Genomic DNA, 237,516 nt, shown 5'->3' on the forward strand with positions numbered 1-237,516 from the left:
ACCCTCCTGACCAGTCGCTCTTTAAGCACGGGAGAATATTACTTGTTTTTGACTCTTGTTACCGTGTGGCTTTTCGTTGTAATATGTTACCGTGTGACATCGCAATGTACGTCCGGCTAGCAATCGGGAGGGGAGGGGACCTGGAGTTCGAATCCAGCGAGGGCGTTTCATATTTTTCATGTTTTCCGCTTTGACAAATCTAATAATTCTACAGTACAGATTCTAAAGATTGGAACTGCAAAACCCTTCTTAAAACAGAGCGATGCCTGTGAAAGAAAATTTTGCTTTTAAAATTAAAATTAATTTTTGCGGGAATTCTTGCAAATGGCATGCTGTAATAGTTTTGATAAAGTTAAGGTATTGATCGAAACAGTTATTTACCCTGATTCCGAACATTTTTCTTCGGGGATTTATCTATTTTTATCTAATCTTAAGCGAAGATTAGATAAAAATGAATATCTTAGAATGAGAGTGAATATTTTATAACGGATCATTCACGTCTGCTAACCTCCCCCCTTTTTTGTCTTTTTAACTTTGTTATTAAGCACCTTTTTGCCTGCACTTACACCACATACAGCTCAACATCAAAATCATACATTTTTTTTGTTTAACAAAGGAACAAATGTCGACAAAGAAAAGTTGCACAACAGTATATGCTTCCCGATGATTAGATTGTTTATATATGCTTAGATTTCCCGATGCAGTATTACGTGTTGGCATATACTTTTATTTTTTCAGTCCTTCTCATTTCTTGATACCAATGTTCAGTTTTCCTAGTAAGATGGCTAAAACAAAATATTATTTCTTTTTATTATTTTTTTTATGTATTAACTTTATGAATGACATTCTTCGCACTTATCCCACAAAAAATTCAATTCAACAGCAAAATAACAAAATATTTAAAAATACAATATGTTTAGAATTCCCGCCAATTTATTAGAGGTTGTCATATGTATTCTTATATGAATTCTTTATATTATTAATTCGCTACATTATTTATTTGCTATATTATTTCTTTAAAACTTAGACGCTTGCGAGGCCAGCCACCTAAAATAGTTATCATAAAAACAATATAATGATTTTAATGTGTCTAGCTGGTGTAATTTTATAAAAATATTTAATACTTCTAATTAGATAGCTTATGGTTTTAATACATGTTTATTTAAAGGTATCACATTAAAATCAGAAAAATATTAACTTTTATTTTCACTCTTAAATAACTTAGTTTATTATTACTCAATAAACTTCCAGATTAAATTTGAGAATATCTTTGCTTCATAGAAGCGAAACATGCTGGGTCGTGGAAGATAAAAGTATTTTATTTCCGGTCGCGGTAAAACATTGCTCCCATGCAGTAGAAATTTTGAATCAAAATTGGAAGATAAATATCTTACATTTTCCCGAATGTCAACAGTCTCGAGCATTAGAGATAAAAATGCTTTCTTTAACAATGTTGATACTGCTCGTTTTCAAATTGTTGAGTTTGTTAACAAAACATTCATTAAAATTTTAGAAAATAAGAAATAAATATTAAAACAAATTTTTAATTCAAAATTCGGCTTCCAGGGATAAATGTTCGGGTGGAGAAATACATTATTCAAAATTTGATGGCTCTGCGTATCCTTATATTTTCACGATTCTAAAAGAATACTTATGTACATGCAGATTCTTTATGATATAATTCCTTTAAAAATAGTACAGGGCGATGATATTTGGTGGCGACAATTTAAAATGTGATATGCTGCTTTTAGTGGACCAAAGCGAAATCCCATTTCGAGACAAATAGTTACTTTTGGGGCTAATGAAAAGCCCTAATAATGGTAGTTATGGGCATAGAAATAACTAATTACTTTTGCAAATTTCAACAGAGTAATTAGCGTTGTCATAATTAACAAATGAACTTTTATTTATGCTTTGAAATTTTAAACGAAATTATAGTCTAGATTGAAAGGCACGTGGAGTTTCAATTTTAAGTTCTTATGGATAAACCTTGAGTTATTGATTATTTGTCGCAATAAGATGTTTTGTAAAGCCGGTAATCTACTTATTTTCTCGTTGGCTGATTCCCAGACAAGACAAGTATAGCTGAGGATCGGACGCAGCGTAGATGTAGATAATAACCTTATTATCAATAGACAAAGCTGTAATACCATTCGTAACTATAATATTTCTGAAAATTCATACATTGATAAACTCTTTGAGAAGTTAAGAGCGGAATTGAATTTTATAAATATATGTAATATGTGGTGTTTATGACAAGTTAGCTTTACCTTAATATAGGTGCCCAGGAGGTTTAAGTTAAAACTTAGAATGCAGATTTTAGTTACGATGTAGGTTAATAAAGAACGATATTAGAAATAAATTTACGACTATCTAGAGGCTCAAGTACAGTTGTACTTATTTTAAGTATGACATGAAACAAGTTAGCTTACACTTCATTCACTGTTTGAGAATGGGCCAGGAGTAGTCATTACAAAGCCGAGCACAGAAGGAATTTAAAATTAAGTTTCAAGTTTCTTTTTTTTTTCAGCAGCGGTCTCTAGACGTTCATAGCCGGTGGCCACTACCAAGACCAAAAGCGGTGGTTTCTTTATTATGGGAGTACCTAAAATAGATGAGAATAGGCAAATTTCATCCATGCCTGCTCTGGTATTCGAACCCGCACCCGGCAGTCACTAACCGCTTTATAAATCTGAGAAAAAATGTCAATAGATACTGATCAAAGATGAATATTTTTGAAGTATCAAGAATATCTCTAAAATGAGTTTATGAATGGTTTAAATGTTTTCAGAACGCATAGGATTCCACTGATGAATGCTGCCCGAAGTCATTAACGTAGGACGTCTCGCAATGATAGATGGATTTGATCTCGTACAAGAGAAGTAGCTATTAGCCAGAAACCAGAAAGCACACCAATTGTAGACTAACAAGCAATGTTCAGACAAATTCATTACAAAGGATCAGTCGCGTATATCCAGAATAAGATATTTCTTGGTGCCTTGTACATGATAATGCCGAGCCTGGACAAGGTTGAGGCACGTCTCAAATGAAAGATTAGAAAAAGCGCCAAATTAGCTATACAAATTTAGAAATTCATTTAATAAGGAAATTATAATTAAATCTTAACTTTACGGAGTAGTTACGTATAAATGAGTATGGATGCTGACGCACATATACCTACAAATAGAGCAAACCTGAAACATAAACTGGTAAAGTATCTGGAGTTTTAGCCAGGATGCTTGATTATAAAATTTAACGTATTCTAAACTTTTACTATATTTTTGGTGTATACTTTGTCATTGAACGAGATGCAAAGTTCGAAGTTTTTTTGTTGTGTCCATATTAAATTTGTGCCGAAATTGCATTATTGGTTTCGTTTACGGTCATTTCTGAAGCCGTTACGCATATTGCTGGCTGAATTAGAAATCGAAATATTAGTCTCTATTAGTCTTTATAAAAACTGAAATATATAGAAGTAACATGACTTGTCTTTTTTGAAGGTTTTCTATTGTTTATCATGAAACAATCAAATGACTTATTTAGTAGCAAAGGAATAAAAAATTGCTTTAAATTCTGAATTCTTTGGGGAAGATAAGCGGTTTCACCGATTCTAATAAATTGATATTAATATAAAAGAACGTGTTTTAAAATGTTTAGTTCCATTCCATTGCTTCAAATGTGACCTACGTAAAAATATAAAAATACAATTGTGGAAGGAATGAAACATGAAGAAAAGGAAACGAATATGGTTACGCTGTTAATTTAATGATGATAAACAAAAAACGTTTAACTTAAAACATCAAAACAAGTTACGACAGTGGTGTAATATCACCCCTCTTTTCATACATCATCTCATAGAGAAATCATTCCACCTTCTTGTATTTTAAACATTTTGTATACACACATATAAACTAAACTAAAATACACTACTAACAAAATAAATATGTTCATTCTTTAAGTTCGTTTTTACTAGCTGCTCCCATGAGCTTTCTTCTTTCTATAACCTCTCTCTTGCTGAAAGACTATTGAAATATGACAAAATATGGTGACGTCAAACAAAAATAGTTACTTACCAACTAAAGTCAAAAATCAATGAATACTGAAGTTGAGAGATACATAATAAAATACTTATAAAGATTACTTCTACATCTACTATGAGATTTCTTCTAAAGCTGTAACATACAAATGATTAAGAATTATTAATCAAACAATTCTAAATGTAATGGGATAATGACTAAAATTTCTATGGTATACTTAAAGTTTGCTGCAAAGGAAAACAAACAAAAAAAGTAAGAATAACCCTAGGAGTTTGTAGGGTTTATATTTATTTTAACTAACATTTATTTTAAGTTTAAACTACCTTTCCTGTCAAGCATTACTTTCCCCTGGAATTGCCAATGCCAGAGTATGCAAATTTTAGTAGAACGCGCAAAGTATTCAGATTTTCAGCGGAAGTGAATTTGAGTTAAATAGAAAGGAAACGAGTTCGTAAGTGTGCTTTCTTGCTTCACGAGCGTGAAGGTGGCCAAGTAGAAATTGAAGAACCGCGCGTTTCGGCCTGTGTGCTTGCCTCGGCAGATAGTTGAATCTTTCAACTTAATATTCAGAAGTTTGCTGAAATATCAGCGGTATCTTAGAACGCGGTTAGGTTAGTTACGTTTAGAGAGCCTCGTAGGTAATAACTTGTTATTATTCATTTTTTGTTTCTTATTTTTATTTTACCGCCGGGTCGGCGTAGTTTGTGAGCGTCAAGTGCACGCATCTGTAACTTCTAAAGTAGAATAAAAAGGGAGTTAAACCCTTCTTAAGAGTTTTGTGTACTTTCCAGTTCATAGCAGTCACTATTATTGTTGCGTGTAGGTTGGGGCCGCGCAACACCACAAGTTCATTAATGTCTATAAAAAGTGCTTTCTTTCACACTAGTCTATCGATAGTCTTCAGTATGGACAACGCATCAACAATGTTGAACTTAGCACCTAGGCAATGCAAAATTGTAATATCATACTTTTGTAATGTCAAATCCCAATTCTGGCTGGCGTAACTAATCGGGTAAAGCTTTTTGTTTTTCCTTCGAAATAAGCAGGCTCTAACACCTACTGAAGATTCACCACATTGAATTGTAAAAGTTAACCCTGGAACAATGTATTAGACCGGGTGCTCTTCAGACCTTCTTCTTTTAGTGAGCTCGTTTAATGGATAAGCTGTTTTGTGTAATGTTGAATTTAATCTCTGTAATAATTACATACGCCTAGAACACCTTTCAATTGTTTCTTCGTTTGAGGTCTAGCTAATTTCTAGATAGATTCCATTTTCTCTGGATCAGTACAATGACATCCGGAAGCGATGATATGTCCTAGATACCTAATGTGAGCTTTAGCAATGGAACATTTTTGGAGATTCATTGAAAATTTTAGTTCTGACAGTTTTGAAAAACTGATGAAAATGTACTAAATGTTCATTCCAACTATTTTAATAAACTGCTCTGTCATCAACGCAGGCTCGAGCGAGATCTGGTTCATCACTCTCTAAAATGTTGCAGCGGCGTTGTGTAGTCCGAAAGTCCTTAAATCGATACGAGCTCGATGCGTCTTGAAACATATTAATTCTTGACTTTCTCTTTCTAATGGTATGGCTCAATATTTTTTTAGAAAATCGATGGTTGATATCACGTCGACTTTCCAAATATAGAATAAGAGCTCTTTAGGATTTTCCATAAGGAAATCATCTGGTTTCGTTACTGCATTAAGGGATCTAAAGTCAACGTAAAGGCGCAGATTACCGTCTCTCTTCATAACACAGACAACAGTGTACAACATTTCGGCTATGGTTTCTTAGAGAAATCCCATTGCTAACATTTCTTCTATTTGTTTGTCTACTTTCGTCTTCAGTGCCTCTGGAATTCGATTAAATGTATGGCTCTTTCTTTCGATGTCGTTTACTCTTGCTTTATGTTCTTCTACTTTGGCAATCTTTACCTTATAAATAAGCTGTCATATTTTCTTAATACGTTCATCATGTCATTTCTTTTATCATCGCCCAAATGGCTTAAGTCTACTTTGTCAAGATGAAAATGATATGACTTCTCACTTACACTTGGCTGTGAGATGGACTTCTAGTTCCTTTTCGTTCTCAAATACTGAATCTACCTCATGTACTTTTGGATTAAATTTCCTAGTTTTATATACGTGAACTCTCCATGCTCTTGTTGATCTCCCTGTTTGAATTCTTTATGTATCGCTCTTCGATTAGCATGTCTTTGCATGTACACCTTGTTTCAGTTCTGCTATTACGGATGCTTCTTCTGCTGCTGTTTCAAAATTCATTTTTAGCTCCTGTAGACAACCAACATTACTTTTACCCTTTTTAATTGGTAGTGGAATTTCTTCTATGACAATTTTAATACCGACAACGGTCCTCTAACCTCTCTTCCATACATTAATTTAAATGGGGATACTCTCATAGTACAGTTTGGAATTTCTTGGTAAGCCAATAACAGGTATGCGATGCGTTTGTCCCAATTTTTAGAGTTAGAGAACAATATGATGCAGCCTACGTTTTAGAACTTGGTTGTACTGTTCAACTAATCCTGAACTTTGTGGTACTTCTGGTGTTGCAAATCTAGAATTTGCACCTAATCTGGCATGAAATTATGTTAATTCTGCAACAAAATTGGTACCTTGTCAGTAGCTAATACTCGAGGTATGCCCATTCTCATGAAGATTTCTAATAATGCATCGCATGTTGATTTTTCTGTAATTGTTCTCAAAGGGACAGCTTCTGGCCACCTAGAATGTTGGTCGATTAAACACAGTACATATTTGTACTTACGTGCTGATGGAGGTTCAGCTGGACCAATTATATCTACGTTCACTGTGTCAAATGGAAATTTAATCAAATCTGAACTGGGACTATGGATATACGATCGCTGGTTCTTTCTGTACTTTGTAATTGACATTTCGTACACTTTCCTCAACGTGTTTCTGTACTGGTGGATATTCCTCAATATTTCGCGACATGTTTGGCCAATAAAATGAACAAGGAATCCTTTCTTTTGTTTCTCCCATCCCTAAAGTTTTGTAGGAACGTTTTTTTCCGGTTTGTTTCTTTGTGGACAAGCTTTAGCGAAGTGCGCTAATTTTCCACATATGTAACAGTCTTGATATTTAATTTTATTTATGTTGTTTTCTATATGAGGTGGGATATATTTCGATTCTCGTCAAGACTGGGAGGACTTAGCTATGTTTTCGTTAATGTTAAACGTTGTTCCGTTTAATGATTTATCTTTGTTTACAGAATATAGATCGTCTTCTTTAGCTAAAGTATCAAAAGCAGTAGGTTCATACTAGTTTTTTAATGGTTTCATAGCAATTTATTTGTTCATCATTAATGTAAAATAATATGTTAGTTGACTTATCACCTAAAATGTTAATAAAAACTTCGGATTTAAGCTCCTGTGGTACATTTTTAGTTATGAATGCTCTCTCTTATGTTTGAATAAAACAAATTGAAGTTTTCCGATCTTCTCACGACAAGAAAAGTTAACGTTTTAACACTTGTTATCAGATTTTTCCAAATAATTTCTGGAACCTGTATCTTTATCCATGCGAGATCCATCTTTAATTGAGTTTTGACTCCTAAGCTTCTCCAATTCTAATTCTTTCTCTAGCTGAGCTAATTTTAATTTCTCAAGTTCAACCTTTTGAATTTCTAAGGCTAACTGTGTATCCCTAGCTTTTATTTCATTTTCTTCTCTGATTTTTTTCCCTCAACTATTGAGTTTAATAATTCGATTACAAATTCTGAATGATCTTTAAATACTTTACCTTTTCATTTAACTACTGTTAAAAACAACGGCTGGTGTATCTTCAATTTCACCAAGAAGGTTTACTAAATCTTCGTTTTTAATATTCTTATACATTTTTGATTTATATATATATCATATATATACATATACCTTCGGTGCATCTATACTATCAGTAAAATAAAATCAAAAGCTTCATACCTCTTGAAGTTCCTCTTCAGTCATCTAAAGCCCTTTTTCACGCGTCAGAGCGTGTAATATCACCTTTTTCTTCATACACCGCCTAATAGAAAAATGATTCCACCTTCTTGTATTTTAAACATTTATTATATGCACAAAAAACTAAAACTACACTAGTAATAAAGTAAATATGTAATTATTTTATTCAATTAATTTCTTTTTACTAGCTGCTACCATGAGCCTTCCCCTTTCTATAACCTCTCTCTAGGTCTTCCTCTTAAAAACTAAACTTTTGGGGCCTCTCAAATTGAGAGTTAGCGCTCTCTATGCATCTTGTTGGTTGCGCCACATATACATCACAGGCGGCAAATTTGTTTACTACAGCGAATAAAATTTAATCTCAAACTCCCTATCCTATTGTCTAAATTTAACACAATGAAGTCCCTCGGGCTGACTGATGAAGCAAGGTTAAAGTAAAATATGAAGCATCATTAACTCGTATTAATTTTTTAATTGTGCTTATATTTTAGGGATACGAGGAGAACGTAAATATAATTTTATCTGACAGCCATTCTAGTGCCAGATTTAAATTAGAGTTAGTTTACTATAATATATTAAGTCAATCATTTGAGCTTTTCATTCTGCTCGAGATTAAGCAAATCATTCCTGTAATAAAAATGCGTTTGAGTGATGGAAAATGTACGAAAATTAAAATATGGTTTATTGATTAATCGATTATAGTAAAGCGTATCGCGAGGCTATCTGCTTTAAGGAGATGCTTACTTGAGGATATTCCAAGAGAATTGTCTCCTATTCTTGTTTACACATGATGAAAAATCTCAAAACTATACGCTGCCATTTCTTACGTCATCAAGCCTACTAAAACAAGCTTCCCGAATTACCCACTCGGACACTTACAGACACGAATATCAACGGTAAAACCAGAACCATAACCATGTTAATTAATCTTTGCTAAAAAAGATTTTGCAGTCAAGATTCTCACTTAAAATGAAAATAGCAAGATTTACTTACCATATTGGAAGGGATAATCTGTAGATTTATATTATGGATTCAGAAAAGTATAAAGAAGTTACAAAATTCATTGCACTCGATAGAATTCGATACAGTGATAAACATTTTAAAGTAAGTTAAACAGTTTAGATCAGTTCTCAACTGATGGTACGCAAAAGAAAATAGGTGGTACGCAAAGAAGCAAAGTATTTTTAACTGTTAAATTCAAAAATTAAAACACTAACATCCTGATTTTTTTCTCTAGCACTCGTAAATTTATGCGATCTGGGTTTTGTTCAAGAATGGTGGGGGGTAGTAGTATTTTGTATGGGTGGTACAAAAGGTGTTCAGTTTTTGTTTAGATGGTACGCGTTTGTCAAATGGTTGAGAACCGCTGGTCTAGATAATTTTAAGAAAGCTAAATGGTCTCAACATGATAATTATGTTCCATTTACAACAGTGTTACGATTGCCAGAACTAAATCAATAAATAAAAATCATAAATTTGCAAAGGAGTACACATGCAGGATCATGGTGCTAGTATTGCTATTTACATTATAAACTCTATGAGTACTCTATCTAAACCCTATCTTCAGTTACTTCTGTCCGATCAATACAGATTCAGTAAGCAAATGTCTACTTCAAAGAAAATAGTCAAGAAAGTTGAATTTATCGCAGTAGTCCTGTATTAAAAGAAATGCACGGCACTTCTTATGCTAGGCATGGAAAAAGCATTCGACCGCGTCTGGCATAGGTGGTTGATCTGAAAACTAATCAAGATGATCTTCATTAGGGAAATTTTCTTCTTTGCAATTCGTTTCTTACCGACTGAACTTTTTACCGAGACTAGTCAAGGAAATGTCTATTCAGCCTTCAAGAACATCACTGCTGTAGTACCCCAGGGTTCCTATCTTGCACCCATTCGTTACCTATTTTCGAAATCGATTTTCACAGAGATAAAGTGGATCATAACTCTATGTTAGCCTGCTATACTGACGGTATGGCGGTAGCCGTGAACTCTATTCAATTTAATATTGCCATCTCTAAACTCTAGGACTTTGTTTTAGATACTGAGGACTTGTGCAGGAAATGAAGAATCAGTATAAATGGCATAAAGTTCCTACTGTTAAAGAGCAACATAGCATTGAACAATCTCTACTTATTCGGGCAAACTGCGAACGGTATAAATAACAAAAGTTATCTAGTGGTTATGATTAACCAAAGGCTCAAACGGATTTGTTATATCAAGCACATCACGGGGAAAGCTTTGGTTGTGATATCTCCAACCAACTTTCTGTACTGCTTGAAAATTACTCTGAACTATCTCTCAGCAAAATAAAAAGCACATACGGATGCATTATAAGGCCACTTCTATGCTACGCATCTTCAGCTTAGGCATCAGCCTGAAATCATACTTCCACAAACTTCATGTAATACATACCTGTAGTGGACCATATTACTAAATTTAATAAGCATTTCTTGAAAATTGAACTTATCAGTGATGCTGTAAATTTTTCAGAATTTCTTAGTTTCAAAATCATTCCAGAAGATAAATCGATCAGACCATTTGCTACTCCCATGCTTAGAGATCACAACTTCGTAACCTAGCTTTGACTGTCAGCGTTTACTTGTTTTCTTGTGTGGCGTAAGTCTTGTCTCTCGTCGATTTCCATTAGACAGGAAGACGTGCAGTACAGGAGACAATGGTCTCTCCACTTTTAACTCATTTTCTTGACTGTTCATATAGCTGCTACTGCTAGTTCATCAAAGTCTTATGCTATTAGTGGGCTTTTTTTCCCATTTAGCTTATTAAGGCCTTATCTGGGGCTGCATAAGCAACTTCATAATTCTCCTTCCGCCAAATCTATTTAAAATATTATATTCCGTCTTAATGTCTCGTTAGCCAATGTTTTAAATTACGTCCTCTTAAATAATCTCAGCTAGCATATTTTAGACCATTTAATGTGCAGTTTAGGTTACGTTATCAACGTTTGAATTTAATTGTCGATTATGTTAATTTAAATGTCTACAATTAGGAAAGTTTCATCTGTAGCACAAGATGTGTCTTTATGTTTAATTTTAGACAAAATAAAAAAGTTATTTAGACTTACTTCATTATTTTGACAGTTTTTTAAAACCTAGCGATACCTAGCTATTTGTCTAGAAGATCTGCAAGACTTTAGCTTCTAGTTACGTTAGGAACCCTAGTAAGTATGCGAAATATCACTAATAACGAAAATAAATGCCCAGAAGTGCAATGCAATCAAAAATTGAATCTAATCTGACTGTTAAGTTTTTAACGAAGTTAAAAGTTTACCTCACCAGTTATCAAACAAACAGATATTTTGGTTATGTTTATGACGGGTTTTCATGTACTGCTAAATTACCATTATTATTTGAAGAAGCAAATTTATTAATTTTCAAATTTATAGCTCTCTTATACTAATGAAGTTCTGAAACGGAGGTTGCCCAACACCAGCCTAACGGTGAGGTCCTTCGAAAGTCCCAATTTGACCTGGGTTCAAATCTCGGAGAATCGGCTAGTTATATGCAGTTTTTGGGGTTTTCCCCGTGTATAACGTGAATATGAGCCAGCTTTCTTTAAAAAATTCTTCCGTGAAGACACCCTTAAACTGATAACCTTTGTGAACTTTAGCATATTCAAAATAACCACAACATCTATAGTAGGAACACTTGGGTGCTTGTTTAACTTTCGGTAGCATATTTGCCCTTAATAAAATGTATTAAAAATCGTAGCATAAACTTTTCCTTTATACACCAAACGTTTGATTTGCGTCAGCCAGCACAGAGGAAATTTACTTCTTTAGATACCATTGGAACTTCCTTCCTTCTAATAACTTACAATGCTTTAAAAGAAGAGCTTATTCGGATTGCAGAAATATTTTAATAAGAGAAAAATAAGTGTAAAAGAGAAGCAAAGAATTTTTTTGTCTTTAGCGGTATGGAATTTCAATGAAAGTAATCAGCAAAATACATTCATTTAGAAATACACTTTACCTTATTTTAGAAAACATTTCTAAAAAACGTCTTTCCAGTTTCTCCTACTTTGCAGATGGGAATTTATTCTTTCTAATCATTTTTTGTAAAGAAAATATTTGGCCAGTCAAAGAAATATGAATCATTTTTCACAGTCAAAGAACTTTATGAAAAATTTCATGCTGCTTAGGTTTATTTTTTCTTCACTTCTTAAAAATGTCTTTAAGAAGAAATCAGTAAAAATGACACATAGGTATATATAAAGTATTTTGCATTTCTGGATTATGATGTTGAAACTTTTATCAATTTAGCATACTACCGCATATAAATTTATCTCTGTATCTTCTATTAATTTAATATTAAACAATCAAGACTTTTTGTTGAACGCTGCTTTCATTTTCAGAAAATCTTACTTCGTGTATTTGTCTCCGCGATTTCAGAATCTAAACTTTAACTTACTCATGACAAAGAGTGCCAAACTGATACTTTATATGAACCTGACACCAAAATAAATTCAATCACCATTAAAAATGAGTGTGCTCGTTTTGAAGTGTAAACTGTATGAACAGTTAAAATTTACGCTGAAATCTAAACCGAAAATTAATCCAAAACATCAGAAGTATTTTGGAAGATTTGAGATCAGGATAAAAATCTTCAATAACATGAAACTCAAAATGCTATTTAAACAGCGCATTAAATAATTTAATAGCAGTATAAAATGATTTAAAAATTTTGGCTTAACTCATATAGAGGAAACCTTGAATGTACTAAAAAAATCTGATGAAATAATCGTTGCGTGTTACTATTCAAAGGCTAGTTATTTCTAAACAAAATGTAAACTTGTGGGTAAACTGCTTATATAATGATAAACATTTGCATTACATTTCATTTCTAATCAGTATAAAAGCATTTCTGCAATATACGACATTTACAAAACTTAACGATTAAAATCAGTTAATACCTAATAGTGCTTATGTTTTATTCCAAACAATTCGATTACTCATCTTATTAGATTTGGGTATGTAAAAAAAGATTAAACGAATTATGCATCACCGCTGTTAAGCTCTCGCTGTCTAGAATTAAATCTTACGGAAGAATATTTCTTTAGAGGTCAGATCAGTTATGAAAAGCGAATATTATTCTCGAGTTTTGCGGAAATTATATTCCTATGTTTTATCACCGGAAATTCGCAAGAAAATATTGATGTAATGAGATCAGTCTTGCTTTTAGATAAAATAAATATAGCAAGCTGTTAAGTTAGGCAATGCGTAGTCAGTTATTCTATAAGCACATAACAAATGTTTTGAAAAAGATTATTTGAAACATGGGGATTTTATTAACTGCGCATTAGTTTAAATGCTTATAAAAATTCCTGACAAAATATGCAGTAAATTTCACCAGACAGGTATGTTAAAAATAAAATTATGCTCGAAATTATTTAGAGGGATGGACAGCACTTTTTAATTATTCTGTTCTCTGTGCTCTGTGATTTCATATATTTAAAGTTATAAATTTGCTGCAAAATGCCAACAGTTATCAGACATGGCAGTCTGCAAGGTCGCGTGGATATCTGATGTAATGGTAACAATACAATGGTTAGAGGTAATAAACATCGCGGATGAAAATGTCATCAAAAAGCAACGCAAAGGGAAAAACGTCTGCGCACAAAACATCGTGGGATACAAGTAAAGGAACCACCGACAAACCATCGAATGATGATAACATCGCAGGTATACATCGCACATGATAACATCGCAGGTTTGTTTTCTGATTGAAAAAAATTTCAAGTGAATTTTAGTGTAATAATTTGGTAGCACAAGAAAAAAGATTTAATATATTTTTCTCTATATTTCTAATTTTTAGATTAACTAATAAATTTTTATGATACAAGTGAACTTATTATAAATCTGAAAATTAGTAAAACTTTATGCTGCGTCGTACAGCAATTAATAGAATTTTAAACTTAGGTATCTTCCTTTTCTAATCTTTTTCATACCATATTTTCATGAAAATTTACTAAAAGGTCTTATAGCTGAAATAAAGACTTTTAATAATTAAAAACAAAAGTTTAAAATTCTACTAACTGGTATAAGTCGCATGAATTCTTACTATTTCCCAGATTTTGACTGCTTCAGTTCCTTTTGGTTCCTCAGAAAAAATTGATTTGTTCACGCAGTAATATAAAACCATAGATTTATATTTTTGCGTGTTACTCGTTACTCGAAATTGTAACTCGAAAATTCAATAAAAATTGTTATAGTCGGAAAACGCGTGTCTGCGATGTTACCACCATGCGATGATTTGTATGTGCTTTAATTTTTGACACGGTGTTTCGTACGATTAAACTTGGGACATTTTTGCATTGCTTTATTTTCTGTCACGGTGCTTTAGAATTGGGTATTTTCTCCGTTCTTTCATGTCTTCCAAAATTGCAGTCTACGAGGACGTTTCCTTTGCATTGTTTTTTCCAGCAATCTCGTCCGCTAATTTTTGCCGTGATGTTTTCGGAGGACGCCGATATAACGTAGCATGACATGACGCGAAAATGAAAGCTCTAGAGAATTTTAAAAAACTGGCATATGTTTAAAAAACTGGCATATGTTCATTTATTTAAATCAAACAAAATTCTGCTCTTTCACTAATTCACAAATAACTCATTCGACTTTCGACGACAAATATACCAGATTAATTTGTAGTAACAATTCATCTTTGAAAAATGATATTAATCCATTACTGGAAGTTCAAGGAAGATTTTTTGTCTAAATGTTATAAGGTACTTTCTCTCTCCTTTCCAGGTACCTTTGTGGTGTAATTGGAAGCAGGTCCGACAGGTAATTGGAAGGTTCGGACTGCAGATCCCAGGGAGAGCACAGCACATTTTTAACGTCTCCTGCATGAAAAAAAACCTAATGACCACATTTCTTAATACAATATTCTGTTACAAAATATTGCAGCAGATCTCAGAGCTCTCAATTAATGTTTTAGTTAAAAATTCTGTTTGATCTGGGAAATTGAGGCGATTCGAAAGGCAGAGGTTCAAAATCGCGAGCCGTAAGGTTAGAAAATTTAAACATTCTTTTGTTTCAAAGTACGTCATTAAATCAGATTAAGAATAATGCCACTTAATCTTCTGAGTTACAAGAAAATTCAAATACATGAAGCAGATTCAAAAACTAATCTTAATTCTCATTAGTAGTTTTTGCATAAAATAACAGACTGTCGATAACTTCATAAACTGCGGCTCTGTTCCGAATTGCCGTAATGCTGTGATGCTCACAATGATCAGGTTCGTGTAAGTATAAATGTCCTTAAATTCGAGATCTTCTTTTCACGAGGTTCAACGATTTTGTAACAGTTTCACGATGTTCAACGATTTTGTAACAGTTTGACGATGTTCAACGATTTTGCCAGTAGCACATTTTATGGTATTCTTCTCCTCATATAATTTTATTCTTGAAAATGTATTGGCCCCCATATTTTCTTTCCCAGGTGTATGTTTAATGATTAGGTTGAGTTGTTGAAGTTTAAGGGCCCATGTAATCAGTCTTGGAGGTAAATTCTTTTCTGAGTACGGACGACTCACCGCTGCATGATCGGAATAAACTGTAACGGGAGCTCTCCCAAAATGTACTCTAAATTTTTGCACTGCTAACAAAATTATGCTACAAAAGTATGTTTTTGCACTGTTAAAAAACTGTTATTGTTTCTCAAATACTTTATATACTCCCCCTTTTAAAGGGCGACTGGGGTTTCGTAGGGGAACCAATCGCCAAATCCTGGGTGTGGAGATTCATCATCCAACACCCTTTTAGTTTGGGCGCCACTGTAGAGACATTAGGTATTTTTTTGGAAGCAGGCAAGATGAAAAATTAGCAACGCCTTCGCCGGGAATCGAACCGCGGACTTCTGGAATACGCGTCCAGTGTGCAGACTACCACACCACAAATGCATCCCAACAAAGTGGGAGCAATACCTTATACATTTACTAAACATTTATAAAAATACACATAAATAATAGTAATAATAATAATAGAACAAAAAAAAATTAAAACTTTTATTTATTTCTTAACGAAATTCTAACTGTTAGTACTTCCACAAAATGTTTCTTGGTTTCCTTTCAAATTCAGATATACTGATAACTAAGTATTAAGTTTTGAAACTGCTTTTTATTTCAAATAAGCTGATATGCTCAATTAACCACCAAATAACTCAAATTAAAAATAAAGAAACTGCGATTAAAGAAATTCCAAGTGAGACAAAAGTTCAGAATAAATAATGACAAATTTAAAATAATACAAATACAATAATTTCTTTTCTCCAATACATTTCTGACGCATATAGGAAAAAAATATATATTTGTACGTCAGTATTTATAAACTTCTTTATTTCTTACTTCAAATTGTTATTTATGGGCATTTTGACTCTGATAAAAGCCTTGAATAAAAACAGCTAAAAACTCATTCCGGAATTTCATAACGGATCGTAAACTATAATGGATCAATCGTATTGTTTTCTTAAGCTTACTAATTTTCACCATCTATAAACTCTATTCACCTATGAAAAGTATTCCTAACAAAGCAATTATTCTTATTGTAAAATTCTTTAACTGACAATAGCTATCTTTTGACAAATATGAACAGAATTTAATCAATATGGGTTTTCAAATATTTAAGTTAATTTTATATCTGACTGTAAAGAATGAGCTTCAATAGTAGATTTTTTGTACGGTAACCCCCTTCATTTTTAATGGTGATGAAAATAATATAAAAACATATTCTTAATCATTAACAATCTTCAGATTATTTCTCAAATTCTTATTGTAAAAATGCTCGTTGTCTTGGATAGTCTTGAGATTTTTTCCTTTGAAATTTTAGGTCGGAATTTAAGAAGTAGCAAATCTACGAAAGTTTTTTATTCTAGTTTTGTTTTCTAGAGTAAATGACCCCAAACATACAAATTTATTCTTTCTTTTCCTTAAACTATTTATCTAGAATATTTAAATGACCGCTTAAGTGTAATGCTAAATCACAGGCACGTTGTCTGGCATAGGAGCATACAAGGTCAAATAATCAGCTTATTCATTTCATTCCTTTTTCATTCAATAGCAGAAAGAACTCGCAGAAATTCAATAGCAGAAAGAACACAAGCTCAGTCCATATCGTTATGGTTCTAAGCATTATATTTACAACAAACACCATAGTGGAAATATATATACGTGCCATGCAAAATTGCTTCTGGGCCGCCAGTTTGAGACCACTGCCTTAGAGAAGAATAAAAACATATTTAAAAGAGGTACATCTATCATTTTAAATATCATCGTCTGAATAGTGTGTTTATTCATCATGAACACCATCGTTTAAATCTGCACTGAGCAATTCAGTCAACGTGCCACTGAAGCAGCTGTTTTATGTACCGCACAACGAAAGGTTTATTGATGTTTGAAAGCTAAGATGAAGCAAAATTTGCCACTATGGCGCTGATATTGTGTAGTGATTAGGTATTTTACAGATTTGAGAAGATTAAGAAATCAATGACAACTTTGCCTTGTGACTGCTAGCCGAGTTTCTTTTTCAATTTCACAAGAAAGATATGCCATTAAGAAGAAGGAAATTCTTTCTGAGGTGATTACGAAGAGGAAGTACTTTATAAAAGTAAATATTAAGCGCGAAAATGGCATAAGAATATGCCTGAAAACTTTGGCTACCTGAATATGTTTCAGTAAACACTTGTACTGTCGCGTAATTACAAAATCCTCACAGTAACAGATATGTGCAACGATCATATACTATAACATAATCGACTATAATCGGTACTAATTATGGCAAGGCTTGTTTTATTCCGTAATGTATTCGTTCGTATGTAAGAGTTTGTTTTTTGTTCCAGAAAACAAACAAAATGTAAATTAAAAACTCTCAGTGTGAAATTCTTATAACGTGGCTTTACATTGTCACTTCCAGTGACTTTCAATTCGCTCAAAAAGATTAAAATATTCACCCTGTATGTGCTTTGGCAGGAATCTTGTCATGTTTTACCAGATTTTTTATAAGAGTAGCCATTAGTAGTCCAAATTACGAGAAGCAGTTTTAGTAGCACTCATTAAAGCGCCATAAATATTTGAAAAATTTCATTGCTCAGAATTCAGTCAATGCTTTCGATCAAAATCCAAACAAGTATCATTTTTGAAAGTGGAAATTTGGAAAAAAGTGTGCTGCGCAGAATTTCTTTCAGTAAAAAGGTAATGAATTAAAAATATCTTTGAAAATATGATGGCATTGAGGAAAAATATGAAGATTTTCTGTAAAGATGTACAACATATTTTACAGAAAGTTAAAAAAAAACACAATGAGATTGTAGACATAGTAGGCATTTTGGAAGCAGGAAAGATGAAAAATTAACAAAGCCTTAGCCGAGAATCGAGACACGGACCTCTGGAGTACCGGCCCATTGTTCAAACCACCGCACCATGAAGGCACGCCAAGAAGGTGGGGTAAATACCTTATAATGTTTCAAAATGATTTACTTTTACATATCATCTATTCTAGTGTTAGTTCCCTTTCGTATGAAACAAATCAAAATGAAAGTTAGCAATTAAATCATAATGTATTTTTAAGTAAATTGAGAGATATAAGTAATATTTGCGACCATTATTTATAATTTGTTTCCACCCTAATTTTTAATACATTGGAAAAACTCTTTTGCTTTTCAGACCAAGTAAGGAGTCGAGACAGACGAGATTCTGAGATCGTACTATGCATTCAAAAATTATTAATTAAATCTGTTTTGAAAAATCCGAAGCCAATTTTATCCTAATGGTACTACATCAGATCAATATGAGGGATCAAATTAAGGGTTCTTTAAGTACGAATTTTTCTTACCATCATATTATATTATTATACAAAAATATTCTTTGGTTTATCTCCTGTATATTATTATTCATTAATAACATGCTTTATTTCTGTCTGTTATTCACAATAAGCCTCTGAAAAGATGGCCTGATTTCCCCAAGAAGCTCATAGTAAATAGCATCCCATATTTCACCAAACACACAGCATTATTTTCTTTGATGTATGTTTCCTGTCGATGCTGCATATGATGTCTTATTTTTATTATTTCTCTATTTTCATGTTTTATATGTTAGTAAACAACCCATTTTCTGTCATATTAGACAGCAAAAAAATGGGTTTTCGTAGTGGCATTTCATTATACAAACTAGCTATGCATTCTTGTTACACTCATACATCTTATTTATACCCCTACATGGTACGATAACATTCAGAATTTACTAATAGAAGAATAATATTAATTACTATTTTCCCCTCTTCTTTTGTATCTCCTATGCTTTGTTTATCTGTGCTTCTGTTCGTATATACCCTCACTTAAAACTGAGGTAAAAATTTTCATAGTGAATTATTTTTACCAATCAATTTTCCATAAATTATTAATCATATGTTCAGAAATCTTGTGGAAAAATGCGTATACTGTTTTAAATGTTAAACTGACTCTCTGGTTAATCTTCAAAATATACTTGCTTCAGCACTACTGATATTTCTGGAAGCACTGGAAGACTTTTTTTTCCTGTTATCTGTCATGGTCTTTTCTTCGCACCGTTTCCTATACCCTAAGCTATCCATGTAAATAATAAAATAAAAGCGAACAGCGGCGTCGGTGGAATTTAACAGATACGAATTTGTGACATGATAGGGATAATAGCTTCAGGACAAAGAAACCTAATTTTTGTGAGAAGATCACACATTAAATTAAATCTGGAGATTCTTGTATCCTTACAATGTAATGAAAATAACTGAAAGATTGTATTTGATTCGATTGGCGACAGGTGCCATAAGACAAGAACTCATTTCATTTCATTTCGTCTGGCTGAAATGCTTTACTGTCTTCTTTACTGTACGAGATGCCCATTTGCCGACTACCTTCTTCGCATTTTATTCAACCGCAGTTTCTGTCAGGACTTGGCTTCACGTTCGGCGGTGATCGTGCTGGAAATCGGTGTGCACAGCTGGCCAACGATAACTCGTGATTTTAGTAGCTATTACGCAGTCAAAAGATCTGCAGAGATTTGCTTTCGGAGGATTAGAAAAACAATGCCGATCATTGGTACTGGGAACTTGAGGGATTCTACACTGGCTATTTTTACAAAAATCACTGTCTGACATGGAGTAATAAATAAACACTTTTTATATATGCAATTAATGCTCTTAATTTTTTGAATTGACAATTCCTCATTATTGCCAAGCATTCATCAGGATCCTGTCATTGGATAAATGAAAGAACTAGATATTATTGTCATGAGTTTACCATGCTACAATAGCATAACCAACTAAAATCTTCTACGTTATCTTAAAAAAAATAACACGATAATCTTTACTCAAATGTCGTTTTCTGAAAATGCGACATTGCACCCAAAGCTCGAATAATTCTCCAACTCATTTCGCAAGACAGCACAAATTACCCTGTCTGCCAGTGATGTCATTTCATAAACGTTTTCGATTGACCGTAAGCTCACTTTAAACAGCTAAATTCGATTGCAAGATTTACTTATGTAACATTAAATGTTTACGAAATTTTCCCTCAAAAGCATTTAATATTTTGGAAAGATTTTATTCAAAAGTAGATTAGCATATTTTGGAGAATAGCATATATACACATACATATAATACCACTAGAAATGTTTATTACTCGAGCACTGAACGAACTAACTGTCAAACTAAAAAAAAACGTTTGGTTTATGAGATTGGCAAGAAATGTGCTGTCTTAAAGAGCAGATGGACTAAATTACGTAGTTAGAGCTATAATGTCAGCATGTCACATAACTAAATACTCGTATAACCGATACGAGACATACCAGACAGTTTAGAGAATATTGCATTACTAAAGTGTTTCATAAATAATCTATTGTCATATTTGTCATAAAATAGGTAGTTACTTAAGAGCCAAAGCTCGAGGGAATTAGAAACGTTTTTTGCATAAAACTATTTGTCAAGAACTTTATAAAGAAATATCAATACACAAAAGTAAAAACGAAAATCGAAGCAAAGAAGGCTTTAAATAACATTAGCTTGCGTCCTTACATAACTGATTCATAGCTACTATAAGTGGAACGCTGTATAAATTTGATTTAAATGAAAATGATATTCAAACTGCCAAAATGCCATGAAAATCAAAATGCATAATTTTATTGAAATGGAATGGATAACAACGATGTACTTGTGGTACACAGCAGCTGTTGGATATATATTTAATATTTGCATTTCTTTTTTTTCTTTGTATATTTTATTTTCTCACTGTCTAATTTTATGTTGTGATTTACAATAATCTTGTTACTGGCAACATGCTTTATTTTACTATTGAGTTTGTGTGAATGGCAACAATTGTTCATGTTTATATTTTCTTAGCTGCACTGCGCTGCAGGCAATTTTTATCTTAAATATTTCATGTTTTATAATATCAATAAAGTTTTTGTACAAAGCTGATGCTTTTGGTGCTACTTTGGTAGACGGTTGCACGGATTTTGGCTATTTTTTGGCAATTTTTCTTTTGGCGAGTATTATGACTTATGGTAAACCCATTGCTGGATAAGTTATTTATGGTAACCGATACTTTGTAGTCATTTTATTTAAAAAATAATGCGTGTTATTATGCATAAATTCCGTGTTTTAAATATTATTTATGGCTTCTAAATATTAAAAATCAGTTTAATTTTGCATTTTTATTTGAAATAAAAATTTTATTGTTTATGATATTTTATGAAATTTTATGCTGTGGATGATGTACTCGATGACGTCACCTGACTTTAAAAGTAATTGGTTTTAATATCTATAAATTTAATCTAATGTTTTAAACATTATTTATGGCTGTTAAATATTAAAATACAATTTAATTTTGCATTTCTTTTTTAAAATGATTTTATTATGTATGATTATTTAAATAATTTTAATTCTAGGCATGATGTAATCAGATTGGTTATAGAATATTTGTGCATTAACGAGCTGTAATCAGCTCCCTGATAGGTTGCTGAAAATTTGTGCATTATCGCGCCATTTTAAAATTTAATTCATATCTTCGAATTCCTTCAAAGATGAATGTTGTTTTGATATGTACCAAGAATTTTTGGTATCGGAATAAAAAAATTGTCCTTTGAGACCTTATTTTCGCCAGCCTGGCTTTCCTAATCAAAGATTTATTTATAAATTCTTACAAGGGTCAGAGGAAATTTATTTTAAATTTTTGGAGGAAACATTGCTAATTGCTTCTTCAATGAAGTGCGAAAATGTAGATCACAGATGAAGATCGTTAGAAGAGCCGATTCTGAGACGGCCGTATATGGTATTGTGGTCATGTTGGAAGAAATAACCGCTGTAACGGTAAAAAAATTATTAGACATTCCTCCTTTTTTACCGACAATAAACTAATTGCTGTCATTTTAGCTCTAGTGTACGAAGCGTTCTTATTTACTTATTTTTAAGTATTTAATTTAAGTTATATTTTAATTCTTTTACGTTGGTATGATGGTTTTTAATTTGATATTCAGTTTACGTAATATTTTAATCCAATTAAACGTTGGCGCAATGTTTTTTAGCGGTATTTTTATTCTATTTCTGTGGCTATATGAAAGTAATAATTTAACCTTTCTTTAGTATTTTATATTCGTAGTAAATTTATTTATTTACATTTGCTTGCCTTCTTGAAAAACAATGTTTTCAACAAAAAAATTAATTAATTAATTTTAACGATATTTATTTTTTTAAAGTTTCGAATACTTTACTATGCGGAAAATAACGAAAAAACGGCGTTTTTCAAGATGGCTGACGATTGTAAAAACCGCGCCAACAATTGCGCCAAAGTAAATCGCCAAAAAACCGTGCAACCGTCTACCAAAGTAGTACCATGCTTTTTAGTTCAAGGCAACTATTTGGTTCCCCAGGTGAGGCATTTCATGATATTTAATATGTTGTAATTATATGCTTTAGAACTGTGTTTAACGAACTTTTAAGCACTGGAACTGCGAATCGTCTGCGTAACGTTAGAAAGATAAGTGGAAATATTTTTTGCTGTCTAAGTGTCTTGTTGAAGTTATTTGTGCTTATTAATCATTATTCATGGTAATAATGACAGATTTAAGTGAAGCTGATCTTAAAAGATTAAGAGGACGAATGAAATCTACCCTAACCCGGCTTCACAATAGTTTCAATAATCAGCTAAGTTTAACGGAATTAAAAGCACGATTAGAAAGGAATTGAACAAATATTTAAGGACTTTGATCAATATGATGCTGCTTTACCCGAAGAAGCTTCTGAAATTGCTGAATTCGAAGCTAAATATTTTGAAATGAAAGTAATGTATCAATCCGTCATTGAATCCGCAACTCCCAGAAATGTTTTGATGTCAAATCCCACTGCAGTTGGAGCTAGCTTTAAACTTCCTCGTTTAAACATTCCCGAGTTTCAATGGTAAATATACTGATCGGCTTAATTTTAAAGATCTGTACATGGCGACAGTTCATACCAATTAGCGAAAATTCCAATATTTGATAGGACTTTTAACAGACGAACCAGCTGCTATTGTTAAGCAGATTCCAATTTCCGAAACTACATATGATGAGGCTTGGGACGAATTGATAAATCGTTATGATAGAAAAAATCATATTGTCATGTCGCTTGTCAGAACATTTCTTGAGCAACCCAAAATTACTAGCGCTGATTCTGTTAATCTAAGAAAACTATCTGATACATCTGATGAAGTTATCCGTGGATTAAAATCTATTGGCGAAAAGGCTTCGTCTAGAGATGTTTGACTAATTTATTTTTTGCTGCAAAAGATCGATCCGGAAACGCGACATTTATGGTCACAAAAAATGGTGAAGAAGAATTTCCTACCTTAGAATGTTTTTTGGAATTCTTAAACTCAAGATGTGTTTCACTTGAAATGTTAAACACTCATAATACTGAAAAGCGAGTATCGCATAAAAATCAGTGCTCTGTTTCGAAGAATGTTTTACATAATAATAAACATTCTGTTCTAAAATGTCAGCATTGTAATAGTTCTCATATTTTATCAAGGTGTTATAAATTTAAAGGTGCAGATATTACGACTAGGAAAAATATCATCCGGAAGAATGTATTATGCTTCAATTGTTTTGGAAATCATCAAGTAAAATTTTGTTTATCGCAAACTTTGAGTTCTATTTGTAAAGCAAAACACCATACTTTACTGCATGAAGATATTAAAAGTAATAACGTAGTGGTGTCAAATTCATCTCCATCTGATGAATAAATTTCTAATTCAGACGAACAAGATAATATTTTGAGTTTTTCTATTCAGGGTCAGAGTACTTCATTTTTACCAACGGCGGCAGTAATAATTTACGATTCTTCTGGTCAAGGTCATGAATGTATCATTCTTTTTGTCAGTGGAGAAGCTTCTTTTATCTGTGAATCATTTATTCGACTATTAAATATACGCAGGCAAAATGCTCGTATTTGCGTAAAGGGACTTAATGATTCTGAAGCAGCTTTGACTCGTGGTTATGCAAATGTAAAATTGTTTCCGTAATCTGAGTTGGAAAAAAATGTTGTTTTAATACAAGCATATATTCTTAAAAATTTAACTTCGCATTTGCCTTCAGTAAAGATTGACAGCAAAGACCTTGATTATTTGAATTCAATTAATCTTGCAGATCCGAATTTCAGTACGCTCAAACAAATAGACGTGATAATTGGAGCTACTATTTCTTTTCTCTGCTTCAGCCAGGGAAGATTGTTGGCTATAAAAATGTAATTGCATAAAATACTATTTTTGGTTGGGTTGTATGGGGCAGAATTAAAACAAAAGGCAATACTCCGCATCTCATTAGTGTTAATCGCATTAGTTTATATATTGAGGATAACGTCGATGCAACACTTAAGCGTTTTTGGGAGTTGGAAGAATTAACGTTCTAAAATCAGAAGTCAACGGTTGAAGAAGAGTTTTGTGAGAAACATTTTAAAGAAAATTATCGAGTAAACGAAAACGGCAGATTTGTTGTCCGACTGCCCATTTTCAGTAAAGCTGAGGAGTTAGGCGACTCTCAACCTTTGGCTATTTCCTCGTCTTCTATCCATGGAAAGAAAGTTTGATTTAGATAAAGAACTTAGTAGGCAATACAAGGAGTTCATGCAAGAATACGAAACTTTGAATCATATGGTTCCAGTTGTTCAGACTGAAGAAAATAAGCAAGTATATTATCTACCGCATCATGCTATTGTTAAACCAAGTAGCTCTACTACTAAACTTCGTGTAGTATTTGACGGATCGTGTAAACCTAAAAATTCAGTTCCTTTGAACTCTGTTTTAGGGGTAGGTGCAACACTACAACGAGATATATTTTCAATATTGCTCAACTTTCGTATACATAAAATAGCTTTTTCTGATGACATAGAAAAAATGTACCGCCAGATTTTGGTAGATAATGAGGATCAACATTTACAAACAATTGTTTGGAGAGAATCTGTTAATTCAAAAATGCAGACATATAAATTATGTACAGTTACTTATGGCACTGAATCTGCACCATTTTTAGCGACACGCTGTTTGTGACAAATTGCTTTGGATGTACAACAGGATCATTCTCATGTATCTTCCGTTCTTAAAAATGATTTCTATGTAGATGATTGTTTATCTGGATCAAACAGTTTACAGGAAGCAGTTGACTTATGCACTAAGCTTTCACAGCTATTAGAGAAACGTGGATTCAATAGGAAATGGAGATCAAACTGCTCTAAGCTTCTCGAAAATTTATCCATCGATAATCATGAAGAAGGTGACCTGGAAGTTCACTCAGATGAATGTGCCAAAACTTTAGGGCTGTTTTGGAACTCTACCGAAGACGTGTTTTTATTTAACATTTCTATGGATTTCGGTACTGAAATTACTAAAAGAAGGTTCATTTCTCAATCTTCTAAAATCTTTGATCCTCTTGGCTTGCTATCACCATGTACAGTCAAGTTGAAAATATTTTATCAGAAGTTGTGGTTTTTAAAACTTGACTGGGATGCCCCACTGCCTAAAGAATGGGAAGAGAAGTTGCAGCGACTTCAAGAAGATCTTAAGGTTCTCAGAAATGTTAAAATTTCGAGGTGGCTTCAAACTACATCTAACCAAATCTATGAGTACGGTTTTTGTGACGCGTCAGAATCTGCTTACGCTGCTGTCATCTATTGTGTTCAACCAATATCTCACGACAGAAATGAAGTCAATTTGGTCGTTGCTAAAACCAAAGTTGCTCCCATTAAACAAGTGTCCATACCTAGACTGGAACTCCTAGGTACATTGCTTGTTGCCAGATTAATCAAAGCTGTCCGTAAAGCTTTCTCCAGTACTGAAATTTCCTTTCACGCTTGGACTGATTCTAAGGTTGTTCTCTGTTGGTTAGCAGCTCATCCTCGAAAATAGAAGTCTTTTGTGGCAAACAGATCTTCAGAAATATTAGATGCTATTCCCTATCAACAGTGGAGCTATATTTCGTCGAAACAGAATCCTGCCGATCTTCCTTCTAGAGGAATCGAGCCTAAACTTCTACCGAACATATCCCTATGGTGGCATGGGCCATCATTCTTAGCATTAGACAGTTCAAAGTGGCCTCTACAATGTTCTGTCAGTAATGAGACCAATAGTGATGCAACTGTCTTAGCTGAATTACATTATGGAATCCTAAAAGTTATTTACAGAAAAACAAAAATAGAAGCGTTACGTGTTAAAGAAAAACATTAAGTCCTAGCTTTTATGGAAATTCGGAGTATCTCCGATACCTTTGAGGGTGAAGGCAGCATATAAAAAGCACAGTACAACTAGGAGATGGAACTTTTACCCACCTTTTGTTTTTGTTATCCATTACACATCAGTAGCAAGAATCAATTTATAAACCTTTCTTTTCCAAGCACAAGAGACGAACTTTTAGTCCCCAAAGGGTGAAGGGTAATGTGACTATATGTTGATATAGTAACCAAACAGTTTCTAACCCTAAATTGCAGTGGATATAATAGCGATTGAAGAGATCGCAATAAATTATAGATTTCAAAACATAGTAATGTAATTATTGCTATTATTTATACATCTCTCCCTTTTTCTTAATAAATTTAAGGAATTTAATTAAGATGGTTACAAAATCGCGCAGAATGTTAAATGAATACAATTATTACAAGGATATTTGATGAAGAATAAGAATTCGAAAAAAGCAGCTATTATTGTCTACTCTCCCAAATTTAGAAAATTGGAAGTCAGTAACTTAAATCCTCTCCGTAACTATTGTGAAAGTCGCAACTCTAGTTTTCGTATATACGTAAAAATATATAAAGTCAACTACCAGCTGCTAGGTCACTGGTTAAAGGCAGGCTGAGTAGATGGAATAAAAAATTACTGGGTTCAAGATTCCAGTCGTGAGTTCAAATCTTTAAAAGCCCTAATATCTAATATTTTCTAATAAGAATCTATTAATGATTTTATTTTCCTTCCTTTTTTTTCTCTGAGGTAGGATTGGTAATTTATTTATTTTTCGACATGCAAGAACTTAAAAAAAAAATTTGCTGAAAAGACTTGTTTAAAAATTATTTATATTTTCGACGTTTTGACATACCCAAATGTGCATTAATGTATCTACTGGATGGTATAAAAATATTTCAGTGAATGAAAAATATTCTGGCTTCTCTTGTTTTCCACTGACATTATGTTTATCAAAATTTATGCATATTTCAGTATTATCAAAACTTTTACCCATAATTTACTCTGATGAAGTATTTTCTGTAATTGATTTAACTGTGACTATCGTCAACGGCAAAAACGAAATCATCATGGTTATTCTAAGGCACTGTAACAGCGTAGACATTACAACATCAATATAACAAAATTTGAAAACTGTTATGTCTGAGAAATTTTCGTTCATGCTTTTTCAGGCCATTCTTGACAGTTCTTTGGAAGAGCAGGTAATAAAATTCCTGCTATTTGTTAAAGCATTTAATACGAGAGTTTTATATTACCTTATACAATGAATCTCAGCTAAACCTTACTGCTGCAAAGTATTGAGAATAAGTATTATAATTTGAGATTTCAGCTTAATGATATTACTGTCATGTAAAAAGGTCTTAGTTTACTTTCACAATTTGATGGATAATATCTGATTGTCAGGTTCGTGAAGTTTTAGTTTATCAAATGAAAAAGAATATTTTTAAATTTTCCGAATTTTTCAAGAGTTTTATTCAAAATCGAATATTTGGAAATTCACGAAAAGAATGAGATAATTTTCTTGTACTTATCGACATTTCTCTCGTCCAGTTTCTCGAGCTGGAGTCAACAGAGTAATATTGCATTAAAATTTCTTACATGTACTTACTTCAATTTTAGGCGCAAAAGGCATCGATCAGGTGAATTAAGTCTCCTAGCGGACTTTCTTGCCAATCGTATTTCTGCTGCTGGAATATCCCACGTCGTAAAAGCACCGTCTCGTCTAAGACGCGCTGTTTGGTTAGTCATCATCTTGCTCATAGCTGCCGCTATGGGTTGTATGACTTACAGAGTTCTGCAGGAGTACTTGGCTTATCCAACAATATTGAGATCCAAAGTAAGCGTTTAGTCCCATCCATAGTAAGCATTTTTTAGTTTATTCATATTTTAATTTTAAGAATTCCTTTCTATGAATAGCAGCTACTATTGTCTACGTCGAAAATGATAATTTTCTTGCACTAAGAAGCCTTCTTAAGAGACAAACGATCTTAAGTCTCTAAAGAAGAAGAATGTAAGCGTCTTTCATAATAGCTTCTTAATGAGTTTGAGGGCGAATCATTAATTAAATCAGTAAGACGTTAATGCGAAAGAATGTTTTCAACACCAATGAAAAGAACCATTGTATCTACGAATTTTGAAAACAGCTGGAAATATTTCGAGTCACTTTGCAGGCAGTAATTTTCCTTCTTTATTGTTTGAGTCTTGTTAAAAATAAATTTAAGAAATTGATGTAATTCACATTACTTTAGATATCTACCGGCTCTTTTTTCCTGCGTTAGACATTTATCAATAATTTTGTCCTAAAATATTGTAGTTATTACCTTATAAAATACATAATTCAAGCATACTGCAATATACATTTAAAACTATTTTTAATTTTTTACATTTTATACTTCTTTTACCATAGCAGCATAATTTTATTTATAATATCTTAATGTTTAAATTATACCCTTTCTGCATAACTGCAAAAAATGTACCCTTAACATAATTCATATCCCTTAACATCACGAAATTAAATAAGCTTACCCTTTGCGTAAAACGAAATCAGTCGCTATCAGATTAAATCATGAATACGATAATGATGATTTGTGACACACATCAAAAAATGGAAATAACATACAAGCAGTTTAAACCAGCATTAAAAGCATTTTAAGAATACCTGGAAAATAACATAACGTACATATATATATATATATATTACAAAGTATCTTGTTTGTTAATGAACTCCAAATCCTTTTTCCTTTCAAAATTATTAAAATTTTGTATTAATATTATTATTAAAAGATCATAATTTAAATTTAAGAGATATAATCTCTTTCTGATATATTATACTACTAGCACCCAAGAAAAATGAAAAGGCTTGTCTGAGTATATATTAAATTACCATCTCTATTTACTAGATAAAAAGCAGATCTGTTACAGTTACATATTTATATTGTCGTGTTCCATGGAGAGATGGAGGTAAAATACTGACATGAAGGTTTCTAAGTAGCCAGTTTCCTGTCCCATAGGTTCGTTAATCAAATTAGGTTTCTTTTTAAATTTGAATCATTACTTTCCATTGATTTTTACTGATTAATTTTCTCTGAACACTAACGCTTTTCGATTCACTCATAAAATATGGTATTTACAAATCATTTTTGACACAGATTTTCCTAAGTGTTTTATTCAATGCTTATTTGGATCATATCCAGAGCAACGGAATACTTTATACCTAAGCATTTATTTTCTTTAATGGATGAGCAGTAGTTAATTAAGTATTCACCAGGAATTATGGTCGAAGCCGTTGGCATTTTACTATCTTCTCATCCAGAAAGTCATACGGGTGTACGACTAGAATACGCAAAATACGCAAAGTGATCTATAAAATTAAAATTAAAACTTTCCAACAATATAAAAGATCAATGCTGCTCATTTAAATTAAACATTTTACATCTGGTGGTTTAGGATATACTCGTATTATTTATTATAACAAGGAATATTGAGGTCTATTTGCTTAGGGAATTTTGCTTCTTGATCAAATTTCTAAGAAAAAATGACTGACGTTCCCGTAATACCTACAGAAACCGCAAAAACAATTAAGCAGCCAACATATTCAATCGCCGGGACGGGTGGCCGATCATTAATGGATAACTACTCACCCACCTATATAATCAGGTAGTGTTATTTTTGTTCAAAGAAGTATCATGTTTTAGTTTAATTCCATGGAAATCGAAACGTTTTCAACAAATATCAAAAACACTCAATATTATAATGAATCGTTCTAATAATATTGAACAAATTTTCCCTGGCTCAATTATTTTGAGAATAGCCTAAAAAATCTCTTGGACTCAGTCCTGTTAACACATTTTTTTTCTTTTTTTAGCTTTATTATTAAGAATTGCTTTCTTCGCACTTGCACCACATACAGTTCAACAGCAAAATCTAACATTTTGAAAGTAACATATGTGTTTAAAATTCCCTTATGTTTTTTTAATGTTGGCACATATTTTTCTATTGTTTTCACCTTTTCTCAGTTCGTTATATCAATGTTCAATTTTCTTGCTAAGATGAATTACAAAACAAGATTCTTGCTAAGATGAATTACAAAACAAGATTCTTGCTAAGATGAATTACAAAACAAGATTCTTGCTAAGATGAATTACAAAACAAGATTCTTGCTAAGATGAATAACAGTGAATTTGTTTCCTTATTATTCACTTTTTATAAGGTCAATTTTGTTATTAAATATCACGCTCATCGTACTTATGCCACGTATAACTCAACAGAAAAATCACAAAGCATTTAAAAACGACTATTTTTAGAATTCTTGATATTGTGCTAGGGGATGCCATATATTGTTTTGATATTATGCATATTGTTTCTTTAAAAACCAACTGCTCGCGTGGCATTCCACCTAAAATATTTATCTTAAAAAAGAAAAAAATATATAATGATTTTAATCAGTTAGTGTACTTTTATAAAAATATTTTTAAGATTTCTGATTAGATACTGAATAATTTTAATTAAAATCACGTTCAAAAATAGAAAAAATATTCTTAAGAACTGTGTTTGTTGCTTTTGAAGCGCTTAAGATCTTATTCAATACTTCCCATCTTAAGTATGAAAGTTAAATATCTTAAGCTTTCTGAATGGTCGCGTTGGTACGCCAACGCGTGGAAATTAAAAGCATTTTATTTCCGGCAGTGGCAATATATTGCTTTCAAATAGCTGAGTTTGTTGATTAAAATTGATACATAAATATCTGATTTGCCGAATGGAAAATGTCTTGTGCGCTAAAGATAAAAATATTTCATTTCGAACAGTGCTCACTTTAAAAGTGCTAGGTTGATAAAAAATATTTATCGATTTTTTACAAAATATGAAATGAATAAAGAACAAATTCGAAATTCGAAATTTGGTCTCCCGGGTGGCACATATTCGGGTTGAAGACTAAAAAATTAGTTGTCCGGATGTTCCATCATTTTTCCATAACGCAATGAAACTGCATACATGCAGACAGATTCTTCAGTATCTGATTTTTTTTAATAATACATGGCGAGAACATTTACAATTTGAAACGTGATTTGGCCAAAAAGTGAGTTTGGGGACTAATAACACCTCTGGTGCTGAATAAGGGGGGCGTTAAATTTTTATGCTGTATAGTGCAAATAATATGACATCGAGGGCAGCGTATTCACTTTGCAGCACTTACAAATTAGTGTATTTAAACCATCAGAATAAATTATTAACGCTAGAAAGACGAAATAAAATTACGGAATTAGTTATTAAATTGAAAATTCAGGAAATAAATTTAAAATGAAACCAACAGAATTTAAGAAATGCACGAAAAATGGTATGTTGGGGTAAGTTATTACAGTTTATAAAGTTCATGAATGGAATCCTTTTAAACATATTCACAGCTCATTAAATTTATGCAATATGTAAGAACGTATACTTGAAAAGATCTAGGCTGAACGAAGAGAATTTCTTAATTTTTAAATTTAAGATATTGATGTTCATCAATAACTAGAAGCCTTTGAAATACCTGGAGATAATTTTTTAGAGAATTTATGGGGCAGCCTCAGTTATGGGGAAGGGAAAACATAATGATCAGGAGTGCCCTGTTCTCCACATGCACAGTCTCAGATTTTTAACATATTTCTTGAGTAGAAATCTGTAGGGAAGGGGCCGTGTTCTGTTATGTAGTAATTTAATGAAGGGTTCGAGTACAGGGATTTAAAGCTTATATTTGGAATTAAATTATATGTATACGTCTTCCTAATGAAGCTTTATTCCACAAATCTTGCTAATATTTAGAAGCCAGTTGCTTTAGTTGGTATATGAAACTTCAAGGAGACCATGGAAGGATCGTTTCAATATAATTTCGATTAATAGTTGCTTCTTCGGCTTATTCATGTGTTTGATCATTATTAAAATGACCACTATGAACCTTCATCCATGAAATTTGAATTTTTTAGTTTGGTATTAAAGGAAGAAGATAATTTGTGGGGGAAATTAATGAAAAGTAAGGTAAGGAATTCTTAATCGTTAAAATAACTGCTTGGAAGTCAGAGTTTATGGAAATTTCATTGAGATATTTGAGGATGGCTAATTCAATCACTGCTTTATGGCTGACAATTCAGCCTGAAAAACATTATTATTTTTATGGAGATGATATTTCCATTTGATGATATTTAAAGAAGCAACTTCAAAATAGACTGCTGAACCACCTTTTCCTTCAATTTCTTATGCATCAGTGTATACAACTGGAGATAAATTACTTAAATTTTTGTTATACATGGTGAATTTTATTTTGTTGAAGCGAAATGCTGAATGAATAATATTGGGATTATTTTTGTTTTCATAGTTGGGTAACAGAAAGATCTGATTATTAAATTCTGAAGCTTAGATAAGATGAAAAAATTTCATGTTAGTGCTTTAAATTTCTGCATCGACTTACATTTGAAGTTGTTCGATACACTCGGAGTAAAATGCCTTTGAACATCTACTCTATTTAACATCTACTCTTCCTCACTGTCATGGTTGTGTCAAATTATAAATCCGTAATTCAGTGAAGTAAATGCATTTAGAAGAATGTTATTTGAGGATTTAAACTCCAATTATATTCCATGTATTCGTCGTAAACAGTTAACTACCGATGTTGTACGAAGCTTTATATTTTTTAAGTGAGAAATCCAAAAAACTTTCGTGGCAGTTGTTTACCCAAGGTATCTGATTATATTCACAGACTTGATCTTTTGATTGTAAATGTTCAGACGTATGATTTTTCATATCTTTTGTTCTTGGTCTATGGATTAATATGACTTGAGACTTACTATGTGAGATTGCCAATTTTTGAATTTTGTAATGTTCGTTAAGTAGCTTAAGTTTCATTATAATTATTTTATAAAATATTTCTGGTACAATCGCTTATAACGAAATAAATATTGTCTGCGAAAGCAAGAACCTTTGAGTGGTTTTGCCATTGATAGGCAATGCTGTTGACACGCATATGCCAGAGGTCTGCAATCATGCGAGGCCTCGGAGATACCTTCACAGTTGATTATGCACAACTTCAGTGTTGTAAACAATCACACATTCTCCGTTTCTGAAATAATCTTGAATAAATGGGAACAAATTTTGAGGGCTATTAAAGGAATTCAGAGATTGCAAAACTGTTGGCCTCTATAGAGAATCAAAAGCTGATTTTAAGACATTTTATTGCAGAACGAAATTGGTTAATTTTATTATTGCTAACTTGTTGAACAGCTGAATTGATTGCATGACTTGTTAAAAGTCAACTTAAATTTGGACTGATTATTATTTAGCAAATCATTGCTGTAAATATGCAATTTCTGGGTTCCAAAACTTTTCCGAAGCCTGGCAAGAGATTTATCGAATGATACGAGTTGTACTCATCACAGATTTTATTCCTCTTATTTCCAACTTTCAGGCACTCGGGGATAGTTGAGAGTTCTAGACAGTGATTGGAGAAACTAAAAATTAGTTCAGAAGGAACTTGATTGATTAATTTTATTGAATTTTGTATAAAATTTAGAAACAATAGTAATGAAATACTTGAAATGTCACGACATGCATATAGACGTGAAATTCTTACCCGGACTTTAGTATTTAAATTCTAGAAATACGTTGAATGCTGTTATATGCGGATGACAGCTAAAGCATATTCTCGTAAACAAACTATTGCAATACGTATATCAACACTTCTAAATCACAGGCAGAGAGGAAGAAGTTACTATTATACAAATGTTTTGAAAATACATATGCATTAAGCCATTAAAAAGAAAAACGTATTTGTTCAAGAAATAGTGGTATTTTTTCCAGGACTAGGGCCAGCACCTTTGCTGCTGTAACACTTGACGTAATTCTGAAATTCGATTAGAACGCATTAGAACATCCTCTATGAAGGCCAGATTCAGCACCAGGTGCCTTCTGGGTATTCTCAACATTGAACATTGAAATAAGCAATTGATCAGAAACGTTTTTTCTTCAATTGAGAAAATGAAAGACGTCACCGTCGCATTGTAAAAGATATACTACAAAACAGTCTATTTCATGTTTTCGAATCGTTCGTAAAGCGCTATGGTAATGTAATTCAATATGAAAGATTTTATTTTGCGACATAAAAGAAGTACATCTAGTAGAGCCCTCTGATTCATAATAAAAATATTATTTATTATATCTTATCTATTATTACACATTTTATGTACCATTGCACATCTTATGTACCATTACACCTTATGTATAGTTTTGTCAATATCTTCTGTAAGTAAATATTTTTAGATAATTTTGTAAAAACCTTATTCAAGTTGTAGAGACATTAGGTATTTTTTGGAAGCAGGAAAGATGAAAAATGAGCAACGCCCTCGCCGGGAATCGGACCGCGAACCTCTGGAATACGCGCCCAGCCTGCTGCCCACTACACTACGAAGGCATACTAAGAAGAGAAATACCTTATAAAGTCAATTTTTCCATATTGTTTAACTTTCTCTAAGTTGCGTTGCAATATTTTATTAACAATAATTTTCTTATTAACAGTAAACTCGCATTTAGTATTCTAAATTATCTTGTTTATGCCTAGAACACGGCTGTAAAGGAATTAGAATTCCCTGCAGTTACAGTATGCGCTTTGAACCTGATACCAAAGATCTTTGCGAAGGAAGCTGATATCTATTATTTGGAAGAAATGAGACAACTCCTGGATTCTCTACCTACTTACAAGTATGTATTTCTAATTCTCATATTTCCTAATAGAACTAAATACATAAACAATATTTATAAAATGATGAATTCTAACTGTAGTATAAAACCAAACAATTGTAATTTCATTTTTAAATAGTTATATTAAATGTAGATGCTCTTAATCTGGTATAAAAGCATTCTAAGACGTAAGAAATATCTTCCAAACAATAAATTGTTTAATACTCTTTATTGAATCTAATAAGAATTGGAATAAAATTTATATTTGACGTTGGATGTTAATGTGCCAAATCTGACCTTGGCTCGACTGGTCCAATAGGCTTAATATAATGTGTCACGCTTGATTTCAGCTTAATAAAGTTTTACTCACTTACAGCTCTAAATCTGATTACAATTTGTAAAGCTCGTAGCGGAAAAAAAAAGGAAAGAAGTAATGAAATAAAAAAAACTGCAATAAAATTGCAAATAGCAAGACATGTCGGACATATACATATAAGAAATGACTTGATTTCGACTATGGAATCTTAAACAAGCTATATAAATTTTCATAACTATGTACGTTTATCTTTTAGTGCTAATTTACAGAGAAGAATTAAGTTACAGATATACCATTAACAGGCTCCAACTTTTATGAGTTCTTGGGTGTATTCCAAAGCAGACGACCCTTTTGTTCCCTCTTTTTATTATTTGAATATCTCTGCTTATGTCCGAATTCTGATGCCTCTTTTAAACCTGACGCGTTTCCTTGGGTTTTGTATATGCTATTTCTTTTAATTATCGAACTTTTTATGCTTTAATTATTACTCACTTTTCACTGGACATGGATACCTCTATACCTTGTAGAGAGAGATATGGATAGAAATACAGTTTTGTTAATTGAAGGTTTACAGACACTGTTTTGGTTTTTGCTTCAGACATCCGATGAATTCTGTACTTTTTTCCAGTTTCCGTTGCTGATCTTCCTGTCTTCTCATTGAGGACAAGCAGAAGAGATCGATGGCACTTGAACTTTGTATTGGGGAATACGGATTAATAACATTTACCTAAGTTAAATGATATTAGCGCGTCTTCATATATATGAAAAAAGAGAAATGAAAAGACTCATATACTAAAGCAAATATATATTATCTATTAAACGTTTCTCAATCTATTGTTATCACAGGCTCTCTACATGAATACCTCCACCATTTTAACCAAAAAATGAATAAGAAATGAATTTAAGACAGTTAAATAATACCATTTTTTTGACATTAAAGAGTTATTATCCTTTTTGTAAGTAATTAGAATTCAACATGTGTATATCAGGATATATTCACCTAATTTCCCGAGCTTTTCTTAGTCATGTTTTCATCACAATACTACAATTATGTGAAAACAAAACATATGAACTAACTTTTATAGCAGAAGAACCAAATCATGTAATGATGGTCGGTTAGTTACAAGGCAAAATACCATCCTAACATTTAGTTCTCCTAATAGTCTTAAATATATTAAATCTGGCTATTTGAATTTCTCTACAGATTTTATGGTTGGAACCCCAGGTGGACTTTCCCCTTTCCATTACTGGAAACTGAAAACGTACTTCTAGCATTCAAACGTTTGATGCTCATAACAAGTATGATATGTTTTAATTACTCAGTAGAAGGAAGCTTATTAGCAAATATTCAAAGGTAATAAAACGGTTTCTATTTTGCTATGTAAATATCGAGAATCCTATTAATAAACAGTGAACCATAATAGAAGGACGTTATGTTTAAATGCTTACAAATCACAGAAGAGTTTTTAAGCCCTTGTAATCTAAAAGCAGAAGGATATTCAATTAATTTTCTTAAACGGACACTTCAGCTTACTCACGGAGTTAATTTAACTAAGATAAAAATTCTGAAGATGATAATAGAGAATGTATTATAGTGACCTGGTAGATGTATGGTACAAGTCCTGATAATATGTTTAAAATTATTTTGCCCTGTATTTTTGTAATTAAATGAATCACATAGAAATAGAATACATCTAAAAGGAAATTAATTGAATGTTTCAAACGTGAAAGCAATTAATAAATGACTTCCACGGAACTAAACCTAATGAGAAACAAAGTTTGGCAGCCGTCTGTATTTTTCAGTCGTACGGAATTTAATTATTTAAGTGCTTAATTCTGGCTTCACGTAGAAAATTAGGAGACTTATGATCCCGCCTTATTTTTCCAGTGAAGTACAAACTGAATGTAGAAGATTTAATGTAAACCTTTTCATTAGAACTTAGCAGCTTACGCAGCACGTCTAATTACAGAACAAATCACCGCTTTTTGTGAGATTAACAGAACATAAACGTCAAGATAAAACTTAAGCAATTTAAGAATACAAATCACAGGGAAAGGTTATAAAAGGCTTAAAGTAGAGTTTACTGTCAGTTTAGGTAAATCTAAGAGCTGCGCGATAGCAGTTTGGAGACATTGAGCAGTCGTTGAAAACAAGTTTTCCTTAATTTTAGGAACCCTTTTCTTACATACGTTAATTAATTATCACCCTGGTGAGAGACGACAAATATAGAAATGTCAAAAAATATTTTATAATACGATGATAGGTTATTAAATATAAAAACCTACGCAGTGAAATTTAATTCAAACTTTTATAGATTATCGTTCATTAAATTAGTCATTCTATTAAATATTATCCAACTTAAAGATTATAAGTTGTTATTAAAATTTGCACATAAATATATATTTTTCTGAAAATATACAATTTTTGTTTTTAATTACCTTTATGCTTTTAACAGAGAGGATTTGGATTATAATAAATACTTTTTTATTATTTATTACATGTGTGCGTTACACAGAATGGCCTATATAGTATGATAGAAAGTAAACGGCTGTAAACAAAATCCCTACATAATAATTAATTATATCAAATGAGTTACGTTAAAATGTGATTAATAAATAAGTATATTGTTTTTAAATTGCTTTTTTCCAACAGTTTTCTCGTTGTACGCTAGTGTGCTTACGAGGCATAAAATAATTTTGCCCGGTGACATTAGTTACTGTAAATTCAGATGCTACACAATACACAGTATACACGCTGCTTTAATGCGATGCAAACACAGAGATGCGAATTCTCAATCTCCTACATCTCCATTTTTGTTTGACGGAAAAAGTGTAAAGTTGGAAGTGAACCTGGGTGTAAAAAAAAAAAAAAAACTCTTATAATTTCTCCCTCTGATACATTGACAATTGGTTGTACGGAAAGTCATGTAACCCTGTAAGGTTATATGTGTCTTAAACTATTACCGTATTTTTTTTAACTTTACTCCCATATCTACTTTTGTTGACTCTCACCAGACTAGAAATCGGCTTTCGCTTTTTTAGCCGTGTTTACAAGACTGAAAAATCGGCAAGACTCTCAATCTTGCAAATTTCTTGGTTCCTGATAAAGAGCTCAGACTGACTCAAACAGTCGCTTGTACATGTTTTCTCTCGAAATCGATTGTACATGTTTTCTCTCGAAATCGATTGACGTTACTAAATCTGCATCAAACACAAGGTTGTTGCTTTGCTAATTTTATGTAATCTTCAATTTGTTTTGCAATGAACTTCGCGATTTTTGTAAATGAGATGAAAACTACATATTTTACTTACTTTCGTATTTATGTCTGCCAGAGCAGAGTTTGTTATTAGATTCTGACAGCGTACTTCGGAAATGGTTCGAAGAACTCATATTTGAGTTTTTTTTAAATTGAAAAATACAGAAATTAACGTAAGGCCATGTTTGAAATGGAAGAAGTTTGAAATTCAAAGACTTCAATTTCAATTTCAATAAGATTTTTGTTCAAAATTTAGTAATTTCGTGTAGAAATACGTCATTATTTTGACCTTTATCTTAAAAATTTATAATCATGAACACACATCTTGCAGGATTTAGAATTTCACTAAAACTTTTGACACAAAGAAAGAAGATCGTATAACTGTATAGTGTATTTTCTCTCTTCTTGGTGCATGCCTTCACGGCATAATTGGAAGCACGTCTGGCTAGTAATGGGGAGGCCTAGAGTTGGAATCCCAGTTCTCAGATCATTGCTCATTCCTTCAGTTTCCAGGTTTTTAAAAAATTCTAAATGACTCTAAAATGAAGCTAGAGATAAATGTCATGGACGATTATTCGTCAGCACCAGGATTGATGATTTTCTCCTCACTCTTCTATTCACCCTTTAAGTGCTGTAGAATATAAGGTATTTTTTCTTCTTTACAGTGTGCCTTCATCATGTAAGTTAAGTACGTTCGGCTAGCAATCGAGAGGTCCAGAATTCGAATCACAGGGGCGCATCATATATTTTTTGTCTTTCCTGCTTTGACAAACTTAATAACTTGATAACTGTATCAATAAACAAAGAATTCAAATACATTTTAACATGATGTTTGAGTCAGTCTGAGCATTTTCGCTGTCTGAGACGAGATCTTTGTTGGTGATAAATCAGTTATATTTTACCCGTGACAAATAGGCACAATTTTAGAAAACGAATTAAGAGCAGATATCATCCATGCTTTTAAGGGCATTTTCTTTATCTATACATATATTTTCAAGTAAAATAATCTCAGTATGATAACAACATAGTTATTACCATTATTGAAACGTTTTCAGCACGAATTTCTAGCTAAAAAATTCTAGCTAAAATTTTCTAGCTAAAAAAATTACTAATTTTTATTTTTACAAGAATAAATATCTTAAGTAAATAGAAAAGGAAAAAAAATATTTATGAGCATTTATTTATTCCAACAACTTCTGATTAAAAAAAGATATACACGCTAAAAATAGAAAACATCAAATTATAAAATGAAAATTTTACATTACAGAGTAATATTCGGAGAGTTTACCATTAAGGTTTCGAAAAATTAGCAAATAAATAAAATTAAATAAATGCAGAAATATTAAATTTAAAAAGTACAATTTAATCGTTGAATGCTTATTGCAATTTAATGGCTAAAACAGTTTTTTACGATTGGATTATTAATCTCACAGGAAGTCAAAGTATCGGGAAAAAAAATCACATCTTTGAAACAAGGCGTTGGAAATATCGATGCCAACTGCAGGAAAATAATTTGTTCATCGGAAATGAAAATCATGTGGACACTTGTGATCTATTTAATAAAGAGAAATTTTAATAAGCGTTCAAGACGTAACCATACATTTATTTAACTGGATCTCTTGCATACGAAGTCTTTAACAAATATTTTGTTGTATAAAACATAAAATTCATCTAAAATTATTTCTTCTAAAACAATTCTTTTTATCCAAATAACTCCTTTACACAAAAGAGGTGAGCGACTTGTTTTGCAATCCAAATGCTACACAATTTACGTTATGTTTTTGTATGACTTTCATAAAAGTCCTTCTGATGTAAATTAGTCAATAAATCATTAAAAGGCTTCATTTGCTACGTTGATTCTTAACATCAGTCTTAATCACTTCAGTGAATTACTTTTATATAACTGATTACTTAGAATGTTTGAGTATCCCTCTTGTATCTTCTCTTTGTTGATTAAACTCGTTTTCTTGCATACCAAATTATGCAGTAAATAAATGGTGGCCTTTCATCCACTTTATGAAGATCATTCCATTTTTTTTTTTCAAAATTCCTGTTTTCTTTGCATTTCTTTTTTTTTTTTTTTCTTCAAATTGCGGACTGGGACAATAGGGCAGCCAATGCACACGTATACAACCGGAAAGAAGGAGACTTCCTAGACATGATTAGTTAGAAAAAAAGACACAGAAGTGTAAAGACGATTTGAGAATCGAAATTTTCGGTTTCTTTTTGAAATTATACGTTGACCATAATTGAACATAAGACCGAAAATGTTCGGAAGAGAAGGAAACAGTGATACGTCGAGTGAACTATTTTTATCACCCAAACATTGTACACTTCTCATCCGTAATGGAAGATGGCAATTCATTAAACCAAGCAAAGGTAACTTAACAAACGACAGTTGTGGCATAAGTGTTAACAAAAACCAGTGACCAAAGTGAATGGTTTGATCCAAAAGACAACCAGCCAAATTTTGGGCCATTTACAAATGCCTACGGTACCAAAATGTCTAATAAAATAATAAATAATTTTTGATGAATTAAAATAAATTTTAAATATGTTTTTTAAAGTTTCATCGAAATTACTACATTTAATTTTAATACTAATGCTTAAAATTCACCCTAGGGACCAACGCCTTCCAATCGAAGAGTTCACTTTAAATACCCAAACCCTGAGAGTGTTGTTGTGTCCTATTTTCTAACTGTCCCTAATTGATTCTTGTGTACGTTCTGCTACTGAATTTGAAAATGATGCTAATTTTTTCATTTTCGTAAATTGCTGTTTTAATAATTTGTAAAAAGTCGAAAAATTGCGAAAATATGAGATTTTAAAGTACACTTAAAATGTCTTTTCTGGAGTTCATTCCTTTTTTTAAGATTATACTAAAATAAGGTACTTAACATGAACAAGTTAACTTCATGTATTGAAGTTTCCATAGAATGCTCATGCTCTGCATCGCGCTTTTCCCATTATGGTTTTGGTGCAGCTCATCTCTATATAACATCTAGCAACAGTCAGGCATCATTAAAGTAGTCCATTTCCCTTGATACCTCCATTCCAATTTTTGATATCTTAACAACGAAAATCCCCCACTCATCTCTTTGCTAACACCACCCAGATTTTCAGAAAAAAATCTCAGTCTGAATTTAGGAAGTGAACCTTTAAGCTCATGGAACAACCTAAATTTTTGTGGTTCTGGTACTTCTGTGAGCATGCTCTCAACGATTGATTTAAAGTATCTTTTTTATTGCCCAGAAACGTCGTTATTACGTCTTTATAGGCTCTCCACGCTGGGCTTTATTTTACGTAATTTTCATTTGTTTCCCAAAATTTGAAAATCCCATCTTTGAAAAGTTTTCTGATGTCAGGAATTGTAAAGACACCCTCTGTCAATTTGGCTGATAAAGCTAAAAATCTGTTACAGATATGTTTAAAACACTGACTTTCCTTTGGTAAGGCTTTGACAAATTTTTTCATCAAGCCTAACTTGATATGCAGGGATGGAATGTGAACTTTACTCGGATCTATGAAAGCTTTCTGAAGCACATTTGTGATTCCAGGCTCTAATGAACCTTTTCTTAATCTTCCCAAGCAGCCAGCCCATTTACTAATCTTTAAGCTAGGATAAAACAACTAGTGCTTAACGTTCAACCACTAGCATGCCAATAAGCGTTTCATAATCCCTTTTCTTTATATGATAAAATTTTAAAATATTTTATATAATGGTTTCCAGCTTATACTGCTCCCAAAATCGTGCAGAAAACCTGTTAACTTTCTTTTAATAATCCTTTCAAGATCAATTTTGCTTTTACAGTATCGTACTTTTTATATACCTTCATTTAGATCACTTATGGTGTTTCACTGTGATCAGAATTTTTTCATCGATTTGAGAGTACTACCCGATAAGCTATTAGCAATGTGTTTTTTTTTTTTTTTTTTTTTTTTTTTCAAAATTCAATATAGAATTTTTTATTATTTAATATTTAAATTATTTACTCACACATCTGTTTTTAACAAAAATCTAAGCATATCATAATTTTACTGTTTGCATTATCAAATAGAGCTGGGAAAAGTCTATTCAATGGAACGTGTATGAAAATTGTAAATTAATTTCTGAATTTTGTGAAATTTTTGAAAATCGCTTAATATTTTTGTCTATTTGTCGTCCATGATTTCTAAAGTTCAACATCTAAAAATGTATCAGATATAAGGTTTTGAAAGTTATACATCTAAAAGTGTATCAGATATAAGGTTTTTGAAATTTTCATAGATTATAAAACAAAAATTTCGCCTACTTTAAAAACAAGAATTATAAAAAATATTAATTATATGATTTTCTACATTTATTTTAAGAAAGATACTGTTGTCTCAAGCAGAAGGGAGCGTTTCTTCCAACCATCACAGCGATACCAAACATATCACTTTTAAGTTATGATGGCATTACGTCATATGATTCTTGTCCCTTCTCCATAGATTTTTCCAGTTATTATCTGAAAAATAACACAGTTTAAGGATTTAATAGCATATAATTAAACTAAACTAAAAGGCAGAAAATTAAAATGCAACTTTTTTTTTTTATTACTATAAGCATTTTAATGTTTTAAGCTATAATGCTATAAGCGTTTTTTAAGAAAATTCAAAACAGAAAAATAATTCAACATGCACTTTTGTGGAAACAGGAGATTAAACAATTTTTTTCGCAAATTCGTCTACAGTTTTATATGTGTGCGGTGCTCTTGATAATAATAATTCGTAAATATTCTTACAGATTTTGCACATACGTAAATAATTTTAATGAAATTATATGTGAAGTTGTTGTATCTTTTGTATAATTTAACACGAAAATCTAAATAGGGAAAGCTTTGCTGGAAAAATACACAATACAGGGACAAACCTATTTAATATTGAATAAATGTCTGTCTCGCTAAATTGGCGAGATATCGCAAGGCTGGTGACGATTTTGGCTAAATTTTGGTAGGACCCATGTCTAAGGGTAATTGGTATTGGAGCTGAATAACTGTAATTGATTCTATATGCAACTGTAACCGCATCCCGCCCTTACACGTATTTTTAAACGTGTATGCCCTCCAATAATTTTAAGAAATGAGAATTTACTAGAGATTTCTTGGCCACCGGGTGAAAACCTATATCAAATTGGAGAGAGAGCATCTGATATCAGTTGTTAGTTCAAAGCTGAATTCGGATTATTGAGATAACAGTGAGAGTTTCGCCTTTTAGTTGCGCTCTGCATTGCTAATAACTCTTGTAAGGATCTTAAGTTTTACTAACGTTTATTTTATTTTAAATCTTTACTATCACTTCTTATTTTCTACTTCCGGCCAGAATTATAAGCGTTAAAGTTTTTATGCAAAGTTTGTCTGGCGAACGCCAAGTATTTAAGTTGTGGCCTTTTTGCCAAGCGAGAGAGAGGAAGCAGTTGAGTCAAAGCAGGCCGCTTACCTTAGAAGTACATACGCCTTCCTGTTAATATAAGGCCAATCTTCCACGTTTATTATTCTAAAGTTAAATTAGAGTTTAGTTTTATTTTTATACTTTTACGTTAGACCCAGAGTAGCGGGTCGGTGTATTCCGAAGTACGGAAGTTATTGTATATAGAGAAAAATAAAGGGTTTTGTATACCCTTCGTCTGTATCCTGTCTACTTACTACAATTAGTGAACATAGCTTTAGTAAGCTCTCTGTTCTAGTCAGGTCATTGTATGTCTTCCGAAGAAGGTTAGAAGAAACATTGAACCTGATAGTGGCACCCGACGAAGAATAACCATGGCCGAGTTTCAAGAAGAAACTGTGCTGCCTGCAGAAACAGCTCAGAATCCAGAAATGCCAGCTGCCGCCCTGGAAGGATTTGGGTATATTGTCCAGACCATGCGCGCTTCGATGAAACCAGAAGCAACGTTTAATGGAAACTCACAGGTAACCAGTTTTTTGGAAAAATTGGATGACCACTTCATGCTCTACCCCGTGCACGAGTTTCAAAAAGTTACCTTAGCTACCAGCGCTTTGAGGGGCCAAGCGCTTAACTGGTTCAAATGTATCGGCAGAAGTCTCTTGGGTCAAGCAGGAAGTCCCACCTATACCTACGAAAATTTCAAGACTGCCCTACTAAAAGCCTTCCCTGTTGTAAGGGATCGTGCGAAATTAGAAACAGAACTTTTCAGTATATATCAACAAAGAATGGAAAACATCTCGAGTTTTATTTTAAGAAAAATTCACGTTTTCAAGCTCTTGTATGGAAACCGTCCGGATCCTGAAATAATTCAAGTGATTTTGCCGAGGTTACTACCCCAAGTGCAAGACTTTATTGAATTGAGAAATCTGACTACACTGGAAAAATTATTTGAGCTAGCAATCCAGTTTGAAAGTAGAAGAACGGCGGACGTCGAAAGAAGACGCCAATATCAACAGCGAAACCAATTTGGTACGCCAAGACTACAGCAAACTCAAGCACATGGCTACGGAGAAAAAGCGAATCAGTGGGCAAGGAAACCCGAGCATTCAAAAACAGCCGGCGAACGTCGACAGTTCAATAGCAACCCAGGAAAAAAGTCTCAAGGCCAGTGGAAAAAGAAGGAAAGCACGGAAGAGAAAACAAATTTAAACTGAAACGGATTTCTGCTGACGAAAGTGTGCGGAAATCCGAAGGCCACGAAAACCCCTCTTCCTACAAGTTAAATACAGTAATGGTGAAAAATTTGACTCTTCCGAAGATTGAAGTCTTGGTGAATAATATCCCAGCCACCGCACTCCTGGATACCGGCGCGCAGTGTTCCTGTGTGGCAGAAGAGTTTTTTAGGAAGTATTTTCGCAAATACCGCATATATAATGCGGATAATACAACAGTGTTAGCGGCGCAAGGAGAAAAATGTAAGTGCGTAGGTAAAGTACCTTTGTATATCCGTATCAAGGACGAACAAGTAAAGGTGATGTTTTTTATAGTAAAGAATCTGCAAGCACATGTAATTTTAGGAATAGATTTTCTTTCAGAGGCACAAGCTACGCTGGATTTTAATGAAGCGTCCCTTAAGCTGACAATGAAACCAGTTCGTACAGAAAACGCTGAACCGCCGATGTTAAAACTTGACCACCTCCCTAATGACGAGCAAGGAAGAATCCGACAAGTGGTAAGTGAATTTGCTTCGTTATTTAGTGATATTCCAGGATTTACTCAGGTTACTAACCATAGTATTGACACCGGAGATGCAATGCCAGTTCGTCAAAAACCATACCGGTATGATAAGAATAAGGAAAAAATTATAGAATGGCATATTACCGATATGCTACGTAAAAAGATCATAACGCCCATCTCAAGTAGTTATGCTAGCCCGGTGGTTTCATGTAAGAAAAATAAGGACTATCCTTTGATGCATCCAAAAAGATGGAGATTCGCTATTGATTACCGTAAATTAAACTCCATAACTAAATATCCGGTATATCCGTTACCGATTATAGAAGAAATTCTAAGGAACATAAAATCAACCAAATTTATGACGACTTTAGACTTAACGACTGATTATTTTCAAATAGGGGTGAGGCCTGAGAACGTGCCTAAGACTGCTTTTATAACCAAGTCTGGCACTTATGCATTTTTGCGTATGCCGTTTGGCCTTTCAGGGGCCCCGGCAACATTTCAGCGATGCATGGACATTGTGTTAAGACCTGTTCTTGGAAAGTCCACATTTATCTATTTAGACGATATCATTATTACTAGTGATAATCTCGACCAACATGTACAGGATTTAAGACAGGTGTTTTCATTATTAAATGAGGCCGGTCTAAAAGTTAATGTCGAAAAGTGCAAATTTGCAGCCGCTGAATTAAAATATTTAGGTTACAAAATATCTCAAAAAGGGATCGAGACAGATGAATCAAAAATAATCGCTGTACAAAAGTATCCGACTCCAAACACAGCAAAGAAGCTCTCTTCTTTTCTAGGAATTTGTTCATATTATAGGTCCTTTATAAAAAATTTTGCAGCTATTGCTGAACCATTGTTAAAATTAAAAAGGAAAAAGGCAAGATTCTCGTCGACGGCCGAAGCCAATAGTGCTTTCGAAAAATTAAAACAAGCATTAACGCAAGCCCCTGCGTTGAAATTTCCTGAAAAGGATGAGAATTTAGAAATTTCAGCGGATGCTTCGTATTATGCGGTAGGAGCTGTACTTTCGCAAAATCAGCAGCCCGTGGCATTTTTTAGCCGAACTTTAAATCAAACACAAAGAAACTATTCCGCGACCGAGAGAGAGGCACTTACAGTTCTGTTAGCAGTGCAAAAGTTCCGAGTCTATTTTGGAAAGGCGCCGATAACAGTGTACTCTGATCATGCGGCGGTAACTAGATTGTACTCAGGGAAAAATTTATCCCCCAGGTTAATAAGATGGGCACTCAAGCTGCAAGAATATAATCTGGTAATTAAGCATACCCCTGGAAAGGAAAATATCGTAGCAGATGCCCTATCAAGAATTAAAATAGACGAACAAGGAAATACCGTAAAGGTGGAAATGCTTACAGCATGTACAATAAATTCCCGAGAAACTTTAATAACCGAACTGGGTAAGGATCCTGAGTTTGGAAGCATTTATGAGTATTTGAAGGATCCTGAAAATTTTAGCCACCAAGATATTGTGGCGATAAGAAATAGGGCGGCCCATTACGAACTAATAGATGGTCTATTATTCTATACAAAAACTACGAATTCCAACAACGAATTTCGACCTGTTATCCCAGCTAGTCTTAGATTAAATATCCTGCAGGAGCTCCATGACAGCCCTTTAGCTTCTCATGCTGGTATTCGAAAAACTATCCAACGCGTACGGGAGGTAGTCTACTTTCCTGAACTGCAAAAGTTAACAAGGGCGTATGTCCAGTCCTGCCCAACATGTCAAGCAGTTAATTATATTAATTTCCGCCCGGCCGGGTTTCTAAATAGTATTAAATCCGAATTTCCAAATGAAATAATTGGCATCGATTTATTGGGCCCTTTCCCAAAAAGTCAGTTAAATAAAAGTCGCTATCTCCTTGTTATGGTTGATCATTTTAGTAAATGGACCGAAATTGTTCCCTTAAAACGAGCCTCCGCGAAATTAGTTACTGATTCTATTTTAAATAAATATATTTTAAAATACGGGGCGCCCCTAAAAGTTATATCGGATAATGGTCCTCAATTTGTAAGTAATATATTTGAAGACATGTGCCAAAAACTGGGCATACGTCATTTAAAAATGGTCCCGTATCGGCCGCAATCAAATATAGCGGAACGGGTCAATAGAAATATAGTGAAAATTATCCGTAGTTATGTTAAAAATTTTCATAAAAGCTGGGATAACTATGTCAATGAATTTGCTTTCGCCCTTAGGACCGCAAAACATGATACAACGGGCAAAACTCCTGCTGAGTTATTTCTAGGCAGAAAGATTATAACACCGTTAGATAAATTATTTTATGTGCAACAAAGAGCCCCAGAATTTAAAATGGGTGATATAGAAAAACTAATTAAGGAAGCAAAAAAGAATACGGAAGTAGCACAAAGAAAATAGAAGCTCTATTATGATTTGAAACGACGGGGAGTAACTTATAAAGTAGGGGATGAAGTTTTAAAAATTAAGCATTCACTTTCTTCAGCACCAGAAGATAAAACTGCCAAATTTTTTCCACGATTTGAAGGACCATATGTTATAGAAAAAATAACTCACGCTGTAGTAGTGTTAAAAGCCAGAAATGGTGAAACCTGTTCCGCAAACATTGATCAAATCAAGCCCTACTTCGATCGTAATAAAATGCAAATATTTTCAGATCTTTTGCAGGATCCGGCACGGCAGACACCGCAGGCACGAGCTCCAGAGGTGGAAAAACGACAAGTACAAGGGCAAGCCATTAACAGGCAGGAGCAAGTGAAAAGAAAATTGCCCGCGGAAAAATGGAAGGTAGCAAGAAAAAGAAGCCGTTCCACCGTCCAGAAAAGAGAGTTCACGAACACCCCCAGAATGAAGAAGGGAGAAGGACGACGTATGTGAAGAGAACCAGGAGAAATGACGGCAACTATAACCCGGCTCTAAAACGGAAGATCGACTCATCCGACAGGACTCTCCGCAGTAAATGTAGCCGAACTGCGGAAGGGCCATCAGCGGCGGAGGAAAAGTTACAAGGAAAATTTGAACGGCCAACAACGAGGTCCAAGCAGGAACACGACAAAAGTTTCCCGGTTCCGCCAAGACCAGCTGCCATCAAACGGCCAAGACCACAAGCAGAGGAGAAAAAGAAGGTATTCAAGGGTGGCCGAATTGGTGAAAAAAGGAAGCTTCCAGAGGAAAGCACTGAAGGGCGAGCCCGTACAAGAAGGAAGATAAATCAAACTACGATCTGCAATACCTTTAAAGACTGGGCCCAGAAAAGGATGTCCGAATATCACAAAGATAAGTAAAATTTTATGTTACTTTGCAAACTTAAGTTAATCTTTCATTCTTACTGCAAGTGGCAGATTTCAAGAAGTTTTACCTCATGCGAGGTCTACCTTTATCGCCAAAATGGCGAGAAATCAGTTGTTACCGATTTTGATATTCTGTTTTTCAATTACTCGCGCGTAAAACTAAAGTTGATGTATAATAGCGTTGCGTAAAGACTTAAATATTGTAAAAAGTTATTGTATAAACTTTATTTAAAACATTCTAGCAAGAAAGAAGTTTTAGTCTGAAAGACTTTTTGAAATGTATTATTTCAATGTAGAAAGAATTGGCACTTGCTTTGAAAAGAATAGAAGTTAACAAGGTACTACTAATGTATGTTTTCAAATGTGCAAAATTAACAGCATGTTGATATGTTCTTATATACAATGTGAACTGTTATTTTAAATGTTAAGAAATACCGTGATATGGTAAAAGTGAATGTTAAAATTTTTATTCGTGTGACTGTAAAAAGATTAAAGCATGGCGAATATGTGTTAAAGGTTGAATGATGTAATTAGGCTCTCTGACGCTACACTTTAGAGTTAGCCACTTTTAGAATAGTACCTCAGGGTTTAGAGTTGAAATTAGGGTGTGTTAAGAGGTCTTGTTATGTTGAATTTTAACACGTTAGTGTTTTGATTGTAGGAGGAAGTGTGGAACACGTAGACAGAAACACATTCGTGTTTGGTGTTCTTTTACAACACATATCAGAGAGCACGGGGAGAGATAATTAAAATAGTCATGAATGAAATAAGAATGTTAAGAGAAGTATAATTGTATATGTTACTTGCCATTTCATTGTGTAACATTTCATTAAACTAGTTTTCCTTCCAGAGATCTGGAAGGAACCAGAATTGAATAAAAGCTCCTGTTTAGATGCAGTACAGATGAAAAAAAAAAATTTGTGTATCCTGGGAGCTGCTTGTGTAAAAACAAATTTCTTTCTTTTAAATTTCTAGTTTCTAGCGAAGTATGTTTGTAAAAGATTGGCCTCGCGTTAGATTCTAGAGCTAAAAGTTTTCAACAAGATCGTTTTAGACCTCAGTTTCAAACTAATTAACTCTGGCGGGAAGTATGTAAGGATCTTAAGTTTTACTAACGTTTATTTTATTTTAAATCTTTACTATCACTTCTTATTTTCTACTTCCGGCCAGAATTATAAGCGTTAAAGTTTTTATGCAAAGTTTGTCTGGCGAACGCCAAGTATTTAAGTTGTGGCCTTTTTGCCAAGCGAGATATGAAGCAGTTGAGTCAAAGCAGGCCGCTTACCTTAGAAGTTACACAGTTGCTGTTTGCCTTCCAGGCCAGAGGTTTTAATCCTCTTGATAAATTTAAACGTATTGTAGTGTTCTCAGTTATCTGTACTACATACGCCTTCCTGTTAATATAAGGCCAATCTTCCACGTTTATTATTCTAAAGTTAAATTAGAGTTTAGTTTTATTTTTATACTTTTACGTTAGACCCCGAGTAGCGGGTCGGTGTATTCCGAAGTACGGAAGTTATTGTATATAGAGAAAAATAAAGGGTTTTGTATACCCTTCGTCTGTATCCTGTCTACTTACCACAATTAGTGAACATAGCTTTAGTAAGCTCTCTGTTCCGAGTCAGGTCCTTGTATGTTCCCGAAGAAGGTAAGAAGGAACATTGACCCTGATACTGTAACATTAATAACTCTAACAAAAGAAGCAGACTGACCGATGAGCATCTGTAGTTCGTTATAAAGATAATCTCCAGTAATTTTTCTCGAAGATTGCGAGCTTAATCAAAATGGAAACGCTATGAGATGCTGTAGCTGAAAGTTGCAGTGAGAAATAAAGAAACTGATAATTATTTGCATAAAAACATATGTATTTTTCCTGTATATATCAAATCAAATTTAATAAATACAATGTGTGTGGCGAAGATGCCACACACATTGTGTTCTCTTCGCCTTTTCAATTATATAAAAGATAAATCTAGCTGAACTATTTCAGTTTAGATCTGAGTCTACTGTACTGCTCATTTGTACGCATGAAAACTTATAACACACAATTTATTGCTAACAATGACCTTGAACCGCAGGTAATAGTACATTACATTGAGGAAATTCCAAGAGCACAGATAAAAAACTAATATTCTCTTTATCAGAATTACAGTAAGGCAAAACATGTATCCACTTATATATTTGTTACTTAAAATTAATCTTAGTATGTGAGGGAGTCTTATATTCAAGGGGTCTTACTTTTTTGTAAATACAATATATTATTACTTTAATTTGATTAATTACATTTGCCTATATTATTTGACCTAAATTAGGTAGTTAGGAAACACCACTGGATAAAGAGATTGTGGGTGAATTATACTCAAATATTCTTCTCAAAATAGCCTTTATGTTTCTTAAACGCACTTTTCTTTAGTCTCATTCAAAAGAAATGAAAAGCATTTGTCTGAAAACAGCTGTTCTGTATTGTGGAAATTAATACAAATTTTACAATGGAAGAAATTTTATGTAAATATTTTTTCTTATAATATGAATTATAATTAATATTACATATATATATATATAATATTAATTATAATTAATATTACATATATATATATATATATATATATAATATCAATTATAATAAATTAATTATAATTATAATTTATTATAATGTTAATTATAAAATCAATTTTCTTATAATATTAATTAAAATATATAATGCTTAACATATATATGCTTAACATATTTAAAAATATATGTTAATTTAAATAATTTATAATGTATTTTCTCCGTCTTCCTGCATGCATTCGCCATGTAACTGGAAACAGATTCGACGCGTAATCGGGAGGTCAGGACTGAATTCCCGGGAACTCGGTGAACACTTTTCCTGTTCCTGCATTAGTATGACCTAATGACTCTATAAATTCACAGTAAACTTTTATTTACATATGAAGGAATATTTTATAAAAGATTACGTGGAAGAATTGTATTTCATATTGGCAAATTTAAAAAGAAAATGCTCGATATGAAAATGAAAATTTGCAAATATTTTTATAAAATGAAGTACCGATTGTGATGAATATAAAGATACATTTTTGATAATCAAATTAAGAAAAATTGAATAAAATTATGCATATGGTTATTTAAATTATAACCATTTAATGTACATAAAATTATCGAATCAAAATGGCAAATTTTAACCATTTTTATGAAAATTTACGTTTAAATTATTAATTAAGTCCTGAGTAATCTATATTAACTCAGTTAATGTACATTCATCACATTATTCATTTTCATTTATGAATTAATTCACAAAATATTCATTATGTAAAAATAAATACAAGAATATTAAATAAAGTAAATAAACAATAATTATTAATTGATTAACATTAAAATCGAAATTTCTACAAAAATAGTTGAAAATAAGTTAGTAATTACAATGTTAACATTATATAGTATTAAGAACTGCATAAAATCTCTTTTAATTTTTAAGGAATTTTACTGTGCGATTTTTTTCGACCAAAGAGTGCAGTTTTTCAAAAAGCATCCCAAAAGATTTCATGATAAAAATTAAATGGGCAGTCGCTACCTCTGAATACCACCTGAAGGTTAACTAAGATACATAGGAAGGAGAAAGAGCAATGTATTATAGACTATTGACAAATGTCACTGGGTAGAGTTTTATAAAATTGTTAGTAACGTTGAATGATGTCTGCATACCCATCATTTAGGCTAAGCCATCACTGAAGATCAGGTGGTTTCATATCTACAGATCAAGATAATCAATCGTTTTGAAAGATGATATATCCATCGACATCTCCCGAAACCGAGAATAATAGTTGTTTACGCTATCCTGTATGAATGATATACAAAATCCGAAGCTTGTCTTTCTTTTCGGGTGTATAGAATAATTTTATTTCTTTACAGATAAGCGTAATGATGGAATATTTCTAAAGCTCAGGCACTTATGCTCCAGGTATCAAAGTGCAGAGCCATTTGACGAATATTATTGTAACTAAAAATACATCGCATTTAAATTTCTTTAAACGAACAACTCCCGTTATTCATCACTCAGTACTTCACAATGCCTTATAAACTGAATGAAATACAATATTTTTTTAATCTGGCAAACTTTTGGATATGTATATTATATATCATCTCCCCCAATATTATAAATTTTTCCCTCTTTTAGCTCTTTCTCTCTCTCTCTCTCTCTCTATTATATATATATATCTATATATATCATTTTTTAAGATGTCCAATAAACTCCAACATTTTAAAACGATAATTAAAAAATAAACAACCTGCTACAGTCGATTACAGATTACATCTAAAGGATAACCGATGCCAATATATCTATAGCGAAAACATGATTTCCGGTGTCATAAAACTGCCCCATTATAAAGGTCCCTGCCTCGCTGTCCGAAAGGACAGAGACCTTCGTAAAGGTGCCCTGGCATAAAGCAATATGCTGGAAAAAGCAAATTGGCGTAAAGGTGTGGACACTTTTATGACTGATAGTCTTTCTGGTAGTCCATGTTTCGTCTGTATTACTGATTAATTAATTAAACAGGAGATGAAATACATTTTTTGCACCTTTATGAAATACTGCGGCTTCGTAAAATCACTGAATTAGCATAAACATGCCCTCACTACTGTGCAAGTGAAGTGGTCTCGCATAAGTGTATATCGAAGATTAATTTTAACATAAATAATCATAAAAATGCACGCAAAACTCAGGATTACCTAAAGAATGCTTGTCTCCTTATGAAGTTTGCTTTTTTCATGTTAGAAACTGAAGCTGCAATAAGGTTGCTGATCCTTTATGGCGGGACATCTAACGAAAGTTTTTCTGTGTTTGAATAGCGGGCGACCTGTATAATAGTGCGAACACATATAAAGTACCCGACATTGAAAATGTAACGTCAAGAAGGAGTGGCCAGAAAGTGATGAAACTCGGCAGAGAGAGAGAGGCAGTAAAGAACAATAAGTGTGCAAGTTATTATTATGTATCGAAATGATACAGAGCGAGAACAGCGCCGGTTCAGTAGGTTATGTTATGTTATGTAGAAGTGAAGAAGGCCACCTAATATTTACCCTAAGTGAGCAGGTATTGCCTCCGCACACTAACTAGAAAAACAGCAACATTCCATCAACATTCCTCGAGTCTTGATGAAACTGTGACTCCAGCCAATAACTATAAGTAAGCTTATATTTAAGTATTGTTGCATAGTTGTGGTGATACTTTAGCAATTCAATTTTGATGTTTCATTATGTGCTGTTACGTATGCTTTTAAGATATAATTGATTTGCAGAAAATACATTATATCTCGCAGTACATTGTTATTCATATTCATATATATTACAAATTATATATTGTAATGACTAGAAGCAAATTGTTTTTAGTTCGTAGATCATATTTTCAATCATGACTTGTTTACATCAATATTTACAATCAGCACTCAAAATTAAAAAAGATTTTAAAATAATAATAAAAAAGACATAAATAAATATGTTTGAAAAAGAAAACAATAGCTTTACCTGCATACTTGTGCGTATTACGTTCTTTTAGATATTTCTGCATACTTATACTGATACATTGTCAACATATTTTTGCAGTTCATTATATGCACTTTCGTGTCTTTTATTAATAATTAGTTTATAATAATTACATTTCATGATACATTACATTGTGGAATACTTTACCAACTCAATTTTGACAATTTATTATATGTGTTCGCTTTTGAGATGATGTTACCTTATGTTACATAGAATTCTAGGGTCGAGTTATTATTTACTCTAAGTAAATAGGTAGCAGCCCCTTACCCTACTTTTGAGTGTCCTATGTTGTGCTTCATATGCTTTGCGGTGCCTGTTTCTTTCCTGTGATGGTACCCCGCGTATATTATAACTTAATTTAGTTGCTTTGTTTCGCAGTTGCTGGAGCATTTCTTTAAAGGCTGCTCCACACTACATAGCTCTTGACTTCTAGAAGCCAAAAAGTCAATAATTTTCATAATTTTATTCTTCAAGTGCTTATTCTTAATTGCATATCTTAGAAATGAGAATAAATCTTCTTCTGAATTCGGCTTCTTTAGATGAAGCGATTTGTAAATGGGCAGGAAAATAGATTATGTTCGTGGTGACCACTTTCACCACATGCACATAGGAGTCTGATGAGGAAAGATTCCTTGCAGAGGTAAGTGGAAAAGGGGCCGTGCCCCATGGTAAACCAAGTGATATGTCTAGAGAGAAGGATGGGGGAGAGTCAACTTTAGTAAACAGGTTGTAAACACCTTGAACGGCGATACACGAAGAAACACGTCTAGCTACTGAGTCAATGAGACTACGGTTGGTGTCCTGAGGAATGGCTCTCAACCATTTGTCTTCTGGGCAGGGTCTGATAATGGTGTTAAATCACATCCAAATGTGTTCGATTAGTGAGAGATTAGGATAGGACGTAGGCCACGGAAGCATCTGAACACCTTGCACAGCACGTTGGTTGAAGCGAGAAGTTTGTGGTCGGGCGTTATGCTGTTGATAAAGGGCATTGGTCACTCCTTGAAGGTAAGGGAGTGTCACGGGCCGCAGCTCATCATCCACATATCGTTGGGCCGTCAAAGGTCCCTGGATACGAACTACAGGTTACCTGGAATCGTACGCAATTACGCCCCAAACCATGATGCCACGTTGTCGCGGAGTGCAGCATTCCACAATTGCTGTCGGATTTGACCTGTCCCTACACTGACGCCACACTCATAAGCGGCAACTATCATTGCAGAAACAGAAGCGAGACTCATCTGAGAAAACGACTCTGTGCCATTCTGTCGTCCAAATCGCTAGAACCCGGCACCATTGCAGACGTTGGTGTCTATGATGTGGGGTCATTGGCAGTCTTCTCTTCGTGGACACCACGAGAGCAGGCCACTAAGCAACAGTCGACGGAAGATGGTTCTTATCGATATGGAAAGGCGAATCACTAACATTACTTACGATGAGGTAGCATCTGCTATGAACATCAGTCATGGCTCTGCCCTACCAAGAAAGCTTACTGCTCACACAAGCTCACTCGTGTTAGAGTCTGTCAACGCTTTGTCAAAACACAGTTTTACGTGATAGTTCACTTCTCCCACATTGCGATGGTAGTCTGCGATGAATGTCTGACCCTTTCACACCCTCGGATCACAGGAATCGGATTACTGCTCGTTGTTCCTCTTTGGTGCAAACCTCTGATGAAGCAGCCATGATATATCTGCAACAGAAGAAAGAAAATGAAGAAATTAAGATCAAACTTTCACAGCATTACCACAACAGTATAACAATAAAATATTAGAGGACAGAAGACAAAGTGTGCAATGTAAAAAAAGTTATGACGAAACTATAGATAATTTTTGACTTGCCCTCGTATTTGATTGAACTTCCGTTGATTGAATTTCCCTTTCAAACATTGCACTATCATGAGTTAGGTCTTCGATTTTCAAGCTTAAAGTTAAAAGTTTATTCTGTTTTTCTTCTAAACTTAACAAAAATTACGACAAATTCTCCTGAACGCTTTCATCTTTAATAATATCCAGACTATCAAAATAAGAGTCAGTTCTACTAATTCATTTTGTGCAAGTACTTGTAATGACTTTCCTCTTGGATTTCAACTTGTCAAGAGTTTCTATTTTACACACGAAACAAAATTGAAAGTGACAACAATTCAAGTGATAAACAAACTATTAAATTACACAGTACCTGCAATCCAAGTGTAAAACCGTTAGCCTAGTGCAACCCGAAAGAAATAATCCAAACAGTTGTTGTGGGTTTCTGGCCCTACGAAAGAATAATAATATCACACTAGAAAATTAAACGAGATTCTTGCATAAAGAGCATGCTGTCCGGTTTTTTTTTTTTTTTTTTTCCTTTCTTATTTTTATTCACATTACATACAAAAACATATTAGAGTGAAAAATCCAAGCGTAATTAATCCGAGAAACAGGAAATAAAAGTCTAGCCTAGTAAGCAACATTACATAGAATTCTAAAGATTTGTTTACATAAAATCTTATCGCAAGTTCTGCCGGGAAAATTTTCAGACTCTGCAAACGCACGGTCGTCTGCTAGTATAATCATTTTATTTTTAACTATTTTATTTTTAACAAGTGGAAAATAGTTTATTTTATTTTATATTGCATGTTAAATGCGAATGCAAACATAAATTGTAAATACTAATGCAAGACTTTATAAGGTATTTCTGCCGGCTTCTTAGTATGCCATCGTAGTGTTGTGGGTCTGCACGCTGGGCGTGTATCCATTAAGTCCGTGGTTCTATTCCCGGCGAGGGCGTTGTTCATTTTTCTTCACTCCTGCTTTAAAAATAATCTAATGACTCTACAGTGGCGCCCGAACTAAAAGGGTGGTGGATGATGATTCTCCACATCCAGGTTTTGGTGATTGTGTCCCATAAAAACCCGAGTTGCTCTTTAAAAAAGAGTGAAGAGTGAATATAGGGTATTTTTCCCGTCTTCTTAGCATGCCTTCGTAGTGTAGTGGTCTGCTAGCTGGGCGAGTATCCAGAGGTCCGTGGTTCTATTTCTGGCGAGGGCGTTGCTCATTTTTCATCACTCCTGCTTTAAAACTAACCTAATGACTCTGTAACATTACAAAGATATACAGATGTACAGATACGATCAATGACGAAACAACGCAGATATACAGGTACTAACGGAGATATACAGATGTACAGATACGATCAATGACGAAACAACGCAGATATACAGATACTAACAGAGATATACAGATACACTAAATGACGAAAAAATGCAGATATACAGACATTAATTACACTATTACACAGATATTAAATACGAATATACAAATAATACTATATACATTATGCAGATATTAAACACACTACCCACATTTTTAACACGAATGCAGACACAAATACTAAATACTAATACAAGAGAGCACGCAAATACATATAGCCTAAATACATTATTACCTACTACACACATACAAATTACTGATACGTACATTATAATTTACATTATGCCAACGTTACACAGATATACAGACACTGCGTATTATACAAATATATAAATACATAGATATACAGACACTGAACAGACAGCTAGACAGTATACAAATACATAATCAATAAACTTATGCACACTAATCTGCATGACACAGATACCGCCCTAATGCCTCTATTTTCCCATTATACTTCTTAATTTCTTGACCGGCTGCTTAATAAAGAATCTCTTAAATGGGTCATCAATGTCTAACAACCGCATGTGCCACACCTGTATGAGTAGGCACATTTTTATGTAATGGTCTGGGGATCCAGCCTCTCCGCGCACACAGAGGTTAGACGAAACAAAACCCTTTTTCCAGAAATATTCCAGAAAAGGACCATGGCCTGTGACGAAATGGGTTATGTAGTATAATGGTGAAATTAGACGGTCGGTTCAAGATTTCTTGCAAAAATCATGTTCTCTTCTACACTGGGGAATTCTATCCCATTCATCTTGCCAATGTTGAAGTGCAGTGGTCAGGATACTTCCCTTGAGATGCCTCCATAACGGCCCTGTGACGTAGCGGGATCAGCTTTGGTAGGACTGCAGCCGCAGTGGTGCGGTAGGCCTTGGTTATTTCTAACACAAACGGACGCTGCATACTACTTAAAAGTTTTATTTTTCGCGTGGTCATGGAGATAGCCCAGATTGCTGCTCCGTACGTAATAATTTTTCTGCAAGTGTGCTGTAAATTATTTTTAGAATCTTAGGTCCCAGTCAGAACGTTGCATTTTCTTAAGGTTCTTAATGAATTAAGAAAGCTATTGTTTCGCAACAGTTTGCCTGAAGAATGTCTCTACTATGTCCTCGAACAACAAAAGTGGCATCATCTTCAAACGTTATCACCTTTGTATGCATAGGCTACTGAGATTCGAGAATCGAATTGAACGTGATGTTTCACAAATCTGGACATGCGCATGACCCCTGCGTAAATTCCTGAGTTTGTTGCCGTGTGATACATCCTCCACTGTGCACGACAGCAAAATTCCGGTCGCTCAAGTGCCTAATATACACTTGGAGAAGGTTGTTTAGAATGCTCGCTTCATATAGGGCCTGTATAATCCCAGGCAACCAATAACGACAGCTAGTCACAATTTTAATATCTTTTAAATTTGAATATATATCGTCCTGGCCTTCTCTAAGGCTATCCACATATGATGGAAAGAGCCCCTCGAAAGTGTAGAAGACCCAGTTCTCGATAGTAGTAACTGAAATGGATGGGATTCCGAAAATAAAGGTTGCAATCTCGCCGCTTCATTGAAAGTAGAAGCAGGGAATATCCTTCAGACTCTTTCTGGAAACCAGAGGCTATAATTCCAAGCTCTGTCCGGCGCGTCGTTATTGTGTTTTGGGAAGTATTTATAAGACTACAGCAGGCTTCAGTTAAAATCTCGCAAACAGAAGCCCACGGGAATACTCAGAAGCTCGTAACGAATTCTGAAAGGCTGTCTCATCTCGCTTTTTCGGACTGCCCAACAGAAAGATTGTCCCTGCAGTACTTCATCGATGGCATGCGGGACCCTGAGATCGAGATAGCACTGAAAATGACGAAAGTCACGGATTTACAAACCGCTTTAATGTGTGCCATAAAATTTGAGGCAGCCTAGCACGCAACTCGTAGAGAGAGTCACCAAATCATAGCTGCTCAAGTTCAGGACCCATTGGATCATGTGATTGCTCATCTAAACCATTTCCTGGGGCCTGGGAAATGTCTGTCCCACAGTTTCATTACTTTAAATGTCTAAAAAATTCAGTAAACTACTCAGATTTACAATCTACTCCTTAATGCTGAGTAAGAAGTGTAACAACCTGTCGATTTTTTATTTTGCTCCTTGCTGTTATAATAGATGACTAAATTGCCATAATATCCAAAACATTGGTCCCTATAGTCCACGGGAAAATATTAACCAGACAAATCAGTGCTTCAGACGGAATAGTAGTAACAAGAAGCTGATCCTAAAGTGCTGGAACTACAGTGTTGACGGCCAAGTACGATGGAACTGCAGGACACCCAGGGCACGAAAGCTAAGACCGCTCCCAGCAATGAGGGCGACAAGTGCCGCCAGTACTAAACTCCTTATTAAGTACTAAACTCCTTATTATTATATGAATGGAGTTCCTCGAAATATGACCATCGATGCAGGAGCTAATCTTGCCATTATCCTTAAACGATCCTAAACGAAACGACAAAATCGACATCAGTGGAAAATTAAAAGTAAATATCAGGTTTGGAAGTGCCGCCTACAATTACGCAGCATATGTTGCAAATATCACAAACCCTTTCATTCATGGAATAGTTTTCCACGAAAATATAAATTATCCTTGGACTTTAAATGTAACGAACGGCATTCTGGCTTTAAGGGCGTAACTCTACTCGGAATTAATTAAGTGTTAAATCTGTCCACTAAATAATAGCTCAAGACGATATGACAGTGTCAGTAAGAGCAGATTTTTTCCTGGATCCATAGCCGAAAACAGGAATTTTCGTTCAGTGCAGGGACGGAATAGCCCATGAACTTTATCACGTAGCGAGACAGAATAGTAGCCTTGTCACTCGTCGACTTATCGAGAACCACTATCCGGGTGAGAGTTGCCAATTTTAATAAAAGCAAAATCAGATAGCAAAATCAAATAGCAAAAATCATTAGAAAACGTGTACTAGTTGCAACATAAACTCCAGTGACCTGTATTAAAATACCCAATAGTTCGCTATTTTCTATATCTTCGGCGACCCTAATATCAGAGTTATTATATAATGCACAAATAAGCGATGGAGAAAGGAGTGTGCCGAACATGTAATTCAAGAATTTCAAGTTGTTTTCTCCTGCTTGTCTTCTGACGCAGGTCGAAACTGTTTTAGACAGCACAGAATAGATACCTGGATCATCCACCAAACAAGCAATATCCAAAACTTCACCGATTTCTAAACAGAAAGAGTAAGAAAACTTCTAAAGGACAAGCAAGAAAGAGACGTAATCGAATTTTCAGCAAGTCCTTGGTCCCCTACCATTGTACTGCTCGGAAAGAAAAACTGTTCAAATAAATTTCGGGTTGACTATCGCCTGCTGAACAAAGTTATGAAGAACGACGGTTAGCCTCTTCTTAGAAATTGGCTAGATTCTTGACTTCTTTCTGGAAGCAAGTGTTTTTCGACACTTGATTTAAAGAGTGAATATTGGCAGGTAGAGAAACATCCTGATGACCAAGAAAAGATAGCTTTTGCTACCGACAAGGAAATCGGCAGGTTAAAGGTGGTGCCGTTTTTTCTATCTAATGCGACGTCAACATTCGAACACGTTATGGAGATTGCGTTGGCACGTCTTTCCAACGAACCTTACCTGATATTCCTGGATCGCATCAGGGTTTTGAAGAACATCTGCAAAATCTTAGAAAAGTGCTTCAGAAAATTCAAGAAGCCAATCTAAAGTTACGCCCCACCAAATGTAAATTATTCAGGCAAAAAGTGACTTGACTAGAACATGTAAACTCTACTGAAAGTGTTACATATGTACGGATCCAGAAAAGGTATCAGAAATCGGATCCAGAAAGGTTAAAGAATGGAGACACACCGAAGAATCCATCAGCTGAGAATACTTCTGGGACTTTGCACCTACTAAGGAAGATTTGCGAAGAACATTTCTTCCATTGCAAAACACCTTCGCAAGATGACAATGAGCAAACAAAAGATTTCTCGACAAAAGAATGTGAGGATGCATTTAACAACCTCAAGGGAAGCTTCAACATCTGCTCTAATTCTGACAATCCTCAGTTCCACAGACCATTTATTCTCGACAGCGATGCGAACAGTGAAAGTGTCAGTGCTGTTTTGCCCCGAAAAATAAACGGCCAAGAACGTGTTGTGGCCTGCTGGAGCAAGTGCTTGTCTAAACCGGAGAGAAATTACATTGTCACCAAAAAAGAGTTGCTGGCAGAAATTAAAGCCGTAGAACATTTCCATCATTATCTCTGCAGCAGAAAATTCCTGCTGCGCACAGATCATGCGTGGTTGACCTGAATTTTAAATTTCAGAAATCCTGATAGCAAAATACCCGGGTGAATATAGAGACTCCAGGCAAATGACGTAACCATCCGTCAGAGGAAAGGATCGTGGCAAGGGAATACCGAAGGTCTCTCCAGAAGACCACCTGAGGAAAACTACCGATATTTTTCACGGTCCAAGCAAAATATGAGCTTGTCATTCCGGTCGTTTATTAAGTTATGAATTTAACATCATTTAAAAGGCATCTATGAGGTTATGAAGAAGTCACGAAGTCACGAAAGATCAGTCGGAACATGGCGACTTTAAACGCGTAACTGATTTAATGGAATCTTCAAACAGAAAACCTACTTGGCAGAATATATCAATCTATAGTCCTACTGAAAAACAATATTTGGCTCTCTGGAGTTATTCCATATTCGAAACTGCGTATTGTACCGGATGTTCAAATCAGATGATGGAGAGGCGTTCCGATAACAATATGATACATACAAGATCCCGGATCCCCCTTTAAAGTATTACACAGTAATGACTGGTATTTAATCCTGCGAACCTTAAAGGTATATGCAAGGCTTATTGAAACTACTAATTGATTTAAAATCAAACACCATACTGTACTCGTTACTGGCCGGAAGATCCATTAACCTCACCAACAAACTAAAATACTTTATTAATGAAACAACTTGTTACAACAAAAAATATAATATATACATAATTTTTAATCAAATTAAAATTAATATATTCCTAATTTAGGGAATAGAACACTTTTCCATATAATAGTACAACATATAACAAATGACATCCTTGTCGTAAAAATTTGTATTTGTACAACAATATATAATCTAATATAAGTTTTTATAATACACAGAGACCTTCCAACAAAATGAATAACTTTTTCAATTTGTTTTTAACATTTTTAAACATAAAAATTTACAATTGTCAATAATAATTCATAATCCAAAATTATTCACCATTTTTTCTTTTTCTTTCTTTTCCTTCCTTTTCTTTTTAAGAGAACATTACCCATAGTCAGTTCTTCTTATTATAAGATCAATTTGTCTTCTAAAACAGGAACAATTTTTATCTAAGCTTGAATGCTTAGTTTCTAAATCTAATTTATATTTATTGTTCGCTTGTACGCAATTAATGCATTCAGGTTCATTTTTGCATTCCCAATAATTATATCCTTTTTTCGAACATTTCTTACATATCAAATCTTTATCACATTTAATTTGAAAATGACCATACTCTTGACATTTAAAACATCTTACAACATTTAGATATTCTTTTACTGTGATTGTTTACCATTTCAAATTAATTTTATTTTGGTTCATAATCGGACCAAACTTATCTGGTTGAATATTTGCTACCCAATGTACTTTTTGATTTTTAGCTTTTATTTTGAACAAAAGTTCAATTCCGCCATTTTCAAATATTTGATTTTGTCTCATAATTGCTTCCAAAATTTCACCTTTATCCAATTCTTCTTCCACATTATACAATATAATTTTAGGTTGTTTCTTTTTAGGAGCTTTTACTTGAATTTCATCTCTTAAAAGAGAATTCGTTTTTATTTCTCGTTCTAATGAAACAATATCTTCTTTTTTCGAACATTGTACAACCAATCCACCATTATTCACTTTCCTAACATTTTTAATACCAATCTTCAACTCAACTGGATCAATAATTTCTACCACTTTTGATTTAACTTCTTCAGAAGAAGTTCCCTTTTTACTTGGATACAGTAGAACATGTTCTTCTATTTTCTTAGTTTTTCCTTTATTCTGATACGTTTCCTTATCACTTATTTTCTGTTGTTTTAAAACCTCAGCAAAAGATCTTTCATATTGTGGTTTCTTGTCCAATATTTCTAATTTTCCTTTTAAATTTTCGATCTCCAATGCTTGAGATACCAAATAACTAAACAACACTTCTTGTGTGTTAAAAACTTTCTTTCTTATTGCAATTGTAATTCTACTTGCATCTTCCAAACAAGTCTCTAGCTCGCTAATTATAGTTCGAGCTTCTTAGATCAAATCACTTTGCACAACAGTCTCTGTCTGAACTTTCTTATCCATTGTCAATCTCTTTTGGGGTTTGGATTTAGACCACCTCCCTTAGGAGGTGGAGCCCTCAGACCACGACAAGCTACCAAACCCCGGGAAGTGTTTCTATTGATTATCAAAATTTAAGTATAAAAATACTTTCCAATAATAAACGCTTTTCCAATTCAATCAAAATGAGCCAATAACTTCCCCTGAGAGTATTACACAGTAGTCCAACAGAAGGTTACTTCGGAATAATGAGAACGTTGCATAGAGTTCGAGAACTCTTCTACTGGAGTAATGCAAGGGCTGACGTGCAAAAGTGGTGCTAATCTTGCGATTTCCGAGGGGTCGGAAAGGACCGAAGAAACGTAGCTGAGGGAATCCGCAAGGTCACAGCGTAGGAGTGACACTTGAATGCTTCGTCTTTAACGTTCTTGTACTTCTGCCACGAACTGCTGATGGCACGAAATGCATCTTTGTTGACATTGAATATTTCACCAAGTGGTCTGAAGTTTATTTTATTCCTGATCAAGATGCTGCCATGGTAGCAGAAGTAATTTTACAGCATTGGATTTCCAGGTTCCGTGTACCTCCTCCATTACATTCTGCTATTCTGTTACATGTCTGCTAACTATACAAGTTACTCCCTATCAACAAAACCCACGCGAGGCCTTTCATCTCTAATCAGACATCATGATCCTTAATAACATCTCGCTGATGGTTTCCAGAAACCTTCAGGACCAGACGTTACCACAATTTTTACTGGCATATCGCAGTGATCTTCACGAGACTACCAGCAATTCCCCATCCCAGGTACTCTTCAGTCGTGACCTTCATTTGCCTTGTGTTCTTGTTTGGTTGCTCTACATATGCATTTTCGTCGCCTGAGGAGTACATTCAAGATCTTCAGGCGCCGTTTGAAGTGCTGAACAGTTTTGCTCGAGAGCGAGTTAACTTGGCGACGGAGAAGATGAAGACACGATAGGACACAAGAGCTACAATACATTAATTCAACCAAGGTGATAAGGTCTAGTTATGGAATTTAATTCGACGGAAAGGACTTTGTCCTAAACTATAGTCGCCTTGGGACTGTCCTTACACAGTCCTAAATAGGCTGAACGATGTGGTAGTTCGTATCCTTATGTCATCCAAATCTAAGCCTATCGTTATTCTTTACGACAGGCATGCTTCTTACTGTTGCCTTAATTAAGACGTAGTCCAGATTTACACTTATATAATATAAATAATCTGTACGAGCATGGTCATATTTCTATATTATATTGTAAATTTATACATTTTTTATTCGTTTAGCATTTGATTTGTTTTACATCATTTATTGCAATTATTGTTTAAGTATTTGCCTTAGTTGTAAGTACGGCTTTCTGTCCAGAGTCTGTGCTACCCCGGACGTTCAGTGCTTGGGAGGGGGCAATGTTAGGAATTTTACACATAGGTAGATAACTTCCGCGAACTTTTATATAAAACTGTTGTATTTTCCTGTATAATGTAACATGAAAGGCTTGAAAGAATTGATGTTCAGCCGAAGAAAAAGGAAACAAGAGTAAGTCTACTTATCATTGAGTAAATGTCTATCTTGCTAATTTGGCGAGATATCGCCGAGCTGGCAATGGTTTCGCGACTTATTTTTGTCACGTTATTTGCGCCAAATCGCCAAATTCGTAAACTTCGTCAAAGTCCCGACAACAAATGTCGCGACCATTTAGCGATATTTTTGTCCATTCACTGCATAACTGCAATGGGTATAGTATTTAAATAATTGTTGTTGATCCTCTATGCAACTGTAACCGTATTCGGTCCTCAAATGCCTTCCAGCAATTTGGAGAAATACTAGAAATTTCTCTGCGGCAGAGAAAATATATATAAGACGAGAGAGGAACGTTTTTGCCCGTAATTTGTATATTCTAGATAACATGCTTTTATAAATTAAACTTTGCATGACTCATAACTGAAAGATCTTCATTAAAAAGTAAACATCTGCGAGCTAACCCCGATATAGCAATTTTCAAAGAATCAGAATTTGGTTTGCTATTCTGATTCGATAAAAAAAAATTATTATTTCCCCAAAACGTCTGAAAATTTAATGATGAATATTTAACATAATTAAAATTTATTAACATTGTCACATCTACCAAAGGAAGTGAATAACAAATCTATTCTTAATATATACTATTAAGATTTAATTGCAGTTATTATTACGAACGATAATTAAATTTGTCGTTTGTTCTTGTTCAGCACTCATAAGATTGTAATTACAGCTTTGCGCTTTTCCTGCCGACATTTGAATCTGATATGTGGGTAAGAATTTTAAGCCAGATCAGTTCAAAATTTAATTGCGTAGTCTTGGACTACTAGCCTACGTCTTAATTTTGAAATTTACTCTTACTTTAGTTGCATTTCCACAAGCTGTAATTGATTCTGTCAGTACAAGAATGTACACTTATGCTGTACGTTTTGTTAAAATGAAACTATTTTTTTTAAAGGTTTAAAAAATTTCTGTTGTTACTTTAAGAATGGCAAGAATTTGCCTTACGCTTGTTAGGCTTTGAATTATTTAAATTTATCAATTTAAGTAAAACCCTACAGTATATTAAATCATTACTGTATCCCAAAAATGATTATAATGACGTTAGTTGCTTATTTAATAAATTTAGCATTTCGAGACTCTTTAGCAGCGAAGTACGAATGTCACGGATGCTTATAAATATTTCGATAACGACACTGCTATGGATCAAAAGTAAACGTTCATCTTCAATCCCATAAATGACTTTTGAACCTGACGTAATCCCTTGGTATTCCGAAAAGAGAACTGATACTGCGCCTTTGATACCGATAGTTTTTCATGACAGCTGTTGTCGGCTTTAAATGTTGCTGGCAATCTTATGCTTGCTGTGTAACTTTACAAAATTTGATCTTATCAATCCTGAGCAACCAGCATCTTCAAGATGGTAACCAATGTATATAGTTATATAGTTAGTACTTGAGTACATATATTTAATTTCATTTTATAAAATGGATACCATATGGATGTAAGAGCGTTTTAATTTATATGAAATTCTATTTATATATGCAGTAATTTTGTACCATTTATATACTCTTTACCTATTAAATAATAATTTTCAATATTTTATTTTAATAATAAAAGATTCATAAAATCTTTTGAATAATAATTTACTCCCAGTATTAATGCAAAGAGTAATTTAGTTTAGAGGCAAAGACAAAAATTAAGTTTTTATGTGTCTGAAATAAAGCTCTGAATAGCGATTATTGTAGATGCTAAGGCAAACATCAGCGTAATTTTCATAAATTTGCAGGCTTAGTTTCGAAACTTTGAATATAGGACCTTCTTCTTGATCTGTAGTAACAGAAAAAGCAAAGCAAAAGTCTCGGCTTACGCTACAATATTAAAGCGGACAATTCGATAAGGTTTCGTAAAGTAAAGAAACGAAGGTATTGTCGACATCTATTGATGAAAATGAAAGTAACCATGAAGTAACTTCGTTAAAAACTGTCTGAAATTTGGGTCATTGACTAGAACCCAAAGATTTTTATGAATGTTAAATGCCTCAAGAAAATCGTAATTGAAAACCTAACGATTTTTTGAATAACTTTTTCAGCAGGAAAATGGAAATTTTCACCAGCAATGTTCGAAACTAATCCTGCAGTTTTGCGAAATTTACGCTGATTCTTGTTGCCTTAACATCTGCAATAATGAAGTTATTATTTCAAATATTAGATAACGATATAACTACCTTCTCTCCAGTGAAAAGTCTATGTAAAAAAAAAAAAGATTAATTTGAAATTGCTTAAAAATGCTATTGGTCTTCTCTTAACTGTTTTCGGCGCCTGAATGGACCACCGAAGAATCCATGGCTCTAGTCCTGCGAAGACAAATTATATAACACAGAAGCGAGTATGTATAAGTATAGGTTTTAATCAGAACACCAGGAGTTGCCTCCCAGTCGAGGGGGGTCTAGAGAAGTGAGTCGTCACTTTCTGTCTCTGCACATGACAGAATTTAGACTGCTGCCTTAAATTTATGTAAATATATAAGTGCTTTTGAATGAATTATGCTTTTTCAGTGTGCAAGAAAAGATATTTCAAAGCTATGAGTGCTAACTTGTAGTCAGTGAATAATTCTTAAATATATTTTCAACTTATAGCCTTTCCAGTGAAGAGAAGACACAGTGTCTTAAAGATCCTCTCTGTGACTGGTCTTGGTTTGAAGATCGGTGCTCCTGTGAGAAAAACCCATGTGATACTCTTTATTGTTATCCTGACGCCAACAAAACAGATCAATATTGTGCCTGTTCCATGCTGCTTTGTCAATGGAATTGGACTTCTGACGCTTGCTTCGTATACACTGGTATTGCAGGTTCGATTTGTATTTGCAAAACTTCGTTCGAATACCCTCAATTCACTTCTCAAGAAAATCTAACCGATAGCTGTTTAGATAGCCCTTGTGAGACGTCGGACCCACTCAGTGAGTTTCGTTTCTATTTTTATAATGTTTTTGTTTTAAAAGATGTCAAATATATATGTGATGGTGTGCTACAGATCAAATTCCTTAACAATGTTCTCGTCTAAGGTTTTGTTCTTGCTGGGCCTAAAAGTATTCTAAATTCTGATTAGTATAGGTATATTAATTGAACATTAAAGTCACAGATTTGAAAAAGTCATGCATTAGAAGACTAGTTTTAATTGAAAAAAGTTTAATTGAAAAAATTTTAATGAATTTCTAAAAATGGTACGACGAAAAGTGTACACATAACTGGCGATGGCAAAACAATTGATATTTTCATTCATTTTCATTTATTAAAAAATCTATTCAATGAATGAAACTGTTTTATTGCCACAAAATAACTGCTTAATATAAAATATGGCAAACTAATAATGCAAATAATGTTTATCTATCTATATGTATATAAAGAAGAATGTCTGTGTGTTTGTTCGTGATTAATTCAATCACTACTATATCAAACTTTCTACAATTATTTTCTAGATCCTGGGAATGGTCGACGTCCACTTCCCCCCCCCAAAAAAAAAGAAAAAGAAAAAGAATAGCTAAAATCAGAGATGTTAATTAGAAACTCTGAAAAGGCTAATTTTCGCCTTTTCTAACAAGCTGGAGTAAAAATTTGTTTTATTTTGGGAAGCCTTGCCACTGCTCGCTTTCAAATCGTAGAGTTTGTTAATAAAAAATTTCTAGCTTTTACAAAATCTATCTATATATATATATGAGTATGTATACTGTATAAAGAAGAATGTTTGTTTCTGTGTTTGTTTGTTCGCGTTATTGATCTCTAATCAACTATGACGAATTTTTTGCCACATTTAATCGACTAAAATTGAATATAGATGAAATATTGGATGGAAACTGAGCTTTTACGACCATTTGATTAGAAAGACGAAAATCATTAAAAACTGAGTGTCATTGTTGCTGATAATTAAAAAGAATTAGTTTCTTTTTGTATCGACATTTTTTATGTGGGTCTCACATCGCATTAGGCTAAAAAATGTTATGACTATCAATCGTACTTTTTGCATTGTTATTAAAGAAGGATTCCAGCGGTATCTTTCGCTCTGTTGTTAGATACACACTACTCTCAATTTAACTGGCGTCGGGTACTTCCGCCAGTATTTAATATGTATTAGACCAGAATCTTAATACGCATATACTACAGCTATTGTTAACCGTTGAACCAACTGAAAGTAAAGAACCGTTCCCAACCAATTGAAAGTAAAATTTCAAGGCAAATTTTCCTGAGATTCGTTCCTAATATTTCTTATCGAGATGTATTATGATGCTGATCATTTAAATGAAACTTATTTTTTGCTTCTCTTTGTTCGTCTTTACAAAAACTTCTGGTAGCTTCTGCGTAAGCCTCATAATTACTTTTGCTTTTTTATGTTGATTTGTTTACTCAGCCACTGTTTCGACTTTATTTTAACCTCTGCCCTCAAGAAATTTAAATAAATCAATCTGCTAATTCCAGATTTGAATCAGTTCCATAGTTTTACTCCCCCGCTAAATAAGCAGAAATGAGGAACCTTTGGTTCCAGAGTTTGTATATGAGTTTCATGCGTATTAGAGCATTTTTTATTAATTTAGATGCTTATTTATAAAAGCTTCGAAAACGCAATTTAAAATATCATTCATATTTATGTTCATCTTTTTGTATCCTTACCAGTCTGAAACGGCTGTTAGTCTCGAAACATGATTTTGCGTCGTCCACTATAAATGACGTATCACTTTTCAATTTACTGTCACCAAATTTTATCACGTTATGTTATTTTTAAGGAATTTAAATAATGCAGAATCTGCATGCAAGTAACGCATGTTCTTCGCAACGTGAAGAAACGACGACCATCAAATTTTGAATAACGTAGTCCTCCACCTGAACATATGCACCTGGAAGCCCGAATTTTAAATTTTGAATTTCATATTTCTCTTTTTTCAGCCTTAATGAATTTGTGATTAACAAACTCAACGATTTGAAAGCAAGCAGCACTGTTCGAAATAAAATATTTTTATCTCCAGCGCGCAAGATTATGTATCTAAAATTACAAGCCTATGCTGTTTTTAAATATTTTGCCATTTTGCTTTTAATTGAATTTTATGTGTGTAAGAGTGGAGAATGTGATATTTAACACACAAACCATTAATAATAAAAAGGCGAAAAATAACGAGTACAAGTTTTGTAAACCATCTTACTAAGAAAACAGAACATTTTTTTTTCCTTTGAGAACATACAGACTCCCCGTGCACCACATATGTACAACACGGGGCTTACAGAAGTAAGTTAACTAAAACGTTAAAAGTTACATGGTTAAATAAACATTAAAAGTTACATGCATAAATTGAGCGAACAAAAGCAGAGAACACCAGTCTGGACTTCACGAAAACAGATACGTTCACTGGCCAAGTCACTCCGAACATTTTTAAATCATTCTGTAAGCATAATCTAGGGCCATCAAATGTAGGGCATGAGAAAATCAAATGTTCCACATCCTGAGGAACTCTTTTTGAACATTCACATAAATTGTTTGATCTTAGATTAAAACGAAACAGGTAACTTGTAAATTTACCGTGACCAGATAAAAACTGAGACACATTAAAATTTAACGGGAGGAAAGACTCGGAATTCAATCTATGGTAAATAGAAGGAAGGAACTTTTTGGTGACTTCAGCATTACAAGATGAAATGCATTCCTCATTCCACATAGCTAAAAGCCTTTTATAATGAAAGGACTTCCAATATTTCTCTGGAATGTTAATGTTGATATCAATGGGTAAATTTAAGGCATCTTTAGCCAAGAAATCAGCTCTTTCATTTCCGTAGAAACCATGATGAGCACACACATAAGCAAAGCAGATATCAATACCTTTAATTCTAAGTGAACTAACGGTTACTAGGGTTTCGATAACTAATTTATCGCAGCTGGTAATACTGTTCAAACGTTGAAGAGAAGAAAGAGAATCAGAACAAATAAGGTACTTTGAGGATGTTGTCCCATTATCCTGGATCCTTTTGACGGCAAGATAAATGCACAGAAGTTCTGCTTGAAAAACCGTGCGTTCATTCCGTATATAGTGTCTAAAAAAACAAACCTCGGAATGGCCTTCAAAAAGAACAAATGCAAGGCCAACCTTGTTGTTCATCTTGCTGCCATCTGTAAAGAAAACCATACGGAAACTTATTTCAGCAGTCTCTTTATAATCGCAGAAATTTATGGGTTCTAAAGTAGGGGGATGACGAAGATCAGTGAAGGGGACAATTCCATTAATACAGTCTTCCAAAGCATCAGTTGCCAATGACTCGAAAATATTATTCTTATATGCAATTTCAAAACCAATAGGCGGAACTCCTGCAAGAACAAAAGTAGCCTCATAGCTTAAGGTTTTATAACCACTTATAATACGAAGAAGAATTCTCCGTTGAATCTTTCTTAAATTTCTTTTGTTAACCTTCTTGGCAATAACATGTCCTCAAGCACGAAAGCCGTACGATATGAAAGGTACAATACACTGCTTATACATGAGTTTCTTAACATTGTAGCTTACTCCAAAAGTATTTTTGGCGATTCGATGAAAGCCATTAATAATTTTTTCACATTTAGCAGAAAGGAATTCAATTAGCTTTTTCCATGTTAATTTTTGGTCAAGAATGACACCAAGATACTTAACATTTTCTACAAATTTCAACGGAGAATTATCGAGCATCAAAGGAGCAATATTTTGTTCATCAAACGTACTGGGAACAAGCATAGCTTTACTTTTTGAAGGATTGAAAGTGAGTTTATGAGAAATCGCCCTACTGGAGACAAAATCTAAAACTTCTTGTGCTCTCAAAAGAATGTTATTCAAAATCTTTCCTTGGAAAATTAATAGTAAGTCGTCTGCAAAAGCAATTTTTAAACAACCGTCGAGATGACTTAAAAGATCATTTATTATTATGTTTCAAAGAGTAGGTCCGGATACAAGGCCTTGAGGACAGCCTTTTTCTAGAGAATAAACCTTAGCTTCGTTCCCAAGCTGAAGCTCAGCTGTCCTCTCGTTCAAGAAGCTTTTAAGAAGGTTATAGATACTATTTGGTATACCATCATCTTTTAAAATTTTTAAGATAGATGACCACCAAGCATTATCAAAAGCTCCTTTGAAATCCAGGAAAATGAGAAGTGTAGTATACTTCATTTTCTTTGCCCACTGCAAGATATTACAAAGGCGAATAATGGCATCTTCAGCGGACTTCCGAGGAGTAAATCCGAATTGAGAATCATTATAAAAGCATTTCTGTCTCAAATACCAATTTATTCTGTTAATGAAGAGAGTTTCAAGACATTTTCCCAAAGTAGGCAAAAGACTAATGCATCTAATATTATCAAGATAAGGGGTTCTTGTATCTAAAGTTTTAGAAATCAAAACAACCCGAGCCCTCTTCCATTGTGCTGGAAAAACTGCTACTTGTAAACAAAGGTTGAAAATTCTGTATAAAAATGTACTATCCACCGCATGAGAGTGCTGTACAATTTCATTAGAAAGAGAGTCAAGCCCAGGTGATTTGTTCTTCTTAAGATTTTTAATAACACTGTTGACTTCTGAAGTAGAGAACGGATAGTCCATAAAAGAAATATAAGGTCCATCAGACTCAGTACGCATAGTTCTATGAGAATTTCTATTATCACGCGCATTATCTCTTGGAAAATTCTTTGTCATAATAGCAACAATTGTATCACTCAAACTCGAAGTAACACTGCCATCCGGGAGTTTAATTCCCGAAATCTCAATCCTTTTCGCAAAATTGGTCTTAACCCCATACTTATATATATATATTTCCAGACATTGTGAACATTAACAGTTGAGAGAAAATTTCTCCACGACTCAAGCTTGGCATTAGCTAATTTAGCCTTATAATTATGCCGCAATTCGAAATATTTAATTTTATAAATATTTTTAAGAAGACCGTTTATAGCATAGCATATTGTTATAGAAAGCATTTACATGCTTTCTATAACAATCAATTTCCTTAGACCACCAAGGGACCCCATTCTGCTTACTTTTCTTCATCGGAATTGAAAGTAAAGCACAATTAAAAATAACGGTAGAAAGTCTGTTTACAACGTTTTCTAATGCAATACAATTAGAGCAACTGTTAAGAAGGATATTCAAGTTACACAATTCTCTCTTACAAAGTTCAGTAAATAAAAACCAGTTCGCTCTTTTTAAGTTAAAAGTACACAAATTAGAAGATATAATCGGACGGCATAAAACAAGTTCAAAGATAATTATTTTATGGTCAGAAAGAGAACCTTCCTCAGAGATATCCCAACCTTGAACATATGGCAGCAGTCTTAAGCTACAAAGCGAAAGGTCAATATAACTCAAGCCTTGCGTTGAACAGAAAGTAGGTACGCGATTTTCATTAAGTAGAAACAAATGATTCACACTAATAAAATCGCTAAGCTTCGTTCCTCTAGCAACAGTAATAGGACTATGCCAAATCGCTGATTAGCTGATCGAATTTATACCACAGAAAAAATTGCATGGTTTCTTCATCGTTAAAATACTTGAAATTTTTAATAGTTCTATGTCAATATTAGTTTGGGGCTCGAAATAAACGGAACAAATATTCAAGTCAGAGCCATTAATTTTTATATCTCAAACAACAGTATTATAAACTGTATGATTTAAGTTCAAAAAAAGAGAAAGATTCTGGTTGCGGACAATAACAGCAGACTTGACAACTTCTGCTTTGGAATCCTAGTAAACCTTATATTTTATCGGAAAGCCAGGAAGAACACCTTTATAAAAGTGCGACTCCTGAATCAGTGCGACATCAGTGTCATTTGCCTCCATATATAAAATAAGTTGCTGAGTAGCAAATTTATTTGTACAAAAGAAACAAATTGTCGGACATAATAAATTTTTGGAGCTGCAAGATTCATCATAAATTTATGGCTGAGGCAAGTTCCAGAAAATGGCTTATGATTTACATCAACTTAGTTACTTCTTAGTTGCATTTTTCGTCTTTTTATTAAATCTTATGCAATTAATACACACTTGCACTACTTTTTTTGTCACATTCTGAACTCTTATGCTCACCAGAGCAGCAATAACGAGCCAAGGGATTTCTGCAATCAAGACTTCTGTGGTAGCCTAAACATTTAAAACATCTATTTAAAACAACAAATTCTTCAGCTTTAAACATATTCCACATCACTTTAATACGCCCAAAATTTAAAATACGCTTGCGCACAACAAGATGCATCTCAATAACCACGCTTCTCTCACGTTGAAACTTTTTTAAAGTAAAGCGAACTTTAACGTCTTTCCAAGTCTCTCCACCCACGGTAATTTCAGGATTTTGTTCTTCAATAATTTTTAACAGTTCATTCCTTACTAATGCTGTTTGGCATATTTTTAAGTAAAAGTGTAGGATATTTTCGCCTTGGAATAGAGGGATTCAAAATAGATGAGTCTTCCTGCAAAGCAGTAAACAGTTTTTCTTTATCATATCCCGAAGTACATTTCACCATTACTTTATTATTATGAACTGTTCGACTATTGCTAATTCCAATTTTATGTTTCCGAGGATCGATTTCAGCTTTAAGGAGCTTTTTAACTTCATCAGATGTACAGTTTCGGGCACTCACAAAAACACAGCAATCTGAATCAGTCTGATTTGTTCCAACAGATGGCGCCACAGCATTAGCATACGATTTCGTTTGCATGACTGAATTCAATAAGCTTTCTTTACAAGCTTACAGATTTAACATGCTCAACATACCTAGTAATCAAACTTTTAATCTCACCCAAAGCTTTTTTCGCATCATTAAAAATTTGCGGATTCATATTGCATTTCGATACGATGGCTGATTCCACTTTTTGAAGCTCATTGTCCAGAGCTGCATAGAACTCCTCACCACGAAAATCCGCCATGATATGATAAACTGAGAAAAGAATGAAAAATCAGAAAAAATATATGCCAACATTTAACACTGCATTGCTAATTCTAAACATGTGTTGCTCGGGGCTACATGCTGGATGTGGAAAAAGATCCCATTCGAGTCCAGCCGGTAAATGTAGACACATGTTGTCTTGCATTATTTTGATGGAACATTTGTCGCTGCTGAGCAACCTCACAAACGAACTAAACTGAGGACTAAAACAAAACCAGATAGACTTGAAAGTCAGAACGAGAACGAAGGGAAAGCAGCTATGATTGTTGCTTACGTGTTTGAAACGAAGAGAAGAAGTCATGATTGCTTCTTACGTGCTTGTAATGAATATGCTTTATCATTTAAGTTCTTTTCTAACTACTAATAAAGTTTGTTGTATTGTTAAATGAAGCGTCCCATTTGTAAAATGGATTAGTTCATTTTAGACTAGTTCCCATTTTTAGACTCGATTTTTTAGAGTTCTTCTGTCAAGCCGCCCCCTACGAAGAAGACAAAAGGGTAAGTTTCCCTTTCGCCATATTTTACTGATCTTCTAAAATATTTAATAGCGCCCTCGGGTTGGCAGCCTTGAAAGATTTATTCATTGTATTACTGTATGATTATTCATAAACTCTAAAAATGGAGGATCAAAGGAAATTACATACTCCTTTAAGAAGTGTTTTTACACGAATATCTAATAAATTGGGAAACTGCTTAGGAAAAGAAGTACGCGATATAGAAGAAATCGAAATCCTAATGACAGAATTAGATGAAAAATGGTCGGTGCTTGATTTAGAAATATAAATTATAAAATTGTTATCTGATAATCCTAAATATTCTGAAAGTGATTTTAATAAAGATTACGAGGGTAGTACAATATATAGTGAAACATATGTGAGGCTTAGAACTAATACGGATAATAACGAGTAATGCTAATTCGGAACGAGTAATAAGGAGTAATGCAATTAATAACAGCACTCTTAATGCTACAGTTCAAAACCGGAAGTTTAAACTCCCAAAAAGTGAATTTAGGAAATTCAATGGTGATGTTAAGGAATGGTTGGGCTTCTGAGGTCAATTTAAGAACATTCACGATGATCCAGAAATTCCACCTGAAGATAAATCTCAATATTTATTTCAAGCTACTGGTGAAGGATCGCATTGCAAGAGATATTATTATAAATTGATAGTTTGCGCCGTTAGGTGGCGCTCCGAACGTCTTGTCTCTGTTGATGATCTGTAACTTGCTTTTAGTTTGATGGAAGAACGAAGGTGTTAAGCATAATAATGAGGAAGGCATTTGCCTAATAATAATGCCTGTAAACCAGTGTATTATATTGTGAATAAAATGTGTGTGTATTAATATCGAAGCGGATTATCATTTACCTCTGTAATTAATGCTCTCTGATAGTAACCGGAATTAGTTATTACAGATATCGTTGATTCTTCCGACAACTGACAATTTTTATTAAGTAACTGAATGTCTTAATGCTCAATTCGGCAAAGAGAATTGCCTCATAGAAGTATATGTGAGAGAATTGTTAAGCTTAATTTTGAATAATTCATTGAGCCGAAACAATGCAACACGACTCGTGAAGCTGTAAGATAAAAGTGAAACTCATTTCAGAGCACTCGAAACATTAAACATCACGTCTGATAAATACGCATGTATGTTATATCCTCTCGTTGAATCTTGTCTGCCGGAAGACGTTATTAGAGTATGGAAAAGAATCGTAGGTCTACGTGAAACTACTAAATCACCAAATACATTTACTGCCTTAATGAATGTTCTAAAATGCGAAATAGAGAGAATATCGCTGGCAAAGCAAGGTTTCGATTTCGAAAATAAGGTAAAACTTTTACCCTCCCACCATCACCTAATGAAACGCAAAACATTCCTACTGCCGTTGGACTTTTCGACGCCACAGACACTGCGAAAAATAAACGAACTGTCTGCTTTTTTCCGGAAAGAGTCATGATTTACAAGCATGTAAAGCTGCATTAAAAATGAAACTACATTGTAAGAAAAAAATTATTATCGAAGAAATCATGTTGTTTTTTGTGTTGTAGAATCGAGCATAGGGCGCGAGATTGCAGGTCTAAAATTACTTGTGGAAACTGTCTCGGCAGACATTGCAGAGTTATGTGCAATGAAATAAAAATTGAAGGAATGTAAAGAACAAAGGAAAATACTTCGGAAGTAAAATGTGATTAGTGATACAGCAGTAAGTGATAGAACATGTATGCGGAAAGTCCTTTTACAGACGTTGTGAGACTGGAGGAAAAGTAATTTGTGTACTCATCGTTACAGGTTCCCAACGATCTTGTTTTTAAGTAAACGGGTCGTAAGGGAAATGCAATACAAGAAGATTAAGGAGGAAAACGTTATTCAGAATTTATTTGGCGGTAAAGAACATTCTGAGAAACATTTTCCATATCACGTATACTTAAGCAGTGTAAATAATGATTATCACTGCAATTTTGAAGTCTTTGACAAGCAAGAAATTTGTTCCGAAATTACTATTCCAAACCTAGAACCATTTTTAAAGAACTTTCTGATAATGTTATTGTTATGACAGATGAATTAAACCTTGGAAAAGATAAATCATTAGAAATTGATCTGCTAATAGAGGATGACGTAGCGGATAAACACTTTAATTGCGAAGTAATATATTTGTCTTGCGGACTAGTGGCTGTCAGAACACTGTTAGGATGGATTTTAATGGGAAGGATACCTTATATTATGGATACTGATGCTAATTCTGCAATGATAGTGACAAATCTGCTTGTTAATGACGCCGCACTCTCAGTATTGTGGAGACTTGAAGTTATCGGAGTAATAGATACGGTTACAAAGAAGACGAGAGATGAAAAGAATTTGCAAGCAAAATTGCAGTTCCAAAATTCTGTGTCACTAAACGAAGAGGGGCATTATCAAGTCGCACTTCCGTGGGCGCAAAATCATGTACCACTCCCCAGCAATAAGGATTTAACTTTGAAGCGTTTATAGTCCACCACCCAGAAACTTCTATCGCAAAATTTATTTTCTTCATATAATGCAGTTTTTAACGAGTGGTGTAATTTAGGGGTGATCGAAGAAGTTAATGAAAATGTAGCTGTTGGTGATGGACACTACTTGCCACATAGACCGGTAATTAAAGAAAATAGCTCAACGCCTATTCAACCGATGTTTGATACGTCTACGAGGTGTTTGATGCGTCGCCTTCCTCTAAATCAGTGTTTTAAGTGTGGCCCAAAATTTGAGAGAAATAATTCTTTCTCTTCTGTTGAGATTTCGTAAAGACGAGTTTGTTACTATAGCAAACATTGAGAAGGTTTTTTACAGTTCAGTCTAAAGCCTCCAAGATAGAGATTGGCTTCGATTTTTCTAGGGCAATGATGTGGAAGAAAAGAAAACCAAAATATTTCGTCATATTAGAGTAGTATTTGGGGTTAAGAGTAATCTTATCCTTCTGGCAGCTATTATAGATTTCCATCTACAAAAGCACATGAAAGATTCTCAGTATGATACGGAGATGATAGTTAAGCTCTTGCATAGCTTCTGCGTAGATAACATTGTTGCCAGTTTTGATAATGAATCCGAGATCATCCAGTTCATCGAAACCTCTTGAGAAATAATGTATGAAGGAAAGTTTAATATTCGAGGTTGGTTACGTACCGGAGATAACTTGAAACAGGAAACTATTTCACTCGTATTGGGATTGTTATGGAACTCTCAGAAAGACAATTTAACTTTGAACCTGAATTAGTTAGACGATTTAGAAATGAGTGCACTAGTGAAGAAAACAATTATCGTTGTAACACACAAAATAGTTGATCCTATTCGAATTGTGAGTTCTGTTCTTTTGTATCCTAAAATATTGTTGCTGAACCTATGTAAAATAGGAATTTCTTGGGATACTGAATTCAACGAGAGTACAAAACAAAGCTTTGTGAGTTTGTATAAAGGCATTTTTCTCTTAAAAGAAATCTCCCTCCTACGATGGATACATTCCAGCAAGGATAATAGGAAGTTTTTCACCATTCACACTTTCTGTGATACCAGTAGTAATGCGTATGCTGCTGCATGTTTCTTGAGAATTGAGACGAATTCTGGAGTTGAAGTTTATCTGTTGGCATAAGTAGTCTTGAGTAGCTCCTGTGAAATCTATCACGATTCCTCGTCTGGAATTGATAGCTGCCACGATAGGAGCCAGAATGTGCTCTTTCGTTTTAAATGATTTAGAATAGAAAATGTGGAAATGTATTTTTGGACGTCTTCTAGAACAGTTTTGACGTGGAAAAAAATAAGCGATCGTCTGGACTGTCTTTGTGGAAAATAGAGTTAGGGAGATTAGGAAACTGACAGATCCAAATACGTGAAAACATATTTTTGGAACAAAAATACCAGCTGACCTTTCAACAAGAGGTTGCACTGCCAAAACAACTTTTGGCATTTAGAATGTGGAGAGGGGGCAATTAGCTGAAGAAAAATCAAGAATGACCAAAATGAAAATTGGCCTATAATCATGAAGATATAACTCATGAAATTAGAAAAAGCGTAACGAAAACTCATTTAAGCATAGAAACTGAAGCAATCTTCCGTAGAATTTTATCACACGGAAAGCTCATTAGAATAGTTGCTTGAATTTTTAGATTTTAATTTAATCTAAGATCTAATGCGTCATCATGTTCTGTGTCACCAAGCGTCATCATACTCTTATCATCGTTTACAGTGAACTAACTGTAAAAATCAGCCAAGCTGAAATTATCGTTTTGAAAACTGTCCAACGAGAAGAATTTCCTGATGGAATAAATGACCAGCGAATAAAACCTCTTCATTCAGTACTTCTCGAAAAATTTCCGTCTTCGCATGCTTGCAGACTGCTGATCCAAAAGTCAAAAAGCACTATTTTCGAATATTGATTAGATTTAATGCTCCTAGAGCCGAATCACCGTTAATCACTATTTTTTGAAAATGATCAAAACGAAAGAGCGAGAATCAAATAAATGAGATTCATGACCTAGGAGTTTATAATCTTTTAATTAAATCCTAAATAATTATTTACCCACACACATATATATAGTAAGATACACACATACACACACATATATATATATATATATGTCATATTGTAAGCACAAGGAAAAGACGGAACACTAAACTTGGCAGTAAAGAACTTGGCAGTCGAGGCAGTTTTAATTCCATTTTTATTTCCAATTGATATTTGTGGCCACAATCACTTGGCACTCTAGTCGTGCCTTTCCACAGAAGATTTACATTTTTGATATTGTTGAGATAGAAAGCAAGCCAGCGAAATTACATCTTAGCACAGTAGAGAGCAAAAGCTGAAGTGCGTAGTTATGAAAGATGGAAGCACGCGAAGAGAAAAGTTTTGGTTTACAATTCGGTGATTGGTCGTCAAGAGGCATCTGGTATTAACGGTTACGTAAGATCGCATGATTAATTTGAATGACGCAATGCAGATAAGTTATTACGATTTTAGAATAGAGAAGAATAATTAATGTTTATAGTTATATTATAATTCTGATTCATACATTTTTATCTTACATATATATATATACTAAGGCAGGCTGTAAGCCTGAATTCAATTTAACACTGGAAAAGAGGGAGCTTGATATTCCCATCTAGTAATTCTAACGTTTTAACAGAGCAGGTCGAAATCTAAAACACAGAAATGTTGCATTAGGATACATTATCATTATTACATTCTCACACGTCCAGGCAGGTAGGAGCACGGACTTGTGAAGCCATTATATGGCAACTGATTAATAAGTAATATCAACAAATATTTCTCAACACTGAAACGTCAGCACTTCTCCTTTGTGTTCATTACAATGCGATAGTTAATTAGAGCTGGGCTTGTTTATAACCGTTAGAAATTTCATAAAAAACATCAGCACACCTCACAATAATTATACGAAATGAATGACATTCTCAAATATCTCAAGAACGAATATAAAAACCATTAAAATATTCTGGCCAATGACAAGATAGAGGACCGCCGCAGTGTTACAAAACTTAACAAATGACAAGAATAAATCAATATCAAAGCTCGAAACAATGACAACTGGGACAATAGATTGTAAGTATTTGAGCTTGTTAATCTGTAAGTAACTGACATTAAAAACGGCAGATTTTCTAGTTTCTATAACACCAGTGACTCGATAATCCAACAGTGTTGACATTAATAAGTTTTGGAAAGCATAATTTAGTGCCACAAGTGCATTGGAGGGCTTATTATCGGAACAAAACGTCAGTACGTTATGCATTTGGGTATGCATTTGCATACCGTACTTACTTAACTTTTGTATATTAAATAAATATTGCATTGTATGGGTACCCATACAATGCAATATTTATTTAATACAAGTACGGTATGCAAATGCATACCCAACCATGTAGTTTTCCATACTGGTGAAATAAATTAAGAGAAGTTGCATATTTTATCGAATTGCATGGAAAGAACTGAACTGAAGGGAAAACCACTGCTTCTATATAAAAATGCAAATCTTGTATGGCAAATACGTAAGCGTACACATGTGTGTAGGCGGAGCCATCAGAAAAACAGGCTTTATAAGCGCGTGGAGGGTAAGACGAATTGCGTTCGCTAGCGGACCTCGGCTAATTTCTTGGTGTTATCTTGCAGCATTAGGTTAAATTCACATGTGAACAGTAAAAATGAGTAACCGCCAACGTTTATATGACAGAATGAGGTGGCGAACTGTGGGGAGGCTAGAGGCAGGCCAATCTCAAGTCCAGATAGGCAGAGAGATTAATCTAACGTCGTGTGTAACCTATGGACACAGTTCCAGGATACTGTATCCATCGAGGAAAAACCTGGGAAGGTCGTCCAAGAGCCACGATGGCCAGAGAAGATTGCTATTTGTCCATTTTAGCGAGGCGTAACGGAGGAGCTACAGCTTCTCAGCTCACTCGGGACCTGCATGTACCCACAGGAACCCGTATAACAAGGGTGACCGTTTCCAAAAGACTTTTACTCTTACACCGGAGGACAAGGGCACCATTGCCTGGGGAACTCGAGGTTCACCTCACATGGGATATACCCTTGTCTCCAGAAGCTCCGCCACACCAGGGAGGTGTGGCAGACCATGCGGCATTTACTTTAAACAAAAGAAAAAGTTTACATGGGCAACAATGTCAGCAAAGTACAGAGATTTTGACTTAGTACAATATTTACATGGTACAATTGATAAAACACTACACAATAAGATCATGCTATTCAATACATACTAGATAATATGGAACAATAATATAGTAAATAAAATCATGAATAAACACAATATAGAAACAAAATATGGGCAATTTTAAAAAACAATATTAATAGAATTCAAGATATCTTAACAACTATTAATTTAAGGAAATGGCTTACTAACATTGCTTTGACAATATATTTTTGAAAGTGCAGTGCATCCCATACAATGCAATATTTATTTAATACTAAAGTGAAGTAAGTTAAATAGAGAGTACTTGCTCCTATATAAGGAACCTATGAGAGTCACCACTTGATTATGAGTTCATACATCAATAAGATGAAACATAAGGTAGTCATTGTTACCACTTATTAATCCAAAGTTGTTAACAAGTGAGCTCCAGAAATTTGTAATTTAAAACCTAGAGACTGTCATTTTAAACACTAAGGTAAGGTATTAAAATGTTCATAAATCTAAAAATCCATAAATGACAATGTTGAAGAAATTTTTGGCCAGAGTAGTGTAGACAATTCAGGAATGTTATCAGCAAAAAGTCAAATAAGTGATGCTAGAAAGCGATGATGACTTTATATTTAATTCTTGGAAATTAATTTGCAATAGTCATATTAGAATACGTTTTTTGGCAATATTGTAATTTTTTGTTCTCTGAAGAAGGACGAAGTATTAATTCTGCCCATTTGGGTTTGTGTTGCGCTAGTGATTCTTTTAGATGAAAACCTTTTGTAGCTGAACAATGAAACTAGTAATGTTCGGGGTCCCCAACTTCACCTCAGGAGCAAATGTTAGAGGCAGTTAAAACAAATCTAAATAAATATGATAAAAAGATACCGTGACCAGTGAATAACTGTGTAAAGCTATTTGTAAAACTTTTTTGTTCAAGAGAGACCTTAGGAAAGTACGAATATGTTCTTCTTCCTGTTGTTTTACTGTTCCAGCGTGACTGCCACTGATTAATCATTTCTTGTTTTGTATGTGCTTTTATATAGGAGATATGGAAAAGACTGAATGAGAGAGGTTTTTTTGCCAGAACACCGACTGTGATCCCGCTCACGTCTATAAACAGGAGAGTCCGAATAGCATGGTGCAGGCAGCATAGTAGTATAGTGGAGTACGGAGCAATGGGCGACCGTTCTGCTCACCGACGAGTTCCGGTTTAGCCTATAAAAACCGATTCTCGCCGTACTTTTATATGGAGAGAGCCAGGGACCCTCTACCTACCCTCCAATGTCCGAGAAATCAACAATTATGGCGGTGGCAGTGTAATGGTCTGGGCAGGCATCATGTTGGATGGCCGCATACCTCTCCACGTCTTTGACAGAGGCTCTGTGACTGGTGTGACGTATAGGGATGACGTCTTGGAGCCCTATGTTCGCCTTTTCCGGGGTGCAGTGGGCCCCGAGTTCATCTTACAGAACGGTAATGCGTGGCCACATACAGCTCTTCTGGTCGACGAATTTATCGAGAGTGAGGCTATTCGCCGGATGGCTTGGCCAGCCAGGTCCCCAAACCTCAACCCTATAGAGCAGGTCTGGGATGCTCTGGGGAGGGGAATTGCAACTCGCAACACCCGCTCGAGAACCATCCAGAAACTGAAAACATCGTTTCTGAATGAGTGGGACCAATTGCCACAGGCACTGATAAACTGCCTTATTTTTAGTATGAAATCACGCTGCATCACTTGTTTGTATTATATCAACCTATGTTCACACCAAATTTATTAAAATCTGTCAAGTAGTTCTGGAGATCATAGATCAAATATGCAAATTCTCTTAATTTATTTCACCAGTGTATAATCTATGGCCATACTGTAAAATAGGAAGGGGGGACTAACACAACATTTCTCGCCGTCCAGTGTCACGGATGAATTCGATTTGAAGCTTCGTGAATTGCATCCAAAATCTGATCCATGAGTTTCGTCTATTCGCCCCGACATATTGTTTAATTATTGTCATATCGTTGTCAAAACTATTACTTACTTCCACATGTTATGTATCTCATAGTTACCTGAGATTTTAATTAATTCATTCATTTTAATGTACTTGTATTTGCAAAATAAATCGAATTCTATTAACAGCTTTATTAAAAGGTGCATCTAACGTGCATGCTTCTTTCTTCTTGTACTTTATGTTTTAATAAATACGTTATTTTTAATCAGCCTCTTTTGGTTTTTTTTAAAATGCTTGGATGCTGGCCAACGGAATAAAAAGGATAATCATTTTAAAAAAGAACGGAATAAAAAGGATCTATCACTTTGAAATTTTATAGGGTTCTAATGCTTTCTTGCTGTAATTGGAAAGACGTCCCGCTAGCACTGGAAGTCATAAAGCTCAAATCCCACCTTGCACTCATTTCTTCAGATCCTTGGCTCAAAAATGTCAAAATCCTTCTACAGTGGCGATCGAGCTGAAACATAGTGGATAATAATGCGTCACTATCCTCGTTTGGCTACTGGATTTCCTTTTTCTTTAAGTGGGAGGGTATGTAAGGCATTTTCCCTTCCTTAACGTATGTCTTCTACGCATACGGAAGCACTGTACGGTAGGCAATCGGAAGGACTGGAGCTCCACGAAGGCAATGTGGATTTCTTTAGATTCTGGATTCTTCTGCTTTAAAATATCAGAATTGAAAATAAAATCATACATATCACTTGTTCTGAGGGAAGACTAGCCATATGTATACATTTCTTGTTATATGTTCATTGAAGATTCTATTTTCTGGAAATTTCTTTCCTACCTCATGAAGGATGATTCTCTCTCGTTGAAAAGACAACTATTTAAACCTTTCAAGCGCTTATCAAGAAGTTTAAAATGTAACATGTTTCATATCCAGTTGAAAGTTAACTTTCTTCTGTGTCCTGCATTTCGGTGAGTTCTCGAAGTCCAAGTTCAGGGAAATTTTCTTTGAAGCGATTTTCGAAACGAAAACTAAAACTGGAAGAAAGGACTTTTTCCACTTCCCGGTATTAGAAAAATTACAAAACGTGAGAAGGTTAAGTAAAAATAACATAAGTCCTTCTTAGAAGCTATAAAAGGATTTTTTGGGAACATATACTGACCTTAAACTAGAAGGTTTTCTAAAAAATATGCTAATAAACTTAAAAAATTTGGATATTTCAAATTATTTCCTGTATTCCCATTAAGTATCTTTTCCTTCAAACTGTGAGTCTGTAAGGCAAAAACTGAATGAAAGATTTCGCAAAAACATTAAAAAATTGGTCGCAGATCATAACAGAGATGCAATATAACATCAAAACGATTGTAAATTAATTTACACGGTACTTTGAAAAGATCTTCCTTCAAACGTCCAAAATTAAAAAGGTTTAAAAAAGACTTGAAAGGAAAGCAACGGCATGATATTAGCTTTTAAATGTCAGAAAGCATTTTGAATGTCTCGTTTATTTCTACGTTTGTAAATAAAACTCTTTGAATGTCTCATAAAATAATTTTGCTCTTAAAATAAAAACATACTTTGCATGTTAAAGAAAAATAGTGCTTTTTTCTAATTCAGTGCATCAAATAAAATAAAAATTAACTTTAAAGACTTGAGATATTTTTAATGTTTCGAGCTTTACATGTCTGTGTCATTACATTTTTACATTAACGAATAATATATTTTCCGTTTTATCTGTTTTTATATATTCCATTCAGTTTATTACTACGGACAAACTGAAAGCGAAGTTATATTTCAGGAAGAGATTCAAGAATTACGCTAATGTTTCATTTTGTTTAACTCTGATTTAATTAGAATTTTACTTCTTTAAATGTGCTAGAATAGTTTTCGTATAACATTTTTAGAAAGAGTCTTAACAGATAGTACTGATTTGTTCATATTTTCTGCTGGCTAATTGCATGATTTATTTCTATAAATGATTCCACTGCCATACATTTTATCATATAAAGACTTGGATGTTAATAATTACTTTTTAATAAATTGAAGGATCTTATATAGAAGCATTCGTAAACAATTTATATTTGAAAATAAAAATTCTTTAAGAAAGTAGAACTGCTACAAATTTGATCTTAAAGAGCGACCCGTATTTTCTGTTTGCAAATATGAGAAACAGCAGTTTTAGTTAGTTGAAATATTAACAAAGACTTCAAAGTGAAACCAATGTGAACTTCTTTGTCTTTGTAACATAGTTTTATTGTAAATTGTAAAATTTATATAAAACTTATTAGGAATTCTTATCTGTGCTATATTACATTTTATTCAAAACTTTGTAATTTTTAAACAGAAACACAGTATAATACCAGTTATCCGATATAAACGGGAATGAATTCTTCGAATTAGATTCCACTTCATATCAGGTAATTAGCTCTATCATTATTATTGAATATTCGAATGGTTGTGATCTTTGATAAATGGTTATCGGACACTATTTACTAATACATTCCTCTTGTACAAAACCTCTACACAACGCTATATTACAAAATTGGTGCAATAAAATATAGACATATTTAATGCTTATTTAAATTAATGTATTGAAATCAATCGTTTTCCACCTAAAATATTAGCATTGATAAAATATAATCAAAGATGGGAAGAATTCTAAATTTTCTTAAATCCGAATCTTCAAAACTTCTCATATCTCTAGAGTCTCGAATCGCTAGAAACATTCTTATAGAGATAAGAAGAAGAAACATTTAAAATCCTGAAATTTTTCAGGTTTTTATTAGTCGCGCGAAAGGGCTTTTTAAAGTTTAATATGATTTATCCGTAGGGATTATAAATAGATATGATTCAGGTAGAATAGCGAAACATTTTATTGGATATGAGATGAATGTGCATTTAGACTAACGTCGAACAGTTATCTGAAATCAGAACAGTCACATTTTATTTTTTATAAGTCCTTATACTGAACGTTAATGAAACTAATCTTCTCAAGTTTATAAATAAGGTTTTTATGGGATTTTAGGCTAGGATTCGAAAGATTCGAATAACGAAAAATGCACCTCGAAAGTGCTTTTTATACGATTCGCGAGATTTCAGAATTCGATATTCTGTTCCTGTCATGATCCCTATTTTGATGCTGAATGCACTGTACAAAACTATACAACAGGTAAGCAACGCACTGAGATGAATGTTGAAGGACATGAAAATATGCACTCCATCAAGCGCAACAACTTAATACTTTGAAATCAGTTACAGATTATTTAATTGCTCTAATAAGATAGTTTTGTGGTTTCTTTATTAGTATTAATCTTTTAGTTTATAAGATCCCGGTGAAAAATTAGTCCAAAGTCCTTTAGACCCTATTACACTGCAAAGCGTATTGTCTCTCCGCTGAAGTACTATGAAAAATTCCTACATGAGTTTAAATAGTAAAAATCTTACCTAAGTATAAATAACCTTCTAATCAACTCTTTAAATGAATATAAACACAATTTGTGTTTCAATAAAGTCCTCCACTTGCAGGTGTATAAAATAACAAAGCTGATATTTCAAATTTAAGGTATCATAGTCGGAGTTTACACACATTTGGCTTGCATTAGCCTGTCTCAATATTTTAAATGGCGCGTATTAATGTCGACTAACAGGATGGTTAAATCTGGAATACATTGCTAGATCTTCTAGATAGAACATAAACTGCGTCGCTGCCAGGAGCGCTGTGTCTAAAATCTTAAATAACTTTGAATTTCAATTTGCATCCTTGTGAAATCAACTTTGCATCCTCGATTTAAATAATTTTCGATCTAATTTGCATCCTGCTGAGGGTTATGGAAATCAGAATTTATAGTAAAGTTTTAAATCATAATAATTATTTGGTTAATATTAAATATCCTATAAGTTGCACTTAATATTCTCAGCAATATAGCTGAGATGAAACAGGGTACAATAATGCCCATATTGGCATTATTGTATCCTGTACTTTTAACTGTACTATACGTATAATATCAATATTGTATCAGTAACGACAGTAATAAAACTAATTTCTAACATGCACTATATTTTTCCTTTTACTTCTTATAAAACAGGATATCGGATGATCATGATTTTGCTTCCTTTTTCTCTCTCTAGAGGCCAAGCAATTGCCAAAAGATTTTCTAGAAGCTCTATCCATGCTGAAAACTACGCAACAAATTACAGAACTTTTGAAGAAGCTGAGAAGCTCAAGAACAGACGACGTAAAAGATGTGGAACGATTCTTCGTCCCTTCAGTTTCAGTTGTTGATAACTACGGATCTCCAGCAGACAGTTTCATTCTTTCCTGTAGTTACGGTCCGGAGCGTTGCGAGTTCGTACCAAAGTTGTTATTAATACACTATTTACACAAAAATACACATATTTCCTGTTCGAAATAACAATAACAATTTTGATTTGGAATAATTTTTCCCAAACTGTGAAATCAAAAGTAAATATATTTTCACCTAAAAAATTGCTGTTTGAAAAACGTTAATACGAAGGGCAAACATAGCATTATTCTTTGGGATACGAAATTTCTGACAGTTAAAATTATATGTTAATTATAATGCGAATTTGCAGTAAAAGTTAAATTAAACTTTAGTTAGAAAGGGGAAGTATTTAGCACTTTGTTTCTTGCTTACTTTCCCACCAGTGATTCACGATGTATACTGCACTTAAAGTTTGTCTTTCTTGTAAACCATTTGCACAAGCATCATGGATTTTTGAATTTCAAATGGATCCTGTGTGTAATATATTTCCATCAGTTCATGTTTATACAGTTAAAAATACCCGTTAAAAATGTAAGAGCAAGTAGACGGCAACCAAATAAGCAGATTTTCTAAAAAAATACTTATGCGGAATTGGCTCGCCTATATGTTACATTATGTTGTTACGATACAGTAATATGTTACAATATTTGCCATTCCTAGAGCGAATTTTGAACGCATACATCACTACACAAAAATGGAGCTCACCGATAGGAATTTTTTCAATGGAGCTGCGCAGAGAAATGAAGTTTGGAAACAAAAGGAAGTCAAAAATCATTCTCTGTATTCCCCCCCTTTGAGTTAGATGCCCCATTTTAACCTCAGCCTCTAGGCAAAATGCATGTTATCGAGCTGCATGTTCATGTGGTGATGCATACCGCTCGAAGCTCGAAATTCGTGATGAAAGAAATGACAAGTAATACCAGTAGTTGCGGTTTTGAACACGCTACAAGATTGTGATTAAGCTATTGACATCTCTGTGGGCTGGTAACAGGGGAACGCAATGCTCATGCAAGGAGAGCTATATTGCTAGACACTCGACATTAAGGCAAGTGATTCTACGGAAAATGAAACCGCTAGAAATTCGCATCAGAATTCGAAATATAGAAAATTATTTATGAATAACTGAACAAATGTATCAAGGTCAGAATTATAAGTTTGGAGCATTATGAATAAATATAGCTTCTTGAATATAAGAAGAACTGTAGATTGCTATAAATGAATGGGTGTAAATTGCTGCTTATGAAAAGTAAGAAATAGCCTGAAAATAAATTCTGAACTTCTTTTGGGGCAAAAAATTAATACACTACCTTCTCTTATTTTGGGGGAATCACGGTACGTGCAGTTTTCCAATTCAGACGTTTTTTTATAACCCAAACAGATTTCATTGCATGCTTTGCTGTAATAACAATATAAATAAAACTGTCAGTATGCTAACACACTTAGTTTATACGCTTAGTATGCTTAATTCGAGAATTTTCTGTTAAAAACTATGAAAAGGAGAGGGAATAGAACAACTCCCTAAGATCTAATTCCAAACTTCCTCTTATGGAATTTTTTTTCAGTTTCAATTATAATAAAATATAAAACACTGCAATGAATATTTGCGTTGTTAATACTAAACGTATTGGAAGCCTAAAAATTTCACTAAGAAATTAAAATAAATAATTAAAGAGGCTTTACTAATTTAATTCAAATTCAATTTAATTCAACTCAATCAAAATTAAGTGTTTCTAATTTTTGTTACATTAGAAATTAAAACACAAGGTTCAATCGACAATCAGTTCAAATAGAAATGAATGCTTATAGGGTTTTGCTGTAGGTCGGAGTTAAATCAATCTAAAATCTTAACATACAAAAAGCGAATTATCGCTGTGTCTGAAATTAACTACAAAGGCTTAAAAATGTTTTAAATAAGCAATTTTATTTTAATGTAAACTTTGAACATAACTGCACGCTCTTGTGCTAACCAATCCAACTACAACTCCTGACGATGCAAATAAAAAAACAATTAAATTCCAGTTTAAAATGTAGGCTAGTAGTCAAAGACTACATAATTAAGTTTTAAGTTAAGCTGGCTCAAAACTAACCGGCGTATCAAATTTAAATGTCAGTAGCAATAACGCAAACCCGAATAAATATACTCATAACTTAAGAGAGCTGGCAGAACTAACGTAATGTACAACAAAAGGAAGAAGAAGCAGCTCTATCTTACAATATCAAAGTCTCAGCTTAAACACTCTCTAAATAATTTATATTCTGGTGAGAAAACTGACAGAATATGCTACAGTTAATCCTCAAGTTATAAAATAACTGGTTAATTAAATAGTAGTAACTGTACGAGTTCTAACCTTGTTCTTAATCTGATGAGCTTCTTAGACAGTAATTGAAGATTATTTTAGATATTAATCATTTATTGGCTCGATATAATGAAGGACAACAATACATCTTAGCTACACTAACATTAAAATTATATATATAAGGTATCAGCGTCAACTATAGGCTAGAATTCCCCACAAAACCTTTCTTTAGCATTATAATATGATTAATTTAATAAGACGAAACTACCTTTGTTTTGAAAAGACTGATAATTGAAGATTTTTTCTTGAATTTCAGTAATTAAAAAAAATCGAAATTAATCTTACAAAAATTTTCATGGAAATTAATCATTGAATAACTAGTTTTCGGACTTTTCTATTTATATCTGTTAACACAAAATTTAATTTCAAAGCATTGAAAGCATTTTTGTGCAAGTTTTCAGCGATTAATGAAGAAACTATCCTTTTGTAGAAGAATCCGGGACCAGTAATATATTATTTAATTTAAAAAAAATAATTATGGCTTTAATTAACCTGTATGTCTTAATTTTTTTTGTTTTTATCCCATGGTTGAGAAGCGTTCAGTCAGAAATATCAAATCACAGGTTGCAATCCTAAGTTTGTCTGAAGTACTAGTTATGAAAATACTTTCTTGGTACTTTTAATAACAGAAAACAATATTCACCACTTAATAGATTGCTAATTACTCATTTCAGAAGCACTTCATATAATTAGGTTTTCCTCTTTAAAAGGCAATAACTAGCTACATAATTTAACGATTCAGTTTTTATTTATGATTATCATTATTATTATTGTTATTATTATTATTATTGAAAAAAAAGTCCGATGTGGACAACAGATAACTTCGTTGTACGACCTATTAAACTTCGCACATATTTTGCTGCACTTCATTTTACCTATGTTCTCGAATTTCATTAGAGATATACTCTCATTCAATCAGTTCCGTTCTCACCTCGCGGCTAGCCAAAAATACATAAAAACTCAAAATATTTTCATTAAAAATCGTAAAATAAAAAACATGTAGCTAAAAACAGTTTAAAAGAAAATTTTTAGAATTCAAATCAAAGTTTGTACGCTAAAGCGATAAGCAACGGAGGACGTGGGCACTGTCCCTTTACCAAAAGTTTAATCGGTATAGCACCACGTCCACCTATATCTAGAGCCTAAAGAGGTTTGTACGCTAAAACAGGCAATTCGGCCAACCGGCAAAAAGGCCAAATTTCCGGTGCGCGAAATTGAAACTTAAACTTTGGTAAAAAAAACTTTGGTGCGCGAAATTGAAACTCACTGTACGAAACGGCGCGGAAGCTGGTGCACCAACTGACTTAATTGGCTATCCAGCTGTTTCAAATGTAAACAAACGGCCGTCTCATTAGTCTTAGCACCATAAATTGCTGATAATTCTACAATTATTGCATGCAGAAACTGAATCCAAAACCTTTAACTGGAACATACAAACAACACAATTCAATCACTTTTAAACCATTTTTAAATTTTTAAAGCAATTTACCAACATATGAGAATAAAAATACTGAGCTCACCGAGACGGATGACAGGGTGGGAATCTCTCTCTCTGCTCTTATATATATTTATACATTTAGATATACGTTTGGTGCGCTCGATTGCTACGTAAAGGGGAGATGCACATCTGGATCTTATAGTAGTTCTAGGTACAAAATTTCAACATTCTACGGCGAATCGTTTCGGAGTTATGCGAAATACATACGTAAGTACAGACGTAACGAAAAGCATTTCTTCTGAAGCCATTTTACAATTCGTTTTGGAAGAGACCCATTTATTCTGTCCGTACGTAAGAAATCATTCAAATGGATTTCAGATATTTTGGTTTAAATATGCTACCCGAAACCTTTCGCAAATACAGGACTTCGTTTACGCACTACATGGAAGTAAAAGATTTTCCTCTTGCACCACAAAGTATTAAACGATACTTACGAAATGTAAGTGATGGGAAACAAATTAGCTTTAAATAATACAAATAAATAAAACGCATATTATTAAAAAATACAAAGAAAATCATTTACAAAATTTAAAATAGAAGTCAATATTATCATTAAAAGCAAGGTAGGCCGAAGGCCGAGAAACAAATGCAGGAAATTTCGATGGCCAATTAATTTCAATTTAAATTCAAATGAATTTCTTGCATAACTAAGGAAAGGGCAATCAAAAAGTTGAAGACGCTTTTCTCAAGGCCGAAATCACAATAGCACAAACTGGAAGATCCAACTTAAACAATTCAAGATAAATATTTCAGTTTATCATTAAATATTTTATTAAAATACTTATCTTAGAGGTAAATAACATTAATTTCTTAAACACATGCAAAGGAGAGTAAATTGTACTGAAAAGTCTTTTAGTATTAACATTAAAAATTAAGTTGCAAATTTTCAAACATTGCATGTAAGACAGGGTATTTAATTTTTAAAGTTTGAGTACATTAATTGAATTTATTTTATAATACTTGACCTTTACCTTTTAATAGTAGTTTAACACTTAATTAAATTAAACACTTTTGTGTTAGTTTGAGATCTGAAGATTATCTTAAGGCGAAATTTTGTATTTTCAGGGAGAAATAATTCCCTTTGTTCAATTGATATGTTTAAAGACAACTATAATATACATCATAATATACTTCATATGTCTAGTCCTTAAAATTATACAATGAAAGGTATACGAAAGTGTTTTTACTTATCATATTTTACTTATTAGAGTAAATAAAAAAATTATTTATATTTTCTTTGATTTCAGGCATTTACTGACTTTATACAGCCCTACGTATGGCAAATGTTACATGTTCAATTACGTAGGTAAAGAAAATGAGAAAAAGCCCGAGGTAAAAGTTGCTAAACAAGCTGGAAGAGAACATGGTATGCATTTTTTCATTTTTTCATTTCCTTACACTCAAAGGCTTATCAAAAAAATAGTCATTGTATTCGACATCAATTTAGTGTATGATTCGCAAAATCAAGTCTTGATTTATATCAAAGATAATATTGATTTATATCAAAGATCATAATTACATCTCGGTAGTTAACTTTTTTAGCAAAGAGTTTTATTATTTTTAGAATTCAGTACTAACAATTCTTTTCACTGCCTTTTGAAACAGCTTTCTGTGCTCATGTATACATTTCAAATATTATTTTCTAATCTCATAAAGTATTTTGCGTTATTCCTGTATAATTATATTTTTAGAAGAACATTTTAGTTTCCAAAATAAAATAAGTGTTTACAGCTGAAATACGAACAAGCAAAACTAAAAACGATTTCTAAAAAAGGGATTTATATATTAGAAATTCCTTAAAATTTTATCATTTAAAAAATATGAAATCTTTATAGAGGTACGAATGATGTAGAACCCTCGTCTTCAGGAGCAAAAGGTTGCTTATTTATGCATTTACCTGTTTAATTGGCTATTCGTTTCGCTTTCATTGGGTTTGTTCTGTGTCAATCGCCCTTGAAATCGATAGAATTTTAAGTAATATCTTTGTAATTCTAACATTGTTCTGTTATCTAATTTTACGAGCAGTAAATGAAATTCACCTATAGAACTGTAAATACGAGTATTAATACATATTAGAGCATTAATACATACTAGAAAGTACCATTTCTCTGCAGAGTACATAATTAAAAACTAATGTTTCAGATATTGATTAGTTTATTATTGTATTTTTAATTTTTGAAAGCATTTTAACCTTTTAAAACGTGAGCATGAACGGAACCTAACCTTTATCATAAAAGTAGTGCTTTACTCTATCTCATGGATTATCCCTGTATCTCATGTATAGCTACGTGTTTTAACTCCGGAGATTAATCGAACAACACTGAAAAAGTGCCTAACAGCTTCTAGATCTTTCTTTTTTTTTTTTCGGACAGCAGGTTTTGCAGGTCCAGAGTTGCGGGTTCCATCTTATTTTCTAGCATTCCTCTCATCTTAAACCGCAACCGTCTTTGAGTTAAATTCGCGTTCCAAAAGGTCCAAAACCACAATAACATTCGCCTGCAAATTACTGACCTGAAGCAAAACGAGATGCATTTCATTCTAAATTTGTGCACTTAATGTCACATTGCCTTTGCACTCACAATACAGACCCTGCGCCATTGTGAGTTTCGTCCCTACAACTTCATGCAATCTGTACATCCTAAAACATATCCTATAAAATTTCTACGCCAAATCCTTCTGTGTGGCTCACCAGCGGCCGAGTAGTAAAAACTACTGAAAACTGCTAGTTTTTCCAGGGTTCTAGTCTCGGCGAAGGGGCTGGCTCTATGGGCGTTTTCGTGGTGATGTACCCCATGTGTAACAAGGATACGAGCAGGTTTTCCCATAAATAGGGCCCCCGAGGGCATTTTCCCCTTTCCATGCACTGGCTAATGACGGAATATGTAATAAAATAAAAATAAAATCCTACTCTGAGCCCCTGTATCCAATAACCCTTCTATTGGTATGCCGTTCAAAAATGCTTCTATATTAGGCAACTCTACATTTTTAACAGCACTGCGCCCAGCTACATTTCAGAGACCTTTTTATAATCCTGGGATAAATAATCTCAGCAACTCTTTCGTCCTGTTTTTAAGGCCAGCTTTTCTCTTTCCAAAAATTTCCTTCTTACACCAACCTGTTCAGCCACTTCGCTTTATTAGACCAGTCACTTTGTTTGTATTTATTCCCAGTTTTATCTCTGAAACTCCGACACTTCTGTCAAATCTATTACCGTAGCTACTAATGAATCTATTACCATATTCTCGCGTGCAGATATTTTCGACCGGCCTAGAGAGTTTGTATTTCACAGGTAAATGGAATAATTCAGAATACCGGCATTTCTCAATTCGACGAAGTCTTATAATTGCGATTGAAAACTCCATTATTACCTACATGATATCAGATTCTTGCTTTCGTCCGTACGATTACTTTATTATTTCAACTTTCCGCAGTACAAACGCCATCAATTATTCACTCACGACAAGATAGTCTTTAAATAACTCCAACTTTATTCGATCCATATCACTTGCTATAAAATTAGTTGAACAGTTTAAAAATATCAAACGTGTTCGACTCGTTGCCAGGTTTATTTAGAAAACCTGTCCCGATGCCTTTGAACCAACTCAATGAGCGGTCTTTCAAGATGTATTTCTATACAATCAAAAGGCTTTGTCAGAAAATCCTTCGTTTACTCACTAGCTGGTAATTTTTCAGATTTCTCACAAAACTTATTGCTGAACTCAGAACTGATGGCTGGTTGAATTAAAGATCGCATCTATGATATAACCGAAACCTTCGATCGGACTTACCGGCATTCCTCTAACTTGCAGTGTCTAAACTATCACCAGGCATACACAATATATAATTCACTTTGGTGTACATAATTACGTCAGTGTACAGAACCTACCTCCTCTGAACGTTTCTGTAGGTCCATGCAGAAAATCAGGCGGTTCATTGCTTCATTTTGATCTTCCAATGAAATAACACCGAATCCAGAAAATGATTTTAAACAAACTTTTCATTAGTTCTCCAATCTAACAAATTTACACAGCTCGTATAACAACAAAACCGTCCACTGCTTGCGAGATTAACAAAAATGTTTAAGCAAAACGTAAGCAGTTAAAGTATATATACGTTTTGACTCGGGCGCTCGAATTACGCCACGAAGTGTGGCTAGCAAAGCCAATTCAAATATATTTAGAAGCTAGGCAAACGTAGTATTGAATTCAGCGGTTGTTGCCAAAATCTCCCTCTTAAAATCAGGAATTCTGTGCTTATATGTGTTAATTAACTTAAGTTCTCTTAGAAGCCGACGAAAATAGAAGCAGCTGTAAAGGTAAAATGACAAGTTGTTAATAAAGATGAAGTTCTATAAGCATAAAAAGATAATGTCAAATTATTATTTTTCGTAAAGTGTGTAAAAACGTGTAGTTTATTCTATCGAACTAGAAAAATAGGATAAGTAGTACAGTATTTTTAACGAAAGGATACAGTATTTTTAACGAAAAGAAATTTGATAAAAAAAAACTTTATTGGCTGTTCATAGTTAAATATAGAAACATAAACGGATTTAGAAAGAATTTCAAGCAAGATATAACAACTTAAATAACTCTAAATGCTTTATCTTTTTCACTGTACCTTGATGCATCATTTACTGATTCCAAGAAAGAACTATTTGCTTTTGCACTCTGGACGCCGCCTGTACTCAAGTCACTTCTAGTACAATTCATCTTTAGACAAACAAATGAAAAAAAATGAATACTTTTTTAACTTAAATGATAATAAAAGTATATTAACTGAAACCTCTTTTCTCCTAGTTTTATCATTCTGTTCAAATAGTTAATTTGTAGCTTAAGCTAAATTGTAAAACGTGCATCTTTAATCGTATTCTTACTAATTGACATGATTTGCTCTATTGCTCCGGAAATGTTTCTTCTGATTTTGTCTGTCAGTGGTTTATACTACTGGCGAGAGAACTGACATAGTGGTTAGGTTAGATTATGTTCTAATAAGAGGGCTATCTGCCTAAGTGAAAGAAATGGAGGACGTTCTGAGGAAAACTGCCTCCTATTCACATTACACATTGGAAAAACCAAGCGTGCAGATAACCTGTGCGCCTGAGCTGAAACCCAAAGCATGTCAAACTACCAATATTCAGCGGTCTTAACCACCAGTGGGGCCTGACGTGTGGAAGCTTTCCGTACATTTTTCGGTAGATTTATTTACAAATTTGTAAATAAACGCTCAAAGCTGATTCTCTGAGTTTTTGATCAACTGAAATACTTTTTTTCACTCCTAGTGCAGCTATTTCATAAAGAAACATACGGCATTCAGCAATTTATTACAAAAATTATTCTTTTTTATATACTTACTTAAAAGTGCTATGGAAAACTTAAAGTCAGAAAGAAAGTCCTTATCTGGCCTGTAAGAAAAAGAAGGAATCATTCCAAATATTTCAGTATCCGGATTGGTTCTTAATCTGGATATACAAAATTCTCTCCTAAACGTTCAAACTAGTTGACACCACATCCTGAAAATTTTGAAGTCCAGATATTTTCGGTTTAGTATTTGCTGATGGATATTTAGAACATGATGGCTAATCTAAACTGCATTTTAGTAATCTATCCAGACAATATAAAATGCGATTTACATCCTTTCCCAAACAATGAGAAATAATGTCCAGGAAAAGTTTAAAGAAGAAAGCAGAAGAAAACGAAAAATATTATTGAAATAGTTCTTTCTTCTTCAGTAGCATTCAAATGAAAACTTGGAAATTTACATCGGAAATTTTGATTAAAAATGCTAAAGTAATCATACGTTTGTCTACAAAATGAAAATCCTCCTTCGGCTTCTAAAACGCAAACAATAAAATTCCTGATTTCAGTTTCCCAATCTGCCAAAGTAAAGACATCAACTCAGCTTTTAAAGAGCATCATTACTTTGAAGATGAAAGAGCATCATTATTTTGCCTTCAATACTTTGGTCTCATGTTAGCATTCTTGTTTGCTTACATTTTTGGAAGTAAAAATAATTACTTTAAATTGTGCTCCTCCTTTTTCATTTTGCTCGTTTCAAAAACATTTTCAAACATTTCATTTATTGCCCGTTTATTCATTTTCTCTGAAATGGCTCACGTCACACAAGATATGACGACAAACCTACAGGGCTTATACATTTGTAGAGATATAAATTATAGCTGTGTATAAATTGTATAAATATATAAATTAAAGTTTAAATTTTAATCAAGTTTCCTCTCTTCTTCTCTCCGAAAATTAAGTTTTACTATTTGTCGTTAGTCTCCAAGCTCATGCTGCATAGTTGAATGACGTTGTGTGCTATGGGGTCGTAACAGACTGAATGCACACAGATCCGATGATAGGTTATAAGGTATTTTCTCCCTTCTTTCTGCATGCTTTCGTGGTGTTACGGTAGCACACTCGGCGCGTATTAGAGAGCTTTGAGTCTCGGCGAGGGCATTGCACATTTTTCACGTACTCCTGCTTCCAAATAACCTAATGACACTAGAGTGGCGCCCGAACTAAAAGCTGGTGGATGATGATTCTTCAGCACCAGGATTTGGCGACTAGGGACCCTAATTACCAGTCGCCCTTTAAAAGGTATATATGGTATTTTCTCCCTTTTTTCTGTATACCTCCGTGGTGTAACGGTAACACACTCGGCGCGTATTCGAGAGGTCCAGGTTCGAGTCCTGGGGAGGGCACTGCACATTTTTCATTTCATTCCTGCTTCCAAATAGTCTAATTACAAGGCTTATAAAATTTACTTTATAAAAAGAAGCACTTCAGAGCTCTGGAACTTTCTACAGAAATACTCGTACAGATGTTTACAGTGTCACAGAGTAAAATCAGTAATTACGCTTACTAGGAACGTTAAACACAACGCAGCGCAAAGCAGTTCTAAAGAGCAAGGATAACCTGGAGATATCTCAGTACACCAAACTCACTCTGAACTAACAACTGCAACTAAAATCCTGATGCTCTCTCCTATCTGTTATAGGTTACACTCGGCCGCCGAGATATTTCTAGTACTTTCGGCCCGTTCAAATCACAGAAAGATACAGGGGTTGGACAAAAATATGGAAACACCGTTAAAAAACATGTTTCTTCGCTTAATATGGTGTAGGAAACCCGTTGGCATCCAAAACAGCTTGCAGTCTTCTCGGAATGGATAAATACAGTTACTGAATGTTTGCCAAGGGAATATTATACCATTCTTCCTGCAAAACGGTGGCAAGTTCAGGTAACGATGTTGGCGGTGGATAACGAGAACGCACTTTCCGTTCCAATGTAGACCACAAAGGTTCGATAATATTCAGATCTGGTGACTGTGGTGGCCAGGGGAGATGGGACAACTCATCCTCGTGCTCAAAAAACCTGTCCTGGACAATGTGAGCTGTGTGAACAGGGGTTTTGTCGTCTTGGAAGACACCATCACCATCGGGGAACAAAGTTTGTACCATGGGATGAACTTGATCGGCCAAAATGTTCACATAAGTCTTGGCAATCATGTGCCCTGACACAGTTATCATGGGGCTAGCAGAGAACCACGATATGTCTGCCCAAACCATAACAGAACCCCCGCCATGTTTCACTCTTGGCAACAAGCAGTCTGTATTATAGGCTTGAGATGGCGTTCTCCAGACGTAAACTCGGCCAGAAGTGGGAAACAATGTGAAAGAAGACTCGTCAGACCATGTTACTCGCTTCCACTGCTCTATAGTCCAGGCTTTATGACTTAAACACCACCTTTTCCTGTTACGGGCATTAGCATCACTGATGAGTGGCTTCTCAATTGCAGCACGGCCAGCAATTCCCTGTTTATGAAGCTCCCTTCTAATTGTTTTGGTACTCACCGGGTTCGGTAAAACAATATTCATTTCAGCAGTAACTTTTGCAGCTGTGGTCTTCTTTTTTTTCGTCACAATTGCCCTTAATGATCGTCTGTCACGATCACTCAGGACACACTTTCGTCCGCGCTGTGATTTAGCAGATGATGTTTTTCCGCTTTTCAAATATGGGGAATAAATCTTCGATAGAGTACCTCTTGAAACACTAAACACCTCGGCTACCTTGCTTACGGAAGCACCTACCATACGTGCTCCAACAATTTGCCCACGTTCTAAGTCTGTTAACTCTGACATAATGCAATGACAACCTCACATAACAGTACAACAACTGAACCGACAACTGAACTGTTTAGCACATTTACGAAGTTGTATAGGTGGCGTCAGTAGTCAAAAACGCCAGCGCCACCTACATATTTCATTAAAATCAATCTTTCTTTTCAAACATGCATTTCACAAGGTGTTTCCATATTTTTGTCCATTCACTGTAGATATATAAGGGCCAAATACGGTTACAGTTAGACAGAGCATCAATTAAAGTTTTTCAGGTACAATGTCCATTACAATGATACAGGGACCGGACCCAAATGTCGAAAAATTGTCACCAGGTTTAGCGAATTTTCGCGATTTCTCTCCAAATTTGGCGACAAAATTTAGTTGACCAAACTGTTGCCAGTCTGGTGATATCTCACCAAATCAGAGAGATAGCCATTTATTCAGTGTTAAGTATTAAATAGACTTTTCCCTATATTCGTAGTTTTCCGTTACTGCATTGTTTCTCTTAGCTTTTCATGTTACATTATACAGAAAAACACAATAATTTCTTTAAATTATTTATCTATGTACAAATTCCGTAACAATATAATATATATTATAAAGAGAGAGAGAGTTTTCGGTTTTAAAATTTTAATCTTTCTTTTGTTCCGAGCTCATTTTTTCGCTATTTATTTTTATTATTGTATGTAAAATGTAAAAATCTGATGTGTTCACCACATGACTTCGTTGCACGGAATATTAAATTATACGTATTTTTACCTGCACTTCAATTACACTTATTTCATCGAATTTCATTATAGATATATTTCTCATTCAATTAATTCAGTTCTCATTTCGCGCCAAGGCAAAAATACAGAAAAATCAAAATGTATATATTAAAAATTGAAAGATACAGGAAAACATAAAACATCAAATACAGTTAAACCATTTAAATTTTTTTACAATTAAAATTAGAGATTCTACTCAAAAACAAACAATTCGGCTAGCGGGCAGATTTTTCGGTGCACAAGACTGAAAGTTTACTTTTGGTCTCACTCGTAAAAAAGACACAAAAGGCCTAAAAACTGATTTAATATCTTGTGGACGCTACGCTGAATCAATATATGGGATAGTTTAACTTGAATGATAATTCCAGAATGGATTAAGCATAATTTAATTCGCAATAATAAAAGAAGACGTTGCTTTGTTGTTGCAAAGCTTAGTTTCTCTAGATTGGCAACATATCCACTATTCTGCTAATTTCAAATGTAAACAAATATGGCTGCTTTGGTAAAAAGTTAGGCTTAGCCGTACATGAACAACTTTTGAATTGTTAGTAATTTTACAACTATAACATTCAGGTTAACTAAAGGCATAAAAATCTTAACCGGAAGTTAAGAACAACATAATTCAGTCATTTTAAAGCAAAAAATACACAATTTACAAATATATAAGAAAAGAGACTGAGCTCACTGAGCCAAGTAACAAAGTGTATATATATATGTATATATATATATATATATACTTTCTTTTGGCGCTGCCGATTGCAACCAAAAAGGGAGGTGCACATCTACATGTTACAGCAGTCCCACATACAAATCTTCAACGGCTATTGGTTTTTGAATTATGCGGGATACATAAATGCATACGTACCTACAGATGCCACGAAGAAAAACCTCTTTTGAATTCATTCTAAATCAGTTGTATAATTCGTTTGGGGCAAAAGAGTCCTTTATTCTGTCTTTACGTACGAAAACATCGTTAAATTGCATTCGATAGCGGTCAAAATAGATATTTTCGTTAAAATATGGTACCCGGAACTTTTCGTGATTGCAATAGTTCCTTTACTTTGTACAAGAAAGTAAAAAGGATATGTGTAATTCTACCCTGTTTCAGACCTTGTTTATTGATGTTTATCCTTCACTTCCAATTTCATATTATCTTCCATTTTCCCCCTAGCCTTTCCCCTCTTCTGCATATTTTCCAACAAACTTTTGAAAACGTGCTTCTGTGTCATTTGTTAAGATTGGTGGCTTACTTAGGTTTCTAATTTCAAGAAGGCAGTTTATTTTAAATCAATAAATTAAATTATGAAATAAATTCCAAACACTTACATGAAGGTATGTCTATATTTGTATCTGTATTTGTAAAAATAATTATATATGTTGCGTAATTCTGCTTTTAGTTTCACCATTATTCATACTGGTATTACCTGTGATCAATCTAATTAATCTGCTATAATATATCTTATAATCAATATAACGTACTATATACTATGTTATAGTACCTTAGTGTTCGTTTTGTTTCTACACGCCTTTATTTTGTTATATAAAATCAAAAAACGCATAGTTTTTTGTTTTTCTTGGCATATGGTTTACTCTAAAATAGTTTATTATTATGCAATTAATGAATGCTATTTCATACCTATCTGTTTTAACATTTTTGCAATGCATTTAATTTAGCTTGTTCATTATGCATACAATAAAAGCTCGATTTCATGATTCGATGAACTACATTTTCTGACGTTAAATGCGAAACGTTTTTTCGATTAATTTAAGACACATTTAGGAAAATAACATTAAGCTCAAATTTGCTACTGTACACCAGTTTTATAGAACATCTGAAGGTGACCATGAAGAGATGTTTTCACTTTCTGTCTCGAATACCATTCTTTATATTTTTCTAGCTGGGATATCCGGCTTCACTCAGTTGGAATATAAGGATAAATTTTAAAGTATAAGAGTTAACACTTTTTTTACTGAAAACACATTCTAACTATTTACAGTACTTGTTTATAAACAACATTTTTCGTTTTGTTATCCGGGGTATATATGTACAATTTTTTTGAATTTCGTACTCGAGAGCAAGCTACGTACCGTGAGAAAAGTAGCAGTCTTTGAAGTTGATGCCGCAATGTTTTAAAGTTTGTCTTTGCGCTTTTTTAACAGTAAACCTATGTACTAATTTGATTGGAAACTGCAGTCTTTTAAATTAGAATGGCAGTTCAGTAGATATCAGTGGTATTTTTGGATAAATATTGTGTTTCCTTTGTGATTTCCAGTCATAAGTTTGGTTTCGATAATGTTATTCGATAGCTGTTTGGCGATCATCCTTTAATCCGTTAGATAGTTTAGGTGAGTTGAGATTTCCGAGTAGTATCATCTGAGATCCAATTTTCAGTCGAAGGCAGTGTAATGACATAACTGGTACTTACCAAAGAGTTCCGAAAATTTCGCAGGAATGTTAACACTTTCTTCAACGTTTATCATCGTGTCAATCGATCTCTATATTCTCTCTTCACCGAGATTATTCTTTTGACTGTTAAACTTAATATTGTCGACAATATTATTTTAGTTGCCAAAATTATAAATAGCCACTCTGAATTGGTATAGTTGTAATAGATGTTTGGATAAGTATGATCTATGAGTTCGTTTTCAATAGTGGCTATGTTGCAGAAATCACTGTTGAGTTCAATGAGGCCGGTTGTGTGGTCACTAGGATATGTGCCTTCGCCTATTTGTAAACGTTTTTGAGAAAAATGTGCTGTTGTTTCGTCTTTCGATAGTTCAACTCTCACATTTTTTGTTAGTTGCAGTATTTGTATGTGTAGCCAGAGATGTGAATTTTTTAATCATGCATTGATTTCATCTTTTGGTGTTGACTTAGTTACAACTGGAAGTGTTTGTCGAAAATCTGCTAAGAGTATGAGTAGAGCTCCTCCCATCACTTCAGAGTTTCCTCGCACTCCTTGTAATGTTCTGTCCATAGCTTCGAGTGATTTTTTATGTATCATTGTGCATTCATCTCACAAGATAATTTTAGCTTGTTTTAGAAGTTCACCCCCTCCAAATGCTTTTGAGATTTTACATACAGGGAATTGTTCTTCGGCTATATTCAACGGTAGTTCTAGGGCGGAATGAGCTGTTCGTCCTCCTTCCATAAGTGTGGCTGCAATGGCGGATAATGCCAGGTGCCGTCCAAGTAAATAATTCCGCCAGTGATGCTGTTGATCCGGTCCATGATAACGTTGTAAATTTTATTTTTGATTGTCATTGAGGAGTGGTTTATTGTGAGTAATGTATTGAAGTAATTCTTTGATGTTGTAGCTTTTCTTCTTTGTAACTTCCAAATGTAGTTTAGTTTAGTTTAGTGACGGAGGACGTGGGCACCACCCCTTTACCATTATGGTTAATTGGTTTAGCGCCACGTCCACCCTTATCTAAAGCTGACTCATGTTAGAGCCACACGAGATCCACTCATAGGGCCCATTAATTAGTGTTACAAAACATAGATATTAAAAATGGTTACATCTGTGTGAACACAGTACTTAACAAAACTTTAGCAAGTGACACATAAGATTACAATTCAATACCCTAGCAAGTAATTTTAGCAAGTTACATATAAAGTTTACAATTCAATACATAAAGAAGATATATCATACATAATGATTATATTATACTGTTGTGATTGATAAGTGACGACATTGTCAACATGAATTTACTAATGAAAAATTCAACATTTAAATTCAGTATACAAAAACCCAAGAACATACAAATGCTTATATTTCATACATTGCCAGCTTAAAAAAATTTATAGTGGAGAAGTATAAAAATACTTAGATCTCACATAAGTCTCTAATATTCTGAATGTCATTGTTAACTTTTATATTACAGCTTACTACTAAAGACACAGTTATTATATTAAAATTGGATATTAATACAGTTAAATGAATAATTGCACTTAGACTATAAATACACTATAAAAACATTAATTCTTTACAATTTCTAAAATGCAATGATTCAAAACAATGATTATATGCGAATATTAGAACAATGATTCACTATAAATATACAATGATTCAATACTATTACTTAAATTAATGATAATACTATTCATATTATTAATCATATATGCCATGTTGAAATCAAAATAATATTTTTTTCATACAGGTGCTTATTACTGAAATGATGTTACATATTACTAGCAAGCAATTCAAAAATAAGATATGTACAGTACAATTTTACTTGCACATTGGAAATACTATACAAATAAATAATTCAATACAATGATTCCGTACGATTACTCATGAATAATTCAATATTATGATTCTCTACGATTATTCAAATGCAATGATTCAATACAACAATTCTATGCGCTTATTAGAACAAAAATCTATATAATTATTCAAAATTTCAATATTATTGCTCAAATTAATAAAAATACCATTTATATTATAAACCTCACTACCCAAGTGACACAAACATTTAAATTACACCATTAATTAATCATTACAGCAATGATATTACATGTTACTTGAAAGCAGTTAATTATAAATTATGTACTGCACAGTTTTACCTTGCACATTGAATATTATAAATAATGTAATGATGCAATACAGGGATATTATACTGCTTCTTTAGAACATGTACCAAAGCAATAATTATATGCAGTGACTGAAGTATAAAGATTACGATACAAGTATTCAGTGATTTAATATATATATTCATATTTGTAGTAATACTATATATGTTATTAATAACATTTAAATATATGGGTATAGTCATTTAAGTACCTATTATAGTATTGATGTTACATTTACTTGTAAAGAAATCAATTGTTAATATGTACAGTACAGTATAACTTGCACTTTATTTGTTGATTACAATTCAGTGATTCAATAGAATGATTCTTTGTGATTACTAAAATATAATAATTTAGTACAGTGATTCTATGCATTTACTAAGTACAATGATTAATCATACCATACCAGTTAACACAATGATGCTATAAAACAATACAATTGCTCTTATTCAATATGATTACTCTATTTAGTAACAGAACTATTCCGCTATCAATTATGCTAGTTAGGTAAACATTAAAAGTAATAACCTTATCATCTATACGATCATCAATACGATTACTCTATTACAATGTTTCAAAACTATGATACAATAAATTAATACTATACACAATTTCTCTGATACAAAACGATTACTGTACTAAAATAATTATTCAGTATAAATGTAACCGAGGGAGTCCACATAAAGGGATAATTCTTAGTTTTTATTTGCATTAGTTTTAGCACAGTTCAAAATAGTTTATTTTATGATATACTTTAGAGACATATATAAAATTAGATTTGACACAGGTTATTGCCGAGGTCCATAAGTTTATTAACAATTTTGTTAATCTTTCGTACTGCATGCTTGTTATTAATCATGAACCTGCTAAATGCTTGCTCATTCGTTGGCGGGATTGGCAGGTGCAAATCAGTTGTTAGTGGGCAGTTAGCTACATAATGTTCGGGTGTGCCCAATTCATCGCAAATGCACTGTGCCGTATTTGTAATGCCAAACCTTTCAAAATATACAGGAAAAGGACCGTGTCCCGTTATATACCGTACAAGCTGAGCATGTATTATGAGACGATCATAAGTTACTGTGGGAATATGATAATAAACACGACGTCCTGTGTCGTCAGAGTTCCACTCTTCCTGCCACAGGGATTTGATTTTTTGCGTAAAATTTTTCTTTAGCCAAGAAATTGGCCAAGGTATCTTAATTTGTTCAGCATTTATGTTCTGCGCCGCTTCTTTCGCTAGCTGATCCGCCAGCTCGTTTCCTGTTTGGCCAGCATGGGCCTTTATCCATTGCAGCTTTACGTTTAAATGACTGTTGTCATGTAATTTCGACTGTATGTCTGCTGTGAGCGGGGAACAGTGCACTGGATTTAAAAGTGCATGCAGAGACGATAAGCTATCTGTCAATATGAAGCTTCCATTATGTTGCTCCTGTATGATGTGGGTTAGTGCCCGGTCAATTGCTAACACCTCACTCTGGAACACACTATTATTGGTGTCCAGGTGACCTTTCCAAAGTGTTAGCGTGTCCAGGTTTCGCAGGGCTATGTAGGCACAGCCTGTGTTATCATCTATTTGGGAGCCATCTGTATAATATACTAAATCAGCTTCCGTTATGTTGGTATTTTGCTTGAGATTAATGTTCACCCCTTTTCCCTGTTTCGCTGGATGATCAGATAGCCGTATCAACTTCTTCTCATATTCCGCTGGGAAATAATTATCCTCATGGAGGGTTGCTGGTTGGCCTAATTGGGCCACTGTTTGATAAGTCGCTTCTTTGTCCACACTAAGATGCAACGGTGGCAGACCGGTCAATACACATAGTGCTTTAGTTGGGGAAGTACGAAATGCCTTGGTAATATTCAGTAAGAACGGTCGTTGTATGCTTAGGAGATGTTTTATCTTGCGACCTTGCATAGGTAATGACCAAACTGCCGCCCCGTATGTAACAATTTTTCAATTACTGTTTTATACAGTACCTTCTGTATGTACGGGTTACGGCCCCATTCGTGACCTTTCATAAACTTCAGTTGCTGAGCTATTCCCAGCGTCTTCTTCTTCAGTTCCATAATATGTGGTATCCAATTTAGTTTGATATCAAATACTATTCCTAGGTATTTCAGTTCTTTAACAATTCGAAGTCGATGGTTATTCAACGTTATTTTTGGTTGTCTTGCGAGCGTACCTCCCTTTTTGGGAACTAGAAGTATTTGTGACTTTGCTTCAGATATCTTGAGTTTAATTTCTGCACATCTCTGATGAAATAGCGAGCAGGATTCTTGGGCGTTGGTCTGAAGTTGTTCTCTTGTTCTACCCCGAACGATGAGTGCAGTATCATCGGCATAGGCAATGATGCGCGTGTGCTCTGGCCACGCATTGGTTAATATACCATTGAATGTTATATTCCAAAGAAACGGCCCAGCACACGAGCCTTGCGGGCATCCTTGATTTTGATTTTGCACTACCATACCACTATTATGGGGTACTATTAGCAATCGGTCAGAAAGGTAGTGTTCCAAAGTAAGATAGATATTTCTTGGGCATTTACTTAGGCGCAGGGCTTGAAGAACCGCTGGCCACCACAGCGTGTCAAAAGAGCTTTTTAAGTCGATGGAAATAAACGCTGTGTGATAGCCAGCAGACCTATTTTCTAGGATTCGATTCTTAACTTTTGTAAGCGCATGCAAAGTAGACTGTCCTGGACTAAACCCATATTGTATTGGGCTTAAGTATTTCGTAACATATAGATGATGCCGCAATCTTGTCATGATCAGCTTTTCATAAACCTTCCCCAAAGCTGAAAGTAGACATATTGGACGGTACGACTCTGGAGACGTTGGATATTTATTCTTTTTCAAAAATAAGACCACTTGCCCAATTTTGAAGCTGTTAGGGAATGTCCCCGTTTGCAGGAGCTTATTGAAGAGTGATTGAAATAGAGTTACATTAGTGCTTATAATTGCTTTAATAATTCGGTAGTCAATACCATCCGGTCCTGGTGCTCTGCGCTGGGGAAGCTGGCGCAGCACTTGCTGAATCTCCCTGATTGTGAAGTAAGGATCATTTGATGTAGCAATTTCTGAGGGCTGGTTACTGATTGTGGTTTGTTCTAATGTGTCTTCTTGCGGATTGTCTGTGGTGAAGACTGCTGACATGATTGCCTTTATTGTATCTTCTGTATATTGGCCAGTACTATTGGGTGTTGGCAATATATGTAAGGTGGATGGTTTAAAAAGTTTTCCTGCCGCAATCCTGTGGTGGAGTCCATAGGTGGTGGTTGTTTCTGTACAAAACTTTCTCCAGCTGCTAATTTTTGCATCTAAGATCATGCGTTTTTAATACGCTCGCTCTTGTTGGTAGATCATTAGTGTTGTGGATTTTAGTTGCTGCCTACGTTCTTGTTTGAGGCGTCGGCGCAGAGCACGATATTTTTGCTGTTGAGTACGCAGTGTACCATTCCACCAATGGAGTGCGGTAATTCTTTTTGTAGTACGCTTTGGAAGATATTCATCACACACTTGTTGTATTGTTAATAGAATGTCTTTCGTAATATTTTGGAGGGTCTCTCTACTTACAGCATGTCTTATTGGATTAACGAAAGGTGTTAGTCTGTTACTAACAATAGAAGTGAAAGTGCGGACCTTCCGCCCTGGTAGGTTGTATCTTTGGATGATGTTAGTTGCAGTGCTGCTTGCTATACTATAGCGTATATAGTTATGATCCGATAGACTCTGTCCCTCAACTACTGTCCAATCACGTATTAAATTTGCCATTTGATGACTAGTAACTGTGAGGTCTGGCCAACCACGAGAGTGGAGCCTATCAAAGGTCGGCGGCGCATCTATTTGATTATGAATTACAAAGTTGTTGCTTGAGAAAAAGTCTTCGAAATGACGTCCTTTAGGTGTCGTATCAGCGTAGCCCCATGTGGTGCTATGAGCATTATAATCGCCAGCAAGGAGCATTTTTGCTATACGATGAGATTGCATTAGCTGTTGGATGTGTATTATGGTATGGTCCGCTTCTTCTGTAGGAGGGGAGTAAATGGATACTAACGCTATTGTCTGATTAAGTATTTCCAGTAAGACAGCCACAAAATCCCTCTCTAAAGCAAGCACAATCGGTGTCCATGCCTGGTTGCAGATTGTAATAAAAGCTCGAGGCGGTTGTGTTGAATCCTCTTTTTGAAATGTTGTCCATTGAAGCGGAAAACCCACAATTTTGCCGTGTCTGTGGTATGGTTCTTGACCAATTATTATATCAATCATTTCTTCTGTAGCGAACTTCCAAATGTAGCACGTTGAAAGCATCTTGTCACAATGCTAACATCCCAAATTATACTAAGGTATGGTTTTTTATTGGTAACATTTATCTTCTAGGCGGTTGTGAATTAAATGGGTTACATGTTGTCAGAATTATGGCGAATAAGTGTCTGATTTGTTCAGCTGAGTCTGTGAGTGAGGCTTCTTATAGTTTTATCATTTTCCAGCAGTTTTCCTAACCGTTGGTATGCTTCTCTGTACGTCTGGCATAAGGAACCATGAACAGTCTTGAGATCTGTAAAACTTCTTGGTCCTCGTATTTCATGTAGCAGCATCCGCAGATAGAAACATTCGGCGTTGTTCGGGTGTATGGTGTACTCGCACTTCACTGTTTGTTTTTATTCACTCACTGCACTTCACTGATAAGAAACTGACGTTCGAACCCACGACGGATCTCTCTTTATATACCCTAACCAATGGGTAGCCCAACCCATACAAAAAGGCTTAGAATGGTCCACAATGTTCTTAAACATTCCGAGAGTGCTTAAGAATGTTCTAGAATGTTACACATGTTCGGGATGTTTCAGACTATTCCCAAATGCTTCAGACTGTTCCCAAATGTTTCAGACTATTCCCGAACATTCCACAAAATTCCCGAATGTATTTCGGGATGTTCTGAAATGTTGTGGAATGCTCTCAAATGTTCTGGAAAGTTCTAGAAATATCTAAAAAGCAAAGCTTCCAACTCTTATATCTTCAAAAGCACGCCCTTCTAGTAAAATCGAGAACCTTCTTCATAGATGGGCTACACAGGGCTACCACACCATATAACTCCCTTGATCGCAACGGGTCACGTTTCTGACTTTTAGAGGCACGCACATTGTATACTTACTTTTATAATATATATTGATTATTATTGCTGCTACTGCTGTTATTCAGAGTGGAAAACTGTTTAAATTGTATATGGGAGCAATTTTATCTTTTATGTAAGATCAAGTAACCTCTTCTGAGTGAATATTTAGCTTCTTTAAGGGTTTGGGTTTTATCTTCAAAGTTCAGTCCTTTTATATTTCTTAGTAGCCGTTTTTAATTTCCTGAGTAATCAAGACAATCAAACTCTTCAATTTTACAATTTAAAAAAATCAAGGACGAAAGAAAAATATTACAGAAGACAATCAACATAACAGAAACGCGCATGATTGTTATTCACAATAAAACATAAATGCATGCATATTTTTAGCTCACCCATTTTGATGGAGGGTTTTTTTAAATCTGATAGTTTGTTTTATTAAAAGGTAAGAAAGTTTTAACAGGTATCAAAGCAAGGTATGATGATCTTTATTATTTAATGTTCATGAGTTATTTAATGTCAAGTTGATTATTCCGTTTCTAAATGCTAAAATATTTTTCTAAATGCCGAAATATTTATGGCGGTCTAAACTAAATACTATCGCCCTCTTTTATATATGAAGAAATTAAATAATGAAGAATGTGCATAAATGTATGTATGTTTCTCGCATTCTGATAAAACAACGGTACCTAGAGCTATCCAATTTTGAATGACGTATTCCTACTGCGAATATGGGCATCTGAAAGCCCAAATTTGAAATTTGGAATTTGTTTTATCATCGATTTCATATTTTGTAAAACTTTAACGAATTTTTGATTAACAAACTCAACGATTTAAAAGCGAACAATGGCAACACTTTACGGAGGAGAAGAAACCTTTTTATCTCTAGTGCGCGGAACTGTGTATCGGAAATTCCGAAGATATGCTTATTTTAAAATTGTTTTGCGACATTTGCTGTTGAACTGAATTTTTATGGTTTAAGTGCAAAGAACATGATATTTAATAAATAAAGGTAACACATAAAACGTTAAAAGAATGCCCCTTCGGACGTAATTTAAAATCTGAACCTTTTAGATTCCTTTATTATTATTATTTATTTATTTGAAATCGAGTGGTATGTCCTTCCTGATTTCCCATATATTTGTAAATTTCAAGTCCGTATGTTGGAAAAATGGTAAATTACATATTATGCATTGGACGAACTGAGTTTGGGCGTCAGGGAATTGAAACACCGAATCTTTCTTTTTCCCGAACACAAGTCGGGCATTACAAAATTGTCGCACAGTTCGGGCGTCACAGGCAACGGTTTAAAGCTTGGCTCATCTATTTAAATAATATTAGGTGCTGAATAAATATATTATGGTCTAAAATAAAAATCAATAGACTTTGTTATTTTACCAACGGAAAGACTATAAACGTAATATTAACTGTTTAAACCAGTGGTTATAACCAGTCGTTGAAAGTATAAAATAAATAAATGTATGAACGATGTGGGATATCACCTTGCAAGAGAGGAATATAACAAGGAACATAAATTGATTACATGCGAATGTTTTTAAGAGGAAAAAAGTATATCTACACCCCTGTCCATAAATTAAGGATAATTCGGAGTCACGCGGACATCGAACTCTAAAATAAATATATCACTTGTAAAATCACTACACACATCTTCAAGAATCATATGCAAATTTCAGGAAGTAACCAGATGACACCGATGGTACGTCACAATGACGAGAGTGTAATATAAGGAATACAGGCAAAGAAGTAACATTGTTCGCAGGCGCTTTATAAGCATTTCAGAGAAATAACCGAACAGTTATGACACAAAGCACGCATTTGGAAGATTTTTTACGTGGTAGAATTATCGGCCGTCTGGAATGTGGGCGTACCCAACTGGAAGTATCAGACGAACTTGAAATTGTCCAGATTGTCATCTCCAGGCTCTAGCAACGATTCCAAGATGATGGTAATGTGAGTAGACGTTATAGCACAGGTCGCCCCAGAGTTACAACGCCGAATGAGGACCGGTATTTGGCAATTACTGCCAAAAGAAACAGACGGAGCACTGTCTCGTCAGCTCTCTTCAGCCACTGGTACGACAATTTCAAGGCAGACTTTGTACAGACGCTTAGGGTAGATTGGTCTATATGATTGTAGACCTGTCAGATGCGTTTCACTTACTGCAACTCACTGTCGCCTGCGGTTAACCTGGAGTACAGAGCATGCATTGTGGACACCGCAACAGTGGGCTTGTGTGATGTTTTCCGACGAGTCCAGGTTTAGTTTGCAGTCTGATTCTCGCCGGACTTTCATATGGAGAGTTCCAGGTACCCGTTACAACCAAGAAAACATCATTGAACGACACCGTTACGGTGGTGCAGGAGTGCTCGTTTGGGGTGGAATTATTCTGGGTTCCAGAACTGACCTGCATGTTCAAATTGGAATCATGACAAGCCAAATCTATCGGGACGTCATTCTGGAACAACATGTACGTTTGTTTCGGGGCGCCATGGGGGCACAATTTGTGTTTATGGATGACAACGCCCATCCTCACCGTGCAAACATCGTAAGCGAATGACTTCAATCGGAGGATATCACCCGTATGGACTAGCCAGCGTTCTCACCGGACTTGAATCCAGTACAGCACGTGTGGGACATGCTTGGCCGACGAGTTGCAGCCCGTCAACCTCCTCCTACATGTCTACCGGAACTTCGGAGGGCATTGCTTTTTGAGTGGTGTAATATCCCCAAGATCAGATCGATAATTTGATACTCAGCATGCCTAGGCGTTGTACGGACTGTATTGCATCGTCTGGGAGACATACGATGTATTAACAATCATACCAACCATGTAATATTGGTTTTTTGTAAATAGGGTTTTTTTTTTTTTTTTGTAATTTGCTCCAGGGAGAAAAAACCGCTAATTTTTTTAATAATATCAAACATATAGCATCTTTTTTTTTTTTTTTTTTTTTTGCTCTTTACCTTTTGTTTAATAAATAAGTCAAATTTGTTTTGCTTCTAACTCTTCCTTTACCTGATTTTGCATTATCCTTAATTTATGGACATGTGTGTATTTACGTGTAAGAAGTATTTGATATACAAACTCAGGAAGCTTCCAAATTATGTCCTAGAATTCGTTTTGAAAAGTACCGCTAGGTATTTTAAATACACTTCACGGTATAAATCCCAGAAAATGAAACATATTCGCCACTGTTTCTTTAAGTAGAAGAGGTAAACGGCTTTAAAAAAATTTGCCCTATACTGCAGTTGACGCGAGTTTTAAGAATAGTAGAGAAAGAAAATGAAAAAAGTATTGAAAAATTTAATGGAAGTATCATAAAAATAACTTGTATCAGAAATTATGCGATAAATAAAAATTTATTCGAGCAGCTGTGACAAGTGATAAAAGAATCATGCAAGAATTGCAAAAGTACCATTCGTTGCCGAATTTTTGAGAATCATAAATCTTCAATACTATATAAACATTTATTACAGGAAAAATTATCTGCTACTAAAAAACAAAAAAACAAGAAAGTGCAGCGATTTTAAATGTTTTGGCTTCATCTATACTTGCTTTATATAAATTTGTAAGCCGAATAACAAAGAAATATCTTTCCAGAACATAAATATCTTGCGCGTAATCACCGTATTAAGCATGATATAAGACAAAAACTGAATCCAGTTGTAACTTGCAATTGATAAGTTTTTGATCATGTTCTAGGCTAAATAAAATATTTTTCTCGTTATTCAACACTTAACATTTAACATATAAAAAATATTAAATAGTATTAGTAAGTCTATTTACTCTACTTTTTTTAATATCTTACTAGTTTTTGCCACAACGAAGTATATTCACAAAACAGTACTTTGAAGCTCCTGAGAGTGCTAAGTGAAGCGCTCAAACAATGAAACGTATTAATCTAATGGCTCTATAAAAATAATTTTAATATATCTTGATATTCTTATACTTATCTTAATGAATATATTAAGAGAGTACCACGATAGAATTATTGGGGATATAAAAGAGATGAATTTTCTAAGCAGAATTATTTAATCTTTTGCTCCTGTTATATGATATTAATCTAATGGCTCTATAAAAAAGAAATTTAATATACTTGATATTCTTATACTTATCTTAATGAATATATTAAGAGAGTCCCACGATAGAATTATTGTGGATATAAAATTAGAGATGAATTTTCTAAGCAGAATTATTTAATCTTTTGCTCCTGTTATATGATAAACTTTGTTTTCTTTTTTTAATTCAGTGTTTATTCTATTAGTTTAAAACAAAGTTTATTTTTTGAAAACTTGTTTTACTATGGTGCTTTCACGTATAACATTTAAGAGAACTGATAGAGATTGAAGTGTGTGAAAGGAGTATTAAATCCTTGAACGTTTAATTTACAATATTTATATCGGCGAACAAAATACTTCAAATAGCCCAAAATGTTTAGAGTGCGTGAGAAAGGTTGGAAAGTACTGCACTTCAGAGTTAGTTAAGAGAGTTAAGGAAATTTAAGTTTCGAATTCATTAGCAAGGAGACTGAGGCCAACTGTTTCTCGCAGCAAAAGTAAGTAAACGTTTAGCATATTGTATAAAAGCAGTTTATGTGAACCACTTACGTAAAATCCTTTGAAGCGTTTAATTCTGTACCTCACTAAACCTCATATATTTTATCAGTACACCGTGATAATATTACTTAACTGTGATATAAATTAGAGATAATATTATCTAACTGTGATATTATTACGTAAACATTATCGAAAGAGTTTCAGACATAGATGTTTTAGGTAATAATAAGAAGATGTGATTTAGCATTTTCCGTTTCTACCAGTGTATAAGACACATCATTTCTTTGAAAATAATGTGTCTAATTACACAACGATAAGGCCGGTTCCAACAGAAATGATAAAGCCGAATTAAAGCAAGGATGAAAGTTTGTCGACGACGTTGTGGCTGTCTACGCTTAAAATGCAAAGGCCTTCGCTTCCCTGTCTCTTTAAAAAAACAAAATGTCTGAAACTCTATTTGAAAGTCACAACAAAATCTGATAATCCCCTCAAGTTCATTAGCAAGCAGAGATATATGAACGTTTCAAATGATATAGTTTCTAATTCCTAACAAAGGAACTGCCCATGAGTGTATACTAAATCAGCGGTCGTCAAACCTTAGAACTTCACGGACCACTACATATATAATTTTATATTTGGCGGACCACTAATATTGTAAGGATCCTAAGTTTTACTAACGTTTATTTTATTTTAAATCTTTACTATCACTTCTTATTTTCTACTTCCGGCCAGAATTAAAAGCTTTAACTTATTTATGCAAATTTGTCTTGCTAACGCCAAGTACTTAAGTTGTGGCTTTTTGCCAAGCAAGAGAGAGGAAGAAGTTATTAGAAGCAGGCCGCTGGCCATAGTAGTTTTACTCGTTTGCTGGTTGCCTTCAAGGCCAGAGGTTTGATCCTCTTGATAATTTTAAACGTATCGTAGTTTTAGCAGCTCTCTGTACTACATACGGATTTTTGTTAAATATCGGCCAATCTTGAAGTTAGGCACTTGTATATTAATTCAAAGTTAGTTTTAGTTAGAGGTTTTAGTTAGTATTTTTATATTCTTACGTTCAGACCACAAGTGGTTGGTCTCTGTATTCCGAAGTTCCGGAAATCGCTGTAAAGATAGAAAAATAAAGGGTTTCGTATACCCTTCCTGTGTGTATTGTCTACTTCACAATTTATTGAACATAGCTTTAGTAAGCTCCCTGTTCCGAGTCAGGACAGTTCATGTTTCCAAAGCAAGTAAAGAGGAACACAAATCCTGATAATATGAATTAAAAAAGTAAATACATTTACACAATAATAATCAGCAAACTACACATATTTCGTTCCCATTGAAAAATTTCGTGAAATGTACAAAATCTTACCGTCTTGTACAAAAAGCTTCACATTTCGATATCACTGAAAAAGGAACTTCACGAGAAGTAAGAACAAACTGGCAAACGCAAAGCAATATCAATAAACTGATAGTATTATGCCGCCAATTTTTAATTACTGTAAACATAATAATCATCGCTTACTCAATGGCACCATCGATTAACAGATAGACAAAACAAAAAACGGAAGCTTCCAGTGATGCAATTATAAACAAGAATACAGATGGTTCTCATAAAAATCCATCAGGATGCCTATTGACACGAGATAAACTGTGTTATTAACGACCACAATAGCATATGTCTGTAATTCAATCGGAAAGAGAATTCCAGTTTGCGCTGTTATTGATAACATCATAACATCCATGGATGCCAACTCTCACTTTCAAATGTCCCTAGATACACCTGCAAAAGTAGCTAAAAAGCCGCTAAATTCAGAAAGAATTTTGCTAAAAGTAGTAGCTATTCGATATTCCATAATAGGTTTTGTACTCGTCATTTTTTAAACTAAATCTTCATAAAAATATAAATAATGTCCCAATTTTTCTGCGGACCATCAAAAAGCTCTCACGGACCACCGGTTAGCGACCGCTGTACTAAATGACCCTAGGGGGAGTTAATGGATGGGTGTTCTGACAGAGATGTTGATCTACATACTGAATAAACACTGATTTCAATAACTTGATGTTTCAATAACATAATGTTTTTTTTCTATTAAACTGTGATAAATCAGGATAAAAAAATAAATTCGTCAGCCAAACAATTCCTTATTTTTCACCTTTCAAGTCCCAAAATCAAGGTGAGTCTTATACACAGGAGCATCTTATAAAAGGGGAAATATGATGAGTAATTTAATAAATTCAAACATGATCAAATTAATAGTTTTTTAAGAAGTATATATATATATATATTTGTTTTTGTTTTCTGTCAAAATGCAGGTATGCGTTGTGATATTCGGAAGCTTTCGCAAAAGTAACGTTTCACAAAACACCTTTCTGCCTAAACAATTAACCTAGTAAATGTAACACCTCATTAAGGTTTTAAAAACATCTGAATAAACACGGAACGTAAGTAATAAACGTATTTCAAATCATACAATTACTTCAGCTGCTACAAACTAGCATATCCTCGCCAGTTTTCAGAAAAATATAATTAATTGCTTAAAGCACACTCAAATTATGTTTTCCTTAAATATCAATTTAAACTTGTCTAGCTTTAATTTCATCATGTCTTTCTTAGAATGTAAGCTTTTTTAATATATATGAATGCTTTTAAGGTTTCTATTTTAAGTTCATAGTACTAAATGGATAAAAGATGTGAGAAATTGTCCTATACATTTTATTATTTATAATCATCAAAGCAATTCTTTCCCGTTCCCCCCCCAAAAAAAAAGCTTTTAGAAAAGGAATTAATTTTACCATTTGTATTTTTCACATTAGTTTTTGTAAAAGGAATCTTTATAATTAGATATAATGTTATTTATTAGATTTAAACAGGTCGATATATTTCATTTTTATGACTTGCATTTGGTTTAATTTGATAGCTATTTATACGTTTAAAAGCATACGTCATATTATTATGTGTTTGTCTGAAGCTTAGAATTTTGCGCTTGAAAGAATTATGTTAAATGAAAGAAAGTATATTGCAATGAAACTGTTAATTGATTCAATAAACGAAAAAGTATATTAGTTTTTCCTTTTAAATATTTCCTATAAGGGATTTAATGAAACATTTACGGTGAAAATGTTTTCATTGACCTGTGTATTTTGAAGTAGCATGCGCAGTATAAATTCCGCTGCTAATTAATTTATAAATTATATAGTGTTTGACTTTCTTTGTCAGTATTAATTAGTATTAAACTCCTAATAGAGGTAGAACGAATTATCGCTGATTTGAAGTAACAACAGAGTCTTGTTAACGACCTTTTTATTAAATCAGAACTTGACAATAAATGCTACGACCTTTTTATTAAATCAGAACTTGACAATAAATGCAAGTCTCGTGCTTGATAAGATCAGCCCCTACTTGTAGCGATATAAGTTAAAATAATAGTCAATTTCAAAAGTGGAAAATAAGTCTGTTACACGCGAAGTTGGCTCAAAACTTCTCACCGGCGTAACAATTAACTATTTTTTATAAATAGAAACATGTAAAATGAAGCAATAAGCAGTTATTCAGAATGATGTTGATATATTTTATGAGAAAAAGTTTGAATAGATATGCAGCTGTTATTCACGTTCTTTAACTAATTAATTATTTTATCTACTGTAATTAATATTTTCTTAAAAGTGTCACTTTATATTAAATTAATATGTAATTTATTTAAATGGTCCGCAAAATAGGTAAGAAGAGTTATGTCAGGGTTTAATAAATACCAAGAAAAACGATAAATCTGAAAATTAAGTCTGAATATTTTAGTAAATACAATGATCTCAAAAAAAGGACTATATATTTATTTATAAAAGACCTCGTAACGCTGTTATATGACAGTTGCAAAAGATCATTCACAGCAGATACATAGAAAATTATTGAGACGCCACAATATGACGTCATTGTAACCTAGCATCTTGCACTTTTTGAGACGAAAATATTGCATATATCGATGTGAAAATGACGTAATTGAGTTAAAAGTGCCCTATCTGAAAACGCAAAATCAACGTCTTCGCGACGGTCGGTAAAACAGTAGAATTTCGTTGACATCTGGATACCTTGAAAACTACAAATTGTGACGTCTTTGCTACATCATGCGCGACGCGTAGCTTATGTAATTACGACGACACTGAACTACTTAAAAAAAGAATAAAACATAAAAATTTTATTCCTGCTATATAATGTTAAAAGTCTGTTGTGAACTACAGGTCACTAAGTCATATAGTTAAGTGGCGATACAGGTGCAAACGTTTCTTAAAAATACTCGGCAAACTGGAGACAAGAAATTTGACTCATTGTTGCTCTAAAGATTATAAACTTTATAAGCTTTCATTTAGTTCCTTTAACCAGTTATTTTAAGTTAAACTACTTTCATATCCTCCCGATTTCCCATTTTCCTCCCAGAGCGTAAATTTCTAGCTCGCGTGATATTAAAATGGAGCAGAAAGGAGACAGAATTTAAAGGAAGATTTTAGAGGCAGAATCAGAGCGGGTTCCTCCTGCTAAAAGGCATGTTGCTATTTTGATTCTATTGAAAAGTAGTATTCTGCTACACTGCGTTGTTCTCGCAATTAGGCTTATCACACCGATTTTATGTCAGAACCAACTTGTACGTTAACAGTTTAACAGAAACAACTGATAATTACACCCTGCTCATTCATTTGAGGAGTAAAAAACTAAACTCAGTGGCGTAATAGCCCTAACGGGTCAATGCCTGCAGTGCCCGAAATCTGCTTTCTTGACCGTGGGCCCCGGAGTGCGTAAGCATATGCCCTGAATAAATGGTCAGCTTGTCGCAGGACCGACAGTGTTTAGTCCCCAAGCAAACTAGGTACTCATTTTATCGACACAAGTGATGGAAATCAAGGGATGAAAGGATTGCGCTGCCCGGGAATCGAAGCCCGGACCTGTGGTACCGCTGCGCGATGCGCTAGCCACTGCGCCACCGGGCCGAGTAAGCCGGAACATAATGGACAGATAATACACAAAAGTGCATAACTGGAGATGGCAAATTAGAATAAAAATTTTTAAATGATATTAAGTTAGTTAAATAGTTATAATGATTCTTCAAGTAACTATCAGAGAAGGCTGAGAAGAAAACGCCAGAAAAGTAAAAGAAAAACAAAATTACTTTCGTCGAAGGAAAATTAGCGCTGGATTTTATGATATCATTACACCCAGCTGTAAGGGGAATCCATTGCAGTTGATGTTGTTTCTAAAAAGCAATGGATGCAGAAAAAGGGAAAAGAAAACAATAGATTAGTTCTAGATACACATTATTAGCTAAAACATATAGTGCCACAATAAATACGTGTATTTTAGTTAAATCTCTCAAATTACAATTCAAATAAATAAAATTTTAACGCTTTTAAAGTTTGGAGCAGTGTAGTCCGCTCAATATTAGCTTTTAAATGGAGCTCGCTAAAGAATATGGTGCTAGAGGAATTTTTTTTTAAAATTATTTTCAACTCATCTCAGCGTTCTCTTGAGATTTATGGCGCATCAATCCATCGTTTATCAAGAATGAAAGTAAAAAGCAAATATTCGTACCAAATAAGCTTCAAAACAGATCGTTACTGAAAATCCGAATTTTTTCCGCAGTATTCTTTAGAAATCTCTGAATTCTAGTACAGCATTATACTATTATCCTTTACTTCCAAAGAAGAATGGTGGAAGTGTAGACATATATTTTCAAAGAAATAACGCAAGTAGAAAGTGCCATGGGAGAGAAGAAAGCAAAGAATGTAAACAATGTAGTTCTAAAACATTTTACTAAAATAAAAGCATCTACGAAAATAGTCTCATGATGTTAACTTCGCAAACATGCGTTTTCTAAATTATAAATATTTTAAGTGAATTTTTTCGAAATGATTGCCACCATATTTCATGTTTATATAATAATTTATAAATTTTTACTAAAAGAGCAAGCAGGAAACTTAAAGCACTCAAAATCTGAAATTTAGTAATTTTAGTAGAATTTAGTAATCTGGAATTTAGTATACTATGTGTTTCAGTCAATAGAACTTATGCATAATACTTCTAATTATTTTTATTAGTCCAAAAGGGGCAATTTTCCCAGAAGAACTAATTATTTCGTTTTGGCATTTTGCGTTGATTCACTACCAGCGTTGATTCACTTGTTGTTTCCACCAAATATTAAATAATGAAGAATCTGCATAAATGTATGTATGTTTTTCGCATTGTGATAAAACAAATGTACCTAGAGACATCCAAATTTGAATAACGTAATCCTCCTGCGAATTTGGGCATCTGGAAGCCCAAATTTGAAATCTGCAATTTATTTTATTACTTGTTTCATATTTTGTAAAGCTTTAACGAATTTTTGTTAACAAACTCAAGGATTTCAAAGCGAACAGTGGCAACGTTGTACAGAAAAAAAAAACATTTTAATCTCCAGCTCACAAGACTGCGTATTGGAAATTCTAAAGATATGTTCATTTTAAAATTATTTTGCGATATTGCTCATGAACTGAATTTTATGGTGTAACTGCGAAAAACATGATTTTTAATAAATAAAGATAACACACAAAATGTTAAAAAACGCCCCTTCGGACATAATTTAAAATCTGAAATCTTTCAAATTTTTATTATACTTTTATATATTTTTTAGAAAACCTGCTAAACGTCTTTATAAAGCAAGTTATTTAAATAATGACTTTGAATAGTTAGTAACATAAGTTTGAAATTTTATTAACAGCTTTACGTAGAATTAATTTTTACTAATTTCCATACATTGAATGTTTTAAGTTTCTTACTTACTTTTTCACTTAAAGTTAAAAAATTGAAATATAGAGGTAAAAATGTTATTAATTTCTTCTTTCCTTCATAAATCATTATGTTAACATGCATTTAAAACTTTTAAAGTTATAAATCACGTCTGCGGTGTTATTATTATGTGAAGATTTATAAGAGCTTTATTTTTACAACGATATTTTATGTGACTATGTTTTAAAAACTGCGTATACTTTTAACCACTTTGTTTCCTACCACAATGTTTTACTACTGCAATGTGTTCTTTCTTTTTTTTTCCTGCCATGTTTTGTCTTTCATGTTTTCTTCTTGCGTTTTTTCCCCCAGTGTTTTCGTTCGCAGTTTTCAACCCCAGCCGCATTTCTTAAGCTTTTAAAATTTAAATTAAAGTTATGGTGATAATGCATATTTACAACGTGTTTCCCTGTTATACTTGAAACAATATCGAGTAAAGTGGCGATGTAAAGATGTGTAATCTTTATGTTCTTTTTACAAAAGCAATGAGTCACTATTAAATTTTCCCAAACTGCCTTTGTCATTCTTTTCTGTGATATGAAAAATATATAATTGCCTGTCCTGACACTTTTTCTTTTCTCTTGAATAAATAGAAAATCCATCATTTTAAATTTAACAAGTTTTCCATGCAATAAATATGGAGGAAGAAGTAAATACACAGCAACATTTCACAGCAATTAAATGAAACAATTAAAATGAGTTATAAAAAATTGTGAACGGCTAATTATTCTGCCATAAACAATATGTAAGAAATATCAACTGCACAATTTCTCCATAATATGAAAAACATATTTAAAATGTTTATTAATAACTTTAAAGAAAGCTTGAATTAATTCAAAGCTAGAAAAATGCAAAATAAAAATAGTTTCAAAATCTGAATTCTAATATCGAACATTTGAGGTTACGAATTGTATTGGATGAGGGAAAAAGTATAATGGCAAAATTACCTGAATATTTGATTTAGTTACTTCTTTAATCTTTTATATTTTTACACATATTAAGGCCTTTTTTCTTACATTTTTCAAGTAATTTTTGGGGTAGAAAAATTCCTTAATGAGAAAGATTACCTTTTCTTTAGGAAAGCAGAGAAGCTGCATATTTATTTTGTCTATTTTTGAAGATGATGTGTTTGCATTATAATGTTTTTTCACCGACGTATGTTTCATTACTAAAGTAATCTATATAAATCAGCCATAAAATAAAAGAAAGAAACGACAGATATAAGCAACGAATGAAATTTAATTTTGTTCTGTTGTTGTCACTAGCTTATATTCTGATGTTCACTTATTTTCTTGTACATTATTTTTCTGTTTTAATTTTATAAACATACAAGTATTCAAGCAAAATTTCATTTATTTATTTTATTCATTTATTTAATTTTTAATTCAGTATCGCTAACTACTATAACTATCTCGTCAGGCCCCGACACGAATTCAGGTATTTTCAGAGATTATTTCTCAGATTTATAGAAGGCTTAGATGTTTGTAAATGTACACTGTCTGTGTGGCATGGGGACACTTAAAATAGTGCAGGGTCGAAAGTCCTCCTGCGTGATTCGGTGATAGGGTTAAAATAGCATAACTAGAAATTAATAGAATAAATTACATAATTAATTTATAGGTTTTAAAATAAAATTGCATTAACATTTTTATTTATTTCCATTAACATTTTTACAGAGCGTTTTTAGCGTAGATTTATAGATACCGGTTCATATTCATATAAGAGCATGATTCAGTGAATACAAGTATATAACGCCTGAGATAGGTTACTCTAAGGTAGTGCATTTGTGTATGGCTTTACGAGAACAAAGATGTTTCAATATTTTCTAATCGAAAAGTAAATAACTCATTCGAAACGCATATTAGTGTTCCTCTTAAACTTAAGCTTCAGCCTATAGTTAGGATGCCATTTAGTGTGGCCTCTCGTTAAAGGATTAAAGCAAATGAAATTGAAATCGGCAGCATATGATATATGTAAAACATACTAGATGTGATTTCTTTTTTGACTTCGAAATAATTCATATTGATTTAAAAAAAGAATAGAAATCATGATCAGTAAATCTAATTAGTAATTAAAGTATTTTTACAACGTTCATTATTAGCATTGTGCGGTGAATGTAAAGTGGTGTTGTGACTGGTCTCTCTTTTCTGAAATCAGAGCAAACTCACGAAACTGATCGTGACGAGGATACAACAATGCGAATACCGTTGGCAAGAGCCTTGGGCAGCATACAGTTGTTAGTACGACTTTGCTCAGTTCCGTTCCCGATTTTGAAGCAGAGCACTCTGAGTGTATCGGTCCGAGGCCTTCCCATTCCTCTTCCCCTACCAGCGACCTCTTGAGGGGACTTCCAGTTCGCCGCATATTTAGAATATCTCTATGCCGCACAGACGCTATGCATTTACAAACATTCGAGCCTTCTCCGGATACGATCACAATCCCTTCGGTACGATAGTCAAACTCACTAACCACTATCCCGGTTGGGCGGCATAAATGCAAAATAATTTAAGTTACTTAGAAGAAATATTTTCTCTTTGATATTAGATGCAATTGATTATTTATTTATTTCGTTCTACTTCAAAACTAATTCATAGGTTTTATGTACAGGTTTACAGCTATACATGCAAGCGAGGAAGAAAGATGCAGTCGCCTTACTCACCAAACAATTGGGTGTACGCATTGTGATTCATGACCCTCGAAGTATACCAATTGCTTCTGAGAATGGTATAGACGTTAGACCCGGAGATATGGTCTCCATGAGTGTGGAGTACATAGAAATAAACAGATTGGGTCCCCCTTGGGGAGAATGTGCATCAGATAATGAGAGTCTTCCGTCTAACTATTCCGCAGATCCTTATATCCAAACGGTTAGTCAATATCTTAAATTTGGCTTTAATTTCATTACTTTATAAATTATACGCTTACATTTTAGTTGCATTTGTTTCTTGTACTGGGAATAATCGAAACATATTCTAATCTCAATATGACTCTAAAATGTGAACATCACATGGCTGATTGTTTAACCTAAGTGTTTGTTTGTTGTTACGTTTGCTAACTCTGAAGCATTGATGTGGGGAGGCTTTTTATTAGAAAGAAGATGTCAGTAAGCAATAGTCAAGATGACAGTATATCCATGGTAGCAGGGACAAAGAGGAGAAGAGGAAAAGCTAACCATGTTCCTAAACTTTAAGCACTGAACTTTAGAAACCAGTTGACACTCTTCGCATAATGAAGAGGATTGAGCCGTTATGCACTCCTTCAGCAGATTTATCAATGGACTTGTCTGAGAAGTTCAGAACAAGAAATGAGACAAAGGAAGCTGTGCTTGAGCGTTTATAAATTCATTCAGAGGAAGTATACTTTTCTCGTGAAATCCAAGCTTTACTAACATACTGACGTATATACGTTGCATGAACCTCGAAGAACATATGATTATGAGAAATTAATAAGAAAATCTTGATAGTAGCTTTATAATTAAAGAGATCGAAAAAAAATCACGACTTTCAAATGAACTAGCGAAATGACTCAAGCATAAGAAGATCTCAAATACAAGTCGTGCTTCCTCTGATACTGTTTTGCAATACTGACAGGACTTCTGTTTCTCTTGATTTGCTTTGGAAACATGAATGATCCTGAATAGGAACAGGGAACTTACTCAAGCTATGTTCAAGAAGGTGTGAAGTAGACAACACAAGCAGGAAGGGTATACGAAACCCTTTATTTTTAATCTTTTACAGGCACTTCCGAACTTCGGAATACAGAGACCAACCACTTGTGGTCTGAACGAAAGAATATAAAAACTACTAAATAAAAGCTAACTTTGAATTAGTATACAAATGCCTAGCACTAAGACTGGCCTTTATTTAAAAAAGGTAAGTATGTAGTACGCGGAGCTGCTGAACTACGATACGTTTGCAAATATCAAGAGGGCTAAACCTCTGGCCTTAAAGGCAACCAGCAACCGAGTGAAAACTCGTAAAACTACAGTGGCAAGCGGCTTGCTTCCTATAACCCCTTCTCTCTCTCTCTTAGCAAAAAGCCACAATTTAAGTACTTGGACGTTAGCAAGACAATTTACATAAACAAGTTAAAGCATTTAATTCTGGACGGAAGAAGAAAATAAGAAGTGATAGTACAGTTTTAAAATAAAATAAACGTTAGTAAAACTTAGGATTCTTACAATACAAATATACAGTTTGAATGTAGGACATCTTCACCCAAGTGAGCTTGATATATTGAAAGTCTTCTGACATTTAAATAGTGTAAACAGCGTACTGAAAGACGAACTAAAGAAATGGAACGCAAAGATTATAATAAGCGTAAAACTACATCCAAATATAGCATTTAAATTCTAGGCAATGCAAATGAGTAAGTATTTCTCAGAAGGCATTTTTACTTTAAAACATCTTCTACTCGAAACACTATTATGATTATATAGTGTGATGAATTTATTTACAAATCAGGCAACTTAGAAAAATATAACACTCTAATTAGGACACTTTTTTTAATTCTTTGTATTTTAACAGCAGGGTACATCTGGAGAAAAATTTCATAATCAACCTATATGTACTGTGTACAGGTGGCATTCAGTTATAGATATTATTAATAGAATAATCAATTTAGAAATATCACTGCATGATATTTCTAATTGTAACGTAAACTCTATGTAAAGTTATATTATAATTAGAATTATAATCTGAACCCTATGTAGAGTTTTTAAATAAAAAGTATTCTTTAGTAATATAGTAATCAACAAATTATATAAGAAAAAACTGGTGTTGTTGCCAGAATAATCGAAATTACATCTCTACCAGGAATTTGCGTCAGAAATCGTTAAATGACGCAATACGAACTGTGGCAACATGAATAATTGAAATTAAGATTTATCTACTGAAGCATGAAGCACAGATCTTTGCCATCGAATTTCGTTTCAGAGCACATTTCAATCACGATCAGCCCATGCGTATATTACATGTTGAGAAGTTTCACGTAAATATTCAATCTGCGTTGGAGGAAGCAGTCTGCCTTGATTGATTCGGCTATTCATAGGTTCAGTTGAATACACGGTATTCACGGTAAAAGCAGATATAATAACATACCGGAAAATTCTTATCGAAGGATTACATTTTTCTGAATATTTATGAATGTAGAAAATGTGTCTGTAATTATACAAAATAAATTACAAATGATCGAATTACTGTCATAAGCCAATGTAGTTTTCAAACATAGGAAACAAATAAAAATTTTAATACAGTATTAAAAGAATCTTTCAGATGTAATAATAGTAGTTATTTTAATGTCTCAATTTATACACAATTAAAGAAATTTCACCGTGGGAATTTTTTTTTTAATTTGGTATTTAGATAAGGCTTGACAAATATTTCAAATTTTTCCTCCATGTTAATATGTTGTAATTTTTTGCAGGTTTTTTATTCTTTTTATCTAATTACGGGAAATTGCTTTCAGTTCATTATATATATATACATTATGTATGTATAGATATACACTGTATATGAGATTAGATATTTCGAATTAAATACATAAATTATTTCTAAAGTCAAGCAGTATATTTTGAATTTAATTAAATAATTAAGAGATAATAATTAAATACTTATTCAGAAGTCAAACAACAAAAATCAGCGTTATATTTACAAAATTTTCACAGGACTAGCTTCGATGGTTTTACCGAGCTACCTACCTTAGCTGCAAAACCGCAAATGAACAAGATAGGAAATAATGATTAGATAAGATAAGAAAGCCTGGACAAGAATAAGCAAGTGGCGCCATCTGTTAGTGAAACCAGAATTAAAACGTAATTTCTTTAAAGACCGAAGGCAAATTTGGATTGGAATTAGGATCGCTAACTAGAACAGAAAGATTTTTTTATGAATGTGAAATGCCTCTAGAAAATACAGTTCTCCAATGGAAAATGTTTTTTAAATGATTTTAACAGCAGAAAAATTGAAAGTGTTATTTTCGGACCAACAATGTTGAGCAACAGAAGATTTCTGTGTTTCCTTTTTTCTAACATATGCCTCATTTTCCTTGACGCGAAATTTTAAGGCTCTCTTAGTTTGGACAATGTAAATTAAACCACACTGGCGTGGAATCCTATAAATACCCCAGGATTTCATATCCGAAATGGGGTCCTTGAGTATGGAACTCGGAATTTTATTGATGGGAGAATAAACAACCCGAAAGTTAAATTTCTGCAAAATAAGTGCAACTTTATAGCTAATTGATGGAAAGAAGGGAATGACAACAGAATTTTTATAATCTCCTAAAACAAGAGTGTCTTTTAGTGTGTTGAGATGAGAATTTTTTAACTGCTTGATTAATAATGTTAGGTGGAAAGCCCCTGTCAATAGCTATTGCTTTTAAATAATTTAGTTCTTCATCAAGGGCTAGTTTGGAGGAGCAAACTTGAAGAGCACGGAAAACATAGGAATAAAATGAAGCTAACTTTTGTTTAGTCGGATGACGTGATTTAAAGTGTGGTGGAAGGCAAACCGATGAAGGTTTACGGTAAACCGTAGTACTGAAGTTGGATGTGTTACGTGTGACCAGAATGTCGAGAAACGGAAGAGAATTGCAAGTCTCAAGTTCAAAAGTGAACTGAATAGCAGGATTAATAGAATTCATTGTTGAAAGAAATTTATTTAAATCATCTTTATTACCTTCAAACAGGGTAAAAATATCGTCTTCGTAGCGAAACCATGCCGGGAAGTTTAAAGTTTCAAATAATTTTGATTCATAATGATGCATGTAGATATCAGCTAGGATGGGACTGAGGGGGCTTCCCATGGCTAATCCCTCAGTTTGCTTATAATAGTTATTTTCGAAAACAAAATGTGTTTGTTTCAAACAGAGTGAGATAAATTAGCTCATCAATTTCGATGCAAGAGAAATGAAATTCGCGCTTCATTTCTCTTGCATCGAAATTGATGAGCTAATTTCTCTCACTTTCATTTCTCTTGCATCGAAATTCATGAGCTACTTTCTCCCACTCAACTCAAAATTATTTGAAACTTTAAACTTCCCGGCATGGTTCCGCTACGTAGACGATACTTTTACCCTGTTTGAAGGTTATAAAGATGATTTAAATAAAGTTCTTTCAACAATGAATTCTATTGATCCTGCTATTCAGTTCACTTTTGAACTTGAGACTTGCAATTCTCTTCCGTTTCTCGATATTCTGGTCACACGTAGCATCCAAATTCAGTACTACGGTTTACCGTAAACCTTCATCGGTTTGCCTTCCACCACACTTTAAATCATGTCATCCGACTAAAAAAAAGTTAGCTTCATTTTATTCCTATGTTTTCCGTGCTCTTCAAGTTTGCTCCTCCAAACTAGCCCTTGATGAAGAACTAAATTATTTAAAAGCAATAGCTATTGACAGGGGCTTTCCACCTAACATTATTAATCAAGCAGTTAAAAAATTCTCATCTCAACACACTAAAAGACACACTCTTGTTTTAGGAGATTATAAAAATTCTGTTGTCATTCCCTTCTTTCCATCAATTAGCTATAAAGTTGCACTTATTTTGCAGAAATTTAACTTTCGGGTTGTTTATTCTCCCATCAATAAAATTCCGAGTTCCATACTCAAGGACCCCATTTCGGATATGAATTCCTGGGGTATCTATAGGATTCTTTGCTAGTGTGGTTTAATTTACATTGGCCAAACTAAGAGAGCCTTAAAATTTCGCGTCAAGGAACATGAGGCATATGTTAGAAAAAAGGAAACACAGAAATCTTCTGTTGCTCAACACTGTTGGTCCGAAAATCACACTTTCAATTTTTCTGCTGCCAAAATTATTTAAAAACATTTTCCATTGGAGAACTGTATTTTCTAGAGGCATTTCACATTCATAAAAAAATCTTTCTGTTCTAGTTAACGATCCTAATTCCAATCCAAATTTGCCTTCGGCCTTTAAAGAAATTACGTTTTAATTCTGGTTTCACTAACAGATGGCGCCACTTGCTTATTCTTGTCCAGGCTTTCTTATCTTATCTAATCATTATTTCCTATCTTGTTCATTTGCGGTTTTGCAGCTGAGGATGGTGGTTCGGTAAAACCATCGAAGCTAGTCCTGTGAAAGTTTTGTAAATATAACGCTGATTTTTTGTTGTTTGACTTCTGAATTAGTATTTATTCGGCGTGTTATTGTATCTTAATTATAGAAGCCCCAAACAGGCTTATTTTTTGCTTTCTTTTGCACGTGGTGTGGCCGCCATTTTGTGATTGCATGAGTTTCGGTAAGTACTTTTTTGCAATTTTCAAGTTATGTTTTGTTTTGTATATTTGGATATTGTGCTTTGCTTGTCTGATTTCATGCATTTTGCTAACAAACGTTTTGTTTTCTATTCATTTCAGTGAGGGATTTTTCTGCTGTTTGTGTGTGCTTTATTATTGCTTAGTTAATTTAGTTTGATTTTCTGCATTGTTAAAGTTTCTGCAAGTTATGCCCTAGAATTGGATTTTGTCCTCATTTATATACCATCTGGAAGACCAATTACGATGTTCCGTAGCATTCATTGAAGCCAAAAATTTAATCATTGGAAAGGTAAATCGAAAGGTATTTGCACAAGAAAACTGTTTTACTATCAAATAAGTCCTTCTTCAGCGTCGTGGATTTTCCTCTTAAGGTATTTTACATGCTTTAATTCAGCATTTTACATACTTTAAAAGCTGATGTCCCTTTTCCTTCGGAAGTGGCAAAATAATTGCAATAGTGAAAAGCCATTTTCTTTCTCACAGATCATTCACTTCTGTTTCTTCAAAACATACGAGTAATTTTATAGCCATTGGAGATACACTCCATAAATTTTCACTCCTGCTTTGATCCTTTTAAAATTTAAAGCAATACGAATCTACAGATTTAAATTAATTATCTTACAAAGAAATTTTGTTTTTACTCGCAAATGAAATCATGGGTACCATGGCATAAGTTCCTTTTTCACCTCTTCCATCAGAAGTAATCTAAATGGTGTAATTTTCCCCTCTAGAGTTTGAAGCTGTAAAAGAAGGGAAATTACGGTATTCCTAAACTTTCAGCTATCATTGGTTTAAGACACAATAACACGCCGAATAAATACTAATTCAGAAGTCAAACAACAAAAATCAGCGCTGATTTTTGTTGTTTGACTTCTGAATTAGTATTTATTCGGCGTTTTATTGTGTCTTAATTATAGAAGCCCCAAACAGGCTTACTTTTTGCTTTCTTTTTTGCACGTGGTCTGGCCGCCATTTTGTGATTGCATGGGTTTCGCTAAGTACATTTTTGCAATTTTCAAGTTCTGTTTATGTTTTGTATATTTGGATATTGTGCTTTGCTTGTCTGATTTCATGCATTTTGCTTACAAACGTTTTGTTTTCTATTCATTTCATTGAGGGATTTTTCTGCTGTTTTGTGTGTGCTTTATTATTGCTTAGTTAATTTAGATTGAATTTCTGCTTTGTTTATCATGCCTTCATCCGTTAATCGTTTCACTAAATTACGCCTGAAACGGCAAAAATTCCTGAATCATCTTGACCTTTTACTTAAATGCAAATGTAAAAAATTGATCCCCAATTTTATTCAAATCAAATCTAATCAAAAACCTTCGAGTTGCGTTTCAAGAAATCTGTTAAATTGCAAGCTCGCCTTACTTCGGTTCGTCATAAGGGATACACGTCAACAACTGTCCAAAATTGAACATGAACTCTATACGCTTCATTTGGAACTCACTAAATCATGTCCAAAATTCACTGCCCTTGAACAAAAGTCTTGGTCTAGAACGGAGAATGCAGTTAACCGTCATAAAAACACCCTTGCAGTTAAATTCGAAAAACTTCTTTTACAGTCTTCCAGTTCAAGTAGTTCAATAAATCTTCCCATTGTAAACATCAAGCCAATAGTTAATATTTCTAATGTTAGTCTTTCAGAAGAACAAGAGAGAATTCTAAATTACAATTTTAACTTCTCACAAACCTGTAAACCCTCGATTCCAAAGATTTTGGCTCCTATCGAAAAAGCTTTCAAGTTAAGAAAAGTTTCAGATTCACAGAAAGAAATGATTACGCATCTTATCGCTCATAATGTGAAATTCAATAATAAACCTTTGAAACCAAATCTAACTGCGAGAGAAAGAGCTACAATGCGCGAAATTCATTCTAACCCAGATATTATCATTTCAAAGGCCGACAAAAGTGTCCAGATAATTGTCATGGATAAGAACACTTACATCGATGGTGTCACTAAACTCTTAAACGAAGGACCATATAATCCGATCCCTAAAGATCCTTCACCTTCGGACTTGTCCAAAATAAAAACTGCGATCAAATCTTCGCAAATCATTTCAAGCAACTTAAAACATTCGCTTACCCCATCTGTTGCGAATTGTGCCAGATTATATGCTCTTCCCAAAATTCATAAAAGTGGTATTCCTTTCCGCCCTATTGTATCAAATTTAGGTACTGCCTCGTATCCATTAGCTAAATATTTAGTTTCTAGATTTTCAACTCCATTAGACAATAATATTTACACCATAAAAAATTCAATAGAGTTTGTAAAAAAGGTTAAAAACATTTCTCCTAGTAATTTACTCATGGTTTCTTTTGATGTAAAGTCATTATTCACCAATGTCCCGGTGGAGGGTGCATTAAGGTGTCTAGAAACCAGACTTCGCGAATTTCATTTCTCTTACATCGAAATTGATGAGCTACTTTCTCCCACTCAACTCTGTTTGAAACAAACACATTTTGTTTTCGAAAATAACTATTATAAGCAAACTGAGGGATTAGCCATGGAAAGCCCCCTCAGTCCCATCCTAGCTGATATCTACATGCATTATTATGAATCAAAATTATTTGAAACTTTAAACTTCCCGGCATGGTTCCGCTACGTAGACGATATTTTTACCCTGTTTGAAGGTAATAAAGATGATTTAAATAAATTTCTTTCAACAATGAATTCTATTAATCCTGCTATTCAGTTCACTTTTGAACTTGAGACTTGCAATTCTCTCCCGTTTCTCGGCATTCTGGTCACACGTCCAACTTCACTACTACGGTTTACTGTAAACCTTCATCGGTTGGCCTTCCACCACACTTTAAATCATGTCATCCAACTAAACAAAAGTTAGCTTCATTTTATTCCTATGGTTTCCGTGCTCTTCAAGTTTGCTCCTCCAAATTAGCCCTTGATGAAGAACTAAATTACTTAAAAGCAATAACTATTGACAGGGGCTTTTCACCCAACATTATTAATCAAGCAGTTAAAAATTTCTCATCTCAACACACTAAAAGGCACACTCTTGTTTTAGGAGATTATAAAAATTCTGTTGTCATTCCCTTCTTTCGATCAATTAGCTATAAAGTTTCACATATTTTTCAGAAATTTAACTTTCGGGTTGTTTGTTCTCCCATCAATAAAATTCCGAGTTCCATACTCAAGGACCCCATTCCGGATATGAATTCTTGGGGTATTTATAGGATTCCACGCCAGTGTGGTTTAATTTACATTGTCCACACTAAGAGAGCCTTAAAATTTCGCGTCAAGGAACATGAGGCATATGTTAGAAAAAAGGAAACACAGAAATCTTCTGTTGCTCAACATTGTTGGCCGAAAATCGGACTTTTAATTTTTCTGCTGCCAAAATTATTCAAAAAACATCTTCCATTGGAGAACTGGATTTTCTAGAAGCATTTCACATTTATAAAAATCTTTCTGTTCTAGTTAACGATACTAATTCCAATCCAAATTTGCCTTCGGTCTTTCAAGAAATTACGCTTTAGTTCTGGTTTCACCAACAGATGGCGCCACTTGCTTATTCTTGTCCAGTCTTTATCTTATCTAATGATTATTTCCTGTCTGGTTCATTTGCTGTTTTGCAGCTGAGGATGGTGGTTCGGTAAAACCATCGAAACTAGTCCTGTGAAAATTTTGTAAATATAACGCAGATTTTTGTTGTTTGACTTCTGAATTAGTATTTATTCGGCGTGTTCTTGTGTCTTAATCAAATCCTTATTAAATCAAGAAAGGGGTCATCTCTATAATCGAAAATGCACATATTAAAACTCAAATAAAATTAATTCAATAAAATGAAGCAGAAACATTTCAGTAAAATATAATTAATGCAGCATAATAAAATTAATATGAAAAATGTTGTTGAAAATTCCTAGGTGTCTTTCATGGATCAGCCGAAGAATTTCAACAAACACCCACCTTCTGAATTATATTTGGATGGTTGGGACAGAAATGATAGAATCTATTTAAAGCGAATTTGGAGGTATTTCCTGGATGCATAAAAATTGTAAATATATTTGTTAAATTCGTAAATAACCCTTCTATCTCTATTAAGAAACAGACTTTTCTATTGCAGCCCTAATTATATGCAAACTAGATGAAGACGTTTAACTGTTGCTCACCTTTTCCCTTTTCAAAACGTTTCCTACTTCCGATTAACTTTTTATTTACATTTAAAAAGTATTTTACGTAGCGTTATTGAAGTAATTTACTTCTATTAATTTAAATTAATTAAAAATTAAAAATTCCTTTCCACAACTTAAACATTTTATTTTTTTCTATGATTAAAATTAATGCTACAAAATAAATTCGAATTAAATTGTTATTTAATATTTAATTTACCATCTTCCACATTTTTCCAGTTTTCACTGCCTCCATATTTACACCTCAACTCAGTTCTTGTGTTTTATTATTTTCATTTCATCAAACTTTCCTGCAACAACTCAACACGACTCCTTTTCCTAAACAATTTCTCAAGGATTATACAAGTAGCCATGTGGATTTTTTGATTTATTCAGAATTTATTTTTTTAATATTCCTTTCAAATTAATTGACTTTAATTAATTATTGTTTTATTTATATTTTCTCAATTTTAGGCATATTGCTTCTTTAATTTTATTTCTAATTTTTACTTTTATTCCTTTTGACATTTTAGGCTGTAAGTCTTCCATTTTTATGTAGTTTTCTCTCATTTTAGATACTTTTCTGTATTAATTATTTTAAATTTCATCTTCTAATAATTTCGTTTCCTCAAAGTTTTGACTTGAAATAATTTTGCGTTTATCAACAATTGTTTTCAATTTGGAAAATTGTTTAGCAGTTATGTTTTTCTTTGAGTCAGAATTCAATAAATATTTATTTAGCAAATTGCTTTTTATTTCCTCAATCGTTGTGCTAGTTTCAGTCTCGAGAATTCTTTTCAGAATTTTTATTCTTTCTTCTAGTGTCATGGGAGAGAAGATTGAGTCTTAAAGATTAATTTTGAAACTAGTTTAATTTTCACTCTATTGCATTTTTAAATTTCCGGATTTTCAAAATGTTTAATTTATTACCCTTTTTAATTTTTTTTACACTTTTTATATGTTTTTTTTTTTTTTTTTAATTTTTTATTTCAAGGATTTTTAATTATCCAAATGTAATTTGGAAATGTGGCTCTATTGAAAATTCTTCGTCTGCTCCTTAAAAAATATCAAGGAATTTTCAACACTTTTTTTATATAAATTTTATTACTTTGTATTAAGTTTATTATGTTATTTTAATTGAATGTTTTTGCTTTATTTTATTTTTATTTCAGTTTTGATCAAATGTACATTTTATATCAATTAGTTATTTATATATATTGTATTCACTCGCCTATCGCATATTTACTCATTATTTTTCCAAAGGCGTGATTTTAAAATCTCTTATTTATGGTAACAACGTAAACTTATACGCACAACTAGGAAACTATTTAGTATACTAGTAGAAAAAGGGGGGAAGAATAAGCTATGAAATATGATATATATATATATATATATATTTTAAATTTAAACAAATTTAAATTCTTAACAAATACGTATAAAAGGAAGAAAGTAAAAAAGCAAATTTAAATTCTAAAAAAAAGAAAAAAACCAAAAAAATTTAAAATAATTTTAAAATATGCAAACATGTAAAAGATTTAATTCTCGAACTAATCTACAATATCATTTAAATTCAGAAGCATAAGCAAATCAAGTGCAAAATCTATCCATGAAAATAAATCTACTAATTTAATAAATTAAAATTAAATTAAACAATTTTTTTAAAAAAATGCATATGTGAATGATCGTAGAGTAGGCAGGAGACAGACTTATCAAGGGGAAGTTGCCTCCAAACCTAACTCACCAGTCATTCAATTCATGTTTCGTCATTCATGAAGCAAGGGTAAAAGTCAAAACCAAAAGTAATTCCAATAAAGTGGTACCCCTAGAAATTAACATTTAAGTATTAACATTTAAGAATTAAAGTTCAAAATGGAAAATACTAATTAAGTCTTTTGAGAAACAAGCAAGTAAAGTTAAGAATTAAACTTTTTCTTAAAAAATTAAATTTTTAAAAAATTAATTTTTTTATAAAAAGATTTTATTATTTTTTTTTATTATTTTATAAAAAATTAATTCTTTTATTATTTTATAAAAATTAATTTTTAAAAAATTTAATTTTTTAAGAAATAGTTTAATTCTTAACTTTACTTGCTTGTTTCTCAAAAGACTTAATTAGTATTTTCCATTTTGAACTTTAATTCTTAAATGTTAATTTCTAGGAGTACCACTTTATTGGAATTACTTTTGGTTTTGACTTTTACCCTTGCCTGCATGAATGACGAAACACGAATTGAATGACTGGAGAGGTTTGGAGGCAACTTCCCCTTGATAAGTCTGTCTCCTGCCTACTCTACGATCATTCACATATGCATTTTTTAAAAAAATTGTTTAATTTAATTTTAATTTATTAAATTAGTAGATTTATTTTCATGGATAGATTTTGCACTTGATTTGCTTATGCTTCTGAATTTAAATGATATTGTAGATTAGTTCGAGAGTTAAATCTTTTGCATGTTTGCATATTTTTAAATTATTTTAAATTTTTTTGGCTTTTTTCCTTTTTTTAGAATTTAAATTTGCTTTTTTACTTTTTTTACTTTTATACGTATTTGTTAAGAATTTAAATTTCATTCCTTGCAGCAATGGCGCAAAGAATATTTAATTAAATATGTATTTAAATTTAATTTTTTTAATTAAACTCAATTTATTCTTATGAAACAATATATATATATATATAAGTAGAAAATAGTAAATTAAAGAGAGACCTATTTTTCAAAAAATTTTGCACATTGAGCTGCAAAATTTTAAAAATATTTTCACAGAAGAGGAAAGTTCAAATTCGCTAATGCTTTAAAGTGCATTTGATACTGCAGTTCCAGAGTAAAAAAGTTACACCAAGTATAAACAATAATACAATACTAAAGCGGTAAAGGTTAACATGAAAAAACCTACTGTAAAATCTACAAAACAATATAAACTTTAAAAACAAAAATGAAATAAGAAAAGACTAAAAAATTTCTTTAAACATAAAAAAACTTCATATTATGTACGCAAACAATCAAAAACATTTTAAAGGCATAGAAGTTATATACAAAGAATGCAATAAATGGTCAATTAGCCCAATTCGAGGTTTCACACGGACTTATCAAGGGAAAAGTGTGAGAAAACTCCAATTTAGTTAATACCATAGGTGCGATTCGTCAAACGAATCAATTCAGACAGAAAGCAGAAATTCATTAATAGAATCACCAAATTAAATTATCTTATTATAGCTATGTCTCAATAGCTTCATCTCATTTCCCGACGCGTCTGCAAATTAAATTAAAATTGAATTTAAAGAGCAAAATAGAAAACAAGAAAATTTTTATGCTTAAAAAAAAATTCCTTTTTATTTTAGAACTTGAAACGGATATAAGAAAAACCTATACGAAGTAGCTTGGGTTGGCAAATGTACAATTTAAAATAAATAGCTTAAAAGCTATTAGTCAAAAAATACACAATTTTAAGGGTAAGCCCTATTAAATCGAAGAATAAAAACTTTGTTAAAAAAAATATAAAATAAAAATAACGACTAGCTGCGTCCAAAGCTATAGCCTTTTCAAATTAAAGTGAGCAAATATCGCGAAAAAAGGTTGCCGGAATTAGATGAATTCCAAAGAAATGCTTCCATAATAGAAAAGCAGTCAAATTTCACCAATTAGGTGAGACGACGTGCAAGGAGAAAACAAACGTATTAAAGCAGTAGTCAATGGTACTAAACGGTTAGTGGAGAAAAAACACAGGATCCAAAAGGGGGTTGGAAGGTGGAAGACGGCTGTTACAGAATGGCATCTTGTTCAGGTCTAAGTCGTCTTAAAAACTGAAGACGATAAAAAAATGGCGAAAATCAAAGAAAGTGTTTATCTGCCCAAAGGCAGGTTAAAATTGGAAAAAAAATCAGCAATTTGTTAGTAAAAGTCGTAATTCTTCGCGCTAGAGGGCTGACAAATGAGTTCGAAACGAAATTGGCCTTTAAAATTAATGAAAGGATAGGGTTGGCCAGAAAATAGTGATAATCAATTTAATAAATTAACTGAAGTTCTAAGCCAATTGTTTCTAGAGAGAAAATTTTAACCTGCTTTTTTTGTTTCTAGAGAGAAACAATTGATTCAGTATTTAGAAACTATGTTACATTTTTACATTAGATCATTTGATTTAGCCATCCATCATCTACCTTCCTTTAAGATTTGGGTAAAAAATGTCATATCTCCAAACAAATAATCTAAAATAAAAGGTAAATGCCAGCTTTTTTAAGGAATTTTTAATGATAGTATTTGGAATAAGATTGCTTTGTAAGATTTTAGTGAAGTAGAGTAATTCTTCTTGGAGAGAGGCTGTGTTATCACAAATTTTTTTAATTCTAAGGAGTTGTGAATTAAAGTATTAATAATGACCTTTTTAGAAATGTTATAATTCCAGCTAGTGAGTTTGAGTGTATGAAAATTGAAATCTTTGAGTTTCTCAAAAATTTTAAAAAGATTGTACTTTAGAATTTGAAGACCTAGGTAAACTATATCATCTTGTATTGCTTTAGTAGTATTAAGCTTGAGGCAAGTAGGATAAATATTTGCATTTTCAAGTTTGTTGAAGTTGTTAAATGGAATAACATCATCAATATAGCGAAAGATGTATTCGTAATACTTGTGTTCTTCATCATTAAGTGAACGTATAAATTTAAATTCTTGAGTGAAAAGGAAGAGACCACAGATTGCAGTCCAGCAATTTTCCCCGATAGGAATTCCTTGTACTTGTTTAAAGATATTGTTATGAAATTGCAGATAATTGTTAAATAGAATACTGTTGAGTAAAAGTTTCCATTCTTCTGGATTAATGATAGTAAGGATATATATATGTAAAAAAAAGTTTTTTGCAGCTCAATGCGCAAAATTCTTGACCACTAAGGTCTCTCTAATTCATGTTGTCTTGCTAGTTATATATGTATATATATATATACATAAGAAGAGAGAGAAATAGATATAGATAAAGTCATCCTCTCTAAAGGTAAATTTTCTAACAGGAAAGCAGAAAATAACATAATATACTATTTATAATTATTTTAAATCAAACCTGAAGTAAAAGTAAATTTTTATAATAAAATGTCCACAATATTAAATTAATTCAGAAGAATGAAATTGGAATTTATAAGAATACATCGATGCATAATACGCAAATTTTAAGGAACTAAACATTTTTTTAAATGATGTTAAGGTCTGGTATTATTTGAATTCATTTATAAGACATAACCTGCTCCGACGTCATTCGTATGTAAGTATACAGTACACAAAACAGGCTGAGAATTTTTTGCGTTGTTTTAAAAAGAGGAAAATTAATTAGTTTAAAATTTAGGCATTTTTTTAAAAAAATGGTAACTTGGAAAACGAAATGGTATATTGTTTCTGGTGTGCGATATCCAATCATAAAATTTAAAAGACTACACTTTCCATGAAGAATGTTGAGTACGAAGACTGTGATGAACCTATACCCAAAATGTTCTACTCATTTTTCCAATCTGAAAAGAAATAAGCCACACAAAAATTTCAGTCATAAATGCTAATCGTTGTTATGAAATGTAAATCGTGCAAATGCATTTTATTCTAAAGCTTTAGTAAGACTTTTTATATTATTTTATTTTTTGCTATTTGTCTGAAATCTATCTTCATTTTACTTAACAAGTGAGCCAAAATTTTATTTTTATTGATAGTGAGTATTTCAAAACTGTAGAAACTGAGACAGACTATTAAAAGATAATTAATCTGTTTTATGAATAATTTTGCTTCAATAAAAACTAAATATATGTTTTTTGTTCTCAAATTATTTTGAACTAAGTAAATTCAAACTAAATTTTTTAAATGCATTTTTTTAAAAACATTTCGTTTTTTTAAAAAAAAACATTGTTTATTTTCAGCACTGCGAAAAGCACTGCGTTGGTTTGGAATTCTATAGACGATGTAAATGCTATCATCCTATGTTCCTAGCAGCTACCGTTATCCCTCAACGAGGAGTAATCTGCCCGACAAACGATAGCCAAGGAAATGGTACTGCCTTTTATTATTTTAAAGAAAGGAAAGAAATATAATTTAAATCAATTTATTACATCATTGTGAACGGTTATATTAGAGTAGCGGTATCCATTTTTTTTTTAATTTTGCATGCCCCTGAGACTTTAGAATACCCCTCACTTCCTTCTTCAGAACCTATGACACAACTCCATTGTTCTCGCAATATATTTTGCAATAGTTATTTGAACAGTTATTTAATACACCGGAATGTATAAAGACAGAAAAACCTAAGCTTTTCTTTTTCAAAGAATGATAATTTTGAAGCTGCTTTAAGAAAAAATTCATTGAAGAGATTTGAAATGCCTCTAACTCACTTTGTTTGGACAAGGAATATTTGAACATCCCTTGGAGATCTTGTAAGAGGATTATTATGTTCTCTATGATTTCGTTTGTAAATTGTGCTAACATTTCTAATAGAAATTCGTAAAGTGTTTCAAATATTTATACTTTTTTTCTACAGTATATGATTAACCAAATTCTAACATTTTAAGCATAAGATCACTTTTTTTCAGACGTTCTGGAACAGTTATAGAGCCATTGAGCAATCCTAAATTGAATTTATTTCTTACTGAAAAGTGCTGCATGGTTATGCAAGTCTTTGGAACCACTTATCTTTGTGAAATTTCAAACTTAACTGAAATTGCTGATCTCCCAATCTTTGTTTGGTGTAGACATCAGATTAGAGCTGTTATCCACAAGTGGATTCTATTTATTGGATGCAAAGATCTACTTTTTAACTTTTTTCTATTTTTATATCAATAACACTTTACATTTAAGAATTTTAAAGACAGGAAATCAAGACAAAGCATTTCACTCAAACTGGTTTGTATATTACAGTTTAAGGAAAGAGAGCTACACAACTAACTTGATGATTTGTTCAGTACATTAAAAATACAATTAGCTCGCAATTACTGTATAGCTTGCGTAGTGAGGAAAGAAGTAGGGAATGGCTATATATGATGCGTAAGAAACGGATTATTATGGCGTGCGTGAGCGGGTTAGTTGCAATTTGTTACATAGATTTTGAATACTTTTCTGTCAATAGCGATCACTGGAAATAGTCAAAACCAAATTAAAACTTTCTGAATATTTTGATTTTTATCAGCATTTATAATACTTTATTATTTTTCGTCATCGCTCATCATTTTTTCGAGTAAATAAACCATCACTAAGTACCCCTAACTAAGGACCATACGCCCCCAGGGATGGGCATTCCACAGACTGGGAAATGCTATAATCATACAGTGTATAGAAGAACGGCATAGTGAACAAGAAAATATTTTAAGTTATTTACATAATTGTAAAGACTTTTAAAAAGAAAACAAAAAAGAAGAAAAGAAGCTTGTGGTGTTCCTCCCTTTTATTTAATAGCTAAGTGTGGAAGAACCTGGTGAACAGCTAAACGAATAATTGCTTAAGTTCAGTAACAGAAACGTAAAAATCACAAAGAAATTACCCTTTATTGCTCAAAATAAGGATTAAAGATGGCACCTTTCTCATGACGTAAAACAAAGTCTCCACTTGGGCATGAACTCAAAATTATAAGAAATAAGAACTTAACTAATGACTAACTAAGAAGATTTAGTCGAAGCTAACACAATTCTAAGTAGTTGACCCCTAAGTATCAATTTAGCTAGCGAAGCTATCAAGGGCCCGTAATACGGCCGAGCGTAATAATAGCTTAGAGAGATGTGGCTCTAGAGGTAGGCTAGTCAGAAACTCTGCTTCTCTCTCTCGAAGTCAGTGGAACTTAGACTTAAATACTACTCAACCTCATTTGCATTAAACGCAATTCCAAAAGCACATTCTGGTAAGGAATTTGTAAGCTGAAATTAGGAGAGATAGGAAAGGAACGTAAACTTAAAAATAACTGCTACAAACTTAGGATAAACCTTGCAAGCTAACTAGGTCAAATTTAATTACGTTTGTCGTAAATCTCTACCAAAACATTTACGAAAATCAAACACAAGCCTATCCAGAGGATTTTTTTAAGAAGATGTTGATATTAATATAGGAAAAACATTGCCTCTCGGTAAGTAAATACTGTTAACTATAAATAAAAAACTGCAACAAATTACACAAATGCAAAAATAATATAAAAAATAGATTTATCCAAAATCATCTGACGAGTTATTAGAACATGAAGATATTCAAGGCAAATATTTAGAGGAAGTACTGCATCGCTCATTATTAACAGAGCCACCAACTAGATGCAGAAACAGTATTTTCTACTGCAGGTAATTTATGCTCAAAAATACGTTCTAGACCACCGATTTTCAACCGTTGGTACGCGTACTACTGGTAGAACGCAAAAGAAAAGCCAGTGGTACTCAAAGAAAGGAAGTATTTTTAACTATTAAATTCTAAAATTAATTACCCCGATGTCCTATTTAAGTTTGTTCTCTCGTAAATTTATGCGATCTAAGCTTTGTTTAAGATCAGTAGCCGCTCAAGACTTTGGGAAAATAATCCGTTTTTATTTTCACAAATGTTCTTTTACCCATGGAAATAACAAAATTTGTAATAAATGATGTTTAGAAATGGATGTTGTATGTAATAGGAAATGAAAATAAGTTCCTATAGAAAGATCATTAATTCTTTTAGAGTTGTCAATATATTAGCATGTCTACACTTTATGTCCGCTATCAAATTGCTTCTATTGTCAATTAAAATCTTTTATTACGTCGATTTGCTGTCTCTTAACAGCAGGTATTTTGTCTTCTTGTTGCTTTGTATTCCTCGCTTTTCTATACGATTTGAGAACACCGCCGTTTACTTTTAAAGAACTCGTAATATGCTGTGCATTTAAATATTTAGGAAAAAATATGCATTTAAATATTTGTGAAAAAATATTTAAATGCATAGTATATTAATAACACAAACCTAGCTTTTCGAAGTGGAAAAATGGCTAGGATTGACTAGGCTGAAAAGTGATAATTCACCAGGTGGTGGATCCACTACAATCTACTAGCATTAAGAATATCTAAAAGAAAAGAAACATTGTTTATACAAAATAAAATAACAGTTGTTTATCATTTGAGTTTATTTGGAATGGAGAGTAAAAGAACCCTCAACCTCAAAGTGTTGTTTGCAGTGAACTATTATCCAATTAAATTAAGAAACCAAGTATGCCAATTTAAAGGATAAATCTGAAGATTATTTTGAAAAGTGTGTTCAAAAATATTAAACAAGTAATGAAAGATTTTGTTACTTCGAGTGAAAAAGCTTTGGAAGATAGTTACCTAATAAGCCTAAGAATTGCCTTTAACATTATTCAACAGCAAAATGGCTAATGACCTTAATAATATACAGTTATCAAATGATACAGTAAGTCGAAGAATTCATTAAATGGCAAATTCTATAAAAGAAACACTTATTCAAAAAATTAAACACAGTGAGTATTTCGCATTGCACTTGGATGAATGTGCTGATAACGAATTTTGTTCAATTATTTATTTGTTCAATTCAATAGTTTACATACATTTCGAATAAGATAAACGCATTGCCAAAGAGTATTTATTTTCCAAATCTCTTCATGAATAAGCAAAAGCAAATGAAATTTTCAAAGTAATTGACAATTATGCAGAGACGGAGCTCGTGCTTTAACAAGAAAACATTCCGGTGTTATTTCTCAAATAAAGAAAGTCGCACCTGAAACTAAATTTACTCGCTGCGTTTTTCATTCTGAAGCTTTAGTAGTCAAAGCAATCCCCGAAAACCTGAAACATGTTTTGAATCAAGTTCTGAAAAGGGTTCATTTTATGAAGACCCGAGTTTTAAATGCAAGAATAGTTATGATTTTATGCCAAGAGATGGGCAGTGAATATGTAACGCCTTTGTTACTTTCCGGAGCAAAGCGGTTAATCAGAGGCAAAATTTTAAATCTTCTTTTTGAACTTTGATCAGAAATTCAAGTTTTCTTGATTCTGTGATTCAAAATTTGAATTGCAAAATTGTTTATTTAATACATTATGGTTGGCAAGTTCAGCATATTTAGCTGATATTTTTGGAGCATTAAATTTAGAATTAAAAGGACAAAATGTTAATTTGTTTATCAATAGAGATAAACTAAATGCAATTATAAAAATACTCAAGTTAATAATCAAAGAATTGGATAAGAGTATTTTAAGCGTTTTACCAATTTAAAAACGTTTTCTAAGAGAAACTAATTTGAAAATAAAAGAAGAATTAGCATCCGATATTTTTCATCGATAAGTAATTTCAACATGTACTTTCTTAAGGATTAGGGAAAAGAAAATTTGATTAGAAATTCATTTAGTTCAAATGTACATGAAATTTTATCTTGGGAAGATACAGAACAATTCATAAAAATTTCCTGTAATCGAACTCTAACTGAAGATTTTTAAAATAACACACGTGTTAACTTTTGGCTGAACCGAAGAAAAGTATTTAAAAGTATTTAAGACATTTCAAATAAAGCTATTACATTTTTATTGCCTTTTTGCACAACCTATTTGTGGGAACAAGGATTTTCTTCCATATTATATTTTTTTTTTATTTGAATACATGCAGACTCCCCGTGCATCATATATGTACAACACGGGGCTTACAGAAGTTAAGTTAATTAAAACATTAAATGTTGCATGCATAAATAAAACGAACAAAAGCAGAGAACATTAGTCTGGACTTCACGAAACAGATAAGTTCATTGGTCAAGTTACTCCGAAAATTTTCAAATCGTTCTGCGAGCCTAATCTACGGCCATCAAATGTAGGGCATGAGAAAATGTTCCACATCCTGAGGTACTCTTTCTGAACATTCACATAAATTGTTGATCTTAGATTAAAACGAAACAGGTAACTTGCAAATTTACCGTGACTATATAAAAATTGAGAAACTGTAAAATTTATAGAGAGGAAAGACTCGGAATGCAGTCTATGGTAAGTAGAAGGAAAGAACTTTTTTGTGACCTCAGCATTACAAAATAAAAATATATTCCTCATTACACTCAGCTAAAAGCTTCTTATAATGAAAGGACTTCCAATAGCTCTTTGGAATGCTAATGTTGATATCAATGGGTAAATTTAAAGCATCTTTAGCTAAGAAATCGGCTCTTTCATTTCCATAGAAACCGTAATGAGCACGCACATAACCATATTATATTTATAAACCATATTATATTTGAAAAGTAAATACATAACTGTATTATATTTGAAAAATAAATACAGAACCATATTATATTTGAAAAATAAATACAGAATAAAATTAAAAGTGAATCTTAATTTACGGTTACAACTAAGTGGAATAAGACCAGACATAAAAAAATGATCTCTCTTAAATAGGTCCAAATTTCATATTAAGTTTTAGAATTAAAGTATTATAGCTTAAAATTTGTGAATTAAAATTGTAACCAATTTTTATGTGTGCGTATTAATGCAAATAGTAAATAGGTTGTGCAAGTGGCAAAATGTATGTTTTTAATATTTCTGATGAGTAATTGGAAAAATAATCATTGTAAAATTTATTGGTAGTACTAAAGTTTTTCAATTTTTGCTTAAATCAGTGATTCTCAATCTTTTTAAAGGTGCCACGCGCTGAGGAGCGAAAAATTTCTCAACGCCCCCTATGTGAAAATCCTGTAATTTAGGGCATGGAAAAGGGGGTTTATGAATTATAAAAGGCAAAACTTTTAAGTAATTTTTTCAGTAGACTTACACATCAAATGTATTTAAATGTGAAGATGTCTTCGTGGAGGACTTTCTAAAGGAAATTTCTTGTATTCTTAGAAGGAAAACCACAGAGATCCCAAACATGTAGACTGGTCGCCTGAATTCGAACTTGAATCAATATACCACTATTAAAAGAATTTTAACTACTGTTAAACTGAAAATTTTATTGCTTTCGCAGTTACACTGTAAATCTAAGTGCCAATAACTTCAGTTATAACTGCATTATATATAGTTTTAAATATAAAGTAAAAACAATGAATTACCAAATTTGTTCAGTGAATAAAAGATAGTTCAAATTTTAAAGATATGTTAAAGATCTTATGCTTTACCGGGTAACTATATTTTGAGAAACAGTTATACGCGAGGGCATGCGAAAGTTTTATTAAGATCTTATGTTTTGCACATCGACAGCACCTCTCGAAAGCTGCCTCTAGATTTCTTTTCATGTTGTCGGTTAATTTCCGACGCATGATCGTGTCTGCAAATTTTGTTTCCCGAGAACAATATTTTATATCTAGAATAAAAACAATGTGCCTCCCTAAAGTGAACTAAACCGCAAGTACTGATAAATTTGATTGCAACTGCTTTGCAATTTTAGTTTTTGTACCTGCAGTATAATTATAGCTTCGGCTAGAATTGTATTGTATTAGTAGTTGTAATATAATTTTAATTATAAAATCAGGCAATTACAATTACATTGTAACTGAATTAACTGCAACTACAATTATTTTGTAATTATAAAATTTATAATACAATTGCAATGTAATTGAATTTATTATACAATATAATTGAATTTATAATACAATTGCAATGCGATTGCATTATAATTGCCTGATTAATAATTATTGCAACATTATTAATGGAAGATTTCAAATTACAGTTATATTCTAATTTAATTACTTTAATTGTAACTGTAGTCACAATCACATTGTAACTGAATTACTTATATTTGCAACTACATTAGAAGTCAATTATTATTCAGTTACATTGCAAGTGAATTGTGCCCAGCTTTGTTTACAACAATAAGTATATTCTTAGACAGAGCGCTATCGAATGTACTCAAATTGATGTTACTTTGAACTGAAAAGTCTTTTTCTTATTAATACTAAGAGATTTCATTCTGAAGTGGATATATTTATGAGAGCATCTTCTTATAAGTCAAGCATAATAATAAATGGGAAAAAGATACAATTTATGAAACTCGCTCTATGCATATTTGTTCCTTTAAATATGAGCTCGAGTATTTTTATTTACATTTTATTACACTATTTAACTAGCGTTTCTTGCTTTCAAATTAAAGGTAGTATATATTTTGGAAAGCGGAAAATAATATCTTGTACTCTAATATCAGATTTGAAAAATGAATTTTTGGAAGATAAGTGTTTTTCTTCTTCAATTAGCATATTATTTAACTGCAGGATTGAGAGAAAATAATTGCATCAGGCATAATGAAAAATTTCTTGTAATCCAAATTTTGAAAATAACTAACATAAATTTTAGAAAAATGTAACGAAATCTTAAACTTATATTTAAAAGAGACTATTTTGAAAGGCAAAAATAATATCGTGAGCCAATTTAATGTCGCTTGTTATAGCTACTGCGCTATCCTTAAATACTTTGAATACATAGTATAGGGAAATAGATATGACGACTATATCGAAGCATAATGTCTTGTAAAAAGTGATTAGATGTTCATTATGTATAATGCTGGAAGTCATTATGCTTACTGTACGGTTGAATCATCTGATCTTATTTTTGGGGCTTTTGCATTCTGCTTATTTCTGGGGCTTTTGCATAAGTAGTTACCTTCATTATTTTACTATCTTGTTAGTATAGTCACAAAACTTGGTAACATTTGTTGCCATCAGAAAATCTACATATTGTGTATCTCATAACTAAACAAAAGTTCTATGAAGCAAGCAAAAACTCAATATATATTTGGCTGCAATTATAATGTTAAAAGCTTTTCTTTTTCATTCACTTCTAAGCATAAAGTTTTTGGGAATTATATTAACTATCTCAGCAGCACTTGTTTGCCTTAGATTTTTAATAAAACTGTAATCGATTTCGAGAGCAATCAGACAGAGATCTCAATTTTTTAAGAGCCAAAATTTGTTTCCTTCCGAAGAAGAGAGACCTGTGTCTGGTCATCTTTGAAATCGAAAGAATTTATTAATAATCTAAGCTTAATAAAGTTTGCATTTTTGCCTAATTTGAAATTTCTTTTCCATTTGATATTTCAGATAGTTATAACGGTGCAAAAGAGATAACACAGGAAATATATGTATTTAATAATTTTAATTTCGAGAAAAATTTGCATTTTCACGCAATATGGGTCATAATTTTAAGAATCGTTTGATACGGATTATATCTTTGAAATGAGAGTTAATATATCCTAAAATAAAGAGCTAAAAAGGCCTTTGATATATTTTGAGGCCATATGTACTAACTATTGAATTAATTACTCAGGGTAAAGAACAACAATTTTCTGTTGCCTCTACTCCCCATTTTCTAGTTTTGATTCTCTAGATATGAAATTTCTAAAACTAAATTTTTCAGTACGACTTATGCTTTTACGATTAGTCAACAATAATTTAAACTGTTATTGAATTCTATTCTTAGAAACTGCGTATGACTTGCGGAATTACAAATAAATATTACCCAACAACACCTTACCTCAAAACCACAATCAACAAGTTTGCAGTCATTAAGTTTAAATTATTTTTGCAATCGACGACTAGAATCCGCATCAGTCTTGGCACTTGAACATTTAATACTCGGTGAATGTGCCGTAATTATTTGATATAAATAATACTGACATACGCATAGTTTTCTAGCGTATTTATTATCACTTAGAAAAGACATCACTAGGAATAGCTCGGGTAGACACAGCTACTTTGAGTTGATCGGCCGGAGCAATAAGTTACAAAACTTGAAATCACGAGCTCTAACTCCAGCTTCAAGGAAAGAGCCTAAAAGCAGCCATCTCCATACGCGTTCTCAATCGGCGAACATCACCAAGTCGCGGAGAAAACAACGAAATGCGAAAACGTCGTCTTACAAAACACCGTGAGAGAAAAGAAAGTAAGGAGAAAATAAAGGGATTCAAAAATATCACAGTTTTAAAATATCATCGTAAAAAAATACCGTGGTAAAAAAAGTTTTCCGCGGACACCCTTCATGTTTGGTAAACCAGAAGTATTAGTTTAAAATATCAAGTGTTAAAACTCTCTCCAAATGATTTGCTTTCTCTCATGATTCGTGTATGGATGCCACAAAAAATTATTATTAATTTTTTTAGAAATAGCATTGTAATGGATGAGATGGACAACCGCTAACTTCTGTGCTGTGTTTTGTGTGTATGACTGTGTAGTAATATAAAGTGCGAAATTAAATATGTTTTATGCTAAGCATGACGAGTGCTTTATTGTCTGTAACTGAATTTATAGTATCTTCAAATTACTAAATATTCTCCATGTTGTTTTCGATCAGAAATGAAGGAATAAAAATCAGCTGATGAGATAAGAGTTTTGATAACTTGAGCAAAAGAAAACGATCACATTTGAACAATTTTTTGGCATCTCTGTCGGGATTCTAGGGAACTGATTGGAGAGGATATTCTGAAGACTTAATTACAATTATTGTAGTATGTATTTCGAATTTAAAAGCCACTTTTATGAAATTCATAAGAATCTTACACGTTTATCAATATGTCGGTAGAAGAAATAACTAAGCTAAAGAAAACGAGAAGTGGCTTGAAAATGACCATTACTAGAATTCTTAAAAGGACATAACTGGAATTAGTTGAGCCTTCTATTAACATAAATTTGCCAGAAAGAGACTTAGGAGAGTTCAATGATAAATTTTGCTCTCTTAAGATAGGTGATCCTGAAATCGAACGTTTTTTTGGGATCGAGAGTCTTAGACAAATGGCTTCAAACTGCAGAGAAATATTACGAAACGATTGTGTTATGGATTTAAAGAGAATAGGGCATATAGCACTTCCGTAATATGTGATACCATCATTTAAAGCTTCCAAATTATGGAAGTTTATAGCAAAAAAACGGTTCGGTTATGAAACCAAAATTTTACTCTTACCGATATAAACCACCTAATTCTTATACATCTGCTCAAACACTAGAACGTAATACGCCAAACGTATTAAATTACCTAAAATATCTATGTCCAAATGTTATGGTTGTAATAGTCAGTGTCTTTGTTTGAAAATGTTTTAAAATGGCTGTTCACGAAAACGAGTTTCTAGAAAAACTAATTTTATTTTAATTGCATGCACATTTAGGAGAATTCCATTAAACTGCATTCGTATTTTTAGAAGGATTTTCACTTTCTTATGAAAATTATGATTCGGCTACTAAGGCTGTTCGCACATTTTTTAGACGATGTTAATTGTATTTACAGAAATAATTTACCTAAAATTTATTTGTGTTTTAAATGTTCCATTTGATAACCCTTTTCCATCATTATCTTTCTACGCCGTAATTTCCAAAACAGTAAAGCTTTTTTTAGTAGCAGAAGAGGTATTTTATAACATTCCTCTTCAACAGTTTTCCTAAGAAGAGTTGTAAGTCGAATTCTGGACAATCCGCTTTTTAAAAGTTCAAAAGCGCTAAAATCCTTGGATGATACATCAGGACATATAGTAGGGATATGAGTGTAGGGTACGGCCTTTATACACACTTCTTGTTTCATTTTCACCAGGAAATTAAAAGTGGATTTTGACATACGGCTGATTGCTTTGTCTTGATGCAGTTGTACTGATTGATGGAACTGTGGGTAAAGAAATTTATTTCATATTTGAATATTGGGTGCAAAATATGTTCTTGATAATAATGCAGAGTTGACCTTAACAGTTTCTGTGCTCTCTTTTTTACTTCCTTGTACGAAGTAAAAAGAAAGTATTGTAATCACGAGAAGTTTCAGGCATCATATTTCAACGCAAATATCCATTTTCACCGATATCGAATGCAATTTAACGATGTTTTGCTTGACATCTGTACGTAAGGACAGAAAGCTCTCTTTTCCCCAAAAATTTGCAAAACTAATTTAAAATGAATTCTAAAGAGAATTTTTCGTGGCGTCTGTGCGTACGTATATATCTCGCATAACTCAAAAACGAGTAGCCTCAGAACATTGAAATTTTGTATATAGGACTGCTATAACATGTAGATGTGCACCTCGTATTTTGGTTGCAATCGGCCCCACCAAAAGTATATAAATATATGTATATATATATATATATATATATATCCACTCTGTTACTCGGCTAAATGATCTTAGTTTCTTTATTCTTATATGTTTGAAAATTGTTCATTTTTTGCTTTAAAAATTATTGAATTATATTGTTCTTATCTTGGGGTTAAGGTTTTTATGCCTTTAGTAAATCTGTATGTAATATGTTTACAATTATCAACAATTTAAAAGTTCTTTAAGTGCCGCTAAGCCTAATAATTTTTCCCATGGCGGCCATTGCTTGTTTACATTTGAAATAGCAGAATAGCAGATTTGTTGCCAATCTAGAGAAAGTAAGCTTCCTGATAAAGCCTTCTTTTATTATTACGAATTAAATCATGCTTAATCCATTCTGGAATTTATTAGAGGAAATAAGTGTTTAAGATTTACTTCATAATTTTCAATACAGACATCTTGAGTTTTAATGTATTTTTGCCGTGTCGCGAAGTGAGAACTGAATTAATTGAATGAGAAATACTCAATCGTCTGTGAAAAACTGTTTCTTTTTTGTTGTTGTTGTTGTTCTTTGCTTTATTTCTTTTATACATCGTTTTAGATTTATTATAGTATTTGAACAGAACATATGGCAACGATTAGATAATTCTTTCTGATATAAATTTTGTGTATTCTGAGTTAAAAATTGATACTAATAGATGGCGCCACACGACGCCTCATTTTTTCAAAGTTTACTTATTCTACGGGGGGCGGCACAGGAGCCTCTGTCACTAGGAATCTCTGAGTTCTAGCACAGCATGTGCACAAGTACTTCCATATTATTGGATACAACTTACTCGATTCCTCAAGCATTTAAAAGTATAATACATTGGTAAAGGCCGTTAGTGGTCGATTGCCTCTTACTAAATGACAAGACATAGACATAGACATAGTTAAAAAAATGAACGAAATATAACGCTGTTAAGTGAACCTAGGGCCAGAGTGTCGCTATATAAACAAATATAGTGTATTTTAAAGAGTGCATTTATTCTATTGTGGTTTATGCGCTATCGACGAAGTAGATTTAATCCATGCAAGAAAATAATAATTTAATATATATTTATTATTATGTATTTATTATATATTTATAATTATACTATATATATTTAATATAGTATTTAGTATAATTTAATATTCCGTGTAAGGAAGTCATGTGGTGCACACATCATATTTTTTTATTTGTCGTTATACCAAAAACCAGCAGCAATCATAAAACCCTTTGCAGAACTTTCTTTAGATTCTGCAAACCATGTTCTAATATTTTTTCTCCTCTTTGTTAATAATAAATGGATCTCTTTCTATTACGGTCATTCAAATATACTCAATATTCCTGTATTGTGAAAATATTTTTTTCATTTTTGTCCGAATAATTATTTCTCGTAGAGAATTCTGCAGCGAGTTCTGCTTTCGGCGATATGTCATGGTAAGAAAAGACGATGCACGTTACGTTTCTTTCGCCATTTTAAAATTAAAATCAGCATTAATCACTTTGTTTACAGCTGACTCTGAGCATTTTGATGATCATGCAACTGTACTTTGACTTCAAAGATTTTCTTTTAATACTAAAATTCTTACTTTTGCAACATTAGAAACATCCCGTTTTTCCATTTGTTGATTTATTTTGGACAATATTTCTCCTTGAAGCCCAACTTCGACTTTATTTATTTCTCCCACCTTCGTAGCATGCCTTGGGGGTGTAGTGGTCAGCACACTGAGCCGGTATTTCAGAGGTCCGTGGTTCGATTCTCGGCAAAGGCGTTGCTAATTCTTCAATCTCTCTCGCTTCCAAAAATCCTAATGTCTCTACAACTTTTTTCCTTTCTTATTGGCAACATTATCTATCGTTGCTTTAGCTACCGAAACATCATGGCTTTCACAACATTTTTAATATCTAAATAATTTTCTTCGGAGAGATCACAAATATAGCCTTCCGTCCATTGCTTCTTTAAAAACGCCATTTTGCATGAAGACAAATTGTCAAATAACAGACGATAATTTACACTTTCAAAAATATAGTTACAGTTAAAAAATGCTTTCTAAGCCGGCGATTTTTTACAGTAGAGGAAAATCGCTTGAAAGTGTGCGAATAGCTTCTGTATTCATTTATTTGGATCCTAGATTCGGAGTTAAAGATGTGCTGATTAACAGACGCTTGGATAATTTACTGAAAATTAACTCACTGAGAAAGGCTAATGATATTAAAGCTTTTAGAAATTTTTCGACCGTTGTCAGACGCATATGCTTAGTTTGGAAGCATTAAATGCTGGTATCAGATATTACGGAAGTATTATTCTCTTTATATTCTTTCCAGACGATTTAATACTTGAATATAATAAGCAGGAAAGGAAGAGTTTAAATATGATTTACACAGTCTAATGGAATTTCTTCCTCAACACTTAACTAATTGCATGGGAAAGAACAGGGTTATAGACGAAACAGGCGGAGCGAATAATTTCTCCCTCCAAAGCAAACGAAACACAAAAGCAGACTTTCAACTTCGCATGAAAAATGGATGCCAGCATGTACATCTGCATCGCAGTTAGTATATAGAGATGTGGCTTGAAATTATAAACATTTGATCTGCATATTTTTGATTTACATCATCAGAGTTGAGATTGTCCAAATGCAGGCCGATGGAACCCAGAAGAGAGTAAACAGAAGCTGATTAAAAAGGAAGGTGTTTAAATTTAAAACCAGAAGATTTCTAGTTTTCCTAATAATAAATGTACCATTCAAGTATTCTATATACCGTCAGGATCATTTTTTGACAATATGTTACACTGTCCAGAATGAGTCTCATGGAAATCATTTTGCAGAACGGGAAAATGGTAAAAAAGAAGGTTCTGACGAATAAATTTTACGTCAAATTAATTACTTCGCGAACTTAATTAGTAAACCTTCATGAGGATGGAAACGAAAAATGTCAGAATCTTAATGGGTTGTGGTACCCAGTGATTCAATATTTCGAAGTAATCGCCTAATATTTTAAATTATAAAAAATGTGGTAATGAAGAACTAATCCATGGTTTGTTTGGAGAACTGAAAAGAAAGAAACTTTTAGTAAATATTTAATTAGACTGTATAAAGGTAATTATCGCTGTAACTTTCAAACTTTAAATCAGGATAAAATATGTATTAACATAGCTTAAAATTCTAGAGGTAAATATCTTGCTAAACTCCGAACACATGGAATTTATTGAACAGGCGTGCAGAAAAAAACCTGTGGATTTGCTATACGAAAAATCGTCTTTAGAAATTCATATTCTTATTATCACAGATGTAGGGAGAAAACGTATAACAGTGAAAGTTAATCAACAACTAGATAGGATGGACAATGATGGGGAACACTGAAAAGCGGGAATTCTCTTACAGTAAGTACCAAGACTGTATTGTCACTTTAAGTTAATGATGAAAAATTTCGGACTCGTTAGGAATAACTAATCCTGCTACGATACAAACAAGAAGAAAAATGGATGAAGTCGCTGAAATATAATTTCATCAGTTATTAGAGAGCGTGAAGTATATATCAGGTGTCTCTTCCTTAGTTAGAAGGGTGTGCGTTTTCAACTGATAAGAGATTGTTATCAGACAAAATGTAAAAATCTTGCTTGAAAACTTTTCCGTCAAAAGACTGTGTGAAAGAATATAAAAATATTTTGACGAATGGGCTGAAGAAAATATACAATCTGTTGAAGAAGTTAAAGTCGAAATTTATCCTATTATATAGAGCTATCCTATTATAAATTTAGCCTATTATATAGAGCTGTATTTAGATAACAAAGAGTGCATTTGATGCGTCAGCGAAAGAACAAAATGGCATGTCCTTAAACGATAGCTTATAAAAACATCCGAACTATTTGGAGTTAATACCGATTATTTTAAACAGATTTCGGCTACGTAAATACAGTATCACATTAGATATACGTAACGCCATTTTACAAATAAGTGTTTAGCTTCCGGATAGGGATTTTCTTAGATTCCTGTACTAGGAAGAAGGAGGATGCGAAAAAATTATTAACATAAATGAGTAGTGCTATTTGGTATTAATGCCAGCCTTTTCTTCTTGCCGCAATCGTATGTTATGATCTGGAGAATGCCCCGAAATACCAACAAAAAGTAGCTAAATGTTGAGGGAATCAATGTATGTTGACAACTGGTCACTTAAGAAGAAGGCTTGATGAATCGAAAGCAATTATGCAAATGGCAAATCTTCATTTCTCGATTTGAAATGGAATTCCTGAGATGACGTATAGTACTGTGATTTTAAGGACAGTTCTGTAAAACAGTCTATCAGCAAAAGAAATATATTTTCAATAGTACATAAAACTTTTGACCCACTTGTCTTATAACTCCTCATATTCTGATTCTGACACTAATGCTTCAATAATATTGGAAGCAAAAGAGAATTTCATGGGACATCAATTTACCGAAAAGAAATTTAAACGTATTTAAGAGCTGAAAATCAAGTTACATAATTTGGAACAAATAGATGTACCCAGAAGAATTTTTATTAATTTCGGGAAAATCTCTGAACTATCTTTATACGTGTTTCGCGACGATTTCCCGAACGATTTACTTTCTCACGTGAGTCGTGCACGTGCTTCACAAAAAATCAGACTGACATTTTTTTAGAATTAACTTAGCAATGGATAATATGTACAACCACTAACCTCTCTGGTGTGTTTAGTATGCAGAATTTTGCGATAGTATGCTATGTGAAATTAAATACGTTTTATGTTAAAAGCAAATGCTTTATTGCCTGCAACTAAATTTATATTATAACCAAGTCACTAAAATATTCCTGATGTTCTTTTGTATTAGAAATGAAGAAATGAGATCTTCTGATAAGATAAGAATTTTGATAAATTGATTAGTATAAATGATAATTTTTTAAAACCGACTACAGATGGTGCTACTAGATCATCAAGATCAAAAAACGCAGGCGACGAGAACAAACATTTTCCAGAGCGTTACGGCAGTTTTATATTTATTCGTTATGGCTCTAAATATCTGTATGAAGGGCATTGCAATCTGGTCAAAAAAATCTTAAAATTAATCCAGATAAAACAAACTTTTGTGTCTTCTCAACAGATAGAAAAAACAGAAGCTCGTTTCATCCTATTATAAAGCTATTAAGTTCTGAAATCAAACAAACTTCTAACCCCAAGTATCTTGGACTGTAGATGCAGAGTTGAGATTCTCTAAACACCTTGAACATGTTTCAATAAAGGCACTGAAAAAGTTAAACATCCTTAAAAGACTAGAAGAGAAACGCGCTAATGTGACAAAAAAATCGTAAAAACATCCTTGTATTTAGCGTAAGTATATTGAAACACTCAATCGATTTCGAGGGCAGCTCAAGGTCCCTCCTCATCAGGAGAAAGAAATACATAGAAAGAAGAAAAATAAAGGGAAAGGAGTCTCAGAAACACGTGGTCCTTATCAGCACTGCACGTGGTTATAACCGGATTTTTAATCAGAGTTACACTGGCCGCCTACTTTTACTGAGCCAGGCTTCGGGAAAGAATTCACTTCACACATACTGAAATTAATGAGTTGGTTTCGCTTACTAAAGTCTCTCTGAGTCAAACCCACTTTGTTTTCCAAAATGCATATTTTCGTCAAGTTGAAGGATTGGCTATGGGTAATCCTCTCAGTGCGGTACTTGCTGACATTTATATGCACTATTTTGAGATGAAATTATTTGATAAACTATCTTTTCGTCTTTGGATTCGGTATGAAGACGACACTTTCGCGCTTTTTGACAGTTATAAGGAGGATTTATCCGAGATTCTATCTATTATGAATTCAATTGATCCAGCCATCCAATTCACTCTTGAAATTGAATCCAACAGTTTCCTCCCCTTCCTTGATATTCTTATAATCCGCAATGAAACTGATTTTAGCACTACTGTGTACCGTAAACCCTTTGCAGTTTGTTTACCACCCCATGCCAAGTCATGCCACCCTGTTAAGCAAAAAAATGGCTTCTTTTTACTATTATGTATTCCGCGCGCTTAAAGTTTGTTCCTCTGAATCTTTGCTTACCAATGAACTTAATTATTTGAGAGCAGTTGCGATTGACCGTGGATTTTCTCCCGTGATTATTGATAAAGCCGTTAAAAATTTTTCAGAATCCCATCAAAGAAGACATTCCACTGTTAGAAATAATATTAATGACCTTGTCGTGCTTCCATTTTATCCTTCTGTTAGCTATAAAATTGCACAGATTCTCCAGAAATTCAATTTTTAAGTCAGTTTCTCCCCTATTAATAAAATTCATCCTTCGATTCTAAAAGATTGCGTTTCTGTCTTGAATTCTTCGGGAATTTATAGTATATCGTGTCAGTGTGGTTTAAGATATATTGGCCAAACAAAAAGAGCGTTGAAGTTTCGTATCAAGGAACATGAATCTTATGTCAGAAAAGGCGAAATTAACAAGTCTTCAATAGCGTATCATAGTTGGACATTTAACCATAATTTTGACTTTGGTCTGCAAAAATTATTATTTTGGGGTCTGCAAAAATTATCCAAAAGGCTTCTATCATAGGTGAATTGCATTTTCTTGAGGCTTTTCATATTCACAAAGATTTAGCATGTTTAGTTAATGATTTTAAGTCCAATCCAAATTTTACTATCTTAATTCAGTTACTGTTTCTGCCGATAGATGCCGTTACCTCCTCGCGTTTGGTACTACCAGAGGGTATAAAAATCCGTTCAGTGGTTGCTTTCCATTATTCGAAGTTCAGATTTTGAGCGTGAATGTGCAGTTGCCCCTCGCTCCCTATTTTTAACTTCTCTAATTTGTCTTGTCCTTTGTGTTACATGTTTGATCAGATGCCTGGCTCAGTAAAAGTAGGCGGCCAGTGTAACTCTGATTAAAAATCCGGTTACAACCACGTGCAGTGCTGATAAGGACCACATGTTTCTGAGACTCCTTCCCCTTTATTTTTCTTCTTTCTAGGTATTTCTTTCTGCTGATGAGGAGGGACCTTGAGCTGCCCTCGAAATCGATTGATTGTTTCAATATACATACGCTAAATACAAGGTTGTTTTTACGATTTTTATCCTTAAAAGACTTTGTGGTGCCTCTTGGGGATCAAGACCAAAAACCCTCAAGAACACTTACACTTCCATCGTCAGGCCTGTTCTCGAATACGCAGCACCCATATGGGCATCGGCAAGGTCTACTATTAAAGGAAAGATCGACGCTGTTCAATATAGGGCCTCTAAAATCATCACTGGATCTGTTTCATCAACATATAACATCAAAATTGAAAAGGAATGCGGCCTCACCCCTTTGGAGGGCAGAAGAAAATTAATAACAATTAAATTTAGCAACAAAATACAAACCCTTGCTGAACATCATATCTCAAGTAGAGCCTTCAGGGCATGGAGCGAAAATTGCAGGCTTAATAGATCCTCGACCCTCCAACATGACCAAGATATCAGAAATAACATCAACCTCAATTATCTCTCTCAAATCATCAACTCTCAAAATTTCCAAAGAGCCTTACAACATTCTGTGCCTCCTCCCCCAAACAAAAATTTATTTAAATCTCTTACAGCCTTGTACCAAGAAGGATCCCACCGCAATAATCAAAGAAAATGGTGACCATACCATTGAAGAATTCACGACCTTAACTCAAGATCTGACGATCGCCTACACAGACGGCTCTTCTGACTCCAATCTGAACAGAGGAGGAGTGGGTGTCTTTATCATCGGACCAGACGGAGTGCAGAAATGCCACAGTATTCCTGTTGGGAAAATCGCCTCCAACTATGCATGCGAGCTCGTCGCCATCAAAAGTGCTTTGGAGATTTATCTCTCTAAAGAAGACCAGAGTTCCAAGGGCATCATCATCTTCTCTGACCAGATCAGCATTGCAAGCGATCCAGAGGGGCAAATGTCAACTCAGTCATCAGATCATTGAGCTCACAAACAAAATCATTGCTGCCCAAAGATCCTGCATCTTACAATGGATACCAGCTCATGTAAATACTTTTGTTAATGAGAAGCCGATGAGCTTGCAAAGGCATCCCGCGATTCTCCTCAGCCATCCAACTGCCTAACCCTCGTTGGCCAATGCAGTTGCTATCCAAAGACTAATCGGTCAAGTTAAAGGAAACTCCATCCCGGAATTGAACTGTGACAGAGCCATATTGACTATCATAACCAGACTTAAGACAAATCACTTAAAAGAGATGAGGATTTCTGCAGACGGACAGCGTAGAATTGCACTTTGTTATAGACACGACATCATCATGGATTAAGTGCTAAATGACAAGTGTCTTAATTGTTAAATGACAGTTTAAGGATTAAGATAACGTTCCTTTCTCACTTGATCATTTTTTATACTATAATAAGGCAGAGTATAATTTTTTGTTATGCGTTTATAAATAATTTGAACGCATCAGAAAAATATTACATAATATTTAAAATATATGTAATAATAATAATTTAAATAATATATTGAGTACTTTTTAGAATCCCTGCTCTACGTATGATTTTTATTTGCGTTTTATACTTTCAAGAGTACTGATTCCCATACGGAGGTACTGTTATACAGCACTTTTCCAATAAGTTTTAGAAAGTATCAGATTAGAAGTTAAGGAAAGAACTAGTAGAAATTTTATATGTACTACTCCTACATTATTTAATATCATAAATTTTATATGAAGTATTTTGGGAAAACGATACGTTAAAATTATCACTTAATACTTTCCAGTATATTTAGACTTGCACTGATTTAAATTATTAATATAGTTCTTCTTTTTAACAGAACAGAGAATTTACGTATAGTTACTTAAAAATATATGATACATATTTAAATATATATTATAAATTATAATTATAAACGTAGTTTTAAAACAGATTATCATGAGAAAATGACCTATAGCAAATATACTAAGCAACTTACGATTTGTTCCTTAACATCTTTGCTATTAAGAACTAAGGCTTCTTTGTTTCTTAATTTCTGTTAGATGGGCCTAAATGAATTATATGTGAGTAATATTATTCAAAGTGCGAATGTCCTTATAGAAACTGTATTTAAGTACTCTAATTGAACAAATTAAAAGATCACATATATTATCATGTATTATATCCGGTACTACAAAATGTTAATAGAAATCCACCTTAGATTGGGAGATTCGCAAACTTATTAATTAATTTTTAGAACTACATTCAATATTTACTTACTTATCGATAAGAAAATATCTTATTCAACGTTTATAACAAAGGATCAACTGAGAAATGTTAAAACAAGTTTCGTATGGTCTTTAGACTGAAGGAATAATTTTAAGTACATGAACTGAGAAATCTTCATCAATTTCTAGTTTCGCATTTCTAGTATCATATTTCTAGTATCACATTTTATAAAAATTTGTTTTAATTAGAAAATATAAAACTTCTAACCAAAAATACGCTTTTTGATTATGCAGTGTTTTCCTAAAGCAGCTAACTCCTTTTATTCTTGAAAAAAAAATGCTTCATGAAACAAACAGTCTTGCTTTATTGGTTAATTACATACCGATCCAACTAAATCTTTAAAAGGACTTTTATGGTCCTTAAATCTTGTATCATGTGGAAAATAAGAAGACTGTCAGATTTAATTTTATTAACTCTTGTCTTTCTCTGAAATTCAATGCCAGGAGAAAAGGCTTTTATTTGTTGAGAATATAATTTAAAATTTTCAAATAAGATTCGTCACATGGGTTGAAGTCGATTGTCGATATTTTAATATATCTCAAAAAGTCACAATGAAATGTAAGTGCACTTCTTTTTCATTTCTTAAAGAGGTTTCGAAATATCCTACTTATAGTCAGCGAAAAAATGCTTTAATTCAGCGAAATAAGCTTTTTAGTTTAAGTAGAGAAGATTAATTTCAAATTGTATTTTTATCTTGGGTTTTCATGCTAAATAAGTAATAAAGTGTTCAAAGCTGCCAATAATTTGTTGAAATTCAGTTCAACCGCTTGAACCGTAAGCTAAGTTACTTTATCCTTAATCTCTTTCTAAAAGTGTCAGTATGTTCCATAGAGCAACGATTCTCAACTGGTGGTGCGCGTACCACTGTTGGTACGCAAAGAGAGGTGGTACGCAAAGAAACAAAGTATTTGTAACTATTAAATTCAAAAGTCTTGTGAAGAAAAAAAACAACTGATAGAAATTTCCTATCATTGAACTCTAGCTGAAGATTTCAAAAATAACCACACTTGTTAACTTTTGGCTGAACCCAAATAAAGAATTTTAAAGGCGTTTCACATAAAGCTATTAAATTTTTAATGTCTTTTTGCACAACCAATTTTTGCGAACAAGGATTTTCTTCCATGTTACATTTGAAAAATAAATACAGAACAATGTTAAGAGTGAATCCTAATTTACGGTTAAAACTAAGTCAAATAAGACCAAACATAAAGAAATTGATCTCCCTTAAAGAGACCCAAATTTCACTCTAAATTTTAGAATTAAGGTATTATAACTGAAATTTCGACAATTAAAACGGTAACCAATTTTTAATTTAATATTTTTCATGTCTGCACATTTAATATCGCCAACAGGTTGTGAAAATGGCAGGATATTATTTTTTTAATATTTCTATTGTGAAATTGAAAAATAATTATTGTAAAATGTAGTAGTGGTACTAAAGTTTTTCAATTTTTGTTTAGATGGTATGTATGCGTTATTCAACAGATCGAGAACCGCTGCCATACAGCATTGGTGCCAAACTCAAATTTGTATGCAAGCGGAATGCAAGATCTAAAAACTGCTGATAAGTCAGAATACTAATTGTGCAAATGAGAGAAGTGAATACACTTTAATTACAAAATATTTATAATTTTTAGTTCCATTGGCAATAAATCCGAATTCAAGTCGTACTTTATGGAATATAAAAAGAACATAAAGGACACAAAATGTATTGTTTTTCATTGGTAATTGAAATTTTAAGTTTCCGGTGAATAGCTTTATTCTTAAGACACAATAACACGCCGAACAAATACTAATTCAGAAGTCAAACAACAAAAATTAGCGTTATATTTTCAAATTTTGACAGGACTAGTTTCGATGGTTTTACCGAACCACATCCTCAGCTGCAAAAGCGCAAATGAGCGAGATAGGATATAATGATTAGATAAGATAAGAAAGGCCTGGAAAGAAAATAAGCTAGTGGCGCCATCTGTTGATGAAACCAGAACTAAAACATAATTTCTTTAAAGGCCGAAGGTAAAGATGGATTGGAATTAGGATCGTTAACTAGAACAGAAAGATTTTTTTCAATGTGAAATCCCTCTAGAAAATCCAGTTCTCTAATGGAAGATGTTCTTTGTATAATTTTTGCAGCAGAAAAATTGAAAGTGTGATTTTCGAACCAGCAACGACGGGCAACAGAACAGATTCAATTTTTCTGCTGCCAAAATTATTCAAAAAACATATTCCATTGGAGAACTGGATTTTCTACAGAAAATTTCGCATTCAAAAACATCTTAGATTAACGATCCTAATTCCAATCCATCTTTGCCTTCGGCCTTTAAAGAAATCATGTTTTAGTTCTGGTTTCATCAACAGATGGCGCGACTAGCTTATTTTCTATCCAGGCTTTCTTATCTTATCTAATCATTATTTCCTATCTTGTTCATTTGCGGTTTTGCAGCTGAGGATGGTGGTTCGGTAAAACCATCGAAACTAGTTCTGTGAAAATTTGAAAATATAACGCTGATTTTTGCAGTTTGACTTCTGAATTAGTATTTGTTCAGCGTGTTACTGTGTCTTAAATAAGTCAATATTCTTTTTTTTTTTTTTTTTTTTTTTTTTTTTTAACAAAAGAAAATTTTTTCTAATGAGATTATTTTACTAACAAAATAAAATATTTTAAATAAATTTTAAATTTCGCTTCCTAATTTTTATCAAAACTTACATATATAATATTAATAATAACGCAAATTTAAAAAAAAATGGCATTTATATTTATTTTCTATTCCAAAATGAAAAATTTTGCACCTGCAAGATATTTTTGTTGGTTACTTTTTGTTATTCAAATACAGTGACAACTAAATATGAAATTTTCAGACTGATATTTAATTAAAATAGCTCTACATTTTTATTTAATCAATAAATAATTTAATATAAACTATGTACACAAATGATGAAAACGATATTTTCGGAGAAAATTTACATCCGCATCGTAAATTAATGAGGTCCATTTTAACATTTTCTGGGGCTTTATTCATTCATGGTCGTTTTTAATGGTAGTAAAAATAATGTAATCCCGGACTTCAAATAACTAAATTCTTGAAATCTCTGCAACATAAATTACTTCGGAAGCCGCATGCGGTCCACGGACGGGCAGTCTGAAACCACTGTTATCGACAACAGTAGTTAACTAGTATTGGTCTCTTAAAGCCAAGCTTGGCTAGTTGAAACCAATAAATCGATATGAAGAGGGTTCATTTAAGATTTGGGATATAGCATAGGCTGTTCTCTACGATATCGCTGCATTATTCGTCAAACAGATACTGCTGCAAGTCTGAAGCTTAATGATATAAAAATGAGTTATTTAAAAAGCTTTTTAGCATGTAGTGATATGTTTTCCTCACAACTTCACAACACTTATTATGCGATAAACACAAAGAAGAAAACCAATTGCTGTTTTAAGAAGAAAAATAAATTAGTATAAAAACATATGTATCAAATGAAAAGCTGAATATTACTGATTTATAAAAGACATGAATCAAACAATAAAAAATATGAAAGATAAATTAGTTGACAAAAGTAATGTCAAATGACTGTTTATCAAAACGACATGCATAATGATTAAAATGGATAAAATACATAATATTAAAATCGTCATAAAATAAATTAAAATAAACTATAAAATTTTATCTGCATCCGGAATTAAAATACTTTAAACTGGGTTTCTTTTCCAATTAAATGAGCTAAATTTAAATCAGTAACTTTTAAATGTTTTGGGTGGTAATCAGTAAAAGATAGCAACTTTTAAATGTTTTGGGTGGTAATCAGTAAAAGATGGCAACTTATCAAAATACGTTGTATGAATAAAAATACGTATTTATTCAAATAGAGGTATATGAGAGTTCTAGAAATAAGACTGGATATCTCGAGAATAAGCTATTCTTGAACTAATTTAAATAACAATCTTTTATTCTTTTTCATATTTCTATTCAGCTCCTGTATTCTAATTTAATGCTTCTTAATTTATGGTTTACTCGCCCAGCAACTGTCATATGTTAAGAATTTTCAAACTGATATCTCTTTAGTATACGAGAAAGGAAAATGTTATCTAGACATAAGTCTTTGCTGCAAATCAGCCTATTTGTTTTATTTTCTGCCGAGTTATCCAGGAATACAATTAATCTTATTCTTCCCATCTTAGGCTTTGTCTGTTTGGAATTTTGGTAAATGAGGAATTGTTTTTACCTAAAAAGCTCTCTAAACATTTTAAATGGAACTATATATAATATGAATTTTCAATAGTTTTGGTTGAAAATAAAAGAAATAGGGTGATAGCGGTTAATTGCAATTGCAAATGTGAAACAATTCTGATGCAAATTAAAATCCTTGGTAAAATATTCGTGGAACTAAACTTGCACCTATATGATCACGGCCTGTCCATCCTTTCCGGCGTGACAAAGCTTGCAGTATATGCTTTCTTCACACGGGGAAAGGACAATAACCCTTAACGTTCACAAAATATTTATTAGATTAAGATTTCAGGTGAACATCATATGTTAATTGATTAGGATGAGGGTGAGCCTTGTCTTGATTCGAGGAATTCAAATATCCTGTTACGTCGCGAATTTTAATTATATTAATATGTGTTTTAAGTTATCATTATTCTAGTATTTTTATTTGCACTCATGTGTATTCTTATCTGGTAAAAGAGTATTCTTAAATTGTTAAAGCCTTATTTAGGTGTAACTGTTGGTGTAAACAGAGACAAGAAATGATTGCAAGAGCCACCTGGTTTATGGCCTTTTACCACCAGTTGTGTTGTCGATTCCTTCGCTGGCGGCCTTTTTTACTAATGGCGTCGTAACAAAATCGTCTTCCTTTTGCTTTGTTGTATTTGCAATGTTTCTTTCGGTAAGCTTAGGTAACTGGATTTTCTTATCGTTAGCTTCCGCTTGTTAGTTGGAGGGTCCACTTTACTTTCCCATGTTCTGAGTACAGATGTTTGGCTTCATTATCAAATTTTTCTTGTTTTTGATTCGTCGTGGGGTCGGAATTTCTCAGTTAAAGATAAAGTAAAATTCTGGGATTGGTAAGATTTAATCTGATGATTTTTTGTACGCCTATGAACTTACAGAGGCGGAAAAACTGAGATTTCTTGAGAGGTTTGCACCTTGTTAGATTCGTTCGGATTCTAATTTTTGAAGAAGAAGGAAAAAGAAACAAAATGTGAGGGCTTGACCCCTTGCGGGTTTTGCTCTCGCGAGCGGTGTTTACCAGCGGGCTACGGCTATGGATTCCCGGCATTGAGCAGATGAGAAATTACATTGAAAAAAAAAAGGCGTTAGAGCTCATCACAAAAATTTATAGCATTATCGTTTCTCCATTATAATTTTCCGAGAATTGTAAATAGGTATTCTCAAGGTGATGCAGATATTAGTGGGTTTCTTGTTTATCCTGCCTAGTGCTTTTCCAGTTTGGTCCTTTCAAGGCGTTTTTTCCTGGTTTATTTAAGCGTCCCTGATAAAGCCTGTTCCGGATTTAAAAGAAGCATCCCGATACCTGCGTTTGTTAAAGCGTTAGATTTCCTGATTAATGATGTTCCTGATTTGAAAGAAGCTGTCTAATACCAATATTTTTCCTGGGGTTTTCGATGATAACATTCCCGATTTCTTTGAAGGATCAACGAAATGAGCTGGACGATCTGTTGAACTATTAAAACTCCGTATTAATCCGTCCATGATGGCATTCTCGATTTCTTCGAAGGGTCAACGAAATGTGCACAACGATCTGCTGAACTATTAAATCTCTAATATGCGGTTGATGATGGCAATCCCTAGCAACGGAAAGATTGATGTATGAACTTTTCCTTGTGAGATGATTTTTTTTTTTTTTTATATCTTGTCTTTTTTATTTACAAATATTCCTGAATTAAGTAATGTTAAATTATGTAAATATACCGGAAATAAAGTAGTAATCATTTGTAATATATTGTAAACTGAGAGGCGATTAGAATATTTTGAATAATGACCAGTTAATTTAAAGTCTGTAAATGAAGGTTTAAGGATTTGTTTACCAGCTTAATTAGTGAGCACTTGAATGTCAAAAATAGTAAACTTACAAATTTAATATGAATATGTTAATTTTGGAATAAGATATGTGTTATTTTTCATCTCAGGGTTTATTAATTATTGTAAGCTGAATTGTGCGTGACAATATATTTTACTTTTCACAGTTAAATATGTGGTAGGATTGACTGATCAGTTATCCAATATTTCGTAATATAATTTTATTCTAGAAATTAATAAATGTGTTTGTCTTAAAATTTTATTGCATTTATTTATCTTGTGTATTTATTTTTTATTGTGGTCTGTCATGTCACTCTATTTGTTTGATCAGGAAGGATTTTAAGAAACATGGAGCTTTAATTGAATTAGGATTATTGTTTTTCCCTGGTGGGCTTCACAACGGCACCTAATGTACTAACCCATTACCACTAGAAACTTATGTTGAATGATTTTTAGTTAGTTTTTGGTCCGGCACTTAGCGAGTTTAAGATGAGTTTAAGGTTTTAAAAAGTCATAAAGGTTAAAACCCCTATTTTTTTTATATTTAACAATCTTAAGCGCTGATGTTTTGCTATTTGATAAAATCATTCATCAGATAACAAGTTATCACCTCAGTGTTTGTCCATATCATCCATGTTTCAGGGAAGAGTTAAGTCTTCCATCAGTTAAAACAGTTTTTATTCTTTGCCAATTAGGCATTAAGGTGAATTTGAATTTTGTAGTTTGTCCTTGTAAACATTTCAATGAATATTGGGCTCTCAAATAGCCACAAATAAGTCAGCTTTATGATGTTTCTCTGGCCTTACGTGTCATTTCTATATTCGTGAATATCAATTGCACAATCATTGAAGTCAGTCGGTCACCTCCTTGCATATGTTATGCTCTTATTATGTTATGTCTTCGTCTTCAAACTTGCAAATGAGAACATAGAGAGGCATGGGCTTCAGACAAATTACCTTCTGTAGTTTTCTTGTATTATTTGGAACTATCTTTCTGATACCTAACAATTCTGGGCCTAAATGATCTTCTCCTTTACTTACTTCTTCCGCCCCATAATGAAATTCTGTTACCTTAATTCTTAATTAAACGTAAGAAAGATGTACTTACACCGTTCTCAATACTTAAAGTAAAGTTCAAGAGTTAATAGAGGTAATTATTTTTTACTCAAATATTCTAATTTTTGCTCCTTAATTTTAAAAGAAATTTTCTGCCAAACTTTGCTAGCAGTATTAGTTTTTTTGAGGGGAGGGAAAGGGGATGAAAGAGCATCCTGGATATAAGCACTTTCACACTCGCACATAGTGCTTTTTTATAACTATGAAGAAAAGAAATTCGGCACCTCTTGATTTTATTTTTACTCCAGGCATGGGAATTAGTAAACTGTAGTTCTATGGGTTTATGCATTTTATGCATCTCTTCATTCACTAATCTAATTTTTAAAACGAAGAGTGAGTTTACGTTTAGTTTCATTTCCTATTTGAAGCTTAATTGGTATTTAACGGAAAATTAAACTTAGTTTTCTGAAGCAATTGTCATCATAATCAGCAGCAGCATAATATATTTGTTGTATTTATTCTATTGTGATTATTTCCATATTCGCTTGTCTTAAATTAGCCTTCTCGCAGTTCCCCTATGGACATCCCTTTCTCATAGTTTCCATCATTCATCATCATTTCATTGTCATCGCATTCTTTTCGTGTTTTCCCTAAGGTGCGCACATCAATAGTGCTTTGATTGTATTCGAAATCATTGCTAGAATATTCTCCTCTCATATGATCATTTTTCATCATCTTGTTTCATCTACACTGCCACTGTCATTTTGCTTTTGAGACAGTCTTTACTTGTGATGCATTTAGTATTATGGTCTAATCTCACTTAGGTAAAAAAGGACTAAAAGGACTAATGGAAATGTAAAGAACGATAGTAAACAATAGTATAGCCTTATTATGTTATTCTCACAGCTAGAAATGCACACTTGAAAACAAAATGTTTGAATTATAATTTAAAAAAATAGTCGCCTTGATAGAAATACTTTTTTTCTTTTTCAGAACCACTTACTAAAATACATCCAGTAAAAATATAAATATAAAATTTATACATACAGTGAAACCCTGCTGAAACGAACCCGGTTTATAACGAACCCTTCGATAAATAAAATATTTTTTAGACCCCATCCAATTTACTATACACTTAATGTTGATTTATAGAACTGTAGTAAAACTCTAAATATATAAAAATCGGATATCTTTGACTGAAATGTCCTGTACTTACAAACATTTGTCCGGAATTTCTGTAATTTTGAATTGAAAAATTATAAACCGTTAAACTTACGTTTAATTACGTTACTCTTTCACAGCGAAGTCGTTTAAAACACCCGTGTATTTAGACATCGGCAGGTCTCCCGAACGCCTGCGTTCCTTTTCTACGTTGTACTTTGTCCCATTACGTTAGTGCTTGGTTCATTGGTTTTGGGAGCTGTTAAATGACATTCCAATCATTCTTTTGAAGTGATTAAAAGTAATTCTCTTATTTGAATGCACCTTACCTCTCTTTTTTTTAGCGTCAACGTTTAGCTATCGAGGCTCGCAGTTGTAATCTTCTCCTAAGAAGAAATTTCAGAGTGAGAAAAACCGCACAAAGATCCCTGAAAGAGAAGTAATTGTTTCACTAAAGTAGGTTATTGGTAAAGATGTAGCATGTAGAAGGAAATGCATTCCAACAAAAATTAGTCACAAATCAGATCGTATATACGGGCGATTTGGATGTTTTAGAGGAAGAAATTTTATCTTTTACTGATGCGAAAGACTTAACGAAGAACGCTTGTTTTTACTTTGACCCCCCCCCCTAAGTGTTGGTGTCTTTCCTAAGCAAAGGCCATACGAGCTAGGTGTAACACCCAGTTCTTGGAACACCAGAACACACAAAAACCATACCTCAGAAGATCCTGTTGTATCATGCATTTAGCCATAGAACCATCCATCAGCTGAGGCAGAAAGGTTGAATCGGGTCTTTGATTCTTTTCAATTGTTTTTCATGAGTTGTCAACACTTTGCTGTTCAAGAATGATATTATGATGTAAATTTTTGAATTTTTGTTATTCAGGGAAGAAGGAAGTAATCAAAAGATTTTTATGAGCTTGAGGTTAAGCAGCTGATTCATCTTTCAGAAAATAGAAATTTTTATCCTTGTATGCTTGTGTGTATCGTGCAACATTCTTGACGTCAAGTGAAACATAACAACAACAAAAAGGAAATTTATCAGCCCCACGTAGTAATAATAGTAGTTAATTAGTAATAATAGTAGTCTAATTAACTAATAATAGTAGTTGATTAGACTGTATATTAATTAAAAACAAAGTAAACGCTAATTTTCGCACTTATCTTTTCGAGTGGCAATAGTCTTGCATGCTGGGGATAAAAATAAGCTTTATTCCGAAAAGCGTTGCCACTGTTCTCTTTCAAATCGTAGAGTTTGTTAATCAAAAATGTGTACGTTTTACAGAATGTGAAATAAAAATAGCATTACCAAATTTTAAACATATTATATAAGGTTGAAGCAAGCACGCGATTGTATGTGACGTCATCGTAAGTCGAAAATTTTTCATTAATGTCCGCATTTTAAATAAAGAGCTGCTGTTGGCAATTTTTTTTGTTTCAGGTTAGTATAATTGACACGCTATATTAATGCCACGTTAATTCTTTTATTAATATTGAGAAAATGTTGTTATATTGCATTAAATTTCAATCATGATGCATTAACCTGAAGTGACAAAAGTTTTTGTTTCCTGATTTGGCAATAAAAAATTTATTTACGAACTGGTTGTTACTTGGAAAGAATGAACTGATTTCATTCATATTAAAATGTTTTTATACATTTGCTTTTCAGGGGTACATAGAATTTAAAAATTTTGCTTTGGCTGCAGCCCGTCCATCTGGCGGGCTTGCTCGCTAGTATGATCAGGGTTCCTACGGTCCTTAAGAGTCCTTAAAAGTCCTTAAGTTTTTTGGAATCGATTTTTGGTCCTTAAAAGTCCTTAATTTTGACCAAAATCAGCAGAAGGTCCTTAATTTTAATCATCTGAAATTTCTGTCTGTTTTTACGACTGCCATTTTGAGTGTGAATTAGCATTTTGCAGGAATATTTTTGGCGATTCACTGACAAATATGGCTATTTTTTGAATGAATTCATGAGTTATAATTTGTTCCTATTTGTAATATAAATAATGGTGGGATACTCGAGTTTCTGAGCAAGAAGTGAAACACAAGCATTTCAAAAGTATTTCATTTTTTGTAATGAAGAGCTCTCAAACAACTTTCCGCTTTTGGGGATGTGAATTCTTTTATTGGTGATTATCAAAATTTTGGCGATTTTAAGATCGGTTTCTATAGAAAATTTTTAATTCCGAGATCTGGGAATTTTTTGCCGATTTTTAGAACATTCTAACATTGATAAATTTCATTAAAAAATGGTAATATATTGGGATTATATTTAAGAAATAACATTAAAATAAAGCATTTTTATTTTTCACTGTCATATTATAAATTTCCATTTTGGCCACATTTTATAAAAGTTTTTGAATCTGAAAAAAAAAGCAGGGAATAATGCTATAAAGCACAGTTTACAAAACAGTTTTTATAGCAAAAGCAAAATAGCTGTGTAATTAATTAAAATGTCTTTTTAATTTTTTCATGGTAAGAATTTTTCCCATTTTTCAGAATGATCAGAATTCTCAGAAATGCATCAGTTTTCTCTATAAAATTAATTTCACACTTTCTTCCTCCGATTTTTTTTAAAAACATTTCTGGCTTTTTGCTGTTACAGAATTGGTAGGGGTAATTTTTCTTTAGGATTTTAGACATTGAAACTTGGAAAATTTAGAAAGATTTTAAGGCAAATTTATACACCAACGATTCTAAAAGATTCCAGAAAAATGTAATAAAATGAAAAATGTCTCCATGGTAGTAACACGCAGTTTCTTACATTTTGGAGAACATCTGGAAGAACAATGAAAACATAATAGTTGAATGTTTTACTTCTGATTCTAGAATCGCTTTATTAACATTTTTATCTTCCCTTTATTTTCTCTACTTTTCACTAGGTACAAGCATGGAAAATATCAAAAGTACTTCTAATCTTATCATATGGACATGCATTATAGAAAGGAATTTTTTTATTAATAAAGAAATTGAAAACTGACAATTCAAAAGATTCATCTAATATGTCTTAATGCATCATACACAGAGAGTGCACTAGGCATTTTGCCACCTGACGCAGTCTCTGTGGATCCTAAATTCTTCTGCTTGGTGCCTTTCTAAATTCTGATTCCAGTGCCTGCTTTAAATTCTAAAAGTATTGCCATTTCTAGATTTTGTTGCTCAGTGTGTCCCTAAATTCTAAAAATTATGCCACACCAGCTCTGTGACCAGACTTTACCATATGTATTTCATATTTCTTCTGAATGTTCATATTACTAAAGAAATAAAATTAGCAGCTTTTTCCATACATTCCAAATGCATTTAGTCTTTTAGAATAACAGAAGTCTTTAATTAAATCCCAAAAAATTTAAAGTGAAAAGGAAAAGTGTTGAAAAAAGAAACTAAATATGTAAAGAGAAAGAAAATTATACTTCAAAGATATGTGCAGTTATTATTATGTAAATTGCCCAGTTACTTCTTCACCACAATGCAAATCAGACAGTTTTTAAACTGAGGTTTTTGGAGTGCAAGATGAGTGTTTCTGACCTCCACTTGCTCCCTGCATTAGTTCTGTCAGCTCTGATAATTTGTAATTATTAGTCTTTCCATTACTGCTGCTGACATTTGAGTTTATTATGACAATGAGTTGAACCAGATTAAATTGAAATTAAATTGTATAGTCTTTAACAACTAGTCCATATTTTTAGTTTGAATTTGATTTGTTTAGTTATATCACCACAAACTGTAATTGATTTTGCTAGCATAAGAACAGGCTTATATGTTCCAAGTTCTTTTTGAATAAGAAGCTTATTTAAACCCTTATTTAAATTTATTATCTGATTTATAATTACTTTCAGACATAGTGATAATTTGTTTCACGTCTGTCCAGGGGGGGTCGGACTATTTAACTTTTACCAGATCAAGTAAACCCTCATAGGAAGTACATTGTGGAGAGGTTGGCAGTTAGGAGATAAAACATGCAGAAATTAATGAGAACATTGTTTTGCATATTGAGACAAATTTCCAATTGTTAGAAAACATGCTTAAGGAGAAGGATATCAATATAAATTAGCCAAAATGTGTGGGCAGGCCTTCAAATTAAAAAGACGCATGATTATTTTGTTGAGTTTTATGTTTTGTAGCTTTTAATGTGTAATTATCCTAATATTGTTTAAAAATCAATGTCATAAATTTCAAGCATTTTAAACTGTGAAATTTTATGAGATCGTGATATTAATATGGCTTTTTAACAAATATTATTAAAAAATAAATTTAATTTAATAGTGGCTATGTAAATCCATAATGACTAAGGTTATCTAATACATAATTTAATTATAACTAAATGCATTCTCTTAAAAATTATCCCTCTATATTAAAGCAAGTTTTTGCCTTCGTTAACATGCTGAGCCCGGCGCCGGTCCTTGGGAACTGGCATTGGAAATTTTCGTTTGGCTGGCATCGGTCCGCGAGACCAACAGTATTAAATTTAAAAAATAAGTATAGTCTCAATGAAATGTGATCAAATGTAGCTTTAATGAAATTTATTGAAACATTCTAAACAAAAAATAAGGCTTAGCTTTACGTATATTACAATACGAAACAACTATTTTGGCTATCTTGTATTCAAATAGTTTTGAACACAAGATAACATTTTTGGCTATCTTGCATTCAAATAGTTTTGAATTGTCATAACATTTCGAACAATACTTTCAGACTTTATGTGCGTATCCTTCCTTTTTCTATAATTTATGAATAATTTAAGTGGGCAATATTGCACCGCTTGATCGCAATATTGTCGCCGACTGATCATTGCCGGCTGAACGGAAAGGACAGCAAATTCGATGCTGTTCTCAACGTGTTAAACCTTTACTATGGTCACAAGGTAAAACACAAAAATATAAAAATTCAAGTGAAACTTATTCTTTGCATCTAGTTAGACTTAATGCAAAACAACGTATCACCGCTAATGCTTTAGTGGCTTAATAGAACCTTAAAGTATATTAACTGAGTTACAACCCAAGAAACTCTACATGAAGCTACGACACTAACAGCATCAGACAGATGACAGCTAACTTTCAAAACTTGTTAACTGTGCCTACATCAGACCTTTCAGGTTTGTTCTGATCAGCAGGTCTCTCTATAGGCAAGCAGGAGCGGTGACAACAGCCAGTCTTTTGTTATGAATCATGCTGATTATGATTTTAATGCTTATTTTAACCTATGCTGCTTGACATAAAATCTTCTTACTATTTACTAAACCTCTAGACTGAGCAAGTATGTGACAAAATGAGACATTAAAAAAAAGGCTAACTGTTAGTAAAACGTAACTAAAATGTCCCTTATCTTCTTTCAAATGTGTCCAGTTATTATGAGTGTAAAATATTTAATGCTACTTACTAAATTTCATAAAATTAATTTTATTCTCAAACATATTTATAATTATGTTAATTAAGTTATGCATTAATAATAATGCATCCTACTCAAGTTCAGGCATAGATATAATATTTTTAATTGAATTTATTCAGCGCCCATTTGCTCATAGGTCCTTAATTTTTTCCATTAATGGTACTTGAAAGTACTTAATTTCCTTGTGCAGAAAGTGTACGAACCCTGATGATTGATAAGATTAGTTTGAATACTTTACTACGCGCATTTAGAACACTACAAATATTATAAAATTACAAAAGGAGATTTAGAGAAAGCTAGGATCATTTTCGTATTTGATTAGGTTATTGGAATTATAACAAAGCATATTATAGCTATTTTCCAAATGGAAGGGAAGATTCCACGGAGACCTTCCTAAGGGATACTCGCCCGTACTCACCCATAGAGAAAATCTCAGTAACTCCCATTCAGCCAGTTCACTAGAATTTGAATCCTACTGAACTGGTCGCTACACATTACTAGTAGTAGAGCTACGTATTACCAGTATTCTGCGGTCGGCGGTCTTACCCTTCGCCCTTAGACAGGTCTTAGAATTTGGATTTCTTTCTTACCCCGTATGAGTCCTTATCTGTAAATTGACGTTCCACTGCTTACAACAACTATAGTACGAACATGTTGCCGATTATGTAAACAGCCTACAAAATTTATTCTGTATTTAAATCGAATAATGTCCTCATAGAACCCCAAACTACCGAAAATTTATGAGGCTTTATTACAACAAGTGCGAAAGGAAGAAGACTAATACCTACTTCTAATACCTACTAATGCCTTCAATAACTTTAAGAAAATTTACTTTCGACTGTTAAAGTCAGTTTCTAAAAACAGAGTACAAACATGCATGAAGAGAACTAAAGTAAATTTTCTTAAACTTATGCAATCTATTAGTTTGTATAGAAAGTGACCTCAAAATTCAACTATGCTTTCATCCGGATTCAATCCACGGATCTTCCAATGGCCAGGTACGTGATACCAGTTACATCATGAAAGCTCAAACTGCAAAAAATATATGCCAATAATTTAACTCAGTGACTGAAATATGCACTTCTAAATAGAATTAATTGGTGTATGCTTTAATCCCGCTTAGATCGATATTGAGATTAATATCGTTGGGACCGGATTTTAATCACAAAAAAGTCATGAATATGTATAAATATGCAGTATGTGCGGCATAAGGCACTTAAAATACTGGAGAGCCGATAGTCCCCGTGGGTGGTTTGATGTTACAGGAAGAAGAATGGCAGATCCTCGAATTCGTCTTCCACTGAAAGTTCTCCAACAAAATTGGGGCAGATATATTCAATTAGGGGGTTGGGATATGCCTGTACGGATAATGGTGAACTTCTGGCGGCCCGCCCACTCCTACCTGTACTTGTAGAATTACACTCATGTCCATAAATTAAGGAAAATTCGGAGTCACGCGGAAATCGAACTCTAAAATAAATATATCACCTGTAAAATCACTACACACATCTTCAAGAATCATATGCAAATTTCAGGAAGTAACCAGATGACATCGATGATAAGTCACAATGACGAGAATGTAAGAGAGTGATATATAAGGAATACAGGCAAAGAAGTAAAATTGTTCGCTGGCGCTTTATATGCATTTCAGTGCAATAACCGAATAGTTACGACACAAAGGACGCATTTGGATGATTTTTTACGTGGTAGAATTATCCGCCGTCTGGAATGTGGGCGTACCCAACTGGAAGTATCAGACGAACTTGGAATTGCCCAGAGTGTCATCTCCAGGCTTTAGCAACGATTCCAAGATGATATTAATGTGAGTAGACAATACAGCACAGGTCGCCCCAGAGTTACAACGCCGAATGAGGACCGGTATTTGGCAGGTACTGCCAAAAGAAACAGGCGGAGCACAGCTTCAGACCTGTCTCGTCGGCTCTCTTCAGCCACTGGTACAATTTCAAGGCAGACCGTGTACAGACGCTTAAAGCAGATTGGTCTATATGCTCGTAGACCTGTCAGATGCGTTCCACTTACTGCAACTCACTGTCACCTGCGGTTAGCCTGGAGTAGAGAGCATGCATTGTGGACATCGCAACAGTGGGCTTGTGTAATGTTTTCCGACGAGTCCAGGTTTAGCTTGCAGTCTGATTCTCGCCGGACATTCATATAGAGAGCTCCAGGTACCCGTTACCAACAAGAAAACATCATTGAACGACACCGTTACGGAGGTGCAAGAGTGCTCGTTTGTGGTGGAATTATTCTGGGTTCTAGAACTGACCTGCATGTTCAAATTGGAACCATGACAAGCCAAATCTGGAACAATATGTACGTTTGTTTCGGGGCGCCATGGGCGCACAATTTGTGTTTATGGATGACAACGCCCGTCCTCACCGTGCAAACATCGTAAGTGAATGCCTTCAATCGGAAGATATCACCCGTATGGACTGGCCAGCATTCTCACTGGACTTGAATCCAGTACAGCATGTGTGGGACATGTTTGGCCGACGAGTTGCAGCCCGTCAACCTCCTCCTATATGCCTACCGGAACTTCGGAGAGAATTGCTTTTTGAGTGGTGTAATATCCCCCAAGATCAGATGGATAATTTGATCAGATGGATAATAAATTGATAACCCAGCATGCCTGGGTGTTGTACGGACTGTATTGCATCGTCTGGGAGACATACAATGTATTAACAAGCATACCAACCATGTAATATTGGTTTTTCGCTAATTTTTTTAATAATATCAAACATATAGCATCGTTTTTTGCTCTTTACCTTTTGTTTAATAAATAAGCTTTACAAATAAGTCAAATTTGTTTTGCTTCTAACTCTTCCTTTGCCTGATTTTGCATTATCCTTTATTTATGGACATGAGTGTAAATTATATGTAAAGTATAGTTCTACATTTTAAAAAATCTAAAATTCGTCTCATGCTTATCAGGCACTCCCTCCATTTTCCAGGTTTTTGATAAAGACTTTTTTTTCTAATTTTGCTTAATTTGGTATTATTTCCGATAGTTAATGTCTTGTAATGTTGAATCACCAACAACAGCACAGTTTCTGAAATTATTTAGCAATTAATTTAAGTACTGGTAAATTTATTACTCGAAACATCAAGAAATGACTTTATCATTTTTGATTTATTTTCTGTTCCAGATGCATGTGTATATTCTGTAATGATGGACAATGCTGCTGGAAAGATTAAATGTTCTTGTCCACCCCCATGCAGGTCAGGTTCCCTTTTTATTCTTCATTTTTTATTATTATATTTATTACATTATCAGTGCTAACAGAAAATAAAAAATAAAATAAAATAATAAGGTGATTGAAAAATAATTCCCTTTATAAATTTCATCTACAATTTTACACGACAAATAATAAAACTGTGGGCACCTAAGTAACAAAATCTATTAAAATTGAATTACATTTTCAAAAATATGAAAAGAAATATAAATGCGAAAAATGAACTAAAAGTAATTCATTAAACTAAGCTAAAATATTTACTTTCAAAGTTTTTATTCCTCAGTAGGATTTCACATCATTCCATAACCTTGTTTATCTGAATTATATTGAGTGGAATAATTACCAATAGAATTATTTTTTATGATTCTAAAACGAAGTATAAATCTCAGTTTTTGTTTCAGTTACTCAGAATGTGTATTAATATGAACTAACTTTGGACAAGAAGCACTTTGTAAAATATAGAAACTGCTATTAGTAAGTAATATTCAACATGGTGAGTTAACAGATTTCCCGGCTGTGATGGTATATACAGGGGTTGGACAAAAATATGGAAACACCTTTAAAAAAACATGTTTCTTTGCTTAATATGGTGTAGGAAACCCGTTGGCATCCAAAACAGCTTGCAGTCTTCTCGGAATGGATAAATACAGTTCCTGAATGTTTGCCAAGGGAATATTATACCATTCTTCCTGCAAAACGGTGGCAAGTTCAGGTAACGATGTTGGCGGTGGATAACGAGAACGCACTTTCCGTTCCAATGTAGACCACAAAGGTTCGATAATATTCAGATCTGGTGACTGTGGTGGCCAGGGGAGATGGGACAACTCATCCTCGTGCTCAAAAAACCTGTCCTGGACAATGTGAGCTGTGTGAACAGGGGTTTTGTCGTCTTGGAAGACACCATCACCATCGGGGAACAAAGTTTGTACCATGGGATGAACTTGATCGGCCAAAATGTTCACATAAGTCTTGGCAATCATGTGCCCTGACACAGTTATCATGGGGCTAGCAGAGAACCACGATATGTCTGCCCAAACCATAACAGAACCCCCGCCATGTTTCACTCTTGGCAACAAGCAGTCTGTATTATAGGCTTGAGATGGCGTTCTCCAGACGTAAACTCGGCCAGAAGTGGGAAACAATGTGAAAGAAGACTCGTCAGACCATGTTACTCGCTTCCACTGCTCTATAGTCCAGGCTTTATGACTTAAACACCACCTTTTCCTGTTACGGGCATTAGCATCACTGATGAGTGGCTTCTCAATTGCAGCACGGCCAGCAATTCCCTGTTTATGAAGCTCCCTTCTAATTGTTTTGGTACTCACCGGGTTCGGTAAAACAATATTCATTTCAGCAGTAACTTTTGCAGCTGTGGTCTTCTTTTTTTTCGTCACAATTGCCCTTAATGATTGTCTGTCACGATCACTCAGGACACACTTTCGTCCGCGCTGTGATTTAGTAGATGATGTTTTTCCGCTTTTCAAATATGCGGAATAAATCTTCGATACAGTACCTCTTGAAACACTAAACACCTCGGCTACCTTGCTTACGGAAGCACCTACCATACGTGCTCCAACAATTTGCCCACGTTCGAAGTCTGTTAACTCTGACATAATGCAATGACAACCTAACATAACAGTACTCCGACAACAACTGAACTGTTTAGCACATTTACGAAGTTGTATAGGTGGCGTCAGTAGTCAAAAACGCTAGCGCCACCTACAAATTTCATTAAAATCAATCTTTCCTTTCAAACATGCATTTTACAGGGTGTTTCCATATTTTTGTCCATCCACTGTAATTCCGTCTAGTTTTCCTGGTGGGAAACTATTTTGGCGGCCCACTCACTTACCATTGGACGATATTGGCAGAAATGGGTGAAGAAAGCAGCAGTCGACCGAGAGCGGCAACAGAATTGCGAGGACAAAGTGATCGTCCCGTAGGCGCTCACAGCCGCTGATGCGTCCTTGTCAGAGATCCAACGTGAATATGAAACAGCAGTAACTGCAATGACCACTGACAAAACGACTCAGTGAGCGGGGATGAAGTCACAGAGACCATTCCACCATCTATCTCTCACAGCTCACTGAGAAGCACGTCTGTAGTGGTGCCATGCGCATTCTACCTAGGATCTCTCGAAAACTGAGTGGAATTGTTTTCAGCAATGAGAAACGCTTCTAACGTTCCCGAGATAACCAGCGAAGACTTATCTCAAGACGTTTAAGACAGCGGTGGGATACTTAGCATACTATCGTCCGCCACACAGCCTGACAGCCAAGAGTTATGAAATTTTATTTGATAGCCGAACTCCCTTGGTTGTCGTCCGTGACACGTTACAGCATGGCGCTACGTCGACGAGATTCTATGCTCCGTTGTGTTGCCCTTGTTTTTACGCAGCCTGGACAACAATTCAACAGGATAATACCCGGCCGCACATGGCACAAATTTGTGCTGCTTGTTTTCGTCCTCCTCTCACACTTCCCTGGCAGACGGGAATGCCATAGCTCTCCTTAATAGAGCACATTTGGGTTGTGATGAGCAGGCATCTCCGACAATCTCTGAATCACGCCGAGTTAACTCGCCATTTGGAATGTGTACATTAAGCAGTCATACCATGGGGCGACTGAAGTCTGCCAGGAGATTCAGGCTGGGCCCCACATCACACCACTGTATCTCCACTATGTTAAGTTGAACCAGCTTCTCGTTAAATTCCTGTGTGTAATCTTTGGCTACAAGCTTATTTAAATTTAACTTAACGTTTGAAATTAGTGTTATTTTGAGTTATCGCGTCATAAGAGATGGATGAGCTTCTAAGCAGCAGGTGTGCATTCTGTGCTTCTTAGTTTCAAATAGGGGTCTTTACCCTCTTCTCAAGTTGTGATTTTAGATTTAATCTAAAACGGTGCTACCAAGAGTTTGGGTACTATTAGATGACTGCAAAACTGATCAAACTTTATAAAATGATTACTTTGAAGTTTAAAGCACTTAATATTTCTGGCTGAGATTAGTAAATTCTGATCAATATTAGTTATTTAAATATTCAAAAATTCCTGACGTATTTTAAATAATTATACGGATTTGTATTTTAAAAAGTGATTGCAGAAATTAACGTTCTCTATGCATGAATAAAAATTAATCATAAAAATTGTCAAGTTAGTAACTTAAAGAGCCTATAGCGAAGGTTGAACATATGTTACTAAGTTCTGCTAACCTCTAATTACTAATTAATACATAAAAAATTAGAACAGAGTTGAAGTGACATATGCATGTAAATATTAAATACTAAGTTTTAAGGTCTTTAAATTTAATCCAAAAAACATTCCGAAGACAGAGCATAATTGGAAACATTATTTTTTTAATTTTTAAAACTTGAAATTTTAAGTTACAGTTATGCTTCTAAATCATAAAGTTAGATAATTTAGAAATTTACAAAACATTTTAAAACTTAAAGTAAATACAGATGTTTTAGAAAGTGGTCGTGCTTCAGGAGAATTTCAAAGAAGACATTCCAAGGCTACAGTGTTATATTGTGCTGTTTTGTGGTTTGTTCTGATGTTACTTGTCTGAAAGTAACATCAGAAAAAGCCCACGAAATTCATCGTGGCAAGCAGGGTAAGACTGCGCCTGTCGTTCGCAACAGTCTTGAGCACAATACACGTGATAGTACGATTTTGCTCAGTTCCGCCCCCAAATTTTGATGGAAAGGTTCCTGCGGGGACGGCTCCGAAGGTCTCTCAAGTCTTTTCTCTTACCACCAACCTCTAGAGAACTTTCGGTTCGGACTTTTTATTTAGAGTCCCCCATGCCGCACAGACACTATATCAGGACTGGTATTCCTCTTTACTTGCTTTGGAAACATTAACTGTCCTGACTCGGAACAGGGAGCTTACTCAAGCTATGTTCGATAAATTGTGAAGTAGACAATACACACAGGAAGGGTATACGAAAACCTTTATTTTTCTATCTTTACAGAGCTTTCCGGAACTTCAGAATACAGAGACCAACCACTTGTGGTCTGAACGTAAGAATATAAAAATACTAACTAAAACTCTAACTAAACTATTAATAAACAAGTGCCTAACTCCAAGATTGGCCGTTAATTAACAAAAAGCCGTATGTAGTACAGAGAGCTGCTAAAACTACGATACGTTTAAAATTATCACGAGGATTAAACCTCTGGCCTTGAAGGCAACCAGCACCCGAGTAAAACTACTATGGCAAGCGGCCTGCTTCTAATAACTCCTTGATCTCTCTTGCTTGGCAAAAAGCCACAACTTAAGTACTTGGCAAGACAAATTTCAAAGTTAAAAGCTTTTAATTCTGGCCGGAAGTAGAAAATAAGAAATGATAGTAAAGATTTAAAATAAAATAAACGTTAGTAAAACTTGGGATCCTTACAACTATACGTTTAAAATATCTATAATATCTTTTCCGGTATTCGAGCCTGGGCCCTTCGGTAGGGCAGTCAGAATCACTAATCACTATTCCGGCTAAGCGACCCAAAAGATACTTGAAACACCTGCTAGTATTCACGCTCCACATGAGAGAAAGAGAATTTTTTTTATAAAATAAGCTTAATTTATTAAATGTATCGTGAACTGAAAGAAAGAAAATAATTCATTGTATAGTTTAATGAGAACAAAAGATTAAATAATTCTCTTCACAAAATTCATCTATAATTTTCTATCACGAATGTTGAAAAATAGAAGTACCTTTTGATAAATTTGTAAAATTAATGGGTTATATTTATTCATTGTATAGGTTAATGAGGACAAACGATTAAATTATTCTCGTCACAAAATTCTTCTATAATTTTCCATCACGAATAACGAAAGATAGAAGTACCTTTGATAGATTTATAAAATTAATGGCTTATATTTAAGACAGTGTAATTCAATTAATAGATTTCGTTATTTAGACGCGCATATATTTATTATTTGTCTTGTAAAATTGTAGATGAATTTTATGAAGGGAGTTGCTTAATCTCTTCCTTAATTAAACTATATGATAACTTACTTTTAGTTCATTAATTGCTCTAGGAGTTTTAAATAAAAGCTTTTTTTAAGGAAATATATTTTTATTCTATTTAATTTTTATTTTCATTTTTTAGTCTTAATGATACGTTATCAATCAAATTATTCAACTGATATTTAATTTTTCAACAAGGAATAAACACGTTTTTACTTATAAAATTTCTAAATAAATTTAGAAAGTACTTTCTTTAAATTCTTTCTTTAAGATCATTTAAAATCTACTACAAACTTATTTAACTGATTTTTTCTATTTTATACGATGGTGCAAAACGCAAAATTCTGAGAGTTTTAGTCTGTTCGTATCACGAAGTTTGCGAAGAGCTATTTCATCATTACAATTTAAATAACTAATATCACATTTTGAACATTTCTCTTCACCACATAATATTGTTATCCATAATGAATATTTATGCAAAAGTTGAGCTCATGAGCTTATCGGGGAATAGTTTAAAAATAGATGGCAAAGTTTTATCGATAGTGACAATATTCTAAGCGAAATATTTAAACGAAAAAACGTTTACACAAACGAGGCTAGTTTAAGAAAGAATCTCTAGAAAGTCGCTAATTAACATTTTTTATGATTCTTGTTTCATATTATTCTGGTTTTAAAAGAGAGCGAACAATTCGTTTTATAATTTGTAAAAGATTTCAAATTCTGTAACCGACACATTTTTAGTGGATGAAATTTTAAAATCATAAACGTGAAATAATAGGAAAACTCGAGAGGATTTCGAAAATTCGAGAAAAAAAAATCAGAAATAAGGATAGAAACTTAATATTAATTTTATTTCAAAGATATTTTTTCCGCTGTATCTGTTGTAAATATGAAATTTCTGAAAACTAAATTTCACTTATTAAACAATGTTATGTGCGAAAATTACTTCAAACATAAAATTAAAATAATCTAAATCAAATTTTGGAAGCGTTCGAATTTACCACATTGCGTTCTCATTCACAAACAGTGCGTGTACAGAATAGGAATTCGGTAGTTTATCAGTAAGTGGGGTAAAATTCTATTACAAACTTTTAACCATGAAGCAAATACTATGAATAAACTAAATAAAAGCTAATGAAATCAGCAAAGGTTAATTTTGATTGAGTTAAAATAAAATAAAAGCTAAATAAAGTTGATTTTTTAAATTTTTTTTAAGAAAATCAATCTCCAAACTCTTCATCATGAGTTTTTAATTTAATCACAGAGTGTATTTTTTTTATATACAGTACCGCCGCTTTTTAAACTCGCTGGTTAATAAAAATAAACATAGCAGCTTATTACGTTCAAATTTCTCGGAATGAAAGCAAATACATATTAAATCAATAGAAAACCAGCATTTATAATCCTCCGTTTTTTAAGCTCAGACTGGTGAAAGACTGATATTTAGTGCCAGAGTATCCTACTTGTAACTGTCAGAGCTTATCTTAGTTCATCTATTGTGGACTGTGACTTTATCATTCAGGTAAGCAGTGGCTGAATGAAAGGGTTTGACCGAAATTTTGCCACTCTCCGGTCCCCGTACCTGTGAGACACTGTTTTGAAAGTTTTATGGTCGGGTTGAACTCCAGGACAACAGAATATTTTCATCTTAAGTTTAACAAACACAATTAATTCCTTAGAGGCATTGTAAATGTGAGAAGGTTATATACTCGTATACCAGCTCGTATACCAGCTCATATGAAAAGGAACTTTCAAACTGTTAGTTATTATTTCACTTGAAATGTTTAAAATTGATATCCTTGTTTACAATGCACAGTTCGCCGTCCATGAAACTCAGTTGCTTAATAAACTCAAATACGTTTGAAACAAAAGTAATTTTAGCAAGCGACGAGTATTGTATGTCATATTTGTGTTCCCAGATATACATCAAGCATCCCTTTGAACACAACGGACTCTGTATTAAGATCTTGACGAAAGAGAGGTTCCTCATTACTAAAATATACTCAATTAGTGAAATTTAAATGGCACAGACGTCTAGATTTGAAGCCTAAAGGCAGACTTGTGGCTCTTCCTCTCACCTGCTCTCAGTTCAAAACACAGCATGATAGCCATTTACTGAGGATTTCGTTCCCTAGACTCCTTTCTCCGAGTGCTCTTTGTCGAGACATGAGTTTCGCAATAATTTAATAACTGAATATAATTTCCTGACTTTAAAATCGGTGGGCCAGATAATGACGATCAAGCCTACGCCTGATACTAATAAAACATACGATCTACTGCTTTTAACATTACTTAAAATCGAATTTTACATTTACCTATGAGGAAAACTCTAACTTACAAATCAAAACATTTTTAAGAACTCAAGCTATAATATACAGTAAAATATGTATATGTTCAGTAGTATTTTTATAGACAAATTAAATCAGAAACTTCCTCGGAAATGCCACTATATTAAAGAAGAAATTGTTATGTGGTTGCTAAATCGCTATGTTATACGGTTCAAATGCGGAAAAGCACTCGATTATTTACAAAGAAAAAGTGAAAGAATTCAAAATGGAAATAAATCTAAAAATAATTCAGCAAATAAATTTAACAGTCATCCATTAATGTAACATAAAAGATGACACATAACATCACAGAGCTTCGAAACCGAAACAACAAAAAATGTGGTTGCCGGATCTCTGTGTATACATGAAATGGCTTCAAATTAAACCTAATTATACATATATATCTTAAATGGACAGTAATGGATGATTTTGAAGAGTTAAAGCATTATACTTGTTAATATTCATTAATTATTTATAAAAATGTATATTTAATCTATACTGAATTCTTTTCTTTTACTAATGAAGGGCCAACTCTTTTCAAAAGTCTCAATTATAGACTGAATTGAGCGAAATTATAGATTGAAACTTTTTACCTAATTTTCCTAACCTTTGGCCAGTATTTAGTTAAAGTTTTAATTAAACTTGAAGAAATGCAGTTTTAATAATGCAGTCTGTTATAAAAAATTTCTTACAATAATTCTCTATTATTTCAATTTGTGATTCAAAATTTTTTTTAAATAATTTACAACTTAAAATTAAAACTAAATTAATTCAATTAAATGTTTATTCGAACTTTTTATTTTACTTCAAATTTTTTTTTTCTAAAACACTTATTCGAATTTTTATATCCTTAGTAGTTTGCAACATCTACTTTCACAAATAGTAGCAGTTAACAATTTTTACAATCTTTTACACATTTTTACAATGCTTCAAAGTTAGCAACATTTTTGCACACAAAACAAGCATTATACATTACTTAAAGTTTACAGCATAGGTTTTTACAATCGCTGTCACAAGTAGCAGTTTAACACTCATATATAGTTAGCAGTAACAAACGACTCAACTCACTTAGTTTAGCAAATGCTAATCCATTCTCAGGAATTCAGATGTGTAGTTCTAGGTAAGTTAAATTAAAACTTGCTATTTACTAGCCTTTTTATTTATATTTTGATAGATTGTATATACTTTATTTTACGTTTACATGGATAATTCGTGTAGGTGAAGTTTTCAATAGGCAAGAGTTTCCAAATTACTTTCTACTATTAATTATATTGACATTTAATTAATATTTTAATTCATAATAATTTTACTTGCTAAATTTCTCAAAATTCCTACTAGTTATTTTTTTTTTTTAATAATTCACAACATTTGATTTTACTTTTGGTTTTGAATTCTACTCAGGAGGCAACTTACCCTTGATAAGTCTGTCGCCTGCCTGCTCAACAATTATTCATTTATGCAAATAAATTTGGTCTTAAAAATTCCTTAAAAAAACTTTTGAGATTAATTTTTTTGGAATTAAATATTTTTCATGGTTTTAGATTGCACTTAATTTACATATGACCTTAGAATTTAAATGAAATATCATTATGGGCTTTCGAGTGGTATACATGATACTTCCAAGTAAGAACACCGGTTGTCCGGTCCGAATGTAAACGTTTACATTATATATATATATATATATATATATATATATATATGTAAAATACAAAAAATAGGATGGCTTTGCTCTATGCGAACAAGCAACCTCTAATTAACTTTCCGCAATTTCAGGATCTTCCCCCTAGACCAGTACTTTCGGGAACATTCGAGCATATTACGTAACCGCTCCTATAACTAGAGAACTCGCGCCATTTTGTGTCAGAGACCGCTTTCTGCCTCTACTGCTGTTAAGAACTTATGTTGCTGCTTTCATCTGCCTCCCTTTGTTCGACTACTATGACGTAGTGAATTTAAAGTTAATCTTATTAAGTAAATAATGATGATCTGCCTTTTGAATTGAATAAAGATATGGAGCTATAAAATGAGATCTTTCTGTGTCGTCATTGGACGACGCTCAGCCACACCAATGTGCAGAATTCTGATGTGACTAGATTGCAAAGCTTCACTCATGTTTTCCACTCTGCCACCTTCAAGCCACTACAGTCTTCTCGATCATCTACGCAGTATCTAAGCTGTTAAAAGTTCCACTGTTTTCATCTACGCATTTTTAAAAATCATTACACACACATATATATATATATATACATTGTATTTCCTTATCCGGCTTTAATTTTTTCACTACTAATTAACATGAAACAATTTTACTAACACACAAACTTCCTCAGATAAGGTAATCTTAATTTTTTTTAATATTTCTTTTTGTAATAATTACTTTTATATACATATATATAAATCTGAATATCCTACAGGACAACAAAAAATCATTTTTGAAAATAATGTCAATATGAATGTAAAAATGTAATGTAAATAAACATATTTTTGCAAATAAAAATTATTAATTACCCTATGTTTAATGTTTCAAACAAAACTTTTCAATGGATTTTCTCTCTCTATATGTGTGTGTGTGTATATATGAATATATTATTATAAATTCTGGGAAATTTATTACATTGTGATTTTATTTCTTATTTCTTTATGTCTCATCGATGAAAAATCCATATTGTTCATCAGAGTGATAAAATGCTTTCACAATATCATTTTTCATTTCGTTAGAACGTGTCATGCATTCAAACTTACTGTAATTTGTTTTAAGGAAAAAAATTTTTCCTTTCCTGAAAGATCTATCAGATGTCATATAATAAATTTTAAACTCTTGTGTGAGTTTAGAGCAAAACTTACATCATTTTATGAAGTTAACTCTTGTGCATTCAGTGGTTAATTTGAAATTGTTGCTTTTTCTACTTATATTATCTATTACTTCTTGTAATCAGTGATATTTCTCTAATTACAGAGAAAAGCACTATCATACTACGACCTCGTCTAGTAGACTGAATCCTGACTTTTTCCAGCTTGTAAAAAAAGCCAAGTCCCTTACAATCAAGAATGGAACAGCAACAGTTATTCACCCAGATTACGAGTAAGTTGTAAAACATTTTACTTTTTAAGATTTATAACTACGAATATACCTGAAATATCTTTATAAAGGTTATATGCATATTTTTGACACATTTCAAATTGAAGAAGTAATTGAAGATAGCGAAAGATAAAAACTAATTGGCAATAGTTTTTATATTCAAGGAGAACGAAATGTATGTTGCGATGAAAAGTTTTACAAACTTAGAATATCTCTTGCAAATACATTTTAGGAAGAAAATAAGTTTTTATATTCCACAGGGAAAAATAGTCCCATTTTTCAACACAAAGAATATTAATTCAGTGAAATGCATGTATAATATATATATATATATATAATTCAAAATAAAGTAATTAAAAGTAAATTAAAAAGCCTATGACTTCCGCTAAAGCTGCAAAGTAATAAACCAATAATTCATAATAATTTATAATAAGAAATCTTTCCATATATACCATCTCTAAGAAACACAAATTTAAAACCATCAATGAATTTTTTTTAGAATTTAAATTAGTATTTTAAATAATTTCAACTATTGGTTTAAAAATCTGCTAAGAAAACTCTTTAATCGCAAAAATACCAAAACCAAAAGTAAATTTTAAATTGAAAAAGTAGTCACTGTCATTGATCGCAGATTAATCGACTTATCAAGGGGATAAACCAATCTACCATCAATTAACAATAACTAAATTAAGAGAGTCTTTCATCTTACTTCCAAGTAAGTATCAAATTATTTGCTAGATTCAAACCATAAGTTACATAAATACTCAATCCAAACAAAGACATTAGTCCCTTTAAGCCAAAAGAATCTTGTAAAACAAAATAGCAAATTATCTTAAAATTACAGTTTCTCAATAACAACACAATTAATCTGAACGAGATGCTTACCTTAGAAGACATATCCCCTACACTGTCATTTTCAAATTCAAAAACAGAAGTAAACAAATTAGAACATTAAAAGTAGATTCTAAGTTATAAGAAGATCAGAACTGATACAGTCTTAAATTTAAGGTTTAAAATAAACAGTTAATTAGAAATTTAAAGATTAAACTTAGTTAAAATTAAAAAAGTTAAAGTTAAGTTAAAATTAACACATTTGCCTTCACACTTTTAAACCCAAATGGCTGTAAATTCAAGTAATAAGTGATGGAAGTAAAAGGGTTGTCATAAAGTGCAGTATTCTATTTAAGTTGGACCTGAATTGGTGGGAAAATTGGAATTTTCCTTGGAGATAATACATAGAATGTAGGCTGTTACTAATTATTTAAAATACTAATTTAAATTCTAAAAAAAATTTTCATTGATGGTTTAAAATTATGTTCCTTGTAGATGGTATATATGGAAAGTTTTCTTCTTATAAATTATTATTAATTATATATATATGTGTGTGTGTAAGATATAACAAAATATGATAGCTGTTTCAAAAAAATAATTGGCGACCTCAAAATTTACATTCTAAATTTAGTGATCTGCCCCTAAATTCATCTCTTCTCACAGGTTCCAGATTTTTCTATCTTACGTAACGTTTTAATGCAGATGCCTCTTGTCCAATCAAATTATTGTAAACCAAAACTCTGAACTGAAACTTTCCCAACCTTCTTCTTCTGAAAGTACTATAACTCTTCCCCCTTTTCTGCATAAGCTGTACTGCCGGCAAAATGCTTTTTATATATGCTGCTGCCGTTTACTTGCTTAAAACGACGTCGCACTTCAAAATGCAACTTACTGTATTCAAATATAATTAGAAAACATCTTGTCTGAAAAAGGATGATTTGATATGCGTAAAAAAATAAAGATTGTGATTTTTCAAGATATCTTGCGCTAAATTGGGTCATCATGCTTTCCACTCTGCCACCTTCAATCCACTACGGTATTCTCGGTCATATACGCAGTATCTAAGCTGTTAAAAGTTCCACTGTTTTCATCTACGCATTTTAAAATCTTTACATATATAATATATATGCATATGTTACCGACAAAAAGTATGAAACGACGGCATTCTATAGAATGCCGGACGATTTTAGGAAAAGTATGAAATAAGAGAATTATTACATACTTTACCTAAGCATTGTATATAATACCTAGGCATTCTATAGAATGACAAATGCTCTTTAGGCAAAGTATGAAAAAAAAGGTTATGATAAGGCTATTATTTAAAATACGTTCATTCCTCTAAAATACAAATGTTATTTTGAAAAATGAATGAAAGAATGCAATAGAAAAACTGGTCTTCGAAATATGTAAAAAAATGGTATTGAGGTGATCTTTATACAGCGTAATAAATTTGTATTTTCTATCTGTCTGAGACTGGGAATCAGTAAGATCTACCTGACAACGGAAGTTAAATTCAGAAACAATCATAAGTTTCATATCAGTGCCCTTTTTAATATCTGTTTGTTTTTTCTGGCAGGGCTCACAAAAGTGGTTGTTACAGTTCAATATCATTACGTGTAACGTTTTTTTTAATTGGTTGAAAGTTCTTTCGACATTCTGTCACATTGTTTCTGTGCAGTCTCAGAGGAGTTTTCATGAAATACAGAAAGCAACTCGGCGTTTGTGACGCAATACGCATAGTACTGATGCTTTCTTTAACATGATAAATGAATGTACTTTTGTTTTCCACAAACATCACAACCTAGCGATTCCGCGGCCCTGTAGTCCCGTGATTCCTTCTTAATAGTCATTTTGGCCTTTTTGCATCATTTATCAACTTCTGGTTAGGTAGTTTCGGTTCTTCGAAACGAATCGGAAATGTATTTCATAATTTGCCGGTTTGTCATTTGGCATTCTATAGAATGCCTAGGAAATGTGTGAAATATGATTCATTTCATACATTGCCGGCTTGTTTTAGGCTTTACATACAATGCCTATGCATTTTATAGAATGCCAGATTTCATGTTTTGCCGATAACACATAGATATAAAGGCACAATATTCATTGGCTTCCTTCAAAACGTTCCAAACGATGGTAAAATCAACAAAAGTGAAAAAGTAAACCTCTGATTAAGAGCAAATTCCACGTGAATGTAGCAGATGTTATTATGCATATTTAATTTTTGCGAATTATAAGAAGACAACATATTTGGTCATTAACGAACTGATGTTTAAAATTAAAAGCAAGCAAGCGAAACTTACATTAATAAGGTATGTGACGACCCCCAGCCTTCCCACAAACTTTACAACGATTACCCATGATTTCAACGAGGTGATCAACCACTGCAGATGCTACCCTTTTCTCCATTAGAGCAGTATCCAACTATCCTAGATTGCCTAGATGAGATAAACGTAAAGAGAGAGCATGCCCGAGGGCATCCGAAAGATTTTCAGTGAGAATCGTGAAATAGGCGGCCATTTCATACGAGAAGTGCCCTTACTCTCCGGGTGCTCGTTAACAATAGAGGCTCGATGGGGATGGATATGACCATCCGTTAGGGGTAAATCAGAACTGCTGCAAGGGAAAGTCTCACAGTATGCTGCAGGAATAGATTCCAAGACCGTGCAGCTGTGTGCGATATCCTATTGAAATTCCAGCCCACACCACGATGCTGCCACCTCTGAATACGTGATGTTCCAAGACTGATTTCACGTCCTCATTCTCTCCAAACCCTCATGATTCAGCGCAAATCAGGAATCTGCCATGAACATGCCATTGCGTCAATCTAAAACAGTCTATCTGAGATGTTAACGACACCATTTTAATCTTGTTCCCTATGGTCAGAATGCTTCCGTCTTCAATGACTGTCTAACTATGTTTGGCCAGGCAATCATGATTGGCTATAACATGCGCTATTTGTATATTGTCCGCAGTGATTTTTAGTCCTTCAAATTTAAACTGCGCTTTCGAAAATTGATAATCTGCATGGCACGTTTAATTTTCGAAGCCAATATGTTATTCCAGTAAAAAAGGGAAGAAAATCTATAAACATGCCTAATGTTTGTCTGAAAAATGGGACATAACGCAAAGTCCTTTTCAAAAATTAAATGTTTGATTGTAAAAATAAAACCATTTACTCAATGTTAAAATAATTTTAATTTTAACAGTACAATGTTTTTCATCTTCTTCTGAAACAAGAGGAAGAGTACAAGTCTAGATTCCTTAGGAAAATCTTTTTTGATTTTGAAAATCAGAGATGAAGCATATCTATACTTGAATTATTTTAACAGACAACAATCGATTTACTGTTGTATAAACGAGGAGTGAAATACTTAAAAGTTTGGTCTTAGAGCCTAAGGAAATTCTGAGTAAAAGTTTCATGCGTAAAGTTTTCATTTACCTTCAAATTAAAATTAAAAAGAATCAGAGAAATTTCTAAAAATAAATTCTACATGTTATCAAAACATTGTTCTATTCTCAAAAGAAATACAGCTTCTTTGTCCACAAAGTATAAAAATCACTGAACTCTACTGAGGCAAAACTATGAGTCATTCGTCAATACTTACGATTGCAATTCTTAAAAAGTTGAAAAGGAGACTGTTTAAAGTAATATGTAGATCAGTGCCTTTTCCGTAAATTCCAGAAAAGATTTTTGATGTGATGTCGATTGATTATTGTGCTCTCGGTGTGTTAAAAATGGCAATCATTACAAGTTTAACAAAACAGTTGATGGACTATGGAAGTAAGATAGGAGGAGATGGAAAATCTTCCCATGGTAAATTGAGAAATTCTCATTTCCCCAAGAAATCAATGTGTTCATTGACAGTTAAAAGAAATAGTTACTAGGTTGAGCACGGAAAAATTATATTTGTTTTATAATTGGTTATTTAACTACGTCAGAAACACCACCCCGTTTAAACTAAAACACCACCCCCTATATACAGGGTGATTATAATTAAAGTTTAAGTTTCAAAACGCTATAAAAAAAGAACCACTCATGAAAATGACGTCAAATTTGAAAGGAATGTTATTGAAGAAGGCGGAAAGCGTATGGCAGAAGAAAAAATTTAGTTTCAAAAGTTAGCAACAGATGGCACTGCAAGCGGAAGAAGACGTAAATTAAAATTTTAGTTACATTTCAGTGTTATAAAGCCGCCAGGTACCAGGCTGTTCCTCATTTCGAGTCTCAGACGTTCGCCATGGGTGTTTCACTGCAGGATCGCGTCTGCTGGTAAAGCTGTATTACAAGAATGATGATTGTGCAAGAGTAGCTCTGCAAAAATTCAGGACACTGAAGGGTATAAAAGAAGGCGTTGGTCCAATGAGTGTCGTAGGTCTAAAGAAAATGATGCAAAAATTCGAAACGACAGGTTCGTTTGATGTGCAATCTGGTAGAGGGAGAAAACGAGTGCATTCGACGGTAGTTGAAGAAGTGGCCACAGCATTACAAGAGGGGTCGGCCGGTGGTGTGCAACCGTGCAGTGCACGAGAAATTGCCTGAACATTGGACAGGCCTACGAGCGCGGTGCTGAAAATTGTACGAAACATCCTGCAATGCTATCCGTACAAAATTGGCCATGTGCAGGAGTTGCTTCCGTCTGACTTGACAGCTAGGGAGACGTTTGCGTTAGAATTCCTGGCTCGCATGGAAGTGGATAATGAATGGCCGTGGAAAATTGTGTGGACAAATGAAGCCCATTTCCATCTGATAGGATACGTGAATACCCAGAATTGTCGAATATGGGCAACAGAAAATCCACTGGCAACGCACCCCGTACCAGTTCATCCTGAAAAGGTCACGGTATGGTGTGGCTTTACGGCATCGTTCATCTTACAACCATATTTTTTCGAGCAGACGGGTGCTTCCGGTTCTGTTATCGCAACCGTCACTGGTCAGAGGTATGCGTCGATTTTGCGCAACCACGTGATTCCAGCTCTGCAACAGCGTAGATGTGTGGATGAAATCATTTTTATGCCAGATGGCGCTCCTTCGCACATTGCACATCCCGTGAAGCAGCTGCTGAGGCGCCATTTCGGAAATGCTCGAATTATCAGCCGTCATTTCCCTACAGCCTGGCCGTCCCGATCGCCTGATCTTACTCCGTGTGATTTCTGGCTGAGGGATTTCTGGCTGTGGGATATCTTAAGGATGTTGTGTTCCGTGCTCCAACTGCAAATTTAGCGGAATTAAAGGCACGCATTTCGCAACACATTCTGAACATCACCCCGGAGACACTGCGATCCGTTGTGGAACATGCTGTTTGTCGCTTTCAACTTGTTGCACACAACGGTGGACACCATACTGAACATGTTTTGCGCAAGTCTCGTGACAGTTCCGAACTGCTTTGATGAATGGTTCTTATGCGGTATGTCGCCGCAAAACTCTTGAAATCGATTTGTCCCTTTCGATGTGATATGTACAGTCATGCAAATAAAATTATTCAACAATTCTAATTTGTCAATGCGTTTTAATGTGTAACTTCCACCTTAGCCGTTGTTTTACGAATCATTTCTCGTTTCTCGTCGTGATTCTCCCGCTTACAGCGCCATCTGTTGCTAACTTTTAGAACTAAATTTTTTCTTCTGCCATACGCTTTCCGCCTTCTTCAATAACATTCCTTTCAAATTTCACATCATTTTCATCAGTGGTTCTTTTTTTATAGCGTTTTGAAACTTAAACTTTAATTATAATCACCCTGTATATAGATCATCGAGATTAAGTGGGTCTACTAAATTATTATTATTTTTTCCTTCCTTGAGCTGCTTCATAGAATCATATCTTTTGGTATTTTATCGAAATCAAAGAAATATGATGGCCTTATTTTAATGTTTCCTATGTATTTCTTGCAAAGTGTTATTATCATAGGTGTATTTATTTCGGGAACCTTTAAAGCGATAGTTTTAATATCTACATTTCTATTTTTGGTTCTCCGAAATTCAATTTACCGGGAACAAAGAAGAATTTCTAAAAGATTTTCTCCCGTGCTAAAAGCGTCCCTTTGTGGTGTAGCTAGAAGCACGCCCAGTTAGTAAAAACACACAAAAGGACATTGTTGACTTTTCACATTTCCTTATCCGACAATGTCCTAAAAACTCTACAAGCTTAACCTCCCTCAACTGCACAGCGCGTACGTTTAGAGATTATTATGTATTTTAATGAATTGCTTTTCTGTTAGATTGATGAAAATATATTTTCGCTTTATTCTCAACTGTAATAAACCAAATATTCCAAGTGTTTCTGCTTTCTCGAAGAACCAGCGACTGCTTATATTGAAAGTGTGCTTCTGTAAAACAGCACATTTCTAAATTAAACTTTTTTTTATGATATGTTTGATGATTCGACGATTTTATGTGTTCTATGAGTTAAGACTTTCTTTTCTCTTTGACATTTAGGGTTGTCTATCAAAACGATATAGGCTTCTTTATTCGTTTTTATGGGTAAAAAAAAGAAAAGAGAAAATTGTAGGGTACAAGTGGGTTAACTTCTGTATGGATACAAAAGTAGCAGGAAACTACACAGAAGAAGGGTTCAAACCCTTTAATTTACTCTTTAAAATTTACACTGCGTCAACTCGACGCTAACACACTTTGCCTCTAATTGGGCGGTAACTGAAAAGCAGGTAATTGAAAATTAAATGTTGAAATGTTTAACAAGTGCTAAACTGACCTACGGGGCTCAGCGAGATCCCGAACTTCAACCCCTTTCTAAGCTAGTGGTAGTAAGGCAATGCAATTAACATCCACTTGAACCAGCAATAAGTAAACGTACCCACACGGCAGAGACGGCTGCTAGAGCCCAACTCTCTTTCTCCTATCGAAACTCAGCTTTTAACTAGTACTTCCTTCAACCTATAAAATTTGTATGCGTTCCCGCGCGCTACAACATTTAACTATTCTGGCACTGACAATTATGGGAATGAAGGTTTATAGAAAAGTCTGAACTTAAAATGTTAGTCAAAATAAATATAAATCTCAGCAAAATAAAGAAAGGAATTTAAAAAAGGGAACTGCAGTTCGTAGACTTCAGACTGCAAATTAGTGTCTCGAAAAAGAGCCAAAACTAAAAATTAAAAGAATGAAATGCATATGCATTTAAAGTAATGAAATATTTTAAAACACTATTAAAGGAGGTAAATTATTCCACTCTAGATAATAACATATGGCGCTCTATATATAAACTGTTCTTAGTGTTTCGTTCAGAGTTAAATCTCTGTGCGAAATTCGCTTTTTGCACTGTTTTCTGTTTAATATTCTTAGTAGTTTAAAGTGGTAGTAACTGATTGTTCGCTGTCATATTTGAAAAGCTGTACGAGTTCTATCGTGAAAAGTTCTAGAACTGCATGGTGTTTCTTTGGTGAATATAAATTTTATTAAACTATAATCGGTTCTGTGTGCATTCGTGACTCGAGCCCACGCCCACATTGACAGACTGCAGAAATGTCGGTTGCTTACATTTGGCCAAATGGTCGCCACGTTTGGCAATTTCTCGCCAATTTAGGAAAATAGCAATTTATCTCAATGTTAAATAGACTTGCAGCTGCATCCTAATTTTTAGGCAGGGGCTCGCTTTTTCAGGCATTTCATATTACATTGTACAAGACATACTACAGTTTCACATATAATTTCACTAAAATTTTACATATATACACAATTTGTAACTATGCTTATTATTATCGTCATCATTATTACTGATTTTTGATTACAACAAAATTACAATAATTTATAAAATTATGAATTCCGTTTATTGCTTTTAAATCATTCATTCTGTTAATCAGTAACAGTAAAAAAAATTTTGGAAATAAATTAAAGCTCTTTACCAAATAGCAATGTATTGACGAGCGACTATTTGCGATGCTGAGTATAAGAAAATAAATTGCATTATTTTATTTTGCATAATAGCAATATATTACTTTCATACACTAACTAACTAAGGAATAACAGACTGATTAAATTAAAAATGCAAATTAAAGCTTTATGTTTTAACGAAAGCTGTTATTCCGCTTTACACCGTGGTACACAGAAGATAAATCATAAGTCGTATATATCTCGCAACGCTTGTCACAGGCAGTTTCTAGAACCTTCTGTCAGTTTTATCAAGACAAGATTTGATGTATTTTGTATAATTTTAAGTTTCTTATTGGCGTGCTTCTCTTCCTCTTTGACCATCATTTCTTAGAATACAAATAAACATTATATTGGACATCAGCTTCCTAAGCCGGCCACCTTCGCAAAAGAAAAAAATCATTTTGTATAGTGGATGTTCTCTTAAGAAAATTTTACTAGAGCAAATCATTTTGAAATTTAGTGACTTTCTTTTGCAATGAAAAAAAAAGATGGGAAGAGAAGATTTTTATCTACAGCATACAACATTACTATGTTTATGCTTAAAATTACGTCTTTCTAAGATGCACTATAGTAATATGCAATAGCAAAATTTAAACAATACCTTATATACCTATTCTTATATTTATTTAAAGTAAATTAAAATCTTCATTATTAATATTAAAAAATTTCACACCCTCAGATGTTTGTTTTTCTATTTGTATTGGAGTAAAATCTTAAACTCATAAATGCGATGAGACGTGTAAAGTTACATTTCTTCTGCACAAGTATTATGATATAATCCTATTCAAATGGGACGTATAAAAACAGAACATTTTGTATAATAATTTTAGCTTTTATTCTCTAGATTTTTTTAATTCGGAAGGTTTAAAGAATTATTTTTTAAGAAACTGGAGGGTTTTTCATGCTCTCTGCTCTTTAATTTTGTCAATGGCCATGTCTAGTTGCGAATCAGCGTTTAAAACATCTTTAAGAGCGAATTATCTTTGTATGCTTTTTACAATGCTGAGTATTTTTCACTTACTACTGTGAATTACAATCTACAGTAGCTATACAATCGAATTTCGTATAGCGTTGATTATATTAGTATCTACGTGAGCCAAAAATACGAAAATTTCTCGATGCGAAAATCTTTTCAGATAGTTCGCGGTGGGTGGATAGTAATTTCCAGACCTTAGATACGAATTTTGAGATGCTCTCAGATAGAAGTAAAATGCTACTATTTTATGAAAACCAACGCTGACCTATAAGTGCTGATGGATCTGTAAAAAGCAACTAAACCTTTCTTTTCCACAAATAGTAAGTGATTCTTCTTTGATCTAAAATCTAAACCATGGAATATGCTAGAAAGAAAGAAACCTTATATCCTAAACAATGAGATTCGAAAACAGGTGGCTGTAGGTTTTGTTGCCTTAAATACTGATCCTATAGAAATGTGCAATAGAACTCAAAATGTTCGAAACTAAGAGAAAAACTACCTGAAAAAAATCTTCGAAAAATCATCGAATAGTCTGTCTCTCGTTTTCTATGAAGAGCAAGTATGAGTCGAAGAAATAAGTAAATAAATATTGTTTTCGTCGATTGCATTATATTTCGATAAGACTGAATCTTTAAAACATATACGCACATGAACAAACTATTAGATTCAAATAAAAAAATATTACAGTTTTCTGGTGAATAGAATTTTTGAGTGCCAAATAATTACATGCAAACTTTGATAGAACTACAAATTTTTAATTTACTGCGTAAAGAACATTTTGTACAAATATGATATTAAAAGGGAATAACACAGGTTTGATCAATGTCTATTTATAATTCATTAACTGCATCTGTTCTTGACAGAAAAAACATATTCTCAAATAAGTACATCTCCTAGCTACAAAATTATTCATTTTTTATACCTTTTCCCATGTTCCCCAATAATATATTGAAGTCATAATAAACATACAAATAAAAGCCTTATACCAAAACTTCTGAATATATATTTACCATTCCAATAAAATACAGATTTGCGTAATCTGTCTACAACTAAGTATAGGCGAAGGGTACTTGACGACTGCCGACCCCAGGGTTCGTAACCGTCAAAAAACAAGACAAATTTAGCGACGCAGTTCGATAACCTGCGAACACGAAACCTGTCCTTAAAACAATCATTTATAGTACATATCACAATTAGATATTCTTCACAATCGTTCACGATTGTTCATTCAATTGTTCACACAAATTGAATAACACAATATTTTCATACACGATATTTTCATGTACCCGGAATCGTTTCTTTAGGCTTCAGCAACTGGAACAACCGCCGAGAACATCGCACAGCTCAATTCATCTTCTTCACTTGTGTTTTATGAGTTGTGTTTCACTTAAACACTTATTCATTCCATACCGCTGGTCATCTTTCTTGAGGTCAAGACTGCTTCGCAAGTATATTTCTATCTCACACATGCTGGAGATTCATCACGGTATTACTTTGCTTTCCTTTCTATTTAGAGATATCTCCATATAAGAGTTCTTTCTCCATCCACTCCGTGCACATCCTTCAGCCAGTGAATTCTTTCTATTCGTAACTGGTAGGAATCATTTCTTAAAATCTGGAAAATGGAACACTTCTTTTGTCTTTCTAAGACATTCTTCGCTAAAGTACGTTCTTTCTCCTTCACATCCCGAATACATCTTTCATTTAGTACTTTCTTGCCATTTCTTAAAATCTCATAACTAGAACACTTCTCCTTCATCTAAAACTGCGGACTCTACTCAAAACAAGCAGCGGAAGCAAACCCTTCCTCAAGACAAAAAAAAAAACTCTTTTAACCAAATCCCTCAATTTTAACTTCCAGCCTAACTATTAATTATATCTCCACAATCGACGCAAACACGCCTTATTTCAAATTAATTGATGAATCTGAGTCTGTCACGACCTTATCCCAGCCAATAAAAATTCCGTAAAAATTTGAGTAGGCACCGCACATTTTTCTTTGTTGACGCCCTATGGAAAGCTCAGGGTACTTTCCTCTTTCTGGGAAAAAATCGAAAACAATACGCCCGACAGAACGTCTCCTACGATCCTACGATGAACAATATTTCTGTCTGCATATTCTGTTTGCATCACAGATCAAGTAATGCATGACAAAAACTGATGTCTATTTCCATTCAAGTCTTACTTCACAAAGATTCCGCTTGCACAATAACAATCTTATTTTTTTTCCTTTCAATTCTTTATGAAAATGCCGCTCCCACAGAAATCCGGTGACCAATATCTCATTAAGGAAAGGTAAACAATTTCACTATCTCTAGAAGACACACGGAAAGCGAACGGGTCCTATTCCTCACCTCTTAACGCGCATGTAAGCCTATATTTTGCCGACTACTTCCTATCAAGGAATTCACAATTAAAAAAAACCCTGAGACCAGAATTACTATATTGACAACGACATGTCCGCATTCACGACTCTGATTCAATATAATAAACAGCTGAATTTCTTAGCAATGTTTGTTTCAGATAGTAATAAGAGTGGAACATGCTACCATTAAGTCCCAGCACAATAGCAAATGTGAATTATAATGTAAAGCACGCTGTAGAAGACCATGAATAAATGTATAATGTGATTCAATGGAAACTGACGCAGTTGTCAAATGTGAACTGTGTGGTTTCTGTGAAAGAGAAACAATCAGCAGCAAAAATCCACAAGAAAACTAGTAATTGCATGTGGCGAGCAAACAAATGTTAAAAGGGATAAACAGGGGTAGATCAGGCAGTGGGATGCACAACCAGCAGCAGTAATAGAAGGTTTCCAACTTAATACTGACAAATCGAAGTATTACCTTCTAGGAAATAGGTACTGGAAGAGAAAGTCTTCAAGCGACAGCATATGGAGTTTGGAAAATGACTAAAATTTGTATTCAGTGGACGCCCTGCAGACTTAATGATAGTGAGGAAACAACAACGTCTGATAATATGTCAGAAATCATGTCATCGGTTTATGTACTTTTTGAAAAATGAAGGAAAACTCGAGGGAACGTCATCAACTAGAAACTGTAAAATTCTATCCATGGCTAGGCCAGAGAACTCTTAAAAACGATTTGCTACAGTCATCAGAAAACTTCTTGGGAAAACCTATATCCTGTAAGCAAAAAGTTTGTCGCAAACTAGCAACATGTTTTGTCGCATAGGTCCTGTAATATTCTTCTGCGCATTCCAACAATTAAAATTTGTCTCATTACTTCACGCGTCTTAGTCCAAATCATTATTGAACGACACAGATATTTTCAGTTCAAATAAATAATTATTTGAGAATTACTACTTTTCTTGTTACATTTCTCAATTTATTAATGTAAAGATGTAATTAATACTTACATTTTATAATAGTTGAAATGCCACCAATACCTCATACGATTTACGCTAATTAATCCATTTTATTATGATTTGGATCTGTACTATAACTTTTTCTTTTCTTTAGCTCTCAGCAGATTGCAAATAATTAAAGCTATTTAAGGAGACGTGTATGATAGTTTTAGATATGGATCTTTTGGAAGAGACGCTCGCGGTTTTAATTTTCCTCTGTTACAGTAGTTAGACTGCATTAACCACTTTTCTAGCTAAAATTCAATCGCGCATTTAGAAACCTGAGCTAGCGTTCAGTTAGGCCAGTTATATTGTAGTCTCTGGCTTCGAATCCATTCAAATTGGTGAATTCAAGTTTCTGTTATCTACAACCCTCAAATGGCGAAGTTTTAACTTGCACGCTCAAGTTGTGCAGTTTGTGTTAAATTCAACTTTTCATAAATAAGTTATTTAAAACCTTCTTGGGGCTCTTTCATATTTTTATAGACGAAGCGATAACTTGCTTAATTACGCTTCTCGATTTTTTGCTAGAAAAGAGTCTGAAAAGTTTAGGATGGCAGGTAATGAAAACCTAATTGATGAGGCAACAATAGGATAGGACACATGTTAAACACATGTCCGATAGGACACATGTCAAACAAAAGTGCTACTATGATAATACGAGTAAATAACGTGCAGAAATTTTCAAGCTAAAGTTTTGAAATAAATTCATTCATCTTGTGCGCCAGGAGGAAAAGTAAGAAACTTTTATGAGGGTTCTTTTGCGATTGAGCGACACTGTAGTATATTTAAGAGGTAAGAAAGAAGAAACTGTAACAACTTATGTCGACCAACTAATGTTAAAAAAATACTACAAGCCGCCTTACATGCTGCTCATAAGTGCTGCTCAAGGTGTAACCTCTGGCATGAGGAAAGGTCGGTGTAAGCAGTAGTTGCGTCTGAGTCTGGGGAAGGAGCGCAAGTTAAAAGAAGGAAGCGGGTTAAGAAAAGAAACGAAAAAGATCCAGATTTGATTAAACCTCTAAAAGGAATCTAAAAGAGATGAGGGGGCTAAAATTATTAAAGAAAACAACAGTTCCAAAGACGTATAGCTGAACGTTATTGCGACATTATTGCTGGTTATTCCAAGTGTAATGCCAAGGTAGTTTGAAGAAGTACAGCGAAAGGTGAGAAAGGCCAGCGAACGACAATGCCAAAATGAACGTAATAAGACTTGAACAAATGAGTATCTGCATCAAAATCTTCCATGGAAAAGGCAAAGGACCCTTAAGAAAGCAGAAATTAAAAGGATCCTACTGCCAGGAAAGGTATAAAAAAGGGAGTCAGTCAAGACGAAGAAAACTAGTCCTCCCAACAACATGTTTTGTCGCAGAGGTGCAGACCCCAGAAACTTCGGAATTGCAGTTAAAATCAACGAGAATCGGGGATCGAGCCGCGAAGAAGGGTTGGGTAAACAAATTTGGCCGAAATGGACTTCGCACAGAACAGCAGAAGGATTATCAGAAAACAAAATATAAGTTTAATTTATTGGTATTTATTCGAAGTTTTGTATGATGTTTAAGTGCGTTAAGTTGTTAGTATAGTTTCATTTTATGCCAAGTGAGAATATTTGAGTTGTTAATACAGCTAAGAAGCGCTTTCTGTAGACGAATTTATCTACTTTCTAATGGGTTATTTTTATGTATTAAACATTCTTAGGTTAGCTTAGGCCAGTGGTCTACAAATCACTTTATTTAGCCGTTTGAATGCCGCTCTGCCACGAATCGATTTTGATTAGGAGCGGGCGAGAGAGGTGTTGGTCGGGTTAAAGTCGCCGGAGGCGAGCGCGGGTTTTGCTGCCTAGAGGAAGCACGTGAGACTAAAGAACGTGGGAGTTCAGTGATAGCGAGCCTTTCACAGCTTGTCTGTTTGTGCGTACAGTGGTCAATACCTGGGATGCTGGGAAGTCCCACACGATCGTATCTACTCGGCGCTTAAGCTACTTGTATCTTTCAGCACCCGCAGATCTCACAAGTATTTTTATCATCAATTTAATAAGTTGTTATAATTTTGCGTTGCTGTATTATTGTTATAAAAAGAACCATGTTTCAGATGCCATCCATTTTGCATGGCTCCAAACAAGAAGCAACAGAAAACGAAAACTGTGAGTTTGAAATTGAATTTAAAATCACATTTACACAAAATTCAAACGTCCTTGCAACCCTTCTTATTTATCAAGAAAAATTGGCGTTTAACAACAAGTCAAATTTGGAGAGGCACATTACTAATAAACACGCGTCATTTAGTAATAAATATCCCTTCGTTGGTGTAGGAAGAAAGCAGTTTTAGATTTTCAGAAGAGTCAAGAGAATCAAGTTTTGTATTTAAATGTTGGCTGCAGTCTTCCAACAATATTACTACTGGAAGCTTTATTGTTTGTAAAGAGATTGATGAGAAAGACAAACTTGTACAGACAGTCAATGTATTGAAAAAAAATGTGTATTATAAATGCATCGGGGGTAAAAGTTGTTTTGTAAAATGTATCCAAAGAGCTATTCCGGAATTTTAAGAATAAGGCAGAAATTCTGTAAAAAAAAATTAAAGAGCTACCACTTTTTATTTTTTCTTCACTTTTTGTTATTTCGTCAACGGGATCTAGAAAAAAAGCTTTTAGTATTATTACCATTGAAAAAGATAAACACGTGGCGATGTTATTGCAAATCCTGTCACTGAATGCTTGGAGAAACGTCATATTCCATTTGATAAAACTGTTTCCGTTTCCTAATTAAGGTGGGAAAAGTATAATTGGGTTATTTTGTTTCTTTTGCTTCTATTTTGAAGAAAAAAATTATCGTGAGATACTTGTTTACTATTGTATCATTCATCAAGTAGCGCTTTGCGCGCAGACATTTCCAGACAAAATTTCCGTACGAATGTTAAGGAATTCGTGATCAATTATGTAAACACAACTGTAGCTATAGTTTCTTATCATCATCGATTTAAGGAATTTTTAGTTCAAATAGAGATTAAAACGTACCGCTTCATTATTATTAGAAATTAAAGCATTTCTTCTTGAGAAGGGTGTTGATTATCTTGAACCAAAAATCGACCAGTGGATGCAAAACTTTTATTTCGTGGTATGCGTTATGTCTCATCTAAATAATTATAACTATAAATTACAGACGCAAAGAAAATGCAATATTTTATGCTTGAAGAAGTCATTTATTCAAAAATAAATTATCTATTTTTACCCAGGTTTGAAAGAGAAACATTTCATTTTCGAAGCCTGCTAAAACATCTCCAAACAAATAATTCTGTAATTTGCATTTCCTATTTCAAAACAACAGTTTTAAATACGATGAAAACTTTTCTAGAGGTTTTAGGAATTATGATATAGCATAGCGACGTTAGCATGTATTAAAGGAACCTTTCATTGTGGACGCAATAGAATTGAATTTTTCTCCCTAAATATTGACATGGCACTTTTGAAATGCAATTTTTGAAGTTAAAAATACAGAATTCTGGAGTTCCAAATTTGAACGCTCGAATGCTGAAATGGAAAAGTTTGAGAAAATTAGATGTGACTTTAAGTTCGCATCGGTCGCAGGTGTGCCCTGGCGATCTATCAATAGCGACTACCCTCAAGGATCTTGCTTGGTTCCGCCGCTATGTAATCTAGTAGCTGACTGTTATATAGAAAAAATTTGTTTTTAATACTTTTTAAACTTTGGACTTTGATTCATGGTGGTTGTGCCGGATAAAATTAACAAAAAAATCAAATCAAATATCAAATAATTCACATTCAAAATCTAATTCATAATAATCAAAAGATGAATCAAATAAACAATCATATATCATATCTATCAATCAATCGTATATCATATCTATCAATCAATCGTATATCATATCTATCAATCAATCGTATATCATATCTATCAATCAATCGTATAGTGGTAGTACAATTTAACTTTTATGTTTGCGTTGTGAGTAACCTATGTAAAAGGAAATATCAATAACTCCAATTCAATTAAACTCCATGTTTCTTAAAAGCCTCCCGGCTCAAACAAATGGAGGGACATGACAGACCACAGTAAATTATACGCTACATAAATACACAAATGCAATTAAATTTTAAATACACATTTATTAAATTCTTGAATATATTATATAATTAAATAATGGATAACTGATCAGTACCCTACAACATATTTTTACTCTGAAAAGTAACACATAATGTCACACGCATTTACAGCTTACAAAAATTAATATACCTTAAGAGTTAAAATAACACATATCTCATTCCAAAATTAACATAATCATATTAATTTGTAAGTTTACTATTTTTGACGTTCAATAGCTCACTAATTAAGCCGGTAAAACAAATCTTTAAACCTTCCTTTACAGACTTTAAATTAATTAGTCATTATTCAAAATATTCTAACCATTTAGTAGTTTACATATATAAAATAAATAATTTCCGTTTAAGTAATTTGAAAAGATAGAGAGGTAGACAAATTTAAAAATCACTCACAGATGGAAGACAGTTTTTCTGGATTGAAGAATCTTTAGTGTCCAATCTACTTGGAAATGAGCTAAAATATTTTTTTTTTCAAAACACTTTCAGAAGCGTCCATTGATTCAGGAACCGCCTTAAATATGTCCATTAAGTGAGAGACAATTTCCGAAAGAAAAGATCTTTAGTGTCCAATCTTTTCCTGTCAAAACACTTTCAGAAGCGTCCATTGATCTCAGGAACAAGAGAAGCATGATACCTCCTTCTGGAACAAATCTGTATCTCATGACAAATTTTTTCAACTGGAATGTCTCAAACATGACTATTCAAGTTCTCCAAAATACACGAAGAAGAGGCGAAACAAAATTTTGGGTAGAGCACTTTTGGCACAAACTTCTTAGTAGTAACCAATCTCTCCTGTCTATGACGAACAATTCTAACTAGAAAGCCTCTAACATGACAATTCAAAGATCACTAAATACACGATGAAACGGTAAAATCAAATTGTGCGTAGAGCACTTTCTCCGTGCGAACAAATTCTCATCAGCGGGAAAGCGGCGAGAAACCTCGCCTCAGACCGAGTCGCAAGCCGCCCGCAGGAGGTAAAGCCGCACCGAACTTTTTCTTTTACTGCCTTACATCTTCGCAACTCAAATGTCTCCAAATCCGACGCAATAGCCGGCGCTCGCGAGAGCAAGACCCGCAAGGGTCAAGCCCCCACTCCTCTTCTTACTCTTAGCTTGAAAGAATCAGGAAACAGAATGATCTCTAGCCTGGTGCAAGCACCCAGGAAAACTCGGTTTCTCCGCCTCTGTGAGTTCATAGGCTTTCAAAAAAATCATAAAATTAAATCTTACCAATCCCGGAATTTTATGTTATCTAAATTGAGAAAATGACACACCCATGACGAATCAAACACCAGAAAATCTGACAATGAAATCCGAAAAACATCTGCACACATAACGTGAGAAAAAGAAGTAGACCCCCCAACTAACAAGTGAAACTAGCTTTTACGATCATCCAATTATCTAACTTAGTACACCTCCCACTGTCTTGAAGTTCGCAAAACACCAAAGTTTAACAAAGCGACAAGACGAACGATTTCCGTTTCACACGCATTAGCTAAAAAAGGGCGACACCTACACCCTACTACCTTCATTGTTGGAAAGGCCATAAACCAGATGTGTGTCCTCGCAACCGTCTTTCGCCTTTGTTACAATTCCTACTCAAGAATAATGAGTTAAATAAAACCTTAAGAGCTTAAGAATACTTTTTTTTCCAGATTAAAATACACATGAATACAAATAAAAATATTAGAATAATAATAACTTAAAACACATATTAAAAATTGAAATTCGCGACATAACATATTCCTATTAGAATAATAATAACTTGAAACACATATTAATAATTGAAATTCTCGACATAACATGACACAGCACTAAATCTCTTTCATGCAAATTTTCACAACGAAATATTGGCTTATTCCGATGACGTTTTGCTAGTTAATAAAGGACACAGCTGGAACACATACAGAGAATAGGGCTCAAGAAGGAACGGACAAGATGGCCGAACGGACCAACGACAATTATTGCCAATTCAACAACTTGCCAATATCTAAGTTCTTTGAGTACACATTAATAACTAAATATATGCACAAACGTACTTGACGCGATATTGATTTGCGCATGTATTCATTCATGCTTGATCGTATATATTTATTTTCTTTATTCTAGGCATTCCATTTTATTTACTTTTTCTTATAAAATTTGTTTACTAATCTGTTATATACCATGTTATTAATATCTATAAGTATTTAAATTTTGACGTTAGAGACTATTAGTTTCACTTTTCGCAATTATTCTACTTCATGTTATGTTACGCTATCAAATCGACATCCTCTTTGATTTAATTATCTATACAGTTTGATAAAGTGTCAATTCAGAGCACTTCTGCCATTAAGGCATAAGATTTATAATTTATTACATTACTTATAACAGACTTAAGGTTGTAGAGATATTAGGATTCTTTTGGAAGGAGGAATAGTGAAAAATAAGCAACGCCTTCGCCGGGAATCGAACGACAGACCTCTGGAATACACGCCCAGACTGCAGACCACTACACCACGAAGAAATGCTAAGATGGCGAGAGAAATACCTTATATGCTCCCTCTTTTAAAGGGCGATTGGAATTTTAGGGGACCGTATCGCCAAATCCTGGGTGTGGAGAATTATCATCCATCACCCTTCTATTTCTGGCGCCACTGTAGAGACATTATGTTATTTCGAGACTGGAGAGAAGAAAAATTAGCAACGCCTTCGCCGTCCCTGTTCGGACGCCACTGTAGAGACATTATGATTTTTTCGGAAGCAAGAATAGGGAAAATAAGCAACGTCTTTTCCGGAAATCGAACCACGGACCTCTGGAATACCCGCCCAGCATACAGACCACTACACCACGAAGACACGCTAAGAAGGTGGAAGAAATACCTTATAAGGTATTTAGAAACCATGTACACCTTTCTCAGAAATTTTATTATTTAAATCAGTGTTTCTCAATTGCTGTGCTTCGCGAACCACTAGTGGTCCTCAAATCTTGCCATTGTGATCCAGATAAATCTCCTAAATTGGTAAAAAATAAAATTGAAATTAACTACGTATATGGCTGAAAACCATAGAGTCTCGAAATTACACATGTTAATCGTCTCGCACTTTTTCTCAAAAGACCGACATTTTAGGGAATTTGTTACCAGTTTGCCTTACCTCCGGACTTTTCACTCCAATCAACAATAAAAGAGAGATGTCTCTTTTAAATCCATCTTTTCTGTCAATATACAGCACATTCGGTTCGCTGCATATCTGGTGTTGCTGGAGTCGTTATCAATGAAAATGGAATATAGTAGTTGTACCAATCCTTCTCTGCAAGACAGGAACTGCGATGCTCACAGTTTTTGTTGTTGTTTTGTTTTGATACTTAAGTTGGCAACAACAAAGATGCTTAGAACTCGAACAGTATGAGGGATATAATAACTCGAACAGTATGTGTTCGAGTACATAACAGTATGTGTATGTGTACTATCATTTTCGAATAATTTGTTTTTCGAATCATGTTGTAAGGTATTTCTCCCGCCTTCTTAGCATGCCTTTGTGGTGTAATGGTCAGCATGCTCGACACGTATTCGAGAGGTCCTTGGTTCGAGTTCCGGCGAGGGCATTGCTCTTTTCTTCATCTCTTCTGCTTCGAAATAACCTAATTTCTCTACAATGTTAATTCAAAGAAAGTCCATTATAATAAGTCTTTAAACGTAAAAAAATAAGAAGTTTCAGTGGGTTTATATTTTGACGGCAGATATAAGCAACAAAACAAGCAAGACAACTAATAACTGCTACTCTGATGTCATATTTAGATTAAAGATTACTCTGGAGCATTTTACACTACAAGCATCATATATATCATAATCATAATTACTAATACATTCATTATTAAGGAGCAGTTTTCAAGGAATTTCTTGACTAGCTCATAGTATATACATGTAAATTCCCCAATATTCAATTCTTCATGTATTTTAGTGTTCCGATTATACCAAGGTACATTATTTGTCGACCAATAATATTTTGTGCTGTCTCTAACTGTTTTCGAATAACGCGGCTTCAGTATGTACAGGTAGGGCAGGCATAACATGGGACGAAAAATGGCTTTGGAAATGTGTAGTTTTTTCGGCTACAGAATGGAAGCTATTTCGAGAAATTAGGAGGAAGAGTCAATTTTTACGAGCTCAAAACTCATGAATGAGATAATATGTGTGGTCCATTGTGAGAGTATAACCAAGAATGACCCAAATGTTAAGCGTTATTCATACAATGCACTTTTTAAAATCGCTGTGGCCAGACGTAAGTATGTATGACAACTATGATGCCACATGCTTCTGAAATAATAAATATAATAAATATTGACTTTCTTATCAATTAAATTTTACGAACATTTCACAGATGACTACCTCAAGGAAAGACATAACAAAGGTTAAGCTTTTTATGAACATTTGTAACTTCGTCATAGTTAGTAAAATATTTGAAGTCATTCATGAACTCTTCAGCTATATAATGTCTTTCTAATTCTCCTACTTGTACACTGACTACCAATAAGTATTTGGACACCTATGCAAATGACGATATCTGCGGTCCCAAGGTACGCCACGGACTCCGCCGGTATATATCGTGTAGGAAACAGCATCGGCTTTAGTCGCATGCAATATGCCTCGCAGTTCGGAGCTCTCTGATTTCGAGAAAGGTATAATTATCGGGTATCACAAATGTGGCCGATCCTTAAGAGACATATCTAGCGATTTGAAGTACCCAATATCGACATTGGCCTATGTGATTAAGAAGTGGAAGCTGAGGGGTGATTGTCGGAATGTTCCCCGAGTCGGCAGACCAACGGAACTGGGGGATAGAGACCGACGAGTGCTGTTCAGAGAAATTCGGAACAACCGCACCCAACCGATAGCCCTCATCCGCGAGGAGTTTTAACAGGCATCCGGGAGTATTGTTTCAATGAATAATATTCGTAAGGAAGCACATCTGCTTGGTTTTCATGGTCGTGCTGCTGCCCATAAGCCTTTGATCACAAAGTCCAACCGCGCTGCTCGGTTAATGTGGTGAAAAGCACATCGAAATTGGACCGTAGATCAGTGGAAACGGGTTCTTTGGAGTGACGAATCAAGGTTCAACCTTTACCGTTCGGATGGAAGGTCTGGGTCTGGCGTCTACCTGGAGAACGTCTCCTGCCAGAATGCATTGTGCCAACAGTCAAGTTCGGCGAAGGTGGTATTATGGTCTGGGGGGTGTTTCTCCTGGTATGGGCTGGACCCTTGGTCCCCATTCATGGTAAGCTCAACTCCGATGCCTACTGCACTATTTTGGATGACAATGTGCTTCCTACGTTGTGGCAGTTTTACGGGTTGGACCCCTGTTACTTTCAGGACGACAATGCCAGTTGTCATGTTTCAACGTTAACCAAGGCTTGGTATTGTGCCAATGGAGTTCATCGAATGGACTGGCCTGCCCAGAGTCCAGACCTGAACCCTATCGAGAACCTCTGGGACGAGTTGTATCGCTGAATTCAGGGGTGCACTACCCGTGCAAAATTGGTGAAGGAACTTCTATGTCTTCTCCAAGCCGAGAGGAAGTAAATACCACTAGCTGTCATCAGGTCTGGACTCTGGGCAGGCCAGTCCATTCGATGAACTCCATTGGCACAATACCAAGCCTTGGTTAACGTTGAAACATGACAACTGGCATTGTCGTCCTGAAAGTAACAGGGGTCCAACCCGTAAAACTGCCACAACGTAGGAAGCACATTGTGGAAAGTATGCCCCGGAGGGTGCACGCTGTAATTACCTCTCGTGGAGGCTCTACCAACTATTGATTTTGAATAAAGTTAGTTTTTCTTTTCTATCACAGGTGTCCAAATACTTATTGGTAGTTAGTGTATCTTGTATCTTAATGCCAAACGATGAAACTTCTGTCTATGTAACAGTCTTAGTGATATTTATACTCTCGACTAAATGTTGTTTAATAGTGCTCAAGAGGGTTATTCATAATATGCAATTTTATTTATTTCAGGTTCAGTTTAATGGGTGTACAAATCTACTACAATTCTTTCTTCGTGACCTATGTCAACGAAACTGCCATATACAGTGTAAGTTAATAATTATGTAGCAAAATATATGATTAATTACACTCTTGGTGATAATGTAAATGTTAATTAATAGCATGTGAATATAAACACACAATCTTAAAAACATTTATAATTTTTAAATACATTTTTAATTTTCAAACTAAATGTTTGAATTTCATTTTAAATTACCTAATGACAAACTATAGGCCTTGACTATAGGTCTCAATAAGTCATAAAATTTAGAACTTCTCATGAAATTTTCGTAGGAAAGTGTATAACGTTTTGTACCTAATTAATTAAATATAACAAACATTTTACTAGCGCCTCTTTACTGATTAGAACCTTTTACTCACTGCTATCGCCTTTTTTTAAATTTTTATGTAAAAGTATAGGATTGTTTTTATATTAAACTCTCCAAGCGACAACAAACAAGTCACATTTTCTCAGTCATAACACTGGGAAACAGCAATTTCGTTGTCTTAGATCTGTCACTTGTTTTTGACTAACTTTTGGCCTCCGAATCCAAAACCTAAGTGTTGTCTAACACGTCAACATTTCAAGCTACAGGATACCTTCCCTTGTCTCAAAAGTCACACAAAAATATGGATATCAATAAAAATAAAGGGAAATTTTACCAAATATGCTGTTCACAGAAAAACAATTCTATTCATAAAAAGGCTACATATAATTACTGCAAGTTAAATTTTAAAGTTTGTTTGTACAATTAGTAAAATTTTTTACAAAAATGTAAACATACATATTAAGGTAAAAAATTTCCCTTATGGCTTTTCTCCAGAGTGTAAACACTCTCGCTTGGTAATCCAATAATAGTCAGGCATCATATGTACATCACATCTATCTTGGTATCGTGCCTCCATAACCTCCAAATCTTACTGGAATCGCTCACTGTGCTCATCATTGACTGCATCCAGATTTTTTGAGAAGTTGCGAAGAGAGCTTTGCAAAAAATGCAATTTGATGCTCATGCTGCAAGCAAGCTCTTACACTCTCCATAAGTTGTTGCACAATGTCGCTGTAATTCTGTGCTCGTGTAATTGCAAGAAAGTATTTGACAAAGTTTTTGAATGCTACCAAGCATTCTTTTGAAGTTCTGTAATTATTCCGCTGAAATGTTCATCTTTAAGGAGCTGCTGAATCTGCGGACCATCAAACACACCGGCCATTATCTTTTCAAATGACAGTCTAGGAAATGCAGAAATGAGATATCAGAAACAGTCTTCTTCAACTGGCAAAGCTTTAACAAATTGCTTCACGAGACCCAGCTTTATATGCAGAGTTGGAAATATAATGTTTTTTTGTTAACGTTTAAAATGTGTTAGGAATTAATATTTTAAAACTCCTAACTGACTGACTGGATTAACGTCCTCTCTCTCTAACGAACTAGAAAAAGGGCAATAATTAAGCTCCAAATTTCCAAGAAAACCTAACCTTCCCTTTTGAAAATGGCAACCACGTTCACGCGCAAACAACAAGGAAACGTTTTCAACCGTAATTCAATTAAAATTGCGACACCCATAAGTAATAAACATATCACAAGACTCTCACATCAGAAAGGCAGAAGAATTTCCTGCTCCCAAACGCGCAAACCACCTGTTCAGTTTGGAAGAAGGGGACGGACGGGAGCGCAACAGTCCGCCGACTTTTGACTCCCAGACGAGCAGTCCCGTCTTTCATTAAACGAAACTTCCATTGAACGAAAAGGAAAAATTCCCCCGCCTTTTCATTGAACGAAACTTTCCGCGAGCTTAATGAGAGCTTTACCGTATTCAAACGAAAAAAAATGAGTTTAAACAATAATATATTAAAAATTAATTCTCAAATATTAACATTATAAATTCACTATTCACTGTAAATTAATACATTCTTTATGCACTGAAATATAATACATAACAATTCTATACAACAATTCCATACGCAAAAATTCTACATAACACTTTCAGTCGACAAGAGGCTAATGTAGAATGTTTGGATCACCACATTTCAGGTCGGATCTTGGCGGCCATTCGACTGCACCTAATTCTTCTTCTCACGAGCTCAGCTGTCCCAAGATAGCACAAAAAGATAGGAATACTTTGTATACCCGCGTTGCTAGCCAAGGAGGAAGCAGATCATTTTAAAGTCGTCACAGATGATCCATTAGTGCATGTGATGTTGCAACAACTCAATGACTCTCTTTATGTTTTCATATTCTTCACACAAACAAGCTGAATGATTTTTTGGGTCTGAACCAAATACTATGTACGTTATGGCAGTACACCAATCCATTACGACTTCAAAATATTGCCGAAACGCACTTTTTTTTGATCGAAAGTAGGATATCTTAAGTCTTTTTTCAAGCAAGTATTTCTCTTACAGTCTTGATGCTAACAGCTCTGAAGCTTTTTTGGATAGTCGTAAATCCCATGCCAAATCATTCATCTCATGCTGGTCAAATCCCTTACGAACTGAATCAGTTTCAAAATCTTCGTCTATGGGGATAAATTGATATTCACCAGAATCATATTCCTGTACTTCCAAAGGGAGTAATTTTTTGAAAGGCAGACACTTAGACAGGTAGTCCTCCTGTGGCGCTGGGTGTTCAGCTGAGTGAGATACTGGGCGTATAGCTGATGGCAAACTAGGATACTCTATTTTTCATTTTTATTTTTCTTATTATATCCTGACGTTTTCGCTATCCAAACCTAACAATTACTTGAGCAATCTTTAGGCTCTCTTCAAAACGTAAGCATACCAAATGGAAATTTAGAACGTGTTCCCTTCATTTATATTCCTTAACTCTCAACACACTGTTTTACCGCCTTCAGTCGAAGTGTTTATTTCATTATAGCAGTAGTACTTCCTATGATCCACGCTCGATGCAAAGGGAGTGATCACATTCACATACCGTGTGGAGAAAAAAACTTGTTGTAGTGGAAGAAAATAACTACGTTTTGAAATCAGCCTATCTAATTCTAAAGCAGGTTAAAAATAGAACTCAAAAGAAATTGTGTTAACAGATCGTTCCCCAGTGTAATGTAAGATATCTATATCATTATGTTCCTGTATATTGTTTTGCTTAACACACTCCCCTTATTGTTTTAATACATACATTTCAAAGTGCTCATCAGCTAGACAAAGGCACCACGTTTTTGATTGCGTAGGGGAAAGCAGGAGATTAAATCCAGCAGTTCATTTTTTCATATAACCGGAATAAAACAATTGCAAAAATCAATATATTATTCAAAATATAGATATCTTTGTTTTATAAAATAATTTTCTTCTGTTACTATATTAAATAACTACTCATTTCATGTATTATGTTGTGGAATACAGTAACCTGATTTTAATGTACATAGAATATCCTGCATTATCCATATCCACGATTCATATCTATATCCATTATAATGGCAAGTTCTGTAGTTTGCTTATACTTAAGAGTCTAACGTTCTTTTGTATATAAATCCAAACTCCTAACAGACTTCGAGCGAATTATTGAACGCACTTCTCGTGCTTGAAAGGATCAGCCACCACCCATGGCAATGTAACTCAAAGGTAACAGTCAAATTTAAAAATTAAAACTCTGCCTAGAAGTGAAAAGACTACACAATTTAATCTAAGTTGGCTCAGAAATTTAAATATCAGCAACACTAACGCAAAACCGAATAAATGCAATCTTATCTGAGCTGATGAAATCTACTAACGTGACGTCGAGAGGCAGAAAGAGGCTCTATCTTATTATCCAAACACCTCAAATTAAATATTTTCGCACTAAATTTGCTTTCTGGCAGGGAACCGGAAAGGCGAAGTGACATTATGATCTAAATCATAAAATGTCTAGTTATGTAAAATAGTAGTAACCTTACATGATTTATAATTGAAAAGATTACTGATTAACATTTTAAGGTAGGAATGGTGACGCTCGCCAGTGGATGAGCGGTTAAAGAGTGCTTTACAGTGGTAGTTCATCATTATTTCGAATCCAGGAAAAAGTGCCGGCTGCAAGGTTGGTTTGCATTATTTTCCCATGTGTAACATGAATACAATTCAGCTTCCCTTATAACGTCCTCCACGAAGAATTCCTTACACTTAGACAGGTAGTCCTCCTGTGCTTTGCAATACACAAATAATCTAACCTTAATATTTCTTGTAACTTTTATTTAACTTGAAGAAAACTATATATTTTACCTTATATTTACATGGTTTATTCTCTTTTCAGTGGGAATCATTGATAGCAAACATCGGAGGAAATATGGGCTTGTTCCTTGGCTTGTCTATAGTAACTTTATTAGAAATTACAGAATTCTTAGCTGAAATGATGACTCGATGTATTACTCAAAGAGGAACAGCAAAAATAAGGGATAAAATTATCGTACGGACATTCTGAGGAAACATATAAGGAAAATTATCTGCATGATTTATCTCTGCTTCGTTATTTGCTAAACTCCTGTTCCTGTAAATGTAGAAAATATATGCTTTGAAGAGAAGAAAAAGTTCAACCTTCAGTGGGATTTCTAGTTTTTGTCCATTTTTAAAAATAACGTCTTTCCATCAAGAAAACTGAATTTGGATTGTGAACGTTTTCAAGATTACTTCGTTTGTATTTCTTATTTGAAAGCTAAGCGTTATGAGGAAAAACAAGCAGTTGTAGTTTAATATAAAAGCGTTTAACATGTTTTTACAATTCCCTTGGGAATTATTTAAGAATACAATAATCCTAACTTGAAAGTGAATTATTTTATAAATGGAAAACTTAAAAGCCCTCGGGTATGATATAGCACTGTTAGAAATGATTGCATCTGTCAGTCATACTTTGTCAATGAAGTAGTCACATTTTTGTTAATACTTGCTTGACTCTGGCTTTTAATGCGCATGTAAATTTGTTAGGTTGTCTTCCCCATAACGATATCACAATTGTTGAAACATAGTTAACTCTTAGAAGAATGTACCAAACATTATTTGTTAACTAGATGTTCATTAAAATGATAAAATAATACATGAATAATGCAATAAAGGTTTACATTAGGACTTTTTATCAGTGTGTATACGCCTTAAAATGCACTCAAATCTAACTAAATATTTTCTTCAGGTAAGAACAAAGTGCAACTTTATGAATTCTGTAACGTAAAACTGTAAACAATTTTTCTTCAGCTTTGAGGCTATCTATGAAAAGGGCATTTAAGGAGTCCTACTGATATTTTAGTTAAAACTTCATAAAGAAATGCTAGTTTTCGTACTATATTTCTTCAAAACGACATGCTAAATCAATAAAATCAATAAATTTGGAATCAATAAATTTTTTTATAAAGCATTCTTTCCATGTGTTTGATCTCTTTCAAACGGTAATGAATGAAAACTTGATTATGCTGTACTTGCATAACCTGAAACTTTTGCATCTCCTAAAACTAAAGTCATCCTCAGACGTTTTTCTCTGATTTTTTATGCAGATTAAACGTAGGTATATAAAGGCATTCCCAAAAGCTATGTCCGAAAAGTAAGGTCCCAGTCACCAGTTGCCTACTATTCGCAGAAATCAAATTTAGGCTTATTTTTGTTACTTCAGTATTTTCAACATCATGCGTTTAGTCCTACTCTTAATACTCAACAATTTAGAACAAGAGTCTTTTTGTTTGCCACCTCCGTTATTTTATAGTTTTCCCCTCTAATACGTGATAAAAAAAATCTCTGCTCCAAGTGTGTATCGATAAGCCCATTGCTATAGTTTTTTTTTTTTAATCTGCCAAAATTAGATCATTATATTGTTCAATAAACTCAAATGCAAAATAGGAAAATTATTATATAATTCTATCAATTACAAAGATGTATTTTGTAAACTACTCTCTTGCTAACAGTTGCGGGGGAAAAAACTCATTTGCGAAAGTTGTCATGATCCCAGACCTAAATAAATGTACTAACATTTATTAGATAAGTTTAATCTGTTTATGCCGTTATTTTGAAAAGAAACTAGACTAATTTCCTGAATCAAGTAAGTCTCTACACGAGTGATAATCTTCAGGTGATTCTAATAACATCTGCATTCTGCATATAATAATATATCATGCTGATAGAGTTTCAACAAATCAACTGCAGCAAAATTATCTAATTACAATTTCAGCGGTATAAGTCTGACATTCAAATGGATCATCTGATATACTATCCATTACCAAAACGAAAACCAAAACGAAGCGAAAAAACGCAAAATCTTATTTATTGTACGTATACACTGTAATGGGAGGAGGATATAATTAAATTTATTTATAGTTGATTAAATCCTCTCAAGCGTTAGAAGCTCAGGCCACTGAATTCCTACACGTATTACCAGAGCGGGATTTAAGTATAAGCTACACAAGCTGTAGCTTAGGGCCGCAACTCTCTTGGGGGGGGGCCGCCAAAAATTAAAATATAATCCAAATAGTATTAAAATATATTAAAACAGACTTATAAAAGGCTCTATATCTCAAATAGTTTAGGGAATTATCAAGTCCAAATTTGGCTGTGAGTATGACCCTTCTGGATCCATCGATTCTATATTCACCTAAAAGTAATCGAAAGCCGGCCAACATGAGCAGTAATGTCGCGGAACGATAAACCATAGCTCCAATATTTCACGATTCTGCCGCGATCGAATTCCAACACATGTTGATAGGAGTTTATCCTTCATACACGTTGCATAACATGATCTATACACAAACAACCAACGTTCAAATCCAGTTCCAAATAAGAAATCCACAGTGTAGATCATCTTACTCATACCTGCTTTTTGCCATGCGCTTGAATGCTAATTATTTGCATATTTCCGTCTGAAGTAACTTTCATGAATATTTGACGTTTCTTGCTTGCCGTCTTCGTGGTGTAGCAATTTTAATGGTCAGCAGTATACTTTGGACAATCTTTTTTATGCAATTGCAACGATTTTCTGCCTGAGGATGTAAATTAATATAATTTAAAGTATATAAATTGTAGAATAATTTTAACTTTCCATAACATTGAATATATGTACTATAGAAATGTTTCGAACATTTAAATGTGAGTAAAATAAAATAAAATTATCTGAAATAATCATATTCGGTGCACATATTAGTAGCGAAATGTGAAATTAAACATTCTGTATACGACTACAGTGCCGGAATTCGACATTAAAATATGAAACGCTTTTGTCGCATTATTTAGGTATTTTACAGAATACTGGAAAGTTTATCAACGACGTATAAATTACTCGAGTAGTGATTTTAATATTGCAAGACAATGCACGTCTGAATATTAAACATAAATGCTGGATTTATTAGTTGATGTGGAAAGCAGAATTTGAGTTGGAAAGCGGAATTTAGATATTTTACAGAATACTGGAAAGTTTATCAACGACGTATAAATTACTCGAGTAGTGATTTTAATATTGCAAGACAATGCACGTCTGAATATTAAACATAAATGTTGGATTTATTAGGTGATGTGGAAAGCGGAATTTGAGTTGGCTGAATTTGGCTAAACAAGCTACGAGGCTGAACAAGCTACATTGTTTACATTACGGAAGCAAATACGACATGTTGACATGCAGCGATATTTATGCGAAGACTATCTAAGGTTCTAGCCAATGCTGCTCAATATTGCGTCTTTATTGAAATCGAAACTGTTTTATAAATTTTACTGACCGATGTTAAAATATAAAGACGGCTACTAAGAAGAAACAGCGTGACTTTGGAGAGCTAACTACTATAATTTTATTTGATCGTAAAATGTAATACTAAACTGATTATTCTGCTACAGCATGTGTTAGGTAAAATTCAACTTTACACCAGACATTATTCTGAGTTGTCTAATGCTCATCATGAATCATATTTAAAAATTTGCTGTTGTCTTTGTGTTTGATGGCCATGACGGGCGTAACATAAGGTTGAAAGAAATCTTCTGCGAATACAAAAGCATTATTTCACACGGCATTCAGTAGCTCATTCAAATTTGTGAAACTTGCAGGAAAAAATAAATGTGTTTAAAATAAAGGTAAATCCTGTGAATGTTTCAGTTATAGTTTTCATTGTCAGGTACATTTCATCACATTTCAATTAACTTCTGATATGGCATATAAGATTATAATTGTATTTCAAGATCATCTCATTTAGCTTGTATTTCTCAAGGGTCTGATGTAAAAGACAGTGACGTGGCATATAGCCTTCTGGATACATTTACACTGCTTGCAGAAACATCGATTCCACAACCTCTCAGTAACAGGAAATTCGCTAATAAAGGGTCTACAGAAATACTATCTGATTTTGAAGATCATCCATTGCAAGAATCGCTACTCAACAAGCCGAGAAATTGTCGAAAAATAGTAAATCTGGTGATTGAAAACAAGCTAGGTATGTAAATACAAGATGAGAGAATATACCTATGGAATGAGTGACTATGTTTCATTGAACTCATAAAAACCACGTCATTTCATCCCAGGATTAAAAGAACACCGTATGAAGTTTGCTTTGGAAGCTAAACCAAATTGGGCTCAAAACATCTTCCTGATTCCAACATGCTTCAAAAAACACGCAGACTGAGAAGCAACTGATAGAAATAATAGAAAAGTCTCAAACAAAAATATAGGAACCGGATTATCCTATCCAAAAGAAAGAGTCCATTGTACAAAACATGGACAAAACTGTAACTCGTAACGGAAGAATCAAAACTGATGCTGAGTACATGTCTATAAAAACGTTTATGGCTCTTTAAACAGCTGCGTCTATTCGAAAGAAACCAGACATCTCGCCTGTAGAAAGGAAAGTAAAAAAAGTACAAAAGTAAATTATGAAACTGTGTTGTCGATATTTTATACATACTTTACTTCCAGACTGAGAACACTTTCGGATGTAAAATCCAATCGAAATAGAATTTGAAAATATGAGCCGAAAATTTAAAATGAAATCCGATAAAAATTATCTTCCTGTACCTAAGCTATGCAACTTCCTAAGCCCGACAGGGAAGCAGTGACCCACACAATCTGCTGGCGGTTGTTATGAGCTTCGTAGACGGTGGTTTTTGCAGAATTTAAAATTTACGGAATTTTGAACCAACTCTGCGTCAGATCAAAAATTTCACTTTTTGTCCTGAAAACTTCTCTAGAACTAGGAAACGTCTCTGACGACTAAATGGTTCAACCATTGGTTGTTTCCGTTCAATCTACTAGTAACAACGTAGAATTCATGTGATACACTCACAAGTGCCGAAATTTGAAGCACTTTCACATAGAAACTTAACTGAAATTTAAAAAACCATTTCAGTCTACTTTGCAGCGGCAAATAGTTAAGCACTAGATTTTTTTTTTCCTTCTGTTTCTGCAGAAAAAATCCGTATTTTATCCTTTGTACTTCTTATATGTTTACATGCAACTTTTCAATAAATGACTTTTTTATATTTTCCTGATATCATTTTTTTTTTTTTTTTTGGTTTTGTTTTGTTTTTCTATAATGCTTAGGAAAATCACATAAAACGTTGAAATAAAATAAAAAGACAGTTCAGACTTTTCCTAAAAGCTATATGTATAATACAGAATGCTTAGGCAACTTATAGACTGCTCCCTTTTCACATTTCCTTGCTAACATATGTATCTTCAAATAAATAAATAACTCTGGAGAAAAGAGATTAGAAAAATTTTAATATGATTCTCCATTGTAACGCAAGAGTAATATTCGTTCGGTAACCGAAAATCAACCCAAGTATTAAAAATCTTTCTTTGAAAATTATATTAAGTTTAAAATAAATTTATAAACATAAATCCGTTATAAAATCAAAATTAGGAGCTCACGTTCCTAGCGTTGAAGGTTACTTTTCTGTTAGCTTTAGAAACAACGTCAATAGCAAGTGCATCGAAAAGAAAGGTTGGCTTTCCTAAAGCGTATGAAATCCGCTTTGAATCTAAGCCATTAAAAGTAATCTTATGAAGTATGGTTGAATGGATTTCTTCATAGTTTACACGCATTGCTGCATTTTAGGAACTCAGAATAAGTAAAGAATTTGTATATATGTATAATGTTGTAATGCAAAATGTTCTTATTATTTGAAATGTTAAGAAAACTTAAAGTTAAGGACGAGAAGACTATGAATAATTTTTCTTCTCGTATCTAAATAATTGAGAAGTTCTTCTTCCCAAGGATTAGTTGGAGCGGAAAGTCTTCTGGCTAATGCAATATTTTGAGTCCCTGAAATTGAAAAATTTTATGGAATTCCGTTCTTCTCTCTTATACAGAGCAAAACTAAAAACGTGAAACCCCTTGGTTGCTTTTATTGACAGTAGTCGGTGCATACTTTGTTTCTGTCCGTATAAGTTACATTATGAGATGATTTAAGGAGAAAGAAATAATCGAAATATAGAAATGTGCTTCAGAATACTCCTACGTTTATGCTATATGTGTACGATTCAAGAATTATATAAAAATTTTAAAAAGCATATTTAAGCATCCATAATGCTAAACTTTAAAACGTTATCATGTTTACATGCAAGACGCAATACGACATCGTTATCAAAGAAATTTTTCCGGGTTCATATTTCAAACTTAACAGACCACAAAGAATTTAAATACAAAATTTACCACATAACAAAATGTTTATTATATATAATCTGGAATTAAACATTTTCTTAGATTTTCTGAAATATTTACAGTTACATTTTCATTGTTATATCATGTGCATTCCTATTTTAAACGGGCCTACCAGCGGCCGAGCGGTAACGTTGCTGAACACTGGTAGTTCGAATCCCACGAACGGGCTGGCTGCATGGGTGTTTTCGTGGTTTTTCCCATATGTAACGTGTATACGAGCCAGTTTCCCTTAAAAAGTCCTCCTCGAAGGCATCCCTCCATTAAGGCAGATAGCCCTCGAGTGCTTTGCCGTAATCTAATAAACCAAACCAAACCAAACCTATTTTAAAAATATATCAATTATAATTTAAACTGATACCAACAAAACTATAGTTCAGACGCAGTAATCTTTTAGTATCACTATTCTTAGAAGCAATAATAACTGAAAATGTTTTTCTCTACAAATACAATACTAAATGTTTCATTTGGAATCCTCATTCTGACTGCACATTTAATCATACTTTATTGGCTGTTCATTATAAGATCCATTTTCTCATGATAAAGTTCCAGATACAAGTTCTTAACACCAGTCCTATAATCATCTAAGTCACCGCTTCTCACGATAAAACTTTCAGATCCATCTTTTTAGTACCAATCCATACTGTCCTTAAGAGACTCACCTTTTCATTATAAAGATGTCCAGACCCCTGGTTGTGGAGATTACCGTTGATATGGGCTCTAGGACAGTGTAGCCGAAACACGATTATTAATTGCTGCATTTTGAAGTGATAAAATGATATGGAATGGATATATCAGAAAATGATAAATAAAAAAACTATTGTATCTCGAACATTTTATAATAGTATTCCAGAATCAGTACTTCCTAGATCTCCAAAAATGACCTCAGTATAAAAATTTTAATTTCTGAACGAAGTTGATCGAAAAGTCCTCGTTAAACAAGTTTTGTTTGGACTTTCTGTCCCAGTTATGAATGATGAATAGAAAAGCTGGCATTTCGGCACCCTGTGTGTTGCTTTCGGCATGAGAGGCAGGAGACCACAGCACCTAAAGGAGGGCTCTATTCTTTCTCTTCTTGCTCTACATTTTGGGTATAGAGCAAAATCTGGGCGCTCTTTACCTTTGCAAACCCCGAAGTAACCTAGATTCGTCAACTTTAATAGCGCCTAATTTTCACTATTTACAAAAGACTACCGAAAAAAAATCTTATCTTCCTGAAAAAAATATTTAAGTCAAAGTTAAAGGAATTCTCTGTAGTTTACGCTGCACGTGTTGTAAAATTGAAACTTTTACTTCACACAAGAAACAAATTTGAGCTCCACCAGTTTAATTATCAGGAAAAGCAAAAATACTTCTCCATTGATTCTTCTCAAGAAAAACATTAAAAACTTCCTTTGCGGTGACCTTCGCAATACACAACCTGATAAAAAGAATTCTCTAGCTTCTATCCAAATCTGCTGCATATAACATCTATCTACTTATCCTTCTTCCTTTGGAACCTACTCTAAATTCCTGAACTCCATAAATCTTGCACAAACATTGGGAACAAAAGAATAAAAATTCCAATAACCATTGCAAACCTAAAATTTTTAAATATTTACAATTTGTAAATTAATTTAAACCGCTATCACTTGTAATACGTCTATCACATTTAGAAAAGAAGAAACTGTATATGACATTTATGAAAGGCGTCTGTAAAAATTCCATAATGTTTAGAAATTCCAATTCCATAATGTTAATAAATTGACTAAATGTTTCCAAAATTTGGCTATAAAAGTGATCACTAAGATCGAGTAACCTTTAATTATCACACTCATGCTGTTTACTGAAGATGACATAATTCAGTACACGAATCCTTGTAAATCTTGTAAAAGATTTGACATTCGAGGACTCTGATCTTCACGTTTTCTTTTCTCACTTCAGTTTTTAAATAACTTAAAAAATCCTTTATACGCTTTAGCTCAAAACTTTACAAAAAGTTACTTTATCTAGCAATGGCATTGATTAAAGAAAGAACACTTTAAAGAGTTCGTCATCACACCACCGTTAACAGCAACCCCAGAAGTACTACTGAGTACATTAAATGCCATATTTAACTAACTGAAAGCAAAGGTAGGCTGGAGCAAGAATTAGTGCAAATGCTAATAGGTTTCTTAAATAAAAACATCCATAAAAGGTTTCTGGTGTTTTCGAGATTGTCCTTAAAGTGTCCGTGTTTAGCGTTTATATGAACTCTTAAAATAAACTAATTTTTGTGTCTTCTTAGCATTGTGGAGAAAATCCAGCTTTGCATATTATGTGTTCATCTACATTAAACTTTGAAATAATACGTCTCCCAATACATTTGCCTTGGTGTGGGAATATTCTAAAAAAAAAATTTTACATGAAAGAACCAGAACAAAATGAACAATTTTTGATACATAGTTTATTTACTAAATTTCATTTGTATCTTTTCAATAAAAATCTGTGCAGTTTTAAAAGTTTCATTCCTTTATATGCTTATATTAAATCCCTAAACCCTTTGCGTATTAAATAAAAGTGTCTTTTCCTTTTTTTATTCATATGAAGGATTAGAAACATTCAAGAATCTTTTGTGATGTGATTTGGTTTAGTTTATTATGGCAAAGCATACTAAGGTTTTTCTATCTAAGGGAAGGGATGCCTTCGTCTAGGTCCTTCGTCGTAGGTCTTTCTAAGGTAAACTGGCTTGTATACATGTTACAAATGGGGGAAAACAACGAAAACGCCAATGCAGCCAGCCCATTCGCCTGGAATCAAAATCAGGACTACTAGTGCTCATCGATTTTACATGGATTCGAAACATTTTTATTCTTTCCATTAGCATTATTAACACTTTTCCAATGGTTATTTGCATATAAACTAAAACCATAATAAAAATAAATATAAACATTTAAGTAAAAAAGTATTACCCGTAAAATACAAAGACAGAATTACGTGTAAAATACAGTGAAATAGACACAAATTTTTACGGAAATCGAATCCAAAAAAATGATAAGTATTACTATTTATTAATTAAACTAATTACATAAATAACAAGAAGTATAAATTTAGAACAATACTAAAATATTAATAAAAGTTTTGATTACCAAAATTGACAAATGAAACTCTATACATTTTATTATATGTAATTTACACATAAAATCTATTTTGAATTTCTCACGATTCCTCTCCCACGTAAAAAGCTGCATCGAAGATTTTGTTATACAGCCATTTATTAATGAGTTGCAGATGGTAATATAAATGAAAGAATTCCGTAAAAAGGACAGAACAGGTTCACCAAATAAATAGAAATGGCTAGACAGAAACTAAAGTAAAAATAAAATGAAACTTTATTGTGAAATACTATTTTCAGTATTCGAGCGTTTTATATACTTTGTCGAATACGCTTTATATACTTTGTGGTTTTATGTCCTTTGTCAAATTTATTTTGTCGAAATTCTTTTAGAAATTCAGAGAGTCTTTTCCGATTGTTTTGTCTTGCACTTCTTTTAATTTAAATACTACTACAAATTTTAGGTGACTTTGTACATGTTATTGATGTTTTATCTTTTACAAGATTTTTAGAGTCCACGAATAAAGCATTTGTGAACATAGAAAAGATATCTAAATTGCGAAAAGAAGCAAGTAGTTCTTTTATTTGTAAATACCTATATTAATATTCAGAAAGGAGATATCGATACAATCAGAAACTAAATTTTAAATTTTAAAGGTAACGTTTGATGAACCGAAAATCTTGCATAGACAAATAATAGATTTTATCTTAGAAGCCCATAAAACAGAATAAGAAATGGAAGATAAGTCTACTGACCAATACTTAATAATTATTTTAAGGTTGAAAGAATTCTAGACAACAAAAATAAAGAAACAGACATCGTTACTGTAAAATGTTCTTCTGATTGGCAAATAATTTTGTAGAAACTAGTTTTCACTTGCCCATAGAGTTTTAAATATTTTACAAAAAAAATTAGAAAATGGTAACCACTTTGAGTCTTTAAGAGGATTCATAAAATGATAATATTGGTTTTGCGAATCTGATAGGAAAGTAATAAATGGCAGGAAATTACCCCAAAATAGGAGAAACCTTAATGTAGTGGGGATTAATTAGTCAAATCTTATATCAGAGAGTTTTGTTTCTTGATGTTCAAAATAGTTTACAAAATTCTTCTTTTCGAGTGTCATTATATATAAAGTTATAATTGCACTTGAGGGTGTTAGAGGCTTTAGATAGTAACAAAACCGCGCATTGTCATTCTGTTCAGTTTTCTTGTATATCAGGGAAATTATTTAAGAGTCTATCAGTGATACAAAATGGTAAATTATCAAAAGAGTCTTACTAATTTATTGAAATTTATTTAAAATGAAGTTGAAATTGAGTCACGAGTGCCAACGGCAATAACAGGTTTCAATTGGTGAGTTAATCATTTAAATAAAAATAAGGAAGCGGACTCTAAAATAAATAAACGACTTGTTACAATTACTGAATTATTCTTCGATAAAGCAAATAAGTATTGCCTGCTTATTTAATAATAGTAAACGAAACTGTAATGATTGTTCAAAGATAAAACTATGTCGATAACACAAAAGAAGAAAATAATATTTGATAAAAGCTCTGTTGCTGTTTTGTCCATGAATTTCATGAAAGAATAGTAGTTGCCAGAGCCTCAAGGTTTGGATTTCTTCCACCCCTATTTTGAGGGAGAGTCTGAGGGTCTCCTACCCCTCTCCCTACCACCAAACCACACGAGAGGACTTTCGGCTTCGCATATATTTAGAGTGCCCCCATACTGCAAAGATTTACAAACATTCATGCATTCTCCGGGATTAAATCTGGGTCCTTCGGTACCGCAGTAGGACCGAAGGCGCAGGGAAAATAAATTCAGGGCGCAACGCAAAGAACTATAAGTTTCAATGAAATGTATGATTTGCTCAAAGAAGTACTTTCTTACAGTATGGACAGAACAGCGCAGAACAAATAATAATAAAAGAAAAATAATTCAATTTAGTAAAAAAAAAGTCCACCGATTCGACAAAAGAATTTTTAAAGTAAAATGGCATGTCTCATACAAACTCGTTTCCCACTCTTGAAGTTTACCTTCAGCACTATTAGTAAATTAATAGGTCACGAAATATCAGATTCGTGTGTTAATTGATACGGGATATCACAAATCATGCATTTTAAAATTTTAAAGCTTTAATGGGAGTTGTAAGCCATATTAAAGGTTTATAACTCATATTTGTGCCATATTAAAGCCAAAGAAGAATGTGTACATCACTCTTAATTTAGCGTGATAAAAAATCTCATCAAGATATAAACATCAAGGGATTCATTTAGGTAGTTTGATGCAAATATATTTGCTATCTGGAAGTATGAAGACAAAACACAGTTTTGGAGGATGAACCTTGGACTACCTATGGACAACTCATTCGAGAATTTGATATCTGTAACATTATTATGAGTGATATGTAAAGGAATGCAGGTCCTCTTAAAATATTGATTGGATGAGATGTTGCAGGAAATCGTTTTGATTTTCAAAGAGAAGAAAAGATAGTTAAATACCAAGGTAGTTAATTAGGGTGGACATTAATGGGATAATGTTCTCAGAAGTAAGAATAAAAGAAATGCAAATGATGTTGTAAACTTCTGTGAACATTTAAATTTATTTGATTTAATTGTAGTTGTACAATAGACAGTAATCGTGCGGCGTATCTCTCAGAGGCATTTCTAACTAAACCAACATTCAATCTAGTTTAAGCGAGAATTTATTGGAATACCAAAACGAATTAATCTAATCTAGAACCTATTTAGCATCTCACCCGCAACATTCAAGCTACATCAAACAAATAGAAAGAAAGTTCCAAAGTTCGGACTATTCGCCACTTAGCATTTTCTAAATCAACGCACTTCTACTGATTTTCGCGTCGCAATTTAGAGTCAGAGAAAAGTGTCTTTTCAAGCCAGAATAATTGTTTTTATGTATTGTTTAAATATTGTGCATTGTTTCATTTAGTTTTTTATTTAATTTTCCGTTTCATTGTTATAATTCTAGAGTTTATTTTGTATATAATTGAATTTGTGGCTATATGTTTTGCATATAAGTGCCTATTTCTTATACAAAATCATTGATCGTTGGATTGGAGTTCAACAACATTTCAATTTTAAAAGAAAGAATGCGAACTTTAAACAATTCTTCCTTAGCACCCGAGAAATATTGTCAGTTCCCAAAAGCGAGAAATATTGTCAGTTCCCAAAGCACCAGAGAAAATGTTGAATTGTAATTGACCTAACTCTCTTACAACCGCTACAGTCTCAAAGCTTCTACCCGAGCTCTCGAAGCTGTGATTATATAGTGAAGTGTGAGTTTGTGGAAGGAAAGAGAAAAATCTGTTATAGGGCTTCGAAAATGTGTTTTCGAAATTTTCCAAAAATAGCCGAGTTGGCAAGAAATTCGCAAATTTCGTCATTGCCCGTCAAGTGCGTATTCATAAAACCTCGTCTTGGAGATTGCATTGCACAGGACATACAGTCCATAAAGAAAAAACGATGTTGAAATATTTTCCCAATTTAAACATTTTAATTCTGCTATGATAGTTTTATAATTCTATACAAGACATAAGCACTTACATAGAAAGAATTTGCCTACAAATTCAGTTCACAAAATAAAATCTAAAATTGTCTCCCCAAAGCGACAAATAAATATCTGAATAAAATAAACCAACATTTTTCAATAATGCGTAAAAATAACAATACAATTAAATTAATGTAAATAGTTACAGAAATTTGCAAAATCATAAAGTTTCACTACATATCACCGATAAAAAAACTTTAAACTTTATTGAAGTTAGAGATTATAGGCATATTAAAAAACAGTGCATATAAAGGTGCAGCATTTTTAAGATGGGTTATTAGAGAAGATTCATATGCAATGCAAAGAGGTTCACCAACCTTTAACCGATAATTATAAATTGGCTTTAAAGGACTGAATCCACCTACCAAAGGCTGGAAAAGAATAGTTGCCTTGTAGAATATCAAAACGCATTTGCAAAATGGGTAAACAAAGGCATAATTGAAGTAATTTTAGACACTGAACTTTCTATACATGGACATCATCTTCCTTCTTGACATGTTTCGAAGGAAAATAGTGCAACCAATATCAGATAACTAGGCGTCATATTTGACATTCGGACAGCGTGTATTACGTGTATAACAGATCAATAAACAGAGAGCACCTCTGTTTTCTGTGGTTTGACATGGAAGGAGAATTCAAACTTTTTTGTCATAATCGAGTAGTCTTTGGCATTACTTGCTGTAATTTTATATCCGGAGTAATTATTAACCTGACAAAAGGATTCATGCTTATTGAACAAGAAACTGTGCTTTGGTCATTTGATAACTCCATTAACAGCATAGAAGAACGATCTTCTGCAACTTTTAAAAAATGCTGTTTACCATACGTGTTTCATATGTGAACGGCATCTGTTTCATATGGTTCTGTGCAAGAAACTCTTACCTGGCGTGGAATTTTGGTAATTTAGATCTCGCTGGGTCCTGTGGCGTATTATTCGACTATGGTTTCGGATTCTTAATCTTTAGTTAAGTACCAAATTGTGTGCATGTCACGAAGAGAATGGGTTGCTCTATCCTTCTCGGTATCACTGAAGATGGTATCTGTAACTGACATGCATTCATTCTTAACAAGAATTTATAAATTGCATATATATTGGTACCTCCAATCAGTTAGCTGATTTACGCGTGCTAAGTTTCTAAATGTGTCAATGTTTAAGCGCGGCAAAAATAATCGAGTGATATGTTCATTCTCAGTAAAATATTATTATCTACGGCTTAGAAGTTTCCTAACAAATTGATAAGGATTCGTGTGTTGCCATATTTAAATAATTTATGTTAATATCGAGAAGATTAATCTAAGCTATTTGGGTCTCCGAGGTCCGAGGGTCTCCCACCTTTCTTCCTCTATCACCAAGCTCTCGAGAGGACTTTCTATTCTCTGCGTATTTTGAGTGGTCCCTTGCTGCATGGATACTATACACTTACAAATACCCAATCCGTCTTCGGAATTCGATACCGGGTCCATCTGTATTGCATTCGTTGTCACTTACAATCATACTGGCTAGTTGGCTCATCTGAGAGCACAACAGATTTCCAATCCGTCCTCCAGCGAACTCCAGCTTGACACCACCGAAGCCATAGATGGCAGCGATACGGATTTAGTGGTATGGTTGCTACAGGGAGTCTGACTTGAAGATATTCCTCAAGCAATCTATTTCATACAGTTTGATGTTTCCCTCTGATGCCAAGAAAAGCTCGAATGTCTACTGCGATGCATTGTGATGCGCCACAAACATGTACGGCGGCCTTCCCGTTGAGTGATGATACATGTGCAAACCCCGGCCTTCTTGTTACAGTATCTTACCGTGATCGCTGCTACCAATGCGCATGCACAGTGGATGCATTCCTGCTGATGCTGCCTTTTTTTAGACATTTTTGAGACAAATCTTGCTTACAAAGCCCGATTCCGGAGTTAAATAAATCACACTAAGTTTACATTGCGTATTTCAAGTAAATGTGATTTGCATGTTCACAAGTGCGCGACCAGCGCATACTTATTCATTTAGCGCGAAATTTAAACAGACGTCGTCTTTCAGATTTATAAATATGCCTGCCAAATATTGTTCATCTAGCACAGCTCCTTGGTGTTGGAATTTCCTTTTCCATGAGTTTACATATTTTACAAAGCAATACGAAAGTTTTTGCATAATTTTTGTCTTGTGTAGTTATATATGTACACTCATGGAATTGTCACTAATAATGAAATTTATTTCATTAGGTTGTAACGTTGTAATATAATTGCAATATTTAAATCAAACTTTTAATTACATATTTGCATCAGAAAAATGTTACATAAACTGATAATAACATGAAAGCATATGATTTCAAGGAAAAATTGTATAGGCGGCAAATAGGCACTTGAAAGTGATAATGAATATTAATCAAATATTTTGTTTGTAACTGACGAAATGGTAGATTCGCGTTTTACGTTTAAATTTATAAAAAAAATACTTTTAATAAAAAATATCTTTATATACTTATAAAAAAATATATTTTTCTACGAACAACCTGTTTACATGAATTATTGTGTTGTCACGAAACGTTTTTGCTTTTTAACGTCATTTTCTTTTACAAACATTCGATTTTACATATTACAAATAATTTTTACTATTCCGTCAGAGATCATAAAATCGACTACCTACTGTATTTTTTCTACCAATAATAGAAATTTTATGTAAATCCTTTGATGTAAACAATTTAATGAAAATATTTCTGAAAGAAAGCATTTAATTGTTTTACAGCACATTATAAATGCAAGGTGACGAAAATTTCTGCTTTGTTTCATTCCAATTAAAAACACAGATTGCAACTTAAAACAAATTATAATATTCTTAAAAGTATGCTTTAGATGTTCAAAAAATGTGACTTCAATATGTCATGGGGAAGATTAACTATTTCTATAATCTTGGGGACTGCAAGTTATTTTGTATTTGATGACTGAGTAATAGGCAGCTTTGGATGCCGAATATATCCAGAATTTAGGATAATATCTGGTCTGCAGCGAAAAAAAAGAAAGAAACTTCAACATCTTTCTATAAAATTTGGACGTACTTTAATGTTTGACTTTTAAATTAAATAAATTAGATTTACTAAGCCAATTTAATATTAAATTTTAATAATACATGTTATTGGCGAAAGGTAATTTGCTTGCCTTGCCAAAAATGTTGAATCACCGATATTTCAATAACTGAAATTTCACTGCTTTTAGGTAGAGCAATCTTCCTGAATTCCTCCTTTCGACACATGAATTTCAACCTTTTCCTTTCACATCCTAAGCAGGTCTTTAGATTACGAAGTCTGTGGCCACGTGAACAGTTTTAGAAAACAAATATGAACCTTTAATGGTTATACGAGTCTTGCATCAAAAACTGTTGAGAAAAATGTTTCAAATAGTTTAATAAACCACGTAGACTTTAGGAGAAAACGCATAAGTCCTGACGAGATCGAAATTGTTTCAGGTATCATAAATTGAAATTTTTTAAGGTCATATACACAACAGTACTGTGTAGAAAGACTAAATTTGTAATATAAATTTATAAAAAAAAATACTTTTTTACGCTAAAGGGAAAATATGCTAATAATACTAGAAATATTAATTTCAAAATTCCATTCGAAGTAATACTCAAACTCGAAGTTTTCCACTTAATAAAATATTTTCATATAACTCTTAAATTGATATTATTTCTTCCAATAAAATGGAATGTTTGGTGGGAATCATTACCAAAACTCCGATTTCGCATCTTATAGACTTCACCCCTATTCTCCCTACATAGTCGAAATTTGAAATCACTTATTAAATTAAATTTCCTTCAAAGAGAGCTGGAGTAAAAGTTTAAATTTCACACATTTGTAATAAAACGTATCCTGAGACCAAAAAAAGTAAGCGATATTTTAAAACATTTAATTTCCGATACACAAAATGTTATTATATATCAGCAAACGTTTAGCACATTTAACAGCAAATAGAATAATTCTTAGATTAAGGAATAGCGTTGATGCATATTTTAACTCTGCCAATGATGTCGTCAAATTTAAATACTAAAACCGTTTGTTAAAGAAAGATTATTTTATTCTTAAAGGCTTTCTTAAAATATAAGAGCCTATTTTGAAACAAAAAGTTCCATAAAATTTGTAAAATTTCATGACAACAAGACAGTACTAATTTTCTTTCAGTCTTAGATATTCGTTTTGCACTTCAATAATCTTCTAATAAGATATTCAATTAATGAAAAGTATATAACAATACAATAAGCTAAAAAGGAGCTGAAGCAAGTCCTTCTGTGTTTTAGGGGAGACGCGAACTTAACGATAACTTAATTTATATTTTTCGTTAATGGCAAGAAGGTACAAGTTAATGTTACATGGAATCAACAGTATTGAAGTTTTAAGCAAGTAAGATTATTTATATTTCTCTGCAGTATTTTACATTACATAACAAGAACCAAAGAATAAAGGAAAATAGCGTTACCAAAATTGTATAGAATTTAGTATAAAATTTGTGTACATTTATTTTAAATTATCCAATCCTCAGTAAAGTGCATGGAATTTTTTTGTGCCTTTTAAAGTTAACTTAGGAATAACTATGAAAAGAATTGCAGTACTTTCTCTCATTAAAATGCAGCCGAGCTTAGTCCCAAAAATCAGCATCCTAATCGCTAATTTCAAAAGACGCTAAACGCTTACTCGGTGACGGCTTTTAACAATAAACTTATCCAAACTTCAAAAAAATATTTTGTAAAAATATAAAATTGATTTTAGATGAAGTCTGAAATTTTGTATGTTTTTTTTTCTGTTAAATATGGATGTATAATAATCCTTTGCGTACACAAGAAACTGCTTTTTCTTTCAGTCAGTTTCATTACCCTCCGAACGTAATGTACACATGCAACCAATAAAACCAAATTTTGTATGCCAGACACTCACTGCTTTCGCATCATGTTTCGCATTGTATTTTATTTCAAAAGGCTAAAGATTTAAATTATCTATTATTTCCTTATATTTTAGGAAATGTACAAAAAGGACTGTTTTTTAGGTAACAACAATTTTGCTGTAAAGAAAATATTTTTTAATAATTAACGAACCAACACCAAAGGCTCGAAAAGTAATTGAGCTTCAAATATGACTCTAAAGTTTCAAGAAAAAATTTCAATCTCTTGAGTAAACTTTCAGCAAATTTGAACTGAACTTTAATTTTATATTTGAACTGCAATTAATTTTAAATTGCATTATGAATTGCAATTTAATTTTTTGGAAAGGTTAATTACTTAACGAAAATTCAAAAAGGTTACATTAAAACAATGAATAAAATCCAAGCAAAATGACTCTTTAATTCTTTATCGTAGAGTTGGCGAATTCGGAGACATTTATTGCAGTATACCGTAACTTGGCAATAAAGCAACCAAACAACATATCATAAAATAACAAAAATTTATTATGTCTACCACCAATAAAAAATTTGACGGAATGAATACACACAAGCAAATAATATTAATCTAACATGTAATCAAGCAAAATCATTATTAAAAATAACATGCAGACTCTAATCGTCTTCATAACAATAGTAAAACATTTTCTTTATCATCTAAGCGTCCAATAAAAAATGGTACCTCTGGAAACGTATTTTGACTGGTTATTGATGAATATTAATGTCTGCTCCAAACGTCTGCTTGTTTAATAGTATTTTAAAATTAAATATGTATATAGACAATATAATGATTTAATGTCTAGAAGACTCCATATAATAAATAAGCTCCCGATAACCTATACACATTATTATAATGATGCCCTTTTCTTTTATGATCACCAGCGGTTAAACTTCTGAAAAGTTATTGAAGAATAGCTTGATTTCATATAAAATATAAACTCTTATTCAATATCTTTTAATAATCATAGATTAGAAAAAGCAAAAGGTGTGCCATGGACGCAATGTTCACGTTTACAAGGTGTTAAAGTGTTGGCATACTTTTTTTATATCAGCTGTACTCTTTAGATTTGGGATATAAATTGATGAAAAGTGTTCGAATGATTTGCTTCGGATATCTTCACTTCTAACAAGTCTGACTGTTTGCATTTGTAAAAAAGATTCCAAACTTTTTTTTTTTTTTCTGACATGTTCATTCACAAAGTTTATATGAACCATCAACACCTAAGTACTTTTCAGTATCTGAAAACGTTGGAAACTATTAAAAAGTTTAATTTAATTATACTATGTTTGAAGTTGCGGATGGCAACGATTTGTAAAGCAATTTGTTATGGAAACGAAAGTTTTTAAAACTTTTATTTTGGATGTTATTTTTATATATTTAAAATTGTGCATTTTAATACTACAATAATATAATATAGAGGATATTTTAAGCTTTCTAATTAATTTGCGTTATGGGAACTGCCTTGAGATGATATGAGATATACGAGCTTAAGGCGTAAGCTGCCTACTTTAGTTAGTGTTAAGTTATTATCTGTTGTTACTTTAATTGTTATTACTAGCTTTAGCAGTGATATCAACATCTTGGTTAAAATGATTCAGAAAGGCTAAGAGAAAAAGAAACCTGACGAAAAAAACGACCGGCGAAAGGATAAAAGTGTGTGTGGCATGAACGCATAGCTGCAGATAGCAATATTCCAAAAGCAATAATTGCATACTTTCTTATTTGAAAAAGAGACACTTGAAAAAAAAACTTCAATAATGCTTTTATTTTAAATGCTTCAGTTCTTGTGTTTTTAAAAAAAGCAGAGAAATGCTTTTATGCTTCACAATAATATGTATGAAGACGTATTACTGTGAAGTAATACGTTATTTGCTGCATTTTTCGGTTTTTTGAAACCTCCCAATAAAAATACCCTGAGGTTAGCCACTGTTATTTATTTAAAGACTTTTTTATTTGTTCGGATGGGAATTAAGTAGAGGAAAATGAAATGAACTCAACCATATTTTAAGTTTATCCTTATTTTCACAAGATAATTAATTTGACGGTATTAACAGAGCATATTTCATTCACAAATAATGTATTTATGGTAAGGCAGTAAGGTTTTTAATTTTTCAATTACGGCAACAATAATTTTTAAACACCGAGCTTCCTAAAACATGAAGAAATGATAGTCGTACGAATTCTGTAAAAGTCTTGATCTTAGATTCCTGACAATTCTTTAACACTATGGTTTTAATTATAATAACTTTGGAATTTGTATTTTCTAGGCAAAACTATAGTTAAAAATATTATTTTAGAAATAGTAACTGATACTTTAAAACTCTATATAAACTGTGTAACTATTGCTTCATTAGCAGCAACAGCAAAACCTTTCCCATTTACAGCAATTCATTCTTCCGCATCCCAAATAAAAGCGATTAACTTACAATTTAAAAATTTCATAGTACAATCTAACAGCCCAAAACAAATTTTGCCACTAATTTTTTAATTAAAAAGTATGCAAAATATTTAAAGATTAAAATCATAAAAAAATCTAAAAAATATTTCACTCTTCTGCTTAAAAGTGATATCTACTGTTGCTAGTTCATAAATTTAATTCTTTATTTTGAATAAAATTAAAGTTGAACAAAAACATCCAGCGCCTCTTTTTGCTTTTTTTTTAACATAGAAGGATATAAATAATATATATCGGCTTTTAACAGAAGTTTTCCATCATCGCAAATATCGTCTGCGCAAACAGTTCGCGTTAGCGTGTTTAACCATATTTTGTCAAACAATTTCTGGCATTTGAGAGAAAGAGATTTGCATTAGATTTGCATTAGAACACTGTTTTGAGAAATTTGTAAAAAGAAAATATCATTATCATTAAGTACAAGGTGGAATGTAGTTATCACACTACCAGATTAGAACCATCATTTACTTCCAATTCTGTTGCAAAACGTCAGCAACAGAATGTCACCAAATCTTGTGTATAGCTTTAGGTACTAATATTGTATCATCATAAATTATCACATTTCGGAGCAGATTTAGCACTT

The 237,516-nt window shown here is 33.3% G+C and overlaps 1 protein-coding gene across 1 annotated transcript; it reads left to right on the forward strand.

The window, feature by feature from the left end:
- Positions 1–23,340: 23,340 nt before the first annotated feature.
- LOC118194967 (degenerin unc-8-like) lies at positions 23,341–217,366 on the forward strand. Its single transcript, XM_085821410.1, has 12 exons — positions 23,341–23,453; positions 28,378–28,594; positions 35,342–35,481; positions 68,740–69,059; positions 89,291–89,507; positions 94,548–94,666; positions 125,851–126,110; positions 141,543–141,672; positions 178,654–178,726; positions 188,989–189,114; positions 212,282–212,357; positions 216,553–217,366. The coding sequence occupies exons 1-12, from the start codon at positions 23,341–23,343 to the stop codon at positions 216,718–216,720; spliced, it is 1,959 nt and encodes a 652-aa protein (XP_085677536.1). The 3' UTR covers positions 216,721–217,366.
- The last annotated feature ends 20,150 nt before the right edge of the window (positions 217,367–237,516 follow it).

Source organism: Stegodyphus dumicola, chromosome 7, assembly GCF_044657685.1.
Source record: "Stegodyphus dumicola isolate Sdum_Otavi_A_Nest chromosome 7, ASM4465768v1".
Classification (NCBI taxonomy): domain Eukaryota; kingdom Metazoa; phylum Arthropoda; class Arachnida; order Araneae; family Eresidae; genus Stegodyphus; species Stegodyphus dumicola.

What these genes read in the sequence shown, in the direction of transcription:
- LOC118194967 (XM_085821410.1), top strand. Translation starts at nt 23,341, where the DNA reads ATGTATCAATCCGTCATTGAATCCGCAACTCCCAGAAATGTTTTGATG. An exon ending in ACAAGCTGGAAGAGAACATG is followed by an intron (nt 94,667 to 125,850) that starts GTATGCATTTTT and finishes TTTTATGTACAG; the next exon opens with GTTTACAGCTATACATGCAA. An exon ending in GTTATTCACCCAGATTACGA is followed by an intron (nt 189,115 to 212,281) that starts GTAAGTTGTAAA and finishes TATTTATTTCAG; the next exon opens with GTTCAGTTTAATGGGTGTAC.